Below are 288,358 nucleotides of genomic sequence, written 5' to 3'. Positions count from 1 at the left end.
GCTCTATTTCTTTTTAATGCAAGGTTCTCTGACCTGGGGAAAAATAAAGCATTCCTAGGTCTGCAGGGCCTCCCTCAAAACTTGTGTTGTTAAACGCAAGCACTGGGGCAAGCTCCAGTCAAACTGAGCTCATGCTAAAATCCTTATTGCGTTGAGGGGGGAGCTTGGAATATATTACCATATCGGGTTTTACCGGACCTGAAACCAAGTCACACAAGACATCGGTAATACCAATGACATGCTAGGTTGTTAGCAAAACTGTAGCCAGCAGGCCAAGGGAAATGATGCTTCCCCTCTGCTAGGCGCTCAGGAGAGTAAGTCTGGAGGCTGTGTGCCATTTAGGGTACAAGACAGGCATGGAGAAACTGGAGTGAGTCCAGCTAAGGGCTAGCAAGGTAGTCACCAGGCTGCAGCACATGACATATGAAGAGACGCTGAAAGTTTCCTCTTCTGCAGAACACCTTGAACTAGTGCAGTGGCTCAATATGCCCAGATATTGTGCAGCTTTCTTCCCTAGAGGTGCTGTTCTATGTTGCTTGGGCGTTCAACCAATGTGATAAGAAAAAGGAAAAATAGTGTTCCCACTGTGTTTGGTAAAAGTAGTGGATCTTATACTGTGGAGATTTGCTGGCCAAATAGGAAATAGAAAACTGCAGATATACGCAAGTCTCATGAAATTCTCTGAAGCTTGGCATTTGGAGAAAGATAATTTAGTTTATTGGAGGTAATGAATGATATTGCTTGGCAATCACTGTTTAGCGGTGTTTTGTGTTCAGAGAAGGAACAAAACTGGTGCCAGAGCTATTCATGGTAGATTTATGTAGTCATTAAATTTGAAAGAAGTGGGGTACTCTGTACTTAACGTATTTCCTAATGTGGGGATGCAAACAACTTCTTTGACTCCTGGTGAGCATTTTCCACTTGAAAGGTCTATCAGGTTGAACTGTACTGTATATATGCTACTACATGACTATTCAAAGACTGCAGCAGGCTCTGAATTTTTCTCAGCTCCTTCTGTGTAGCATGCTACGGTAGCCATGACATTTGTAAGAAGAGCAGGCAGGGTCATCTAAGTCATAGTAGCAACCTGATTTGGTCGTTTTAATCACACAAATGTTTTTAGCTCAGTAATGAGTTGGGGGTTGGTTGTCTGTAAATCTTCCAAAGGTCAGTTTTAGGAGAATATTGTGTCAGTTATTGTAACAAAGAGGAATAACATGTTGTAGAAAAAACAGATTTCTTTTCAGGAGGAAACAGTGTTAATGCTAACAGTAGGAGCTTTTGCTGGTCCTCAGGAAAAAAAGGAGAGCCTACTACTTTTGGAGGAAGGAGCAGGCAACTCAAGAAGAGTACAGAGACCTTGTAAGGTCTTGCAGAGACAAAATTAGGCAAGCAAAAGCCCAGCTAGAACTCAACCTGGCTGCTGTTGTAAAGGATAACAAAAAATGTTTTTACAACTACATTAACAGCAAAAAGAGAACCAAAGAGAATCTCCGTCCTTTATTAGACATGGAGGGGAACATTACCACCAAGAATGAAGAAGAGGTTGAGGTATACCAAATGCCTTCTTTGCCTTAGTCCTCAACCATCATACCAGTGATCCCCAGGGTATTCAGACCCCTGAGCTGGAAGGCAGGGACAGGGAGTGGGATAAATCCCCCATAATCCAGGAGGAAGCAGTTTAAGACCTGCTGAACCACCTGGACACTAACAAGTCTACGGGGCTGGATGGGATCCACCCGAGAGTACTGAGGGAGCTTGACAAGCCACTCTCCATCAGTTACCAGCAGTCCTGCTTAACAGGGGAGATCCCAGATGGCTGGAGGCTTGCCGATGTGACACCCATCTACAAGAAGGGCTGGAAGGAGGATACAGGGAACTACAGGCCTGTCAGCCTGACCTTGGTACCAGGGAAGATTATGGAGCAATACATCTTGAGCGAGCTCACCAGGCAGGTGCAGGACAACCAGGGGATCAGGCCCAGCCAGCATGGCTTCTACGAAAGGCAGGTTCTGCCTGACCAACCTGATCTCCTCCTATGACAGGGTGACCCTCCTAGTGGATGAGGGAAAGGCTGTGGATCTTGTCTACCTGGACTTTAGCAAAGCCTTTGACACTGTCTCCCACAGCATCCTCCTAGAGAAGCTGGAGGCTCGTGGCTTGGACAGGTGCACTCTTTGCTGGGTAAAAAACTGGCTGGATGGCCGAGCCCAGAGAGTTGTGGTGAACAGAGCCAAATCCAGTTGGCGGCCAGTCACGAGTGGGGTTCCCCAGGGCTCAGTGTTGGGGCCAGTCTTGTTGAATATCTTTATCAATTACCTGGATGAGGGGATTGAGTGTACCCTCAGTAAGTTTGCAGATGACACTGACACCATGTTGGGTGGGAGCATTGATATGTTTGAGGATATGAAGGCTCTGCAGAGGGATCTGGACAGGCTGGATCGATGGGCCGAGGTCAATTGTATGAGGTTCTACAAGGCCAAGTGCCAGGTTCTGCACTTGGTGAGGCCGCACCTTGAATATTGTGCTCAGTTTTGGGCGCCTCACTACAAGGAGGACATTGAGATGCTGGAGTGTGTCCAGAGAAGGGCAACGGAGCTGGTGAACCGTATGGAAAACAAGTCATGATGAGTGGCTGAGGGAGCTGGGGTTGTTTAGCCTGGAGAAGAGGAGGCCGAGGGGAGACCTTGTCACTCTCTACAACTACCTGAAAGGAGGTTGTGGCAAGGTGGGTGTTGGTCTCTTCTCCCAAGTTACTAGTGATAGGATGAGAGGAAACGGCCTCAAGCTGCATCAGGGGAGGTTTAGATTGGATATTTGGAAAAATGTCTTTATTGAAAGAGTGGTCAGTCATTGGAACAGGCTGCCCAGGGAGGTGGTGGAGTCACCGTCCGTGGAGGTATTCAAAAGACGTGTAGATGTGGCACTTGAGGGCATGGTTTAGGAGGCATGGTAGCGTTGGGTTGATGGTTGGACTGGATAATCTTAGAGGTCTTTTCCAACCTTAATGATTCTATAATCTCATAGGTCATTCAGGCTTTTTTTCCCCCCAATTACAGACAGTGTTACTATCTTTGATGTATTCATATAGTAAAACCAGAATTTGCTCATTCAAAATAGAAATTGCCTTCAAATATGAAATATCTGATTGCTTTTTATACAAATGGAAATAGGAAAATGTATTCTTAATGGTCACTTTCCCATTTTTTTTTGTACAAAAGGTGGATTAAGAGAAATCTGAAATTCCCTTCATGTTTAAAAAATTCCATTTATTGGTCATCAGCTTCTTTAGGTTGTATTCTTCCCATTGTAGTCAAAGACAAACAGATAACTAAATGATAAAAATGAGCTTCAAGGAGTCAATGAGTATAGGAGCATAAAATAGTGTTAGTGACTACAGTCTAGGCAGGCTTACCCTGAGTTCAGGTGTGTTTTATGCACAAAGGTGAAAACGTATCTAAAGAAACCATGAAACGTAATAGCTTCTACCAACACCCTCCCCTTTGGTGAAACTGGGAGGGGTCACAGTGTTGGGCTACTTGAAAGTCATAGATTGCTCTGAAGACAATATTTTAAAATAATATAAGGATTTCTGCTAAGTGAAAGGAGATCGTGTTCTCTGGTAGACAGAAATAGACTAGATCATGTAGATAAAAGGAAGGAGGCCATGAGATGCAAACATTTCCCCTTTTTTGGCACTTTTTAGCTCAGATTTGTGATACTGAGTCCAGTTTTGGCCCCCTAGTACAAGCTGTTGATAAACCCTACCATGACTCTAAACATCTCAGATTTCTATTCTGAATACTTAAAAGGAAAATATCTTTTAAACCTTTTCACATATGACCTCAGACATTCATTTTGGAGATAATTCCCTATTGCCCACATGCCGAAAGATTTTGGCCTTTCCCATTTAAACATCACTGTTTCAAAAACGAAGGCTTCACTTTTCAAGCGAATAGAAGACATTAGGTCATATCAATCAATGTAACATTTGGAAATAACACACTCTAAAGTGGGTTATGACTGGTTTATCCAACAAGAAAACTCCAGAGAAAAGCTACAGCTACAAATTTAAAGCCACCTTTAACTTCTGTCTGTGAAGCCTCTTTCCCTTGGCTTCCTTCCCTTCTATCCCCCTGACTACCTTAGGGCTCATCTCTGGGCTTGATCAAGTTTATCAGCTGCAAGAGGCAAGTATAGTTATGAGTAAAATTAAATAATTTGTTATTCTCAACTTCTCATTTGTTTTTATCCAACATAAGATGATTACACAAGTTTTCAGAAATTATTTTCTATATTGATTTAGGTTAAGGAAATAAACCTCTTGCCTTCTGCTTTAAAAGTAAAATGAAAGTGTTGGAGGCCTTTATATTTTTTCAGGTACAAAAGAACATTTATATCAATATAAGAATAAAGGAATAGATGTGAAATGTTGGTCAGCCAACTGCGTGTGTCAAAATTATTAGTGAATATGGAAATCATGCAGTTTGTTGCTGCAAATGGGACAGACAAAGGGAAATCATCTTTCTGTCAGAAATGTGAAATGAGATTGATACTGGGTAGTATTCCATTATTTCAAGATGCCAACAGTTTTGATAGTCCAATTGCAATTACCGGAGATGGTGGCTCAGCAAATTGAGAAGGAGATTAGGTTTGATCGTATGAGAGAGAGAAAGCCATAAAGAGCCCTCCCTCCCCCTTTTTAAAGGTATGCAGATTTGCCACTAAGCTTCTTCCTCAGGAGGGGACATAAAAATCATAAATCCAAGAAATCTCAGACACTATGGAAACAGAGGCAAGTTCATCACCTACCTGCAAATAATGATGATAAACACTTTTGTTAATGTTGCTTGCTGTTCCATGTCATGTCTAATTTTCATCTAGGGCCAGGCTCAGGCTAGCTCCTCATCCTGCCAACATCCTTGGCCAATTGAAACAGCAATACAGAATTTTTTCTTCTACTTTAGAAACCATCGTCTTGATTAATTTCTTTCCCTTATTGACATATGGAGGTTTTATATAGTTCCCATAGAGATCTTTACAGTTATCTGGAAAATTTGGTTTCAGAAATTTCTTTGGGGGGAGTTGAGAGGTTTATTCCATGGTAGAATCAAGAACAAATAAAGTTGACGTATATGGCAAGATATGTTAGGCAATTTCAAGTATTTAGGAATCTTAGTAAGACTAGTACTTTGCGCAGTACTAGTCTGCAGAAGAGATGTGAAGAAAAAAAGAGGTAAACTTGACATCTGCCCCGGTAATATCTTTTAAGATATTTTAATTGTTTTGATACTGGCATTGGTAAAAATGAAACATAATGATAGAATGCAATGTTTGACATGGAGAGTGGGAGAAACCCTGCAAGCGAAAAATCAAAGCTGAAGCAGATGCCATCCTTTCCAGGTCAGCTGAATTTAACACTCCTTGCGATGTATTTAGGGAGGTTATCTTGTTAGACTTGCAAAAGTCTACCATACTTCCAAACAAAATAATAATCACTCAGTTGTCCAAAAAGATAAGCATACAATAAAAGCTAATTGTTGCATAGTCGCATTTGAGCTGCTGCTGTTGTAGTTCTGTAACTCATAACATTTGCTAGTCAGTTGCTATATAAACACATTTTTGCATGGTGTTTTACAGTCTGAATTTAATGTTGCCTTTTGAACCTAAGTGTTGATGATCAACATCTACTGTGTCTAACTATGTGCTTAGATGTATATGGTTAGGAAACAATTTTATGACTGTTTATTGCAAGCCAGGATTTATACATGGGGATTGGTTTCTTTTCATAAGTGAGCAGATGATATATCTCACATATATATATCACGTAGAACTTTGCAAATTCCCCTGCCTCACATCACTGGTACTCTGTGCAGCCCCCAAAATGTCTCTTGGGAATGTGGTGAGCTTCCCCTGGGAATCAGGCTTGTAATGGCCAAATTGCATCTCATTTTACTTAGTCTGTCATGCACTAATACTTATAGCTTTACAAGCACAGCCTTTCCTTAATGTAATACAGGATTTTAAAAGCTTGTGCAATTAAATGGGCATACAATGATCAGCAGATACTACAGTCCAGAGGAGTAATATTTATTAACTTGTAAAAATTACAGTGATTACAGTCCAAGTAAATGTTACAGAAAACATGGAAAGCTCTGTCTCTGCCTCAGCCTCAGTGGTGAGGAGATCTTATGTCCCTGCCCTCAAAGAACTGGACCTTGCTAACATAAAGCAAATTTTTTTCCCCAAGTAATCTCCCTGAGAAGTTTAAAAAAAAAAAGCTATTACTGTGGGCCTCCTCTTCTCCAGGTGGAACTAACAGAAACAGCAGATGGACTTTACATTACTAGGAGAAATGGAGCAGACATCTCTATCTAAGTTGTTAGGTGAATGAAGCACATGCTAGTGCTGAACCCAGGACAGTTTATCTAGTCTCTAATAGCCTGCACATTCTTGGAAATGTGAGCCTCTGCTCACCTTCCAGTTCTGCAAAAATAACTGTCCAGTGCAAGAAGTAGGCTTTAAATGTCATTGGGCGTAATAGAAAGGTCATAGTTACAACAGAATGCTGTGTAGTCATGCAAGGTGTCAAAGTCTGAGGTAGTTTTGCTGTAGTATTTACATAGCCTCCAGGGAACACAATTCTTTAGGAATATTCTAATTCATTGCACTGTTAGCATCAACTAAGCTGCTCCACCACCCTGGTGGTGGGGGTACCTTGCAGGTAGTTGTCTTCAAGATTGAGAAGTGTGTGCAATTTTTCTATGAGAGTTTGGGAGGTGAATCTGCAGTCAGTGCCGTTCTTTGTTCTTCTGACCACATATTTTTCATCGTGAGGAGCTAAACTTTGATTTCTGAGGCAGCAGGCTACTGTGGTGTGGGGTGGAAACAGAAATTTCATCTTCATCAGCAGTGAAAACAGACAGTGCAACTCACTGAATAAAAGCAGCAATAGCAGGCTTTTGTCATACCAAGGCCGTGAGAGGGCTTCGTTTGTGTTGGGAAGGAATTACTTTCAGAAGAGTGGTTGTACAGCATACCCTGCCACTTTTGGAGCCCACATCACTATAGAAGGGGGAAACTGCTGGTAATATTGACAAGAATATGTGTGGGTTTGGTCATTGGAATTAAGTTAATGCCTTATAGATGCCAAAAAGTATGCTAATTGGACATCACAATAACAACATGAAGAATTAGTTCTGAAACACAAGGTACTATTAAAGTTATAATCAAATAAGTACACAGTAAGAACATTTATTCCAATGTTCCAATTCTGTTTACTTACCAGGTGATTTAACCTGCCTTCCCAGGATACAATTTTTGTCCAAATGATTGTGTAGTAGTTAAAGTATCAGTCAAAAATTGCTGTAATCTGTGGTTCCAGCACAAGCTAAAAGTTACAGGGGTTGATCTGTTACATGTGTGTACACAGACAAGGCTTTTGCAACTGTGTCAGGCTAACTCCTGCTTGTTGACCTTTATTGACCTTTCCGTGCCAGGGAGTTCCCTTTATAACCTTTTTCCATTTATCTGCCTGCCTGCTGCCATCCTTTTCTGAAGGACTCAGGGAGGTAGTATTAAATGCTTCTCAAAAGCTGTGGAAAAACAGAATAGAAGTGATAAAATAGAGGTGGATTTTCACCATATTTAGATAAAGGCGTAGAGGCATGCAAGTGTGTATTTTGGGTTTTTTATTTTATTAATATAGGGTCTACTCTGTTTAAAAAATTATTAGAACCTTACTAGATAAGATTTATACACCATGTCAGTGGGACATTTAGTGTAATGACCTCAAAAGGTCCTTTTTGGAGATGTTTCAGTGTTATCTGACGATCTGATCTAAAAATGACAAGATGAGTGCCTTTACTGTCAACATAGTACACCTGTAGGTTTCTAAGATTTGCAGAAGGAATGTGTCTATTCTAGACTAGGAGGATTTTATCAATAACTCTTGAGAAAAATATTATTGACAGATAGCACTAGGCATTTTTAGGTAACAGTCCTAGCAAATGTTGGGTTCACTGGAGAAGTTTAAATATGCAGTGTCCTTTCCCACAAAGTAATAGTTTTAAATCACAGAATGGTGGGTGTTGGAAGGGACCTCTGGAGGTCATCTCGTCCATCCCCCCTGCTTGAGCAGGCACACCCAGAGCAGGGGGCACAGGACTGCATCCAGGTGGGTTTTGAACGTCTCCAGGGAAGGAGACTCCACAACCCCCCTGGGCAGCCTGTGCCCCTGCTCTGGCACCCCCACAGGAAAGACTATTTTCCTCATATTCAGGAGGAACTTTCCGTGTTCCAATCTGTGCCCACTGCGGGGTCTGTATGGAAAACCCATCCTGTTTAACATCTTTGTTAGCAACCTACAACAGGTGTTGGATGGTACATATGTCAATTTTGGAGAAGACAGGAAACTGGAAGGTACTAGTTTATAGTGCAAAGGCAGGACTGCCAGCCAGAGGGACCTGGATAAGGCTGGAGGAATGGGTTGACTGGAACCTTACAAAATTCAGCAACAAAAAATGTGAAGTCTTGCACCTGGAAAGGAAGAAGCCCTTGCAAAAATACAGCCTGAAGAGCAGCAGCTCTGCTGAAAAGGATCTGGATGCCTTAGTGGACAGTAAACTAAACACAAGCTACCAGTGTGCCTTGACAGCAGAGAGGGCTGATGTTATAAGGAGTATAGCCAGTAAATTAAGAGAAGTGATTATCCCCTGCTACTCAGCAGTCATTAGGCTGTGTCTACAGTACTGCATCCGATTTTCTACAATACAGGAAAGGCAGTGATAAACTGGAGGAGTTCAGGGAACATTCCCTGCAAGGTCAGGACTGGAGCACATATTCTGTGAGGAGAGACTGGAGGAATTGGGCTTGTTCAACCTGGACAGGACAAAGCTTAGCAGGACCTAACAGCAGCCCGCCAGTACCTAGAAAGAAATCACCAAGGACACAGAGGCAGGCAGGACACAGATGTCTATGGCAGGAGGAAATCATCAAGGACACAGAGGTCTACGGCAGGAGGAAGAAACACATACGCAAATTGAAACAAGAGATGTTCAGACCAGAGATAGGGAAAATATCTCCACCCCAAGTGGTGGAGCATGTTGCAGAGGTTGTTCAGCCTCTGTCCTTGGAGGTTCTCAAACCCTGATGGGATCAAGACCTGAGCTACCTGGTCTGATCTTACAGCAGACCCTGCTTTGAGTATGAGTTTGGGCTAGATACCTCCCAAAGTCTCTTCCAACCTGAGTTTTCCTGATGTATTGTTGTGCTGGTTTTGGCTGGGCTAGAGTTAGTTCTCTTCACTGTAGCTGATAAAGCGCCGACGGCACATGGAGGCTTCGGTTGCTGTTAAGCAGCGGCTCAGTGTCACCAAGCAGCGCCTGCGTCAGCCAGGGACGTTCCAGCTTCCCGCGCTCTGCACGTGGGCAGGAGGCCGGGAGGGGCAGGGCCACGGCCGGGGCAGCTGACCCCGGCTGGCCAATGGGGTGTTCCGCACCATGTGACGCCACGGCCAGCACAGTAACCAGGGCCGCTGGTGCGCGGGGGGCGGTTGCGGCTCGGGGCCTGGCCGGGTTGGGTCAGTGGGCGGTGAGCAGCTGCGTCATGTGCAGTTTGCTTTGGTTGTTCCTTCTCCCTTCCACCCTGCCTTGGGTTTCGCCTCTCTTGTTACTCTCCTTTTGATTGCGTTGTTGTTGTTGTTGTAATTATTTTTTTTATTTTAATTATTAAACTGTTTTTATCCCAACCCACGAGCGTTACCCTCCTGATTCTCTCCCCCATCCCGCCAGTGGGGGAGCGAGTGAGTGGCTGTGTGGGGCTGAGTTGCCGGCTAAACCACGACAATTGTGAAGATCTTGGAGTATCTCATCCCACAGGTTGGCTGAATTAAGACAGAGTTCCTTAATTTACTGTTGCATGTCTATAAGATTTAGCAATTTAATTTTAATCGTAACCAAAATTCCTGGCCCTGTAAAAGTTCTTGGCTTTTCTGCACCTATGTATATCTTACATATAAGGTACCAAAATTGGCTCCTTATATTAATTCAGAGCATGTTTCTATCTAAAAATTAGAATACCAATTGTAATAGATATTGTATGCTAAATTCCCCAACACAAACTTCATTTTAAATCTGTTTCTTTTCATTTATTTCCAAGTTATTAAAATCTAGAACTACCTGGTTTTCTCAGGTGGTCTTTTGTTTGTCTAGGGAGAAATTACATGAGCTCTTCCAAAACACCCAGGCCGTAGAAAGAAATATGTATTGATTTATTCTGAAATTGAATGAACTATAATATACAGGCACAAGAAAATTATGATTCCTCAGCATTCTGACTGGCTACTGATGATGTAATGGTGCATTATTAAGTGATAATTGTTTTATTACGGTGTTTACAAGGAGACAAATGGTTCATGAATCAATGCACATGGAAACTGCAAAACAAGTTGCTTATTGATCCACAAGCTGTTTGTGTCAAAGTTTGCTTCTCAGAAGAGAAAACAAAACCAACATACTCCAGGGTGTATTTATAATAATAATAATTTTAAAACATGGAGTCTGAATTTACATTCTAATTCGGCTCAACTTTGAAATACGGTTTGCTCTTTAAAATTTTGAATTTAAACACTCATACTGAGCCATGGAAAGCAATTCATAGCATACCTTTCTCTGCTGTTGACTTTCATCAGCCATCAGGTTGTGGGGGTTCAGTAAACTCTCATTTCTGTTTCCTCATTAAGTTTGTCAGATGTATGTTTTGTCATTATTTTTATATGTTAACGTTAAAAATGTTTTGCTAAAAAGATATGCCTTTTTGGAGATTGCAGCTTTTAAAATTAAAATTTTAAAAAATTAAAATAAAAATTTAAAATTTCCACTCTTTCAAATGGTGGAATATTAAAGAGCATTAAATTGTTGGCCTGCATAAACACAGAGTGCTGGGTGACCCCTTCAGTCTCACGCACACAGCTTCCAATAGTTTCAAGAGTACTGCACTGGAAATATTCTACCAATATAATCTATCAGGGGTTTCTGATTTTACAGATCACTGTCTTTAAGAATACATATCCACAGACAAGTCACTGAAGCTTAATCAATTGCTATCCTTCTGCTGAACAGACAAAACCCCATTTACAAGGTACTGCAATTTAGCTTATATGCTGGAAATGCTTAGAAAAAAACTTCAGCAATGTCAGTTTAACTTGCAACTAAGATTAAAATAGGCAACACAGAAATAGATATTGAGCTTAAGCGGGGTAATGTAGTGAATCACCTTAACTCAGCAAAATGCTAGAGTCTTCATGGCTTAATAACACTAAAAAAAATCCCAAATCCTTCTTCTTTCCAAAGTCATATTACTATCTACACTGAAGAGAAAGTTTGTGTAAAACTAAGCACCTGAAAGAGGAAAAGAGTGGAATGACATTTTGTACCTGAGCACTTCTGGTGGATTAGAAATATTTTTGTTCAAGGCTCGGGAGTAGTTGTGTTCCTTTATCTATTTTTTCTTTCATAAGAACCACTCACACATTTGAGGGCCTTTACAAACTGATGCTTGCTTGTGTTCGATAGCTTCGTCTTTTGCATGCATTGTGTAGGGAGTATGACGAAAAAATATGGATGTATTGAAATATTTTATTCTACTTCCTTTAGAGACGGTTTTTAATCTAAGCACAATTTCAAAGTATGTATTAGCAGATGAAATAATTCTAAAGTAACAATCTTTTAACCACTAAATGATAAATATCTTTGTTTTGATTGTATATAAATACAAGGAGGGCTTTATAAGGTGCAGATAATCTCACAAATGTGCATTATGTACCCAAAATAGGCAGGACCTGAATGGCACGATCATGTACTGATCACCATCCCCTGCAAACTCCTCATTGCAATCAGCAGGCCTTTTATGAAGCTTAAATCGACAATATAAAGCTGTAAATTTCAATACGAGATGATAACGTGGGTTTTTTGCATCTTGACACTTGTGGATGAAGTCCGAAGCATGAATAATTTTACTCTAGAGCCTTTTATTCCCATGCATAAGCATTTTTAGGATCAAACCTTTGTTTTCATTTTTGTAGTTCTGGTTTTTAACGTATCAGTCAAACCTGGAAGAATAATTCCAACTTTTTGCTTCCTAGTGAAAAATCAGATGTTAAGTATTACTTTATTTCAGCTTATTTTACTTCAGCATTTTATTTTTGTTTTATTTAAAGCTGTATGAGCAATGCTACAAGAATGCTAAAGACTTCTTATATGTTTAGACCAATTTGCAGAAAAATTAACCCAATTAGGGAAACTTTTCTACCAGTCTAACAATTCTAAGTTTTAGCTCATAAATACAGTCTACCACTCTCGGTCTTAAGAAAATTACTCTTCTCGTAGAGCAGAGGGAGTAATAGTGAATTGTATTGCGCTAAGACCTATGGGATTAAAAATATTTTAAGAAACAGGAAAGAAAAAAAGAATCTCCACTGCTACATCCTTTGCTAGAGTACTCACTGTTGGATTGTCTCTGGTTTGTTGTGCAATTAATTCAAATTTAATACTTTCTCTATAACATAACACGTAGTCAGCCTGCCTCTTCCTCTTCCCCCTTAAATTTCAGAAGTGTTGGAAATCTTGGCTGTCTCTGCTAGTAGAACTTCTTTTCTCTACCTGCAATGCTGATTTGGAGCCTCTTTCTGAGAAGACAATTAGCAATATCTTAAACAAGGCCTAAGCATTTACCTAAACACCTTGTTGTATGTTTTAAGAGAGAGGACTGACCTTGGCATATTTTCAGTTCTTTTCCTAAGTCAAAACTTATGTTATTCCAGCCTTAAGTCAGGTCTAGCAGATACTCACACTGTATCTTTACATGAGCTTAATTTTCTTAACATCACTGTTTCTGGAAGTCTGTAATTTATCCATTCTGTGACCAAGGGAGACTGAACTTTTTCTCAACAGCAATCACAGTGATCTTCCATAAATCTCTTCCTGATTGAAATTCTGATTAACCGCTTAACAAACAGGTCATTACTGTGTCCTGGCTCAGACTGCCCTCTTGCCCACTATCCTACATGTACAGTTACTGTGGAGAAGAGCTATCATACCTTTCACTGGATACCACCGAGCTCCATCTGGCTTAGTCTTCACTGCCTGTGAGTTAAGGAATTGATAGCAAGAATAGAAAAGGTCTATCGATTATTTACTATTTAAGTCAGCAAAGGGACAGTTTTGCAGGCTGATGAATGGGCAGAGGTCAGCTACAGTAGTGAGAAATAGACAGGCATTGAAATGAATGATATAAGACTTTCTAGCACCCAAGTTACCTGTATCCTGCATGGTAAGGACCAACTCAAGAGTGGAAAATAGATTCTGCTATGTTGTTATTTGGCAAGATGTAAAGATCTGGTTTACAAACCTCTGTGACCCCAGGTGCATGGTTAGAAAGTAAATTCTTTTTGTTAAATAAAAGCCTTTCCTACCAGACTAAGCTATGAACTTGTAAAAACTGTTTGTTATGCTGCTTTCTTCATCCACATGTGGACTGTGTTTTCTGAAGCATATAATCCTGCAGAAACACTTTTATCAGATTGTCTCCTCCCTTCCTTGAGACATGACTATCATGTTCCATCAGTAGTACATGAATTGTACCCAGCTTTTAGAGCATTCTCTCATTGATCTTTCTCCTTCAGGATTATGTGGAGAAGCTGCTAATAGCATCATATGTCTAAAGACTTCAGTTGACACCAGCTCTGATGTCTGTAAAGCAAATGACAGGCATTCATAGGTATAATATTTTAAAATCCCAGTAATTGTATGACTTGCAGTATTTTCCATTCTTTTGTAATATTTATAGGGATCACAGGGTCCCAGGATATACTTGGTAGAGATATTTTGCTGAAACTTGATGTATAATACTATGTTTTTTAATTCTTTTATCAAAAATAAAGATCCAGCCAGGAAGGACTAAATTTTTGTGGAAAGTGTATTATTGTCAGAGTTAATCAGGAAAAATAATTCAACAGAATTATTCCGTTCATTTTTAGGTTGGGGGGTGGGATCCGTTGCTAAAATGCTCACACCAGCACGTCCCATGGGGGAGTAAGTCAGGCCAAGCCGTGTGGTGATACAAATGCATGCAGTCTAAGTAACAAACAGGAGGAACTGGAGCTCCGTGCCCACTCAGAAGGGTATGACATCATAGGAGTAACTGAAACATGGTGGGACAACTGAAACGACTGGGGGATTGCAAGGGATGGTTACAGGCTCTTTTGTAAAGACAGGCAGGGTAGAAGAGGTGGAGGGGTTGCACTCTACATTAAAGGAAACCTTGAATGTATCAAAGTCAACTATGGTGACTGCGACTGCTCTATTGCATGCCTCTGGGTTAAAGTCAAAGGGGTCATCTCCAAGCAGGACCTCAGAGTGGGCATCTGCTATTGGCCTCCTAACCACGATGATGATGCCGACGAAGCGATATTTGGGGCACTAAAGCAAACTTCTGGCCAACAGAACGTGGTCCTGATGGGTAACTTCAACTCCCCAGACATCTGCTGGAAGAACAATACAGCAGCTCGCATGTCATCCACCAAGTTTCTGGAATGTATAGAGGACTGTTCCCTGATACAAATGTTAGATGTGCCAACCAGGGAGGAGGCGCTGCTGGACTTGCTCTTCACAAACCACGAAAGCCTGCTTTGTAATATCTGGGTTAGTGACAGCCTTGGCTGCAGTGACCACAATATTGTGGAGTTCGGGATCCTGCTGAGCGTGCTGAAGGTCAGTTCTAAGACAAGGGTTCTGGATTTTAGAAGAGCAAACTTCAGTGCACTCAGGGCTCAGTTGGGAGGAATTTGATGGGAAGCTTCCATGGAAGACAAAGAAGCTAGTGAGTGCTGGGAGTTCTTCAAGAACTCTCTCTTGGAAGCACAAAGCCAATTTATCCCCTACAAAGGAAAGGGAAGTAAGTGTAGCAAGAGGCCCCCATGGCTCAACCATGACCTCCTGGATCTACTCAAATCCAAAAGGGAAGCATGCCAGAGATGGAGAAGTGGGGGTTTATCTGCAGAGAACTACAATGGCATTGCCAGAGTGTGCAGAGATGCAGTTAGAAAAGCAAAAGCCCGGCTCGAATTAGTGAAGCCATGTTGGCTTTTCCCAATCACGTGCTTCAGTTGACTTCTGATGGCCCCAGGAGGATTCATTCCATAACTTTCCCAGGGACTGAAGTAAGGCTGATGGGCCTATGGTTACCTGGATCCTCCCTCAAGCCTTTCTTGTAGATAGGGGTAACATTTGCCTTCCTCCAGTCCTCTGGGACATCCCCCGTTCTCCATGACTTCTCAAAGATTATGGAGAGTGGCCTTGCGATGATGTCAGCCATCTCTCTCAACACCCTTGGGTGGATGGCGTCAGGGCCCATTGATTTGTAGGGGTCAAGCTCCTGTAGTAAATCATGTACTAACTCTTCCTTCACCGATGGTGGGTCGGTGTTTGGATCAGTCAGCAATTTCGTCACCATGTACCAGTACTTAAGGGGTAGCTACAAAGAAGGTGGAGGTTCCCTTTTTACACGGAGTCACGTGGAGAGGACAAGGGGGAATGGACACAAGTTGCTCTTGGGGAGATCCCAATTGGCCATGAGAGAAAAATCTTTCACAGTGAGGACAGTCACCATTGGAATAATCTCCCCAGGGAAGTGGTTGACTCTGCCACGTTGGACACCTTCAAGAGTCGTCTGGACAGGGTGCTGGGCCATCTTGTCTAGACTGTGCGCTTCCTAGAAAGGTTGGACTAGATGATCCCTGAGGTCCCTTCTAAGCTGTGATTCTGTGATAATGTGATTTTTATATAGGTTTACAGATACATCAGTAAGTAGTAATGATTTTTATTTCATTTGAGTGTGTGCTTGTAAAGTTTCTGGAGTGTATCAAACTTTTATAACCATTTTGAACTATATATTTTTAGCTAGTGCAAAAATCAGAGGAAAAATTTTTGGGACCTGTCAATCCAAAATAATTGTTTTATGAAAACTCTTACAAAAACAGTTGAATGTTTACAGTTTATAACTAGGCTTAATGACTAGTCTCACTTGACAAAGTTTTGTGGTCATGTTTGGTATCCATTCCTTTCTGTCTCTTAGAGGTTTTGGTGGTGTGTTTCAGCTTCCAAAGATTAATTTGCAGTCTCCATGATTTTGAACATTTTGTATACTCTAAATGGTAAATTAGATCTACAGTGACAGAGATTTCTCCATAGAGCCCATGTAGTATTTGTGATGAAATCAGCCCAACTATGACTCAGTTATAGCTTCTTCACGCACTTTTCTCAAAGATGCGGTGTTATATATCATACTGATTCAGCTCAGTGCGTTGTCTGAAATTGCTGTTGACTAAGGCATCATATACAGGTGTGGTAAGGTATTGCCTATATAAACTGAATACTTTTAACACATCAGTTTTACGTTCCCCAATTCCCTATATTCTCTTCCTCTTCAAAGCCATACTTGAAATTCTTTCTCTGCTCACCTCATACAAATTACTGTGAATTCAAGCATCCCCTTTATAGCAACCTCAAAAAAAAAAAGCAGCTTGATATATCAAAATTCTTAAGAACACTGAAGAGCAGCACAATATACTGTGTCTCAGTCTCTTAGATCAGATTCTACTTCCTTTACTTCCTTTCAAATTACTGTAGGACTGCAAATAATTTTCCAGATTGATTTTTTTTTTTTTAATAAACATTATACTACTACTAATACTAATTTAGAAGTTACATATGATCTGTAGGTGAAAATAGGAATCGCTGGGGTAAGTCTGCATATGGACTGGAAAGTGGATTAATATTTGATATTGAATTGAATGAGACAAAGCTCTTTATATATAACTGTACCTACATACATATATACATATATGTATATGTATGTATGCATGCATATTTTTTTGTCCCAGCAGGTACATTTAAGTTAGGTTCCCATGAAGGTTTCTGTAACATATTCCTGTTTCATTTCCTGACCTGCCTGTGTCTCTTGTATGTTTAGCAAGTTGTAACATCAATTGCAGCAAGCTCTCTCCTGGAGAATCGCACTGAGTTTCAGCAGCAACAAAATACTCAGTATTTTAGTACCATACCCTGTGACTGGGAAGGGGGAAGCCATGGCTGAAATGCATTTGCAGGGGCTCTTTTATCACCTCTATGGCACAAATGTCAATTCAAGTCATTTTTTACCAGCTGGAAATCTAGCCTCTGATTATACTGCTTGCCCAAATGCTTCTGCAAAATGGGTAATGTTTCTGATTTTCTGATATAAATTAAAATTTCTTTCCCCTGCAGTTTTTATTGTAAGCAGAATGCAGAATATAGTGTACTTGGAAGAGTGCTATACAGGTGAGCACTACCAACCCCCCACCCCATGTCCTGCCCTACTCCACCCCCCAACCCCGGAATATTTTATGCATGCTGATACCATCCACAAGGCAGAAACAAGTAACTTAAACAATACAATAAATTTTACTGAGACATAGATACAGGTCTTTTCTGGCTTGTCTATAAAGTGAAAAATATGAAATGATTTGCTTCCCCTTTAAGAAGGTTATTAGCTTGCTTGTATCTACCAGAGGAATAGAGGTGCACACAGTCTCCCATTATTCACCGGGTTTTTAATCTTGATCCCTGGCTTCTGCGATAAGTTATTGCTGGGGACTCGAATTGCTTGGGGAGTGATGCAGGTGCCTGAGGGCCAGCAAGTGGCTCTGTTATGAGAACTGGCTCTAATGATTAATGGTAGGATGCGGTGCACTACTGCTGACTTCATTGGGAAATACAACATTGTTAATTTTATCATTATAAACTCCCAGCACTGCAAGAGAATGTGTCTGCCTCCAGGATGGTGAATTTGATAAGAAGGCTTTTCTGATAAGATATCTCGTACTCCCAGGGAAAAGCATTCATGTTTAATCAGGGAGTATTTAACTTGCAATCCAAATGTTACCAAGTAATATGTACAGGTCATTTTAAATTTGTGCTCTACAATTCAGGTCATAACATTATAAATGAGTTTGTATACACACTGAAGAAAGAATCAATATAGCACTGCTCTTTACAAAGACTGTCATAAGCCAGAGAAACTAAGTATTTTTTCACTTGAAAGGGGGACAGACTTCTTAATGATTAGTAATACTACAGGCAGATAAACACACACACACACAGGGGGAACCAACCCTGTAAAGTACTTGGCAACTTCTCCTCTTGCTGATGTCAGCGCCTATGATTTCAAAGCAAACCACTGAGGACAAAAGGGATTGCATACTCTCTCTATTGAATACATAAAACAGGTCATAGGACTAATATGCAGTATTAGAGTAAGAAAAAACTATAGTCCTTAGCATGCCAATTACTTTTTTAGGTGTTCAGTGGGATCAACATGTATACTGCCATCTTGCAGAGATGTTTTTACTGGTTTTGGTTGGGCTATAGTTAATTTTCTTCATAGTAGCTTGTATGCTGCTGTATTTTGGATTTGTGGTGAAAACAGTATTGATAACACACCCATGTTTTTGTTATTGCTGAGCAGTGCTTATACAGCATCAAGACCTTTGCTGTTTCTCGTGCTGTCCTTGCCAGCAAGTGGGCTGGGGCTGCACAGGAAGTTGCGAGGGAGAAGGCACAGCCAGGACAGCTGACCCCAATTGACAAAAGGGTTATTCCATAATATATGACATCATGTTCAGCAATAAAAGCTGCAGGGAAGGAAGAGGAAGGCGTATGTTCCCCCAAAATGAAATTCCTCCTCTCTCTTGGTAAATACCTAGTTTATATAAAGGATTTTGTATAGTCTTGGCTCAGCCTCACCATTAGTGTTCCTACGTCTTCACTACTCTTTACAGTATTTTCATCCTAGTTTAGGTCTGTACCTTTCCTTCCATGCCTTCATCTCCCAGCCTACCCCAGGAACTCGTACCCTCCTAGCTACCTTTTTGTTTCCAGAAGCTGTTGAATGATCAGTATTTTGTTCATTCTTCTTGCATTACATGTCTTTCTCCTATGTGTGGGGTTTTTTTTTTTCCTCTTTAAATTAAAATTCTTCAGGTTATAGTCTTTCTGCCTTTTTAAACAGTGCATGGAACAGTTTGGCTGTTATTTAGTAGCTTGTTAGGCCATGCTAATACATATGATGAAGGCATTATCAAATTTGTTGAATTTTCCATGAAGGTAATGTTAACAGATATAAAGAAAATTTTGAAATAGTCAATAACTTTGTCTTTTCATTAAATGTATCTGGTCCAGTAGTTATGACATAAATGGGAGAACAGCATTTGAAGGTAATAAGGTGATTTTTATTGAAAACCTAATGGGATAGTGTCACTTAGTAGGTCATTTTAAAGCTAGGCTTATTTGTCTTGAAACTGAAATAACTTTATAGAACTGAATGCAGAATGTCTTACACTGTGACTCACGTTCTTTAACTCTGTGTACCATGTTAATCATTTAATCTGACTTGCTCTGACAAAATAGATCTTGTTAATAATGTAGATATGGCACCTGCTGTTCGTTTGAATGAAAACTCTTGTTGTGACTCATTTTGTAACCTTCTGACACCTTTTAAGTGATGTATTTGGTTCATGGATGGGGAAAGCTGTGGAAACTTAAGACTTCTGTCATTCAGTGGGCCAGCTGAACAAAATACTGGGGTGAGAAGAACATGTTTGGTTCTCCCATTCTGGTTTAGATCTACAGCAAGTGTTTCTTTTGTGAGGGAAAATTTTGATATATCAGTACTGAAACAAGTAATGGTGACCTACTGATAACCAAGAAATCAAAATTACGGCTAACAAATTCCAAAGCTTAGGTTTTGCCATTTGAGGTTTATAATCTCTAAACTAAATGCTCCAATGCTCCTGACTTTACATCCTCTGGAAGAGGGAGGAATGGCAGGTTGATGTCTAACAACTCTAGTATTCATAACACAGAAGTAATGGCAGCTAGTAGTATCAGCTTAAGTTAAGTAGATGATATAGTAAAAGCATGTAGCTAAGTGGATAATGGGAATGCCATCCTGAATCTCAAGAGAGATGGTAATCCATAGCAATCGAGATGACTCAGAGGCACAAAAGAAGTGCTTAGATGACTTGGATGTTAATATGCGCAGACAGAAACTGCTGTGCACTTTTCCTGATAGCCCTGAAACTGTTGTATTATCTGTGTTGTATACACATCTGTTTGTCAGCCTTGGAGTATTTTTTGGCACATTGTTGGAAATGTAATTTGTGCATTCACACAGAAGAGCTTTATGGTTTAGTAAATGAGTAGCAGAGAGAGACAGCTGACTGCTTCAGAGGTGAATCTTAAAAAGCTGAAGCGTTAGAAGTTATCACAGGAAGAATGAGTTGATCCAGGTTTGAAAAGGGAACATGTGCTGAACTAGGCCAGATTTCAAATTGCCTATCATCTTGTGCAAAAATAAATGCTAGTGCCTTTTGACTGTAAACAATTGTATCTGATCAAAATAGTGGTAATGTTTTAAACTCATTTTTCACTGGTATATTATGCAACATACAAAGCCATTGAAACTCAGGCTGAGATTCTGTGCTCATTTACTTGTACTTTAGTCTCCTACAGGCATTAGAAGGACTTTTTCCTCCAGTGTGTACTTGGTTCTTTGTGTTCTGTTTGGTTTTCTCCATTCCTCTGAAGCAATAAAAATCAGCCATGGTTGGAAACTGAACACCAGGTAAGATAGGAAACTGCTTTGAAGGAATACAAAGTAATCCTGTATCCTCAGTGTCTGAGGTCAGGAATGAAGGCTTGTTTGGTTTTGGGGGTGATTTTGTTTTGTTCTCCCCTTCTTACCCTCCCTTCCTGCCCCCATCCCGAATGCTAGTCATATTGTCAGAGACATTTGTGGGAGATTTATTCTTGCGGAAGATGGAGAGTAGTTTAAGACCTGACTTCATTTAGATCTATATCTCTCCCTTAGAGTATGTCTAGTGTCCTTAAGGAGAAAGTAGTAAAGCAATGTTTACCTCTGACAGCTTTATTAAGAAATTAAACATTAACTTTTATGTGATTCTTAAGAAACTGATGAGCTAGGGAGCTACTAGTCCCTCAAAAACGTTGTTCCCTGACTTGGTTAGAACTGCACTGTTTGTACAGTGCAGGCTAGTGCAGTACTTAAGGCAGAGCTGTGCTGGCTAGAAGGCCTTCTAAAAGCCTTGACACAAGGAATATAATCAAAAATAAGTGTGCTGGTATAAAAACAGGCCTAGATGTAGTAAAGAGTGGGGTAAATCTGAACCATGTTGAGGTACTACTTTACTAAAAAGCTTGTCTTATGTTTAACTTGAAGCTTAACAAATGAGAAAATGAGCAGAATACATTGACTAGTATTAAAGTTCTAACTTGACTGAACTACGAACCTGTTTGTGGAACTAAGGCAGGCTGCAACCACCACATCACCTCAGGCAGTAAGGAGTATCTGTCCTTATCACCTACCTACTCACTATATGCTCAGATACCCAAATCCTTGTTGGTTATTTCCCAGCAGCTGAGCTGTGGTACTTTTCCAGTTTCACAAATACATGGAACACCACCTTAGGTTCAACCCATTCATTTAGGCTACTGCATTGAGAGGTGTGTTCTGCTGTAGTCTGGGAGAATGAAAACAGCACGGTTCGTGCAGCAAATTGTAACTAAATAATGGATCCTGATCCTTTAGTCTTTCTGCCTGTGCTATGCTACTTAGTCTTCTGAGGACTAAAGTTTTTAGGAATAAGAGGATATTTGGATGAAACATGACAGATGATTGGCGTGGATGGTCAGTTTCCCCTCTCTAAAATGAAGCTTTATAAAAATCTACATATCACTACATGGCAGGTAACCCCATGCAAGTACTGCTATCCTTGTCGTGTGACATGTGTATGTACATTATACTTCTGATACATGGTTGACAGGCCTGAGAGAGAGCGGTCTAATATTGGCACCACAGGCTCCTTGGGTCCCAAGGTGTCATGGCAACTTTTCATCTTGAAGGTGCCCAGAATGCAGTGTTCCTTGTTTAAACAAAAGCAACAATTCTCTTGTAGCCTGCTTTTCCTGTATCTACTTGCAAAATGCATATCTGACAAAATAGTATTATATGTAACCCTTTCCAAAAGACAGAAAATTCCACCAAAATAGTATTAATCCTTCCCCACAACCACAAAACCATGCACTCTGATCTCTGATTTCTGAGAGAGGGAAGAGCGTTTTGTTGAAAGGAGGTCTGCTGAGAAGTGCCTGGCAGTGGTGGTGGACAGCAGGTTGACCCTGAGCCAGCAATGTGCCCTTGTGGCCAAGAAGGCTAATGGTATCCTGGGCTGCATTAAAAGGAGTGTGGCCAGCAGGTCAAGGGAGGTTATCCTCCCCCTCTACTCTCCTGTAGTAAGGCCACATCTGGAGTACTGCTTCCAGTTTTGGGGCCGCCAGTTCAAGAAAGACAGGGAACTGCTGGAGAGAGTCCAGCTGAGAGCTACCAAGATGATCAGGGGACTGGAACATCTCCCTTATGAGGAAAGGCTGAGAGACTGGGGTTTGTTCAGCCTGGAGGAGAGAAGACTGAGGAGGGACTTCATCAATACCTATAAATATCTGAGGGGTGGGTGTCAAGAGGATGGGGCTGGACTTTTTTCAATGGTGCTCAATGACAGACAAGGGGCAATGGGCACAAACTGGAACACAGGAAGTTCCAGCTAAACATGAGGAAAAACTTCTTTCCTGTGCGGGTGCCAGAGCAGTGGCACAGGCTGCCCAGAGAGGTTGTGGAGTCTTCTTCCCTGGAGATATCCAAAGCCCGCCTGGAAGCGTTCCTGTGCCCCCTGCTCTGGGTGTGCCTGCTCAAGCAGGGGGGTTGGACAAGATGATCTGCAGAGGTCCCTTCCAACCCCCACCATTCTGTGATTCTGTGAGCAGAACGTTTTGAGGATTTCATAGGCAGCATCTGAATTAATCCTGCATATAGTATTCCACCATGGTTCCGGGACCTGCTGTACTTTTAGAAATACCCTTCTTCCCCTTATTTTCCTATTTAACTGATCAAGATCAAGGAACAACACATCATCTACCTACTCAGGAATGCTCTTGATGGTATAAAAGATAGATTAGAATTTTTACCTTAGCAGACTTTATTGAACAGTTTGTACAGGTGTCAGAATAGTTAGAAAGTGATGCACTTTTCAGTAGAAACAAATTTGATCCAATTTAGAAGAAACAATATATACTGAGATACAGTTTCAAAACCCCCTTGCATCCTGAAGGCCACCTTCTTTGCCAGCTCAGGTATTCATATACAGCTATACAGCTGATAAGCTGGCTTTGTGATTAGCACAGGTAGGAACAACTGCACAAAAGATGCAGCAGTGGAGGTTCAACCATGAATTTCTGCTAAAAGAGAGAATCTATATTTTTGTGAAACACTTAGATTTTATATGAATGCTGAGAAATAGAAGCATGCATCCACCTCAACGTAGTCACAGACTTACACTATTGCAGTCAGGCTTTGTGATCTATAAGAGCAGTTTCCTCGTACTCTTTTACACATGGGTAGCTACTGTAGCTATGCATGAACAAGAGTACGAAAAAGGAGCAAGACATGGAATGGAGGTTTTTTGTTTTCCTCTCAGAGATAGCAGTGTGAAGCCATGAGGCTGTTCTCTGCTCCATGATGTGTGTTCTGGGCTAGTGTGTTTGTATGTCACACAGAAGATGCAGAACGGCAAACTGAGGTAACATTAGGATTTTGCTGTTCCGTAGCCTGTGGTACATGGAAAATAGTCTAGTTTAGTTATTGACAAAGATAGGTTTGACACCTTGACTTTCCATTTTCTACTTCATTGTTCGAAAAGGCCTTATATGGAGAAAAATCATTGCTTCTGAGCTGTGATTCCCCTGACCTATTTTAGATGTCCTCCTTTGGAAAAGATGATCCATGCTCTAGTAGAGGTGTCAGTTGCTTTCCACTGGTTATACAAGGCTAACTAACTGAGATGTCAACATCTACTTTGTGAGCACATAAGATGAGGCGAGATGAATCCCCTTTTGACTGAGTAACATGCTATAAGTCAACATAGTGCTGCTTCTAGGAGTGGGAGGAACACAGGTGTTGGGATTTTTAAGTGCTAGTTAACCACATATATCAGTGTGTCCCTAGAGGCATTTGTTGTCTCTTCTTACGTACTTCAGATCATTGCCAAGAGTGGCACTTCTTTGTTTTTCTACTCCCACAGTGACAGTAGCTATATAATGTGGCATCTAGCCTAGAGTCTTATTTGTAGAGGCTTGTGGAAGAACTTAGGACAAAACTTACTTGCCCTGTCAGCATTCTCTGCACTGCTGAATGTTTAGAAGCAAATGTGATAACGAAAGTAGAAATGCAATTAACAAAGACCAATAGATACAAAAGCCCAGAGCCAGTTTTAGCTACTGTTCGTCGATCCAGGCTGCCATGGTACCAATGCTGAGACATGGAGTTATTGCAAAGTCAATAGCAGTGGCAAGGCTTTCAGTAATGATTTCAAGTCAGTCGTGATATGCTGCGGAAGGCACTGCAGTCAGCTTGTAGTATTCGTTCTTGCCATAAGACATTTTGAAGTAGAGTGGTTTCTCCTTGTTCCAGTGACATACGTTCCCTGAAAGCTTTATGGCCTGCCAGTGTATGCCACTCATCTTTTCATCTGCTTTATCCACAGAGAAGAGGTTTTTTTAAAAAAAAACAAACCAATAACAAAACAAAACAAAAAAAAGGCTTGACCACAATGCATTCACCTCTTTGGAAAGAACTTATCAATTTACTATTCACCGGTAACCATAAAGATTTGTCAACCCCTAGCCTAAGGGCAATTACTGCCCTTTAAGGAGACCCCATTGTATTTTCCTACAATATTTTGAAGCCTTTCAGAAAAGAGTGAGTTTACACTTCTGATTTCAAGTGCTGAAACGTTAGGGTAATCTTTGTCACACGGTTGTAGCTACACTACGAAGATCAGTCTTTAAACAAAGATCAGAGGATATCTGGGTACATGTTAATGCCCTACAGTTGAGCTAAACCTCTCTAAGCAGTAACAAAGTTGGAAAGCATCTGTAAGGAGCACCAGGGACCTCATGGCCTGAGGGCTTAAAGTTTATGCTTTGTGTGTCCCAAACACCATTTAGTCTTTTATAATATTTACAGTGCTTCTGGTGTGCAGGAGCTATTCGGTCTCCTAAGATGCTGTTCAGTATGTTTTAAAAATGTCCTGAGAACTGTTATCATCTACTTATCAGGGTTTTGCAAGCAATATCCCTGTTGTTAAGGTTGCCAAAATGCTTTTTGAAAAATCCAGCACTGTGACAGAAGAGAACTGTGTGCAGGTCTTCAGTAACAATTAAGCAGAAGTAAGAATCTTGTAGGTGTATGTGATTCTTTTTTCAATGTTTTTTTTTTCTCCATAAAAATATTAAGGGCTGAGGTAATCCTTGATATGAAAAGTATAAAGGCTAAGAAAAGAAGACCTGCATAAAGGAAAAGAAGGCATTTTTTGATACAGGAAATTCAGGGTAGTATTAGTGCTAGTGGTGTGATTTATACTTTACCACAGAGTCGCCACAAATAAGAAGGATCTTTTAATACTGTAATATGCTTTCCACAATGGCAGAAGGAGTTCTCATGACAGAGGTTGGGTCAAGGTAATATATTTAAGGGTGGAAAAGCAAATTGCTTAGTTGCACTGAAGATGGAGGCCAAGTTGGACATCAAGGCTTTCTTTTAAGCTAAGATTTTTGTATGTGCCAGGATTTTTCATTATTTCACTCATTACAGTTTATGAAGGTAATGTTTTACCACATTCACAGTCACAACAGAGGGCAGCGTAAACCAGGATCTGCTTCTTCGGTAGAGATCTTTGGGGTTGTCACTGGAAAATATTGAACAAAAATTGTGGGGAATCTCCTTTCTTCAGTTCAGCTGTTTTGGACACCAGTGTGCTTGCCAGCTAGCCTCTGAATTCACACCTGAATGCCCTGTAGCAGTCAAAGAAATGCCATTCTTAGTTACCTTACTAATTTCACTGAAGCCATGTCAAAGAAGGGTACCGGTAAGTCCAGTCCTGTTCACAGAGTTCTTATTTCCAATCCTCTGAAATTAGGTAGAACTAAATTTAGAAGAAAAGGGAAACTCTGTGTTAGAAATTTTTGCTGTTAAAACAACAACAACGACAAAAAACACCCTTTAGACTCAGCCATACTAAGCATAAGGTAAATAGGTTATTCTGGTAGTGCAAACTACAAAAAAAAAGAATAAGTGATAGTTATTACTTGCCCTTTCCTGATCCACCATGAAAACCACATATTGCAGGTAGTTTATAATTTGAAAATAATGGTCTAGACAATGCAATTACTTAGATTAAACACAAGGTGATCTACAAGTCTGATCTACATAAGATGATAAATTCCAGTTTAAAATCAGTTGAGTGTTGGGGGTAATTGGGTACATCAGGAGAAAATGCCAAAAGCCCTGCTTCCAGACTACAGCTTTTGGATTTTCAACCATAGGCTTTAAAATTAGCTTTGGATAGGATATCCTCAGCTGAGAAGAGTGAATCTGGTCAGCATGGAAAAAAAACATCAAGCTTTTTTGAGAGGGTGGGTTGACTCATGACCAAAAGAGTAGCTTTGATTTCATAGTGTTTTGTGGCATTGCTGCTTAATTCTTTTCATTTCAGAGTCTTGTTTCTTAAGGAAGTCTCTTATCTAATAATGACTTTTATCTATTATGATGAATAATAAATCCATTCTGAGTATATCAGCCTATTTTGGCCAAGTCTGATGGAGAATTAACAGTTTAAACATACTCAGTTCTTGAAAATAGCTGCTAGAATTGAGAATTAGTTCCCCTTCTCCTTCCCTTCCCCCATAGCAAAATTTCCATCAAAGCTTCAGAGTTTAAACTGTATTAAATTTCAATAAAATCACATCACAAAATAGAAATCTATAGGAAACCAGCTTTATTGACTTTCCTGTGCACTCAACTACTTCCTTTAAAGAGAAAGACAGACAACCTCTAAAAAGACCTTGAGACGGTAGAGGTTAGTCACCCACGATTCCCTGGAACTGTACCTGGACTCCCAATAAAATTACTTTCTTGCCTTGATCACTTTTCTATCTGCTGAGAAAGACACAGGTGTGCAAGAGAAGTTGCCACAGCAAAATTCCCAAGCTGACCTTTTTTATTTTTCTTTCTTCTTTTTTTTTCTCCCCCCCCACTTCTAGCATATATAATAATTCTGCTTCTGGGTTACAAAAGCCAAATGCTCTCCCTGTCATTGGCCCAGAATTTAACATTTATTTTTTCTCTGGAAACCTTTTTCCCCTTTGCTGAATTTGGAGTCAGCATAGCTTAATCTCTTTTAAACGCAAATCTATATGAAGTGCAAGTGAGAGCACAGGTGTGACTGGAGCTCTGGCTTAAAATAGCAAACAGTAGTAAAAGTAGCTGCTGTTCATTTGGGAGAAGATAACAAATGAGACCTCCCAGGAGTCAGCAGTGCGACTTCACACTGTTTCTCATCTATATAAATGATCTAAATAGAGATAGCAATGGTAAACAATCAAATTCTACTGATAGCAAAAGTATTGGGGAGTAATAAGCCCATAGCAAACACGAGACTGTTCAGGGGATTTTGGTCTACTACATCTGCAAATGCATAGTTGTCAGTCTTTTCTGCAAAAATAATAGCGTAAGATAATAAGCACAAATAAATGTGACTAAGCACAAGTATGTTGTACAGACATTTTAGCAAAGACCTTGAAATAAAAAAAACAGGACCTTGATCTGAACTTTAAAATGCAACTGATGTGCTAATGGTGAGCCAGGATACCACAGCAGATTGCTATAAAATACCTTGGTTTGAAGGGCTATTGTTTGTAAAGTTATACCATTATAAATATGGCCTTTCTGAATGTGGGTACCATTGTGACTGAACCGCCTGCAGATGTTTTCCTGAGACTCTGATCATTTTCCTTTTACTCTGCTGATCTTCCTCTGTTCCTGTTGTATGTTTGTGAAGGGTGGGCGAACTAAAACTCAGTGGCTAAAGTGTCCAAGAATACTAGCATCTAGAAGACTCTAGTTAGAATTATTGCATGGCACTAAGTCATATGATGATGATATCTTGCATGATCTTAAGAAATTCTGTCTATCTCATGGAGCATGTGAATGAATGGGTAAAACACATACATACATATACTTTTTTGTGAAGGACAGATGCAAGGTGTTTATTTGAGAAGCAGAAGGGATACCAAGCTCCTGCTGCGTTACTTAACTACATGTTCCTTATCCTCACTCTCCCTTGATTTGAGTGCTAGTTGGTTGAGTTTGTATGGTTAGCATTTGGTGGGCCCTTAAAAAGGGAGAAAGAGTTGTTTTCTTTGATGGAAAAGGTGCTCCCTCATGAATGAGCAGATGACAAGTAGACTGATGACTTGTTCATTAAGACTGGAGTGAACCAGGCTGAGAAGGAGCAAGAGGAGTGAGCATGCCTGGAAGGATAAGAACAAAATAACTGGCACAGTAATTCAATGACTCCGTGCTCAAAGAGAGCAAAATAAAGATAATCTTATACTCTGCATTTGTAATCTGAAGGTGGGTGTGTCTCGAGTATCTGAACAAAAATCAGACTTCAGAGTAGGAGAATTCTGTGGATTTCTGGGCAAGGAGAAGCCTGAGTGTGTTGGCCAACAGAGCTGGAAGAGAAAGGGGAGATATATAGTTTTGCTGAATATGAAAGTATTGATCTGCTGATATTGCAAGATATTTTTTTTTAAACTATCTCAGATGCTTCCCCTCTAGGATGAAGGCTGTCCCTGTTTGATACAGTGAGGAAAATTCTAAGTAGCTGTGGAAGTCCTTTGCCAGGGAATAGCCCTGGTGCAGATACCCACAGTGCCAGGGAACAAAACATGAGGCAAAGGAGGGTTTGGGATTTTGTTTGCTTGGTTTGGGTCTTTTTTTGGGGGTGGGTGGTGTTGGTGGGTTTTGTGGGTTTTTCCATAGATACCTTATTCTTGACAACCCTCTCTATCTTTTGGCTTTATAACAAAACTTATTTTAAGCATTACTATTTCTGAAGAAACTTCTCTATTTCAGTTGACAGCATGTCTTTTCTCTTGCGTGCTTGCAATACTTTAAGTGGTGTTCGGTACTTTGCGTGTAGTATATCATACTGTAGATCACTTTTGTATTATTCTGCATTCCCTCTTATGCTCTCAGCTCTGATCAGCTCTCGAGAGCTCTGCTTAGTTTGATGTGCTCAGAAAGCCCATCTAGCACCCTCGCTTTGAGTGTTGCTGTGAAAATCTATAGTATAATATAAATAACTAATAATGCCATGGTACTGGGGAGGTAAATTTAACACAAACTTAATGAAAACAGTACTTCTAGATGACTTCTAGAGAAGTATCAGGAAGCAAGCTTACAGACTACAGGAGAAAGGTGTTATGAGCTTAGGAAGTGAGATGACTTGTAGCTAGGCAGACAAGATTTAAAGGTCTTCAATGCTTTTAAAATTTAGAAAGAAAGTAGAAAGGACATTTATTAACTAAAGAGCAAGTAGCTCTTTAGTTATGGTAATGATCATTACCCAACAATGACTTTATCAAAACCAATTAGGTGTTACAGCGTATGTTAGAAGCAGGTTCTTGAGTTTGCCTGCATGTGATCAAGTATTAAGGGTTTATTCTCATTGGTGTCATTAGTGTTTTTGGCTAGCCTTGACACCTCCCTTTGTACAGAAACTTTGAAGAACAGCTAGAAGCTCTCTTGGCAGTAAATTACTGGTAGCCCAGACAGACCTGAGGTCTGAGAAAAAAAACACTTGTCAGGGGACAAGAAAAAAAAAAAAGATAATATATATGTTTAAACCTTTTTAAATACTGTTATTTTGGGACCTTTCAGGCTATTCAGATTTTCTTGAATAGAAGGCATACTTACCCATTTTTTATTTATTTGTATTACAGTTGTGTCTCAGAATTGTCAAGCCCTGTTGTGCTAGCACATCCAGAAACATCAAACAGAAATATAAATTCAAACAGATAAGAAGCAGGAAGAAGCCACAAGGCAATCTTGGTTAGTCTCATCTTGCCATTGTTGAGATTCTGTAGGCAGTGTAAAACAGGAGCTGAAAAGTGAGGAGATGATTTTGCTGTGGTTAACGGGGGGTAAGAGTGGGGAGTCCTTTTATTTTTAGAAGGAAAACTATGAAAAAAAAACAGTTTGAAAACTAAAGGTTTAGAGGCTTTCACCCTTTTCAATGATATATCACCTCATTAGAGCATAAGGGAAGAGATAGGTAGGATGTATACTTGTGCAAATTTATATAGCGGTACTGACCTGAAATATTGAATGAGCATGGTCCATCCTTCAGTTTCCTTTAATTAAAACAAATGTATTGAGGACAGCATAGTATAATCCATCACTGGATTAATGGGAAGGAGAAAAGCTTCAGTCCTAAATTCTATCTAAGTACACTAATTTTCCATTTTATCACCTTCTGATTTTTACCTAATTGTTTTGTGAAGCTGTGTTTTCTCTTCTGCTGATATGCTGCTATGTTGTAGAAGCCACCCAGTTGAGCTTGTTGGCCTGATTCCAGCATGTGCTCTGCTCTGTTGTTATGGTAATTCACCTAGCACAGGAACAAAATCCGTCAACTGGGCAAGTGCAATTTTTCTTTTATAAAACTTACTGAGAAACAGAAGCGGTGAAAGACACCTGAAGTCTGATGCAACAGAGTCTGGAGCAGAGGGAGGAACCAACACCCTTCTCTTGACTCCTTGTTGTGCATGTAACTCACATAACTCGGTGAAGTGCGTTTTGCTCCTATTCATATCTACAGCTAATCCATCTGTGTGTGTTTATATGTAAATTATAGAGGAAGTAGGTTCAGGTTCTGCTCTGTTTACCTCTGATGTGGATTACCAGAAGAATCAAGTGAGGCATTGCTTCACTGTTCTCATCTCCAAAATCTCTTTTCCTTAACTCTTTAGAAATGGTGACAAGTGTTCTCTGAAATGTAAAATGCCACTGATACTGTGTAGTCTGAATGACTCCTATAACTGACATGATGTAATACAGAGCCATTTTCTGACAGCGGCTGGTATCTCCTTGAAGTCTTAAGAAAAGAAACAAAAGCCTTTTAAGTAAATTGTGGCATTTCTGGAAAGGTTTAACTTCTAATTTTTAATTACTTTTTTGAGGAGAAAGTGCTATACCAAATTGTAAAATTATATTAAATAATTTTCACAATTTTTCTCAATGTTTCTAACCTTACGGTATTTTATAAAAATGATCCTTAGAGGCTGTTTGCTGCCAATTTCTATGTGTCCCATTGCTTAACTAGAACAAAAATAGTTTGATATATAGCATAACTAATTAGTGGCTGTGAGATAAAAAGGTACATTTGTGCTCTACATTTGCACCATACAAGGTTAGGCCTTGTAAATTAGATGAAACACCATTAATAATCAAACAAATGAGGTCAGATCCATTGTTCTTTTCATTCTCTCCCCTTCTGTTATGATAATTGTACACTTTTTGTGCTCCACAATTGAACAATGATTAGTTTCCTAAATACTACATGAGTTTTGACAAAACAAACCCCTGCGGAATCAAAATAAGTAATTTCTATTCAGCAGAAATGATTTTCACATTAGCCTGCATGAGATATTATACAACCCAATTATCACAATATGTGGATATGTATAATAAATAAGATACAGGATATCTAATAGACTATGACACTGTATCAACAGTATTTTGCAACAGAAATGTGTAATGGCTCTATCTGTATCCAGTGAAATGTGGGGTGTGAAGTAACAAATTGCTTCCCGAGTTGAGTTTTTGATACCCAGAAAGCGCAGCACTAATGGTGGGGATGTATGATACCAATTCTGCCTAAAGCTTCTGGTGCTCTCTGTCTGGCAACAATCTTGGCCACAAGGGATATGCTGATGTTTCCTCTAATAGAATGTTTCAATCTAGCCTAGGTTTCAGTGGGGTTTGGGGGGGATTTGTGGGACGGGATGACTTTTTATTAAGGGAGCAAGAAAGGCATGGTTTATTATTGTCAATAATATGTAGTTGTTTCTGTTCGTGAATGTGACTGTGGAACTGGGAGGATATATTGATTGAACAACCCAAGCGTAGATCAGGGCCGGGGAAAGGCTGAGGCTCTTGGAAGTGACACAGTTAGTTAAGGAAAGTGCTGTCTCTCTCCTTGACCAGTTTTGTCATGTGTGTGGAGGTGCAAGTTACTTGGCAAAGAGAAAAGAGCACAGCTGATAAAACTGCTTGGAGTTTAAGTAAAAAGAATAGACAAAGTGCTAAGTATTAATTGGGAAGGAGAGTGCAAGGATTGAGGGGTCCTCAAATCTTACAGTTCTTAAAAAGATTTAGAACTAATAAGATGTATGGGTGTCTGTGCCTAGGCAGTGGCAGCAGGAGCTGCAGGAGCCCTGTGTGAGGCGAGGCCGGGGCTGCCCCATCCGGACACAGCCGGTTCCAGCCGGTTCCAGCCGCCCCAGCGCAGGGCAGGGCTCAGCCCCTCGGCCAGGCTGGCGGCGCCTCGGGGAAGGCACGTTTATGGAAGGGCAAAGCCCTGCCCGGCTGTGAGGAAGAAGTGTGCGAGCCAGCCCTGGGAGCGCCCGGGGGAGGGCGGGAGGAGGGCGGGAGGGGCTGCAGGCGCCAGAGCGGAGGCTCCCCTGCAGCCCCTGGGGAGGCCATGGCGGAGCGGGGGAGCGGTGTGAGGAGGAGGGAGGGGGGGGCAGGGAGGAGCTGTTGTGGGCTGACCACAGCCACCATTCGCCATACCCCTGTGCTGCTTGGGGTGCAGGAGGTAGAGGAGATGAGAGTACAGAAGTGAGGCTGAGACTGGGAAGAAAGAAGTGGTGGAGGAAAGGTGTGTTAATTTTTGTCATTGTTTCTCACTATCTAATGCCATTTGAATTAGAAGCAAACCAAATTAATTTTCCCCAAGCTGAGTCTGTTTTACCCATAACTGTAGTTTGTAAGCAATCTCCCTGCCATTATCTTGACCCATGAGCTTTTCCACCCCATTTTCTCCCCCACCCTGTTGAATGGAGGATTGAGAGTGAGCGGCTGGGTGGGTGCCTGGCACCCAGCCGAGGTCAGACCACCACATAAGACAATGTGAAAAATTTCATCACCAAAAGTCCTAGGAAACTAGTTCATTGCATCACACACTGCAATGTAAAGAACAGTTATAACTCATTCCAAGCCTGTTTATATAAGCAGGATTTCTGTAGTTGTCTTGAAGTTACATCAGTTTACACTTTTGGAAAACTGAAGTTAGAACTACTTCATAAAATTAATGTGTTAGATTTTATTACTTGTGATGACTGATTTGGTTTATATAATGGTTTGGGTCTCCAAATGGGACACTCCTTGCAACGTCTTTTCCAAATGTGATGATGTAACATTCTGCTTTTTCTAAAGCATAAGACAAAAGGCATCTCCCCTTCACCAGCTGAATATTTTTGAAATTTTGGAGGAAATATTGCTTTTTCTTTTCCCTTATATTAAGTTTCCATGGGTAGATTTATTTCCATCTGATAGCAAATCAGTTATGAACCTTCAGCTTAGGAAGGTATGGAATAAACAGGTGTTTTGGTTTTTTTTATGAAGGAATTCCCCTCAAATTATCAGATGGTGGACGAATGTAGTACTGCTTTATCCAGAACATCCAGTTACCTAGATTCTTAACCTCATGAGAAACCTGTGAATGAGCTGTGCAGAACTCTGCAGAGCTACATACCCCGCCCTTATTACTGTGGAGACCCAGTTCTGAAGGATGTGACACCTTGTTCACAATCAGTGGCAGAAGAAAGGTGTTATTTCCTTTTATGCATAGGTATATAATTTTATCTTCATAAATTAAACATGTATTAGGAAGCTGTAGATTTGTTATCCCTGTCATTCCTTTGCCTTTCTAATTAAGCCTAGCTCATGCTTACCTTCATCTTCCAGTCCTATTCATTACTATTTTATTTTCTGGCTCTAAAATGCTCTAGTAGTCCCTCTGCTCTCTCTGGCTAATTATATTTCCTCCACATGTTTCCACTTTTGCCAGTTCAGCACCTCTGGGAGCAAAACCAGCTGTTGAACACTTTAGACTCTCTCTTTTTTTTTTTTTTTTGCAGTATTTTATTTAACATAGGTGGACAGGCAGAAGACAATAGGAGAGTCAGGATGAAACAAGAAAGAATTTAATGGTGTAACATTTTTAGGCTAACTGTTCAAGGGTGATGCTTCAGTTTTATTGCATGTGATGTAAAACAGTACTAAAGTTAATCTGCTTTCCTTCCTCTTTTGCCCAAACTCATGTTGTTGTTCTCCAATTATCTTTTTTTATCTTAAAAATACTTTTAGTGAAAGTTTTACACCAAGCCTGTTTTAATACTTGTCCTCAAATCACACGTCTTAGCAGTACTTATCAATATTTCTTAAAATTTTCACTGCATGTTGAAAACAAGACAAGAAAAGCAAATTACCCAAGAAAATGAATTATTAAAAAGCTGTGACACAGCACAGTATTATTTAAAGATGTACATTAAAAGAAAAGGGACTTTTAGAGCTCTAGAGCTACGTGGAAAAACAAAAAGGAGCTCGATCTTAATGTGCTGTTTTCTCTGCTGATAAAGCTGTTCTTTGTTTATAGTACTTTGAAAGTCCTAGGAAAGTGTATTTGTAGTTAGTCCTAAAGGGAAATAGATTTAGGAAGGAATTAATTTCAGTGAGTTTCAGCAGAAGATTTTTGGGACATTGCAATTAAGCTGAGATGAAAAGCACTGCCAGGAAGTAATTTACCTTTGTTATGGATGTGTTGTGTCTATTATTGAGTGGTTTCACACTTTAGTCTACATAACGTTAGCATTCCAAAGAGAAGGGATCTCATTTTCACACACATGCGCTATGTTTCAGAGCTCCCAGATACCTTGAACAAAAGTGTGACCCTTACAACTAAGCAAAGTGTTAGTCTTTATGCATTTAGTTTTAATTTTGGTTTCTTTCATATGTCAATAGCAACAACCGACTTGAAAAAAATAAAAAGGTCAAAATTCTCTATTGAAAAATGACCTTTGTTTTCTAGGACAATAAACTTTGCCAAAATCTTAATTCATCAGGAAAAAAGCAGCACATAAATGTCAAAAAAAGAATTTAGAATTGAGTGGGGGGGAGAGAGGAATATATTTCAGTCCTGTGCTATCTGTATCTACCTGGCAGAGCAAGTTTAAGTAGATATCACCAGACACTCAAAACACTATTATAGTCTAATAATTTTGTGGGGATATTTATATATAGGCAAGTTTACCTAAAACAAGTAAGTGATTCTGTGAGTAGAACTTTTCTGAATCTGTGCATTTTGTGATTGATAATACTGTCAATAGGCTGTGAGGTTCAGTGGATCAGTGGATATTCTTTGATCTACTAATGAGTGACTTTTGTCCTGCAGCTTCTCTCTGTGCTATGTTGTGTACTTTCTTTACCTAATGACCTATATCCATAGAACACAGAGGAAAATAATTCTCTTTGCACTTTTTGTCTAACTTAGTTGAGGTTAGCCTGTAGGTTCCAAAGTTTCTAGGTTAGGCATACTCTCATGCAAATGCAGTATGAATATGTATCCATTGCTTTAACAAGACTTATTTCTACTGGCTAAGAATGGGTCTTACAATGTGCTAGAGACCTTGCTATCCAAGTTCAGTCCATAGAAACTGTTTCGTGTCCAAGTTATAAGCCCTTGAAGACTGATTTTTATATTGAAAATGTTGAGACAACCTTAACATAAAAGCTTGGACAACGTCGTTCTAATCAGGGTTTACCTTTTCATTTTATCAGAATTCAACTCCTGAGTACTTTGTGTAAAGATTCCAAAAGAAACAAAAGATTAAATACTCATATCACAGCTTAAGGTCCCTTCAGAGGTTTATTGACTTGTGTAAGTTCACATACTATGGACTTGTAGAAGATTCAGTATCCTTAATGACAGCTATGGTAATGAATAATTCCCTTACAGGCTAGCTGCCCCAGCTAAGAGGCAGTCCAAGAGATAGAAGGTTGGTTTCGTCAAACACTATTCTACAGGACAATTTTATCCATGCTGAATATGGTGATAAAATGACACAAGAGACAGGATGAGGAGAGGAGCAATAAGGGGAGACCACTCCAAAATTACATTAATTAATATAGATAGAGATTACATTATGTGTGACACTAACAGTAGAACTCCCATGAATGATAATAAGATTCAATGATCAGTAGAAGCTTAAGACTGATTTTAATATATCTCCCTGAGAAATAGTCTTCTCAATTAGAGACGCAAACATTTAAGACAAGTTAAGTGGCATCATGTAGCTCATTCAGTAGATGGCAAAAATTAAATGTATCGGGGTTGATTGTCCTCTTTCATATAACCACAGAACACTCCTATCTTAATTAAGTATTTTTGCCTGATTGTAAAGAATTAGTCTTTTTATATAACAGCCTAATTTCCAGAAGTCATGGTCCTGGTTTTGTTATGTTAGTGCCCAGGATTTACTTGGATTAAAGCATAAATGGTTTCAAGTAAATTTTAACTTACTATCAAGTATTCTCTTCTTGTTGAAAACTCTTACAAACAAATATAAAATGAAACATGTTTAAGAACTGACTGTGCTTATGTACAATAAATAGAAGTACTTTTTATTTCCCTTACAGTAGCTGTGGTTTCCATAAGCAGGTGAGAAGGCATCCTTAGAGACTGCATCATAGATTTTCCAAAGGGGTAGCATTCAGCTAAACTGTGATTTACACTGCAGATTTTATGTTCTAATGCTCTTAACACATCTATCTTTCCCTCTAGTTTCATTTTATCCTCATAATCTGACTGATTCTTGGATAATTTACTCAGCGAAACTAAAATCAGCTTTGAAAAGTGATCGAGGTTGGGAAAACTTGCATAGGGAGTTTTGTGTCCTAAATCGCATTAGAATTTGGGATTTTTATCCTTAAACTCGGTATAATACTACTTTACAAAGAACTCCAGTGGCTTACTTTTTAGCAATAAGCCAAGGTCTGTATTTCCTTTTCTTCCAAGACATACCATACAATAATTCCCTAATAAAAAGAGATGCCTAAGCATGTTTGACAAATTGAACTATTTTCTTACATTTTTAGTAGCCCATTGTGTGCATACAAGGCTTCCAAGTACCTTCATAATCATATCTTTTGAGGCATACCTGAAGGTGCTTTACGACTGACTTCCTCAATCTATATGCAGATTTATACTAAGCCAGTAAATAACTTGGAACAATTCTTATGGTTTGTACACTTTGCAGTCCAATTCTGTTCATTTGTAAACTGCTTCTATTCTTGTGCACATCAACAGTAATAAGATTGCTAATAAAAAGCAGTTAATATAAAATATAATGGGAATACCAAGTGTAACTTAGAGGGACAATTTTTGACACAAAAGCTTTTTCAAGCTTTGGGCAAAAATAGATTAATACAATGTTATTTGTTCTTTTGTTTTGCTTTGGCGGTCTAAATACAGCCTTGTGGCAATACTTCTGTTTCTAATCCCATTTCTCTTTCTCTTATGTATGTTATAACCCTCTTGTTCATTTCAGTATTTCTGTGCTTTGACAGTGTCTTGAGGTCAGGTGCCAAAATGAGTCAATTGTACACTTCTGAAAATGTTCACACAATGTTTTAGGTCAACTTTTTTGTTCCAGAACAGAAGCTATTGAAAATGGACCTCCTCTTTACTGTCGACTCTGAGTGTAAACAAAGCTCGGGGTTACAAAGTATACGTAACACAGACTTATTTGGCAACAGCACCATGAATGGTGCCCATGCAGTCTCTTCGGGTGACTCTCAAAATTATTTTGCCATCTGTATTACTCCAGTTTACAAGAACATCAGCATATGTTGATGGGAAGGGAATAATCTCACCTACTGTAAAAAAAACACCTCTAATCTTTGGCCTCTGAGGCAGTCCAAAACCTAGTTTACTTTCAGCCTTCTGTTAGTCTAGTTTGTAATGTGTAAGAACTAAATTGGCTCGCTGTAGTGATAAGAGTGCAGCACTAAAACTTGAAAACCTATTTTTTTCTAGCTAGCACAATGCAGCCAATGTGTGCAGATTGTCTTATGTCATACTGATTGTGCTTCTCTTTGCACCACCACCACTGCAAATATAATCCTGGCATTTTGGTTGCTATTGCTGTGATCTGAGTGGCTGGAACGCTGCAACCTGATTTCTCAGAGTCCTCTTCAGATCTCTGCATATAGTGAAGTCACTGAAATTTCCATCTAATCCTTGGAAGAATATGAGAGAACTCATCAGGAACTGCTGTTGTATGGGTCTGAGATAAGGTTTTGTCAAGGGGCAAACTGGAAGACCACATAATTTTTTCAGTTCTCCTTGCATAAGCCCCTTTGAAGTACAGCCTAATGATTTTGGCTGTTGGTTTCCATCAAATTTAATGCAAAACCTTTCACAACTGTTAACATTTACTTAGAAAAGACCATATAGCCCTGATCTTCTGATGACATCTATATGCTTATATTTTAAGATCTCTACAGGAACTTGGGGACTTTAAATGGAACCCACTTTCCCAAACATAATTATAGGTGTGGGCTTCAGAACATATTTTTGTTCAGTAGCAAGATATCAAGAGACGCCTACACTCACTTTTTCTGCAGTTGAATCTGTGGTTTAATATTTTCATAGAATAGGGAATGATTGAGAGTGGGAATTGCAGATCAGAGGAGAGGTAGTGAAATGTCATTTGTGTTGCATAATTTGTACTATCACTTGTCAACAGTGATCCCCTTAATGCCATCCCTTTGACAGATGAGCAAAGCAAACTTTTAGAATTCTAAAGAGTAAAAGCTGGGATAAAAAGACAACCATGTTTGATTCCCGTCTGCAGTTCAAAAGATTTGAAAGTTATCACACTGGTTATTACTGTGGTCTTTGGAGAGATGCACAGAAACTTAATCTATCTGATCAAACTGTCTCAAAAGAGAAACCTAAGCAAAACTTTTACCCACACAACTTCTCCTATGCTTTTTTTTTTCCTCCCATATTTTTTTATTAGCCAAGAGGATAGCACATTCAGTATATTAGCAATGTTAATTAACTGCCTTGCTGCTACTAAATGCATTAGGTACATTCACCTGATATAATCAGCCTATGCTTCTGAGGACCTCAGTGGCGTAATGGGCAGTTTTTAACTGCAGTGAAAGACATCACCCTGAAGGTCCCACAGGAAAGGTGGAAAGTTTGGATACATTGTCAGAGAAAAGGTCCTGTTTCATAATGAGATTTATTCCAGTAATCATACTTGTCCAAACCAAATAAGAGTCTAGCCAAGAGAAACTATAGGATGAAATCTTTATTCAGGATTAGGGCTGTATTGCATGTATAAATGGGCACAAAAATAGAGACTTCCAGTACCATCAGTGGGCCTTGGACTGAGCTGAAAGAAGTTAGGTAAGCTAATGCAAAGTCATAGGCCACTTTCTCCTCTTCAAAATTCACAGAGGGTATGGACAGTCAGCAAAACCTCCCTGACAACACAGCTTTATCAAATATGTGGATAAGGCTGGGCTATTCTCTCTAAAGCACATGATAGAGTGATGGGCAATGGTTAAAGCTGTCTAAAATGGAAGCTAATGTACAAACTGAAATTGTAAGCAGTAAGTCTTGCCCTTGCTGCAAAGAAGGTGAATGGTGTCCTGGGATGTATTAGACAAAGTATTGCCAGCAGGTCAAGGGGTGGTGACCCTTTCCATCTACTTAGCACCAGTGAGGCCACACCTGGAGCGCTGGGTCCAGTTCTGGGTTCCCCCAGTGCAAGAGAAACATAAAGCTACTGCAGAGACTCCAGAAAAGAGCCCTTAAGATGATTAGAGTGGTCTGGAACTTCTCTCCTGTGATGAAAGGCTTATCAAGCTGGGACTGTTGACCTAGAGAAGAGAAGGGTCAGAGGGGGATCTTACCAACATGTATAAATATCTGAAGGAAAGGTGCAAAGAAGGTGGTGCCAGACTGTTTTTAGTGGTGTCCAGTGACAGAACAAGAGGCAATGGACACAAACTGACATACAAGAGGTTCTATCTGAACATCAGGAAACACTTTTTTACTCAATGCTGAGCATGACTGAGCAATGGAACAGGTTACCCACAGAGGCTGTGGAGTCTCCATCCTTGGAGATATTTTTGGAAGCTGTCTGGACGTGGTCCTTGGCAGCCACCTCCTAGGTGACACTGCTTGAGCCGGGGGAGTGGAACAGATGACCTCCAGAGGTCCCTTCCAAACTCAAATTTCTGTGATTCTGTGAGTTTTGGAAGCGTTGTTTAATATTCTAATGTCTAATCATCAAGTAAGAACTAGGCAGATGTATACTTAGGAAATTCAGGGGTGACATAGTCAGCAGATATTGATGTTACTCAGGATGCCACAGTTTCTCTGAGGAAGACTTAGAGCAGGATGAAACTTAAGACTACAAAGTGCTACGTTGTGTGCTCATGAATAACAGTGCTGACTAGAAGACTAAGATATTGAAAGCAGATGCGGAAAGAAAGGTCAGGATGTGTCATTCAGCTCCAGGATGATGGTGAGCCATTAGCACAATGCAAGTGCAAAAATAAGTTAATGCAGTTTTAGAATTTTTTGGGTCAGCTAAAGAAGGACTAAGATCATTAGAAAGATGTTTTACATATGAATTACCACATTCAGTAGAAGAAAGGATTTTAACTGCAGTCTGCTTTGCTGGGACCATTGGTGGTGTTTTGCCACTGTGTGGTCAATCACAGAATGGTAGGTGTTGGAAGGGACCTCTGGAGATCATTGATTACATCCTTAGGCTTCTTTACATACACGGAACTTCTTAGGCAAAATATGCCCAAAGTTGTGCTTGTGTCTTTTGCTTGTGGCATGTTGTAGTTCTCAAACTCTTGACTGCTTGCAATATAGGCCTTACACTTATTGCAAGGTGTTGGAAGATATTTTATGCCTACTGTCGCATGAAAGAGTTGGAATAGAAGTCTTGTGTACCCTGGAATTGATGTCTATGACTTAGTCACTTGTCCATTACATGAGTCTGCCCTTTCAAACCTGGGGCTGTAGAGACTAACCACCATTTCTAACACATGCACAGAGTACTGGTTGCTGACATTCACTTTGATCTATCTCCTTTAACCTCAGAGAAGTACAAAAGTGTTAGTCTGTTATGACTGCCAGAACACGTGCACTTGTTCACGGGGTATCTATGTGTTGTACCACATCCTGGCCACAGCTTAAAAGAGATGGATTTCACTCCCTCAAGCCACTTACGTTTATATCTCTGAGCAAAGTCAGAATTCTTAGGCTTCAGGAAGTGAATTTCATGGCAAGAACACAGAAAGTAGTTAGCAAAATATTTGGTCTTTTCTACCTGCTGAAAAACATTTTAAATTACTATTTTGTGAGTTGGTTCTAAATCTGAACTCTCATGTACTGTGTAATAAATTAAAAGTCAGAAGTTCCTTTGCAGCTTGAATGGCAGCTTAGTTGTTTACATATCTTGTAAGAGAGGGCCTGTACCTGGCTAGAATTTTGCCCACTTTATTTGTTCTTTGTGTCTTTTTTAGTTTTCTTTCACCAAATAATAAATGTTTCTAGTAAGTTATAATATAATACAGGAAAGCATGACTATAATTTCTTCTAAGAACAAACTTATTTGACACTAGATAGAATGGTATGCCCAAAATGTTCCTCATTTTTAGCCATTACATGAAAACTCTGGACTGTTTCATGTATTCAGATATTTTATCTTTGCTAAATGGATAGTAATGATTAGTTGAATTTTGGGGGAACTTGAAGGGCTTAGGAGTTTTGAGTTCTAGTATTAGGGAGGCAGGTTTTGAGAATGAACTTAAAGTGCTGAATAATTTGGGGAATGGAATGATAAATACTGCAAAAATATTCAAAAGAATTTCTAAATTATATCATTTTTGATTGGTAGTCATGAGGAATATTTTCAAAGGTCAATAGAGAGGTGGAATACATAATTAAATACAGATTTTTCAGGGGTAGATTGGAGCTTGAAATATGAGCAGGTTAAATTTGTATCAATAAATACTAAACATAGGATGACATTATTTAATTTCAGTCCAGATTATATATCACTCCTCAACAAATGAAAATGATGTATAACTGCAGTTTCAGAGCTGCATATTAAATGTGAGAGGAGTGAAGATTTGATGCATGTGATTTAGAATACAGAAAGACAACAAAGTTGAGTATGAAGAGGACCTGCACAGTGCGTGTATGATTTAATCCGAATATTTATACCTGTGTGCTAAGTAATGTGTTAATTAGTTGAAATCTATGGAAGATGCAGGAGCAGGGGCAAGACATTTTAGATCCCATATTGGATACCTCCAATGTATGTTGACTATTGAACAACAACAAAAAAAATGGTCTAATTCTGTCCTTCATAAACCAGAAATATCTGTTTAGTTTGAAGATGTTTCACTGTTATACAAAAATGATGTGAAAACAGAATCATACCTCGTGTGCCACAAATTAGGGGGTTGACGGATATTTCCAATCAGAATTCATTACATGGTCATACAGTAGTGAGGCCTTAAAGAATATATAAGACTAGAATCCAATTTTAAATGTGTTATGTTGTTTAAGGATTAAGTCATTTTGTTATAAGGTTCTCATCTGATTCATCCATGCAACAGTGCTGTTTTATGTGTAACAGAGTGATTTAAGAATACAGGTGAAATGGTGTTTGCAGGGAGAGGCAGTATCCCTTATTGGACTGACTGATGCGACTTGCCTGTACACCTGACAGCTTGTCTGTTCTTCCCTTGCTATTTCATTTGATCCAGTAAGTAATATTGCTTACCCTGCCTCATTCTTATCCATACCCAAAGGTGGGGAGGCTTTTGTGTGTGTGTATGTGCACACGTGTGTGTGTGTGAGATGTAGTAGCAAAATGAAAAAATGTTAACATAAATGAAGGAAATTCATTTTTGCTACTATCATGGGAATGACAGAAGCAGAAATTCTTACTGATTCTTCATGGAATCTTCAGAAATGTTCCTGCTTCACAGTTCACCTGATTAAAACCTCTAGAAAATGGCTGAAATGCATGTTCAGGAGCACGTGTGCGGAACTCCTCTTTTAATTGCTATAGCTTAGCTGGTACAACCATATTACTCTGGACTGTCCAGCTGCTTTGCTGCCTAACTGACTTTTCCTTCCTGGAGTGGAGCTGGTTATCTCACAAAGTCCAATATATCCTCTTACTGAGTGCTTAAATTGAAATAATTTATTAGTCTTCTGCTTGTGAAACCTTGGAGGACTCTGTAGTACTGGCCTACCTGTGACCTTAATGTGGGGGAATGTGTGACTTAGTGTATTATGTCTGTGTAAAACTAATACATTCAGCTCCAAGAGGTTCATCTTGAGTTCTGGAGAGCTGATAAATCTCTGTCCTATGATACATTGATGGAGGATGGCCTGGTACTCTTAGGACCACACTGATGAGTTGCCGTCACCAGAGGCTGTTTGTAACCAGTGGAACCTGGCGTGCAGGGCTGAGGGGTGTTGCTCCCAAATCTACTTCAGTCCTACGGCAAAGCCTCATCATATCTTGTCTTCTTGTTTCACTTAATACAGACTGCTTCAGCTCTAGCTATGACTATGGTCCAAGTCTTTACTTTCTTTAAAAAAAAAAAAAAAAAAAAGTAGCTTAATAAAAGAATACTAATAACGTTTTGTAGATTTTTCTAAATTACATTTTTTATGGCTCTTGGCCTCAGTACTACCTCATCATCTTTCATAGTAGAAATACTTTTACCTTGCCTAGACTTGCTTAGGAGACAACATTTCTTTGTATTCTTTTAATAAGAATGTCATCTTAGTTTTTCTTACCCCCAAAAAATTAAAAAAAAAAAATTCATGTGAGTTATCCAGTATAGTTAATTTTATTCTAACATACATCTACTTTCTGAAATGAATGTAGGTCTTTCGTATCCTTTTGTTCATTCCACTCAGACTATCAAGCTGTTTGTCTGAGGTTTATTCCTGTGTTCTTCTTCATGAAAGTAACATAGCTGAAGGTAGTACGTGATTTGTAGAAATTATTAATGTAATTTACAGGATTTTAATAAAAGCTTGGATGTGACTAAGATTGTCTTAATGTAATAATATACCACCTCATTCCGTGTTTCCTTCTTAGTGATTTTTTAATTAAAAATAGTTTTAGAACAATTCTGGAAATACAAAATAAAAGAAGGTTAAATAGTACAAGATGTGAAAATATTTTTTAAAACAATAATGTTAAAAATAAAAAGACCAACAAAAAAGAGAAGAAAAAAAAGTAAAACAAAGAGTCAATGCAAAAGCTGTTTGTTCCCTGAGGTAAGGTACCGAGGCACTGGGTGTCTGTGCCAGGCGCTGGCGGTGGCTGCGGAGCCCTGTGTGAGGCGAGGCCGGGGCCGCCCCATCCGGACACAGCCGGTTCCAGCCGCCCCAGCGCAGGGCAGGGCTCAGCCCCTCGGCCAGGCTGGCGGCGCCTCGGGGAAGGCACGTTTATGGAAGGGCAAAGCCCTGCCCGGCTGTGAGGAAGAAGTGTGCGAGCCAGCCCTGGGAGCGCCCGGGGGAGGGCGGGAGGAGGGCGGGAGGGGCTGCAGGCGCCAGAGCGGAGGCTCCCCTGCAGCCCCTGGGGAGGCCATGGCGGAGCGGGGGAGCGGTGTGAGGAGGAGGGAGGGGGGGGCAGGGAGGAGCTGTTGTGGGCTGACCACAGCCACCATTCGCCATACCCCTGTGCTGCTTGGGGCAGCAGGATGGGAGGTGAAGGATTCGGGAATGAAAATGTGAAGCTGAGCCTCAGAAAAAGGCCTGGATGGGGAGTGGGAGAAGGATTTTCTCATTTTTTTGGTCATTGTTTCTCACTATCCAATGCCTTTTTAATTGGCAATAAATTAACTTCCTGTGCCACCTGAGTGTTTTGCTCATGATGGTAGCTGGTAACTAATCTCCCTGACTATCTTGACCCATGAGATTTTACATCGCATTTCTTACCCTGGTTCTGCTGAGGGGGAGCGAGAGGGAGGCTGGGTGGGCGTCTGGCAGCCAAGGTCAACCCACCACCTCCAAACATGTCAGTCTATTGTTGCCACAGAGATTCTTCAAGGAAACTGAATTTTGAGACTGTTGTCTTTTTGCATACTAATCTAGTAGCCCAATCCAAAAGCCATCCTGCTTTCTTTAAATATGTATGTCTATTATTAGCTGTTATAATAATATAAAAGACATGCCATTACCTTTTCCTTTAGGTCATCTCTCTGTTAAGGATGAGGTCCAAAAGAAGTCACAAATTGATGGATTGTACTAAACAAATTTTTTTTTGGCCTACTCTTTTCTCTTGCTCCTGTATTAGAAATGCATGCCTTTAAATTGGCTGTGAGTGAGCTTTTTAACGTCTGTTACACGCAGTGTCATTACTTACAATGGCTCTTACCATTGACTTGTAACACGGGTTTACATTTTGGAAAGGAAGGGACCAGGAGTTGGGCTGATGGTTCCTACTAAATACAGGATCAAGCATGAGGAAATAAACCATTAATTCTGTATTCCATGAATTACCTAACTGTACATTACATTTTTTTGTCAATTACCCAGGCAGTTAAACATGGCTAGGAGGTATGTGTGTCCAGGAGGCAAAATTGATTCGTATTTCCCCCTAGTTAATAAATGTTAATGAATTTATTAGGTGGAATAAAATAATTTAATGCCATACCTCACTGATCATAGAATAAGTTATGACATTAGAAATACTCCCAGTTGTCTGTTTGTATGTATGTTTTCTCTGTATACTCTTTCTGTATTTGTATTTTAATATTTAAATATAAATTGCATGAGACATGCAAGAACCCAAAAATGTTTTACCAGATTCATCCTTCGTGTGGATGAAATTCATCCCTGCTGGACTATCAGTGCCATTCAAGTTAGTAGAGGGAATAATGATATTGACTTACTTAACCAATCACAGTGGAGTAAAATTGCTTACAGCTGAACAGTGTGAGTCAACTTGTATGATAAAGTATTTAAGACTAGTTTGGAAATGAGCTCTCTGCAAGGCTGGAGGCATCTTTTTGTTATAGACTTTCAGGGATTTATAAAATCAGTACTGTTTTAAATTAGTAGTTACAACAGGAGGAAATTTTTCCCTGTAAGGAGTGTTGTAAATAGGAAAATGTGTATGTGAGTTAATTATGAATAATTCATTCAGTCTGTATTCTGCTGGAATGCTTGATTTTTTTTTTTTAATTGACACCATTTCAGCTGTTTCATCATCTTAGCCTGAATTTACCCCAAATCTATCTTTGATCTGTAAAAGTGCACTTCTTTCCTTTTGTTCTTGAATATCTGATTACATTTTGGCTTTTAATTGCATTACCTTATATTCCCATACACTACATAATTCAGTTATCAGACCATAAGCCTAATTCGTCCAAATAATTTCAAATTAATTTGCGTTACTCCTCTTTATTTTCTGCATGTCTGACTGTATTTGTGCTGTTCAAAGTAAAAGCACAAAAACTGGGCATCTTTTATTGTCCTTCTTTTATGCCTTATAATCCCTTTCTTAAAAGTTATTCTGCATTCGAACCCTGACACTCAAATGTAAGCATACACAGGAACCAAATATAACTCCTTGGTTAAGGTGCTATAATGGCTGACAAAATCAGCTGCCTTTATTATGTTTGAATTGAAAATAAAGAAATTGCTTGAGGTATTATTTTCCTTTTACACCATCTAAGGTGTTAACATATGCTCCTTAAAATATAATTTAAAAGGGCTATAGAATAGTAACAGTTTACCTCTAACTGAATGTTTTTAAACATTTGGTATTCGTTATTATTTTGCACAATTCATATAGTTTTGTGAGCAAACGTGGGGGAAAAAACACAAATGAAGAAGCAAATCAAATAAGTAGGAAAAAAGGGAAAGGGCATAAAGCATGTCATTAAACCCCTGTTATTACCATAAAATGCAAAAAAAAAAATCCCCTAAACTGTTCTTTGCTCTATACTAATTCTGTGTGCTCTCATGCTCCTTTCTGTCAATTTCTCGTGAACTCACTGACTACTGAGTGGCTGAAATGAGTGCAGATTTTGTAAGCTTCTGCCATAAAATGTTAAATATCATAATTCTTAAGAAAATCATGCACCAACAGGCTATTCAAAGAGCTTGCAAATCATGGAGCATGTAAGAGATGACCAGCAAAAAGAATTTCTACAACATTGGTTCTTTCACCAGTTGTACCAAAACCCTGAAAAATGAGGCCATGTGAGAGGTGCAATCATTTCCTCTTAAAGCTGTTCTGGTGTGTTGACTCCCATGCAGTCTTGGGTAGCCAGTGTGGCAAAGTGCGGCTTGCTTGTGTGACTTGATCCAGTGGCTGGTGGGACAGGTGCTCTTTAGAAAGGATAATGTTCCCACAATGCACAGATCAAAATGGTGTGTGCTCCCTGTTACACCTGGGTACGACTTGCTTGATGGCATCTGATAGGTGCTACACAACACCAGATTCAGTGTGCTGAAAAAAGATAAAAGAGCTTTTAACATTACAGTACCTCAATAGCTGTAAGATGTTGGGACCGCATGTTTTGCCCCAAAGAAGCTGAACCAGTGAGCACCTGTTCTCTCAGCTGCCAGAAAAGATCTTGGAAAGTTTGGTTGGGTGCAGCAGTGCTTTGTGTTCTACTCTAAGGCTTAGTCATGGCAGGTACAAACTGCTGATACCACAATGGAGTCAGTCCTTCAGAAGCGTGCTCTTTAGACCAGCAGAAAAGCTGGCCACAGACTTGCTTTTTAGTGGTGTTACTGTAGCTTGTTTAAACGCATGTTTAAGCTCTGTTGTGAAAAAAGATGCTTTCTAGAAACTTCTGAAGACATAGGTCTTCAGAGATGTTTATAATTCTGACTCCTCTGAAAGTCAATGGGATTTGACATCTAAATGATACTGAACCCTCTAACTACTTTTGGTGATCTGGTTTTAACATACTATTCGTGCTGAAGTTTCCAAAAACCCTCTACTTTTTACTGCTCCTGAACTAGTGTTACAGAATATTTTATCATATTTCTGTCAAAAGATTAAGAAAGTCTGCTTGCAAGTTCAGGGTGGGTTGGCTGGTTTTTCTCTGTGGTCACCGTTGAATTATATTCATTCTGACTTTATGAAGAGAGAAATGTTTTTAATGGGTAATCAGTTTTGGGGAAGAGAGGCAATTTTGAGAAGCATGTTCCTGGAACTTTAAATATTATGTGGAGGAGGAGAGTAGAGTTCAGGAATTCCGTCAAGCAACTTGGTATCTGTAAGCCAGTAGGTGCTTTCACTAGCTGGGGGAGGAGCGGGGCCGGGTCAGAGAGAAAAAGCAAGAGGAAGTAATTCTCTTACTTCTTATTTCTACCTTGGTTTTCTATTGGAAAATAATGATGATGTTTCTTGGTAAAGAGTTACAGTTCTTAACAAATGAACACGCTTACAACTACCACTCTTCTCTGCCTCTCCCTCAACTTTACCTATGGATAAAAGATCCCTCATATACGTACAGGGACGAGGCCAATGTGATCCTGCCCAAAAGGCGGCGCAAGGCTGGACCAAGCTCTGGCTGTCTCTGCCTCACCTTGCCATCAGATTATTCTTATAACAAAATTATCTTATTCTGCTAAGAGTACAACGGTGCATCTCCCCATTAGCTCTTGGAGGAAAACCAATCCAAACTGCACAATGTGTCACATGTAGTTTGCCATTCCTATGATACATTAGAAGCTTTTTAAAGCAATTCACATCAGAGAGTTTAGCTGTGGAGGTCTTCCTGCAGCCTGTATTTCACTAGGGAAGAGGAGCTTTCATAGTGCTGTAATGGTGATGGCTGTTTGTTAAAGGAAGTATATGTAGAAAGTGGTGCCAAAGATCTACCTTGTAGTTAGGGTGGGAAATATAAACCAATGGAAGAGAAATCTGTTTGGATGTTACTGTTATTAGACAGGCGGACAAATGAGTGGATAGTTCCTACTTGTTTTCTTACGAAAAAAAAAACCAAACCAAACACAAAACAGTTCTCATCAGTGTTATCAGCTTAGCCTCAAAATGACTTTCCTCCCCATTATTGCTTATAAACAAACCTTTATCACAGATAGCTAGCCTACTGAATTAAGACGCTGTATTAAACAGTATATTGCTTCTGTCAGGGCCGATCGGCTGTTTGTGCAGATAATAATGCCAACTGCAACAACAACAATCAGCTAGTGTAAATTAACTTAACTGTGTGAAATAATGCCTCCTATATCAGATTAGCTTGCTGAATGACTTTATCCTTAAATTAAAGCTTGCTGGGGCGTAATAGTAAATCATTTAAATGGTGCTGGGCTTTTCAGGTAATGTCTTCATATATTACTGTAATTTCAATTCGCCAAGGCATGCAGATGGCTGTAGTCTCTTGTTCCTTGTCTCCAAAGCCTCTCCCGTGCTGCCATTTTGTAATTACAGCGCAGGCATGCTGCCTGCTGCTGTTAGATTTCCCATGGTGCACCAGCAGCCAAGGCAATGTATTTAAAAATTATTATTCTTGTGTGGCCCTCATAACATAAATGTAAATCTTTTATGCTAACGCTGTCAGGGGTTTAGCACTAGGGCTCCAAGGTGCTCTGATGTAGAAATCACCAGCAATCCATCAACCAAATATCATTTGGGATCGGCAAATGACTTGCATTTTGGGAGAACTGTAAGCAGAGCATTATTGTAAGGTTAGAGAGTGATTTTGTTACTAGGTGCTTGGAAGCCTTGAAGGTGTTCTTTATTTATTTATTCCGCCATTGTACATGGGTGTTTAAGTAAGAAATCCTGCCCCAGCTCAAATGCCTAGCGTATGACTTGATGAAAGCTTACTGTACTTAATATGCTGAAGATCTGAGCAAATAACAGCCTCCAAATTAAAAGCCTTAAAATATATCAACAAGACCAGACTAAGACAGATAGCTGTTATAAAAGCAATATAGAGAAAGAAATTCTCCTGGGTCTGTGCTGTGAGAAAGAATGGGATTATTTAGTCCATACTCACGTGCAAAAGTTTAGAGATTGCTTGGTATTAAAAATTCAGGTTTTATTGCCTACTGTTTCATAATTTTTTTAATTTGCATTTTATAAAAGGGCAAACAAATCAAATGGTTTGAGAAAGCCTTGTGATCGCTGTTAACTCTGTGTACAAGATATCCTTGCCCCTAAATGCCGTGTGTGTTATTGCTCTTCCTCAGCCAAAGGCAGCATCACCAAGTGCTGCTTCCTGACTGAGTAGTACCAGAGCACAGTAACTGGACATAATGGCAATGAAGGTGCACCCATATACTTATGCAACTGAGGGTAGAATAAAATAATGTCAGAGCTTGAAAGTAAATATCTGGGGAGCAGCATTGTATCTGTGCAGCTGCAGGATGCTTATGCTGGGTCAGTGTTAACTCAGGTGACTGCTGCACTGCTCTGCACTTTTTATTTTTACTGACAGCTTGAGTTGCCCATATGTCCACTGCTGGGTGTTTTATCCCACCCAAATTCCTCTTTTCAAAGCAGGGAGTTTGGGCACTCCTGGTTTCCATGTCAATTTGTGGCAGAGCTCAAGAAAAGAACCTGCTCACAGAAAACCTGCAGGCCTTCAGGTGTCACACAAACATAGTCACTTTTGGAAGCAGAGGCCAGGCTGCCTAGCTCAAAGGTTTTTGTACAGCATTGTGCATAAATCTGTCCAAGATTTTTCTGATACTGTTAGCCTTGGTTGGGTCTGTATATAAGTAAAGATTTAAGACCATCGCTTTTCTTGCAGGGAGCAATAAAATTTGGCTGTTTCCATTTCTTCCACCTGAGCACTTCTGAACCTATGCACTAAGCTATGCTTCTCCCGTGGTAGTTGTAACCCCCTTGCAAATTGCAGGTCAAAGCACATTAGTCTCTTTACACAATGCACAGGTAGAGAAAACAATCCTAACATTTGTAAGCAATTGTGGCATGTTGTAGGTCTGCAATTCCCAGGAAAGAACAGAGAAGTGCCAGGTCAATTGCCTCTTGTCTTTTGGCTTCTCTCCAAAATTTGCCTCTCTCGTCTTTTGGCAACCATCCAAATCTGCTTGGACAACACAGAACAGAATATTTGAGGACTGGGCACACACACTGCCACAAAGTGGCATTCCGCCAGTTTTATATGATGCTGTATGCACAGTCTGATCCTCATGACCAGATCGTTCCTCTCCCAGATGAACAGTCAAGGCAGCAGACTCTTCAGAAGGTCCTGCTGAGACCAATCTATCTCTCTTCCTGTGCCAGAACATATTAGACTTGCAGCTGGATAAAACAGTGGACTGTGCTAACTAGCTGATGTATTTAAAAACAGAGACGAACAATCAAATTTTCTCAGCATGTAGATCTGTCACAAAAATAATGGATGGGGATAGCACATTTTTCTTGCAGGCTGCAAGGAGTAGCAGAAGTGTCTGTTACAGATGAGAACTCTCAAGTCTGGTGTTTTGACGATGCAAAAAGTTAACTGTTAACTATAACAATGCAATTCCACTAAAAACTTCCAAAACTGAAGAGCAGAGAGATATGACACAAAAGAAAAACATCAGAAGTTTCACCACTGTTGCTATGGTCCTCTTTGATATCCTGGTAGCCACTACTGGTTTTCATTCTGCTTCCTCCCTGTCCACTAGTGGCATCATGCCAAATCTGGTTTAATGTGAATGTTGGTTTTTGGCCTCTGCATATCTCAGCAACTCTGCTTTTTCTCTTCTGGAGATGGGCAACGTAACAATACTGTTATTCTTTTTCTACTTCTTGGGATTTTTACTAGAAGCATGCATATTGAAAGTGTTAAATACCAGCATTATCAAAGTATTTATGATATTGATAGGTGGTCTCACTCCATCCCTGTGCCCCAGGGGTGACACCCTTGTCTGATACTTTTCACACAGCATCAGGAAGTAATAGGAAGAGTGACGTCTGAAGTGAGCTGAGCTGTTCCCTTCAACCTGGCCTGATGCCACTTCTTTCATCTGGCAAAAGGATAAAGCAGAAGAGAGCTGCTCTGCACTTAGGGTCTCTGGGTCGTGAAGGATGGGGGCAACACAAGGTTCTGCAGTGGAAGGCTTTTTCATAGAGAGAGGAGAACAACAAAACATCAACGCTGCTGACACCAGTATCACTTGAGTCCTGTAGTGGAGCCTGCTGGAAGCAGCTGTGTCCAGCAAGGGGAAGCCCCAGCCATTTCCTTACAGAGACCCCTGCAGCTCCCACTGCCAACTCCTGGACAGGCACACCCCGTACACTAGACTTTTGTAGCAGAACTACACTGTTCCTGCTGTAGATAGGCACCACTTCTCCAGATGAAAGAGTCAAGAATTTGTTTTTAGAAAACAATATCCTGCACAGAATTAATATGACAATATTGAATGGACCCCATACCAATCACTCTGCCATGAGCAATCCAGAGGCATAAACCCTGTGATGTGCTGCCTGATTGTATAACTGTTTTTTTTCTCATTACCATGATTCTGTCATTTTTAACTGGGGATTGAAAACAGTGGTCTTCCTGGAGAAGGCAATGGAAGACTGAGAACTGCTGCCTCAAAATAGTATTCTGAACTACTTACTTCAGAGTCACTACTCAGGAGAGATCGTTGAGTATTAAAGATGTGCTTTTCTTCTTTCATCAGCTCTAGCTGAGTACAGTATATGTTCACTGTAATTTAACCATAGCTAATTAGAACTGGGAAAATGGGAGTTTTGACATTGTTTTCAGTGGAGCCAGGATTTCTCTCAGCCTGTTTTTCCGCAGAGATCTAGTACTCCCTCAGTGGGCTTAAGATTTTGATAATGATAATGACATAGCTGTATTATATCTCGGGAGGGGGAAGACTGCTAATTGTCAGCCACGACAAAAGTGTGATTACTCTTTAATTGTGTTCTTATAAAAAGGCATGATATGTATTTCCTGTTAATTGCCTAAGCACAAGAACTTTGCTCTGAAATATGAAGTTTCTTGTGTTGGAAGGCCATAATAAAGCAATTAATTTGGGATAATTTTTTTTGTCATAGCACAAAGAACCACCTAAGGCTCAAGCTTCACAGGGGTTGTACCCATAATTTTGGTAAAACTGGTGCTAGTAGATATTGACCATAATCAGGTGGGACTACAGATGCTTTTCAGACCTTGATATTTTCATAGTTCTGATGTTAGAATACTTTCTGCCCTATAGTGTAAATTTATTAACTGCCTGACAGGGATCTGAGTTGGCTATAGGATTTCACCTTGATAGGACTTTTTAATATTATCAAAAGTCACTTCAACTTTTCCGTCAGGCATGGGAGATAGAAGTGGAATCAGCTTTAGATCTTTACCACATAACTTTTCAGAAAGTTTCCATGTTATGAAAATGTTACGTTTGTAGGCCTATTTCACACAGCTAGGTTTTTTGATACAATGGTGCATTTACACCTTTTTCCCATGCAAAGTGCAAACATCTGGTGCTACAGTCCTTCCTCTTGTGTTATGTTTTACCATCCCAGTGTTGCCACCATCTGACATTGGGTAGTTAATTCTTCAGCAGTCATTATTCTCTCTAGAAAGCCAAAAGTCACACTAAAACACCCATTCAAAATTTTCTAGTGCTCCCATTTCAAATTTAGATTGTGGCAAACTGCATGAAAATTAGAGGACTGAAGTTGTAATCATCTTTTGGTGCAATTAAGAAGGATTCTGTATATCTTTCCTTTTCAAATCTGAATGTAGGAACTTTTTAACATCTTTGTAATCTTTATCTGCTGTACAGGTAACAGAAAACTGGTCTCCATTCTGTGTCTGTGAATTTTTAAAAACTTTATTAAATATAAAAATATCAGTATGTCAGAAAAATCTCCTTACTTTCAGGTACTTAAGCTGGAAGGACGTGATATACCTGTGATAATATTTGATAACATAATATGTAAGAAAAGTTAGAGTCCTTGAAGAATAACAGAAGGCTAAAAAATTTCTTGAAAAGTTGTGTTAAATGGGAATTATGATAAAAGGAAAGTTGTAGTGCAGAAAATTAGCCTTCTCTTCTTGAATTTGCAGGGATATGGATAAAGGAAATTATAATACTAATCTGTAATTGAACAGTTTGTTTCATACCCAAAAGGTTATTTGTTCTGAATCTAAGCAGGGTGCATTGAAGAACATTCCCTGCTGACTTTTCAATGTGGGTTGACTGATCTTGTCTCCTTTCCTGTTAATCAATATTGCACTGTCCTGATGCAAATGAAGGTAATCCACTATTTCAATGGCGTAAAGGCAAGAAGAATCTGATCCTACATACTCCTGTGTAGTTTACTTAATATTGTGCTCATGATTTTCAAAAACACTTTTTTTTTCCTGTAAAAAATAGGTTTGTTTTTTGTGCATGTATCTTCACCTTTTTCTGATCATTATTTACCATCTTCCCCACTGCTCTAACCTGAACAGAACTGGAAAAGAAGCAGGGGAGGGGAAAATCCTGTTAAAGTGTGAGTGTGTGATTTATTTACATCACTGATTGCTAGGGAAATAGATGGAGCAGTTAATGGAAGAACACCTGCTATTGGGTATTCATATGTCCTTAGTAAGCCTTCAGAATCCTAAAAAGACTTTATTATCATTAGCTAATTGAAACTGAGTTCAAAATAAGAAATAATGGCTATCATTTTTCCTAGCACTAAAGCTTGGATTCCCTCCCCAGTCATTGTTTCTAATTGTAGGCTTATCTGCTGATTACATTTACCTTCTTTTTCATAAGATCTGCTGGAAACACTTTTGTATATAGTGTTAACGGAGGGTAGATAAATTGCAAGTTACTGGAAGCTGATTTTTCATAATAACAGAGAACATATCAGTTTATTTATTAAAAATTACACTAATTCTAGGCTTTTAACACACACACACACCCCTTCTCCTTCCCCCTCATAAACAGCATTTTGTACAGTTATGGGTCTGCAGAAGTCGATAGAATTTCTCCATTTACTCCAGTGAGCCCAGAATGTCACCTTTACATTTTATGCAGATTTACTAAGTATACTAAAGGAGAAATGCTTTCCTGTCTTTTTTGTTTGAAACTGGGATGGGGACATATGCCTGTAAATGCTTCCACTGCATACATGGGTTCCTACTAAACTAGGTAGAGATTTTCGTGGATGGCAGGAGTCACGACTGTTAATGACCAGTTTTGAACATCAATCAAAACTCTGGCACTTCGTAAGGTTGATGTGCAGCCCTTTCTCTTTGCCTCCAACACCATCTTTCTTCCTGAGACTTGGTGATATTTTATGAAATCTATCATATAACCTCAGTTGCTCTGGACATTTTCGTCTAGGTCTGGAATGCAAGAGTCAGCAGCACACTACTATCAATTGTGCTAAAAGATACTGACAAGTCATGTATTACGAGGTTTGACCTCTAGCCATGATATAAGAAGCCTGTGCAATGTGCCTTGAATTTCTGACCCTGAAAAACAAATAAAGAACAGAGAAAGTGTTTCTTCAGCTTCACTTCTTATAGGAATGAGCAGGGAATAAGTGCTGTCTGGTTTATTGTGGGCACTGGTGGAACTTTTTTTTTCTCTGTACTCTAAAAAAGTATGTGCCCAGACTACGAAAAAGTAGAGAAGACTGAATAGTAGAACATGAAAAACATGAGGAATCTCTATATTTATCACTAAATCTAGGTGAATATTTGAAGAATTTCAAGAGTCTGATGAAAAAGAAATAGTCCTCGCTTCAATGTAAGGTTAATTTTTTGACAATGACATTGGGGTATAGAAATGGCATGGTGACTAACATTAAGATGAAAAAAATATCTGATATATGAGGTAATCTCTCTCACAGACAGTATGTGCTGAGAAAACCTGTTGCTGCGGTCTATTTAGAATATTGAATTTGAAACCGTCCCAAGCTAGCACATACCACAATTGGAGAAAATAAAAGGTGTAACTCTTGCTGTGTAGAATGGATTATCTCACGTGAGAGATGGTTCCAATAATAATTTTGTGAGCGATGAGTCTTTGATGTTAAGGACATGCTTATCTGGCCACGCAATTTCCTTTAGTAAGAGAATAAGAATACACTTGGTACAGACACTGACTTGTAATTGATGGATAGAAATTTAGGCTCAAGAGTCCTGGTGACTTTGCAGACTGCTTTTTTTAATTCTGCTGCAAAGAAGGATTGCAGAGACTTTTTCTCTGTGCTTTACCTTTCTTGGCAGGAAGGTAACCTGGATAAATAGCAAACTTATGTAAATGAGGTCTTGGAGCCAGTTTTGGGTGTAGTCCCGTAGGTTATGTAAAATGAAGTGGAAAGGATTCTGGCCCTCATCTAACATTATTGTATGATGAAAATGGGAAACCTTTATTAAGCAATTATTACAAGCACATATTAATTTTGTACATCTCAGGTTGCAAACAGTTACAGTGGACTAAAGCCTTTAATAGGTCTTCAGTAAAGACTATGCTAGAGTATGTAGAAAATAGAAGGCCCTGAGGATTCTTCAAAACATTGTGGTGGAGAAGAGCTGGACTTGGTTGCAATTCATCTGTGTGAGATGTAGGAAAATGTCAGATACTTATTGGTGCAGCTCATAAAATCTGTATTCAATAACTTAGCATATAATTGTGCAAAAGAGTTACTGATCTCCCTCTCAATCACTTACAGAGTGCATCCTCTGCTAAGCTAGAGGGAGGACACCCTGCTTTACCAGTGTGCTTCCGACACGAGTTCAGATTGTTGCTCGAGTGTGGCCTTTATGTTCTCAGAGATGATCAGAAAGTGCCAACATGGGAGATAGTCAAGGTTTTACATTTCTTGTGTATTCCATGGGAACATGGTTTCAAATTGACCCTTGTGGGGAAGTGTAGTGCTTCCTTAGCAAACACTTCTTTTGAAACAATTTAAATGACCGTGATATACTAAACTGAAGTGACAGAACAGACTTAATGGGAGAAAGTACTGCACTCCCTTACCTTTACTGCTTCAGAAAAAGTGTTTTTATAATATCTTTGTATAAAACCTCACTATAAGATATGGCTTCTTAGTGTAGTTGGTAAACAGCCTGCCTTTTAGGCAAGCACATCTTTAAAAATATGATGCATCACCCTACAAAAAAGGTTGAAGATTTTTCCACAAAAATCCATATCTTGTCCCATAAATAAGAATGTTAAATGATGAGCACTTCCTATATTATACACATCCCTGGATGTGATGTCCTTCTTGGTGAATTTTTGCTAAGAAACAAAATACAATTTTTATTGAGATCAATAAAAGATTAAGGTGACAAAGTGATTTATTGGCTGTACTGAATGCTCATTTTTTTCCCCCCCAACAACAACACAACTAACCAAGAAAAAAAAAAAGAGGATGCCGTGAAGTGTTTTGTATTTAGCTTTGTTTTTACCTTGGGTCCTTGGAAAACTGGGAAAACAGAGCGAAGTCATCCATCAAATCTTAAAATAGTGCTTAAAATGAGTAACCGCTGCTCTGGTCTTCAGACTACAACATAAGGAGGGACTTTTATATGACCCACTACACACCAAAGTCCATGGAAATACTCCCATTGACTTCAATGAACATAACCCTAGCACTGCATAATGAAAGGAGAGAAACCAATTTATCAGTGCATGAGAGATGGTGCTCACCATCAAGTCTTTCTTTGGATTACTGCAAGGCTGCAAAGCCAGTTTGCCTCCTTGATGTATGATTTGATGTGCCTCTGAAGAAAATTTTATTTAAAATCTCTCAAAGAGGGGTGGAAAAAAATGTCCCTGGAAAAAATCCCTTGAATGCACTTTCCTCCTTAGGATTGACATTTCATATTGGTTTCCCCTTGTGCGAATTTAAGTAGGGCCTGTAATGAAGCAGTATTAAAGTCGTCATTTCTGACTCTTGCAGCTCCTCCCCAGTGCTGGCAGAATTGCTTTCAGCAACAGATCCCACGTGAATCAGGGTATAGGAAATGAAAAAGGGTTTTGCTATGTTGTTGCTGAGTATTCCAGATGAGCTATCACCACTGGTGCTCTGAGATGCTCAGGGCACTGCAGGGAAAGCATCAGAGGCACTTGAAATTGGTGTAACCTGAGTCTCACTGCAGAAAATTTTTGCACCATCTCTTGATTAAGTGGCAAATATCTAAACCTGCTTCTGTCTTAGAGGAATTGGTTGGCACCCTCAGCAAAGTTGTTCATGCTTCGCTTCTGTCTGGCCATTGCTTGACCAGCCTGACCCAAACACCTAACTTAGAAAGAACGCCAGGGGGAATAGAAGCTGTCTTGTATTTCTGCAAATTGCTGTTGACTTGAAAATATGTTTTGCATATATGCCAACTTTAGCGTGCTTGTTTAAGTGCATGAAGTGAAGGCATTGGAACAGGCTGCCCAGATCAGTGGTGGAGTCACCATCCCTGGAGGCGTTAAATAAAAACGTGTAGACATGGCACTTCAGGGCATGGTTTAGGAGACATTGTGGTGTTGGGTTGATGGTTAGACTTGATGATCCTAGAGGTCTTTTCCAACCTTAATGATTCTATGATTCTATGAAATAAAATGCAATTTTGAATTATATGCACTGGATACGTTTGCTTGAAAAGTTTTGTGTAACATTTTTGTGACATTGTACCAGATATAGCTGAATAGGGGACTCATCCTATACCTATTGTGTAAACTGTAACATATAAAGTTTAGTGCAGTTTTTCATAACATGAAAAACAGTAGTAAAATACATCCAAAGTCCTAAAAATGGGATACAAACTCCAAATATAAGTAAAATTTACCACTTACATAAAAGCAATGATCCACACCTCACTAAACACGGGCTCAATCAAATGTATAGCATAAAACCTAACCATTTATAACCATTTATGAATGTAGTCATTACTGCACTCTGCTTTGAAATAACATTTTAAATTTATATGTTTTACTGTGATATATTCTTTATCAATTTCTTAGAGCACTATTGCAATGTTTCATATTAAATTTAATGTTAACTGTAATTTCATCTTAATTTTTAATATCAGATCCTTTCCATTACTTGATGTTTTGTGCATAATTTACACTGTTGTTGCAGTGTCCTTGAAATTGTTAACAACATTGATTGGAAAGGAAAACACAGCATTTAATGGAAAGTTTTGGGGAAAGCATGGTGTAAAGGAGAAAGCTCAGGCCTATTTTCGTTGTTGTAATCTTCTCTGTAAGGGTTACAGAACAGTAGTGTTTTTGCTTAAATTCTTGTGTCTTTTAGCAGTGGGATTCCCAGCTTTGTGAACCTGCACCAGTTGGCTGTACCATTCATCAGCTATTCTTGTCTTTTCATGAGCTTGGTTTGTATTCTTTTCTTTTCCTGCTGATTATGTAGGTTATGACCAGCTGTAGAATATATGGCAGGAGGGGAGGACTGTGTCATGTAAGCGTGGCAGCATGAGGTGCTGGGTTCTGCCTAAGCTGTTTCTAACTTTCTGAGGGCTGCTTGTACCTCTGCAACCCAACTCAACACACAGCAGAACTCAATGAACTTTAAAAGCATTAGTGCACCAGATTTTGCCTGATGGTTATTTGGGGCACCTAAACAAAAGGGAACTTCTGTTCACTGCACATACTGAGCATCAAAATTGGGGATTTGGAGTTTAAGGACTGATTAGGTTCAATCCCTAAAGAAGGTATAGATTTGGAGAGCGTCCCTTACATGTGGAAAGTGTGGCCAGCTAAGTACCAGCGAGAAGTGCCTGGAGAAAGGACATCACTGCAACACACATAGCCCCCTGCTAAAAGCAAAATAGTGTGGTGGCATCAGGTTTTTTTAATATGTAGTAAAAAATTATTGTGCATAGAAAATACTTGTTATATGCTTCGTGTTCTCATGTGGAGTATAAAAAGACTGGGTTTTTATCGAGTTTGGTAATTCCTGAGACTTCAGAGTTAAAGCAGCCATCTGTGCGTTGCGTTAAACCAAGAACTGACATTTTAGCATGTATGTTTATCCAGCTCTATCAGAGAGGAAGAATATGTTAATTGTGTAGTATATCTTTGAACAAGACAAAATTTCAGGTTATAAAATAACCTGTTGGGATGGTTTTGCTTTTGAACATTCTGCATATTTAGAATGAACTAGTTTATTTGTGCTTATACAGTAGAAATACTTGCATCAACCTTCATGCTTTTGGAGTGTTCCTGCTATTTGACAGTCCCCAGGTCCAGTTACAATAGGTAACATGGTGTGCAACTTCAGTGGAAAACTCACTGGAGCTTTCTTGCATGGAGAACAAAAGGAAGTAGGGTAGAACAGGACAGTCAAGTCCAGTTATTAGTTTGATGTTCTGGAGACCAGTTTCTTCACTTAATCTTCTCACAAGACTGTTGGTCAAGTCATTTACATCTCTGTGCCTGTTTCTCCCACATTAAAGGAGCTTGTAGCATTGCTTTACTTCACAGATATGAGGTTTGAAGGTAAATAAAGACCAAAATTCCATTTTTAAAATTCTATTTCAAACTTTATGGCTGGTACAATGACAAAATAGAACCAAGGTTACCATAATTACTGAACAATTGACATCCTTCCCCTGAGATAACTGTATTAATTTTGCTAAGCTGTGCATGCGAAATTGTGGGAATGCAAGCCCATGCCAATAAATATCGCTGCTTTGGCATAATAGCCTGACCAAGAAACCCTGTAAAGCATGTTTGTAAAATACATTTTCATGTCTTAAGGCCATCTTGGAGCACAAGCAGGTGAGATTCTATCTTCTTCCAAAGCAGTATGTAAGTCCTTAGCACAGATTTATGATAGGGGCTGTGTTTCCCCTGCATCATCCTTCAAGGGGTCTTCACCTTTCAATTTGGTAGAGGTAGTGGCTGCCAGTCTAAATGTGCCTTTTTTTTTTTTAATCCATCTTCCTGCTAAGATACACACTTTTTCTACTCCATTTTCTCTTTCTTACTGCAAGGAGAAAGGCATATTAACATCGTTTTCTCTTTATGCATCCTGTGCATGTTAATGAACATGTATTCCATGTTTTGTTTGTTCATTTTGTGATGCTTTCCAATGGGATAGTAATCAAAAGTATGTGTAGCGAAATGTTAGTGACAGCATGTGAATTGAAAAGTCTTTGCCTATAGATGGTCAGATGATTTTGTGCATCATTTTGGAAAGAGCAAGAATAACTCCAGTGTTTCAAGGAGCTACTCTGATTTGCACAGAATTATTCATAGCAAAATATGCGCAGATGTGGAGCTCTTGTCTACAGATACCTTAAAATTCATTGATTTTTAATTATATGAAACTACATCCTTCTTAAAACAAGATTTAAGGAAAGTCACACACTTCTTATTAGTGTATACATAGTTTATTGGAGAAGATTAATAAATAATTTCTGTTTAAGGCAGATAAGATATTCAACATAGTACTACTGTTAATAATTGAAAGTTAAAGCAAATGTATGATTGTGTTGCCAGGATTGCAGAAAACAATGAATCATGCATTTATTATTTTAACTGATATGATACAATCAGCAGGGAACTCTTATTTAGAGATCTGGTTAGTGCCTGCTGTGCTGGTTAAAACCAAATGCAGGGTGCTTGTATTAATGCAGCTCATGGAATGAGTCTAATGCATAGAAGTTAGAGGGCAGAGACAGAGAACACAATGTGAGAGGGGTTTTATGTTGTTTGTGTATGTAATTCATTATTGTTAGAATTTATTTAAGAAACAGGGTACTCCTGCTTCATGTATATTTTTTGGTGTGCTTAAAGAGCACTTATGGAGGACAGGGGACAAATAGAAGTCATTTTCCTAACAGAGCTGGTTTTGCATTAAAGTTGGGCAAGACTCGTGCTGTATGGGGAGGTATTTTGAAACAGGACAATACCTAAATGTCCTTCACACAGGTGTCATTGCAGGAAGGTCTATCTCTCATATGCACTTCATATAGCTGCCTGAGAGGGAGAGTAGCAACAGTACCAGATAACTGTTTAAAATGGGAAGTGAAATTGCAGGTGTTCATGGTCTCAGTATTTACGTATTAATTACTCAGAATTGCATAAAAGTAAAAAAAAATTAACTCATGTAAAAAACCTCTGTAAGCCAAAATGGCAGTTAATATCAAAGTTCTATCCACTTATGGTGTCTCTCTCTGCTCCTCTCTTCCCATATAAAATTCTACCAACTCCTCCTTGGGGAAGGAAGCTGCCATTGTAAAAAGATCAGATAAAGAGAGGAGAATAATAATGGCAGCATTAGCAAGGAGCTCTGCGTAATACCACTGCTTCTGCCACGGTACCTCTGCCCTCCCTAGCAGGTTCCCTGAAGCAAGACGCAATATATCTCTTAGTTTGAATATTTCATTTTCAGCGGTACGCCTGCTTTTCTTTCATGTTATATTCAGCGTTACCTATTTATAACACTTTTTAAAACCGATTTTCCAGCTTCTTGATATGGTACAAGAGAAACAGAAGCTATGTATCAGTGTAACAATAAAAGGCATGAGGAAAGGGGGAAAGTAATAATTGGTTGCAAATCAAGTTATGAACCTCGAGCAAAAATAAAAGTGGAAGAAAGAGGGAAGAGAGTTTTATAACCTCAGTAAACAGCAGAAATTACAATGTGCTGTGTACATTTGGTTTGTACTTTTGTACCGAGTTAGTAGATCAGGATGTTTACCTGATGTTGTTTGCTCTGCACATAAACTCTTCTGATTTAGATGATAGATAGAAACTATTTATACAGATAAACACAGTAGGGGTCTAAACACGCATCCCTGTGGAACACCAGATGTGAGTAAATGAACATTTGATTTTCCTCTTGTCTGCTTCTGACAACCTGATGGATAAGAAACCATCTCCTGAATTCCCTTAAAACCTGATAGCACTAATGCAGATAATAACATAGAGTGAGATATGGTATTTATTAAATCTGCTCTCTAAATATTAATACGACAGCAGCTGTGTTTCTACACTTTAACTGTACTTTTTAAACACTGTGTCACTTGCTAACAAAGATGAATGCATAGGATTAATGTAGAGGGTTTAGGACCACAGAGGTATTCAAATGCTTCAGATTCATGCAATTTAGAAATTAATATTCTACATCACAATTGATTAAATAAAAGCAGTGTGAGAAATTTACAGAATTGCTTTTAAAATGGAAACAGATTGTGTGAATGGAATAAAAAGCAGCTATGTTAATTCTTTTTTGTCCTTTATCCCAGGTGGATCTAATGCTAACCACTGAAGAGTGTATTACCAGAAAGGAGCTTTAGTATTTCATAAGTTAGAAATATCATCTCTGAAGTGTCAGCAGTTTTATATCCATTTTTCTCTCCCTCTCCATTTCCTCCATATCTCTGAGACGAAAGTCTTACAGAGGAAGAGGCTGCCAGGGGCCATGTCTTGGGCAGATGCTTTTATTCACTATGTCATGTCTTTTCCATAGTTAACTGCCAAATGCACTTGTAGTTCAAGCATTCTCAGACGGTGGGGGGTGACTTTGAGTGCAGTAACTTCTTACCTAAAGCTAAACTCACCAACTCCCTTTTGCCAGAAAAGCCATACACCCAGCACCCCTCTCAGGTCACGTGTGCTTCTTATTTATTAGCCCAGTTTGATTGACTTTGGCTGAACTGGGCTTCACGTTTATCAGTGAAAGTGTAGCAAGGATTAGTACCAACTTTTGCACAGACAATAATTCTACTTTCTTTCATGTAGTGTAAATCCCAGTCTAAGGGAAGGAAACCCAAAACCGATATCAACCAGATGTTGGGAGAGCCTGCATTCTGTTGCCTTAGGCAGTTGGTTTCTTTATATCTCTGGGAGAGAGTTACAGTATCCAAGCACACACCGTGGAGCTGTGTCCACATTTGTGCAGAGTTTGAAGAACTGATCATATGCAGCTTGCTTTGACTACAGGCAGAGCTTGAGGTGGTATGTAACATCAATATTCAGGCAGTTTTTGGGGTCCCACATGAGGTGCTTGCATTTAGCATGTTCTTTGTGTTCAGTTGCATACATGTGTAGAAGAGGAATCATAGAATGTCCTGCATTGGAAGGGACCCATAATGATTATCAAGTCCGACTCCTGTCCCTGCACAGGACAACCCCACAATTCACACCATGTCTCTGAGGGCCTTGTCCAAGTGCTTCTTGAATATCAGCAGGCTTGGTGCTGTGACTGCCTCCCTGGGGAGCCTCTTCCAGTGCTCCACCACCCTCTGGGTGAAGAACCTTTCCCTAATACCCAACCTAAACCTCCCCTGGCACATCTTCCTGCCCTTCCCTCGGGTCCTGTCATTGGTCACCAGAGAGAGGAGATCAGTGCCTGCCCCTCCTCCTCCCTTTGTGAGGAAGCTGTAGACCATGATGAGGCCCCATTTGTTTCATATTAACTTCTCTGGAAAGAAACTCAACCCACAGAAAAAAAGCCCTGCTTGTTTACACCAAGACTAAGTTACTGAGATGACAGCTTAAAGAGGAAGAGACTTCTTTGAGCCTTACTTGCTAGGTTCATTAAGGATCTTTTCAGCGTAACTTTGTCCTAACTATCCTGATTTGAGCTGTTACACTTCTGGGTACCTGTTAAACTTTTTAGTCTGATGTTTCTGATACTCCAGTGTTTGTGGGTATTGCAAATGAGCTTTAGCTACCTTCTCTCCATGACAGCATAGCCTCATTCTGGTAGGATAACGCAGCTTTATAGGCTCTTCTCCATCAAGTCTACCAGTCCCAACTTGAGTATGTTGATTAGTGATTTCATACTGGATTCAATAAACAAAGTAGCGGGTACTTAGAATAATTCTACTGTTAGGAATGAAAAGCTAATTGGCTTTGAAGAAAATAACCCACACACAATTTGTACCACTCCACTGATCAGAAACTGGACCATGGATAATTGAGATGGTATGAAACACCTACTGCCTCATGCTCACAATTTTTTGATCCATTAATTCCTGCAGTGTTTTGTGCCTACCTACAGGAGGATGTTACAACAGCTTAGTTCATTACAAACAATTCTGCCCCATTTACTTTAGAATTTTGTGGTTGCTAATCCATAAATGTGTAGAAAGCCAATTTGCAAACAAAGGAGCTTGGAGATAGTGACTCTTCTGCAATCCACCGTTTCAGTGTGATGTTAAAGATTAAGATCTTATAAAAAAGAGAACCACATTTTCTCATAGATGCCTGTATGGTTATACTTGAGCCTAAATTTGAAGAAGGTTTTGGATGGTGGATGGTTTGGGAGGCTGTTTAGAGTTTTTTTATTTTGTGTTGCTTTGGGGTTTTTTTGAGGACATGAATCACAAAAACGTAATCCAGGTTTGTGTGTTCAATTCCAAAATTAAATAGAAGTTTGATGTGGATTGTAGGAACACAGAGTTTGTGGCAGGTATAATTACATTTGATTCTATGCACATAAAAAATTGAGTGAATTCTGTTTCACTCAATAAAAATGTTATTTGACATTGTTATTGCTGCTCCTGTTCTGCTTTGTAGAAAGAGGAAGGAAGGAGTATCCTGGTGCTTGTGACAGAGAAATTCAAACTGTCATTAAGCATTGTTATTTTCAATATGATTCTAATGTCAAGGGGCAAATTTTCACAGATTTAGAATTTTTTCTTGATTCAAATTATTGACCTTGAAAATGGTTTTCTTCTCATGGCTTTTGTTAAATGATATATTTTCAAGTCTTTCCGTAGCATTTCAGGATGCTAATTAGTAGCTTAGATGCCTTTTTCCCAGAAGGCAAGAAACTCTCTATCACACTGTGAAGTAACTGTCAGATTTAACCGCATATTTTGTACATGGTATTTTTCCTAGATCAATGTGGTTTTTTTTCAAACACTTTTGAGATATGGTTTATAAAAACTGTGTAGTCTGGAGTTCCAAACTCCTGTAAGGAAATTTAAACCTACTGATAGTAGGCTTGAGTTTCTTGGTTTCCTTTTATGGATCCCTTACAAATAATCCTCAGATGCCTAAGAATAAACCACTTGAAAACTACTGTTATGGGTTAAAATAGTCTTTAGAGATAAAAATATCTTGATTAAAAGGGAAACCTATTTCATCAAATCTGGTAAATTTATGCTCACCTCAATTTTTCAGCCAATCTAGCAACAGAGTAATTGCTAGGAAGGGCAATAATAGGGGTGTGATGTTAATATTAAAAGAGGAAACCTTCCTGGAATATTGAAGTCTTATTTTCACCTGGCATTTGATTGGATTTCACTTTTTTTCACTAGCACAAGTCTAGATAAGAAATTGCTCATTGGAAATTATATCCTGAGTTAATAACAATTTCTGTGAATGAAGTGGAGTCACCATATTTTTTTTTGTCTGGGTCTGCAAGGAGCTGATCCAGTCTAATGGGTAGAGAGCAGCAGCATTATTCATAGTAATATGTAAAGTACCCTCTTGGGCTCACTGTACGTTTTATCTTTCATTATCAAATTGACACTCCTGCAAGGGTAGATTCATTCTCTGGCAGGGAATACTAGAGGCTATATTTCTGAACTTTCTCCCTCCATCCAGGCATTCTCTCAGTGCCTTGGTAAATCATCATGTTAAATCATTAATAGTGAAGAAAGGCATGCTACGTAAGCAATTATATACTGATTAATGTCTAAGTTAAATCCCTCTCTTCAAAGATATTGCTGACCTGCTGAGTATCTCCATCATATTCATTTTCTTTGTGCTTTGGTAGAAGCTGATGGCTTAGCAGTCCAAGCACAAAGGCAGGAGTGTTCTTAGGTTCAAATCCTCATGCGCAGCACTGAACATGAAGTTGACGTTCTCTCTCAAAATCAACATAGAGGGGACACAGGGGCTGGTAAAATTCTGTGTATGCCCTCAAAATTCTCATTCTTGTTATCATGGCAGTTCCAGTGGTACTAGCAGTGATAAGAGCTCTCACAGAGATGGGGCTGTTAGTGCTGGCAGTACTGCATCAGTTCAGCCTGCTGTGAGTAAGGGTAGATGACACGGTGCTTCAAATGTGGGCAGCCATAAGTGCTTTTCTCCCATGGAGCTCCCAGTGTTACTACTAACATGAGAACCAAACACACACTGGCTCATGTAAGAATGGTTTGAATCATTTCATTACCCAGGTGTTAAATTCTGTGCAATGTAGGCAGGGAAACAATACAATAAAATCCTGACTGGTGAAGCAGAGTAGGATTTGGGGGAAAGAGATAAAATTTTGGTGTTTTCCTAGTGATAAAAAAATAAAGTATAAAATACAGAACCTGTTGGAATTCCGCAAGGTGTCTATGATGCTCAGTCTGTATAAATACAATGGTAGCATCTGTAAAGTTATTTTACAGGTGAAATTCATTCTGAAACAGTGCCATGTTAATCCTTATGTAATTTATTGTAGGGTGGCCTTCCTGAGCAGGGGAGGACGCCCTTGATAGTCACCCACTGAAATCATGAGCCTCTCCTGCTTCATTGTTCCAACAGTTTAAATTCACTGATTTCTCCTTGCTGTATGTGTAAATGTTTAACCACCTGAACCCAAAAGTGTGCTCACAACAGTGACCTTATGCCACAGAAATGTAAGTCTGTGCTATTAGCTCTTTGGGATGTAGGTGGTGCTTTCTTTTTGTGCTCTGGGACAAATTGCTGACAGATAGCATTCATGTACTTGGTAGCTAAAAAGAAAAAGGAAATACCTGCTGATAGAAAGAAATATTTATAGGACATTTGCATTGATAGTATTTTTAGATGTTTTCTGTCTTAAAATCAGAAATATGTATTGAAATATGACTTACAAGTTCCATCTCCTCCAGAAAATAAGAATCTAAGACCAATCTCTTCTTTTTCTCTCTGTTAGCTGTGTTACCTACTCCTTTGCATTGGGATTATGTGATGTCTACTAGATCAAAGCCTGGATGAGAGCGCGTGGTTCAGTACAGTTGTGCTGCAGTCAGGACTGAAAAGGCAGTAGCGTGCTAAAGGGTATTTTCTGTAACATCAGACCCTGCTTTGCCACTCTGCATGAAAAAATGGTAACACAAGAAGGATGGCTTTGCAAACTCTCCTTATTTAAAGCTTAATCCCTTCCCACCAAGGTTCAGATCTCTCACTTTGGTATGCAGGTATCAACCTTTGATTGCTGGGAAGTGTGTCTGACTTTCAGATGGGGACAGGTGCCTCCCCAGTTACGTAGCAGAAGTGAAAATATAACTTTTAGCATGACCAGGATTGTGCGTTTTGTCAGACCCACTGAGGTGAGAAGCTATCACTTCAGAATTGTTACTCAAGCTGTCTTCTGTGCTTAGTGCTAAAATATTCATTGTATATTAATTTCTGATTATACCAACATCCTGTACCAGGTTCTGCTATAGCCCAAGGACCACATTGGATTGTAATGTTGAAGTGGAGTTGAATGTAACTTCAAAGGTATTCAGATACTGTGCTGAATGCAAGCCCAGCAGAAAAGGGCCTGTTCCTTTTGCTTTGTACAATGAAATGTGCAATGTACAAGTGCACATACAGCTCTGCACATATTTAACAATATTCTCTCTGTTTCTTTAGAGGTACCAGTGGTAATGTTATTTGTGAAGCAAACATTTCACTGGAATTTGAACTTTGTGCTACAGTATTTCAGCTCTTGTAGTCCGTGTTTTTTTGGCAATGCTGATTGCCTGTAAATCCTCTTACCTGTTTTTTCCAGCTGAAGTTATTCAGCACTTGACAAAGTCTGGCACAGGGATTCCATAAATTAGAAGGGGTGGGGTTTTGGTTTTTTTTTCCATTTTATTATATCTGAGTAAGAATTTTCAGTCGTTTCTCATGAAGCACCATAGTAAATTCTGCTAAGTTTGTGCTTCTGGAAAGTGCTGCTACACTAACGCTTGCTCATCTCCTTCCCCCAGCACCTAGTACCACTCCATGTCTGTTATCAGGTTAAGAAAGTCTATACTCTGTGTAAGCTTGACTGTACTAGTAATAGGCAATGCAGTCCCACAGGCAAAATTCACTCATGGTAGGGCTCCCAGCCATACTCCTTATGCTCCTTCAGAAAAGAATTGTAATTTGCCCTGTAGCCTCCTTATAGACACTGGCCAGCCAGCCTGATGAGAAGTGTCCTGGCCATGCACCCTGGGGCAAAAGCTGCAGTCCCTGCCGAGGCCCACCTGATTGTTCCAGGAGGTGGAGGGAGGAGGTTTTCTGTTAGCTCTTACCAGTTTGCAGACACACGTGCAAGATAAAAGAGAGCACTTTCTTCTGGATGAGCTCAATTAAAGTCAACAAAGAGTAGATAAACAAGCACCAAAAGTGCTACAGTAGTTTGGGGCTCATGGGTCTGGAATAAATGAAAGAATTAAATATTCAGTTCCTGCAGTAAGGCATTCTGCAAAGGACGCTTTATTGCACACAGTGTTTCTCCCTTTCACGTTCATTTTCTCCATTGTCATAGTTTATTTTCATCTGATGCTTTAGGGTGAAAAGGTCCATTTAAATAATGGAGTTTAATATTTGAATAATTTTTTTCAACGCTTCTTTCTTTTTTGCTCCTCTCACACACATACAAAAGCATGGACCAAAAGCACAAAACAAGATAACAGATTAGGGCTCCTGAGCATGCCAGAGTTTGAATTACTGAGTAGATGACACCGCTCTTGGTGTTTTCCAGAGAAGGCTGGCTGACTTGTAGGAAAACTAATGTTCTTTCACAGTTGCAATGAAAGGTGAAACTACAGGGAAGTAGCAATAAACAAATAAGATTTTAGGGGCTCCCAGTATTCTTGAGGAGAAAATGTGGCAAGGGAATATAGAGAGGGCAAGAAGAGGTAACTCTGCTTCAAAGGAAAAGCGAACAGGCTATAATCATTCCAGAAGAGACATAAAATAGCAATTTGAGGCAAAATATTTTCTCCTAAGTGATGTTTGGAGAATATTATACCAATGAATTCAGTGCCTTTTAAAAAGTCTATTAATTTCATCACCTTCCCCAATCATTTGTGAAACAGGATGACTCGTAGATAGTGGTGGAGCTCAGGACACCTGTGGTCTCTTGGTTTTATTGTCCTTGCCTTTCACTAGTTATTTCAGCCCTTCGCACCTCAGTTTTCCTTCTCCCCACGCCCATTTTACCCTCTGTCTTTTCTACCGTAACTTGTGCACCATTTGAGAGATAGGTTCTTCCTGCAGTATACCTACCATATAGGGCTAGATTTCAGCCGGTGTTCAAAAGGTATTGTAATTCAAAAAATCAGATTTGTATATATTTGTATTAGGACAAGAAATAGACCTTCTAAACTTTGATTTTTACTAAAGTTCCCTCTTTGTGGTCAAACTTACAAATCAGACAGTCCATCCCCTAAGTTGACCTCCTCCTTCATAAATTGTTAATATTAAAAGGGAAGTGATGACTTGTATTACATTGAATCTATTCCTGAGGCAGAAGTTGTGTTAGTAAATTCTGAGGAAGAGAATTGTGGCTTAGAGGAACCAAAGCTTGTTTGGTTTGTCAGAAAGCAGAAAAGCATGGATGTAGGTTGTTTCACGAAACACTGTAGAGAAGTGTGTTTTAATCTGCCCATAAGCATGCATTAGCCTTTCTGATCATGCTGGAAATACTATAGACTCTCTCTCACAAGCTACCTTCCCTTCATGGATGGATAGCATTTACAAGCATCTCTGTATTTCCCTGCTAAATCAAAATCCAAAATGTCTTCTGGGCTGAGATGTAATTTATATTATCAAAACTGCAGGACCCACTAAATCTAGAGCAAATGGAAAGCAACTCAGTTTTTATTTAGAGATGCAGTGCAGAGCAAAAATAAAACTTAGATTACCAATTGATGATAAGCATTGAAGTTAATCCTGTGCAGCCAGAACCAGAATGGCACGTCACAAGAATAGAAGGAAAAAGCAAAGACATGTTATTCAATAAGAAAGTAAACAATTATAAATCTTAAAAATCAAGGTATTAAACAATGAAAATGTTTATGTGAGTGATGCAGCAGCAGAACATGGCAACGGTTTGTGGAATGCTGTTAGTTTATCTCAGGGTCCTGAAAATGTAATTTTGTTATTGCCACTTGTGCCCAATAATGTTTTCGGTAGGCAGAATGTTTCCCAGATCTCCAAGGAGTGGTCCAGACTTCACAGTTTAAAATAGATGGGGAAAATATTCAGGGAACATTAACTTCAAGTGGGACTTTCTGCTCTGATTGACAGAATTCATTACAGAAGGGGTGTTAGAATTTTCGTGCTCTTGCAACTGCTCAGTTGGACTTCAAGCCTCACTTCTCAAAGCGTGGTTCAGCTCAGATCCCCCTCCACTCTGTACTGATAATCTTTTCCTGGTCTTTATGTGGCAAAACAGAAAACTAATTTTGGTTAGTTTCTTAAACCAAATCTTGCTAGTTCCAAATTCTCTCTCAAATCCCATTCAAAATATAACCTGATCTGAGAAACTCTATTTCTTCTGCTCTTGCTCTGCCTTTGCCTGTTGAGGTTGGAGGCTCCCCAGAGTCCAGTGGGGTCCCTTATTGCTCACTGTCCCATCTTACAGAGTAAGACCCACAGGAAATTTAGTCATATCTACTTAGGAATAACCAGGATTTTTCACATCCCATGAGGGCTGTCCCAAGATGACACTTGAAAGCGTGATGAAATCAATCACTGTAGGAGGCAGCTCTCTTAGCAATAGCAAAGTGTGTACTGGAAGATGTGGTGTTTGGGGATGCCTCCCAAGAAAGAAATTTGCCTACTTACCTAATAAGGTACATCATGCAGCTTTCCTGGAGGGCTGACTAGGAATCTGAAGTTGTCCTTTATTTATTTAAAGGCTTTATTAAAAAGGAAAGCAACAAGAAACCTCCCCAGGTATTTCCAGATACAAAGATTCTTGAAGTATGAGAGTATTTCAAAGATGTTTGAAGCTGATAAATCTTCTCAAATGCTTGTGACCCACTTGCAAGTCAATCCTTTCTAAATGGGATGTATACTGTTAGGTATTTATCCATCAGCTGCTTATACCGGACTACTCTAAGGCAATGCTCAGAAGACAAAGCTCACACAAGGTAATGTTAATTTGGAGGTCAGCCTAGAAAACTGTGAAGGTCCTTACTGGCCTTGAAAATCTATGAATCGATAGCAAGTGCTGGCAAAAGGTCACTGGTCACAAATAAAAGGCTAACTATCAGACCATTTAGCAGAGCTGCTAACACGTTTTTATTATAAGGAGGTTAAAATAAGTCCTAGATTTGTTTGTCAGATATTGTTCAGTCACTTTTCTTCCTCTTGAACAGTTTCATGCAGAGGTTTTCTACCTGTAGGCTGCTCCTGAAAAATTGCCAGTTACTCTAGAACACCATAAAGAACTTCCTGTGAGTCCATCCGAAACATTTCCCAAAGTATTGTGCAACAAGCAGTAGAGCAGCTCTCCAGTCTGAGTGCCTTATGATTTATGAATAACTATGGTTTCCATTAAGCTGCAGAAAGGGGATAGTGTGTTTCACCCTGTGCTGAGAACCCCATTTGTTTCCGTTCCTGTCAGCAGTTTGCATAAGTGAATGATTTTATTTCATGTGAGAGAGAAGGCAAACACACAACTTATCCCAGCAGTGGAAGATTTGTCAAATAAAGCTTTTAATAATGGTGTTATTTGACAGTTTTATAGTGCTTCAACTTTCAAGCAGTTTGAAGGTGGTAGGTTTTCAATAAAAATTAAATCCTTATCTAGAAGAAACTGGGTCCCTGTTGTTTTAAAAGAACTAGTCCTGGCTGCATTGGAGCACCTTAATCTACTATTGAAAGTAAATCTCAATCCTTTTCTGTATTAATATATCTTGCAATCCATCATCAGTATGTGTTCTGTGTATTTTTTTGCCCTAGTATATCAAGGTGTTCTGATAAACCACCTTCCTAACCAAACTTGTTGGGTGATCATTATGTTTCTCACAAGAATAAATTATCCAGTGTAGTTCTCTGCAGCTTGTTTAAATAGTCCAGCAGTGTTTCCAGTCACTCTTACTTATTTCTTTAATTTGTTTAAGGGGTCCAGTAAGTTATTCAGGTGAGGAGAAAAGGAACAGAGAACATGTTGGTTTTCACAAGGTCAGAGTTAATCCTATCTGTGTTCATAAATCATTGTACATCATAGGATAACCACGTAGCAATGGAGAACATGTTAATAGAAAACCAGTTCTGCACTGAAAGTTCCCTTGCTTAAAGGAGGGATTTTCAAAATAATCTAAAGCTTCCTGAAACTCCGTCCCAGTTAAATAAATGTAGGTTTAAAGGGTTATATTATTTATAGATCTGCTACGTTTGTTACAAAAGTTGGTTGATCTTCACCATCTCGCAGAGAATATAGGTTTTAGTACAAGCCTTTTACTGAAACAACTTCTGAGGAAGAGAGTGCTCTATTACCTTGATGAGTGTTTGATCTGGACAATCTGAATAATAAGCAATGCTATGAGTAAAAACGGCATATCTTAGATTTAAATTACCTGCCCAAGTTCACATATAGATATGTGAGAGCTAAGATCTGATGCAAAGAGATCCTGCTTCCAAATTGTCTTACAAGCTAGCCCCACACTAGTTGTATAGAGACAAACTAACTCCGTTAAACACAGAGCCCTTTCTCATGCTTAAGAACTCTATTTATATATTGCTATACCAACTGATATTTACAGGAATAGTGTTCAGCTGATATATACCTGGCAAAACTCATTCCCATACTTTATCTGCATATCAGACAGAACATTCTGCATCCCAGCAATTTCACCTGAGTTTCAGGAATCATTAGGGTAAAGCCTTTCTGCTAAATAATCTCATTAGCTCTGTTGTTAAAACCAAACAGGCATATGGCGTATTTTCAAATGCAGTGCTACAGTATTTTTTTCCAGAGATTTTTTTCCATAGAATGGGTTGGGTTGGAAGGGATCTTAAAGATCATCCAGTTCCAACCCCCCTGCCATGGGCAGGGACACCTTCCACTCAACCAGGTTGCTCAAAGCCCCATCTAACCTGGCCTTGAACACCTCCAGGGATGGGGCATCCACAGCTTCTCTGGGCAGCCTGTTCCAGTGCCTCACCACCCTCACAGTGAAGAATTTCTTCCTTATAGCTAATCTAAATCTATCCTCTCTCGTTTGAAGCCATTACCCCTTGTCCTATCGTTACATGCCCTTGTAAAAAGTCCTTGCAGATCTCACAATCTGGTCCAGTAAAAAAAAAAGAGAAGACAGGAGTTGGAGGGAGGAAGGACAAAAACCCAGCAACAAGGCCTAAGAGGGCTTAAGGGATTTTTAATTTTCTTCTTTTCACTAAAACTTGCTGAAAAATATCTGTTAAAGCTCTTGAAAGAGATTGTTCTGTTTGAAGGCTTTGAAATCTTACAGTCTGCTCTAGAAAGAGTTATGGGTTAGGTATGCTTAGCCCTATCCTGCTACCTCCCATTCCACTACTCAACTGGGTTGTGCCAGCATGGCATGGGCAGCACCTATGTGGTTAAAAGCAACCTCAGTTTAATTCCAAGGGAACTCCACTCACTGTTATCTGATGACTTTGATTAGCAAGGATCAGACTCAGTCATTCTGTGTTCAACATCCCCTTCCTATTGTCAAGTCTGGGAGAAGAGAGGGACAGAGCCTGGTTTTTATTTACTGACAGCTTGAGGCAATGTCACCAGAGAAATTAGAGGAGTCTTTCCACTGACTTTATGAAAGTTGGATGGCGTCTTGGACTTGTGCTGGTTTTTGGTGTTGTTTTTTTTAAATTATTATTTTATACACAGTCAGCTCAGAGTCTCCCTCATATCTCTTTCTCCCACAGTGCTCAACTCCTCTCTCTAACCACAGAAAAGTCTGACAGGAACTTTCCTCTCTCATCTGTCTCTTTCTCGGTGCTCTCCTGCTCCTTCTCATTCCTTACTTCCCTCTGTCTCTCATTTGCTCCCCTGCTGCTCTCAGATAGTTGGCTTTGCTCAAGGTCTGTAGGCTGGCATAGAGCATGCCTGGAACAACATGTTCCTATTAAATTTACCCTCTCTCATTGCTTCCTGAAATAAAATTGAATTTTATTCTCAAATTTGTTTGTTGAAATCACATAATGAAGACATCCCTGAATGTAATCACTTTTAATCAGAAAGCTTTCTAGAATTTATAATGATAAAACACTATTTTAGAAAGGCTTGTTCTAGTGTTTTACAGAAAAGTATAAACAAGTTTCTTATTTACAACTGAAATTAATCTCTGAAAGTCCCTCCAAAGTCTGAGTTCCCTCCCTGGGTTTACTTCTACAGCTTTCACTCCACTTTGGCCTCTCCAAGGTCACCAAGACAGACAGAAACAAAACTGAGGTATTCTGAGTCTTAGTCCTGAGTTTTATTTTGTAGGTCATAAAAATTCACACTGATATTAATTCCTTGTGTATATTTGACCAATATAAGTATGTTCTGCATTTATGCTAATGACTGCATTATACTTGTGAGACTGTTAGGTTTGAAACTAGTCAAAGGCCTCAGAGAAAACAGTGATGCTGTTCAGGGTTGGACCTTTAAATGGGATAAATACAGGTCACAGATTTTGGGGTGTTGAGCCACTGTAGGGGTGTCAGCGGAAGTAAGGAGTTTTCAACACTCTGGAAATGCTAATAGTTTGCACATTTCAGGATCAAATTTGTGACAGCTGGACAAGAAGTTGTTCATGGTTTTGGGAGATAAGTATATAGAATGGTATGCATTGCACATCTTAAAACTGCTGTGGTGTTAAAAAGCCACAGGAATATTGTATTGTTCCAGAAACATTCTTCTTTGATTTGACTACAATTTGAAACAAAACCACAGCAGTATCACCATGGTAATATATAAAAGGATATATTTCAGAGAGAAAATAAGACGTGAAAATTGCAGATTGATCACCCTGGAAGGTCCTGCAGGTTTGGGGCACTCATTGTCAATTCCAGCACCTCAAAAAGTAGAACACTGCCACAAAAATATGCAAACCTCCAGAGCCATGCTGTTCCTCTGTCTTACATACCCTGCACTTGTTTTATATGCTGAAGACATCTTGACATCAATGGGGTGTTTTCAGAGTAGAATACGTTTGAAGTCTGTAATAGAAATCCATTGTAAAGAGAAGAGGGAGATGTGAATGTTGGCAACAGTTTGACTGTTTCTGGTAGTGCTTCAGAAGATCCAGTGCTCATCTTTTTTATTACAAATGGTGGTGTTGATCAAAGCAGACTGATGAGTCTCTGGCCAATTATGATTTTTCAGTAGTTTGCTTGGAATTTGTATTCGTTCCTTTATTGGACAGAGTGAGCACAACAATACAAAAGTATCTTGCACCAGGCATGCAGGGTACTGTACAGACACACACACAAAAAAGACAGATCTGTTCTGGCAAGCTTACGCTGTAAAGACCATAGCAGACAAATGATTAAGGATGAGAATGTACCAGAGGATCCTGAACTTACTGGTAAAGCTTTGTTAGTTACATACAGGCTATTTTACTTGCAAGTAGTCAAGAAGAAGGAAAAATGAGACTGGCTACTCTTTGCAGACTACCTTATTAAGGGGACAAAGCAACTCTGGTGTGTTACCCTGACAAAGGTGAGTGTTGAGGGAATGATCTGAAGAAGCATGAAGTTATAGTAGCTGTTGGCATATTGTCCAAGAAGAAAAGTGGGAGATCATGGTGGAGCAGAGAGATGAAACTTAAAGCAGAGAAAGCAGGAAGTGGCAATAGAGGGAAGGCAAGCATTGACATCTGGAAACATTCAGCAAGTACCTACTGTCCAATTCTAGTGCTGACTTTCCCTCATTAAAATGGAAAGGGTTGGCAGCAACTGATTACTGCTCCAGAAATATCTGGATAGCTTCATTTCTCAGCTACTGGAACAAATCTTCTTAATAAAAGTCCCAAACAAAGTAACTCACAGTGGCTAGGCAGCTGGTTTCCACTTGAGAGTTTTTATAGTTTGTCCCTATTTTAAGGGGAGACAGTACCTAACCTAGGATTATCTATGTGCACAAAGCTCAGCTGTAAGTGGGAATGAAGACAGTGTAGTGTAGGCCCAATCACTGCTACATAGTTTGAGACTAAGCTGAACAAACCTTTGCTTGGAGAAATCAAAGGATATAAACATAACCTGCTGTTGCAGGGGACAGGCTAATGATGTGCCAGCGATTTTTATTGCCTTGGGTTATAAGACCTTGAGGGACCTTATGGTCTTCTCTTGGACCTGAAATATTTCCACAGTTGAGGGCTACCCAGTAGATATAGAATGGCAAAAGATTACTTCTCCATCACCTTAAAAATAAATCTTGAGACCGTGGCAACCTTTGGGAGAAAATATAATTGTCTTCCTAATTAAAATTGATTTTTTTTTTCAGTGAATGTGCCCTTCTATTGCTATCCTAGCTGTATAACTGACTGTATCTCCCTTATTATAACAGATATTTATGGTCACCAATTGACAGCATACTCAGCACAGTATGTAGTGTGTATGATACCAGCTTTGGCAACAGACCACAGACCAGTTAATCCCTTTGGAATATACATATCTCCCTAACTAGTGCTAGGAATGGCCATGCAATGTGGTTTTCCTTGTTTATTGGACTGTACTTGTGGGTGTTTCAGGTGACATGTTAAGTAAAACTATCGACCAAGAGTCTAGGTTCCTGAATCCTATTGTCAAAAGGAATTAGGTACCTCCCTCCTTCCAATGTCTTTGAAGATCCTGGAATTAGTAGTTTGGGTATGAATAGCGGTCTTGAATATAAATATTTGCAGAACTGTCATGTTAGTATTCTTCATGGTTTTCATTGTTTATTAGCTCTCTCACGGTATAACTTTATCTTCACAATGGTCTGCTTTATGCTAATGCTTCTGGAGAGGGTTGTAGAGGTGCAAGTGATGATGTGGTTTGTCCTTCAGCGTCTTCTGTGCTGTGGCAGAGGTAATTGTATCTATATTGTAAATCTTACTGTATTTTAAAGGATAATAAGAGAAGCTCTTGTGTATGTTTTTGGGGCTGGCACTTGTTTAGGGGGAAACTGGGGAAAGAAATAATGAAATGTTTCCACTTGTGAACTAAAGAGAAATTATTTGGATACACTGAAGTATAGTATTCTTTGGATACCATAAACATGATAGTTCAAAAAGGCATTTCAGAGTGGTACCTCAAAACACACTACAAGTTTAAAAGTAAAGGAAAATGCAGTGTGAGAGGAAAAAAGCCAGAAGGCAATGCTTGCAAAAGTTTCATTGAGTAGAACTAAAAAATTCGAGCGACCTAAAGAGGAGGTTTGCTGTCACTGGACTTTTTCCCGTACTCTTCATGTGTAGTACATCCTCTGACAGCTTGCAAATGTAACAGCCTCCAGTCGTGAGTCATCAGCAAGGACAGAGCTTCTTGTCCTCAACACTAAACATAAAGATCTCACTCACTGAGCCTAAGGAGCAATTCTCTATCTGGTAACTTAGTATCAGCTGGCAGAGCAATACAGAGGGAACACTCTGAACCACTGCACTGATTTATTCAACCTGGAGGCCTTGACCTTGACATGGCTAACCTGAGTGCAGTAAATGGGTTCAAATAAATGCTGGCATTACAGAAGGCACCATGTTTTATGACATATGGGATACAGGTCCAGGGGCTCTGGGAGCTGGTACCTTGGGCTACTAGTACTGAAAATTAAGAGCTCCGTCACCAGCATTCACATTGTTGAAAACTGAGCACAAGAGAGGATGCTGTGGATTGCATGCTAGTAGAAAGAGACACCTTTTCCTTACCCTTTCTTGTCTGAATGTTCCTTTTTTTAGCATGCCAGTAATTATTTAACCACTCTTCCAGGAAGTAGATTTGAAATCTTCTATGCAACTTGTGGTGAAAGCTATATCAATACTCTCAGATGTAGGGCAGTGGAGGTGAGGGAGAAATAACTCAGTAGCTTGGCTTAAACCTAACAGAACATATTAGTCATAAAATATTTAAACCATCAATATCACACATTGATGTGCAAAATGTTTAATTATGTATCATTTCAGTTATTATTCATGTTAGATCTTAGACCTTAAGATGTACATACATTTAAAAAATAGCTCAGGAGATGTATCAGGAGTGTAGAGCAGCATGAAGAATCTGAAGGCTGGCTGTACGCTTTCGTCTTGAAAGTATATGTCAGAGCTCCTTTTTTTTTTTTTCCCCCTAAATTACTGAATCCTTTTCTAGGGCTCAGTGCAAACAATGTTTTTGCCTTTAGTAAATGTCTCGGGTAAAACAAGACCATTTCAAAGGAAAAGCTTCAAAGTTTTAAGCTTAATGCCTCTTCTGTTCTATTTAGGTCCATATGCTGTTTCCGTCACTGTATCTTAAGTGTGTGTAACTAAGTGTCTTCCAGTATTGCATTAAGCAGCACAACTACCATCTGTCACAAATGGTTTGTTCTCTCTTCCCAACAGCAAAATTGTATGTACAATGTCATGCTTCGCATGTGCGTATCTGCTAAGTATTTGCTAGAGAAGGCAGAAGTGGATTGTTTAGCACTTGTACTAGAAAATGGTGAGGGCTGTGTTTGGTGGCCCTTTGCTCAATGCCCAATAACTCCACGTAGGGCAGTGGGATCTCTGCCTTCCAAGGGCACCTGATCACACCCACAGTGCTGACTACTGGGGAAGTTTCCTTGTTGTCTGTAGGACTGCTTATATGAATAGTTATTATAATGAAGGAACAGGCTGTTTGGGTTCTGGGCCTGAATTCTTATGTTGCTATATTTTTATCACAATAATTTCAGAAATGCTGCTGTGAAAAGCACTCTACCTGTTTGTTGCTGTAGCTACCTGTGATGCAGCTGCATGCCACTAAAATTTTGCATTGCCAAACCTTATGCTAGCAGTTTATTGTCCTGGTTTCAGCTGGGATAGAGTTAAATTTCTTCATAGTAGCTAGTATGGGGCTATGTTCTGGATTTGTGCTGGAAACAGCGGTGATAATGTGGAGATGTTTTAGTTGTGGCTAAGTAGCGCTTACACTGGTCAAGGACTTTTTCAGCTCCCCGTGCTCTGCCGGGTGCACAAGAATCTGGGAGGGGGCACAGCCAGGACAGCTGACCCAAACTGACCAAGGGGATATTCCATACCATATGGCGTCATGCTCAGTATATAAAGCTGGGGGAAGAAGAAGGAGGGGGGGGACATTTGGAGTGATGGCGTTTGTCTTTCCAAGTAACCGCTACGCGTGATGGAGCCCTGCTTCCCTGGAGATGGCTGAACACCTGCCTGCCCATGGGAAGTGGTGAATGAATTCCTTGTTTTGCTTTGCTTCCGTGCGCAGTTTCTGCTTTACCTGTTAAACTGTCTTTATCTCAAACCATGATTTGCCTCGCTTTTACTCTTCTGATTCTCTCCCCCATCCCACCAGGGGGGAGTGAGCGAGTGTCTGCGTGGTGCTTGGTTGCTGAATGGGGCTAAACCATGACATTTGCAAGCCAAATAAAGGGGACAGATGAGCAGCAATGGTGAAGAGAGTTTTGAAATTTTTCTTCAGTAGTTTTTAAAGTATTGGAATAAAAAATGTCAGACATGTTTACTCTTTATCACCTGTACAGTAATAAATACTGAAAGGTGTAAAATAGCCAACTTCCAGAACATTGGGTTTGAGATCAGAATTTGTTTACAGGGGCAGAATCTGGTCCTGCTGTATTAGCAGCTTTGTTCAGTCATCTATGTGCAACAGTAGTGGCACACAGTGATTATTGAAATGAACACTAATGAAGCTATCTTTTGTTTTCATAGAGATTAACATATTACTTTCTTCTCACCTTTAGAAGACATTCAGAAAGACTAGATTGCTGATGCTTACATCCAGTTTCATCTTTCAATTAGCAATTTGCTTTTTCGTACAATCCAAGTGCTAGTGGAATTAAGCTAACCTAATTATATTGTTGGTGGACTGATCTTTCTGTGAAGCCTAGAAAGCAAGGCTGCTGTATTTTGTCTGGAATTTGCATACACATTTGCTTTGTGATTGGATTGCTCAGTTTTGGAAGTCTATTTTAAGCCTTAAACAGGCTCAACTTCTAAGAAGTTTCACACATTTCAGCTACAGCAACAGCATCTGGGTAAAATTAGCTTTAGGTTTATTTAGTTGGAGACCTAAACTGTGAGTTACAGATGCTTGTTGGGCATGGTTTGAAACTTTGAGTCTGGGTTGATGATTATCAGTCTGGTATTGCTATTTTTTCTTTTGAGATGGCTCTCGGCTGTCCAATGCAACCGCTGCTAGCACAGGTTGTATACCTTGAGCAGTGTAACAAAGTGCAGTGCCTGCATGTCTTACTGCCCCCTGCATAGGTGCAGTATCTACCATAGGAATAAAACTGCGTTACCATGGACTGTTCCTGTCGCAACACAGCCCCAACTCCTCCTTCCTCTGTGCTGTCTCTCAAGCTGTCTCCAAAATCCCTTCAGCTTCTACAGAGACTTCAGGTGAAAATACAGACTATTAGTGGGACAAATTAGCCTAACTTCAGCTCTTGATTTTCTTCTCTGGGTGGGTAGTGAGATCTTGTTTGTTTGTTATGTATCTCACTGGGGCAAAACAAATCCTTCCTTCTTGGTGATTGAGTGTTCAGGTAACAACAGTAGTGAAACAGTCCATGTAAATGAAATGCCCACAGGCTGCCTGCAATGCAGTTCTGCAAAATGTTATTTGTATATTGTGTTTGTAAATACAATCTCTGTTCGCTTCAACAGAAGGCCTTATTTGCACATCCCACCGCTTTGAAGCATTTGATAGGTTTAACCACATTAAAACATAGCATTTTAGGGAAATTTACATCTTACCTCTATAATTTACACTGTTTCCCAGTAAAATAACACTTTCTTATCTGCCCAGGCAAGATCCACAGCTTCTAAAATCTATTCAGAATAGCTGCACTGCATACCAGTTGCCAACTTGTAAAGCTTTTCTGAACACTGTTGTGGCTCCAAAGGATTATTTATTGAACAGTCGAGCTTGTGAAACCTTCCCAAAAGCTGCAATGCAAAGCTGTCACAAGCATGACTCTACTGAAAATTCTTTACTCAAATGCGATCCTCCAGGAACAAACAGGGCATTCAGGTCCCACCAGCCTTGTAAGAGCACTCTCCTTCCCCGTAAGTGAGATGACTACTAGAAACACACTACAGAGAAACAATGTGATTTTCCATTGCCCTACAGAAAGCTTTATCCACTGCAGTGAAATGTAAATATAAAATGTTTCTGTGATGGGGTGAGTTACATCTGTTTGTGCCCTGTCTACTTGAAGGTATATAGTGCACCAAGGAGAAGGCTCTGGACAAAATGGCCTAAAAGCTTGACTCGTGAATTCATGTGTGTATGGTACATGATGGGCATGCTCAACAAGCAGTGAAAGCAGCACATGCTGGTAATAGCTATACAGGTGTTTTAACACTTTTCTGTTTGATTTTAGATGCTGTAGTGACAGCTGGAGATTCCCTATTCTCAAGTATTAAATGGTTAGGTCTGTTGCTTCTTTTAAGTACATACTGTTGTCTGTAGCAGATAACACAGGTCATTTTAAACTGAAGCCAATTTTGTCCTTTCTTTGTCTTGGCAGTCATATTTTAAGAACAAGTAGTACTCCACCCCAAAGGGAGATGAAATAACGCAATGCAAGGCATGGGGTCCACAAATATTTTTTAATACTTCTAATTGAAACTGTTCTGTTTTACTTCACTTGGACCAAGATTTCACCTAATAAAAGAGCTGTGAGATAATCTGGGCAGTTGTAGACTTTGACTAATCCTGAGATCAGATTGGTTTATACACACAGCTCTAGTTGGAATGCGGGGGACAGAAAGTATTATAAACTGTGCCAGCCCAGGGCATTTGGTGTATCTTGTTTGCTTTTGTGTGCCAACAAATTATGTTTTAAGAGATCTAAAAATATGAGATGTTGATGTACAAAACAAGAACACGAAGATGGAGCATAGCAGGTGACTGCCTCTTGCAAATTTTACACAGGAAGGGTGGAAGGACCACTATAGACACAACTGTGGGTTTATCAGACATATGCCACCCTAAAATCCCAACAGTACACAGACCTGTAAAGCTCTATATTGCAAGTTGTTCTTTTGGCTACACCTCAGCTGCATGCCTCACTTGGAGCTAATTGTAACACATATGGCAGTAAGTCTATGGAGCAGCACTCTGCAGTCAGTCAAATTGGAGCATGAGATGTCCCAATATGTGTCAGTTTGGCCATAGGTACAGGGAGGAGGACTTTTTCACCTTTCACCTTTTTCACAAAGCCTCAGTTGTACTCAGTGAGATTCCACCCATGGGGATGGTGGGGGAAAAAGAAGCCTGCCAGTATTTTTAAGCTTGCTAGGCTAAGAAAAAAGAATGCATTCTTAAGCATAACCTTCCTTTTGCAGTTGTAAAACAGGTTCCTGTAGCAGGAAAAGTCTAGAACTTAATATGCAAATGGGGGGGGGATGGGATTAAAAAATATTTATTCCCAGCACCCCACAAGAGTTGAACTGACTTTTGTACCTATGCATGCATTTTGAGTGGGTAGTTTCAGTGCTAGTATGGTGTAGTCAGGGCACAAAATTCAGCTGAGATGCAGCAGACCATCTGCCAGAAGGAGAACTAGGGGGGTGAGTGGCAAAAATCCTCTAAGCTCATGGGAGAGGTGGGAGCGTTGCTGGTTTGCTGGAGCTCAGAGCTCTGGCAAACAACATACGCTGCGGTAGCTCTTGCCAAAAGGAAGAAAGGAGGCAGCAGAAGGGCAGCGAGTTGGATGGCTTGGGGAGTGACATTCTTTTGTGTCAGAAGTGGTCAGTATTTTACCAGCTGAGTTCCATAAATTGGCCCTGGGCTGTCAATGCTAGTGCCAGCTGTTAACTTTGTAGCAGCCATAATCTCAGCAGGGACAAATAGGGAAAGATGTATTGACAAATGGCACTGAGCATAATAAACTGCTCATCTTTATGAATGCTGGGATCCAAATGATCAAAACAGATGTACAGTTTCCAGATCTTAGCTGCACTGTCAGAATATTCCTGGTTTCCTCTTGCATAGTCATCCATAATGAAAAGAAAACAAGCAGATTTGCCTTTCTCTTGGGTCTTTCTTTATTGCTCACTCAACATTAATTACAGAATATTGTTGGAATAGCAGACTGACAGGCACCAGCACCCTGAACTGCCTATGTCGCTTACTCCTGTCACTTATTCATGCAGAATATAGCTAAAATTATCCTCAGTACAAGCATAGCATTGATATGGTCATATGGGAAAGCATCATTTTTTGTCTACCCCTTTTTAAATTTAAGTTATCCCACAAAAATGTGTCATGCTGTAAGGCATGGGAAAGGAAAATGAGTGAAGGCTGCCATTTTCCTATTGAAGCCATAGAAAGGGATGTAGGGAGCCAAAGTGGAAAAAAAAATGGTTAATTCAGATCAGTTAACACAATGATTTCTTATATTTTCATGTCAGGGGAATTGTAGAGGGCGAAAAAGAAGACACAATGGAAATATATGCCTTTAAAAATATTTGGACACAAAAATTCTCTCCTGATTTATATGTGATTTGCAGGTTCATCAAAATGACTTTTATACTTAGTGTTGCCTGAAGTGTTTGGGGTCATTAGGGACTTTCCAGCTTATCAGATAAATCCTGTGTATCCTGCCTTGCTGTTTGACTATAGCATTTTTTAAAAGACTTGTCAAGTCAATGGGTTACCACATCCCTAAGGCAGTGCATTTAATAGTTATAAAGTGCTGTCCTTTGCTAAGTGAAATACCGAGTGCTGAGAAGAGTATACAATTCTTAAGCCATAAGTGAAAAGATGAGTTCTAATATATTTCCCATGTACATTTACAATAGGCATAAGAAATTCAGAATACTGCCCATTTTCACTCTGCCCAGAATGATAAGCATATTGCTTATTAAATATTAATATTATCAACCTGATGATTGTTACAAGCTGAAGTGACTGAAAACTCAGAACATCTTGAATCTTAGACTTCCCAATTAATTGAAACCTGCCCTCATAAAAATGGTATGACTAGCACAATTTCCTGGTGGACTTCAAGTCATGTTCCATGGGAATTCAGCCTCTCTGTTTGGCTCTAGGCTCCCAGAAACGACTCAGGTTATTGACAAGGACTTAGTGCATCCTGTGCTGCCTAGGGCCATCTTCAGCAAGCCAGAAAGCTGGCTGCCGTGGAACTAGGCATGTTTAAAGCCTTAATACCTGTGGACAGAAACTTGTACTATTCTTACCAACTTCCCTTCTGCCAACCGTTAGATAGCAGTGATGAATCTGAAAATCTCCAGATTCTTGTCTTTAGGTGACTAACATTTAGTAACTGGCCTCAGTGAAGCAGACAAGAACTGAGATCTGTAACAACAGCATCCTGTGGCCTGCCAGGTGAATGGCAAGCTGTTGGCAGGCACCTTACAAGTCAGAAGCTCCATAGTCTCTGAGATGAAGTACTTGTGTGGAATTGAAATCCTCTGATTTTCAAGGGGTTTCTGTTATTTTTTTCCCATAAATCAATAAGAGAAAATACTCCGAGCTGCACAAATATTTCTTTTTCTCTACTTGGTTTTGCTTTCCATATAGAAGCCTAACACACTGGGAAAATTATTTTAAAGCACTTTTCTCCCCCTCTGGTATCCCAGAACCGGGGGCAAAGTAGCAGAGAATCAGGACTCGTTCACAAACGGGATCTTGTTTTTTAGCTTCCCTCTGCCTTGCATCCTCTGGTTGGCAATGTGAAAGACATTTTAATACTCTAAATAATTTAAAATCCGTTAAATTAGAAATAGCAATTATACTGATCTTTTCTGGGTATCTGCTGGCTCAGTCTAAGAAGTAAAATCATTAAAACTCTCTCCTGCAGCCTGTCGAGAGAAATAATATTTAGTGGGTGTTGAATTTCATATGATTCAGCTCAGTCTTGAAAATTGGCAAACCTTTTATGCTCAATTAGATTTAAAATCTGCTTTCAATACCTCATTCTTCATAGACCTGACTCTTAATGGAACTCGGAAACAAAGCAAACACCTCCTCAAGTAAGGTTAGCTGCTGTCCTTCTTAATGTAGCAAAAGTCTCAGACAGAACCACTGTCTTTGTGGGTTCAGGTGAGCAGTTCAGAAGAATGATCTTTTGGCCCAAAATACCGCAAATAACATTACAGAAGAGTAACTTAAGTACCATATTGTTCAGTCAAGCATGCATGAAGTTACATGGAAATGCCATCAGACTTGAATGCTTCTTCTTAGTAGCTAAGTAAGATAAAGTTAACTATAGCACAGATTATGTTAAGGCAGTACACAGAATGAATATTACTTGTACTTTTGATATCCTGCCAAGTCAGGATATCCTGCTGTGAGGTACAGTGAGATTTTGGCTGTACGTGGCTTATTTTTCTCTGCTTTCCTTTACATTTATACTAAAGGTAAATTTCAGATCTGTGACTTCCTCTGCTGCATTATACTCATTCTTAACATTTCACTTTTTGTCCATTTGGCATTGCTGGCTGGCACCAACTCAACCGGAGCACCCGTTTTACTTTCTAAGTCTGCATGATTAAAACTTCAGTTAGTGTCTTTTTTTTTTTTTTTGGCTTTGGGACATGATACTCCCTTTTAACCCCCTACTGCCTTTATTAAAGTTTGCTCAAATTCAAGTCATTGTACTGTCAATAAATTTTAGCTCCTCTAACAAGAAAAATGTAGACAGAAAGGATTTGAAGAGGGTTTGGGTAGGTTATGAGATTTGATAGTGTGGAAGTTGAGTTTGTGAAAATTGTTCTAACTTTTTAACACTACTTGATCTTCTCTAGAGGTTATAAATAACACATGGGATCCTGTAGAGATTATAAACCTGGCACGTCCAGATCTTGCTCAAGACCAAAAGTAGAAATGACTTATCTCATAGATAAAGCTGTTCTCACAAGGTGTCCAGCACAATTTTAGAAGCCTAAGAAATTTGATTTAGTACAGCTACACTTTTAAAATGCATTTTTAACTTAAAGCTTTTAAAGGATATTTATTCTAACAGAATAATCTTTACTTGGTTCATTCTACCATCAAAAAGAAACAAGTCTTACCTTAGAAGTTCACCATATAAATAGACAAGAGAGATAGAAAACGGGAGAATAAGAGCATTATCATCCCTGTGTTGCAGGTAGGGATATAACAGACTGCTTTGCCCCTTCACATGAACTGAAGGACTGAACCCTTATTTTTCACAACTAAATCAACTGTCTTGACAACAAACCTCTTTTGTTTTGTTTATAGTGCCACCAAAACTCTTAGTATTTTTATAGAATGAATGATGATACAGTAGCATTTTTATTTTTAATCAGCCAAGTCATAAGCTGCGTACAAAGACACACAGAAATATTCAGGATTAATCCCAGTCTGTTTTCATTGACTGTAATGAGTGTCCACTATTGACTAGAGAGGCAGAGTTTGGTCAATAAGTGATCTCTCGCAAATTACTACTCCTAAAACCCAGCAAAATGTAATTCATGGACAAATTTACTCTCAAGTTTTTCCTGATATTCAGATCTCTTCTAGAGCATCTGGCTTTCTCCTTATATTTCATTGTTGTGTAATGAAACCTGTTCACAAGCATTTGCTTGAGTATTTCAGAATTCTGCTTCCCTGAATTTAATATCTGAAACTACACAGGAGTGTGAATCATTATATAGTTATTGCAGTGCCTTTCTGCATGTACAGAATAGCCTTCATCTGTTTAGTTATTTTGTTTAGCCTTATTGAGAAGTCTGCATTTCCTCAGTGTGCATTCTATATAATTATAAGGTTTCTGCTGAAGTCAAGTTATTATAAGGCATTTAGTTATTACAGTAATATTGTTGCTGCTGGAAAAGTGAGAAAATATAAGGGAAGAATATGATGGAATTTGAACTTCTATCCTTTTGGATCCTATGGATCTACCCTTTTCCCTAAATCAGGTACCCTGGGAAATCCAGAGGCCAGACCTGAGTTTTAGGGCAACTTCCTTCCCAGTGGTCCACAACCTTTAGCTGCACTGTGCGCTGAAACCTGTTTTCTATGGAATTCTGCTTCAGGGGTGAATTGTAGTTTGGGGCGAGCTCTGCCTGAACCTGCATAGGCAGATTTTTCTGGAATCTAATGAAGTGTGGACATACTCTGCAGCTGTTCTCCCTGCTGGGCCACCATTCTCAACTTAGATTTCTGCATCCATGAAACATTAAGCTCCCTATCACATGTGGTTGAAAGCAGGCAATGTGTCCAAAGTTCTTAAAGACAGAGGCATAAAGCTATACGGATGTATGTGTTTCTCCTTTTGAGAAACAAAGCTATAATGAACTTCCTGGCATGTCAGGTAGTGAGAAGTTAAGCCCATGTTGCTGGGGTGATAAAAACTCCGTAGCCAACACTCCCAGTACCTTATGGTACAGACTGTGTAAAGCAGATTAAATCCTTACCTCTTCAGCTCCTTTAATTCAAGAGCTGGTCGTATCCTGGGAGTCGTCTCCCCTCATCTATGGCACTGGGAATTGAGCATGCAAAATTGCAAGGGTGTACTCTGTACGTCACAGCGTTATCACTGACTTTTTTTAATCTTCATGGTGATCAGCTCTATTATTACTGCTCATCAATTTCAGCTGTTTCATTTTTTGTAGGTTGTTGGTTTTTTTTTAAGTGACAGTTTAATATACTGCAACTTAAAACAGTAATCCTAAAATAGAGAAGCTAGGAGTGGGGATTTGCCTGAAGAAATGCATTCATTACAGAAATCATATTTTGGGTACAGGGAAGACATACCTTTATCCTGTCCTTGTGTGCTGCCACAGTAAGAAGAAGCTACCCTGGGAGGAGGGCCAGGAAATATAGGCTTTGGGGTACAATCTAAACATGTGAAAGAGGAGGAGGAAAAACTGCACACCAAGCAAGCACAGATGGTATAGCACTGTGGGACAGCAGGGCTTGTTGGAGGCAGTGTTAAGTAGACAGTTTGGGAACTGGCTGTGAGTTTTAGCAGCTGATTCAATCAAACCACCTGCGCATAGCCTGGTGCCACCTTATTTTGCCTACTGCAAATTAACAAGTAGAGTGGTTACTTTGGAAGATTGTATCTAAAGTATCTGTGCATTGCTACTAATACCATATAAGTGCATGTACAAGCATGTATATGAGCATACATGGATGTAAAATATATGATTGAGGGTATGTTATATCAACATAAATAAGGAACTTCATTTGTCTCCTTTCTCACTCCACCTTCTGATCTGATCCCAAGATTCTGTTTTTAATATAGCAACCCTAAAAACGTTGAAGACAGAGATTAGAAAACTTTTAGGTCATTAGTATATTGATTTTGATTTTAGAATATTAATTAGAGACCAGTAAGCTAGATTTGTGAGTGGCATGATCATAAAACTGTAAAATGTCTTAGAAAAGATCAGTGCATTTTGTTACCTTTGAATAAATTGCTGAGTTTCACAAGCAAGGAGAAAATAATGGTCTGTATAAACTGGGGTGTTCCCTAGTAATTTGGATGAAAATTTGGATTCTTCCGTCTTTGTAAGATCCCAGGTGGATTTTCTTATAGAGGGGTGCAGAGGATTAAAGATTTATTTCTAAGAAGCTACAACTGGCTTTTTGGGCACTTAGTATGCTCAAGAGACATTAATATCTAAATCATTCAGGGGTAATTGCATTAGTTGTCTTTTCTCCCAACTAAATCATGTGAGTACATTAACAGTCAATTTTGTGTTGACAGGGCATGAATTTCTACCGATGGCAAAAGAAAGCTTTGTATTATCTCAAGCAAAACATCAGTCTAAACTTTCAATTCTAAGAGTATATCACTGGATCAGGGACTTTGTAGATGATATATTGCGGATGGGAGTGAGAGATCTCATTTTAGCAGTAATGGGAAGCAGTGGGTTTAGCAACAGATAAACCGTGTTTCTAGCTGGAAGCGCTGCTTTTAACCCAATAAAGCTTCAGACCACAAGCCACTCCTTCAAATTAGATTGTTAATTTTTAATGCATGTAGCAATTACTGATGTGACAGATAGCAGATCTGATGTTGCTCCCATCAACCTCTGTGGGAGTTCAGGCATTGATTTCACGTAGGTACAAATGCAGTTAAGTTAACAAGGCATATGATGTATGTCATCTACATATATTTTCGTATATATATGTGAATACTAGTAATATGTACCACATGGCTTTTGATATTAGAAGGTCATTTTGAACCAGTATAAAAAGCAGTTTAAGAATGGGTGAATATGTCTGACATAGTAATTCCTTGTTTCTAATCAAACTGCGTGTGAAAATTTCAGCAAATTTACCTTTTTTTGCGTACAAGAAGCAGGCAGAATACAGCCCAAATTAGAAGTGGATCCCATCTTCATGCTGCCTACATTCTTGTTCAGACCCATGTTTTTCAATCATCCATCTCTTTGAACAAGATTATTTCTCCTTCCTAGAATAATACTTTAAGTCATTCTTTCACCATTGCCCCTTCTTGATGTCTTCCTTTTGCTGCATCTTCAGATGCCAGTAGCAGCTCTCTACCCTGTAATCTGCTTCCACTTTTTTGGAATACAGACAGTGCCTCCTTTCTTTTCTACTACAAACAGTTACTCATAATGGTCACCACTTTCTCTCTCTGATGTCCAGAAGACCAGCCCTTTCCTGACCTTGAAGGTTCATCACCTGAGGATGTTGTTCAAATAATGCAATTTACCTGCCAACAAAGTGAACTATTTTGGGAGCTGTTATTTACCATGCAGGGCAGCTTCTTCTTAAATATGAAAACAATGAAAGTGCATGAGTAGCCTGTAAGTTTTTTTCCTCCCTCTCTGCACACATCTGAAGTAGAAATAGAGAAAATTATGTAGTATTAACTTTGTTTCTGTTTTGTCAAAGCAAAGGGAAAGAGGGAAAGACCACAAGGCAGAAACCACACCTGACCCTTAGAGTAGAATTCAATATAGAAAGGTATACACTCAGTGTTGACATAACTCTGAGGAGAGATTGGCTGCTATGAACCTGTTGAGACTGTTTAAATGCATCTGGCACTAATCTTGTTATTTAAATAGTGCTGCATGTAAAATAAAAGTCAAAACAATCACTTTCCCTTTTGTTAAGGGGTCTTTGCTAATATGAGATAATAGGCAAAAACTAGGGAATATCACAATAGTAGTTGACATTCTTTGTCTGAAGCAACAATTTTGTGCAATAAGAATGAAAAATAATTGTGTAATTGAAACTGTATCTTCTTGCACTAGGAAACAGAATCAATGTTGTATGTAATTTGGCAAATTCCTGTTTGGAAGCATTAAGGATGATTCATCCCCAGCTGAGCTAATTGTTTGTACTCCCTCTGCAGTCAACGAAGAAAAGACACTGCCACCTCCATCCCATGCTAAAAGACTTTTCTAAAGTACAGTGTTTGCAAATATGGACGGTTCCCAACTCCTGAATTTTTATTGCATTGCAGAACTCTGCTGCAGATCTTGGTGGATGTGATTAACAGATTGTGAAAATGTTTGTTCTCTTAATAGCTTTAATATTTTTATAAACTGGGATCACATTGTTTGCAATGTCTTATATTGGATGGGTGGTGTCAATGGAGTTTAATTATGATTGCTCAGTTTTTAGCTGAATGTAGATATAACTAGCAGCTAACGGATGAGCAACAGATTGTCAGCTTCTGCTTGTACATAGGGGAGTAATATAACTTTTCACACTAAAGTAAAATTTGTCATCCAGGATACTAGAGAGTCTGACATTGTTTCATATAGTGAACTTTAGTAAGTGAGCTTTTGAAGACTGCTAGGCAAACTGTTGCTCCACCATATGTACAAATTCTGCACGTGTGTATATATGACTGAATGCAGCATATTGGTTCCGACCAGTTTAAAAGCAAGAAGCTGTTCTAAATCCTAGACCTAAATTCAGATCTGGATGTGAATGTCTGATGCGTACTGGGAACCAAGATTTTGTTGTGGACCCCGTCCCACGCTTGTAAATGAATGACAGAAATTAGAGAAGTGTTCCTCTTTAAGGACCAGATCTAAAACCCTGGTGTATGCTTCTGCAATAAAAGGTAGGGCCATGTTGTGGCAGCTCTTTTTAGGCATTAGTCACCATTGAATTCACCGTGAAATCCTGCATAAAACATGATAGCATGCTGTGGCATACAGCAATTGCTGTGATGGGATAGAAGGGTACGGAGAAAACATATTAGAAATGCAGTGGGTAAATGAAGTTGACATGCCACATGGGATATTTTGAACTACATTTCACATTTCATAGTAGAAAAATCAATGTAAAGGGAAAAGAACTTTTACAAAATGAGTATCAGGGCTGATCACTCTTGGAACTTCTTTTTGGTCTCTGTTATCTAACTCCAGCATATAATGAGGGATGCCTTCTCTGTCTGTAATGTATTCTGCTCCTTTCTTTATAGTGAAAGAACAGCTGTTAAGAAAAAATTCTGCCTTTGGCAATATCTGTTAATTGATATGTTTCCTCAAAAAAATCCCAACCCACAACAAAACTGAAAAAATAAAGGGAAGGAAAGTACTGCAAGGTGTTTGATTTCTAAATATATTCGGTGACACGAACCTGTTAAAAGTATTTAAGAAAATTATTTTATTGCCATTGTTTGTCAGAGGCATGACCCAGTTTGTGCGGACTTCACAAGCGGGACTAAATAGGTCATAGCAGCCACTTGGGTTCTGCCGACAGGGATGTCAGTGGCAGGAGCCTGCTCCTTGCGATGGAGCTGCAGTCTTTCAGCCCCTTCCTCTCTCAGAGAAACCTGTGCCACCTGGTAGCACCTGCGAGTGGATGGAGATGGTTTTGGTGGGCAGAGCCACAGGAAAGAAAACCAGTGTTAACTGGACATCTAATTTTTCAGTTGTCCACATCGTGCTAGTAAAAGCTGTTTACTGTGCAGGGGAGTCGAACATGCTGGACATGGATGCTTGCATTAGGTCGTCTTATTTTCCCTCCTGCCAGTTCAAATATTCTGTTTTCCACTGATTTTCTTTGTCCAATTTTAACTGACTCAAATAACCATGCTTTCATTTTTCTCTTATTTTTCAATCCAGGTGTGCTAAGTCTTAGCACCTCTTTCCTGTACCTGATCTGAATTTGCCATTTCTTAATTTTGTGGTATAAATGGGGAGGGAGGGGGAGATAGAAACAGTTGAATATAGTTTGTGGGCTTTTCTGTATTTCTGATTTTTGCCTAGAGATTAAGAATAGCTCTATTTATTGTCATCTTGTCACAGTGCTAATGTTGTATCCACTGAGACACTTGGGAAACCAGATTAAATAATATGATGTGGTTCACATTCTGTCTGGAGCAAGACAGCAGGGTAGGTCTTGAATGCAGCAGCAGACAAGCTTTTGCAGTACCTAATCAGGAAAAGGAAGAACCAGAAAAACTGTTCTTGTGAAATTCCCATTGCAATTTTGCTGGTAAAAGTTGTTCAGATAAGCTCCAGATAAGCATCCAAGCTTATAAGTGCTCATCTGCACCATCTCCAGGTGGTTTTGAGGTCATCATCACTAATGAAAAGACATAATTGAAAGCAAAAGAAGATATGAAATGCCCTCTCCTCTAAACCAATAGCTATCACTCGCTGTAACAAAACATTGCAGGTAACACCGCTGGCCACTTTCTTTCATCCTTTGCTCAGAACCAAGAATATAGTGTTAGCTATCTTCTGATTCTAGTGTTAAAAATGAAACTAATTCATTTTTATCATTATTTACCAATAATTATTCATTTAAGTCTTGGCAAAGGAGAGTCACAGAATTCCAAGCTCATGGAAGAAGTTCAAAGCTTTACAATGTGCCATGAAATCTCATGCAGAAATTACACCCTGTGAAATGTTTGGCCATGGAAAGTTCAAGTGTCACCCAGCTGTAATTATAGCCTTCGTTTCTGAAAGGTTTATAATTCAGCATCAGAGATGATGCCAGCATGAAGTGAGCACGCTGTACTGGGCATGACTCTAAATAAAACCTCAATATTTTTCTTTCAGATTTATTCCTAAGCATGTTTGGGAGCTTTTTTATTTGCTTGGCTTTTTAATGACAGCTACTTTCTTTTATTATTTGGTGTCTTACCACTAGAAAATCCTCTAAAGGAAATGTAGGCATTTAAATATTGTCTGTATTGTGCCTGCAAGAGATAAATCAAAAATTATGAACTGTCTTGAAGTCACCTTTGTACTTTCTGGTATCAAAGATTTGGATCCATAGTATAAAAGCAGACTTCTTGCTCTTTCCTTTAAAATATATATATATATGTATAATAAAAATTCTTGCCCTGTATGGGTTTTGCTGCAGACAGAGCTTACTATAGCACCCTGCCTTCCAGACTACTGTCTGTCTTTCCCTGAATTACTGGGATGCTGAAATTTGCTGTAAAAATGAGATCTCCCAACTCACTGCTGTTCCATGCCCTTTCAGCAGGGAAGGATTACATCCTGTAACACCTGGCTGGAGTCTTTAGCCATGAAGTGACTGCACAGAGCAACTCTTGGGCATTTGCAAGTACTGTTGCTGGGGAAGGATGTTATAACCTCTAGAACTGCTTTACTGAAGGCAAAGCTATAACCTATCTCCTTTTTCTGCAATGCATGTGGTAGAATCTGTACTCCTTGCTTGTCCTGTTCTCAGCCCTGCAGAGCAGAGGTTAGTAATGTGTTAAACTTTGTTAATGGTGGACTTCTTCAGCTATGGCTAGTTTTATGAATACATTAAATAACAAATAACTCCTGATTAATTTTTAATTGAATTTTCTTTGTCTTCTTGCTATGGTTTTGTGCCAACATATTTATTAGATGGAGCTATTTTTGTGACCTGGGAATAAGGAGTTCTCACATTCCTCTGTGGGTTTCTTTTAACATCAATGACATAAAACAAAGTTGGGTTCCAGTTTTCTAAGCAACTATAGTTAAAGAAAAACATTTCCTTACATTGGCCCATCCATCCTACCCATGTCACTTTTCTTCTAATGATGAGGGATTGATTGTTACTCCTGGTGAGATTCTTTTAGCACAGTGGCACTTCCCAGCCTCTTCCCAGAGCATGATCATATTTTCGAAGTGTGTCTATTACCTACTTTCCATCTAAAATATTTCAACAGGTATACACACTTGGGGATTTAGAAAAAGTCTCTAAATGAGTCTGCAAGGTTGGGTGAGAGGATAATGATTGTCAACTTCATACTCCCATGGCATTTACATACTATGGTAACATCTACTGGAAGAGTCGCGCTCCATACTAGCATGTCTGGGAAGCTGGAGAAGGACAGCCCTTCTGTAGTGCCTGTGCACGAAAGCACTGGGCACTGTGAAACCGTGGTGGAAAGCATCTGTCTTGGAAGGTTTTCTTTCTGAGTAAACACTATGGAAAGGTGTGGATGAATTCTCTAAAGGCTCTTGATTAATATTCATCTTATTAATTATCTATGTAGATGATAACTGTGAGTAAAAACATGTGCTTGTTTTGTTTTGTTTTGGTCTAGGGATTTTGATTTTGGTCCAGATTCCTGATTCTTTACATTCTGACAGAGATGCTATATGGGGGTATAAAGGTTTTATGCAGCTTGTGTCTTACCCTGTTTACCTGCTCCTCCTTGGAACAGTTCTGACTTCAATATGAGATTTGAGGCTGTTCTCAGTAGTGTTTGGATTTATTGGATCCTTAAAAATTGCTTTGAGAGAAGAGAAAAAGCAAACTGCAAGACATCTGTAAGGGGACCAGTTATGCAGGCAGCAGATTTGTGGGCTACTGGATTTCTGAGCTCCTCCAAGCTCAGAAATTTCCCTATCTATGCTTTTTCTTAAGTTTTGGCCACTACTACCAGCATTCAGCAACTGCAGTCTGTACTGTTGTTTGTTGGGATTTCTGTTAATGTATGACTATAGACTTTGTTGAGTATCATAATTCCAGAACAAATCTAGGCTGCAAAACTTAGGAACGATTGCAAGTACAATACCACTTATGTAGCAAATAGTGTAAATATTTAGACTTCTACCCACCCAAGCATAAGAGCAGAAACAAATTATAAGCAGGCATTTTAGGTACATTCTAACCACCAGTACTCAGATTTGGGAAAGCAATGTTTCAAGAAGAATTTGCTGATCGGTTAATGCAGAGAGACATACATTAGATTAATGTCACAGCTTGTGCTCAGAAATACACATCACAAAAAAATAACAGTATGAGTGTTTCTTCAGACTCCTGTATTCTTGTGCCAGAAAGAGAATATGTAAGTGGATCTGGATGTGGGCAAGAAAAGTATCTTATCCCATGAAAATTGTCGTGATTTACAAATGTTCGCACTCTGTTTTAGTAGAAAACCTTGAACTTCAGTTTTTTATGTCTTAAGAAAAGAACCCGAATCACCAGATATCACCTTTCTGATGTACTGGATATTTAAGAGACAAGCTTATCTTCACAGAAAACTCTTACTTGTGTTATGTTATAACCTGGTGATTTCCAAAGTAACACAAAATTAAAATCTATGTTAATGCACACGTATGCTGGTTTCTTTACAGAAAAGCAGGAATAATAATGCTTCTCAGACTTTGTTATATTGTATAATTATGTTTTTTAACTTTATGAGAAAATTCTTTCATTTCTGTAAAATTTATTTACATAAAAACCTAGCCCAATGGTATACAACTGAAACAGCTAAAAGCTCCTATTTTTCAACTGAAAAGTAGCAGTAGTATCAGCAACACTATACAGCAGGCCTATGCAGACAATTCCAATGATGCGTTTTGTTAGGAGGGAAATAGGGTCGATGGCAAGTTTATATTTGGACCTGAGATACCCCTGAGTGTGATCAGTGACACAGGGACAAAAATTAACCTGTACTTTTTGAAGCCTGGTGGTAAAAACTGATGACAAGGAGGAGAAGCTAGAATGGAGCTGCTAGTACAAGACAGCTGTGAGACAGCAGTGAGACCCCTGGATACATCAGGCTTTCTATTTCTGTTACGTCTAGGGAATAGGTTTAACACTTGTGCCCAAGGTACAGTTGCCATCTCAGCAGGAATAGTCCCTGGGACTCTGGTCATCCATGCCTCAAAGAAAAGACAGAAACTAGAGCAGATGCCCAAGGTGTTGCTGCAAAAAAGAGAGGATGGATAGCTCCTTTTTCTAAGGGAGACTAGAAAAGCTTATGTGGTATGGGGTAATGAAATGAAGAAATCAGGGAAATAACAACAATACAAAACACAGTTCAGAGTCTATTCCAGGAAAGAAGGATTTGCACCAAATACTGGTGTCATGAGAACAAAAAAAACCTGAACTGGCTATCAGTAAATTTAGACTGGAGATTAATAGAGGGTTCCTAATCACAAGAATTATTTTGGAAGAGCTTTCAGTCAGGGACCGTGGCAGTGGGGCAAACCCCCAACTTTTGGCAATAGAGCCACCTTATGTATCGGCTTGGCAATTTTAAGGAGTAAGATTTGCTTCAGCTGCGTACATTGGGACTTATTATTAAGCTGCAGTTCAGATTTGATTATTTTTCTTGTTGCTGAGAGGGATCAATATAAGTGTCAAAGTTTAGTGAATAGCTTTACATAGAATCAAGTAGTTTTAAAATGAGATTTACTTCAGTATCTGATTTACAGCTATTAGAACTTAGGTCAGGTGTTAGCAATATTGCAGGTAATACCCCTTCTAAAAGAGATTAATGTAGCTTTAATTACAAGTAAAGAATGCATACCTAAAAATACTTGATGGATTTTATTTAACTTCTATTGTTATGTCTTCATTATTGCTGACCAAGAGGTACCTATCGAATACAAAATGCCATAATCAACATAAAGATGAACTGAAGACTTTCTTGCACTATATTATTAATGTAAATTAAAGGTAAGATTGCAGCTAAAATAGACCCTTCTGAAAACTTCATTAGTACTTTAATTTATCTGGGAAATAAGTTATCTGATTTAACATGTACAGTAAAAATAGATCTGGAAACACCTCAAATAATTTGCAAGAATATTTGACAAAACAATGTAGTGCATTGTACCTAAGATTTTCGGTGGTGGAGCAGAACTGGGAATGGTTCTACAACGTGTGGTTTACTTAAAATCTTGCACTTTCAAACGTGAAGACAGCAGTTTACGTTTATAGAGGGACCTGTGTAGGAGGATATGCACAGATTTTTATGGCACTTTGCCTGGTCTAGGGCACTGGTCCAGTTCCCAATATACATTAGATCTATCCTAATATAAATCGCCTCTTCATATCTTCAGAGCTTTCTGGCAACTGAAGGTCTGTTGGGCACCAGAACACATTTTTCCCCTCACCCACATCTCTGCAGTAGGTCCTTTCCGGGCTGGAGCAAGGAACTTTTACCCACCAGAAGATTCAAAAAACAGGAATTGCTTATGAGAAGGTTTAGTTGCACTGACAGCTCTTTTCAACTAAAAAACTACACATGTTTTATGAGGAAACTTGTTTTGCCCCTCAATTAAGTTCCTTTACAGGAATGTGCAACGCCTGGAGGGGCTAAGGTACCCTCAGTGATAAAGCAGCCAGCCTGAATGATTAAAAGAAATGTAATGACCATCTTCCTAGGTTTTATTCTGGTCTGTGGTTGTATCTGTAGGAAACTCCCAAGCATGCACTGGCGATTATAATTCATGATAGCCAGAATCAGTTTTTGAAAGCTACATGATCAACCAGAAGTTAACACAAGTACCAGGAAAGCAACATCCTATTCCAGGCATTGGTGTCTTCTGGGAAGAGTGTCACAAGAAGAGTCAGTTAAAAATAGACAAGTTCTACTTCAAGTTTTTAGTTGTAGGTGATCATCCACAAGGACGAGTTTGAGGTTATCCTGTAAAAAACAGCCTGACTCTTCCCTAATACACAAATCTAGATGATTATTTCATCCAGAGTCCTTCTAGATAAAGGTCAATGGCACATTTTGCACATCCTTTAGTTTGTCAGAATTCATTGCCTTTTTTTCTTTCCTTCCCCTCAATTTTGCCAACTATTCAAGCTCAGTCTTTTTTCACATTAAGAGAAGAAAGAGGTGAGTGACTGAAGCTATTCAACAATATTAATGTTTGTCCTATGGGATAGCTTTTATATTATAAAGTGGATATTGACTCTCATGGAGGTGAATATTAAGGTTTATCAACCCTAGAGGTACGTATTGACCAAAACAGACTAGAGGTCACTGCACCATCAAGAGTAAATAAATCTTAATGCTGCCAAAACAGGAAATCAATATGCATATTTTTCCACTTATTTTGAATGTCATTGAAATATCTGGAAATAATCTCAATTGTGTACCTGAATTCCAAGACAGTTAATTTTTTTATTACTGTGGATTTTATTTACCCTCTAAAGACAAGTCAGAGGTTCAGCAAGGGTTCAAGAAAAACACTGACTACTGTTGTCCCTTTCTGAATATGACAGGGAACAGGCTCTACTTCTTTCAAAATATGTAATTTTTTATTTAACCTATGCTGAAGTAAAGTACTCATCTGTACTGATTTTTCAAGCCAAAAAGAAAATATTTTCCGGGGTAAATTCACTGGTAGTCAAATTATCAGAAATCCGGTTCACACCACAACCTGTAGTAACAAAAAGCTACCTTGTACCATTGCACTTGCAATTCGTTTTATTCTTCAAGTGAAGAAAATCTGAAGTATGCTGCTGAGATGTAGCTATGATTTTGGAGTACTGAAGAGCATTACATTGTCGTAGCCTCTGACTTTCCTAGAAATAACTTTTATATCCATGCCCTCTGAGGAACCAGAAGGTCCTCTGTAATTTTGTGTATGTATGTGGCTAGACACTGTTCAAAAGCCATTGGCAACACTCCTTCAGAATCCTGAGCGAGCAGCAAGAAAGATGGATTCAGTTCTTGCTAAGCAACCAGGTACCAAGATATGAATTAGAAACTAAAATGAAAACAAAATGCTGTTCACTAAGTTGACAGATAGATAGAGAAGTGAAATGGTTTCTTTCAAATAACAAAATATTTACTGATTCTTTAAAGACAGGTGAGTCCAAGAGGGTAAGCCAAATAAATATATTCAACATGCTTTTAAGCTTACATGTGAGTAATTAGGTGAGGAAGAAAAAGGAATAAGGGAAGGGGAAGTGGAGGAAAGATGACCCTGACTGAAAAAATGAGCTTTGATAGTTTAAAAGGTCAACTAGAAAAAAAGCAGCTGCTTCAGGTAATGGTGTGTAAGTTCATGATTGAGAATTTCAGACTGATGGTAAACCATACTGACAGAAATTGAAGGTTAGCAGCACAAGGCTCACAGGAGATTTTGGCTTGGCCCAGGATTAAAAGAAAATGGGAGGTGGGGAAGAGACTTGAGAAAGATTGTTTGTTCAGTTATTTTGAATGAAAACATAGGGCCAAGCTCATGAAACCAGACGGTATTATCCCATAGCACAACTCCTAATAATAAGTTTTTGTTTTCATCTGGTTTTGCTTTCAAGTGTTTACAATTATTAAGAGGCAAATCTCAACAAAATAGCCTAAGGTCAGGAGACTTGAAGACTTTTTCTGTAAACACCTATGTACATGCTTCACTTTCAGGCTGCAGATTGTGCCAAGCAGGATTCTTCATCCTCTATTTGAATCTCACTGACCTTGTTGTGACAGAGGCTGGTGCTTAAAAGAAGGAGCTGCTGAAGTTTCGTCTATATGCTTGAAATCTGGTTTGTTTGTTGTTTGGTACCTAAGGCAAAAAGTTCATTGAAAGTAAAAAATGAGCAAGTCTGACCTTAATTTAGAGCTCAATGAATCAAAAAGCAGTCTTCAATTAGGCGCTTGGCACTGAAGGGTTATTTACACCTCTGCAGCTGGAGCTATGGGACCGCTCCTACAAACAAGGCATAGCTGATATTACAGCCCATGCAGTTGCTTCTCTGCTCCTGCTGCTTCCTGGGTGACAGCACTGTTGCTTGTCTGACCTTGCAATAAACTGGCTCAGAAAGCTAAATAGGCAGCAGAATAAATGTACTAGAGGTAGGGAATAGTTTTCTGCCGGCGGGGTCCAATCCTCACCCAAAGACGGAAAAGCGTGACCAGGAGAGGCCTTGAGGTTGCACTTATGCCCCTTTCAGTGGCAGCTAGCTGCAAGATCATCTTGTTATAGTGTGAAGTGCCCCCAGAGGCACAGTTAAAGAGTCACATTAATCTGTCATGAACCTGTGCTGCTGCTCTCAAGGGCCGGTCCCATCATGTCGTCATGCTTAGCCCTTCCTGCCATCACTATTGTTCACTCAACATCAGCCTGAATGGGACAAGGGAGCTCATCCAGCTCCCCATCTGCTGGTAGTAAAGAAGGGGCTGGGATCAAGGAGAGGACTGGGAGGGAAGAGTGAGATCATTGCTTTTGTTAACAGTTTGGATTCATGGTGGGTTTAAATAGATGCGTAATCATGTCCCCGCCATTGGGTGTAAGGCTTATTAAGGCACGTGGGGTTATGGGCCCCAGGGGATTGCCTGGATGACACGTAAGGGAAACACCATGGTGCTATTATACATATTTGACTTCACAATAACAGCAGCTCAGAAGAGAGTGCCATGGGGTGACCCCACTTTCTCAAACTTGCCAGTCTGGTGGTGAAATAAGGACCTAGCTCATACTGCCCTCTCTAAGCCATGCTAGCTACTTTTAAGTAAGAGCCATGTATCTAGTGATTTACACGGTTTAAATACAAACTAAGCTTATTTTTCCCTCTGTGTATATTTTTTTCCAATTACAATCTTCTGCTACAAAGAACAAGCCACGTCTCCCTGGACTTGAGAAGAATCTTTTGAATTGGGAGAACTTATTTTTAAAGTCAAGTAATAAGTTTGTCAATCACTTCTTTATTATCAGTCACTCTCTGATGAACAACATTCAGACTTTAATATCAGCAAAGAGACAATCTGAGGAATGAATGCTCAAGTAATAACATGTAGGAGTTTTTATGGCCTGACTGTTTCTGAAGTGTATACACAATGGCCTAATTTAACATCAGTGAATGTAACAAATTCCCTGTGGCAAATGCAGCATATGGGAATTACTTTTTATGTTTTTCTTGAAGTGCACAAAACTCCCATTAGCATCACACGTTACATATCGGGGGAAAGGGTAGGCAGAGGGAGAAGCCCCTCAATTTGTGTTAGATTTAGGGTGGGCGTTTTTTTAGAGCAGTCCTACGTGCCTCTAGATTAATTCATGTGCATGACTATATTGAAAGAAACCTCATGACTACATTATTGCAATGTAACTGTTCTTAGAGGAAAATATTCCTTCTAAAATTTGTACTTAGTTATTTTAACAGTTCAGGGTCTCAACCGCTTTTTTTCAGCAGCTGATTATTAAAATATTTTTCTGTGTTAACATCTCCTCTCTGGGTTTAAAATACACATCTGTCCACTGCAGCCATGCTGTGCAGTGCAAGTACAGAGCTAGTCATAGAGCCTGAAACATCTGCATAATTAAACAGGACTTCCAGACAGCCTCGGAGGTGTCCTGGCTTTTGTTGAACTAGATACAAAGCAGAATTCTTTCTGCTGAGTTCAATGGTTGGCCTAATAAACTATAGGAAAGTAATTTGCCTGTGTTGCTTCTGACCGGAATTTTCCAGAAATCAGACTTTTATTAGTTGGGTTTTTTGTTGTGGTTGGTGTTTTGTGGGTTGGTTTTTTTTGTTTGTTTTGGGTTGTTTTTGTTGTTGTTGTTGTTTGTTTTTTTATCTGAAGATCTAACAAGTGAATGAGGGGTTACTTCATGGTTCAGTACTCTCTGTACTTTTGGGTGTTTTTAAGTGTTATCTAATCTACAGTTCTGTGAGACAACATGAGGGTATTTATGAGGAACTGCGGTACCTGAAGAAGAAGCAGGGTTTTTTCTTGTGAGTAGGATGAAATATGGTTTAAAGTATATTTTGCTGGATTTTCATGAGCTGCATCATTCAGAGGCAGGAAAGCACCTCCAGTGCCTCAGCCTTTTCTCTAAGTTCTGAACTGAAATGAGCTTGACCCAGGTAGATGCAACTGCTCTCTGATATAAATACATGCCTAGCATATGTTATGTTTAAATTTGGTCTACTCAAGCTCAAATTTGGTCTACTTAAAAGAGTACCGGAAATTATTTAATAACTTACCTGTGACTGTCTGGAAATGGGCAAAATAATTGCATAAAAAGGGTGACATGTAGGTCATAGGCTGATGACACTGAGTTCTTATGCAGTACCTATTACATCTGGGGTTTTAGTACTTTTTAAAACTGGTTTTAAAGCTCTAATGAAAACATGTACAGAGAGTATCCTCATATTTTTTTTCTTAGAAATGAGGACTCTGGCATAGAAATTGCAACTCCAGGGAAGGTTTAGTGAAAGAAACGTCAGAGATTTGAAGACCGAGTCCAGGAGCATCACAAATTTGAATTGTGAAAAGCCTCTATCTTCACTGTCATGGGTCTTTCACAGGAATCATTAAAAAAATGAGATTCTGTTCATGGGAATTAAATACCCATAGAATTTTTCATAGGACTGGGAGCTTCGCATCACTTTCTCTGGCCAGGATTTTCTCTTCATTAACTAGTTGGCAGTGTGCTAAACATCCAGAGGTTGTATTCAGCCTTTCAGAATCTGTGCATTTGGTATCGCCTATTTAACTGTAACATGATTTGAAGCTCACAGAAGTCTTGTGGGGGTTTTTTGTCCTTATTTTCTTTCATGATGTATTCAAATTAGAGAGCAATTGTTTTCTTTTAAACTGTATACAATTTAATGTTGGGGGTGTGGATTGACCTCTTGTCCAAAGAGAGCAATTTTCTTCATATGCAGTCAGATTCTGAATACTCAGAGTAAGGGCTGTTGCAGCAGTTAACATAATTCTGGCTTTATAGACAATTTTGTAAGGCTTTTCCAGACTTTCTCTGTATTTTTAATGTGCCTTTAGCAATGCAAGTCTGATCAAAGGGAATAATTTGTGCCTGTTTCTAAATGGCTGGCAAGAATTTTAACAGATATTTTGAGTAATAATTAATTAGGGATATGGTATGATAATTACTACAGAAACACAGGTCTTTTATTTAAATAGGATAATAATCATTGCTACAGTGAAAGAGTTGTTTGGATTATTCAGAGAATCTCATTTCTCAAATAGAATTTTGTTTTATGGAATTAAAAAAGTAACAAAGGATTTTGAAACCTTCCATTGTCAGAGCAACATTTCATTTTAGTGCCTATTTTTTATAATCATATCTTTTTATTTCTGAGTTTCTCACATTTGTTTCCCATTTCCCTATGGGGAATAAGTACCCAGTTTTCTACTTATTGCCATCATAGTAACTCCAGTACAGATTTGGTGGTGTTTCAATGACTCTGTTTAGATTCTGAGCTAAAATCAAGCTCATATGGAAGGCTCTTGTCTTTTTCCAAGATCAATAGATGTAATACAAATTTCAACTCATTTTTCTTTCCTGAATTCTCAGTCTCAAATCTAAATCTGGTTATTATTCTACATGAGTTGAAAGATATTTAGTGAGTTCTGTTTGTACATTATATGCATTTTCCTACCTACTGCTGTGTATAAGGCAAGAGATTTTGGCCTCATGATTTATTTATTGTAAGGCTCTTAAACTGCCAGCTAGGACCAAGCTGGAAAAACTGTGGTAGGGCCATTTTCTGCTGGAGTCTGCCTTTCCATCAGAAGTAAAATGGTTGTTATGAATTGTGCTGAAATTCTGCATCGGCAAAAAACTAGGACAAGGGAAATGCTGACAGTGTTAAACCATCCTGTTTGATAGTATATAATACTTGGACCTGAATTTTGAGGTTGTAATCTCTTTAGAGCTGTGGTCTGCTTTGGAAGAAGCAAAAAAAGGAAAAGAGGAAACTGTTAAATGTTCCTCTAAGTGCAGTTCTCCATTCTTGCTCTAACGCTTATTCTTCTTCTGCAACTGAAATTTTAAATAGCAGGTTTCTTCATTGTACTGCCAAACCTAAATTCCTGAACTGACTGGGTGTCCAGCTGCAAAGCACTATGTTATTGCCCATAGTCAATACAGCATAATGACAATTAGCTACATTGTTACTTGCACTGTAATTAAACAGTGTGGAACATCTTCAATGGAGCTTTTCTTTTGACAGTTTTGGAAAAATTTAAAAAACCCAAATTATCGAAGCCAAAGGTTTTTATAAGCCTATAGTTCTGAAGATTAAACGGGGGTGGGGGCTTCAGGGGGAGCAGGTTGTATTTGGTGGTTTTTGGGTTTGAGGTGGTTTTTTGGTTTGGGGGGCGGGGGTTGTTTTTTGGGTTGGTTGGTTGCTTCATTCGTTTATTTGTTTGTTTTTAAAAAACCCCAAACAGGATACAGGCAAATGCTGTAATCTCAGAATCATTGGCAAAATTACTGCCACACCTTTTGGGTATGCCCACTGACAGTGCCATGTTCCTCATATTCAGAAGGAAACTACTTGCACAGAGATCAGGTGCACATACAGGATGAAAAATCTTTTTTACACCACTCAGGAACAATGACTACATTGTCTTCTCCCCAGAATTAGCTTGCTGCCTATTTTGTAACCATTAAACTGGCATCTTGCAGCCTTTATATACTGTATTATGAGCCCTCATTTCCATATCTCTTCCAAAAATTTGTCTGTGACTTGGTGTTCTGCCATTTTCTTTCCCTTTTTTGAGCAATACAAAAAAAAAACAAACAAACAAACAAAAAAAAACAACCCATGGCTTGCAATTTTGGTGGGAAATGAAAGGAAATTAAGTAACATTGTGTTTTGGGGGCTACCTTTAGCCAAAGGCCAGAAGGAAAAAATCATTATGGTCAGAAGACCAGAATTTCTTCTAAGAGCCACCTTATATATATAATTTCTATCTAAACTTAGACCTCTTGACATGTCACTTAGTGTACTTAGAGTTAAGCTCTCTTCAAGCTCTCTTCTCAACTATTTTAAGAGCTCTTCCCCCAAAATCTAGCAGTGACTTGCTATGAGTGATGAAGGAACTGAAAATCTGCATTTTCTTGCTGGCTCACTCATGTAGAGGAGAACATAGTGCTTCCCTTTTGACTGCTGGGTAGCAGCAAGTGTAAGCTCTCACGAGTGAGCAGATGAGAATAAGGTTTCTGTGTTCAAACATAAGCTGCTTTATTTTTCTCCAGTCTGAAGAGACTTTTCACCTTTTTGCATGAGCCTGTAGACTGAGCAAAGATGAGTTTTCTTTTAGCATCTCAGCAAATTTAAACACTACACAGGAGCTGAAAGGCAACACTTGAGCAGAGAATAGTTTGGTAATACTAGTTTGCGGTGGCTGTTTGTGGGAATGCCCTATTCATTCAGAGCTGAATTCCTAAATCGTACAGTTTTTTTACAATATGAGAGACAGCAGCTTGTGCATATGTGTGTAGAGGAGATTCCCAGCTCTCAAAGCCTGTTATTATGAGGCCAGACTTTCTTTGAATGCTGCCTGATGCCAGTGCAGATGAAATCAGCAGATTGTAGTGTAATATGGTAACTGCTTACAGAAACTGGTGCGAACAGGGAGGCGGCAGCTAATCGGATTAAGGAAAAGTCTATCACAGCCACAGCTGTCAGTGGATTTTAGCAGATTTTTTTTATCACTGTTTGTGTGGGAAAACATACGATAGAGGGAATCTAATGAAGGAGATTGAACTAATAAACAGAAGTACTTTTTGATCTGATAGTTGCTTTTCTGAGTAAAGTACTCTGGAGAGGTTCAGGGAAAGTTTTGATGTAACTCTTATGTAGAAGAAATAACCAGGAGACATTTTAGGAAGAGGAAGGTGAAGTGATTTAAATGTTCCCCCTTCACATCTCAAAAAAGTTAACAAAAAGCTTATTTTAAAATCCAAAAGCCCTGCTTTAGAATCTTAAAAGAAAAAAAGTCCTTGGGAACCAGGCACACATGTTATAACTGCCCTCTCCCACCCCACAAACACACACATGAACTTGTGTTTTTCTAGAAGAAAGAAAATATGTCTATAGCAAAGGCTGTGGCTGGGAAAGAAAGCATATGAAAATAACTATTCTAAGATACATGGTTAGGATCAAGCACACTGCAAATGGAGCAGAGATGGGCACTGCATCTAAAGTGTTAAAAATTTTCATATTCTGACATGATTGCCCCCAGTGCTTGCTGAGTCCGCAGCTCAGATGGGGCTTGGATAGAAGATGAGGTAAGTTATCAACCATTAGTTTTAGCATCATGTTTGAAAGAGGCTGACTAGAGTAGGTCGCATAGGCATCATGCACAGGGAACAAAGGTGGTTTGAACTCGGACCAAAACTGAATTAACAACCAATTTTATGTTCCCAGTTGGAGATCTTTGCAGCCTGATTTTTCAGGGAATATGTTGCATTGTGCTTATTATGTTCAGAGCACACTGACTTCAGTTCCTCCAAAAAAGGAAATCTCCCTCTCATCTTGCAGGAGCTCTATGGCAGGGAGGAAAAAATTACCAAATTACAAGTGTGTTTTCATGGACACATTTGTTCTGCTTCCTTGCAGGACTGCTTAGCTCAGGCATAGCTCCATGCAGTGATGCATATACGTTTTCCACTTTTAGGAGTGTTGTTTTGAGGGGCTTAGTATCTCTTTTAAAGCTACAGTATAATAAAAATTGGTGCTGTGCTCCAATTTTATGTCGTAGGAAAATAACCAGCACATCTTACAAACAAGACATGCCATGATTCAGAAAAGAACTATGGGATGTACTTCAGGTCTTCATTTAAAACACATGGTGCTGTTGCTATGAATCAATATAACTAAGACATGAATCAGAGCCTGTGTTTTAATAATTAGACCGTGACAGAAAAAGATCGAAGTAACGTTCGCAGGTTTGTTGGTTTAAGTTGTAACTTCCATACTGAAGTAGGTTTTTACTTTGTTCGGATTCATGGCTGTATGCAGGTTGGCATGAATGTACTTCAACTTCCAGTTCCTCTCTTCATCATATACTTATATCAAAATTGAGCAGTAACTATCTGAGGTCAGTTGAGGCAGAAAAGCACTCTGGATTTGCTGGGTACTTGCTGTGAATGAGACTTCTAAAAGTCATGGCAGAATCCTTTCATCCAACTTTTTTTTTAACTTTTTTTACTTTTTTTTTTTTTTTTTAAATGCATGCAAAACACTGCTATATCAGTATGTTCAGTCCTGGAACTAATTGAAGGGATTTATTCTGAGCTACTAGTGAATTAGAGGAAACAGGACCTTGTAGAGCACGTGTGTTGTTTTTTAAAAAGAATATGCAAGACCAATTCTGAGGAAATGCCGTTTTCTAAAGGTTGTTAAATACCTCAGTTCTTTTCCTGGATATTTAAAGAAAATAGTGCTAAAAATATCCTACTAAATATTAATCATTTTACTTGTATTGCAAGTTCTGCTTTCGTCTCTCTCATGCTCTTTGTCCACAGTTTCGCAGAGCCCATACAGAGAAGACAGTCTCTTAGGAGATAATGAGGTTACTTTGTGTTACAGTGTCCTGGTTTTGGCTGGGATAGAGTTAATTTTCTTCACTGTAGCTGGTATAGTGTGTTTTGGATTTGGTATGACAATAGTGTTGATGGCACACTGATGTTTTAGTTGTTGTTAAGTAGGTGCGAAGTGTCGCTAAGTAGCGCTTACCCTCGTCAAGGACTTTTCCAGCTTCCCTTGCTCTGCCGGGTGCACAAGGAGTCGGGGGAGGAGGGGGCGCAGCCAAGGCAGCCGATCCCAACTGGCCAAAGGGATATTGCATGTCATATGGCGTCATGCTCAGTATATAAAGCTGGGGGAAGAAGAAGGAAGGGGGGGGGACATTTGGAGTGATGGCGTTTGTCTTCCCAAGTAACCGCTACGCGTGATGGAGCCCTGCTTCCCTGGAGATGGCTGAGCACCTGCCTGCCCATGGGAAGGGGTGAATGAATTCCTTGTTTTGTTTTGCTTGTGCACATGGCTTTTGCTTTACCTGTTAAACTGTCTTTATCTCAACCCACGAGTTTTCTCAGTTTTACTCCTCAGATTCTGTCCCCCATCCCTCGGGGGCGGGGGGGGGGGCAGGAGGAGTGAGTGAGCAGCTGAGTGGGGCTTGTTTGCTAACCGGGGCTAAGATACTACACCTCGGTAGACAGGGCTTTGCAGGCTTTTAGTTCTTTGGAAAGGGGAAGGCTAGGGCTGCAGCTGGAGTGGGGCTGGGATGGGGATGGCCCTTCTCTACACAATAGGTATCACATGAAGTTCCTGAGCAATACTGCAGTGCTAGTGCCAAAGAGCAATAAATGTCAAATCAAAATGTTGTGTGGTGATTTAAACTTAGACATGCAAAAACACACAGGATTTTTTGGGCTTGGTTGATTTTATTTTTTTTTTAACCTTGATATCTCAGTGCTTGTCACATGTGTTTGCCCCTTTGCTGTAATGTCACTACCAGGGTAAGAAGAAAAGCCATAGCTCAGTACATTCAGATCTCATTTTAATCCAGCTCCTGTACTGGCTGCAAAGCTGGAGGAGATTTTCAGACAGTTACGTCAGTTACCAGCACCCTTTTTGTAGGATTTATTCTCAGGAGTATAATTCTTTGTGTTGAGAACCCTTTATGCTGCCAAAGTGACATAAAAATATCTTGGTGTAAGACCTGCTTTTCAAAGATAATATCTCTTTGCTCAGTGGAAGAGTCTTTTGGCCTTGAGGATCTTTCTGTCTGTCTGCTCTCTTTTTCCCTTGCGTGCACGCTCATCCTTTCAGATCTTTTCTTCTGTTCCACTGTTCAAAACAAGAAAATTGCATATATGTCATGTAAAAAATGTATGAGAGTAAACAAAAATTCACAGCATTCAGTGCCTTTTTGACAGTAAAATAACTAGAAATGCATATCTGAAATAACTTTCCATGTCTTTGGTTGGAGAGGAAGAGTGGAGAAGAGGGTAAAAACAGAAAAGCAGCCAAAGTAGGGAACACCATCTTTTCATTTCAAATGCTTTAGTGCTCAGCTCCATTGCACTTTCATCTGAGCCCCAACTTCACAGTGTTCAAGTTTTGGCAGGTACTTCACAAGACTTCGGTTTTCATGAGCAAGGTAGAAACGGTGTACAAAGATGCTTCTGCATGTTGTCCTTTCAAAACATAGGCTTTCGCTTTCCAAATTTTCATTTCATCACAGTAGCCATATTTGTGGTGGAGATTAGATTCACTGAGATAAGTGCAGAAAATGAAGCTCTGGGTTGATTGCAGAAATGTTGCTATTATGCCCAGTAATTGGCTTGTGTTGAGTAAATTGATCCTGCTAATGCTGAATGATCCAAGACAATATTTTTTTTTAACCTAGGAGAAGAATTTGTACAGCCAAATAGGTCTTTGTGAGATGCTGATGGTAAAGTATCATCATGCGTCCTGTTCATGCAGCTACTCAAATAGGCAGTAGTAGCAGATCTGTGGTTGGTGGCTTCAGCTGGAACTCAATACACAAGAAAAAATTGATGTTGATAAGCAGAGACTAACAAGAATACTGTAACTAGAGAATGTTTGCAAAGTGTAATATGACTGTTAGATATTGTTGTTTATTTAATTCATCTCCAAGTAAAAGCATCATGAATTTGGCATTAATGTGTCATACAAATAACATTTTGATAAGTCTCGGAACTTCTTAGAGAACCAGGTCCCAGGTTCCTGTGCTTCTCTGTTCTACAGCATTACCCATGAAGCCCAAGAAACTCCTTTCTCTGGTAAATGGTCTGGGAGACTAGAAGTCCTGAGGAGAACCAGCTTCAGATCTTTAAGCCATTGCTTTGTTTGGGTTTGAGGGCTCTGAGACGACTTTATATTGTTTGGCTCACTGATTGACTAATGGATTACCTGTATTTCCAAGATAGCTAACTTCAAAAGCACCTGGCTCTCCAGAAATTAGGAAATTCAACTCCTGGGATCCCAAAGGGTAGCCCATTCCAATTCATTCTCCTGAGTAGACATGCCTAGGAGAGAGTAGACATGCAGTGAGAGAATAAGCTGATAGGAAAAATCTTTAGTGAACTTCAGCAGACCAGTGAAAATTCAGCTGCCTCCATAGATTGTCTCACTTCGGGAGAATCAATAAATCTCATTTAATATTGCTAATCTTTCAGAGGTATTTTCCCAGCCAGTTTCACTCCCTATTAAATATGTGCATGTTATTACACAGCAGTTGGAATGCCTGGCCAAATTATATTATTTTTGCTTTACTAAAATCAACATCCTTTTCTCGGTTAACTCAATGGCAAAATTTCTGTTACCTGTAATGAAAACAAGCATGAGCTTTTGGTGCTTTCAGAGGTATTTTCCTTTAGGAATATTTTAAACAATGCTAATTTGCCATGTTCCACTTAATGCTCCAAATTGCTCTGGACAACCCCCTTATCTTTTTCTTTTTCCATCATGCTGAACATTGCATCCTGCTCTCACATATGAGAAGGTGCTTGGTGCTGTACCTGCTCTGTGCAGCTGAACAGTGGAACACAAGTTGCCAGCAGTCAGGTGCTGTTCCTGCACCAGCACTGTGCAGTGGGATGCCCCGGTGTGCGCTGGGTGGAGGGAAGGGAGTCGGCCCTTCTGGTGTCAATGTGCATTGCCTGCAGAGGCTGGATGGGAACCACTGCAACAGGGCAGTGTGTGTGGCTCTCTCCCATGCCAGGCCAGGGGCCAGTCATGCTCACCTTGAGCAGACTGAGCCTTTGGTGTTTCCTGAGACCAGAAAAAACCTCTTCTACTCTACCTGGAGAGAAGTTGTTCAAGTATCTTTCTGTCTCAGCTGTATTCTGAGCTGGTAGTGTGTATATTTTACCCTGCTGTGAAAACGTGTGTAGATCATGTATATGATCCAGTGGACATAGGTAGTCTTACACAAGATTTCAGAGAACGTGGTAACTTCCTTAAACTTGTGAAAAGAACATGTCATGGATTCTTCTTACATATTTTTGTGGAAGAAGAAGAATCTAAGTAGACCAGCATCACTCAAACAGGCTGCACAAAGCACAAAATATCAACCCCAAAATTTGTAGTCCACACAAAGAATTTAGGATCAATTTTTCAGCCTAATAGTATCACATGCAAATGCTCCCCCTCAGTTTGGGAACAGATGCGTTTGCTTAAGATGTTATGACCCCCTGCTGTTCATTACAATCCCTATTAGCTATGCCACCATAACAGATTGTCAGACTGGATTAGGTTGAGCCACTTAAGAAAAAAGTTTAAAATAAGATGCCTGACTTTGCCATGAAAGACACTGGAAGTGTTCATGCAGGCAGTTGGCAACAGCTTTAGAAATGCCAGGGCTGCACAAGTATGTCTGTCTTTGTCTTATGTGACATAGATACTTAAGCCTTATTTTCGAAAGCGATTCAAGGGTTTTCAAGCCTAAGTCTCATTTTCTCCTACAGATCCAAATTGCTTTTCCCACTCCTCTCTCTAAATAAATAAATTATCAGCTCTGACTACCCACGCCAGAACAGATATCTGCGCTCTACATGCATTCCCCACTAAATATTTCAGGAGATATCCTAGAAGCTCTTTGTTATTAAGCAGTTTTGTCATTCTGTGAACCATCAGTTACCAAGCAGTAGCTTAAAATAAATAATACCTCTTCTACAGTAAAAAATGTAGCTGTTGTTTTAACTCACAGCTGCATTGCCACATCGTCTTTCTAGAGACTTCACTGTTTAGACAGCTCTGCTTAACTCTGCCAGTGAAAGGAAATTGTCCTCCTTTCCTGCTTTATGCCTTTCCATAGCACATTTGCATCCTTAAGTGTTTAAAAAACTCAATTTGAAGTGTGTCAAATTGAATAATATACTAGCCTGTCCAATTACTTGATTCTCTCCTCAGCTACTCTGGTCCAGACTCAAGAGTTTTCATCTCCTTTCTCCACTGGACCCTTACAAGGGCTCACCTCTACCCTCTTTCTATAACTCTGCCCTCACCCTCACACTGCCTCGGCTGGTTGACAAGGAAAAGCTATTCAGCACTCCGCAGTCCTTCAGGGCACAACTCATTCAATCAGGATGGGACAGATTTATTGCTCCTACACTTGGGTCCCAATTTCCTGCACTGACATCCTGATTTGTTTCTGTGACATTAGGGGGTTGCCAGGAACTGTGTTTTTTCACTCTCAAGGTACGTGAAGGAGGCTGTTATGCTAACAGCCCAGGACTGTCCTGCAAAGGGGTGGGAAAAGGCCCTGGCAAAAAGGGACCAGTTTGAGTTTGGGACTTCTCCAGGTTTTAAATGCAATTTGTTAATCTGGTTTTCCGGTTTTTAACAGACCACCAATAATACAATGCCAGTAAGACTGTATTGTAAGGGGGCAGCATGAAAATAATAGTAATAAAAAAAAAAAATCTTACTTTTCTAGTATCCATCATACTTGTCAGATGTGTGTATAGTATATGCCATCTTGTGTTGACAAGCCCAAAAAGCAGCTGTGATTTTGAAAACTGAAATTACATCTACTGTTTGCTGTTTGAAAGGCAGGCAATACAAGAGACCATAGAAAGGTTTGATGCTGCCCAAGTTTCATCTGCTAGGTTTCCCTCAGATTTCCTGAGAGAAATGTGGATATGAATACATAAAACAGCTGAATAACATTTCTGCTCTCTAGGGCCATATGGATAGGAAGAGAAGAGAAGCACAGTTTACCAAGAACTTGTAAGTTAAACAGTAACAATTGTGAGAAATCTTTTCAAAAGTACAACTAGGAGGAGCTTAAAATAACCTGAGTATGACATGACCTTACTTGCCTCCATAGAAGTGCTCATTTGAGAGATTTGCTCCCTGGAACTATTTCAGACCTGGAAAAGCAGGAACAAATTTGGTGCAGGTATTATCATCTACACAAAAAATGTTGAGTACTGAAATATAGTGTCAAAGTCAGTCAAAGTTACCATGTGTGCTATAGGTCTGAAATATAGATCCTGCTGTTATCTTGATACACAAAAGTTGTGCATGGCCTAACTTTGTTGATCATGATAGAGCATTTACGTAGGTAGCTGGTTACAAACTAAGTGCTTACAAACCCTGTCTTGGGTTGATAAAAAGTTCTAACCTTAGAAAAGGCTGTCATAGGGATCCTGATCTGACCTACATAGCCTGGATATAGAACTCGGTTGAATTAATTTCTGCCTCCAGTGGAGTAGTTCTGGTTGGACCAAGTCAACAAGACTAAACCAGGATTCACTCAAGACTCAAGGCAGTTCTCCATTTCCCAAAACTGCAGTGGTCCTTGAAACCTTTTTTTTTTTTTTCCCCTTTTCTCCTCTGCAACTCACTATCCAATGTATTTTTGTCCACCATCCCCTATTTTTATCAGGTTCAAAAGGCAAGTGCTGTGAAGGAGTTAAGAAAAGAGGATACTGTTAGATCCTGTTACTGTGAATTAGGCTGCACTTTTATGGTATTTTTGTTTGTTTGTTCAATGGTTTCGCTTTGTTTTAAATATGTAGCTCACATATTGTCACTTACTTCTGAAAATAGGGAGGGCAGGTAATAACTGCAGCTGCAGTCCTGTTTCTTTGTTAGCAAAAAAGGCGTGAAAGGAAGCATCAATGCTGTTCCCAGAGCAAACAACTGCTGGCTTTGTATCGCAAGACTGGGTTTTCCTTTTGTGTGATACACTGTCGTTCCAGAACTGCTGCAGTCAGAACTGGTCCTGTGGGTGATAGCCCACACCCTAGTAAATCTTCACAGCAGGCAGCATTTCTGTGAGTGTTAATTTGGGGTAGGAGAACAGAAAAGACCTCTCTCAGCTAGATCAGTTAAGGGATCCTGATTTTTGGAGGGGGTTCCTTCGTCTGGATAATTTCCTGTGGCATACAGGACAATATAGGTACAACTAAAAGGGAGGGTAGCTTTGATGAGAGGCCACAGTGCAGCCTGCCCTTGCCACTGGGCAGCAGCACGGATTTATGCTGGTTTACAATAACCACGAGCTGAGGTTTTGTTCCCTGCTGTTGGCAGACTTCCTGCTGCTCTCCCAGTCTTTACTACTGTGCTAGCGATGCTGTTTTCTGGGTCTTTTATTACCTGCTTTCCACTTTCCCTTTTTAAGCATGATGGGGTGTGTGCAAGGAGAGCAGTCTCACCCGTCCTTCCAGGACAGGTACCAAGAAAGCACCAGTCAGCATACACATATTTCACAGTCCCTAGCTGTGTCTTTTTCACCCTGTTTATAGTTTAACACACTACACGCACACTGGGAAATGTCTTCTGCAGTATGCTTGATTCTGGTGAGGAAGATCAAGGCAGGGAAAAGGATTAGAGGCAATGGGATTTGGAGGAAAACAGCCAGAGAAATAGGGTTCAATAGGGTCTCAAAGTGTTCCTGCAATAAAGATAGAGGCAGAAGTTTGTGGGCGGCTGAGGCCAGGATGTAAGGACCTGCTGGGGAGGGAGGTATGAAAGAGCCACTCTTTCAGAAGCAGGAGTCTTTACATTCTACCCTAAAAATTTTCTGCAGATCGTGGAGAGGAAGCTTTCCACTCCTCTGCCTGTGCCTGCCTCTGCTATTGGGTATGCCACCCAACCTCACCTGGGAGCAGTTAGGATTTGGCTTCTGTTTCACTCAAGACAAACAGGTTGGTCATGAGGGCTGAGAATGTGTTCCCTTGCGAGCGAGATGAAAGGCTAAGGTCTTCTCTTAGCAAATAGGGTTATTCACACTCAAATTTATCAGCTGATAATCCTCCCACGTGTAGCCAAGGTGCATAGTTAATTCTGCATGGGAAAATTGGCCTGGAAAACCAAACACTTACTGTAGCCGTAGTTGCTTCCTTAAAGTGAACACTGCACAGCTTTAATTATAATTTAAAACCAAAGTCTGATATCTGTTACAACAGAAGTTTCTTTTTGAGTTAAACAATGATGAAGAGATTAATGGAGCTCTGTAGAAGATGATTTTTGATGGAGATGAAATACTGTCTGCGCAATTTCAGATGATTGATTTTCGTTGATTAGGTACCCATCAAAGTGCAGTCAGCAATGCTCAGGATATGATCATAATACACTAAAGAAAGGGGCAGCTCATTAAATGAAGAGAATCATCCTGCCATCCCATCACACCTCCTCCCCCCTTTCTCTATTACTGCTTAAGGAATTCAGGCCTCACAAGACTTCTGTGCTATTTGGAAAAGGGTGCACAGTATATACCAGACTGCAATAAGAGAGAGTCCTTGATATGCAAAATGAGGCATGCAAAGATTTATCTTCATTTATTTTATTTATTTTTAAAAGTTTTGAACAAGCATAAATTATCCTGTGAATATTCCCTACTTTTGAGTAGAAGCAGTTCAGTATAATCAGAAGAGCAGCCTTCAATTTGGCTATTCCCAGAGTAGGAGTATGCTGCTAAATCATCTCTGTTATCAGTGGAGCTCTAAAAACAAGGCTATTGACCATGAGATGAATTTTGTCACAAGCCTGATGTAGGAGTCAGTTTTGACATTGCTCAAAATGTTCTCTTCTCAAAGAAAAGCTCTGTTGAGAAGAGATGTATAAAAGTTAAGCAGGAGGTTTTAGATTGCATAAATGAGACATCTGATTTACCCAGGCTTCCACTGAGAGTTGAGCATCTCACTGCCCTTTATGCCTTTGAAAAATCTTCCCTTTAACTGCCATCTTACAAAATGCAGTAAGAATTTAGTAGTAGGATAAGTCAGATTATATCTGTACAGGTTTCTCGATTTTGATATCATAATGCATGTTCATAACTCTTCAAAAGGACTGAAATGTTTTCATGTCACTTATCCTATGCTGTGTGAACCCTTGCTTTCTCCTGTCCCATAAGATGAATGCATCTTATTTCATTTGAGGATGTTTTGGTGGCCTCAGAGAAATTTGTTGGAAGAAATCTTAGCACGACCCTTCATGCTGGTGGAAAATTTTGTTATTCAAAGCAGTGAGGCCATTATGCTCCAATGTTACTTCAAACCACGGGGATCTACCTTTGTGTGAGCTTTGAATTTGGTTTTGCCAACTTCATTTTGGATTCCTATTTTAGAAGTGTAAGTCATAACAAAAGTGAAAGCTTATGTCGACTCAGCACTACTGCTCTGTATCAGGGGATTTGAGAATTTATTACAGAAATGAATTTGTGTGAATATTTATGCTTCATTAGTCACTCATTGGTGTGGAACATAGTATGGGAACTTTGTACTTACTGATTTTCTCAAGTTAAACTGCCAAACTGTTCGTGACTGATATTCCCATATTAATTGTGTGCAGCTTTTAACACTTGACTTAACAAGTGCCTTTAATTTCACTGAACATAAGTTATTGATCATGGTGCTTGTTGCCTGGAAGCTCCATTCCTGATTGTTAATTGAGCCATTGATTTTTTTAACATTATCATTAACAAAAGGGTGAATGCTGTATTGTAAAGCGGTCTGCTTAGAGTGGGGAGGGGAGAGTGAAACAGACCAAAGAAAATATATTTTTTTTTTAAACCTAGCACAGCTGAAATCAATTCAAAAACACCCATTGACTTGAATGAAGGGAGGGTTTGACTTAATATGGATTTGATTTGGCAAAAGTAAAGTTAACAGGAAAGTTCTGTAGATTTCAGGGATGCCAGGTCAGACCAGATGCTTGGTACAAGTTCTGCATGTTAGCATGCTTAGCATGACACTAAATCCAACCCAATAGGCCTTGCTGAGAAAAAGCTCATCTGTATAAGCTCAGGCTTGGCACCACAGTCGTACAGCCAAATAGCTCCCTGTTTAGAGCTGGCTTACAGCCAGACGACTTGCAGCTCAGGCACAAGGAGCTTGCCTCTGTCTGCAAAAGACCGTTTAGACTGTGCCAAGGTTAGTGGAGCCACACTGATTCGCAACAGCTGGACCAGCCCATTGCTTTGTTTTATATTCACTTTTACCTCATTAACCGTAAGGTGTACACATAACAAATCAACACACCCAACAGCAATACCACGTCTAACTGCGAAATGGAAAGTAATATCCTCATGTTAGAAATATAACCCATGGACATGAAGACTTAGTGAGGATAAGCTTAGGATTTAAGGTGAATAATCATGCCGCTGGCAGGATGGGGACAAGTGCATTATCTACACACATCATGTGTATATATATGTATCTGATGTTACGGATATGAATCATAACTAAATTTTGTATAGTTTCTGGTGTACAGTGGTATGCAAGTATCCGTTTAATTACAACTACCTCATTGTCTGGAACTGGTATTACTGTCCATGAGGTCATCCCAAGTACCTACAGTCTTTGAAGAAAGTACCTCAGTTCACTAGAAGCCTTTTGCTTGTATTTTGTCATGAGCGGCTTTTATGATTTTTAAAACAGAACAGAAACAATGTTTCTGTCTCAGAGGCATATGATGGAATTCGTTTTCCTCTTATCTGATGGACATTGTTTTTAAGAGCACATACCACAGTATTCAGAGAGCAAACTCTTTCTTCCGAGCTGTCTTGCAGACTTACCTGGTGATTTTTAATTGGCATGACTAGTAGATGGAGTCTAGATAATTTGAAAGGATTCATTATTGCTATCCTTGTAGAATCATATCTAAAAAATAAAAATTCCTATTAAAGGGTTCTGCAGAGGTGTTCGTATTCATGAGCCCCCTGCAAAACACTCTTGCGGTTTGACAAATATGGTAAAAATGTATTCATGAGTGTACGATTTTGAAGGGTTTGAGTTCTTTGTAGTTCTCCAAACAGTTTCCAGGAACTATTTTATGACAGTTTTAAAAGACTTCAAAGACTTTTACTCTTGGGTATACCAGCTTTCTCTGGAAGACAGGTGTGTGGCGGGAGGTCTAAGCAGAGGTAGTAATGATTCAGGTGACATCAGCTCTCCTCATTTCCTGACCTTGTGTGGCTGACAGTTTTAGTGAGGATGGAAACAATGCTGATTTCTGAAGACTGTCAAATGCGAGCTGTTTTCTGCTGAGTTGTAGGAGGCTGGAGATCTATAAAACTTTTTAAGTGCTAGGAGGATGGAGAGGGCATTGTTTTCGTTGCAGCTGGTCTTTGAGTCAGAAAGTCTGGAAAAAGGCTAAGCTGTATTTATTAACTAGTAAGATTTCTTAAAAGGAGAATGAGCAAGTAAAAACTTCTTAGCTCTGCTGCTGTGGACAAAGAAATAGGAATGCAGAAATTGTTATAATAGCACACCATGGAATTGTATTGCTAAAGCAACACAAGTTCTTCCATTTTGCAGAATTAAGATAAACGTGAATAGCATTTCAAGACTATCCAAAACTAAAATACATGCTACTGGAAAGCAACACGCCAAAAATTTTGAGGGAAGCAAAACACCAAAGACTATTGGTTATAATTTTTCAGAGGATTTGTCTGACTTTGGCTAAGATGTTTCTGTACTAAATCCATGCTTCTGTTCTCAGACCAACCAGGCAGAGTTCTGAAAGAGTTCAGGGTGTATCTATTGAAATAAAAAGTCAGAGATTAAATTGGTGGCATACTCAATAGGTCCTGGATGGACTGAAATGTCACCCTGGGAATTTAATGTTGTTTAGCTTATATTTGTTGCCAGTGTTTCAGTACGACCTGTCAAACTAAACATACTGAGCTCACTGAAGTTCTGGTTACTTTCTTTGTACCTGAAAGGAAGATTAGGATGTAAAATTACTCATGGTCATTTTGTGCTCTTTCTCTATGCAGGACTCAGACGCTGACTTTTAGCGTGATTGGTAGCTGCCTTTAGAAACACAAACTGGGAGCAAAGTGTAGAGTACACTTCTATGGTACTTTGTCCGTAATATAAATACATTCTGAGATATCATTTGGCTACTCATTTCCATGAAAAAACATATGTGTGTCTGTCTGGGCTACTTTTTGCAGTTGAACAGGTGCACAAAGGAGAATTTTTATTGTAGCACACTACAAAACAACACATTTTGTTTCCGAAATACTCTTTGCTTCTGGGGGGTCCGTATGGAGATCCCCCATTTTCTGAATGCTTCAGATCTATGATCAGACCTGACAATGGGAATAGTCATAATGAATCATTGTCTTCTACATGAAGAGAACATAAAAATGTGAAGAACCAGGTGGATGTCCCATTTTTTTCTCAAGGGAAGGTTTTGGTACCAGCTGTGTGACAATAATACAGCCAAATCCCTGTTTCTCTGAAACAAAGGGAAAGAAAGCCACTGGCTTTGGGCTGGTTCTCTTCCCATCTCTTCCTGTTCCTTGTATAGACAACATTAGGACTGTACCTCCCAGGCTTAAAGAGCAGGAGGGGAAGTCTTATATGGGTGTCATTTGCAGCTTGATGACAATGTTATAAGTTGTCATCTCCCAGCTAAGAGTAATGCCACACTGTGCACACACTGCATAAGGTACATCAGCTCTTTCAGGGAACAAGTCCTCCATTAAGTTATGATGTAAGCTTAACTTACAGTAATCCCATGGGACACCTTGATTTTATCTCATACAGTAAATTCCCAGAAATCCAGATCCCAGGACCCCTCTGCATAGGTAGTCTCCCCAAAGACTTGACAGGATTAGGTAGCAAGGGCTCTCTTAATAATGTGTTGGTTTTTTCCCTGCATTTTCCTGTACTGAACATGTGTATGCTTTCAGACCCTGGCTGGATAGATCACCCAGTCTACAGCATTCACAGGTACTTTGTCCCCTCCATCGTGTTGTGTTAAGAGTGACAAAATATTTTAAAAAACAGCTAGTCTCTCAATCAGTTTGATTTTGTCCATTTGACATCATTAATTGAACCCGAGGTCCAATTTTGAACAATCCAGTGAAAAACACCATCACTTTGATTCTCGCATTTTACCTGTCCAGTTAGAAAAATAAGTTCCAAATACCATCAGTGAAGTTAATATGAACAACATACGGAATTTCAGCCCACCAAAGGGATTTGTTTTTAAGCTTCTCTGAACTCCAGTCTCTGGACGAAAGCTCTGGTGTTTAGAATTAATGATGTCTTGGGTTAGCTCACACAGCTTGCAGCGCTCTGTGTACTGCAGTTTGATGACTGTCACTGTTGGTTGGGTCAAGAATAGCTGCCACAGCCATAATCAGTGCATTTCTTCATTTTATCAGACTGGTGCAAGAGGTAGTCATTTTTTCCGGGGGATGGAATTAATGGGTGAATGTGCTGTGGGGCTGGCACATGCTGCCTCCAGTTTAATAGCTGAATTAGAATCTTTTTAAACCCTTGGCACCAAGAAATGTGATTTCCCGATGCTTAGGGCTAATGCTGTGGTAAGTGCTGGGAAATCTTGATGATAATACTAAGAGTTAACAGAGACAAAAAATAAAGCACAATAAATCTACCTGAAGTGTTCGGCTATGTATGAATTACAGACATGCATATATGTATTGGTCTGAAACATATGAGCACACGCAGAGAGGTTAATTATAGTTTAACCTGCACTTAAAAGGATCATCAAATCTAATATTTTTTCACTCAATATTTCAGTGTTCCTCCTGGTGGTCAAGCTTGGGGGGAAAAAGATTCATAGCCACTATGTGAGAAACTGTATCAAATAAATAATGGGGCCAAATTAAACACATTGATTAACTATCATTCACGATCCTGTAATCTCTTAATGGCTAAGGTCTAATTTAAGACAGACTAGAATCAGGATTAAATTCTGAATTGCTATTATTATTATTACATGTATTCATTAGGTTCTAGAGGAATTCAGGAGAGATTAAAAAGGCACCTGTGAATTAAGACCAGCTATTAATGGGGAAAGTTGAAGGACTTATCCATATTACTGGCATTTTTCTTATTCAGATAGCCTAACAAATGGAAGCATTAAACTTTACAGATTGTTTGTGTATTCATGGTTTTCATCAGTCTAGTTGATTGTCAGAAAATCTGTAGAGCACCTGGAAATATAATAATGGCTACTGTGTTGCATTTACTAACCGCAGTAGCAGAAAGCTAATTAGAAAGATTTTCAGGGCAGTAGAAAGGGATAAATTTCAGTCAGTTCTGCAGCCAGTCCGAACAAATAAAATGGAGGGAGAATGGGAGAGGAGGGGAGAAAAGCACTGTTTGCTTTTATTGACCTGTGCATGAAGCTATTTATATTTAACACTGCAAGTTTCAGACTGGCCAAAATGTGCCAGTCTGTTACCCGTTACCCATTACGAGAAAGTTACTAACCCGTTTGAACTTGAAGGGCCTCATCAAAGAGGTGAACCTTTCTGTTAAGTTACTTGTGCATTTGAGTCAGAACAGAGGTGGACACCACCACAGTCTTAATATTTTTTGCAACTTCTTGTGTTCTTCTGTCAGTGATATATATATGTAGCCCTGTGAGTCAGGTGCATTAGAAGTCCACATTTTCCAGCTCCTGCCACATGTTTGGCTCCAAGACACCACGGCCCAACCATCTGGAAGCTTGGTCAGTTAGAATTTTAAAATAGCAGTGGTATCTTCTGGGAAAAGCCGGTGTACCACTAAAGCACTTCAGTCTGTGTGATGGTGTCATTGATAGGGCTTCTCACAGCCAGTTGCTGTGAGTTTAGTGGGCATTACCCCTCTGGTTGGAAGAACTTGTTTCCATTGACAGCTTCAGTTCCTCAGTTCTACAGAGTAGAGACACAAGCGATTCCTCAAGAAATCACTTCAGTACCTGTACCACTTCCTCTGGCCTCCAAAATGCCTGGAATTAAGTTAATAACCCTATGTGTTTGTGTTTTGGAGTTGCAATGAAACAAGAATACCACATATTTTTCTGGTGTGAGGAAAAACTCACACTGACTTGATTTTTAAGATCATATATGTCCATCTCTTGCTTGATAATCTTCTCTTATGCTTTACTTTCCTAGATATCTGATGTTTTATGCCTACGAGCATCATCTATCTTTAATACACAGGTAGCCTTGCAAAAGTGAATACAAAATGATGCCGCCCTCTTGAACAGTTGATTCCATACTTGCTAATAAAGCACTTGCTATCTTCAGTCCCTCCTCTTCTGCCATTTTTAAGCCAGTTTTCTGATGTTTTGCTTTCAGCAAAGAGGCCATTATTCCTGCCATCTATCATTATAAGAAGTGCTGCCTACTTCAGAGAACCTCTTGCAGCCTAACTGGAATCGCTCGATGATTTGGATCATTAATATATTGCAAAATGACAATAAGAACTGAAGTGAGGGGGCAGGCAGACACAAAGTGCTGATGAAGATATATCTGCTCTGCTGTCAAAATTCCACTTACAAATATAGAGGCCACCATTGGATTTCTTTTAGCTAGAAGGTGAAGCTTTAACACGCCTAAAGAGTATTGATTGTTAACCCTTTTGGTCTTGGTTTGAGAGTAGTTCAGAACCCTTAAGTCTTCTGCTTTTCCTCTAGATTTTTGTTTCTGGATTTTAGTGTGAGATCCTTTAAAACATGCTGCTACTGATATGTTTTCCTCTCTTGAAGCTTTGTTTATTGTTTTGGTGACACCAAAAAAGACTTCTTTTTCTAGGTGTTTTCTCCTTTGGCAGATGATTTTCTGAGTTCTGCTTTTTCTCCTTTTCCCACAAAAAAAAATTATTGCTCTTAATTAGATTTCATAATATCAATTTTTTTTTAAAAAAAGGATGCAAACCTAGGAGCAGCAGTAGTTCGTCTCATCTGCAGCAGGAGCACTAATCTTGTACACATTGGCATGCACACAGGGCAATAAAAAGTGACATGATGTAACATTTCAGTGAAGAATTGTAGGCACTGGAGCCAAATCCTGTCATTTAAGACTTTCTGTGAGGAGTGATTTATTCTCAATTTGCCAGTGTGGGCTTTTTTGAGAGAGAGAGAGAGAGAGAGAGAGAGGGAGGGAGGGAGGGAGGTTGTGTGAGTGTCGGGAATTCTGCCTACACTTTTCAAGCATTACTAGTGACTTTAGGTGTCTCTGCCTTCAGTTACCTAACCTGACTTTCCAGAGAGGCTTGATTCTTGGCACATGTCTATTCAGCTTGTTTAGAAAAACTCTGCCTTAAGCAGAACCCCAAATCTTTGGTTTTGACTATCTGTTACTTTCTGTTCTGAAGATGATGGCTGTAAGGGACAGTGTTTCAGATATTATGCTCTGATCTAGCAAAAGAACTTCCCAAAGTTAACATTTTCTCTATCTGTACAAATACTTAATAGACAGAAATCTTCTTTTGCTACTAGGACACAGGCTGGTGGGACAAATCACTTCACTTTTCACATTATTAGTCTTCTGAAGGCATAGATCAATTGCCCAGAGCTGTTTCTTCCTTTTTAGAGGCAAATATATAATCTTATTAATGATAATGTGTTTTTTGCCAACAGCATGATATTGTGTATTGTTCAGTTTAATAATCAGCATGAAACCTATTAACTGCATGAGATGTGTTGTTGGAAATCTGGGGTAAAATCTTTGGCACTTGGAAATATTAACTAACTTGTTTGCAGTACTGCAATCTCCTGCAGTAAACATTCTGGCAATTACAAAGATACGAGCTCTTACAGATAAGCTTTCTGTTCTATGCTATGCCTGAGCTTTACTCTGTAGTCAAAAAGTAAGCCTTTTTGGAAGCTGTGAAATCTTGGAAGAGTTTAATCTAATTTAATTTCTAGTGATTGTGAACACTTGGGTACCTCCTGGTTCTGACTGAGTCTGGCAATGACTAAACCAACCGACCATCTCTTCTCAAGCAGTGTTGATTTTGGGGGTAGTAAATCAATTACCCAGTCAAAGATTTCACCTCAACTGTGTTTTGATGCTTATATGTTATATTTTGTGTTCCTTCATTGCTGTTTCACTTTTGGCTAGCAAGAACATGGAATGAAGCTGCTTTTATCTGTGATTGTGAATGTTTTTGCTTAGAGTCAGTTTTTCTTTCCTTGCATGTGCCTGTCTCAGTTGCTCAATTTTGCTGATGAAAGTTTGAAACTTCCCCTTCACGAGAGGTCAGCGAAGCTTGCAATTTGTCACTTCAAGACATCGGTTCCTATAGCAAATCTCTCATTAAATTTTCCTTGTGCATATCAGAGGTTGAGGTCATATGGCCCCAGGTTGTCTTGTCTCTGAGGGAAAAGCTGGTGTTGGAGTGTTTGATTGCTCCACCACAGCTGTGAATTTCAAGAAGTCAATCTTTTCTGGTTTGCACTTCCTCTAGGGCACATTTCCTCTTCCACACAATTTAACAGTGATTGGCTGTTTTAATATCTTTTGAATAAGTTTGTTCTTAAATGTGTTTCCCCCATTTCTCCTCCATGCACAGTATGGAGTTTGTGCTCTGAATAACTTACTGGTTTGCCTTGATGCTTTCCATGCCCTCTGCTCCCTCTAATCTTCTTTTTAAGTATAGCAATAAGTAATTAGGGAATGTCATTTACACTTTCCACTTCTGGTGCCATGAAAAGAATTGATGCTTATCCTGGTGCCTAGAAGTCCCCTCATGACTTTCCTGTTAAAACTGTTCTGCTATCTGCCAAGACCTGAATCTCTCTGTAATTACTTTCCCAACATTGTTCTGGTAGGAAGACTATCTGCAATCAGTCTATGATAAGTTTCCTTCTCATCTGTCCTGTAGAATTCCACTTGCTGGAGCCTGTTGCTTTAGATTTCTTTACTTTTCAGAAACTAGGCAGTGAAGAAGACGACTTTCTACATCTGTTGAGTAATTTCCCCATTTACTGGTTTTCTATGCAAACTTCAGAACAGCATCTTTCAATGAAAGGCTGTGGCTAGCATGATTTTTCATGTACTTTTACTGTCTTTGGCTGAAGTACATGAGACTTTAGCAAGTTAAATCACCCCACTCTTTTCTGTCTATTGCATGGCATTTGGATTCACTTTTTCTCAAGGAAACCGGACCTTAGTGTTTAATGGAAAGCACATCTATGAATTAGATTTGCTAAATATCATTCACACAAATGGCAGTATATTCTCAAAATATTAACTCGTAGTATTTTATATCTGTTTTAAGAGAAAATAAGAAATACAGTTCTGACTTGTATGACATTTATGTGCTTGTCTTCTTTTTTAGGCTGGCATTGCTCAGAGCCTCCATGCCCACTCTGACAGGGGCTGGGTACAGCACTGAGACTTGTGCGCTCACAGTGAAGTGGACTTTGCAGTCAGACACACTTCCATCACCTGGGGAAAAACAGGTTGTAGTGAAGGAGAATAGGATAATGGCTCAGCTACAAGTCACTCATGCAAATCCACAAAGAAGTTGAGGCTTCTAACTCTCATTGCTTAACAAGGGATTTGGGCACTTAAACCCTTCTAAGAGGGCAAGTGGGAGGGGAGTTGTTACAAAATGATTAGCAAATACTTTGGTCTGGAGAAAAACAGGACCTTGTCCCATTTTTCCTGTGCCTTCCAGTGTACCCTGACTTGCAGCAATTTCCTTCCCTTTAAAGAACAAAGCCAATGTTACAAGTTAATGGTTCTTACTAAGCAACACAGTGTCATTTGCTGTCTTTGCAAAATAAGTCCTGCAGCATCTTGTATGGGGTCTCTATGTGCTTCTCTGCACATGCTTTTAATGTAAGCAGTGCCTTAGAAAGGTAGCTAACAATGCAAGTCAGCTGAAGAGAAGAAAATTTGGAGAGAGGGGGAGGCAGCCCTTAAGGGAGGGCAGCATAACCTGTTGTTTTGCTTGGGGTGTTGAGTTCTAAGGACACAACAAGTGAGTGCAAATACCCCTGTGGCCAGAGAAGCAGACGAGGGGTCCAGGGGCTGTTAGGAGACAGAGGCACTACACCACCGGTGTTGGAGAAAGAAAATTCAGATTGATAATCAGAATCACATATTGGTGAGAGTGCAGTGATTGGTAAGTGCAGGCATCAGACCAAAGGAGCAGACACTTCAGTCAGAGGCATGATCCTCCCCATCATCACCCCTGCAGCTTGAAACAGGGAGAGGGTGTATCAAATCCAACAGCTGGAGCTGTTCTTGCCTTGCTCTGTTGTTATGAACAACCGCTGTGTCATTCTCACAACAAATGTCTGGGTAATTAAAGTCACCCTTGAGGACCTCGGTCTGTTGGCCTGAGGCTTCCTTAAGCAGCCAAGGTAAGGTTTCATCAGCCTCATCATCCTGATTACAAAGTTGGTAACAGATACCAAACCTAAGATCCCCCTTGGTGACAACCCCTCTAATCTTGATTCAAAGGCATTCAGTAGACCTTTTGTGATCTCAGCTTGCCGCCATACATTCAAATTTCTCTTTTACATAAAATGCAACTCCACCTCCTCCCCTTCCCTTCCTATCTTTCCAAAAGACTTTGTAGTCATCTGTTGTAGTCTTCCAGTCATGCAAGGTTTCCCACCAAGTTTCTGTGATTCCTATGATGCCGTAACTCTCGGAGTGGGTATGGAGCTCCAGTTCCTCCTATTTGTGCATTGGTATACATGCATTCAAGGTGGCTGGACTTAGGGTTCTTGCCTTTGGAGAGGGTACAAAAAATCACGAACAATGAAAGACTCAATGGCCTGCTGCAGCACTGGATGCTGATTTTCCTTAACTTTTGTGATTGCAATGTAAAGAATCACTTTCTATCCATAAATTTTTCATGATCTGATCACAGTAGAGTATCGAAGAAACTGTAAGGGTCCTCTGTGCTAATCCATAGCCGTTCTAAATGCATATACAAAGATTCCTAGTGTTGTTGGCAGGCCTTATAACTATGTAGGCAGGGTGTCAAAGAAAGAGCAACTCTCTTTGGCCTAATAGACAGGAGTTGAACTACTAATACCTTCAGTTTCCTTTGAAAATGCATGCAGTGCAGGTGCTCCTGTGAAGTGTATTTGACTGAACAAGTTGCACAGTCTTTCTATCTTTGTATTTAAAAAATAATAATTTAATAGTATTTAAAAAGAAAAAAGCAAGTAACATGATATTTGTTACTAAGCAGAGAGGCAAACTATTTATCTTTCTAATAGGAGCCACTGGGAAAAGAGAAATTTGGGGGAAAAAATCAGCCAGAGGGAATAGGTTGATGAAAGCTATAAGTTCTAAGAGGGTTTTATTTCTTTGCTGCTTTGTAGTTCCTGTGGGTAAGCGAGTAAACCTGACAGTTCAAACTACATTTTCCTCAATATCTCAAAATTCATTCGACCTCCTATGTTACTAATTATTTTTCCACCTGAGAATCAGCTATTTTGTTGCAGGCTACAGCAAGAAAAAAAGATGCAGCTTTATTACCATTACCAGGGTCAAAAAAAAAAAAAAAAAAAAAGGAACTCTGCATCCTTGATAGCATGCAGCCTTTTGTAAATACGAATATCAATTCCTCTGTTTTTTGGTGGTTACAGTAAGATCTTAGCACCTACAAGGTGGAGAGAGGAGGTAAATCCTTTTCTTTCCACTCTTGAAAGAATAAGCTCTGTTATTTAAAAATTTATTGATTTCTGTAATGCTAAATGTATAATATATGCAGGAGATTTTGATCAGCATAGAATCAGTAGGCCTGTGTTAAGAATTGTGGAAACCATGAACATTAATTTAGCTTCTCCTTTAGAAAACATCATACAGGCATTAATTAAGTCTCTAATTAGGCATCCTATTACACTTTGCTTTAGAGAGGTTAAGGGCCTGGCACATATGCTCTGTCAAATCAATGGGAGTCTTTACATTGATTTCCGTGAGATTTGAACAAGTCACAAAGGAGTCGATTAAATTTTTTATGGGGTGACAAAGAATTGAATTCCAGATATCTGCCCTACCCCTATCCTTTCTTTTCCTTTGAGTTTTTGATGGTCTCTGTGAAAAGAAAGGTTGGAGTAAAAATATGATGTCCAGGACAATAGCTTAACAGTTCAGTTGATCTGTATAAGTTCTCTTGTCATTAAGTGAATAAGAAATTTAAATAGATAATTCATAAAATAGTTACAAACTCAAGTAGCCATTAGTAAATGTTTTGGATTTGTGGTTTAATAGCAAAGGTGAGCGATCAGAATTGAGGTGGTCTAAGGACAGGCCTTCCTGAAGATAAAAGTAACAAGCAACTTGCAAACAGTAACTTGAGAAATTATTTATAGATACAATTTATAACCAACCTTCAGAAATGCAACCTTGCAATAATGAAATGGGATTATTCATAGAGCAAAAGCTATACAGTAAGGTCAAAGCTGAAATATGGAAATAATATATTCTGTGGTTTTACAAGGTCCTATAACACTGTAAAATATAAATTCACAATTCCTCTAACTGGCCTTCTGTGGAGCTGCCACTTTCGCTGCCTTCTTCCTGGAAGACTATTCTAGTCCTGTGAGAAATGGATGCTGTAAGAGCTAGGCATGGTGTTGCTTGGTATCACTTGTGGGGGTTATGCCTCAGGATTTTCACAGACCCCTAGAAGACATCCATGCTCTGCAGATGTTAGTGAAGACTTGTGATTATTGTCTCATAAAACTTGAGGTGTGGGCTAGTGAAGTTTTTAATGAGAATTTTCAAAGATCTGTGAAATTGGGCCAATGTTCTGAGGAGTCCTTTTTGTATCTCGCATCCCTGTTATCAATGAGAAGATTTGATGGTTAATATGAGAGAAATGCAATTTTAAATAATGACAGAAATTGTTTTGTCCTATATATCAAGCATATTATTTTTCACTGCTATTTTCAAAAGTATTTGTATAATCTCAAAAAAGTAAAACAATCTTTCACCGTATAATGTAGGTTTGATGTCCTTCTCTGCTTCATTACATCCATTAAGCAGTTTTGGAAAATAGTTAACTACATTAGGAAATGTTAACATTTTTTTCCTTTGTGCTTTCAGAGAGCAGAATGCCATTTTAAAGTCAATTGTGCTGAAGGTCTAAAAACTTAGTCCACAATATGAAGCTTCTGAGATGTGGAGTGTGGATGTGACAGCAGAAGATCATCGCTGATTCACCATTGAATTGTTTGATACACCAAATATCCAACTTCAATCGAAAGAAGCAAGTGAGCCTCATAAAATGGTCCTTTATAGGTAAGATAATTAATTTATCTAGTTCTTTTTATCATCTGAGAGAAAGAGAAACTGAAAAAATCAGTCATGAAAGAGTTGAACAGAGATTGGGTTCTGTCATTTCATTTGTACATAAAGGTAGATGGGGTTTTTGCTAGTTTGAATATCAGTGATTGAGCTACTATTTTTTAAAATAAATTATTGTAATCTGATCAAGAGTATCAAACAGTTGACAACTTTGTTCTGTCCCATGTCCACTTCTGTGTCCAGAATTTCACTGTATTATAGAGGCAGAGGGCTTGCCATTGAATGTGCTCCTGAATATGTGGTGTAATATCAAGTCAAAATAAGCCTCACCTTCAGCTGGTATAGAAAAGCCGTCCGTCCATTAAAGGAGGCCAGTTAATATCAGGGGATGATCTGGTCACAGATGTTTCTGTGATCAGGCCATGTTAAAATGAAATTAGTGGTCCGGATCCTAAACTGTCTCCTTACCTTCTGTCCACATTAGCTGGATTTGAAAAATGATTCTTTATGATTCTGTGTAGTGAGCAAAAAGAATAATTTTATGAGTATTCTTCAGCCTTCTTTCAGCAGAGAAAGGCCAAGCAAGAGTAACTTTGACAAAGGAGATGTTGCTTCTTATTACTTTCTTCTTACTTTTTCCTGAGCCTTGCCTGGCTTGAGGTATAGGCCAAGCTACTTGGCATATCCTCAATAACTTCCTTCACTCAGATATTTAGCAACTTACTGTAATTAAACAATGTTCTTGCCTTTTCAAGCAGCTTAAACTGCATAGATAGAGTAGCCACTGGGAATTTAAATGGCAAAGTACATTAAAGGGAATGTTGTCTGCAGTTCACTGGACGCGTCTGCATGGTCAGTGTGCTTAGGCTGTGTGTGGGGGAAATGTTCAAGTGAAAATAGATCGTTATTCAACTGAAAATAAGGCTTTCTGACAAGATTATGTTGTAATATATTATTAAGGGAATATCTGCAGAAATAAGACTGTCTCTCCATTTTCTGTTTCCTGGAGGAAGGTGAAAAGAGGGGATAACAAATCTAAAGCCAAATACTGTAACTTTATTGACTTAATTGAAATTGCTGCCAATATCAGCTGATGGAAGAAAGACTTGAGTCTGTTTCACAGTAACTTCTTAAAAATATAATATAAAGTCATTACTCTCTTTTTTCCTTCTAGAATTTAAAAAGGAAATAGCTTACATGGTGATTTAGATAAAAGAATCATTGATTTGTTTAGGTTGGAAGGGACCTTTAAGATCATCGAGTCCAACTGTAGCCCTAGCATTGCAAATCAACCACTAAGCCATGTCCCTAAATGCCACATCTACATATCTTTTAAATACCTCCAGGGATGGTGACTCAAACCACTTCCCTGGGCAGCCTGTTCCAATGCTGGACAACCCTTTCAGTGAAGAAATTTTTCCCAATATCCAATCAAAACCTCCTCTGGTGCAACTTGAGGCCTTTTCCTCCTGTCTTATTGCTTGTTACTTGGGAGAAGAGGCCAACCCCCACTTCGCTACTACCTCCCTTCAGGCAGCTGTAGAGAGCAATAAGGTCTCCCCTCAGCCTCCTCCTCTCCAGGCTAAACAATCCCAGCTGCTCCTCATAAGACTTGTTTTCCATACCCTTCCCCAACTTCGTTGACCTTCTCTGGACATGCTCCAGCAGCTCAATCACAGAACCACAGAATGGTAGGTGTTGGAAGGGACCTCTGCAGATCATCTTGTCCAACCCCCCTGCTTGAGCAGGCACACCCAGAGCAGGGGGCACAGGAACGCGTCCAGGTGGGGTTTGAATGTCTCCAGGGAAGGAGACTCCACAACCTCCCTGGGCAGCCTATTCCACTACTCTGCCTCCCTCACAGTAAGGAAGTTTTTTCTCATGTTCAGGCAGAACTTCATGTGTTCCAACTTGTGCCCGTTGCCCCTTGTTTTGTTGTTGGGCACCACTGAAAAGAGTCCAGCCCCACCCTCTTGACACCCACCCTTTAAATGTTTGTAAGTATTGATGAGATCCCCCCTCAGTCTTCTCTTCTCCAGGCTGAACAAACCCAGGTCTCTCAGCCTTTCCTCATATGGGAGATGCTCCTGTGCCCTGATCATCTTTGAAGCTCTCTTCAGGACTTGCTCAAGCAGTTCCCTGTCCTTCTTGAACTGGGGGCCCAGAACTGAACACAGTACACTAGATGTGGCCTCATTAGGGCAGAGTAGAGGGGGAGGATAACCTCTCTCAACCTGCTGGCCACATTCCTTTTTATGCACACCAGGATACCATTGGCCTTCTTGGCCACAAGGGCACATTGCTCATTCAGGGTCATCTTGCTGTCCACCAGCACTCCCAGGTCTGTGTCCTTGTACTGAGCCCCAAAAATGCACACAGTATTCAAGGTGTGGCCTCACCAGTGCCGAGCACAGGGGCACGATCACCTCCCTGCTCCTGCTGGCCACACTATTCCTGATACGAGCCAGGATGCTGTTGGCCTCCTTGGCCTCCTGAGCACACTGCTGGCTCATGTTCTGCCAGCTGTCAGCCAGCATCCCCAGGTCCTTCTCCACCAGGCAGCTCTCCAGGCAGTCTTCCCCAAGCCTGTAGTGTTGCATGGGGTTGTTGTGACCCAAGTGCAGGACCCGGCACTTGGCCTTGTTGAACCTCACACAGTTGGCCTCGGCCCATCAATGCAGCCTGTCCAGATCCCTCTGCAGAGCCTTCCTACCCTCCAGCAGATCAGCACTCCCACCCAATTTGGTGCCATTTTCAAACTTACTGAGGGCGCGCTCAGTCCCGTCATCCAGATCATTGATAAAGATATTAAACAGAACCAGCCCCGACACTGAGCCCTGGGGAACACCACTTGTGACTGGCTGCCAACTAGTTTTAACTCCATCACAACTCTTTGGGCCCAGCCATCCAGCTAGTTTAAGTGCAACATAACCATTGTACTGGGTTATTTGTCATGTTTAATGAATTTATCAGAGATTTCATTTTTTTCTAAGTGCCAGTTATCAGTCTAAGGTAATGGAAGATGGTTTAACATGAACTGTCAAGGAAGTTTATAAAATTATCATGTCAACACTGTACTCTTCCAGCAGAGTTAGAGAAAGATTACAAGAAAATGATGTTGTCATTTAATTAAACAGTGTGCATTAATATTTTGCTATTACTTGTTACTTATTCTTCATACTGGCAAGTAATAGCTGTCATTTTATGGTGCCATCAGTTTGTTGTGCTTGGTGATGGACAGTTCCTCAGATGGCCTGAAAACTTCAGGTATTAACTTGGAGGAGGGCCTGTGCGTAGTAGTAGTAGTGATTTTTCTCACTACCCTAATGTGATGCCAAACAAGATTTCAGTCACAGTTGACTTGCACATATTTCAGATGCGATTTCCTGTTCTCACTTTTTCAGCCATCAGTGGGAGTACCAATACCTCAAACTAACATCTTTTTGAGGTATAGCCTCAAGTTGTCTGTATATTCAGGGTTCCCACATTCTCTCCAAATCATCATGTTGGGTTTTTTATTTAAATTTAGACCTGAAAGCACAAACTCCTGCCACTCAAAACTCTGATAGTTCAATAAGCAGAGCTAGCTAAGATATCCATGCTCATTTGGATCACATTGGCACAAGCACTGCTTGTGGAAACCATGTGAACTCTCCTGGAGTAACAACAAGAGTAGATATAAAAGACCTTGCTGTAGACTAAGGCTGCCATTAATACCTAAAAAACATCCAGATGCACAGAGAGACTGGGCTCAGATTGAGTCACTGATGCTAATCCCAATTTCCACCACTATAGAAAAACTCCTTTGAACCTAGCTTTATATTTTAGGTTAGAAAAATAATATTTCTTTCCAGTAGTGTTGACAGGTCTTTGGCAATGATAATTAATGAGCATTCAGTTTTCCCTGTGGTAACAATAGATTTGCTCTATACTTCTTAGGAACATTTTTGGCCTGTCTTGTGGCTACCCTCAATTATTCTTTTTTATTCTGAGATTTGTGTCAAAATAAATCCTGTCCCCACAAGGATACTTAAGGACTGGTGGAAGCGCTGTCTATGATGGTTCTACTCCCTGTCAGAGTCTAACTAAATAAATAAGCATTGTCCATTCTTTTGCTTTTCTAAGTAATCTTACTCCTGCAAGTGACTTACTTAAGTTTGCAACTTGGCAGTTTTCATGTCTGTCAAATTCTGGTCGTTGTGAAAATATTTTGTTTAAATGTATGTCTCTTTTTCATTGAGGAGGTAGGTATCTTCCTAACTCTCTCACAAGGAATTGTAATTTCTCTTGTGGTAAAAACAAGCAGTCTGAAACGGCCACAGTGCTGGAAACTAGAAAGCTGTACAAAGATAGTAAATGACAGACTTGCAAACTAAAGAACAATACAGAAGTGTACACAACTCAGCGAGGATTTGATGTGATTCAGAATAACCCAGCATGACTAAAGACTGGAAGTTGCTCTTGTTAAGCATTTCTTTACTGGAGTCTTGAAGGACTGAACACTGAGCAAGGCTTTGGATCTGGGTGAGATACGTAAGCACACAGAGCTGAAAGTACTCATAAAAAAGTTTTCCTGAATCATGCCCTTATCCTTGGGAGATGCAGATTGCTTGATTGAAGAATTTCCCTCCTTTCTTGAAATAAAAGAAATTTCATTGGGAAATGCAAATGCTTAATGGCTCTATAGATCACATGCATCTCCGCAAACCTAGAGAGGGGTGCACACGTCAATTCCCACTCCTAGAAGGCCATTTACATCTGGCAGAATTTGGCCTTCATTTTTTAATTAATTTTGCACTGGAGATTTTGTAATGTTATGCAAGCAAAAAGAAAGTGATCTGTTCTTGCCACATACCTAATGTATCTATCATTACAGCTACCTAGCAAAAATTAGTAGAAGTGATTAGAATCATAGGATAATTTGGGTTGGAAAGAACCTCAGGAGGTCATCTAGTCTAACCTCCTGCTTAAAGCAGGGTCACTTATGAGATTAATATGCTTCCAAGTTTCGGGGTTTTTTTATGCTTCCCAGCAGATCACAGGTTAATTCCAGCAAAGTGATAATTTCACCAAGTGTCAATCATTTCTTTAGAAATCCAGCTATTATCACTCTTATGCTTTTAATTCATGGGTTAACTAGAGGAGCTCAGTAATGTATAGTGACAATTCTGTAGTCCTTTAAAATGTTACACTCATTATTATACCACCTTTTAACTTTCCTCATAGATTCAACAAGTGCTAGAAATACTATTGTTATGGTAATTATGGATCCCCAATGGAGGTATTTAATTTTATGGCATGTTAAAGGCTATAACAGTTTATTTAAAGGGGGGGGGGGGAGGGTGCAGGGGGGGAAGAATCTTGCTTAAAAAAAAAAAAGGAAAAAGAAAAGCAGCTGAATGAAATGCTTAGTGTCATTTCTCCAGAAGTGCCATTTATCAAAACCCAAATCTTAGAAGTAAGATTTTTATTTTTTTTAGTAATGCATTCTTCAGGGGCTAACAATGAGAATGGTGTGGCCATCGTTTTTAGCAAATATTGACTACCATTTCTAATTCAGAAGAGATATCAGTGGCAGCTGAAGAGAGATTAAGCTAATAACAAAGTATGTATATTATTTTCCTTTCATTATTCTTGTTAAAAGAACCAAGGAAGTGGGACAATTAATGATTCTGCTCGTGTGTGCGATTATAATATTGGTGCACAGAGCTGCAAAGGCTTGCTCAGTGCTTAACTTCGCTCACATGAGTAGTCCCTTTGGCCTGAAAAAATGGATAAGGCCCTAGTGTTTGTGCTGTCCTTTTGGAAGCTTTCAAAATGCAGTTATCCCTGTGTGAACCTTGAACAGCACTCATAGGTTTGACTAAGAATCTGAAAATACCTCCCCATGCCAACAGAAGTGGCAGAGCACAGCTGCTTGCTTTTCAGCTCCAAAACCTTTGGGTTTTGTTTGCAGCTGCCTGTCATAAGTGCTTGCTTTGGAGAATGTAAATAACTAAAGATGAAAGATGATTTTTGTACAAGGGAAAATAAGTAAATAGATGGATGAAACCTTTGCTGAACTCACTACTCTATTTAGTTGTCTGAGTACCTGTTTCATTGCCCATTGTAACCAATGGGAACGGTTCCATTGGCTTTAGCAGACACTGTGCTGGTCCCTGGAACTGTAGCTGTAAGTGCAAATGAAGAATCCTGCAGAACTACTAGAGCTGAAGGATTTGGAAAGCTGAAGTAGGATTAAATATTAATTTCTGCCTGATTGGTATCATCTGGGACTTAGTCACAGAGGGCAGTAAAGAATAGGTTAAAATAAAAAAATTCACAGCCTGAAAATCACTAACATCCTTCCCTACCCCTTCCCCAGGAGTGCAATTCTATTGCCCTTTATAATTAATATATCATGATAACACCAAGTATGGGCTGAGTGTTTTAGAGTCTGGAGCAACATAGAGTCAATGATTAAAAAATGTCAGATAAGATTATAAACTGATGAAGTGGGAAGCTGGAGAAAGCAAAGAGGTGAAATTCACAGGTGGCAATCAGATAATGTTATCACCTCAAGAATTTTTTTAACAACTCCATGATGTCTTGGAGGCACTACAATGGGAAACAACAGTTAATAATGGTTTGGTGAGTCGAGAGTGTTATAGGGAAGAATCTTTCTGAGTTAGTTCCTCGGGAGAAGGAAGATGGGATGTGGCAGATGGCAGAAAACGTTGAGCTAATGTGAAAAGAAAGACTTTGTTCACCATCGTTCTGTGGTAATAGTAAGAGCCGTGAATATGAGGGCAAGGAGCCTCAATTCAGAACAACTCGGGGAGCAAATCTAAGTTTCAGTTAATTAAGGTGGGAAATAATTTGTGGCTTGATCAGTGAAGGAACTGTATGTATAGAGGGAATGTGGGCCTATGAATTGGAGGCAGAATGATTTAGTGCAGCAGGATTCTTTTGAGAACATAATGAGCTTCTGCCCCTAAATTAAAACTTTTCTTTAAAGATTTTGAATCCAAAAATAACTATCAGGGGAGTTTCACAGAAGCATTAATTACTTTCATTCCTAAATCTGACGGTGATCCAAATTCATGTTCCAACTACCATTCTTTTTCCCTTATAAATTAAGGCTATAGAGCTAAATTATTGGCTTCAAGGACTGCAAAGGCAATTTTCTACATCATATCTCATTCCCAAGTTAACTCTTATACATAGATTATGCACAAACAATGCTGAAAACCTTTATAGCAGTATCCTTTGAGCTAGTAAACTCTTCATCTACTAAACAGAATTTCCTAATGACCGTGTGAAAGTATGTGACTGTCTAGAGCGGGATTACCTCTTCTCTAACCCTCCAGTGCTCTGTCTTTGGCCCATATTTGATACAACTGGCTATCTCCTTTTTTGTAAGCCTACAAGTACTATGATTTTATGAGTGTATTTCCTCATGGTCCTTAATTATCCTTTTTCTTCTGGCTTTCCAAAGTGTTTTTGCTTAATAACATGGAAAGATTCTTATGAGGCATAGATGTGTCTTTCAGATGTATCTTCTGTTTCAGTTATCGCTAACTTGGATTGTTTTTTTGTTGAGTTGGGAAAAAATGTTGGTTGCCTGTGGGGATTTTGTTTAAATAAAACAAGGAATTGGTATTGCCATAATTCAAGACAGACTCTGCATCTGTGCCATACCCACATGCTATTTAACTTGTCCACTGGTTGAAATAGAGGGGTTTCTTTCAGACCAAGATTAGCGCTTACACCTGGGGACAGCCAAAGTTGTTCCTTCCTCATGTAAGGTCAAAAATATCCCATGCTTATCTCTGTCGTAAGATTTCAATACAGAGGTCCATCTAGCTTCCACTTGTTTCTTCTACGTGCTAAATGCTACCCTCAGTTCAACTGTTGGGACAAGGAAGCCCCAAAGAATAACAACTGGATTCTAAGGATGGGATCTAGGAATACATCTTAATTTGCTTCTGTGGTTCAGTAGTGAAGGAGCATCTCCCTGCTTCTGCTGGGACTTCTGGACTGGTGCAATGGTTGCAGGTCACCTGAGCCTGGACCTAGGCTGGGCACGTGTGTCCTCTGGCAATGAGTCCATTTAAACCAGTATCTGAATGAAATATCCTATATGGGCAAAACCTTTTTTCTTTTCCCTTTAATTGCATCTACTCCTTTTCTTTTGTTATATTTTCCCAGTCTGCAAATGTAATTAAAATATCACAGACCTAAAAGGCCTGTGAACAAAGAGCAGCAGCTTCTTGGGACTGCTTAGCTTGTCGCAGCCCCAGCTTTTCTGTTTTTGCAGGCCTAGGTCTGAGAAATAAATTCTCCTTCTAGAAACTAAAGTTTGGATTTAACTGAGCTTCAAGTGAGCATAGACATCAAAGCAGTCATTGTTTTTTGTTGCTGTTTATGATACGGGGGATTTTTTAAGTCCTCAGTTGGCGCCTTGGCCTACTGCTTGCATGTGCGTGTTTATAGCCTTGCAGTCACCATCCTCCTTGTTCTAACACAGAGTGATAGAGAGAGGCTCTTTGTTTTTCTGCTTTGGTTTTCTCACCAGTTGGGAATGGATTCTGGCTTTTTTCATTTTTCTGGTTGATGCTGGAGCAAAAGTCAAACTTAACAGATTTCTCCCCCAGACTGCTGGTGCTCTCTGAGAGCTGTATCCCTGTTCTCCTGCAAATGTAATAGTAAAAAAGTTAATGTTACTGGTGGCCTCCTGGCATAACATCATTCTCCCAGAAACGTAAGCTTAAAAACAAGGCTCTGAAAAAAAATATCCTCTCATTCTACAGCTGACATTTTTTGAAACTTCTGAAGATATTTTGCAATTCAGGGGTATTTAAATCCTACCTCAGTCATTAACTTCCACTGAAATAACTGGATCCTGGAATAACTTGAAAATGTGGGCTGCATTTTTAAGTAGATATTTTGTAGGTAATAGAATGAAGTTAAGGGTTTAACAGGAAACATAACTTGTATCTTTCATCTTTTTCTAACTCTTTGGTCTTGTATCCACTTCTTAAAACATTCAATATTTCAGGTTTAAGAAAAATGCACATTTTCTCTGTAATGTGGGCCAACGCTGGAAGGCCCCCAGTAACTGGGACACCTGAATGGTACAACAGTTTAGCACAATAAAGCCAAGACATGTACATCAGAGGCATTTGACTTGAGGCTGTCAAAATACATGGAACTAGTAAGGTGAACTGTTTCCTGTTTTTTTTTCCAGTCCAGTATTCTTAGCAAGGGAAGTCGGTAGCAGCCTGTTTCCCAAAGTGTGTGTGAGCCCCCAAGTTCTTCTGGCCACTGAATTCTGATTTTCCTTGTTTTTTAACCAACTCAACACTCTTTCTGGCATTTGTTATTCTTTGAAATGTGTAGATGGGATGGCAGAGCAGTGTACTGCACTATCCATACTTATTATTTGGGAACCAAAAAGAAGAAGAAATAACCTGGGCTCTTTTGCAAGAGAATAGGGAAAGGCTTGTTTACCAGATCTCACATTTCTGGCAAACAGCTGGCTGCAGTTTTAATAATGAGCTGCCCATAATTGGAATGTATTTAATCCAAGTTAACACACATGCACTAAACTTGCTAATTGGGAATTTCTCTTTATAATAAGCACATTACTCTTGCTTTTTCAAGTAATGTTAACATGCTGATACGGCAGAGAGAGTGCACCTCGCTACATGAATGCAGCTAGCAGGCCCCAGTGCATGGTAATTTCTGAAGAAAACATATGGTAAGAGTAATGGCTGAAGTCTGTAGACAGCTTGCCTAAATTACAGTGCATCCATTGAAACCAGGACACATGCTAAGCTGCTGAAAGCAAAGAGATGTCATTAAAAAATGATTCATATACCTTTGCCTTAATGAGTGCTCACACTTGAGGATTGCCAATTGCCTGATCAATAGCTTCACGAACGCACAAGGCAAAATTCTTTGTAGAAGTGTAATATTTCCATTACAGAAGTGTGTAACTTCTGCATATACACTTTTGACTTAAAGACATTTGAAAATAGTATATTTTTATATATATATGTTTCTGAAACTGGCCTATATTTGAATCTCTTAAATAAACAATCATGCACTGCCATATGGAGCAATTTCATAACGGCACATGGTGAGGTTCTAATGAGTTTTACCATACTGTGCCTGACAGGTGAATTTTCAGCTTTGATTACAGGAGGCCAAAAATAATTCATCCAGGCCAATAAAGTTTGATTTAGATAAGACTCGATTATTTTTGCTATCAGCCATTAAGAACTGTTCTATCCTCATTTTCATTTTCTAGGCACATAGCCTGGCAACAAGCAATAATGGATATTTATTGGGCTATCAAATCCACAGAGACTTGTTTACTTCTCCAAGTACTGCGATTGTCAATGTTCTGTAGTCCACTGACTGCTATCTTTAAAAGGTGTCACGTTAAGAGTTGTTTCCAAGCTTAACTCTTAAACTTTAAAAAAGTACTTTGAAGTTATTATTAGTAATGCAGTGCCTAGAGACCCCATTATGCCAGCCAGGGTATAAACAGATTAAAAGACCTGACACAGAAATGTGCAGACAGTCTTTTCTACTTATTGACAAGCCCAAACATCTCCAAAGCAGACAGCGCCAGTCTCAGTCCTGCTGCAAGTGGGTGCCTCTCCATTGAATTAATGGCAGCGTGAACTCTGTGAACGAGACATATTGTGCTATTGAAGGATTACAATATGAAGCAACATAGGTGCTGCCATGCTCAAACAGAGCTGAGTTCTGTCTACTGCAACACTGCATATCTTGGAACAGACAAAAGCAGGTCTGATAGGGGAATGCTTAGCAATCTTGTGTTAAGCCTGTGTCATAAGCTGCTACTACCTTAAATCTCACCCTCATGTCTTGTAATTGAATATCAGCCTTAAGCCTAGGAGACCAAGTTATAAGACCAAGGCAAAGCCACAGAGTTAATTTTAATGAAACAACCAAATAAATATTGTTTTGCTCCATTTCTTACCACATGAAGGCATACATGTTAGTATACATGTATATTTCAGATAGTCCAGTTTCTCTGGTTTTCCAGCAAACTATGGGATTGAACAAAACTGGGAGGAGCTGTTGCCACTCTCAAGGGCAGAGAGGGACCTGCAGAGGGATCTGGACAGACTAGAGAGCTGGGCAATCACCAACCATATGAAGTTTAACAAGGGCAGGTGCCGGATTTTACACGGCAGCCCTGGATGCACGTACAGACTGGGGAATGAGAGGCTGGAGAGCAGCTCTGCAGAGAGAGACCTGGGGGTTCTGGTCAACGGCAAGCTGAACATGGGCCAGCAGCGTGCCCTGGCAGCCAAGAGGGCCAGCCGTGTCCTGGGGCGCACCAAGCACTGCATTGCAGCCGGTCAAGGGAGGTGATTGTCCCGCTCTGCTCTGGTGCAGCCTCACCTCGAGTGCTGTGTGCAGTTTTGGGCACCACGGTACATTAAGGATATAAAGCTACTAGAGGGGGTCCAGAGGAGGGCCATGAAGTTGGTGAAGGGTTTAGAGGAGAAGCTGTATGAGGAGTGGCCAAAGTCACTTGGTTTGTTCAGCCTGGAGAAGCAGAGACTGAGGGCAGACCTCATTGTGTTCTACAGCTTCCTCACAAGGGGCAGGTGCTGATCTCTTCTCTCTGGTTGACCAATGACAAGACCCAAGGGAATGGTAGGAAGAAGTGTCGGGGAGGTTTAGGTTGGATATTAGGAAAAGGTTCTTCACCCAGAAGGTGGTGGAGCACTGGAAGAGGCTCCCCAGGGAGGCAGTCACGGCACCAAGCCTGATGCTGTTCAAGAAGCACTTGGACAAGGCCCTCAGAGACATGGTGTGGATTGTGGGGTTGTCCTGTGCAGGGACAGTAGTTGGACTTGATGACTCTTGCAGGTCCCTTCCAGCTCAGGATATTCTGTGATTCTATGAATTATTCACAGAAGGCAAGTGCAAAGGGAGGTTTGTGCCACCTAGACCTCCTGCAGCTGCAAGAATAAGGAACTATGCTGTAGCTCTTGCCTTAGAGTTTGTAAGAGTTTCTTCCTTGGCGTTTACCAAAATAGATTAGTGCTCCTGGAAGGCTGGTAGGTCTCAGACTTCTAAAACTTCACCTTAGTACTAACCTACTGGCTTTGAGATATCTTGGGTGAAAAGGCATATTGGATGTCATCTTGATCTCTCAGAGGCCCTTTATACCCTTTGTTTTATTCTTCACTCTTCTTTTCCTCCTTCCTCTTATGTTCAACAGGTGGAAAATGAGCATTTATGCCTTTTGACAAACCTGCCAAATAGGTAGGCATGCCATTCCTGCATAACGTGTGACATTTTATGCAAAGCTTTATCTCTGACCTTTCTTTTCTTACCCTTGGTTCAATTTCTTTCTGCCCTGGGGTTTGAGACAATGAAAGTTAATTATGATTCCTGTTAGGCCCTTTGGGGGTTTTGGCTCTTCATATACATCCACACAAAAAAAAGTGACCTTGAAGGTTCTTTTTTAACAGATGTCCCCTATCAAACTTCATCTCCTTTTTCTTCTTTTTCTTTCCGCAGAAATTTTAATTTTCTGTTAAGTGAGGGTCATGTAAGAATTTAGTATGAATAAAAATTGTAGCAAATAAAAATCTATTTATTGATTAGTTTTAGAGAATAATAATCTTGGGGTTCCTGTTCAAGGAATTCAGAAATCTTTGTCTAAAATTGGGATTACCTCTGAATCCCAAAGTGGAAGTCTAATTTGCAAATGCATTCCCAAAGATACTGAGGTTCAGGCAGATCTTTTAGGTCCCCTATTTAAAAATTAAATAAAAGGTGCTTCCAATGGTTTCCAGAATTAATATGAGAATGACTTGAGTACTTATTTGAAAATATCACTAGTGGCTTGGAAATACTTTTTCTTTTCATTCATGGGCTGTGTTGCAGTCTGGTGTCCTACTTAAGGATTAAAAACTTAGGATAAGCAAGGAGCTATGAAATTAAACCAGCATATAACTGAGCCAATCTTAGGTAGTATCTCTGAGGTAATTAAGAATGGAGCAACACAGTGATCAAATCAAGGTTGCAATTAAAACTGAATCAACAGATCAATGGGTTCAAATGAGCAAATCATCATATTAATATAGCAGGTAATCAAGTAGAATTAAGAGGTTGGCACTGGAGGGAATTTCTGTTAGTTGGAGTCTTAAATTGTAGGGAGAGACAGGGAAGAACCCATTTTCTTCTGGCCTGAGATTTGATAGCAACAATCACTGACCTAAGAAAGAAGCACAAGAATGATCTTTGTGATTCTAAGTTTACACCTAGTGTTTTCATCCAGTATTTGTGGCAGTTTGATTTTTCGTTCATTTTTAGAAGGTGCAGTTTATCATAACTGTTTTCTTCTAGCTCATGGTTTTACAGATTCGCTTTTTCTTACAGGTTATTTATCTCTAGAACACTGCAGAATCTACCCATGGTTTTAATCATAATATCTGTGTTTAAACTAGGTACAATGGCAGCATATGGACTGTCTGCTGTTAATTGCTATTGCTAATGTACCTTGAAGTCCAATTCTGAACCAGAGCTCGATGGACGAGAAAAGAAGAGGGATTTTTCTTTCCAGATTCTTACAACTAAAATGTAATGTAATAAAAAGCAATCAGGAGATCTCAGGGAGCAAGATAACAGGTTTAGGTGTGTGAATAGACAGAAGATGCTCAAAATCATAGCCTGATTTGGGTTGTTTAGATCAGACAACATCCAGTTTTGTTTTCAAAGAGAATCTGTAGCAATCAAGCATAGCCTATATGTGAAAATACAGCAAGTCTAAATCAAGAACATACACAGGCTTCGGGCACTAATAAAAGACATGTGGATTCTGTGGTGTGAAGACTGAACTTGGTCATTCAGTTAAGAAAACAGGATTAATTCATTAATGTGGATGTGCTCAAAAACGTATTTTCATGAAGAGCTTAGCTTATGAAATGTACAGTTTCTGTAGTGCTCTTCTAGATGGTTCCTTCAGCATCTCTTACTGTGCTGGAGCTCAAAGTCAACCTTCCCCTGCAAAGAGAGCTTTTCTGGGGGTCAGTTTAGTCCCTTCTTTTCCAAAAATTTTGGGAGTGCCTGTCTCAGAGATCTCCAGTATCCTATAAATTTAGTTAAAAAATGTTGTTAGTCAGAAAAGTTATTAGAGGTATACAGACAGTGTAATAACACAAGGCTTGTCTCCTTAGGAAAGAATAACAAGGTCTTTTTACAGTTTGTTGTAATAAATTCTGTTCCTGATTGAAGTATGACTCTTCCCAGACTCAACTAGAAAGTGGGCATTCTCTACAATTCTTTAAAACTATTTTGCCTAATAGGTTAATTTCAAGATCAAGCCATGTTTTTTTCACGGATATAAAATAACTATAAACACAGGTTATAAACACAGAGATAACTCATATGTGCTCATATGTATGATAAACTTGTTTTGCCTTTCCTGTGTTAATGGGGATGGCCTTTTGGAAGGACTGTAAAATTATTATGTGAAGGAGAGATTGTTTAAAATTCAGCATTACTGGGGGAGTTGGGCTATGCTTCTCTAGTCAAAATGGATACCTACAAATCTTGCCATCTTAATTCAGAGACCAGATGCAGCACAGGTCAATTTAATTTCATTACTGTCAGAAGGTCTTCTGAAAAGATTATAATGTTTGCAAACCGCTGCCCACCACAAGGTGATTCCACATGAGGAGAGTTCACTGGGGACCACATGCTGGTGTGAAATTAATTAACCCATGTCAGCAATAGAGAGTTAAAAGCAGGCCCATAACTTCTTCAGTTGCTCACCAAGGTAATAATCAGTTTAAATTTCTTACGCTGTTAAGAATCAAGATGTAAAAAGTTAAATGAGTAGGCTGTTGGGTTTTTTTAAGTTGCTGGACATTTTAACAAAGAGGAAAGACTGAAAAAGTAAGAGCAGGCATAATTTTATTTTCTCTTTTTATGGTAAGTGCTTGGTAAGCTTAAGCTAACAGAAATGCAACTGCAGCACTGGATTGCCATGATATCTAATTTTCAAACAGACATAAATACTACAGAACAACTTGCCATTTTAAAAGGGTAAATAGAAAAATCATATAAATTAAATGACATTTAAGAAGTTTAGGGTGTATATCACAGCCACCAGGGAAATCAGAGACCTAAGGAAGAAATGTTTCTTTAGAGAATTGATGTAATTGGGCTTGGGAGAGAGATGATTTTTTTTCTTTTTTTTTCCCTAAATGGTTGTCCGAATACTTTAGAAGCATAATTTTGGACTCAGGTTGTCACAAAGGATTAACTCCGTTTCTTTTTAATTATAGACCCTGCATTTGGAATTTGTTTTTAAGTTGATTGAAAATTAGTTCACTAAAGCAGTATAAGGCTAAATGCAATCAGATGAGTGTAAGAAATAAAAAACCCCACTGAAGCTCTGTTTTTTTGAAAACAGAAGAAATAATGGCACGGCAGAAAGGTTTATTTTGTTTGGGTCCTTATCTAACTGTTTATAAGGCCAGGAGAGCCTGCACTGGGACAGAGGAACACTTTGATCACTTCCTGAGGTCTGGGACATTTGCTATAAGACTAAGTCTGTCAAATGTTAATGAGTATCTTTGCAAAAAACCTGCCTCACTCTGGAAAATGACCTTGAGGTGATGAGTTAAGTGCCATGGTGTTGCCTGTGACTAACTGGAAAATACATTGACAGTAGAGTCATATTTGAACTGTTCAAGGATGCTCCAGGCCAAGCTCTCCTTAGTCTGGTTGGGTTGGGACTGGAAGGGAGAAAAGGGAGTCTCCCACTAAAACCTTGAAAGGATGAGTATAGCATGACAGAGGTTCCCCTGAAGTCATTTGGGTGTTAATTGCACTCTTGGTGAAATGCAGCCTGAGAGGGGCATGCCCCACCCCTGCTGCCACAGCTGGGGATGCACCCTGATGTGCAGCCAGCCTTTTGCTCTTACTGAGACTAGGTCAGGCCTGAAGACCCCTATTAAAGACATGCACCTGTTCTGGAGCATGACAACAAAAATGAACTCTTGCTGTAGCTGCTCAAAGGCATCCCTCTGGGTATGTTAGTGACTGAGCAGCAAGGCATCCGGAGCGGGTACTTCCTGCATGGCTTGCTCTGAGTGCAGGCTGTAGCAGCTGCTGTTACATGCTATAAATGCTGTTGCCTTTTCAGTCTGCAGTCGGATGCTGCTCTATCAACGAGCAGATGATGAGAAGAGCAAGCAAGGGGAAAGGTCACCTCCCATACTGTCACAGCACATCAAACAGCTAGCTGATATTTCTAGCCCACAAGTGCAGGAATTCATCGTGCTTATCTCAGAACAGTGTTCAGCGCACCAGACAGCAGTTAGGGCCTGTCCTCGCTACTGGCATTTATCATGTTAGAAGATGACCTTTGAAGGATCAACTTACCAAACACCATGCTGGCCACAACTTTTAAACATGTATAGCCAAGAGCTAGCTGTAATGCAGTGTTATGCCAACTTGCTTAGCCCAAACAGGACCAGAGCTTGACCTCAATACAGAACATGACCCATTCTTTGCTGTATTATCCAATTAGTCAGTCATTAATTCATCTCTTTAAGGTCTTGTTCTAACAGGAGACAGTCTTATTGCCAAGATAATCCCTAACATTTTACAAACACAGCATTATAGACAGTTCTGATGAAAGGCAACCTCATGGGGGCTGACTAATCCTCCCCCTATCCTAAGGCAGGATCAGCCACATGTTTAAGCTTTTTATGAAAGATATTTATCTAACCCATCTTTAAAGAGAACCTATAATTCTGGGGACAGGGCTGATTTATAAACCTTGTCCCGTATTCTGTCTTTCTCTACAGCTGCTTTTTTGCTGCTTTTTTTTATTATTCTTATTATTCATTTCATCCACCAATTGTTTGGTTACAGATAGTAGAAAGAACACATTTGTACATTGCCTATAAATAAGTTATTCCTGTATGTCTTAATAAAAGATTAGTCAGGGGTTTAGAGTCCATTAATTAATAAGATGAGGTAATCTATAATAACTTCCACTGATGTATTAAGAGCTATCTGTATATGTAACATTCTGATCCATGGTTATTCACTTAGAAATCGAGTCACATCCACATTTAATAGAATAAGTGCTCAAATAAAAAATCTTTAACTTAGTCTTTCCATTCAAACTTGTTTTTCATGAAGTTTTTTTTTTAAAGCAAAAAAATGAGCCTCTCCATTTTGCAGACTGCTGTCTGAAAAACAGGCTACACTTCCATTGTCTCAGAGGCTTTTTACAGCCAGATTTTTGTGTAGCAGCTATATTATGATGTTTGGGAAGCAGGGCTATGATCTGTTCTGGTCCTTGTTTGCTTTTTATCAGTGACGTCTCTGACTTAGAAGATTTGTAGCGCTCTCATATATAAAATTATTAGTATGTCAGCAGAGAAAGTGCAAGCTTTTTCTGTCCTAAAGGGTTTCATAAAACATTATGCAAGTGTCTGTTAGAGATGGAGTTGGTAACGCTGCTTAGTCTTAAGGTAGTCCAGCATCTGGCATTTTCACTTGCCAGGTTTTAATTATTCAAACTAAAACTTTTTATGAAAATATTTGCTTCAGGCTAAATGTTTTAGAGAACTTTCAGGGAAAACAGTTTAGCTCCATCCAAGAGTACAGAAGTCTGAGGAAAAGAGAAGATTAGCTTTTCCTCATGATAAAATACTATCCTCATGATAAACAAAATATTCAAATTATTTAATTAGAAAGGTTTGTTTGCTCTTTGTTTAAAAATTGGCAGAGATATTTGCTCTAACATCAGAAATCTGCTATCTCCAGCTCCTTGAAAATCCAAGATGAGTTTCTGAAAAGCCTTGACCCCATCATGGTCAGTGACTGTACATTGGAATATTCACTGAGTTCTCCAGGTAGCTTCTGCTATTGGCCTTTGAGGTACTGTGCAGCATCATGGCCATCTAACAAACCTGTCTAATTTGGAATAACAGCCAAAGGAAATCATAGTAATCCATATATGCTTTCTGTCTGTCTAGTAGATATCCATAGGGCCAGAATTATTCTTCCTTTATTCCAGCCTACAGATAATCTGGTGGGAGTGGGCATTGTTATTTATTCAGCATTTCCCAGAGGGGTGAGATCTCCTATTACCAGGCATCCAGGTGGCCCCTAGCTGCATTTGTTCTGTGTCTTAAACTGAGGAGCGTGAGTCATACCTTATAGATCAACAGCTGGTATTTAAATATATATATATAAAAAGTTAAAGTTGCTTCAGAGATGTCCAACCTGTTTATATTTGGCTGTAACACCTTTGATGCACCTGACCAACATTCTGCATTCAATTGGCAGTGGCAGCTTTAGCTAGGATGAAGTCTTTGGCAATAATTTGCTGAGAGGTCTGGTGAGGACAGAGCAGGGATATGGGCAAATACTTGCAATGGTGTTAAGCCTAACCATGCTCATCTGGTTATTCTAATGCTCACCTGAAAACAAAATAAAAGTTCTCTGGATTCAGTCCAGAAATTGTCTGTGTTGAGCGTGCTGCATCACCAGACTGCAGGGACTGCGTAGGACTTACCCTGGCAGCTGGAAGAAGCAAATGCAGAGACAGTTATGGTGTTAAGCATTGAACCAGAGAACAGGGAGACAGTGAAACCCTCCCTGCTTTAAGCACTTGATCCCTTGTGGTGATAACAGTCTGCTTATTGTTGCCAGACGTGTCATCACAGCCAGTAATAGAAACCAGTTCTATATACCCAGGTTTCTGAGACACCAGCTTGAGGAGTCTTTTTGGATTGATAGAATTGCGTGATAAGTTCTTTCATGAAATTTGAGACTATTTTCCCATTGTGGACATACACACAAATAGCCTCACTCAGGTTTGAAAAGGAACCAGCTACCTAGTGTCTCAAAACTTTTGTGTGATGGACTGTAAGCCTTAATAACCTTCTGAATTATTTATTTTTTAGAATCTTATGTAGCTCTCAACCTTTCTATCAAATTAGAACCATAGGGGAAACTTGGGCAGTAGGACATAGTAACAATTATCCCCAGTGCTGCTCAATTATATGATAGCTTAGCTAACCAGTTTTTGCTCTAATGGAGATTGTACTGACTAGTGGTGCTTCAGAAGCTTGTTTTTTCAACCTTTGGTTGCGTTGTTACACAAAAAAGCCACCTCCAAATCAAACTGCTTGTTGCTGCCACATAGCAAACTCCTGACTCATTTGTAGTTCTGTAGCATGGAATTGCATGGCCTTAGGCATCTGGGTCCAGTTGAGACATTCATTACTTGGGTCCAAATATATTGTCATTAGGTGAAGAGCTATTAATTAGCTGTAATTCTGACAGAATAGTAATGTAACAGTTTTCCTACTTAAAGTATTATATCAATGTATTTGAAGTGGAACACACACTACCCATTTTCTTCTTAAACTTGAAAACCAAAGGCAATTACTTTGTAAATCACTGTACATCACTGTAAAAATACTTCTTTTTAAAAAGGAAATCATCACAAGAATGCTGTTTAAAAGGTGAGCTGACTGGTGCTGATTTTACACGCAGAAATTTGAGACACTGGGAGTCTGCTAGCTGGTGCTAGAGCATATGTCTGTATAGCTGCTGATGGTCATTAGAAATTCCTGAAATTAGCAATTTTTTTGCTATTCTTCTATTGCACCCAAAGTGGCTGTGTTTAAAGTTAAGATGGTAGGTGTTTTCAGAATCAGGAGCTTATGCAGAGAGGTTTTCTGGAACTGAATTCTGAATCAAAGCGAGTATGTCTGGTTCTCACAATGCAAAATTAAATGGATTAGTTTAAGTAAACAGGCTTTCAATTTAACTTGGAAAGACTGTGGGATTTGAGTGAACAATTACAGGCTTTGGTTTTTATTTTCAAAGAAGTGCTGTCTTGTACTATTAAAAACTAGAAAGTACTTTTCTTACTGAAGAAGTATCTCCCAGAATGTGGGACAGGCTTTGTAATGCACCAGATGATAAAAGAAGTTTTATTTCAATATATCTGTCTCCACAGTGTAATGTACGTTAGTATGTGTAATGACTGCAGGGACTGGTTAGAAGTGTGATAGAACATACAGTACTGTGCTGTTATCTTGTTTTAATTACATGCAACATTTTTCTTCAAAATGAAGAAAACAATAGAGACAATAATCCGTGAGCAAGCAGATATGTGGATGCAAAAGAGATGCCTACGGTATTCCTCTGTTGGTAGTACCAAGAAGAAAGGTCATGAAAAGCCCCATAAATAGCCTCTATTACCCAGAAAGAATGCCTCAGTAAGTGTCTGACAGAGATCCCTAGCTCCCAGCAGCCATTAAAGCAGACTTTCACTTTCAGACATTAGAACATAAAGCTCCTTAATGAAGGGAAGATGTTTTTAGTCAAATTGTTTTCCTTTAATATTTGTTTTCTCCACTTGAACAAAATGTATATGACAAATGACTGACTAAGCTTACATGAAAGATCATTGTTAAAACAGACAGTTTGAATCAAAATTTTTTAAAAATTCCCATCATACTATTTAAATGGAAACAATCGAGACATCATTAAAATAAACCAGGATTCCTTCGGGGAGAAATTATTTCTGGTTTGATTTCTGTCAAAATGACTTTGACTTTCAGAATACTTTTACAAAATGTTTTCCTGAGGCTTTGTCTTTGTGAAGGATTTTTAAACAAAGGAACTATTTGCCACTAAACAGAAGTAATCTGATAAAAGATTGAATTCAAATTAAGTATGCTGCTTTTTTAATGGAAGAGGTTCTTTATTATTTTATTTTGTTTTAAGACATGTCACCTAATCAGCACATAAATCTTCATAGAATTCATCTGACAACCTCATTAATTTCCTGTTAATACTGCGGTGCAAAGAAAAGACCATAATTTCATTAGGGTAATTTATTCTAAAATCAGGTGTCTCATATTTTTATTTCCGTGAGTTTGTGTTTTAATGAAGCCAGTCTCAGTCATAAATACATCCTTGTGGACACAACATGGTTATATACCGATTCTGGAGAAGGCCTGATCTTGCTCTCACTCATGTGACTGTAAATCAGGAATAGCTCCAGTGAGGACACATGAGGGTATGAACAGATGTAACCTGGATGAAACAAACCTCAAGGGGCTATAAGAACTTCATTAATGTCACATTGTGACAAAAGTGTGGTGTAAAAGACCCTAATTATGAACATGAAACAACTTGTCTGGCAATGTTATGGTGTTAGAGCAGCAAAAACCTGAACTGATGCAACCCTGGGTCGGGTCTTGCTTTTCCCCAGCTTCTCCCTCTTAATTTCAAGTTCATTCTTTAAAAGTATCTGGAAAAGGTTAATTTTCTGCTGAAAAACACATTGTCTAGGGCCTGATTTTCAGTTTCTTTATGACTCAGTCACACGTGTGCAACTGGATCTGAATTTTTCTAGTCGTATGAATAGAAGATGATTTTTGTGTTTACTTTCTATTTGTTGTGCTTTTGTGTTTTGGTTGGTTGTGTCTAGCATAAACATAACAACAAAAAGCAGATATTACTGTTGTCCTCCCAGCTTCTGTGGGACTGAAGTTGACAGAGGAGGCTGTTAAAGGGGGTGATCAGGTTCTCCTGTTGCCATCCTGAGACCAGGGTTGTACCAGAGCTGCATCAAGTGTGGAGATACTATAGCCTCTCTTTGTCTATTCTTTTCTGCCCTACAGTAGAAATAAACATGTTCTAAACTGTAACTCCCCAGAATATGGGCAAATCGTCTATTTAATATCAGTGTTCTGTAATGGGCTTGATGATGAAGGTGCTTATGTAATATTGTTGTCATAAGTAGAAGCTAGGCTATTCATAAAGCATTGGAGCTTTGATATAAATTGACATACATTGCTGAGCACTGGCTGTGGAGAAATCCGACTGCTGCTGGTAGTGAGCTAAGATTTCGATGAAGCAGAGTTCATCCCATATTTCTATAGCTCATGTGTCTTCTTCAAAATTTTGCCCACCTTTCAATGTTGTAATTCTCTTAATGATGTTTAAAAGCTTGGTGGTCACAAACCCTACGCAACCATTAAAAATAATTAGATACAATTTCAGAAGAAAAGGAGCAATTTCTGTGAAGGTGGCTTGGTCTCTAAGCAAATGCAAAGAGAGCCAGTTTTATTGTTAGAAAACTTTCAGAAACTTCACATGCAGAGTGTACAGAAAGCATCTTTCAGACATGATTTTAAAAATTGCTAATATTTGAAACCAGCTGGTGTAACAGGGTTACTGAGGTGAGGAGAGAACTGCTGCCTGGAGGACATGTATTAGAGAGATCAGAAGATGTTGCAGGCAAGTTTCAATATCAGTAGCTATTTTTTACAGTAATTTCATTGCAACGTTGACCACTGAGAACAACCACCTGTCATTTAACCAGTTCTGCAACTTCTTTTTCCCCCATTTTTAATCTTCTAGTGGAGGCAGCTGAATAATACCTTTTTCAAGGTAAGTGTCTGATGTGTTACATCAATCACTGGAATTTCTTCTAAGATCCACATTATACTTTAAACCTTGACCTTAACAGCCATATCAGCATAATAATTTTTAGGTATCTGAAGGATTTAATGCTTGATCAAGAGAGAAGATGTTGGGGGCTCCTTTTATGACCCATGGCAGGTAGGAATATTATTCTGTTGCTCCCCCTTGCATTATTCTCCATCATCAAGCTTTTAAAGGCAAATAGCTGTGTGGCATGGGTGCAATCTTATCTGTATGGTAATGCCTTATTAAGAAATAATAACTAGTTTAGATGAACAGAAGGAAAGCTATTTTGGAGAAAGGTGTTTGGCTTCCAGGCCAAGTACAGCATGGAGAGCAGCAATAAAAATTTCATCTCCTTGCCCCATGGTGTGAGAGAGCTCTCTCTAACATGTTATAGTATTCCAGGCTTCAAAGCTGTTGGATGTTTTTTGAGACTGAGAGAGAAAAGTGGAACAGTGGTTTTTTTAAATGGTGGTTCCTGAGAAGTGAACGCATTAAGTAAATGGTGATCAGCCTATTGTATGGAGGCTGCACTACATCTTTCAGATCTTAACAAGTTTTGGCCCTAGAGGTTTCTTGTACCAGATCCACTGACCAGTCGCTCTTGTGAAGATGTCTGACTTCGCAGCCATTTTTGAATGTGCAGGGTCAATCAATTCACTTGCTAACCTGTTTGGTAATGATAGGTTACTCCTGTTTCTATTAGGGATCATCAAAATTTTTTTCAATGTTTGTCAGGTTTTTATGATTTTATTCTGGGGGTTGGGGGGTGTCTCCAAAAGTTAATATATTTAACCAAGACACTTTGCAAAGAAAAGAAAAATTTTGAAAAACTAGTCATTTTTACTCTCCCCACCACAGAGGAATGAGATATTAAGTGTTCTCTTATTTAGTGCATCAGACCTGCACGCTGTAGCTATAGTAAACATGGTTCAGTAACAGATTGTCAGTTTGGCCTCTCTCATTCCAAGCTAAGACTCCCTAGCTTCAAGCTGGCTCTACCTAAATGAAGCAGCCTCTGTTTGAGCAAATTGCAAAACGTGGGTCAAGGCTTGCTCATGAATTTAGTGGATATCTTTCCAGAAATATCTGTGAGATGTTGGCCAGGCTTTGGTGTCATAATCATATTCTAGCTATTGTGATAATGAATTTGTTTGCAATATTTGTACTGCTCTGTGAGGGACAGCAAGTTCTCAATGAAAATAGTCTGGTTTGGCTGCAGGTTAAAATGAATATGTAATAGGTTGTTAATTCCTTCTAGAATTTGCAGGTTACTAGTTCAGAAGTTAATTCTAAGTACCACTCAGCTTGACACAGAGCCAGGCTACTTTTTTTTTCTCTGAGATAAGCTTTGGAGTTAGCCCACAATATTACTGTAGTGTTAAAAATGGATGTTTGAGTAGGGATTTCCATAGCAGAAAATGATTCTTTCAAAGCATGTATAGATGTGGACTGCATGCACTTTATAAAAGGAAATGCTTTTCTGTTGTTATAATCCCCTCTGATATTTCTAGAAAATATTCGTTCAACTTGTAGGCTGATCCATTTCCATAAAGCTTCTCTGTCCTTAACAATCACATCACGCGACTGTCAGAATCCCGTCTGTGATGAGGCATGGTTTTCCTGGGCTTTATCTTGTCACAACCATAGTAAAGCATCAGACATGCAAAAGTGCATGAGTTGTGAAAAGAAGAAAACCTTTGCTGCAGCTTTCCATTTTTAGATTTTAGTGATTAGGAAAATTATGAAGTGTATTCATAAAGGCATATTTCTGCACTACTTAAATGCTTTTTTTTGTTCTTCAAGACCTGTGGGTGTTTTTTCAGCAACATAAAATATTTCAGCAAAGGTGAATTTGAGGGAGGGATTGATTTGTGTTTACATATATTTTATAATTAGGCTGAATCCTAATTATTCTTTCTGTTGATTGCTACATGGATGGCTTGAATTGTATGTAGTACAACATATTTTGCTCATGCAACTTCTTTATGATCATTTGTACAAAGTAATTTTCTTTGTGGCCAAGCTGAGAGCAGTAAGACATGTGGTATGAGCTTTATCTCAGCACGCTTACAGACTATGTTGGAAACCACAGGATTCCTCAATGCATTTAATAAATAACACATGTCATCCATCTATCAGCTGAATTATAGTGCACTGCATAAGCTAAAGCAGTCAGCTGACCTGTTTATCTTCACCCCACCAGCTCTATTCAGTGCGAGCAGAGTTATAGAAGTCTAAAAAAAAAAGCCATTAATAGAAGAGAGGCAGAAGATGATGAATTAAGGGAGCCTCCATTAATTTTTCATTTTGACAGATTATCGTCTGTCAAAAGGCAGAGGAGATGTTTCTCGTACACAGAGCCAGGGAGCTCGCTCTTTGTAACACAGACTTATGTTTTTCGCATGAATTAGGTAGTGGGCACCAAAAGGATGAAAAATTCATGACAATCTATAATTTACATGCTAGAAGATAAATAATGAACTAAATCTGTCATTAAATTGGTCTTTCATTTTTTTCTTAATCCCTAGGGTGATGAATCTGATTCTGCAACAACATTTAGTATAAATTGATTTTTTTTTTTGGTGGGGGCAAAGCTGTTTAAAATACTTTTTGTTATAAATAGCTTGAGCAGCACAGTACATTGCCTTAGGCTGAATGATGTGCCAGCCTATTAATGTAATAGTACATGAAGATTGACGTTAATTAATGTCAATATTAACATCACCTTTTCTAAACCACATTGAGCTACAAAAAAAAAGAGTAATAAATATTGTAGGGTTTGGTTTAATTAACTTGGAGTTTTGTTCAAAAAAATAAAGAAAAGTCTGACAAATTGTGAAACCTCCTTTATTCAAATGATATTAACATGGATAAATGGCCGTTAGAATAAATGGGGGCTTTTCACATCACTTAATGTATGTCAAAGGACATGACCTCACTTCAAACAAGAGTGTTTTTTTCAGATAAGACATTAGGGTAAGTGAAGTTTCACTGGGTATGATAAATAATAAAAATACAAGCCTTAAAAGAAAAAAAGAAAACCAATTTTGGCTGTTTTGTAGCCTGCTTACTAAGGGCTGGTGGAACTGTTTAACTTCCTTTGTGTGCTTCTTATAGAAGGCAGAGGCAAAAAACATAACTCTTACTATGTAGATGTTAAAAATTAGTTTCCTCTTAATTTTTTTAACTCCTTCATCTTTCTTCTAGATTGTTGTGCAAATACATGTGTGGAAAAAAGAATGTATATGTACACACACACACATATATGTATAGGGCATAATTGATCAAGTTCAATTGCTTCCTATATTATTGTCTGATCTGATGTTCGCAAAACACTGCAGAGCTTTCACAGGAACTGGACTCTTTCTCTAGGCCAGTTTTCCTTACAAATAATAAGGGCCCTGATATTTAGTACCCAAATGCTCAGGGTGGCTTAACTATCATTGCAGGTGAGATCTCTGTTGAAGTCAATGGGAATTCCAGAAGATGCAGGAGTTTACTCAGGTGTATGTCCTGCTCTCTACAGTACTGAGAAATATTTGGACTCATATCCCACTGACCTGCATTTTGAGGGAGGAGATCTTTACTGGATAACTCCTGTTTCAGATGGTTTACTTCTCCCTGTGATAACTGAGGCATGGATCAGTAAGAGGATCAAACACAAGGTCACATTATCCTATTCAAAAGTACCAAGTGAATTGATTGAAATGGAGCAAATCCTGGTTATGGCTGGGTCCATAGCCATGGCGGTTTCCATTCTGTCATCCTGTGTTTGCATCCTGCGACTGTCACGTGCTGTGAGATACAAGGCAAGCTCTGCAGGGGAGCTAGTGTACCATAATGCATTTTAACTTGTGTCTATAGATGTTCTTTTGGCTTCTAGCTTGCAGGGAATACCTCCTAATGAGTTGCCATAAAGCAAGCCAAGCTAATGACAGACTGATTTAATGCAAGTTTATACCATTAATTTCTAGGGATTGGTAGATTGAATGAAGTTCCTGAAGAGTATTACAAAAATGTTGCAGTTAATTCTAGCCATTATCTGGAATAATGAGCAGTAGCTGCTGTGCATGGCCTCCTTCCCATCATGCAGGTTTTGGGATGCTGTACCTTAGGATGGGAGGCTTTCTACATTCATCCCAGCACCACATTGCCTTCTAAGACCTGCCTAGTGTCATGGGGATGAATATGTCAGGTAAATTGCCACACCAGCCATTTTTCCCCTGCGTAGAGGTGGCAGCAGTGACAGATGTCCCACGTGTTGAGTGGAGGCTCTGCAGGGAGCGTCTGACTGCCAGAGAGCTGCAAGGTGCCAAGACACTTGTTCCCTTTTTCTCCTGAGGACACTGGGACAAACTGGTCCAAACTGGTCCAAACCATCCTACGGACCAGATTTCACTTCTGGGTGTGTTTCATGTAGTCCCAGAACTTAAAATTTCTGATATTTTTTTTTTCCCTACTTAGCCTTACAGACAACTGGAACAAGAAATAAAATTATTAAAAGCACTTAATTTTCAAAAAGGTCTAAATGTGGCTTCTAAATCTTAGGCTTCTAAATCATTCTTGTGGCACTGTCTTTAACTGTTTAGAAAGTCACTCAGAACACTAGATTTTGGTTTTGTTCATAACATTATTTCCTTTTAATGATCCATCAAGAAACTTTGTCCCTCAGCCCGATGCTTACCAATCAGATGTCTGCCCATCTTTTCTGGATTTATTGAGGGAAGTGTGTTTCCTTTTTATGTTCCTGAAGTTACTGGACAGACTTGTGATTAAACAGTACATTTCCCCTCCTTCCAGCTCCAAGCCTTTTTCCAAGCACCACAATCCTCCCCAAACATTTGGGGTTTTGTGACATCATGCTGCTGGGGCTTCCTCTGTTGTCTGCTGCGGGCAGCTGGTCTCATTGCCAGAAGCCCACAGGGCTGTCAGACAGCACTCAGCCTTGCTCTCCAGAAAGTGCCCCCTCCAGCCCGCCTTAGCTGCCCACAGGCATTTCTTGGTTTTTTGGCATAAATCACATCGTTTGAGTTATCTTACTGCAAAACAGAGCTTGACTGAATCCCTCATCTAGAATGGAGGACAGTTATAAGCCCACTGGCTTCAGGAAGTTTTCACTTGGCCTATGTCAGAGCAGTATCTTTTGGATGGAAACCAACCACATTTTTGCTGTGTTAAGCCCATCTCAACACCATGGCTTATCATGTTTCAAAATCCCACGGGAAGTTGAGCCAGAGGGAATATGATGCTAGTTTACACCAGCTAAGGATCTAACCTAATTCTATATGTACAGCAGTACATTTATTTCTCTGATTAGCAATGCTAGTCATGGCATCACAATAAAACAAGACAGGTAGAATCTCTCCTTGCTGAACAAGATGTTCTTTAGCTTGTGCCGTCTTATACCATTGGGACGAATGGGGTCTGAATTTTATCCTGAGTAAATCAGTAGGATTTTTTTTCTGCCATTGACACCCTCCTGGCCAGCATTTCACTCTCAGAATGTGTAGAATATTTTTAACACATCTGGGCTTTATAGCTTATTTCCTGTAACAAATGTGTGGGAAATATTGGTGGGCTTTCAGTGCAGATTATGCTTTTGTAGCTGTCCAAATTATCTTGGCCTATTTAAACACGTTTAATGCTATTTTAGGCTTGTTGGTATTCACATTGCTCACTGCTTTAAATGTAGCCTCGGGGGCCCTGCAGGCTGGAGCTAGAAATGAGGTTCTCCCTATGGAAGCCCTGTGGAGTCATATGGTAGATAATGGGATTGATCCAATTTCCACTGAAGTCTGCAGTGGTGCGACTGAGTCCAGTATGTTGATTAGAATTTTGTGCTTGCTCATGAGACTAGGTATGCGATCAATAAGTAGAATGACATGAAATATCAGAGGAAAATTTATGCAACACGTTTTCTGCAAAAAATGTATACATTGTTTCAGGACTGCCTTGCTGTCCTGCATACGTTCATTGCTTTTGAACCTGTATAAGCACCACATTTAAAACTTCACAGAATCACAGAATCCCAGGTTGGAAGGGACCTCAGGGATGACCTAGTCCAACCTTTCTAGGAAGCGCACAGTCTAAACAAGATGGCCCAGCACCCTGTCCAGCCGACTCTTGAAGGTGTCCAACGTGGCCAAGTCAACCACTTCCCTGGGGAGATTATTCCAATGGTGACTGTCCTCACTGTGAAAAATTTTCTTCTCATGTCCAGTCGGAATCTCCCCAAGAGCAACTTGTGTCCCTTCCCCCTTGTCCTCTCCATGTGGCTTGGTGTAAAAAGGGAACCTCCATCTTCTTTGTAGCTACCCCTTAAGTACTGGTACATGGGGATGAGATCCCCTCTGAGCCTCCTTTTCTTAATGATTAATACATATTTTCTCCTGACTCTCTTTAGAGTCAAATTTATTTGTCACATGGGATCTGTATTTAGACTTTACAGGGCAAGGGGTGGTTGAAATGGGAGACAAAGTCTAGATACTTTGCCTTGAATCCCAAAGCAGTGTTACAGTTCAGACCTTTTAAGGTTTTAAGAGGTGTCAAACTGTAAGATTTGTTTTCTTCGGGCCCCTCTTGTTGCCTATTCATCTCCCTGTGTTGAACACAGCTAGTCTAAGATATGATCCTACTATAAATGTACTTTTGGGTTTGTTTATCTTCTTTTCTATAAATACACACAGAATATTAAAGTCTGTGGAAAGTAATAGTTTTTCCATTTGATCTTCCTAATACTGCATTGACTTTTCTTTAATAATTTTATTAAAGTCCTTGAAAAATCAAGTACTTTAGATAGTGGCTTCTTTAATATTTTTTATAATCCTGAGTAGGAAATCCTTATGATTGTTGCAAAAGAATTCATCTTAAATTCCTCAGGGTTTTGGTAGTCTTCATTACTTTTCAAGATTAGAGAAAATCAAAGTAAGGTTGTGTAAGACAACACTAGTTCTAAACATTTCTTGGCTAACTATAAGGAAAAAAAGAACTTGTTACAGTGCTCACTGAACTTAATTTCTTGTAGTTTCAGCTTTTGGCAGTTCACTCAAATGGACCAGGATCCATTCACAGAGAGCACTGCAGCAGGAAAGGGCACTCAGGAAGTTTTCATTTCAGTTTTCCTAATGGCAAATTTCCATGTGTACATGAGGAAATCAGAAATTTGCAGTTAAAGGGTTCACTGTCTTTCTGAACACTGTTCACTGTGCTATTGAAAACTGACTAGCATAGGGAAGCAGCTAGAGATAGTCAGTGGATAAAGTCTTTGCAAGGCTAAATTTAATGATGAAACACCCACTAAGTTCCACAAATCTGCATTTGGCCTGATAAACCTCTTTAGCCTACACTTAACTTTGCAGCAATAAATAGTCTAATTTAAATAAATCATCCATAAATCAGGCAATCATAAATCAGTCAAGTCTTCAACTTGTGATGAAGGGCTCTACTTTTTTTGGTGCCTAATATTATAAGTATATAGGTAAAGGAATAAGAATGCTTAATATGTATAAATACATTTTCTATATGTTTCTGACTGAAATCAAACATACAGAATTGGATTATAAGGGTGTTTTTTGACAACGCACTGTTTAGCATCCCAGAATTTAAAAAATGAACTGCCAAAGCATTCAATATCTTTCCTAAATGATAGTATATGACCAAATACAGTGTAGTGTTTTGAAACACATTTTAGCATAGTTCTGTATGACATACAATTTCCCCTTTATTGTTGCTTAAATTAAGCCATGTAATGTGTATTATATGCATTCCTAGAAAGAAAAAAAAATTGCAAGATTTAAGAACAATGAAAAAGTAGGGCATCTGTTTCCACAGTGTTGTTACTCAATGAATTCAGAGACCTGGCTATAAGAAACAGGATTAAGATATATGGTGGTAACGCTGGGAGGATTTTTCTATACAACATGGGTAGATCATCATATTCTCATCTTGAGAAGAATGAAATTGTGATCATTTGGAGTACTGGGGAAATTCACTCCTCTATAACTTCAGTGAACAGTGTTTTCAGCTGTTCATTCTGGTTTTACATCCGATATAACCACTGTTGAATTTGATGGGGATTTTTGATGGGAATGCAGTTAAGCCAAACTGATTGCTCTGAAAATTCCAACCTTATACAGTCTTTAAAAATATTTAAATAAATCAGACCAAAGTAATACACTGTGCCTTTCAAAAATGAAACCACTAGGAGCAGATAGGGAGCAGATTTCAGCTGTCCACACAGTTATTGTCATCGTCTGTAATATGATAGCATCTTGGAACCAAGCCATAGATTAGTTTTCCACTGTGCTACTGCAGTGCAAACACAGAAAAAAAAGAAATAAAGAAAGAAAACTCTGTTTGCAGAAAGCGGCTGCTATTTGTAACAAGACTTGATATAAAGGAAAATAATGCATAGAGAAAAATTCAAGATGAAAACAAGACCTGATGTTAATTAAATGAGTGACAATGTACATAACTTATTGTTACCTCACTGACAAGACAGAGATTGTGTACTGTAGAAGCAGTAAGAACAGATAATATCGAGTACAGTGGAGAGATGCACGTCCAAGCTGACTCTTACAAAGAAAAGAACAATGTTGGCAAAGATCAAACCAACCGTGTTTTCAGTTTAATGTTCAAATAACTGTCACTGTCAGTTGGAAAGGACTGTGTCTTCAAAGATATCAAGCCTTTCTGTGAGTAGCAAGATGAATATTCATCTTGCTTAGCACAGAAGGAAAAAATAATGACTGAAGAACTTTGGAAAGACAAAGTGAAGCTGATGAAAAATGCACCGGCAATCAGCACAAGTTTTAGAACTGTGAAGCAGAATGGTGTGAGGCAAGGGAGTTGTTTATCATGTTCAAAGTAACATGAACAAAACCTTTGGGGTTTGCTTGATGGATACTATACGGGATACTTGGAGGCTTTTGGGACACTCCATTAACTTTGCATCCTAAAATTTCCTTGGGAGCACATTTTCTCCTGATCACAGACTAATTTTAATCTGGTGAAGGACAACAAAGCCATTTAGAAAAAACTCATGGAAAAACCCATAAAAAATGAAATGCGATCATAACAGATGACTAAGCATTTCACTTGCTGAAAACCAGGAAAATTTAAGCTCCTGCAAAACAGAACACTGAAATCTCAGTCTCACAGCAAATGAGAACTTTGCAAAGCTTAATGGGAATGAGATCTTCTTCTCTGATTTCATTGGAATGTAGTGAAGATAGCCTGAGATTTTTTAAGGCCTGCGTACTGTGCATCTGGTAGAAACTGAACCCCATTAAAAAGACCATGTCCATGTAATAACAAGCTTGGTACCACTGTCAATAAAGGGCATCTGGCTAGAACCAGGAGTCAGAAATATTTTTTTTCTTATATTCTTTTATAAATTATAATTCCTCATGACCCCAAATGTTGTTGTGTTCAGAGTACTTATTATAGTGATTTGGGGGAACAAAGTATTTCTTAGTTGAGCCGCTTACATGACCCTTTTTCCTTCCCTGATCTAAATACATAAACAAAGGGTCTAGTCCTGCTCCCATGCCATAAACCCCTGCATTCTGCAAGCTCTGACTATGGCAAAAATGTAGCAACAAGGCCTGCCTTCTGTTGCTTATAAAGTCTCTTAATCTTGGGGCTTTTCTTTGCTTGACAGATCCTCCTCTGCATGTTAGACCATCTACAGAGTTCTCCACCAAATGCTTGTGACTTCCATGGGATTATTTATAGTATAGGAACTGGAAAGTGCAAAGAAATATCTTAGAAGAGAATCCACTGTTGTTGACCTGATTTGTTCTTTGAGGATTCCTTTTAACTGGAGAAATCTGAGTGTAAGGTGGTTTATGATGCTTGGCATGACATTTTCACCTTCTTGATTTTAAAGAACTATTTGATTTATAGAAAGACCAGGAAGAACCAAATGCTGCCCCACAGAAGTTTACTAGATCTAGAATTGCATTTATTTGGGATGGAATGTGTTAAATTATATTTATCTTGTGCTAAAACCCCCACATCCTTATCCATGCAAGAGCTGTCAAAATATGCTCTTCCAAAAGAAAATTTTGAGGGTGGCTAGGAATTCTACATGAAATTCTGTTTGAAAATATTTTTATACACAGTGAAATAATTATCTTGCAGAAGAGAGGGAGTCTCAAAATTCTTTTACAATTAGCATATTCAGCCTTGCATATAAATGATTTACTTAAGTGTCAACCTGCAGACTAATATAGATATATTTCAGTCAAGAAGAAGGGCAAGGAGTCTTTATCACAGTGCTATGAATCTGGAACCTAAAAGAGTTTGGAAAAACAGACAGCAATTAATTTTGGCCTTCAAGGATTATCAGAAGGGCTTCACATAAATTAAGAAGAATGCTGTGGAAGTTAAGAAGGTAGGCAACTGTGCAGTGCTGGAATACCAATGACTGTCCTTGTTTATTATGAAATAAAAGGCTTGCTTTTAAGAGGAGAACAATGAATTTCTATAAGCATATGAAGCTGAGTATTTGCCATTACTCTTAATTTGCTCATAACAGAAGCAGACAAGATCTTCCTTTGTCTTTTGAAAAGAAATACTTTAATATGGAGAATAAATTGTTTGTTGGTCAATAGCAAAAATGCAGTGCTCTGGTATAAAAAGCACTAGCACAGCACTGCATTTTCAGGCTTCTGATAATTCAAGAGGGGAAAAAGGAAGCAATATACAGCTTTAAGTAACACCAACTCCATTTTTTCACAAATATTCCAGGAAAATACCACTGAAATATTTTTCATTACAATTGAACACAGAGATCCAGACCTGACCATACTGATGTCAAACTCTGATTTTGAGTATATGCATAATTTGTATTGATTCTGTTAGTGTCCATGTCTTCATACAAGAGACTTGACTCTAAGATGAACCTTATGATAATGCTGATACTATTCCTTGCCCAATTAATGAGTTGGGGAATCTATGACAAGAAATCACATCTGGGACAAGTATGAATTTGATCTTCTAGACTCTGTATTTCTGTTTTGTCTTGATCAGACGTACTCTAAATAGTGAAAACAGGCATTACTGCACAGAAAGAAAAATGAAAGAACTGGGTAAAGACCAATAAGAGACCCTCTGGATGTCAATCTGTTTTTATGCGATCTCTTAAGAGCCACTAAATTATCATCCAGATTTTGTCTTAAAATTAGTATTAACAATAACATCTTTCCATTGTGGAGTTGAACTATCAGTCTAAAGAACTATTTTTGGTTTTGATTATTTATTTAAGTCTGAAGCTTATATTCTCACAATACTACATTCCCCTTGGGGTATTGTTATTTTTGCTAAATGAAGAAGAAACAACATTTCCAATAAGAACATTTCATGACAATAAAGTTCTTTCTTTATGGTGAATTAAACTGCTAAGTGTTCATTTTATGTTCTGATCTCAACATTACAGAGCAGCACAATTCCAAAAGTTAAGGAGCTGAGGTGTGTAGTTTTCGTATGTCACACTGCTACTAAAACGAATAAATTGTCTAAATCATTTTCAGTGGAGCAATGACCACCCAATTCAGTCTCCTATTACAAACACAGAACCCCATTGATATCAGTGGTATAAGTGAGGAAAGAACTCAGTGCTCCATTCCAGTCCTGACTGCTATAACCAGCACATTGAACAGACGCACAGGCAGAAGGGTAAGGGTGAAGGAGTCAGATCTTGCTGTCGTCACACTTGGGGTCAGATTCATTCCTTCTACAATTGAAAATGCTGCCAGAAAACATTATATTTTTCTCTAGTGTATAAGTTCTCAGTAACACATACACCACTGAATCCCTAGAATTGGCAGTGGGAGGACGCTGGAAGTCAAGCAGCTTGTAGCAACCAAAGCTCAATCCCCAGAGGAAGAATCAGAAATAAGGCAAACACTTCCTGGAATGTTCTCCCAGTTACTTCTGGCTCATTGTTTTCCTTTGTGTTTATAATTTGTTGTGGCTTTTTCTTCCGTTAATTTCTCTAGCTGAATTTTGAACCCATATAGAGTCACCATCCCAGAATATTTACATATTCTGTGGGGAAGTACCTCCTTTTGCTTCTTTTAAACTCACCTCATCTTTTTGTTATTGTTGCCCCTCCCTCTTGCAGTGGAAGAGAGATGGAACAGCTGTTAGTTTCCTTTGTTAACACTTTCTCTGTGCTAGCTATGATTTTATAGACTTCTGACATATCCCTTCACTGTCTTCTTGTCATGGTTTAGCCCCAGTCAGCAGCCAACACCACGCAGCCACTCGCTCACTTCCCCCTGGTGGGACGGGGGAGAGAATCGGAGGAGTAAAAGTGAGGAAACTCATGGGTTGAGATAAAGACAGTTTAATAGATAAAGCAAAAGCCACACGTGGAAGCAAAGCAAAACAAGGAGTTGACTCACTCCTTCCCATGGGCTGGCAGGTGCTCAGCCATCTCCAGGGAAGCAGGGCTCCATCACACGTAGTGGTTACTTGGGAAGACAAACACTTTAACTCTGAATGTCCCCCGCTTCCTTCTTCCCCCAGCTTTATATACTGAGCATGACGCCATACGGTATGGAATATGCCTGTGGTCAGTTTGGGTCAGCTGTCCTGGCTGTGCCCCCTCCCAGCTTCTTGTGCACCCGGCAGAGCACGGGGAGCTGAAAAAGTCCTTGACCAGTGTAAGCGCTACTTAGCCACAACTAAAACAGCTCCACATTATCACTGCTGTTTCCAGCACAAATCCAAAACATGGCCCCATACTAGTTACTACGAATAAAATTAACTCTATCTCAGCTGAAACCAGGACAGCTCTTTTGCAGGCTCATCTGAGTCTTCACCTGTGTAACAGTTCTTTGTGTGGAAACTTTTGAGGACATTTGGCATGTTCTCTATTAATTTTCTATTTTTACTGTATTCTTTTTGGGATGCAACTGAGAACTGGGCTGCCACTTTCATAAAACCAGATTCTTATAACTTAAAGATCTCTTTCTCAGTGATAAGCAGTTCAAAATCTATTTCTGTGTATGTAAAACTTAGCAGCTTTTCCTGTATGCATTACTTTATCAGTATTGAAATTCATTTGCCTTTCAGTATCACGAGACCCTCCTGCATCTCTTCACATCTGGCTTTCAACTTTACTGGAAAAAAAGTTTTACCTTAAAATACTTGGTATCCTGAGAAAACTTTGTCAGCTCACTGTTCGTGCCCTTCTCTAGATCAGTTTTGGACATGCTTAGTTTGGCTACCTGGGGGAATCATCTCGTGACACACTGCTGCTGTGAAAACTGCCCTGCTTTTGTCCCCCATCTTTCAACCACCTCTTTATCCATGAGAGAACATTCATTTGCATCCCATGACAGCACAGTTTCTTCAAACGTCTTTGATAAGGGACCTTGTCAGATATCTTTTGGAAATACAAATAGACTATATCAGCTCAAACTGCTTTACCCCCATGCTCGTTGTTTTCTTCAGAGTACTCTTAGCAAGGAGTGTTGAGTAGCAGTAGCTGTGAGTGTCATGGCAAAAGCTGTGTTGACTTTTTCACAAAAAATCATATTCATTCAAGTATCCAGTAATTCTGTTCTTTATTATAATTTATGCCCATTTTTCCAAGAAGAAGGCTATTTTTGCCTTTTTCCTTTTTTTAAAAAAAATTTTACTTTTTACTTTAATTTTATGTACTCAATTTGGCATCTGTCTTAGATTACCATGGGTAACTTTCAGATTAAATAGTGCAGGCAGTGCAAATAAATCCTCGGTAATCGTCACTGAATTAGAGAGACAAAAAGGAGTCATACCTGGAGAGGCATAGTGGTGTATGTGTAACCAGAGGGCACTCAAAGTTAGGAGCAGACTTTTAAAATTTGACTAAAAGCAGGACAAGGCTTTGGCATAAACTATTTGTGTTGCCTTCACATATGCATAAGTCACATGTATAAGCCGTCCTCCTCACTCTGCACATCTCCTCTCTGTGGTGGGAAAGAAGTGACATAAGTGATAACCTGCAAGATGTAAGTAGGATAAACTCTAATCCTTTCAAATAATGGCAAAATAGAATAATTGGAGACCTGGGAGTTGACATTCACACCCACACAAATATAACTATGCTGGCTATGCAGTAGTGCCACACAGGTTACCTTTCTGCTGCGTCTACCACAGGGATCTGTAGTGGTGTAACTGCACATGTGGGTCAACAACATTTTTTAAAGAGCTTGATCTTTTCCTGTTTTATACTAAGTGCATCAATATAAAACCATGTGGGTCTAAATTGTGTTCATGCTTACCAGATATTGAGAATGCATAGGAGCAGGCAATATTGTAAGGTAAAGTGAGTACAGATTCGATCCCAGCCACTGCACCGTGGACAGTAGGACTGTGGAAATCAGAGTTGTTCTGTCTTTGGAAGGTGTATCTCAGATGCAGAAATTCTGCAGCTACAGAGTTGGGAAATAAAGATATTCAGGTTTTCTAAGAATAATTTTATCTTTGTAGAAAATATAACATATTTTTGTCTTCATAGAAGACAGTTTTTAAAGTAGTTTAATATGTCCACTTAAAATTTAGATGTGGAAATTAGCTTATCAGCACTTAAAAAGTAGAGAGAACTACAGAAGATGTGAGTTGATACAGAGTCTGTCCCGGAGGCTGTCTTACCTGCCTCTTAAACCATTGAAGTGCTGAAATTACACCTGAAACTTCTGAAAGAGTATTTGAAAATTATTATGATGATGATCAATAAGTATCACCTGAATGCACCATTTCCAGTGGCAGCTCTGTACTCCCCACTGAAATCCCCACTCGTCTTTCATCGGCCTTCAGGGAGGTTTGGTCTTTCAAATCAGCTTCAGCTGATTTAGCTCCTCCAAATGCAAAGTTGTTTCCCTAAATTCAGTTCCTTCTTCCCAAGCTTCCTGACATGCATTTCTGCAGGTGGTTCTCTAGGTCCAAGCCACTGCAGTCCTTGAGCAGCCATTTGGAAGTGAGCAGATTTAGCTCCCCTTTTGTGTTTTCCAGCTAAAAATTACCTATTCCTGTTTCATTTTTTTGAGCTGGCAAATCCTTTTGTGCTGCACAAACATTACAGGAGACAACCTACCTTTTTTTTTGCTTCTAGAAGTACAAATTACAATGATGCTTTCCATGTTTAAAATGAAATCCAACTGTTTGCATCACAGTTCCAACTCTGTGTGTGTGTGTTAGCAAGCATGTTGCTCTTTTTTTCTATGGTCTTTTATAAGACTGCGAGGGTTTGTTGTCTTTTAAGCCTTAAAAACTATTTCCTAGCAAGAGACGTAACTTGAATTGGTACTTTGTCCTTCTCCCGTGCCTTTTGTGAGTGTGTGTGTGTTTTGGATCAATATGTTTGTAAGTTCACACTTACACTCTTGGTCCAACTCAGAAAGAAACAGAACTCCCCCACTCTCATCAAAGCCGAGTGACTGTGAATCAGTACAGAGGTGCCTGGCAGCTACAATAAGTGCTATGTACTGGAATGAAAAGGTTGCTCATCTTGACTACTAATGCATCGTTATATCTGCCACAGCTATTTTCTGTATGATACATGCATCAGTTAAATGAATTCAAACCTGCCATTTGCATCCTGATAACAAGGCAGAGCGGTTCCCAAAGTCCATTCGCAGCATTCAGATCCTCCCAGAGCAGAAGGGGAACACAGGCAGATGCTAAAGCAGGTATTTACAATACAGGGAAACTAAAATTTGTGGGAAATCTTGCATCCACAGATGCAAGGGTTGCCATTAGGACATTGAAAACAGGAAACACATGACGATTGCTAGATAATACCTCTGCTATTTCTTTGACCTTAGGAGAATTTTAAAGCAGATACACTTGTAATATATAACTTTGAGGGTTACCTGGCTGTTTATTGGTTACAGTAAGCTGTTTTTATTTCTTGAATATTGTGAAGTGACACAGTGTAACAGCAATGTATAACATCTATTAGATCTGATACAGCGGGGGAATTTACCAAGAACCTTATCTAGGTCTTTAAAGAAAGGAAATACTGTTTTAGAAACCATAGTGTATATAAAAAAGTTCTGTGGTTGAAATCAGCTTTGAGTGAATCAGTTAATCATAATAGTCTGTGCACCTCTGAGGTTTACTATAACTTCCACCAATAGTACAAGATGTATAATCACTTCTAGCTATTCGGTTGCAAGATTTAAGCTTACTATGTGAATGAGTCTTGTTCTCTGCTCATTGGGCCAGTCCTCCCTTGTGCCATGGTCTCCAAGGGATGCATTGGTACATGCTTCTGCTTAAACGTTTGAGCAGATCTACTGAGCCCTCCAGATTTATGCATTACCTTTGTCTGCAGGCAGCATGGCTCAATGTCTGGGGATCCCAGCAAGGATGAGTTCACTGGGATTAGTTATGTGTATAAACAGTTTGCCGAAGTGGCAAAAAAGAACCAGTGAGTCCCTTGAAGACCATGGAATTGCCCTGGTATTGAGATGGGGCAGGTAAGACAATACTGTCTTTGGACACATCTAGGAGAAAAGTTTGATACGTACGGTGTAGTTTTCACATCCCTAGTCCAGCGATCGTGTTGTCTTGGTGTTGTTTTTTTCCACAAAGGGTGGAGTAGGGTGATCATTTATAGTCAGAACAAATGATCTCAGCACATCTAGAAATTCAGAAGCTGCTTTCAGTCTTCTGCTCTCTCTTCCTTTCATCATACTCCCATGGGTACTCTATAAGGCCTAGTAGTTATTTTTACACAACATTTGTTCCTAATTTTGAAGTCCTTCATGAGCTTTAATGAACTTAGCTGTGTGATCCCTCCAAGAGACAAGTAAATATATGCAATTTCTCCTTTGCACATGGAGTAGAAGTTAGATATTGAAAGGTGTAAGAAGAGCTGATATCAGTGGCTCTCAGGCTGTATTATTGTGAGCCTAAGCTCTGGTATCGTTCCTCAACCCACTTCAGGAGTGGATCTGCAGCAAACCTCTAGTGAAAGCCTTATACCATGGGTTATCATATTAATGCTGGTCACCATTGCATGTTTACTCCTCTGGTTTCATTTAACATCACCCAGATCATTAGTCTGACCAGTCTGGTTTAGGTTTGGTTTGTTTTCGTTTTCCTTTCCATTAATTTTTATGACAGTAGCATTCATGCATTCTCCCCCTAGAGGAAAAAGGAAAATAAAAATTTGATGGAACTAAGGAGAGCTCATGTATGCTTTAAACAAGAAAATACTATATTTATATCTCAGAATGAAAATGTCTTCAGTTAAAGGAATATCATTGCCCAAGATACATTACATTACATTGGTGTTCTAAGAGCTCTGTGTGTGTAACAGGCCTATGTGTGTACATTTATATGCATATGCAGATTTTCTCTGTATAAAAAATAGGAAGCCAATCTCTTTATGTGTGCATCTATTGCATGTATTTTATACATAGCATAGATAATGTAAAGCATTTATTTACACATGCAGAGAGAGATTGGGGCTGTAATCCTTCTTTATCTATAGGATCGTGTAATACAAAGGAAAATTAGCAGATTTAGGAAAGAAAATATAACGAGATTGATATTGCAGGAAATTCTTCCAGGAAACTCCCACTGGCATGAATGAGAAGCCTAACCTAGAGGACTTATCCAGCTTTTGGGCAGGAACTGCAGCTCACGTTGACCTTGTTGTGGCACAACTGCAAAACTAGCTAACTAATTTAAACACAGTCACAGGTGGGCAGTTCAGATTTAGCATCAACAAACATGGATCAGAGAACTTACAAATGTGAGCTCTTCCAGAAGAATTTATACTTTCCAGGAGCTGAAGCTTGTGCAGGGAGTGCTATCACCTGTTGCATTTACTTTTTGCACTGGTTACACATCCTCAAAGCACAAGTTCTGTTCTACGACAGAGGTACATTTGTGTTGTGCTGAAGAGTCTGAAGCTGAAGTGATCCTCTACACAAGCAGGGGAAATTGAGGGAGCTTCTCATAGTTTTCTGAGTTATATCTGGTTCTTTCTAATGAAAATTGAAGTTAAATGCTTGCTTCTAAAGTTAACATTTCTGTCTCCACTTAATCTGCTCTCTTGTCTTCCCTTCCTTAACATGATTGATTGCGGTCTTCTGAAAGCAGCAACAGAGCTCTTTGGCAGCTTGAGATTTTGAATTGTGCTGTAGAGACAGGAACAGTTGGCAAGGGTTTCTGAAAGGTTAATCCACTAAGGATTTATGGTTTTGTGTTAGAGAGAGAGCAAACATTATTTGTGTTGTCATGCTATAAAACTATAATCTGACATTGATGGTTATTTTGATATTGCTTATATTCCAATGAATGGGAATTGTGTAATAGCAACTTTCCTATGCAGATCTTAAAGTAGCTTAGAAAATACAGTGGAACCCTTTCTGCCCAGGATAAGGAGGCAGAGAGCCTCTCATGGTCAAACAGCAATCAGAGGGTGGAAACTGCCAAGTTTCAGCTTCTATTGCGCTGCTCACTGATGCACACTCCAGCTTTCTCTGCCCCCTCTCCCAAGCCATTAAACATTATTTCACATGGCCAGAATCAGGGAAACACATTTCAAATACGTTTTCTTCCTTTGGTCTCTATATGTTTATTAACACGGCTTCTTTAGCCATCCCATTCTTAAAAGGCCTGGCATGTTTTGCAGGGTATGTTTTAGTTCCTTTATTTAAATCCCACACCTTTTGTTGCAGACCTCAAGCTTCAGGGAAATGAGGGTCAAAGTCAGGAGGTTTTTCAGCAGGTGATGTGATATTAAAAAACAAACAAACAAGCACCTTAGTACAAGGGAATTTTTTTCCACATTCTTATCACTCAAAATAATCCTTTGCAGTAGGGTATCACCAGTGCCAGAAGCATGAGCCAGTACAGAACTGGACATTTGGATAAATACTAAGAATGTAAGGAGTAAACCTAAAGTCAAAGAAATTTAAATGTCCAAGGTGTTATAGACAATGACTGCTAACCAGTGAACCAGGAAGCCTAACCATATATCACAATTATTATATTTTTAACACATTAATAGACAAAGAAGATGGGTGTTCTGTCCACAGAGTATCAGACAAAAAAAGATTCAAAGAAACAATTGAGAGGTCAGAGATGTCAAAGTGAGGGGTTGGGCAGAATTTAATTTTCTTTGATAATAAAGTTCACTTCAAACTTTGGTCAGAAATCTGGGCTAGTTTTTATTTAGTTTGAGCCAGTTTGCTTACCTTTCATTAAGAACACTACTTAGCTGTAAGGCCAGTGGGGATGTTTTTGCAATCTATGCTTGAAATTTAAGTTGAATAGCTTACCTCTGTGAAGGAGGGCAAATACAAAACTCAACAAACTTAATATGACAAATAATAAAGACAACATGCAAGATAAGAGTATTAAAATTTGATAGCTTAATATCATTAAGAAGGTTCTGGTCATTTTGTAGGAAAGCAAAAGTTAAAAGTTCAGCTTCTGATCATAGCTTCCCATGTTCTGCCTGTAAGCAACTAATTCACATCTGTGCAGCATAACAGTGGGGAACTTATCAGAGGACTCAGACTCATTCAGGTTTTAGTGCCGTTCCCACATCTTCAAAAGCAAATATCTGTGAACATAAACACACCTTTGAGAAACTGGTTTCCTTCGGTCTTCACTGCAAGGCCACAAGCCAATATGACATTCAGCTACATATTTTTGTTGTTGGTCACATTTCTTTCTAACTCAAAATCTCAGAGATCTTTAAATTAGCTGTAATGCTAGAATACTAATACTGGTATGTTAAAGCTTTAATATATGTGATCTGGAGCTATGAATTGGATATGTATTCTGATGTTTCATCTCTACAAGGCTAAACATTATAATCGTCTACATTCAGCTGGGAAATATTGGATACTTCCTTTACTTTTGAAATAATGTGGTGCCTTTCATAGCAAAGCGAGTTTTCTAGGTCTCATCTGTTCATCATGTACTATCACTTGAATATCAGGCAGAGTGCATGTTGATTTCTACCCCAATACTTCAGAAGCAAAGTGTTTACTGTCTTGTTAAAAGTGGACATGAAAAGGAACTGCTACAACAGTGAAAGATGATAAGAATTGTTGTGTCATTGACCCTGTAAAAAAAAAAAAAGATAATTCTGCTGAAAACCAGTAGGGGGCTGAGGAGTTTCTGAGTGAGGAGTCTGTTTACTTCTTGGCTCTGAGAAAGGAATTAAAATAACAATATTTGCAGTACAGTCACTATTAGCATTTGGATATTTGACGGTTACCACAGAAATGCCATATTCTAAGCATATGGAACAATTGGAGCCTACTGGGTTGAAATGTTGGCAAACATTGACTTCTTAATGGCAACTGCTGTGCAAGTGACAAAAATGCTTCTGTGCCTTCTGGTGTGAGGAAACTGTTTAAGCAACAGACTCTTGGCATGGCTCATTTTGTCTATAGGAGTCACTCCTGCACTCAGCAGCAATGAAGGTGGCTGGGGAGCAAAAAACATCTGCTACCTGGGGTGAAACTCACGGTTTCCTCGGCAGGAAACAATATGACCTCAGCCTATTGCAGAGGTAGGGACTTCAGGTCCATAGCTCTGACTGTAATCCATATAAAGCAAACACGGTAAGTGTAACCCCACACCTACCTGTTTCACTGTGCTGAGTGTGGCACCTAGTGTGCCATTGATTTGCAAGTGCCAAAGTGGTGTCAATTAGCATTCCAGTGTTGAAACCATCAACTGCTACTTTATTTCTGAGATATGTCTGTTCCTCAAGCTCTTTTGAGCTTTGTCTTATCTTTCTTTCCAACCTGTTTGTCTCAGGAACTTCAGATTTCATAGGACCTTCTACTAACATAGTGTTTGCCATGATTTCTGTAGGTTTATCTTCACCCTGTCCTCTAATGGAGAGAAACAAGAAGTGGTATTCTCATTTTTCAGATGGAGACCAGTCACATAGAAAAAACTAATAGTGTTGTCAAAACCCAGGGAGGAAAACCATGGCAAAGTATGTCCAAGTTTCACAAGGCTTTAGCTATTCCAGGATTCTAGTTTGCCTTCAGTGTGTGTTTGTCAGAAGTGCTTCCTTTTACCTTCATCCCCTTCTCACACTCTTTACACTCAGCTGATGCTCCAGATGATATTTGCTCTGGTCCATCCAGCTAGATCAAACCAAAGGATATTGTTGTTTGCAAAACGTTACTTTCCTTTTTCCAGCTAACCTCAGAAAATTGTCCTAAAACCTAGATATGGCTTTAAGTTTTTCATACCTGAAAATCACATGACTTACATAACTGTCAAATAAGAAAGCTGCTTGTAGCCTTAATTCTTAATTTATTAATATAAAAAAAGAAGGGATATAAATGCATAAATGGAAAAGCTGGGTGTCTTTTGAAAGTGATGGTACTCTCAAGTTGAGATAATTAGCCCCGAAGGAGTCATTTCATAGCTGTAAACAAGAGGACCATGCTAGTTGTCTTAAAATAGGTTTGAATGTTCATGAAGAGTAGCTTGAACTTTCTAGTTTGTTTATAAGATACACAATGCCCTCTAGTTCTTGTTCATGGTCGTATCATCACTTTAAAAGTGAAATTCTAACGAGTACAGCTACGGTAAAGTCTGTAAAGTCCAATAATATTATTGGATAGCAGTTATTTAGAGGTCATTTAGTTTGATTTAGTTGAAATTATTTTGAGAGGCTGGATGCATCAGTTAATAATTGGAAGCTACAATAATCCTGCTCTAGATTTAAAACTCAGGTAGACTGAACTCTTGACCTCATTGTTTTTGCCTCTGTACAGCTCAGAGATACTTGCAACTTGAATTGAAATTGCCCTTCTACATAATTAACTTCTGCCTGCAAAAATTTTGCACCTTTGTAGGGAAGTTCAGTAGCATTGCTTTAATGTCATGTTGTGGTTTAATCTCAGAGAAGCAATTACTGTTGCTTGGTTACTAGTGCCATTGCTAGCTCATTTTTAAACCAAAAACCAAGCTAATAGAACACAGTTTTAGGTTTAAGCCTTAATAGATGGTGCAGGTGAAGGTTAAATCTGATTTATGTCTTCAAACTTTTTCATCTCAGTCTTGGTGTTTTTCTATTTCTCTGAAATATTTTTCAGGGGGCAGCAGTTTGGCATTTTTTTCTCATATGTTATTGTAACTTCCAGGGGATTTTTGTCAGTAGGATGAAGTGTTGATTACTATGAGGGTTCCAGAGCTGACCAGAAGCCTGATAGCTCTGAGTTCAAACAAAAATGAAACTTAAAGGTTATGAAAACGTAAGAAACAAAGTTCATGGAAAAGACAGCTGATAACCTTGTCAGCAGAAACTGGTGATTTCAACGTCCTGTCCTGCCAGTGGTAACTGACTCCTTTTTGGCAGACAAATGTAACAGATTTCAAAATCTTTGTAATATGGATTTCAGCAACAGGGACAGAGGATCAGCTGGTCTTGGATGGGAACAAAGGAAGCACCCCATTGATTTAATTGGAAATGTTAGCTAAGGATTATATGCCAAATGCTGTAACACTTAGTCTTCATGAAGGTAATGGTAATATCTTAGCTTAAAGGGTCACCTTAAAGGTTTCAGATTTGTTATTGCATTAATTAGAAAGACATTGGGATAGCCAGTGTATATTTGACTCAAATATTATTTTGTGTAGACACCTTTCCTTTCAAATAGAAATATTCAGTAGTTCAAACCTTGAACTGAAACTTGATCAGCAAATAGACATACTGGGAAACTTATATTGTGGGTTTTGAGTGGAGCATGAAATTGAGGTAGACAACCACAGTCATTCTAAGCCATTCGTATTAATTCATCTTCAACACACATTTCATGTGCAGTAGTGCTCTCCCTGTTGTACACTTGTCAGTCTTCCCTTATGTAAGTGAATATGTTAACTGGGCCTTTGCTATTTCACTGCTTTTCCTGGTTGTAAGTCTCCCTGTCTTTAGGTAGGAAACTCATGAATGCTGCAGATTTATAACCGAAGTTATTCCAGTATTCTGAAACTGTAAATTATGCTTCACTTCACAACCTATTCCCTTTCACAGAAGACAATTTTAATACTAGGGGTATAAAGTGTTTCTCTCACGAATAAGGATATAATAAGACCATCAGTAAGCTAAGGGAAAACACAAGCTCTGAGCATGGTGCCTATGATGAACAAAGCCTGAAAAGGGAGCAAATTCAGGCTTATTGCTGAAACTGAAGATGAATGGCATCCTTACCTGTGTCATTGTAGAAAGAACTTTAAACTTCTCTTAAAGCTGAAATGTTAACCATGATATTTTTCCTCTGCTATACTTTCTTTTTTTTTTTTCCCCAGCTGCAGTTATCGAGTTATTTAAACTCTTGCATGGTTTTGCAGATCCTTGTAAACACAAAGTACCTGTGCACTTTCTTTTTGCTTAATGTTTTAAGGTTATACTTTTTATTTGTTTTCTTATTTCTTCAAGGGCTGTATTTGAGAGTGTAAAGCTGAGACCCCAGTATTGTACCACAGATATACACATATTGCTGATATGCATTCGATGATCAGAAGTTCCTTGCATACATGTATTACATGTATCCAAGTGCTGAAAATTTATATCGTAGATTAAAAACATTGGCTTATAAGACAATTTCATTGCGGGCTTCTCTGAAGAAGGTTTGTACATACAGTTGACTATCTTAATTGTTCAGAAGTATCCTGTCCTTGAAAAGCACTGCATTGAAAATACACCAAAACCCAGAATAGTTTGGAAAATGGGAGGAAAAAGGGTTGAGTAACTGGCCTGGAGCTCTTCTTTAGGAGGCATGCCTATCTCAGGATATGGTTCATATTTGTCCAGAGCAATGATTGTTTTCATTAGTCTTTTCCTGTTATCCATACAAATGAGCTTTAGCTCAGGTCTGTGGAATAAAAAAAAAAAAAAAAGAAGAGAGAGAGATCTGCTCTCATAATGGCTAAACACTCATGAGTTATAGCTTTAAAATGAAACTTAGATCTGCAAAAAGCAGCTGGAAAGTCTTTTAGAGCAAGTTAACTGCAAGGGTGTTGCTCTGGCCCATCCCCTCACCATTGTACACACATTTATAGAGGGAGCAGCGTGCAGTTGCAGCACAGTTGACGCTGCAGATGCCCACCAATCCCAATGCTGGCAATGTAAAATTTACTCCTGTTTTGCTCCCCCCCACACACCCCCAAGCTGACTGATGATTTAAAGTTGGCATGTGAAGCACCCAGATGTCCAGCTCCAGGAGGAGTCTCTTCAGTAGAGTCATCTCCTTGACAACTCATTTTTCTTTGTCTGTTTCTTGGCTATGTAGCAGGGACCTGCCTGTCGGGGTTTGACTGCTGCAACTCTGCTTGATCCTCCTTGATGTATTTTATTTTCCCTTAAGCTTATTAGAGGTGCTATTGCCTACAGTACAGGTCTTGAGGAAGAAGGAGCTAGTTATGAATCATGTACCCAAAGTGAGGAGGAAAATTTTCTCCTTTCCGAAATGAATTCTGGGGGTTTTTAATGTGAATATGTATAGAAACACCTATACTGCCACACATGGAGTAGATGAAATACAGCAAAGTAACCTTGTTATCCCTCTGTATATAAAATACAGGAGTTTTATGACACTGCAACACCAGGTACCTTGCAGCAACAGATTCATCCAGGTGGGCAAAGAGTCCAGTTATACTGTCCTGCACAGGAGGACCCAGGGGCAGTGATGTGGAGTCAGGCAAGTCAAAGTGCCTCTAGACGCCTTTACTCTCAAAGATGGGTGCTTGGTACTTTCCAAAGCAATATAGTGGTCGCGTTTTTTCTCAAACTGTTCACCTGAAGCTACTAATTGCATTTAGAAATTTTGTCAATCCATGTGCCATTTTGTACTGACTGTTGACATATTATCTATCTCCCTAAAACTATAGCAATCATTGTACTTTCCTCAGTCAGTGGCTGTGCTTTTAATCTTCATTCTTTATTATGGATGGCCAGAATGTGATCTGCACAGTTATCTCTCCCATGTACTCAACTTTGTGTGACAGTCCTACCTTACTCTAGCTACCTCTGGGTGAAAGCACTTTGGGTTCAATGGCGTTGATGGGATATTGCACTCACTTATGTGTTGCAGTGATGATTTGTATTTTGATGCTAATATGAATTTATCTAGATGTGCTTAAAATCATAGATTCCAATGACAGTGGAAAACTTTTTAATGATGGAAAATGTATTCCTTCAAAGGTACCCCATATTCAGGAAAATAGGACAGTGCACTGAAAGCCTAGTTATATACTTCATATCCTAAGCTTAACCCTTTTATCTGTACCCAGGAAAGGCAGTTCTTTTCAGTGGGAAGGTCAGACTGCCCTTGAGGTCATAGCATGCCTCTGCCTTCTTTGATCTCTCATCATTCTCTGATGCTCCTTAGATATGTCCTAAAGATGCACTTGGTACACTTAAGTGTCAGGATGGGCTGTGTAGACAGAAGGTAACCTAACAAGGGATCTCTCATATATTGTCAACACAACGCTAAGAAAGAGATTATTTAGAAATTTGTGGTGTACAGTTATGATGCATCCAACCTGTGATGGATTGTGCCAGTCAGACTAGCATGCTGTGTCTTTGAGACTGAACCATCTCCTTCCCTGGATAATCATTTTGATTCCTTTCTCTAAGCTGAACTGATTTGGATTCAGGTATTTTTTGAATTGGACAGCTAAATCCCCAGAAATACTGGAGAGCATAAAAGTCTTTCTAATAGTCCTGTAATATCAACATGATCTAGTTTCCACACTTCTAAATTTCGTTGGAAATATATGTCCCACTGGTAAAACTGCACACTAGCTCTGCTCTCCAGGCAGTCTTTCAAGCCTTCACCTTCTCTCCTTACACAGTCTCATGCTTTCATCAGGACTTCAGGAGTGTAGGGTTCCTACTTAATACTTAGACTACTTATAATGCTTTTTCATTGCCTGCAACAGACTTACCCCTTTTCATTACTATGCCACGATGTGTAATTGTGTAAGGAAGGTGGTAAACCATTATACACTCCCAAAGCCTCACCTGTGCCTCCTCAGGGAGGTACCCATGCAGAAGCACAGCGCACATGGGCATGTTGCATGTTTCCTGCTGTGCCTTGTGCAGCTATGGGGGGCACAAGGCAACCCTCTTTTGGGAAGTACAATTCTGTGGAGGCCTGACGAATTACACAGTCCTGTGGAAACAAACGTGTTTGTCCTGAAACCAGCAGAAAACAGATGTTAACCAGATCAATTATCGATGAGGCAGAAGGACAATATGCAAATTGTAATAGGCTACAAGCAGCATCTTGTATGTGGTGAAAAAATAAAACAAAACAAAAAACCAAAAAAGGAGAGGGAGCTGTGGTATATGAAAAAGAAATAAAAAGTGTACAGGCATATGAAGCTCTCTGTATTTCAGGATATATTTCTGCAAAACAGCAAATGAGCCACAATTCACTACTAAGACTGAGATGCATTTTGCTGGCTTTACTCAGCCCACTAATTGCCCATGAAAATTCAGGTCTGGTATCTGACACATTAATTACTCAAAAAACATTTACACTAAGGTTTGCAGAAAGGAACAAAGGGAAAAAGTAACCGAGAGAATAAAAAGCTGGAAAACGAGGGGAGGAGGATTTTAAGAGAAGTCTTTTGATGTATTAGTCACATGATATTCTCTGGGGACAAATGCTGACTGCTGTAACACATTGTGGAAATGAGCAAATGCCGTTATCTAAATGAAAATGGAGCAAGGAATGGCAGCTACCCAGCAGGCATGGTCACTGGTACACACACCCACACCACACGTGCTCAAGTTTGTGTTAGATATAGAGGTGAAAGCATCTTGGGGTGGGGGGAGACCTTCAAGAAGTTTTCATTCAGCCACTGCATTTATCTAGGCATCCAAGGAATAATCAATGTCACAGCATGTTCCCACCTCTCCATGGTCAGTTGGTGTCCCTGACTGTCCTCTGCAGAGTTGTGTCTTGGTAATATTGACATTTTTTATGTGATCACTGGTATCAATGCATTACCTACAACAGACTTATCATCACATCCTAACTCTTCTGAGATGTGGAGAAACTGTGTGGTAAATCTAGAAGAGAGGAAGAGAACATGAACAATGTGTTGGTGATTACACCTCATTACAGAACCAATGCCATTTACATAGGAGTAAATAACAGCTTTGGGGAAATCTGGTCTTTATGAAGCCTCTGAGGGATAATTTTTTTTCCTCCCAGATTCTATTGATTGTGGTATAAAGAGTATTTATATTGTGTGCCAGAAAGGAGGGAGAGAGGTTGTTTGCTGTGAGGAGAATTAAGGCATGAATTACTATTGAAATTAGTACTTTTTATCAACTCAATCCAGTCATCTCCAATCATTACAGTTTTACAGAAATGCTAAACTACTTTAAAACTTTCATTTCCCCTTTAAAGCTAAATTACTTTTGTGTTTTCTCTAGCAGTAGTGCCACCCTAAGGCAAGCAAGTTATAGTAGAGCAAACATGTAAACAACAATCAAGGCATAATTACTAAATGGGAAAAACACTTTCCAATGCTGCTTCTCCCAACCCAGCTCTGTCTGTACTGTAATGGAAACTCTCTCCTGCTATTTGCAATTGAGCTCTTCAAGCAGATGTCGGATATGCTTGAGCAGTTTGGGATTGTCTGGTTCACTGATTATGCAGTTCAATCCAAAGCTCTTTTATTCTTTCTCTTAAATTAAGAGAAATCCTTTATAGGGATAGATAGGAAACTCTGAATAAAATAATAAAGCACATGAATATTCCTTCTCTTATCTGTAGCTTTTACTGAAAATTGAAATCTTATTTTGGACTCCAAAATTCACTTCCCTCATTTTCTTAGTATTACCTAATGTTTCTGTCTCAGTCATGAGCATTAATCTAAATTATGATATGCTTTCTATGGAATGACACAATGAAATTCATCTTGGGCAAGAGAGACTATGGTCCCCTAAACTCTGCTTTATAAAATATGAATTTTGCTTCAGTTTCAGATAGCTTTTCAAAAGCAGTGGCGCATATCCCATTAGAGCATAGGTTCTGAACTTTTTGAGATTTATTCATCACAAATCACCCTGTTCCTCTTCATCTTTTGATATTTGTCCTTAGAAAGAATTCACACTGTGCAAGTTCAAAAAACCTCAGAAAGCTATAGTAAAGGATCGTAACTCATGTGAGCTTTCAGGTACTTCTAGGTACCATAGGCTTACACAGGTTCTCTCTAGACATATATTGGGTTAAACTTTTATTGCAGAGTTCAGAGACTATCATTGCTATAAAATAGTGAACTGCATACTTTTAGTCCCATTTACGTCTATTGTTATAGTAGCTTAAAGCCCTAATCAAACACCAGCATAACATTTGCAAGACATTGGACAATAGCAGGGGAAAAAATGTTCCTATTCTCAAAGAACTTCAAATTTGCATCTTAAGGGAGAAATAGAGAGCAAGAGATAAATCTAAGCAGTAAGAGACATGCAGTGGTATCAGGACACCATCAGGCCACGGAGGGATTTGTTTTCTTTGTGTGTTTGTTTTTAGTTCTAAAGGATATTTGGAAATACTTTCAAGAGGTGACCTCGTGAATGTTTGGAAGGCAACAGAACTGGTGAAAAATTTTCTTGGTTAGGAGCTGAAATGTTAAGAAATAACAGATTAGATACTGGCGACAGCTACTAGCATCACCAATGACACTATCCAGACTTTGTTAGATGTAGTAGTGTTAATCCAGAAGTGACCTAGTTTGGTTGAATTTCCAATACCTCTACTCATTTGTAGAGCATTACATGGTTTAATAAGAGGTTAGTTTTCAGAGACTGAGTTTCCTAAGCCCTGCCTAAGTACTATGCAGGACTGGTTCTTTGTTTGTGTCTTACACCAGGAACTGACTAAGGATGGAGCTGGGATGGAGAGTGGGGTTTGCTCCTCCTGCTGCCACTGCAGGATGAGAAAGACAGGGTCAGTGACTGCCCTGTTGCAAGCCAGTGGTCCTAATCCCTGCCACAACATGTACCATATACTGGACTTCTCTACTGAGGGCTCAGACTCTCCAGGGCTCTTACCTAGGCAAACTAAGCAAATTAACGATGGCTATTTTGCCATCTCATTGTTCTGCTGCCCTCTGCAATAGCCTGCTCTGCCTACAACAAGCACTGTCCTGCCAGCTGGAAGCTGCCATGGTCAGGAGTCGTAGTGCAGGTCTGGCATCTTCAGTGCCTGTGTGGTGTGAGCTCAGTGGGTGGAGAAAGGTGTTCAAAACACTGGAAAAAACAGTATTTTGGTGACTGCCTTTCCAGATGGGTCACAAACTTTGCTGTTATTAGCTGCCATTGCCTGTTTTTCTGTACTTGGTATGCAGGTATGAGACTGGGCAAGGGGGCCATTTCTTTCCTGATCAATATTTTTCAGCAGATGAAAAAAATAACTTCATTCTTCTAGGATCACAATCACAGACTAACAATTCACTTTAAAAAAATCAGCTAAACATTGTGAACAGTTGAGCCCAGAGTTTTCAAATGCTGGGCTTCACCTCGTAAAGACAGATGAAAGGAGATGAATATCTTGGTTCTTCAGTCTGTTCTTAAATTTCCATCCCAAGTGCGGTCAGATATAATCACGATGCCAATACTGGTAATTTATCATTAAAGTCACAAATAACCGTTTGACATTGATAGAGAAAAAGAGTGTCAGACCACATCAGTGTTCTGTGCAAAAGCCCTTATGCAAAGACTTGGCACGGAGGCATTCCTCGATTAGGCATTGCGGTGGAGTAACTCTGACTTGACTTTCTTGCACTTCTAGTCAGAAGCACTTTCTGTGAGTGAGAGTGGAAATGTACACCTGCTGCATGCTGTATCTGTGACAGGAATGCTTCAAGCAGTAACACAGAGTTTCAAAATAAATTAACACTCTCAGAAATTGAGAACTGCAGAAAGGCAACAAATTTGCCCAGAAATGGGAAGATATGCTCTGCTCAGAGACAACCCCCAAGCCTCTGTTTGTCCTCTGCAGAAAGTTACTTAAAAGCCCTAACAAGAACTTTGGAAATACTTGGGCATAACCCTTGACAAAATAAGTTTGTCTTTTTTTGCTTTTTCAACTTCCAGAAAACATTCTTGTTAAAAGTGAGCTTTATTTCACTGCTGGGAGTGAAGTGGTTGCTTCATCAGCCCTCATCTTAACAGTATTTTATCCAACAAATGAAACTGAGGCATGTTCAAGGGCAGTGGAGGAACCCAAGCAAATGTGCAGCTGGACGTGGTGAGATGTAGAGAGAGACTGCCTGTAATTTATTTTGCAGTGTAATTGCTCTCTGATAGTCTCTAAGGATCTGTGTGTACTTTGATCTCTACAGAGTTATTTGAGAGCCAAACCTAATGTTGCACATATATATGCAAATAGATAAAAACTTTAATGTTCAGGGGCATTGTGTCATTCACAAAATATAATGAACAAAATTATCCTTTTGTTATAGCATGAGGCCAAAATTCAGCAAAGCATAGCAGCATACACTTAACTTTCATTCTGAAGGCAATGACACTTAGATACATGCTTAGAAGTTTTGCTGACTCAGACTGGACTTAAGCATTTGCTTACACTGAGATATGAAGAGAGTTGCTTATTTGGAACTTAAAAAAATGGTCTGTTCAGACTAATGGAAACTACCGTATTTCTTTCCTTTCTGTCTGAAAAAGAAGTATTGGGGAGGAGAAGAAATCTAGTTTGTTCCTCAGTCAAGCCCATTTTACAAACCATCAAAATGGACCTTGCAGCCCTATAAAGCGCCACTCTTGAGAGGTCTCAGGTGCAGGGAAAGGCGTGCCAATCTTGGATGCAGAGAGAGGTGAGCCAGTCATTTTTGCCGGAATGATCATGAACTTGCTTTCCTTTTTGAAAACAGCAGTTCTTTTTCATTAAGCTACAATATTGTCAAAGGACCTAAGGGACAAGCAGGACACATGGTAGCGGTGTGCTCTTGCGGTAGAGAAGGCCAAGAGCATCCTGGGCTGTGTTAGCAGGACTGTAGCCAGCAGGTCGAGGGAAGTGATCCCTCCTCTCTGTCTGGCACTAGTGAGAGTACATCTGGAGCATGAGTGCTGTTGTGGGTACAAAAAACCCACTGTCAAAATGGAACAAGCCCAGTGGTGGATTACTGAAGTGACCAGGGGCTGCAGCACACGAGGTACAAGCAGAGGCTGAGAGAGACGTCTGTTCAGCCCAGAGAAGAGGAGGATCAGGGAGGGTTTTACTGTGATCTACAGCTGCCTATCAGGAGGATATGGAGAAGGTGGCACCAGGCTACTCTCAGCGGTGCACAGTGGAAGGTCAAGAGGCAACAAGCATCTGTGTAGGTGATCAATGAGGGATCTAGGGAAGTCATGGCCTCTCTGTCCTTGGAGATATCCCAAACTGGACTGAACACATCCCTGAACAACCTGCTCTACCTGTACCTGCTTGGAGTAGGGGGTTGGACTGGAGACCACCAGTAGTCCCTTTTAACCAAAATTATTCTGTGGAGAAACATTTTTTTCCTAAAAAGCACCCCTACAGTCTCACATTTCTTTTATCTTCTTTAGCAGTGTTAAATCTGCTTGAGTTGCACACATTTACTACAAGTCAGCATTTTCATCGCTGTCTTTCTGTTTAAATGAAGTCTTCCGACCTGGAGCCATTTGGTGAGAGAAGAAAAGTAATTATGCACCAAGCTCTTGTCGACTGCAGATTTCCCACTCATTTTTATGTACCTAGTCATAATCTAACTCTCATAAAATTTAAGCACTGCTGCATTGCTAGCATTTCCATTTTGCTTGGTGAATTTTTTGTTGTTGTTGTTAATACTGTGCTACCAATTTACCTGAAAGAGAAGCCAGAGCCTCTTTTTATGGATAACATGTCTAATTTTTTTTTATTATAACATGTCTAAATTTTGGTTTGATACTCCCAGAAACAGTAAACTGGGTAAAAAAGTCACTGGATTTTCCTTTATTATTTTCCTCCCAAAGCACTCAGTTGGATTATTATTCAACTGCTGACTTAAAAGTAATGTCACCCCCTGAAACTCCTTGTTCAGGCAAACTGAATTATTTCTGACAAGGATTCATCTGTGCTAGTACTGTGCATTGAGCAGTCATTGAAAGAATATGTAGATTTAGCTAGTTCCTTTAACATAGGCGGGGTAATGAGAGCCCATCTCACCTGTGCACCTCAGAAATCCATGAGTAATTAAGGTAACCAGCCTTGATTTGTATTTGGAAAAACTGAGTGCTTCTGTGTGGTACTCAGAGAAATGATCTGTAAATGAATGAGTACAACTACATCAGTATTCAGCATTATTTACTGCCATGGAGTGAAGCAAAGGAGAAAACAAAAATATGGAAATGAGGAGGTAATGTGAGAGGCGTGAGAAGGACAAAATCCTTCTGAGCAGCGTAAAAGCAAGGACATTTTCTTTCTCTTATTTTCTTCCTTCTGCAATAGAACAGTCTCTATTATTCGTTGGGCTATGCTCATTAAAGTAACCTCGGTGAAGACCAGTTCACTTTTTAATTAAATCACAGAATCACACAGAATCACAGAATCACAAGATCACAGGTTGGAAGGGACCTCAGGGATCATCTAGTCCAACCTTTCTAGGAAGAGCACAGTCTAGACAAGATGGCCCAGCACCCTGTCCAGCCGACTCTTGAAGGTGTCCAACGTGGCCAAGTCAACCACTTCCCTGGGGAGATTATTCCAATGGTGACTGTCCTCAATGAGAAAGATTTCCCTCTGGTGTCCGATCGGAATCTCCCCAAGAGCAACTTGTGTCCATTCCCCCTTGTCCTCTCCATGTGACTTGGTGTAAAAAAGGAGTCTCCATCTTCTTTGTAGCTACCCCTTAAGTACTGGTACACAGTGATGAGATCCCCTCTGAGCCTCCTTTTCTCAAGGCTGAACAAACCCAGCTCTCCCAGCCTACCCTCATATGGCAGCTTCCCAGTCCTCTGATCACCTTGTGGCCCTTCCCTGGGCCCCTTCCAGCCTGTCCACATCCTTTTTGTATAGCGGGGACCAGAACTGTACCCAGTACTCCAGGTGTGGCCTGACAAGCGCTGAGTAGAGAGGGATAATGACTTCTTTATCTCTGCTGGTGATGCCCTTTTCAATGCAACCCAGCATCCAGTTGGCCTTCTTGGCCGCAGCAGCACACTGTTCACTCATGTTGAGCTTTCTGTCCACCAGGACCCCCAGGTCCCTTTCCAGAGAGCTGCTCTCCAGCCAGGTGGATCCCGGTCTGTGCTGCACTCCCGGATTATGTTTTCGCAGGTGCATGACCTTGCACTTCTCCTTGTTGAACTTCATAAGGTTCTTGCTGGCCCACTCTTCCAGCCTATCCAGATCTCCCTGCAGAGCAGCTCTCCCTTCTGGAGTGTCTACTTCCCCACTCAACTTGGTGTCATCAGCAAACTTCATCAGGCTACACTTGATGCCATTATCCAGATCACTTATAAAGATGTTGAATAACATTGGGCCCAATATTGATCCCAGGGGGACTCCACTAGTGATGGGTTGCCAGTTTGAGAAAGAGCTATTTACCACCGCCCTTTGGGTGCGGCCTGTCAGCCAGTTCCCTGCCCTCTGCACAGACCACTTGTCTAGGCTATAATGCATTAATTTCTCCAGGAGGAGACTGTGGGGGACCGTATCAAAGGCCTTGGAGAAGTCCAGGTAGACAATGTCCGCCACCTGCCCCATGTCAACCAGGCAAGTCACTTTGTCATAGAAGGCCACCAGGTTTGTCAAGCACAATCTGCCTTTAGTGAAGCCATGTTGGCTTTTCCCAATCACATGCTTCAATTGGCTTGTGATGGCCCCCAGGAGGATTCGTTCCATAACTTTCCCAGGCATTGAAGTAAGGCTGATGGGCCTATGGTTACCTGGATCCTCCCTCGAGCCCTTCTTGTAGATAGGGGTAACATTTGCCTTGCTCCAGTCCTCTGGGACATCCCCCGTTCTCCATGACTTCTCAAAGATTATGGAGAGTGGCCTTGCAATGGCGTCAGCCATCTCTCTCAACACCCTCGGGTGGATGGCATCAGGGCCCATTGATTTGTAGGGGTCAAGCTCCTGTAGTAAGTCATATACTAACTCTTCCTTCACCGATGGTGGGTCGGTGTTTGGATCAATTGGCAATTTCGTTCCCAAAGCCTGGGACCCTACAGTGTTGGTAAAGACAGAGGTGAAGAAGGTGTTGAGGACCTCTGCCTTTTCAGCATCATTGATGATTGATTCTCCTTTTCCGTTTAACAGTGGGCCTATGTTTTCCTTCTTTTTCTGCTTGTGGTTGACATGTCTGAAGAACCCTTTCTTGTTATTTTTGACATCTACAGCCAGTTTCAATTCGAGTTGGGCTTTTGCTTTTCTAACTGCATCTCTGAACACTCTGGCAATGCTGTTGTAGCTCTTGATGGATAATCCCCCACCTCTCCATCTCTGGTATGCTTCCCTTTTGGATTTGAGTAGACCCAGGAGGTCATGGTTGAGCCATGGGGGCCTCTTGCTACACTTACTTCCCTTTCCTTTGTAGGGGATAAATTGGCTTTGTGCTTCCAAGAGAGAGTTCTTGAAGAACTCCCAGCACTCACTAGCTTCTTTGTCTTCCATGGAAGCATCCCATCTAAGTCCTCCCAACTGAGCCCTGAGTGCACTGAAGTTTGCTCTTCTAAAATCCAGAACCCTTGTCTTAGAACTGACCTTCAGCACGCTCAGCAAGATCCCAAACTCCACAATATTGTGGTCGCTGCAGCCAAGGCTGTCACTAACCCAGATATTACAAAGCAGGCTTTCGTGGTTTGTGAATAGCAAGTCCAGCAGCGCCTCCTCCCTGGTTGGCACATCTAACATTTGTGTTAGGAAGCTGTCCTCTACGCTTTCCAGGAACTTGGTGAATGACATGTGAGCTGCCATATTGTTCTTCCAGCAGATGTCTGGGGAGTTGAAGTCACCCATCAGGACCATGTTCTGTTGGCCAGAAGTTTGCTTTAGTGCCCCAAATATTGCTTCATCGGCATTGTCGTCGTGGTTAGGAGGCCAATAGCAGATGCCCACTCTGAGCTCCTGCTTTGAGACAACCCCTTTGACTTTAACCCAGAGGCATTTGATAGAGCAGTCGCAATCACCATAGTTGACTTTGATACATTCAAGGTGTTCCTTGATGTAGAGTGCAACCCCTCCACCTCTTCTACCCTGCCTGTCTTAACAAAAGAGCCTGTAACTGTCCATCGCGGTCCCCCAGTCATTTCAGTTGTCCCACCGTGTTTCAGTTACTCCTATGATGTCATACCCTTCTGAGTGGGCACGGAGCTCCAGTTCCTCCTGTTTGTTACCTAGACTGTGTGCATTCATATACATACACTTGAGGTGATTACTCTTCTGTTTCACCTCTTGGGAGACAGCTAAGGAACCTTCATGACCACACTGCTTGGCCTGACTTACTCCCCCATTGGACGTGCTGGTGTGAGCGTTTTCGCAATGGATCCCACCCCCCAAGTCCTTCAGTTTCAAGCCCGCCTCACCCAAGTTAGCCAGCCTACTGCTGAAGATTCCCTTATCCCTTTTGGACAGGTGGATTCCATCCCTCCCTAGCATGTTGTCATCTTTGAAGAACACCCTATTGTCATAAAAGCCAAACCCCTCATGGTGTCACCAGCCACGTAACCAGTAGTCGATATACATTATGCGCCTGTTTCTGGCTGCTCCCTTCCCTCAAACTGGCAAAATGGAAGAGAAGATCACTTGGGCACCAGTGTTTTCCACTTGCTGCCCCAGGGCTCAAAAGTATTCCTTGATTTTACCCAGGTTACAGCTCTCAGTGTCGTTCATGCCTACGTGAAATAGTAATAGTGGATAGTAGTCTGTTTTCCTGATGAGTTGTGGCACCCTCTCGGCCACATCTCAAACCTTGGCTCCTGGGAGGCAGCATACCTCTTGTGACTCCCTGTCAGGTCAGCAGATGGGTGCCTCAGTACCTTTCAACTGAGAGTCACCCACCACAAGCACTCATCGTTTCTTTTCATGATGTCCACTGTGTGTTGCTGGTACAGTTTCCCCTTGTGGGGCACTTTGCAGACTTTGCTCATGGGTATCCTCAGTCATTAAGGCTTCATATCTGTTTCTGATTGTGATGGTGGAGGGTGCAGGCTGATGTGGAATCCTGCTCCTGTGAGTCACCAGGGTCCACAGTGCTTCATCCTCGGCAGTGTCTGCCACAGGAATATGATTCTGGAGCCACCTGTCTATCTCTGCCTCAGCTCCTCTAATACTGCGCAGCCTCTTCACCGTTTCCTGCAGTTCAGCCCCCTGATGTAGCAGGTCATCAGCCTGTGCACACCTCGTGCAGGTACTTACCTTTTTGTCAGGAGAGAGATTTAGGCAATTGCCGCAACCCACTGCCTGTACTGATGCGTCCTTCCTTACCAGGCCTGTCTGGGTGGATGCGTCTGACATCTCAGGGGCTTTCGCTGAACGAACAGTGGTTTTAGCTCTGAGGCGAGTGCCCACCATTTTGCCCAAGGCCAAAGCACTTGCCTGAGCTGTAGACCTACAAGCGGGCTGCAGTGTCCCTCCGGCTCGCCCTGCCTGTGCGAACTGCCATGCCACACCCTCCTGCTGCGCCACACCCTCCTGCTGCGCCACACCCTCCTGCTGCGCCACGCCCTCCTGCCGCGCCACGCCCTCCTGCCGCGCCATGCCCTGTTTGCCCGCCCTGGTCGCCACGCTCCCGGTAGCTCACACTCCCTAGGGGTTGTTTAAATCTCCTGCCGTTGCTTCTGGCAGCGCCCCACACTGCATCAGCTGAACCTCAGCCTCACTTGCGAGAGCTGCCAGCTCCTGATGGGTCCCTCAGCTCACCCCTGGGCTTCTCGGGTGCGAGGAACCGCCTTGCCTGGCCTGATCTAGCGCTGAGCCACGAGACTCGCCCTTGCCGCCACTGAGCTCCTCGCCGACTTTAAAACTCATGTATACCCAAAAATTCGAAAATGTTATCAAACACTGTCTAGAAGGCTTTCTTTCAGGAGTTTTCCAGGTCAAATCTGTAAGCTAAGAAACGGGTGATTATACAAAGTTGTCTACCCACTTTGAACCCAGACTTGTCCTTCTTCTCCTCTACTATGAGGCTGAGGCATGCTTAAGAATAAACTTCCCCTCTATATCAGATTGCCACTTTATTAATTCAGGTTTAGGACTGTATCTTTTTATGTGTTTGTATAATACTTAGCACCGTTAAATACCATTAAAAATAAATCTGTAATTGTGATATAAACAATTTCTGTAGAACTACAATGAAAATAGCCAGTACTCGTAATGCCTGGCAGAAGAGGTCAACGTTGTTACTGCTGTTTTACAGAGCAAAGGAGGAAACTAAGTCAGACAGAGAAATTACTTGGCTGCCCACCAGACAAGTCAAGAACAAAACTTAAGGCTGCACCTATGCAGGCACATCCAAGACTTTTCAAGTTCACTTCTGATTTTAGCCACATTTGTACCTAGACAGTTTTTGAGCTGTATGTCTCTCTTGTGACTTACAGCTTCTTACTGCTAACGTCAACTTTGTTAATATACCCACTGCTAAACTCAGTCCAACTGATGACTAATGGGGTAATAAAGAAGCCTCGATCAGTTTTAAACTCTGCATTCCTAGACAGTTAAAGCAAGTAGCCATAACTAAGATCATATAAGACACCTAACTTCCTTCTATTTCTATATTGTTATATACATTGCATTATTTTTTATATTGCTGGCTCAGAAACTGCTGGTACTCACCAGTACTCCTGTGCATCTGAGAGACCATCAAGGCTGAGGAATCTGCAGTCCCCCAGAAACTGTAGCTGTGCCAGGGTTGTGGTTAATAAGCTGCATTTGTCCACCCCAACACTGAGGGCAGCCACAGAGGGAGGTTCTGAAAACCCGATAGCTTTTATATTTTGTTTAGATGGATGAGAAAAATGGGGTGCTTGTAAAGATAAAGAAAGGAACGGCAGAAAGAATCTGCAGGGTTTGGGAAAATCTCTAGAAGTTAAGCTGGGGCATCAAATTAATTTGTAAGGTTGGACGCAGTGTAAGAGAGGATTACTTGACAGCATTTTTGACACCATGAGTTAGTGTCATGGGAAGAGGAGAGGGTGTCTGCATGAGTGAGCTTCTTAGGCTGTGTTCTATAAATGAAAAGCACCAGGCATACTATTTTGAAGTTTTTAGACCAGTTATGTTAACATGTGGGTGATGAGTATGACGGGTCAGTCTGGGGAACCTGTGAGGACACAAAGCTCTGCAGGTGCTTATAGCCTCAGGTTTGGTCCCAAGATCTGTCCGTGACTAACCTCTGACCTTGCATATGCATTCAGAAACTTTCTTTCAAAGCTATTAGCTCCAAAAACAGTCAGGGGATAGGAAACTTACATGCCATTTTTTTGGAAGTAAGAAAATTTCTCATTAAGGGCATATACAGTCTATGTATTTGCCATCCTTTTAGTCCTCCTGGGGCAGTTGCAAACTGTCCCCTCGGGACACAATTTAATAACCTAAAAATCTGGGTAAAACATTCACGTGTTGCTCCAGGACAGCCTGTAACTTTTGGTGTCCTTTTCATTGGGTTATTTAAGGTGTCTGATGTATGATTATTTTACACATGACAAATATTTACGATGGATCAAATATTATTTGGGCATTTTAAACTCCCTCTCCCTTCCTTTCACACAGAGGTAGCTATGGCTTCCTCTGCAGAAGTAAGCTACTGTGGTAGGAAAGAGGGCTGCTTGGACATAAAGGTCTGCTGGGTAGCCAAATTGTGCCAAAGCATATCTAAACTAATCACCACCATGGCATACAGTGATAAACTCTTTCCTTCATGCAAAAGGAACTGACTGCCGTTTGGCAATTTCAAGCAATGTGACCCCCCACTATAGCTATCTTAGCTTGTTCCTTTCAGTTTTTAGTTATTAATACAGACACGTTAGTTATCAAACATTTGACAGGAATGAAGGATTGACCTCCTGTGATTGAAGATGCAGACAATCTCAGCTTGTTAAAATAATAAATGGGTACCTGTCAAAGAGACACTCAGAGCAAATGTGGCCCCTGTAGATATCTCTATTGTAGATTTTTTAAAACGCCTTCTGCTGCCTTGTATGGATATTAATTAATAACAATATTTTCTTTCATTGAGATAGATGGAACTGCTAATTACTCTTTCCCCATGAATCCCTCACTAGTACCATTTATCCTGCAATAATTAAACATCTCAAGGCAAAAAATGGTTGGTTAGAAGTAGTAGTTAGTAGTGATCTAAGTGATGGTAAAGAATTGGCAATAAATTACTACAAAGAAGGATGTGGTTGTTTGTAGGATCTATCTCTAAAGCAATTAGAAGTAACAATGCAGGACCAGGAATTTTGTTGGGTACTGCTCTTCAATTTCTTTACCCTGAACAGAGCAAAAGAACTGCCTGATGCTGGAAGCACAGCACGCCATAAAAACCCCAAAGCTGTATAAACCCTTCCGAAGCCAGTGCACAGCTTTAGGAGGCATGAGCAGGTCTCATGTGTGCAGCAGGGCTCCCTGATGCAACCGTCTCAACTGGCTCTGTACCAGCTCCCAGGCGGACCTGAGCTCAGCAACCACGGTGCAGGGGCTAAGAAAGTGCAAAAGACCCCAGTCGGTCTTCAGTGACATGTGATGCCTTATCCACAGAGAGACACGTGAAACAGCAGTGCCAGCTTTTGGCGTGCTTTGCTTTTCTAGACCAGTTCTCATTAAACAACAAGGAGCAGCTTTTGGTACAAACATCTGATAACTTCAGTTGTGAACTTAACATGCACAAGCAATGTCTTACCCCACCAGTCTTTGTTGCTGCCAGTGTAATAGTGCCCAGGATACCCGTACTTTAGCCAGATTGTTCTAGTTTTACTGTGGTGCAAGTAAGATCAGTAACAAGCCCTTAATACCTTTGAACTGAGGCAAATCTTCCCCCCTCAAGTGTTCAGAAACATTGGTGTTACTGGAATATAAGGCTGCTTAAAAAGAGAAAATAAATCTGTGTTTCCTTAGTCTGTTGGTGATACTTTTATTGAAAAACATTTCTGGTGATTACCTTGCTGTATTGTAAAGATCCTAGTACTGTATGAAAGAGGGGCAGTACATTGTTTTGCAAGGAAATAAACAAGTCCCCAAAGTAAGGAAACATGTACTTCTCTACAGAGAGTAATTTAATATATGCATAAGTTCTCCCATAATAAATTGTTAAAGAACATTAGTTTTGGGCATTCAAAGCATGCTGAGTTGGTATGGAGAGAGGTAATGAAATGAGCAGGTATTAAGAAATGGCCATCAGAATCTCCACTGGAAGCAAATCTAACACTTCCAGGTATTTTTAGAGTAATTATTTTAAGCTATGGGTAAAAATGGTATTTGTTACACTGGGTCTGTGTGGCAGGAAGAATATTTTCCTTCATTTATATTTTTTTAAATTAACAAAAAGAACAACAGACAGTCTGGATGGTGTTTTGAATTTTCCTCATGCTTCACTTTCTCAGTGCAAGAAACTGAGCACTAAATGTCATCTTCCAAAAACGGGGAAAAAAGGAGGAAAGGCTAGTTTCTTAGGTTGATTTTCTTTCTTACTTCATATTTAGGCTTGTGTTTTTAATATAAACCTCTTGTGTTTGAATGGCATCACACAAGCATTATTAATCACTCTTATCCTTGTGTGTGGACAGCATCCTACAGGCATTGCTTGTAATCACTTCTCTATACAAGCTTCTAAAAGTTGTATCCAACAGTCAAAACAGAGTGCGTGAGCTTTCTAAAACTTTACAGCTTGGATTTAAATATCCAAAACTGATGCTTGCACATCAGTTACAATCCCGCATCATAATGGTTTTGAAAAATTATTCCCCAAATAATAAAAAATACAGAAACTAGTTTGGGAAAGTTGTCGTCTGCTGGCAAACTAATTGTCATGTAATATTTGTGACTAGAGGAAGTGGTGAGTATAATTATTTGTATTTTTTTTACTCTGCATTACATTCTTCAGCTACTACATTCATTATTTCAAGTATTCTGTGAAGCAGTATCTTTGGTGGGAAGCCCACAGGGAAAATTAACAAATCATCATTTATGCTCCTGTTCTGAAATAGCCTGCAAAGGAGAGGGTGTCCATCCAGTCTGAGCTACGTGACCATGAACAGAGCCTTTGCGGAAAACGCTTCATTTTGTAAATAACAAATGACCTTCAAGTAAAGGGCTTGAGTCACAGCAACTAAGAAGTTACCATTTTCTTCGCTTTAAGCTACTGCTCTTCCAATGAATTTCAGTGACTAATGAGGTACCAGCACCTGCTCCTTTAATATAAAGTAAAAGTAGATTCGTGTAGATCACCTTCAGTGGCTTATGTTGTGTTTGAGGAGGCTGAGGGTAGCAGTTTTCCTCTCTTCAGTGTTACCATTTCTTCAAAGTCCCAGCCCCTGTCTGAGTTCCAGAAGATAGAATCACAAAACAGGAAAATTATGCATATTCAGTCTTAGCAAAAACAGGCTGAATGATGCTATGATAGTGAAACTTTAGCAATTTAGTCATTTGTGTTCTATGTAAAAGAATACCTGTTAAGAAAGAATAAGAAAGAAAACATTAATGGAGTTCTCTCAGGAATCAATGTGGTGGCAGAAATCAGACCATTAGCTTTGAAATACTGAGAGTAGGTCATGAATTTTTTTAAACAATTGAGGACAAAGCAACTGATTCCAGTGTTCATTACTCTAGCCAATAAAATGGTATCACTGTATCAGAGCCTTACTAACATTGACAGAGATTGAGGCACTAATTCGATTTTTGTCTATGGCTAGTAAAAAAACATTTACCCCTTTCCAGCCACTGCAATATCTTTGGAACTAAAACTAGACTTGAACTCAGTAAGTATATCATGATCTTCAAGAAATATCTGAAGTTCTTCATTTTTCAAAGCATTTCTAAAGGTTCCCAAGATAGAAAGGTTTCCAACAGCCTTGTGAGCATCATGTGTGTCTTGGGGAAAGAAGGAAAAAAAGTTCCAATATTTTCAGTATGTATTTTTAGACTTGGGATTCTGTACTGAGACCCATATAGGCAGATTTTGCACTAATGTACTTGGTTATAGGAGTTTTTGAAAAAAAGAGTGATTTACCCTGGTTTTAAAGTAAGCTTGTAGAAGCCGTGACAGTTTTGATGAGGAATGTGGTCCTGCATGTTGTGCTGGGAAAAGCACTAGACTTTTCTGGAGGGTGTCCTTCACAACATGTTATTCACTAGGCTGGCATTGGTAATGCTCAGTTAATCTATTTTATGTATCTAATCATAGCCTGTAATTATTTTAATACTCAACCTAGCCATACATGAAAGCAAAAATAATATTTTTGCAACTGTATCGTAAATTCAATTTGCAGTCAACTGCCTTAGATTGTTTGGAGTCTACATGTCAAGCATAGGGGCCAATGTTTTGAATGTAACTTCATTTCTTGGAGTCCAGTTGCATCTATATTAAAGTGCCTAACATGGATGGGTGCTCAAGCCACACCCTCAAAAAGGAAGTATTATCGTTTCTCCAACAGGAAAAAGTTAGGCTTCTAAATTCATTTCTTGGCTTTTGTTAGATTTACTATGATGCTTTATTCTCTCTTTCGCCAGAGACTCTAGGCAGATGATTTTGCTTTTTCAGCACCTCTTCTTAGCAAATTGTATAAGGTATAAAATGTAAAGATGCATGTCATACCAATAAGGTTAAAGGGCAAATAATAAATGAATGGCACATTGTATTCCGAAAGTGTAACAAAGAGCCTGCACTTGCACCGGAGATGCACAGTTGGTTGGTAGCAATGAGGCACTCACTGCTCAACAAAAGGATTTGGTTTGCTTTCTGACAGGGCTGCAAGCAGAACACCTTGCAGGTTGAACGCAGCTGCATCTTTTTCTTCTTGCTGCCTTTGGTTATTATTTTCATGGACCTTGGCACTGTTCTGAAAGCTAGAACACAATGAAAATAAATATCTATGCAGCAGCTGTATGTTTCCTGTTTCATCTTCAGAGAATGGATATTGTCACAGATAAGGAGGAGAATATAAATCATAAAGTCATTCAAGTGTGTTGCCTTACCAGTACCTTCTCTTTGCTTCTACAGTGTCTTCCATGACACTGATTCCCTTGGTCTGGAGGAAAGCAGCAATTTCTGCTTCTCGCTTCATCAGCTGTCTAACCAGGCGAGATTTTAAACCCCAAAACACTGTACTTGAAATTCTGGATCTGCTGAACACAATGCAGAACTGCCATAGCCTTCCCTGGACCCAAAATTTCATATTTTGAACGATAAATCTGGAGCTTCTGAATTGTTTGGGTTTTTTTTTTTCTTGTAGCTTTCTTGTAGCATTCATTTTTAATATAATAGCTCTAAAAAGCCTCCAATGAGACGCCATTCCATACTGGCATAAGCTGCACCATCTCTCAGTTTCAAAATAGGACCTACCCAGAACACCTTTCAGACAGGCACCAGAGACTGACAAGGAGTATTAGAAAAGTAACGCTATTACTATTTTCAGGTTCCTGCTACTGAGTATCTTAGTGGCACACAATTCTCCAATGTCTTAACCTTTAAGCCAAAACTGCCTAAGTTTCATTTGAAATTATGAGTCAACTACTCTGCATACAGGGCATAGTCCCTTTGATATCAGTGGACTAACAATTAATTACTTTAGCTGAACATATAGGACCTATTTTTCTTCTAATTTTATGGTGAAACTGCTTGGGTACTGTCATTTATCCTGTCATTAGCAGGTGAGTGGAATAGTGGAGAAGAATGCTCTCCCTCATTGCCTTGGAGCAGAGAGCACACATCAAAAGGAAGGCTGCCTGCAAAGCAGAACTTGGCTCAAATGTACATCCAGTGTTCTCATATCAAGCACTGGAAATAAAAGTAAGCACCTGGGTCCCCAAAGGAAAGCTTATGACATCCCTTAAACTGCCACAGGAGGATGAGTGCACAAAACCAAATTCTGTTGGATGGCAAGAGGTTCTGTGAAGGCTTCTGCTGTTTGAAGCATCAGGTGTGAAAGTAGTACATGTTTGCAGTGACCTACTAATCTTTCTCTGTGATGCAGAGAAGAAACACTCAAAGATGGTTCCTAAAGTAGGACTAAGTACCCAGGAGATTCCCCCATATGTTAAAAGCACTATTTAAAGTCTCACATTGCAGCATTATGATGTCTGACCATCTTTTCTTTCTTCTCTCACAAGTACTGATGCTCCCAGTCCTTTCTTTGTCACTAAGACCAGATGGAGTTTGTCTGCTCTTGCCTTGTCTACGTAGCCGGGATCTGGCAAGGCTAATTTAAACTGCTGAGAAAAAAAATCAAAACCCCCAAGGTCTATTTAGCTCTTGGTTCCTTTTGCGTACTGGAGCTGCTGATGTCTTTTTGCTCTGAGGCCATAACCCTTCAGAAGCTATAACTTTGGTTGCTAAACCTTTCCAAAAAGTGCCACAAAAAAAAAAAAAACCAAAAAAACAAAACACCACAAAACACCACAAAACCAACCCCCCACCCAACTCACTTATCTGATGAACTTGTATATTGAACTATTTCATATTGTTCTGAGGGCAGAAATAGCAGGGCTGCTGTTTCATTACTAGTTACACTTGGCTAGTGTGCAGTTAGTGAAAGGCAGGCTATGTAGCCATTCTCCTTGTTTTATGGGTGGACATCTTGCATTTTGCTATGGAAGGTTCTGAATGCTTTCATCTTTATGTGGGTTGTTAATCTAAGGGCAGAGCTTGCATATCCTTATGTTTAGCATTAATGAAAAGAATTTACTAAAACCAGTTGTCCTGAAGTGTTTTTAAGTGTCACCCATTTTTCATCCTACCTCTTTTTGCTGTAGAATTTCTGAAATTCAGGTTGCTTAAAGTACAAACAAAAAGAAGCCAAGTGTTTTAGTGCAGGGACCAGCATGCCTTGCAGATGGATTATAATAAGATGAGAGCTGTCTTTGTCAGAACTGAATCCATACTTTTCATGTACAACCTTTACAAATTGTGCCCATGTGGCAGAGTTTGAATTACTTTTTTTACAGCTTTAGAAAACAAATGCAAAAATCTTTCAAGTGCATTCAAAGTCATTACGGTACTTTGCTGAACTGAATCAATTGTCGTAACCTCTGTGGGTGTGTAAAATATGAAATTACTATCACTCTCGTGGTCTTTCCGAGTTTGTAAATTAGAAGGAATTGATTATAGGTGCTTTTGGAAAGGACTCTGGTGTATTAAAAGTGTCTTGATGACAAACAACAATATATTATTTGTAAGATCTTGCTTGATGAAACTGTCTTGTCCACTAATGGCTGTTTGTCTTTGTTATTGTTCTGACTTGCCTTCTAACAAATTGATGTGTGGGCTGAGATTTATCATGTGATGACTTGAGGAAACAAGAGACTTTGCCTATTAAAATGGTTGTAATACTTGTTTTATTTGATAATTTAAGCTATTTTAAAGTTAGTTAATGTCAATATTTTCCAGTTTAGTCATTCTTTCCCCAAGAGCCAATTTTTATAAATAGTTGCTGTAAATTTATTTTAAAATGAAGAAAAGTGTCTGGTTTTCTGACTACCTGTTTCACTGTTCACATATTTTATTCACTTCAGAGGTTCTATAAATTATATTGTGGCATTTTTCCTTATGTATTAGAACTATTTCATGGCCTGCTGTTTTCTTTCCTCTTTTTTTGTTCTTGTTCTCTGAACTTCGGTTAATAGTAATGTGTGAACCTCAGAACACTTAGAGCTTCATCTTTGCTCAAATTAGTAACCAACTTCAGTTAAAAGCCTGGGACAGTGTAATCATTAGTATCAAAATAGCCTCTTCCAAAGTATTTGTCTCTGGTTTCAGAAAACAACAGATCAAAGGGGCATAAAAATATGTCATATTTTGAAAAATCTTGATGAACATACATATAGTTGAAAACCGTTCTTTTATTTCTACTTCGTAATGTTTTAATTTTTAATATTAAACTCCTTAGTACGCAGAACTTGTTCTGCTCAATTTTATTGGAACTGAATTGCTGTTTGTTCATTTTCCAATGCAGAAATGGCATCTCATGTTTTCATTTAGGCATGGTGTACATGAAAAAGAGGAAGATGACACATGAGAGAGTTGAAATAATGCATGTTGACATAATCAATCATTACAATTTGATTTAAAGGTTGTGGTTTGATTTTGAATGGTTGGATGCTGATAATACTTAACTATGATGAGAGAGGGAATACACATGGGGAAGATCTATGTCTTTCTCTGAACACCCAGTACACGCCACCAATAAAGACATGTCAGCTTTGACAGACTGACCCGTTATGGCAATTCTTTATGGGCTGCAGGTACACTGATTTAACAGAAACATATTTTAGAAATAATTAGACAGTTAAATACATATTTTCCATGTTCTTCATTGTGATGCAGTAGGGCCTTATATGTAGCTGTGGGATTGTGATTTACATCATGTAAAAGAAAATCTCAGAAACCCTGGAGCTACACATTATATTGTTGTTGTTTAATACATCCTGCAAATCACCACAGCAGAAGATACAACACTGTCAACAGGGAAGTGTTAAGTTGGACATAACGGGATTTTTCAGGGTTAGAATCAAGTTTTGTTGCTGGGAATCGGCCCTGTTGAAAATTCCCAGTGGTAACACCGATGGGTTATGATGTGAAAGGTTGAACAGCAATACTTGGAAGGGACAAAGAGAAAACTGCTCCGTGGTATATGGGAAGTTTAAGACATGTCAGGCTGTTAAAGATGACATTCTCATGTTTTTCATTGAAGTTTTTAGAGGTACGTGTAATGGAAATAGATGAACAGAGGAGCATGTTGTTCATCAGGTAGATTTTCTCTGTGTTGCATCAATTATGTGCGTGTATCAAATGACTGCATATGTGTGGTATGAAAAAAGTCCCATTATGCTGCTATTCAGTACCCATCACATTTATTTTTTCACAGACTGAAAACTAGCCATTACAAACTGAAATGAGGGTTAAATAAGACAGGAATATCTCAGTCTTTAGAGAGTGCAGTGTATGTTTGACAGGGAAGGGCCTAAAGACTGCTACAACAGCAACAAAGGCAGGAGTTCTTCAGAGACCTTTAATGCTTCCTTAACATTGTAAGCTGACTAGGCAGTGAAAATGGTGACAGGTGGAGCTTTTACAGCTCTACTAGTATTTTTGCCAAAATTTGGACAAGTTCCATTTCAAATGGCAGCTTGCATCCTTAGATGACAAATTATACCTGGTCAGTGCAAGAAAACAAGCAAGACAACTTTTTTTTTTTACCTCTGGGTTCTTTATGAAACTGAAATACTGCTTTCCTAGAGCTTGCTTAAAAAAAAAAAAAAAAAACCACACAAAAAAAACCTGCAGCAGTGATAAATGTTCAGGCCAGTAAGTCCAACTGACCAGTTCTGAGAGGTCATCCAGGTGTTCTTGTCAAGGAACAAATAGATGATGCTTCCCTGCATGATCCTTAGTTACTCCATGCAGAGCCTGACTGTAACATTTCAGCATGTAATAGCTGTCACTCCTTTCAAAACTGTAAGCCTGTGATGTCTTTATGTAGCTTCAGAAACAGTACAGCAGTTCACTGTGGCAAGCTTTATGGGTTTGACAATATATGCCTTTGCTCTCCTTTAAAACAAAAAGGGTATTGTTGAAGTCCCTGTGGCTTTATTACATACAAGTGGCAAGCTCTTTACTTTTTCAGTAATCCACATCTGTCAGCCACTGCTTACGAGATAGCCCAGGGGTTATCTGCCCTCTGTTATTGCTTTGATTCCTTTCATTTGTTTGCCCGCCCAATTTAATAACAAGCAGAGATCCAGTTTCTTGATGATTTTGTTGGCATAACACCAAGCTCATCGGCACTTAACTCCAAGGCAGTGCTGTGGTTGCAGCTCTACGTGTTGAAAGCTGCTATATTGGGTCAGCATCTTTGCCTAAGCATCTTGCTGTTTGGTTTATTCTTTTGTTCTTCCTCTGTTGCTCAATAGTTGTTGTGTAGCAGCCATGGGGGCTTACTTTATCATCTCGGAGAAGTGTTTCGTAAAGCAACAAAATTTCCTTTGAGTGTAATGAACCATTCTGTTATGTGAATTTTGGGGTTTTGTCTGTCTAAATGTTTTAAATATGAGGGGATACCACTGCTGTAGTTCCTTGTTGTCTACCAGCATGCAGGAAAGCTGTGATGCATAAATAACAGATGCAGAAGAGAACAGAGCAGAAAATTGCCAATTAAAGAACATTGTATAACAACTTCTCCATTTGGGTCACCAGCAGGGTTTGAACCCAGAACGTGCAGTGCTGCAAGCACCAGGAGGCTGTTAGCCCTTTCTGCAGCAGCCCTGGGAGAGAGATGCACTATAAAATCCATTCTCACTTGTACTGCTTTCCTACTGGAGATGAGGAAGGAGGAGCTTCTCACTTCAAGTAATGCCATGCAATAAAAGTCTGTCCAGTTTGTTTTCTAGTGCAGTCAAGGCAAAAGATCTCTCCAGAAAACCACCTCCTGCAATTTAGCAGGGATCTTTTTTTCCTTCCACAGGTGCAACCATAGTAACTAATTTTTTGAAAGTGTTGTTGTATATTGTGTTGATGATGTGTAAATGTTTCCCACCTTCCTCCAGGTGCCGTTGCTCACCTTCATGAATGTTTTCAGCTTGGCTGATATGTACCTCCTCCTTTCTTGCTGCACTGAGAACAAACATCACCAGGCTGCCTAATAATGAGCAGCTGCTTCCCTGAGACTACAGATGAAGAAGTCAGTGTGAAAAGTATTGCCCTTCCTCCCACATGGTACAGTCAAGTCTCTAATGCTTTACAGAGATTGTTGTCTTACAGAGGGAGATTTGCTCTGGTCATTGGAGCTGGGGATTTCTCTGATTCCAGGAAAGATTATCTGAACACTGGCACTGCTATAACTTCTGGTAATATTTATAGACAAAAACTAAGTCACCCAACAGTTTTTTTCCAAGAAGAGAAGCAGTCATGCGTATTGCAAAACAAATACACTTCAAACTGCCTGTTTCTTGTTTGGGCAGTCTGCCAGGAAGTAGCTTGTGAGCTTTGCTACCCATGCTTCCCGCAGCCATGTTTCATAGGCAGGCGCATCCTATCAGATAATCCTCAAATCATCTCATCTCCTCATGACAGAATTGCCCCTGAGTGCCTGAGCAGCTCTCAGTGTGTGGCATAGCTTGCTATGCTAAGTGTGGGGGTGATGCTTTCATCAGGTAAAGAGGAGGTTTTCTGACACATCAGTGGGGGCGGGTTCCCACAAATCCCAGTGTCAGGTTGAATACGAGGATAACTTGGCACTTGTACGCCAGCAGAGGTGTTAGCCTTCATTGTCAGCTTTCAGAGTGATTTACAAAATAATTTTAAAAATTCATGAACCTTCTTTATAAAGCATTGTTGTGAAGTTGAATATTTTATTACATAAGGCAACCATCATTCATTTCTAGGAAAGAGTATGTGACTGCAGTTTTGAAAGGCCAGGATCCTGGAATGGTTGGTATTGGATGAAAAGAGTTCTTGCACTGTATTTGGTGACTAATCACTTTCATATGTGGGCCTTCCCACGTACAAAAGGACTACTGCCGTTTGGTCTGGTTTTTCAGATTTCATTCCTATGTGCATACCCTGGCTGTGACATTTTTCTTTTTTTCTTTTTTTTTTTTTTTTAAATTGCATATCCATTCACATAAATAAAAAGCTGGTCCAGTTGGAAAAGTAAGTTTTCTAGGTAACCTGATTGAAAATCAGGTACAAATTTTCCACATGGTTCATTGTGACTACAGCTGCCCACCCAGAGCAGAGCAGGACAATGTGGCCCCCACCAAGCTCTGCAGGTGAGTTCTTCCCAGTCAAGAATAAGTAAACAGAGCGTAACAAAAAAGCAATTAGTTCTTTATTTGAGGCAGTGAAGCCCTGTAAAATGATATTGCCCTTGCAGGTAATAGGCCATAAGCTTTGTCCTGAGGTTGCAAGGCCTCAGAACAGAGGCATGTCAGGTCTGCCTTGTCTGAACTCTTCTTGATCTGCCTTTGTTTTACTTGGTTTAGCTGTGATGGCAATTCCTCTAATTAATCAGGCGTCTATCTCAGTTTTACTTTTGTTTACCTGTGATGGAGAGCTGCACTTTTATATAGATAGCAGTAACAAGCAGATGTTCTAGGTAGAACAGGATATTTATGACTGCAGCACAATCATGCAGTGTAGAGGAATACAGGTTCGGTATGACAGCAGGGACACTGAGAAGGAGGTGCAGGATGCAGCAGGGAGGATCACAGACAGGGGAGGATAAGAGACGGGCACAGGTTTGGGGTTGGAGATATAACAACTGTAAACAATTCACTAGTGGTCAGTTAAAAAAAATGCAAAAAGGCGTGCTTCCTCTTTACCCATAAACAAGAATTTGGCTGTAACATACTCTCTGTTGCTGTGTAGTATTACAATAAGAAATAAAATACTTCTATGCCGTGGTAAGAAGGGATCGGTATACTATGCAACCATGGTCATGCAACTAAAATCCAAAGCACCAAGGATAATTGAAAAATGACTGCCACATCTCTATGAGTCACATAAATCCACACAGCTGCACTGAATCAAACGTTCTGGTCAACTAGAGCATGAGCACGACCCACTAACCATGCTTAATCATGATAAGGGCCATAGGCTGGGTTTTATTACTTTGTCTTTTACTAAAAAAGTAACCTTTCTCTCACAATTTATTAGTTTAAAAACTGGTATTGACCTAAATTTGAGATAATATTGGTAGAATATAACTCTCTGTCTCTGTGATTAGTTACAGTGTAAACATCTCCAAGTTCTCGTTTTTCAGCATGTGAGAGTCCTATGCTTCAGGCTCTGTCTCAGCCACCCTCACCCCTCTGCAGCCCATCTGCTGGGAGCCCCCACCCTGGAGCAGCCCCCCAGGCTCTGCCACCCCACACTGATACAGGCCAGTAAAGCATTCATTGGACAGGATTCCCTGTCCCTCCCAGCTCAGGGGACGGGGCGTTCTCTTGTCTTAGTGCTCTGAACACATTAAGCGTGTTAAGCATTGGAGAATGGGATCTTGGTCAGGATTCAGGGAGTGGCACTGGATGCACCCTCTGAGTTTTACCATTCTTGCAGGCAAGGTGCTATTTTCAAGAGGGTCTGTACCTATGTGTCTTTGTATGCAGGGGAAGGGTTTGTTTTATGAGCTTTTGTTAACTATTTCAAGAGAGGTTCAGGTGGTGGCACAGTAATATTTGACAACAATTAGAGTCTTCACTTAGGTCTTTCAGTAATTCAGAACTACTAAATGTCCCTTCTAGGGGTTTTCTGTGATTTCTGACCTTAGCAGTACTTGAGCTTGAACAACTGACCAGAAGAGGAGAGGTGCTTCTTCCCATGGCATAAGCAGTCTGACAGCGCTTTGAGGTACTAAGTATTAATGTTTCATGCTTGAGAGACCCTGGTCTACTTGGTCCCTGCTTCCTGCCGTGAGGGAGGGATATGGTCTGATATTGTGGTGAGCAGCAGAAGCATGTCCTTGAAGTGCTCTGATACTAACATTGGTCATAGGAGTTGACAGGTGCTGGCAGGTACACTGCCTTTTGTAATACTGAACTAGATCGTGTGGTTATGGTTAGGTAACAGAAAGCATTCCTGTTTTTTAACATGTTTTATATCCCACTGACTTCAGCTGCTAGCCATTGGCCCAGGCTCTCTCAATCTGATGATAACAGCAAGACCATTGAAACATGGGGAGTGAAGGATACCCGTTTAAATTTTGCTTTAAAAGGGACAAGGACCACTGACAGACAGTTATCACATCATAACTGTGAAGGGCAGGAGGTTAGCCATAAGCTGTGACTACTCTACAAGCAGCAAATGTCCTATCAGGTGGGTAAAACAAGCAGAGAGAAAAGGATCACCCTTAGTTACAGTTTCAGCAGTAATGACACTTTCATTAGAAAAGACCACAAAATAGTTCCACTGAATGTGAAGGAGTATAGCCAAAGCAGGAGCCTGTAGCACCTATAAAGTATAAGCATATAAACCAATATATTATTAACCTGGACATAAGCATGCTAAAATAGTGTATCTGATGACAGTGTGTATGTATGCCCTGATGTTATAATGCCACTAATAGGATAAGAAGCAAACGTACAAATCTAAGGCAGAAATATCGAAATAATGTGTAACAGCAAAGCGGTCAATGGGGAATTGTGTACTTGCACAAATGGGGATACAGGAAAATGTGTGCCTAGTAAATTCTGCAAGAAAAAAGGGTATAGGGCAAGTAGGAAAGACGTATGGTAAAACAAAAAGAAACATATATGTTTCTTTACATATTTGCACGTGAGTTTGTGTATATGCACCACACTGAACAAGCAAGAAAGATGTCTGGCGAAACCAGAACAAGTCCTGGTCCCCCCCCAAAAAACAGATTCAGAAGCAGATGGGAGCTCCTTTTAGAGAGGTGGGTTATGAGCAGAACAGGAATGGTAAGCAAAAGAAAGATAGGAAAGAGCTCATAAGCTGGGCTACCCTGAATCAGTGCCAGCTACCTGCCCCAACCTCATGATTGCTGTACACTCACAGCTGATTTAGAATAAGATTCTTAAGGGCTAAGTGATTTGTATATGTAAAGCTAATTATTCATGAAGACTAATAATTAACCACTGGGAATCTGTATTGTTAGTGAATATTAATCTAATGTTGTTCTAAAATTTGAAACTGGCATGATCTATCAGTCTTTCAAACACACCCATCACATTGATCTCTTAATTGCCTGATAAGTACATGCAAACATATAATATATGTGTGTGTGTTCAGTTGCAAGAAGGGACAGAGAGAAAAATCCAGGACATGAGTTGCTCTAGCCTTGAAAGCCAGGTCAGAGACTCTGGGATATGGCCCATGGCAAGTTCTGTTACACAGCTAAGATAGGCAGACAGAAAAGATGCACTGCCTTAAGTTCTAACCATAGCCAGCAGCAGGGGCAGCCAAAAATCCTTGTAGTTTCTGATTCTGAATCAAAGATTTCTTTCCATTCCTCTATTTTGCCACCAGCTGATCAGCCCCTATCCATTTTTGCTACTAGTGCTGTGATGAATGCCGCTCTATTGTAAGAAGTGCACATCCCCTACCGAGGTCCATGGAATTGATAGCTTCTGCCTCATTAGAGACCATATCAAAGGTCAACTTCTGTAATGGAATAAGCTTCAGCCTTCATGCCACTGATTTGTAAGTGGAGAAAGAGAGGATCGTTGGTGCCACAGGCACAAATTATGCAGAACTGCATTTTCAAATAGCAGTGCCCTTCCCTTCATGGGGTTTCATACACCACAGTATAACATATAATACATATATACTTTTTTGAGAGTGTACATTATATTTCAAAAGCATTTAACATACCTCTTCAATCCATTACTCTTCCTCCACTTGTTTCTGATTAATTTTTCTATCCCAGCACAGATTCTGAAATACTGAGCAGCTGCAGAGATCTTTCAGATAACAGCAATATTCAACATGCCTTAGAAATGTTCTCATATTTAGCATTTTCTCTCCAAAATTGCTCTCATCCTAGGCACGTATGAATTTTTATATCCATAAGAATTGTGTATTTTTGTTACCTTTGGAAGTACCAGCCAGGGAACAGAAGTGTACTGCTGTTTGAATTGGGAATTACCCACCTCAACAACACTTCTCTCCCAGCAGATTCAGCACACATTTATTTTTGGGACACCTTTAGATTACCTTGTGCTGCCTAATCCCATGCAGGATAACCTCAGTCTCAGATACGCTTGCTCAGCACAAACTTTGTTTTCAATCAAGATGTATGTGTTTATTCAAAAAGGTACAATGTTCATCCCAGCATGGGTGGATTTTTTTTTAAAGTCTCAAGAGATAAGTTAAGCTTGTTTGTATTTCTAGCAAAAGGCATAGCTATTGCTGACGGACCAAGGTAGTAACACCTGTGCACGTGCACCTATACCCGTGAGCTGGTAGATGACTGGAGAGCAGTGGGCCTCTTTAGTATGTACAGATGCCCTGCCTATTGCCCCATTGCCATGATCGCATGGGCCACAAAAATACAGCATTTCTAGGCACTGCATTTAGTAATATACACAGGACTCTTCCGCTCTGTAACCATGCATCTCCAGCAGGAGTGAATGGGTCCCTCATGTGACATCTCCCTGCATTTGCCTTCAGAAATTGCTGGTGAACTATTTTGCAACTATAGAGAGGATTGCTGCTCTTTACTCAGTCACTTATTACATGAGGCTGTGGTACTGTTTGAATCACAAATTGCATGCTAATGGCCTAATTCATAAACCATTGACATTTTTTATGAGTCCTTAACATTCAAAAATGAAGAATTTGTGCTCAAAAAATAATTTGCATTGCAAAATTCAATAATTTAGTTTCTCATATTCATTAATGCCTAAGCTCATACCACATAACTTATCCCACTCTAACTACACTTCCCAGCAAACTGATAAAAACAGGATACACAGTAGTTCACATAAAGTGCTTCTATTTGCAACTAACTCTTTACTTGCACTGATTGATTATATTTGTAGAGAGGAAAAATTCAGCTATGCGGCAAGTGTGATGAATGCACTAAGCAATGGCTGCTTTGAAGCTGCTTTCTGCTCTAATCATGTTTTCCTCCAATGCCATTAACTACCATAAAATATGAGATCATAAAGGGTAACGATATCAGACAACAAAATCATCCTGCAGACTGCTCAGTCCCACTGTATTCATGTTTCATTAATGAAAACTTGCTTTGCTTTTGACCTAATATCACTGGTTGTCAAAATCAGACAGGAAGACTAACAATAATATATAGCTCCTAAATCATCCACAGATTCCAAGTGCTGTATATCACTCCCTGTATATGCCTCAGGGAAACTGAGGCATATACAAAGCAAACAGACCAATAACTGCTGTAGGGTCAGCTAGAGGTCCCTGACTGTGTGCAGTGCTCAACACAGATCCTGTTGGATGTGTACATGCAGGATGCTGTAAGTAATTAGTGCTATCTAAACAAGTTTTGTAAGTGGTATTTTGAGTACGAAAAGCAGGATAACTATGGCACCCTAGGCCTCTGTCCTTTCAGGAGAGTGCACAAGGACATCTGGAGGGGCTGCCGTTTGCAGTTGGATAGTATTGCACCAGCACTCCCAGACAGTGTTTGTAAAAGGGAAATAATCTGAGGTGTCTCTGTATAAGGTGATGCTTGCATGGGGAATCCAATCTCCCATAAAGGATGGTTGGTTGCTGTGAAGGTGGAGATGGGAGCCGTTGTTGTGTCCTTGCAGAAGTGTCTTCTGCTGGTTTAGGCAAGACTCTCCAAACTACTCTCCCGTTAAATTATTATAACTCTCAACTGGCCTGTGATCCTAGGGAACCATTCCAGCACGTTTATTTCATTACTATTGGTACATCTTAACTAAAGATAAAACATCTCTTAAATAGCTTAACTACATACAAATGACTTCCCACTTACCAATTCTGCTGCAACAGTTTCTATTAACTATTTACAAATGTCTTAGCGATGCACAGTTTGATCCCTTCTGTAGCAGAAAACACCAAGGGGAGTCTCTGGAGGGCAGGGCCAGATTCTCCACCCAGGACGTTAACTAACACATTTAGGCATTCAGACTGGGCTAAACACAGCAGGAGCTGCCTGGGGCAACTTCTGCAACTGTCCAAAATTCCCTCCCAGAAAGCTCCTATAGCAATCATTCAGAAATTTAATTGTGGTGTTTCAGTCAATTCCCTCCTTTCCAGCTGGCCTGTCGTCTGAAGCCAGCCCCTTATCCCATCTGTGCAGAGACTGGCTGAGCTTTCCTGGGTCACCCAGAGAATCAGTGGTACTGGTACCCTGGGTGTGCACACCAGCACAGCCCTGGAACTCAGCTACACCACAACTAGAACAAAAGTTATTTCTACTTGTATACTTATAACTGACTTATAAGTTACGTCCCCTAGCTCTTGCTCTAATTGTTTCCTGTAATGTATTCAAAACTGGCTTCAGATATCCTTACACTGCACCATAGCACAAATTGTGTGCACACAGCTGCAAACTCAATTTTACTCGATTAAGGATTGTTTTCCCTTTGCAATGACATTTCAAATAATAAACTTTACACATATCTTGAGGGTTTTTCTGTTGCATTTTTGTTCAGTTCAAGTGAAGGGAAAATGATCATTGACAGGATAATTCACCAGCATCCATTCTATCCCAGTATGGGGACTGATCATACTTGCATTTAAAGCCTTCTCCATAACACAGTAGTGAAAGGGATGCTTATTCTAGACCAGTGAGTGCTTTCCAGTGTCATTAACTTGTAGTGAAATTTATGCAGGCCCTTTGTTGGGTTGGCCCTGAAATTTTAGCCACAACATGGGAAGTGTAACATCAGGAATCACATCGGCATGCCTTTGCTGTACGGTCTGCAGGATCCTGGTCTTCTCCTATACTGTTTCTTTCTTATTTTCAGTCAGCTCTTAATGATTCTTTGGAGTATTGGTGGCTTTCAAACTCCAGTAGCTGAAGTTGCTGACAGTTAATAAAGAAGCAGCTGCAGTATATTTGCAGAACTTCCTGTCTGGAGTTGGTTGCTAAACAGACCTGAAGTGCAGTTCATAATTACATGATGTCAAAGGCTTTGGGAACTGCTGAACCATGGATACTTCAATTTTAAAGGTCAGATGAAATGCTGATTTACTATAAAACAAATCAATACAAAAAAAAAAAAGTAGAAGAAGAAAGGTTGAAAAAATTGAGCTTCCACATTGCCAGTAGAAAACGCATGGACACATGGATTTAAGACTGGCAGATAATGTATGTGTGCAATAAATGGCCATCACTTCTTCCCTTCTCTGCCAGAGCTGGAGCAGCATGAAACCTACAGGACGCCCATTCCCACACGGCACTCAATGTTTGCAGGAGGCCTGAGTTGGTACCTAACGGTCAAAGGGACCAAGGGAAAAGCTGCCTTTGCAATTCTCTGTGTGAGGCATATCACAATGTAGCAGGTTTGGGCTTTCTCAAATCTCCAGGGAAGCTCTTTTGTTTGTTGCTTTTCCACCATGTGAGAAAAATGCTAATGACACATGTACAGATTTTTCAGTGATGCCTAGACAAGTTTCCAAATCCTTAATCTGTTCCAGACATATCTTTTTCAAAATATCCTGGAAAACTAGAGAAAGCAGCCTGGAGGGTTGGCAGTTCAGGCCTTGGTGGGCTTTGGTCATCTTGGGGCGTTGCTCCCGTTAGCTGTTACACACCAGAAGCAGTAGGCTGGTTTACTCCTGCAGTGGAAAAGATGGGCAGACACAGGAATGGCCAGCAATCTCGCACTGTCGTACCCTCTGGGCTTCCAGCTCCTGCTCAATGCTGCCATTTTCCCCATCCCTGAAAAGTGCTGTCTTACTGGGACTCTCTTCAGGTTTGGGGAGAATTTAGAGTCTGTATTGAATTTTGATTACATTTAAGATTCTGTAGTGTTGCTTATGGAGAAAAAGATAACTTTTAGACCCCTGTTGTGCACCCTTAATATTTAATGCACAGGCTTTTGTAATTTCCTCATCTTGCAATAGGACCTGTCCATGTACAGAAAGAAGCTGAAATCTCCATAACAACATGATGTGCTCAGGTCTATCTGGGATGCTATGAACTTTAGCACCTAAATAGAGTGTAGTTGCAAAACTGTGCCTCTAGGTCCAAACCCAGCTAGCCTAGTGTGTTGTGGCTGCCTGCAATAGTCAGAGACTAGACGAAAACCGCCTCCTGTCCAACCTCTCGTATTGCTATTTTTGATGCTGTAATACGCAGCTATGCCCGTCTCACATTTCAGAATTGACATTAAAGGAAACATGCAAGCCTGGCTCCAGTGAAGCCCAAAAGATTGTAATTATTTTAATTATGTAATTTTGGCAGCAATAAGGAGGGGGAGGGGGCTGCTTGCTGGATTTTCAGCCATTTGAGTGGGCTTGGGTGAGTCACATTTTCCTGCTTTTCTCTCTAGCTATAAGCTCTTGAAAAAATTCACTGAGAAATGACAACTGATTTCTAAGTGTTCATTCAACGTGCTATTTAAAATAGTTTGTTTTGTTGAAATTGTAGTTTTTTTAAGGTAAGCAAATCAATAAGACTGTTTCAGTTCCAAAAATAACATCTTCCTAAGTAGAATTGGCCAGATCTCAAATGTCACCAGTTTAACAATACAGTCCTAAAAGGTAATCATTCTGATTTTGAGCAATACTTTGCAAGTCATCTCTGAGGGCCCAATAATTGGGTGACATAAATGAACATACCTCAGTGGTGTTTTTCTGACAAATATATGAACTTTAATTTTTCATAGGCACATTTCAACATGCCCTCATCCATGTTAGAAGCTGTAATTATAAGTCTGCCCTTAAAAATGAATAAGTCTTCCTATCATGTCTACACAGCAGATGGAGTGGCAGAACAGAGCTGCCTTGTGGATTGTTAAACCAAACTGTTGCTAAAAAAAAACAACACTGAAGACCAAGATCAGTAATCATTTCAGAAAAACAGGTTCCTGTGCCCCTTCAACATATTTATATGTTACCTCCAAAGCAAAGACTGGCAAACATATGTATTTGTATGAAATGCCAAAGCAGCATGAGCTTAATGTTGCAACTGCTTCTAAGTGAAGACTGCATTTGTAATTTAAAGTTGTTTCAAACTAGTGAAGGGAACTAGGGAGTTGTTTGGGGCGATAGAATACAGAATATCATTACAAGCACATGAAGATCATATTTTGCTTGAACTAATTCCTCCTGCTATTTTAATATCAAACATAACCCGTGCCAGCTTTACATCTCAAATATATTTGGTATTTCAAAAAATAATTAATAGTGTCAGTTTTATTAATGTGTTAAAATATGAATTAAAAACATGACAAATCAACGGGAAACAGCAGTCTGTTTTAATGAATATTTCATACTGTACATCAATAAATCATAGATCAAAGGGAATGAAGCACATTCTGCAATATTTCTTTTCTGTCAATGTGGAGTTAGTAAAAGTTTTACAAGTTGTTTTGGCACTTAGTTGCACATTTGAATTAACATTTGAGGAAGGAAATAAAAAAAGTTATGCCTTTGAATCCCAGAAGACTCTGGTGTTCAACATTAATTGTTCTGTTTTCTCTCTTTATTATTTCATTGCTTTAAAAATCTTTGGCTGACCATATAATTGCAGGTCTGTGTTGTGCGTGCAGGTAGCTTGCTGTTCTGCCTTCCCAAGCCAGGCTATTCCCAAGCTTCTCAAGTGGGCACTGGGAGAAGGTGAAAATGTTCCTTAACAAAGCATCTTGACCTTGTGTCCAGCTATATGACTGATTTGCTGCATATGACTTTGAATGACTTGTGCATATCTGCTTCTGATGTCTCTGTTTTCCCAGAGTACAGCTGGATTTGAATTTAAGGGCTCAAACATCAACCTCTGTCTTTGTGGATTGTGTGTGTGTGTGTGTATGTTTAGCCGTTACAGATCCTTTAATGATGTACATTGTATAAACAGAAAACTTCATCTTCTTTTTTACAGCTGAAGCAGGAATCAGAACTGCATAGGAAGTAAAAGATTCAGCTACTCAGTACCTCTCCTAAGCTTTCAATTCAGTGGTTGATTAGAACCAGGGACAGTTGACTGGAGATGGGGATATGGCCAAGACAGTTTCTCTGGAGGAAGCTTCTCATCCAGAATCTCAGGTTTTCTCTAAGCATATAGTTAACTCTTTCTGGCTACGGAAATGACCTTCCAAACAGGAACCAAACTGACATCTGCAGCAATGTATGCCTGAGTTTGTATAAATAATGACTGCAGTGGACAAACTTGCCTTGTTTATCCTTCAAGACCTTAGGCTTGATCCAGTCCTGGTAATATCAGTGCAGACTCAGTTGCCTACATTTTAAGCAAGAAATTCCTACTTGCCAAAGATGTAATCAGTGTATTAGAAGCAGCATCTAAATTTGCCTGAGCGGACAGATTCAATTCATGCATCATACTTGAAGTTTATGCTTCTATCCGTTTTAACCAATTAACCAATTACCTTCAACAAACATTGGATTGACTCCACCTGAGGTATTTGGTCAGTCTCTGATCCTCTGAATCAGTTCTTGGGCCCAAGGACAACTTATTGTCAGAAACACATCATGGATGACAGTTCATAAGCAAGACATATTAAGTGCTGTAACAGACCTGGCATATAAGGGAACGCAGTAGGCTAGGGATCAGGTTTTTTACAATTTTTACAAATGTGTTCATGCCTTCCTATCTAGGAAGCTTTGGATCAATTAGCCATCAGCAGCACAGGAAATTTTCACGACTGAAGATTACTGTGTCTACTTCTGCAGTGACATCTTCTTCCAGAGTAGTCAACAAGCTTGTCTGCATGATACTTTCTAGCCAGGAGGATGGATATACAGCCATCCTCGGATATGAAACCTAGGAAGTGGCAATAAATTGCAAACAATTTGCTATTTAAACTAAAAAAAAAAAAAGGAAGAAAAAGACTGTTAAAAAACAGAGCTCTGGCCAAGTGTTCCTTGCAGCACCAAAGGGCACAGATCCTGATATCCCCCATTCTGCAGGCACCCACCTGCAGAGTCTTGTGTTGGTACCCATCATCCAGCACAGTTGGAAGTAGCAGTTTGCCTGGAATAAGCTCTTTTTTATTCCAGAAATACTATACCTGCAATTAGCCCTGCTAAGCATGCTTCCAAGATGACTGTCAGAAAAGGTGCTGTTAAGAGTATCCTGTTTTCTCAGGAAGTTTTGTTTAATTCTTCTTTCTAGGAAGTTGAGATACTTGTGCTTTTGTGGACCACGGTGTTTTGTTGTCAGTTTGGCTGACAAAGTGCCTTCATTTTCAGGGGTGTATTTCCTTGTAAACCTCATGTTTCTAAGTAGGCACCGGGTAATCCAGCAGATACACTACATAACATGTTTAAAAATTTGACCAAACCCCATTCCTAAAAAAAAAAAAAATTTCCCTGGTGTCTGTGGGATTTGGTTCAGGTTCAGACCAGGTGAGAATTGGCTCATAGTCAGAGCTGAGAGAAATATTTGCAGCAAACAACTCTTTTCCAGTTTAACAAACTTTTGTTTTCATAAGCTGCCTGTGAGCAGGCCGTGAGTTTCACATATTGAATGTAGCTTTTAGACACAGAGAAAATATGATTTAGTTGTAGCCGATGTAAATCTTTCCAGGAAAGAGGCAGAGGTACAGACAAACAAGCCTGTGGCAGTGTTCCTGTTTATCTTCTTCACAAAGGTGTTGGTTGCTTATGCACAGGTTTATGACATTTCTTGCCTTGAAATTTTGTCTAGAACTCGATATACTGTTCATTCATACTGCTTTGCTTAGCCTAAAGCAATCAATAAACAGGATTAAGGCCTCCAAATTTATGAGATCATTAAAATTTTGTTTTTCTCACTGTAGTTGAGTATTCAGGGTTCAGTTTTGTCTTTTTTTCAGCAATGCCGAGAACTAGAAATCTGGGGGGGTCTTTCTCCTTTTTTAAATGTAAACTGGCTTCTCACACAACTAAATGAATCCAGTACTGAGACTTAACAATGACACATAAGAATAGAAATAATTGATCAGGCTGGTAAGCTCATAGTTTTCTCATATGGAGTCAAATATTAGAACTGAGCCTCATTCTTGTTCATAGATTCGGTGGTAAAATCATATATAAACATGATTCAGTCTGAAAGACCCAAGGGTAAAGTTTGTCTCTTTGATCTACTATACCTCTCAATTAAAAGAAATGACTGGCCTTTCCAAAGAAGCCAGCTAGCTGCCTTCTGTGAAGTTCTCCATTTTTCATTTTCTTCTTTCTAGAAGAGGCAAGTATGATGTTTGCATAGTGCCATAGGATAAAAGGAGTACAGGCTAAAATTGCCCACTCCACTGCAGTTGATATGATCTTGCTTCATATCACTGACTCAAATAACAAAAAACCTGGTTTAACTCAAAGTGGCTCAGAGGCTTGGTGCTATACACACACAAAACCCCAAACTGAGAATCACATGTGTAATTCTAGTCAGACTCCTTTATCAAGATCATATTTCTGGAGCAAGAACAAATGCATTTTTCTACACTGAATTATTTTAATCCATCACAAAAATAGAGTTTCCTAGAGAATCTGACAGAGGAAAATACTGCGCTTTTTTTGTTTTTGTTTTTATAGCAACACTGATGAAAATCCCCAAATATATTGGAAATCATCTTTGTAGTAGGGTAAAATTTGTAGTAAAGTAAGCCTGACAAATGACAATTAGACCTATGAACAGAGGAGTTTTGTAAGGAGAAGAGTAGCAGAGGCTGACACCTTCAGTATTGCACCTGGGGACCTCTGATGCCAACTTCGACCATGTAGTGATGCCCCCCCGAACACCCTCATTAGCGAGGGAGCCAGGGGATGAGCTGCAGAGTGGACAGAAATAAGGTGTAAGCAAGCTTTAAACAAAGACAAAGTTAGATTATCAGTGTAGATCATGCAAAATTTAGTATGGTTTAGTGAATGTAAGCTGATTAGAGTGAATGACACTAACACCTCCTCACATAATGACAATCTCCTTGTTAGTGGCTTATCAGGTATGGAAACGCAGAATTATTCTCCTGTGGCCTCCTGTGGTCTTGGAGGGAGAGGCTTTGCCCAGCAGGTTCAGACCACTCCTGTTTGAGTATCCTAATGCTCTGCATTACAGGTGGAGGTGAACAAACTCTGCTTCTCCCCAGTGTCACCCAGCAGCCACTGGCCCAGCTGCCTTGTGGTACTTCCTCAAGCTCAGCTCAGCACTGCAGTGATCTCAAAGCTTCTGACTTTCATCCCCAGAAACTGGGACCACAGCAAAGGTGGGAACAAATTTCCTACAGTTCGTCAGGTAGATGATCCTATGCAGCATATTTATCTGTGTGATACCATCAACTCTTTTTTTTTAATAGAAAGATAGAGGGGATTACATGCATTCATCTAGTTAAAGATGCAAGGTTATTTACAGTAATTAGTTACCACTAATTTAGTAGCGAGACCAGGGACAGAGATGGAGACAGAAGTCATTAAGTGTATAACTGCTGAGTGATGTGATTTTGCTGTACTCCACTGGTGTTCCACAAGGATGATAAATCCCCAGATCTCTGCAGTGCACAAAGAGCAGCTTAAGTCTAAAAATAATTATACTAATGCCAGAAAAATCTACAGGACACCTCTGAGGATGTAGGTAATGGGGGCCTGTCCTTTTTTCCTCCTCTCGGAGACCAGGTTACAGTACTGTGTTCTGCCCCATTGATTCCTCTGGGAGAGCCCCAGCTGTGTTGTAACACTGAGTCCCTACGTAATCCCAGCTAGCAGGACAAAAAAAAAAAAAACCAACCAGAAAGGGAAAAACCTATTGACCATCAACACAGAAAAAGCAACCTCTGCCTCTGAAGGCAGAACTAGAACGCCAGAATGTGCAGAGATTAATCTGAAACTAATACCAATTGCTTCCCATCATGTTCAGTATATTTGACATAATTACCTTAATAACAGTCTAAAAGTGTTATATTGTTAAAGCTGCCAGATGGAAGATATGCTCTGCTGATAGCAAGCACATCAGACAATGATATTGAAGAGATTTCTGGAAAGTTTTAATTAATCTTTCTCTCTTTTTTCATATAATTGACATTACTTTGGGCTCATTTGTTCCATAGAACCCGAGCATTTGGCTCCTGGTTACAGGACTTTAATGGATAAAGGTTTCCCTGAAGAGAGATAATAAAAGAGGAGACTCTCAGCTCATATGAAAGCTACTGCAGGGTTACCTTAAAGAAAAGATGGTTTCCTCCACTATGTGAAGCAAAACTTCATATATCAACGTTGACATAAGATGGTGCTAAATGGGAGATTTCTTTCAAGCGTTTATATTCTCTGGCTGAGACCCATTATTTTATTGCACCAGTTGGAAACCACCACACTGCATGACACAACCATGTTTTTAATTAGTCTGAAAAGTTTTAATTGGGAAACAAAGGGAGATATCTTATAGATTATTATTGCAACCTTTAATTGCCTGACTCAAGAGACCATTAATTATCTTGATGGGGAGATGACACACCTTTTTGAACTAAGACACTCATATTTACAGCACCTTTTGCAGAATACAGTACCTGTTGACTTTCTTCCAGCCTTTCATTAAGGAACTGCTGTGATAGGAATTAACTACAGTAATTCCATTACAAAACCTGCTGTCCAGTGGAATTTTTCTGGAAGATTAGATTTCTGAAAGGGAAAAAGGCCATTTAAGCTAAGCATTTCCTCAAGGCCCAAAGTAAATAACCGATGAAGAAGGTCAGAATGAATTTAGAACTCTTAAAGGTCTGCTGTACACTTGCATGCAGTGTACGAAAAATAAACAGTGCAGCTTTCCAGTACAGTGATTTTTATTGTTTTAAATGTTTCACACTTCAGTTTAGAGAGAGGTGAGAAACACAGAGGACAGAATCTGATCAAAATTATTTTACTTAGAGGAAGAGCAGCATTTTAAGCAGACATTTCAAGGTTGAAGTGATACTGGTAGCAGTTGCTGGGGATTAACACAAGAAGAAAACACTTGTTAAACCCATTGGGGCAGAAAGGCAGAGAGAAATCCAATGGCCCAGGGTTCAGTTCATGCCACAGCACATTTGCCATGCATAGGGAAGGTACAGAGCGCAGGGTCTGGGTATATATTCTATTATTTATTTAGCAGTGTACTGGTACCCAGTGTCTGTCTGCCGTGGGTAGCATTCATTGCCTGCTTTCATCTGCTCTTTTACAACCGAGATGTTTTCAGGACTTGGTCATTTTTAGTAGGTCTAAAATTGAGTCTATATTGAGTAAACTTGTTGGGATACTTTTAACCTTACTTTGTATTGTCTTGCTGGAAATTTGGAAGATTACTTTAAACAGTGTTAATATAGTTGCTATTGGGCTTTTTCCTGCAGGTCAGCAGTGTCTACTCTATTCCTGTGAAAGGAACTTAAAATATTCCCTGGACTACCACATGCTAGCTAGATACTGAGTTTATTTCAAAAATATAGGCAGGCGACCTCTGTTTTTTTGGCCAGGAGCAGGTGGACAAATGGTGGTTAGAGCTTTGATCCCATACAAACCTTCTTACCTACCAAGCTTCAGCTAATACAGCTCAGTGGGAGACAGTATTGTACTCCTGCTACTGGGGCTGGAGCAATGAGGAAGGAAAGGGTTATGTCTGAGTCATGGCAGCTCACAGGTGGTTCACAGGGAGTTGCTCAGAGATGGAGCTAACAACACAGTTTAAGTTATTGCATCGTTCCTGTACACAACAAGAGGTAAAGCTAATTCAAGCAAGCTGAACATACGCTGTATCTCAACCAAAAATGTACATACACATGTCCACACAAAAAAACCGTAGAAACGGATTCCCCTTTGTGTATGCTCTGTCGTACCAAACAATGAGTGGGGAAACAAAGTTTTAACATGTGCTTTCATTTGGGGAGATCTTTACATAACTACAGAAGCCATTGCTCTGCATCTGCAGTAGCTACAGTCATTGGAAGCAAAGAAGCTATCAGTGATGCTGGAATGTCATCCTCAGCAGAGCTTTTGCAAATTAAGGGTCTGATGCTGCATACTGATTGAACGCTGCAAACTACTACTCCCTTCACTGTCCTTTATTTCTTCTTCTCTCAAGTTGCTGTCAGTAGTAATCCCTCTTCTAATGGACTGAGATGGGGAAAATCTCTCTTCAGGGTTTTTCTGGTTGTTTGTTTGCTTCTCAATTAATCTCAGTGTCATGGTTTAATCCCAGAGAGCAACTAAGCACCACACAGCCGCTCGCTCGCTTGCTCCTCCCTGGCGGGACGGGGGAAAGACTGTGAAGAGTAAAAGTGAGAAAATTCGTGGGTGGAGATAAAGACAGGTAATAGGTAAAGCAAAAGCCACGTGCACAAGCAAAGCAAAACAAGGAATTCATTCACCACTTCCCATGGGCAGGCAGGTGTTCAGCCATCTCCAGGGAAGCAGGGCTCCATCACCTGTAATAGTTACTTGGGAAGAAAAATGCCATCACTCCAAACATCCCCCCCTTCCTTCTTCTTCCCCCAGTGTTATGTGCTGAGCATGGCATCATATGATATGGAATATCCCTTGGGTCAGTTGGGGTCAGCTGTCCCAGCTGTGTCCCCTCCCAGATGCTTGTCCCTCCGCAGCCTTCTCAGTCAGTGGGGCAAAAGAAGCTGAAATGTCCCTGACTTAGTGTAAGCACTGCTCAGCAACAACTAAAACATCAGTGTGTTATCAACATTATTCTCATCCTAATAAAACACAGCACTATACCGTCCAAAACCAGGTCAGTCAGCTGTGGCTGTGTTCAGCTGATGATGTTGGTTTATTATTCACATGTGCAAAATTACAGACTTGACACGTGCTATGTGCAAAATGTGCTGAAGGTAAGACGCAGACAAAATGAAAAATTTTTCTCTAGTAGTGGCATTTAGGCTTGACATTAGCTCCAAAAAGCTACTTGTAGCTCTGCTACTGAATGCTAATTTTAAAAGGCTGTTCACCTGATGGTGAAAAAATACTGTTCTGTGGACAACTTTAGCAGTTTAAAAAAGTAATTACTAGCCGATTCCCTCTAACAGTGATGGCACAACTCAGGGACCTGTGGCATCAACTGAACAGAATGCTTCTTAGTGCACTGCATTGTACCGGGCTATGTATATATTATTTGAGAGGAAGAATTAGTGTATGAATTTAACTTAAGGTGGATATACAGCATAAATATTTTGGGGGGTTTTTATTTTGAACTGTTCAGATGTGGTCTGGTTTCCCACCTGGGAGATGAGATGAGTGAGCAAAGCCAGTCTGAATGCCTTAAACGTCTCAGAAATTTTCTCTCTTTGAAAAAAGTGGCAGCTTCATATCTTCCTGTCATTGAAAATGTGACCAGGAATATGCCAGTTTAATTTGTTGTACTAGAAATGCAGCTATTGTTTTAGGCTTTAGTTAAATACTAGAGTCCTATAAAAATTCTTTGGAACCAAAATAAATAGAAGAAAATATAACTTGGTTTATAATAATCCTAATACTAAATTTTAATACATTCTTCAGAAATTCTATTTAATTTTTCTCATCTAACTGTTAGTTTTATTAACTGCCTCTTAAATGTTTAGTTTGGGGGGGTGCAAGTAAGAACAGAGCATACAATGAAGACATCAGCCTGAATGGATTCACTGATTTTGTATGCATGTCAGTGCTGTAGGAAGAAAACTACAGCATGCTGGACAGCAATAACACTGTGTAATTACTTATTAAACTACAAACTTTAATCACATGCTGAACCACTTTTAATGTTAACAAACATTAAACATATGAATTGATCCAAACCCAATTCCAACGCTTGATGTCTCCAAGATGACAGAAAAAATGCATGCAGAGATGTAGGTATCAGTCACTGAGTTTCAGCTCTGTGTGACCGACAGAGCAGATTGTCTTCTGCTTCCCCCAGCCACTGTTACCGATGCTGGAGAACTGAATCTAGATCTAGGCTGTTCTGGCCGAAGAGGAAGATATAATCATGTAGGGGCTTCTTAGGCCTGGTGGTCACTGTGACAAAAATTCAGAAACTTTGAACATTCTACCTTTTGGCCCTCTCTTTCTTTTCTGGGTTTTGTTTTAGTTGTTTTGTGTTGTCTGGAGTTTTTTTGATATAGTAAGATATTCTGCATGAATGGAGATTTTGCCCGTACTTTAGTATATCAGGAATTGAAAATATCACCTAAAGCTCTTCCCAATACGTGGGTTTTTTTTCCCTTTATGGAAGAAAATGTAACTTGCTTTATAATATCCATTATAAATACCAACCAATATCAGTTGTTGCTACAGATACATTACAGAAATAGAAAATACCCTTTATAATCATTGGTGAGAGAGAGTAAAAATTATGAAGCAGACTTTTGCTTAGTTGTATTAAGATGTAGTTTAGACTTAGAACCACAGTGCTTAAAAATATCCTCACCTCTCATTCCTACTTGCACTTGCCAATGGTTAGCTGGTTCTTACTGAAAGATCAATGAAGCCGTTGGAAACATACTCCCAGTGGTATGTGGCCACAAATAAGTTTGTCCACCTGGACTTTCAGGGTACCAAAACTAGATGAGGAAAAATTATCTGGTTTTCATTTTCTTCATGTTTCAGTATTTAGATACCTTTTCTGAAGTGTTCACAGGTAAGAAGGCACATGAGCAATTATATTCTAAGCACAGGAGGATCCTGCTGGTTTTGATAGGGTTCCTTGTTTACCTGAAACTAAGAGCTTTACTAGGTCCAGGGAAAATGGGAATGCCACATGAAAAACTGCTCTGAGAAGGCGATAGGCTCATGGCTGTACAAAGCTTCAAAGCAAAATCATTATTTTCTTTAGGAAGATGGTGCCTACAGTCATGGCATGAGCACTTGCAACTGAAAGGCAAACCAGTCCATTTGGCTTTCTGTACCTTTCCCCCCTTCCTTTCCCCACCCCTTCTTCATTTTTTCACATTCATAATGGTTACCGATTATTTGATTATCCTCGCTGTGTTTTTTAGGAAAGACAAAGTTCACCAATAGGAATTGAAAGCCCCCTGAGACTAAAATCCTAAAGAAAAAATTGGCTATAGTAGAATTGAGTTATATGTAGGATGATCTTAGGCACTGAATCTTACAAAGTTTATTAAATTATTGTGCAGAGCTTCATGAAGAATCATGAAAGGTGAAAAAGACCTGTAAGTAACACCAAAAACTAGTTCAATATGAAATGAAGCCTTCACCATTTTGAACCATTTAATTCCTGGCTATGATACACCAGCACTGCTTTCTTCTAATGGATGAATGTGGACTCTATGTTCCAAACACTTTTACCACCAGGAGGGACTCATGGTCCTAAGCCAGACAGAATGGTGGGGTTTATTATGGTTGTACCTAAACTATATTTTAAACTGGGTTTTAAGTGAGCATTCTCAAAGGAAAGACTCTAACCACAGACAGATTGAAGGGAAACACAGTCTAAGTTTTATCTCTGTTTTTAATTAATTAAAAAAAAAAAAGCCCAAAGGCAAGGTGAAATGATTTGGGACACTCAGCTTAGTGCATTCTGTTGGATGTCTATGCACATATTCATAGAATGAAATAATTTGGCTGAGATTATTGATTACTTTGTGCTCTGAATGGTGGTGAAACTCACTTATTTCCCGACTTAGCAATGGAATATTCCTCCATTGGGTTTGTCACTAGCTTTTTTCCTCATTCCAAAAAGATGGGTAATGCAGTTATCCTGACACATTGGGATACTGACAAGCAATGTCAAATCTCATGATAGCATATAATGATTCTCGTTTTCAAACAAGAAAGAGAAATGGGTGTAATTGCAAAATGTTGTTAGATTTTGTATTAAATCTTGCATAGTAACAGTATAATTATAATGTGTCATCTCTGGCTCAGTAATTTGACAATTCCGTTCTTGGAGGGGGGGCAGATGGCCTATAACATACCATATTTTTATAATTAGTTTATTCTCTGCAAACTCAGTATGTAATTACTCCCTCATTCATTACTAGTTTCTTTGAAATCTTCCTTTTCAAGAACTAATAAGTCTTCCAACACAAGTGAAGCTTAAATCTCTCTTTGTACTGTTCTCTGTCCTCTCTAAGGAACTTATATTTTTCATACTAAACACTATGGTTATTTCACACTCCATATTACTTTTAAATACATCCTCAACATCACTTTGGCCACCTTTCTTTTATTTTCCCTCTTCCAAACAAAGAATAGTGAAATTATTCCTACCTGAGAAACATACAATATTAAGATAAGGTTTTGTTACCAGGATGGTTAGGCACATAAATAAGCCAGAGTCTAAAATGCAAAGAGCAGTAGATAGATAGATGTATATGCTATGTTCCAGTATATGATGTGTGAGTGCTGTAGCTCACAGTGCCAGTACAGCAGGCATCTGTGTAAGTAAAAATTCGCAAGTGATTTTTTTTTGTTAGCATTTGAATCCCTGCTGCAGTACTTTGTTTGTTTTAGATTGTCTTAGGTAATGACATAATCTTTCTGATGATAAAGATTCTTTCCCAACCCAGAACCTCCTATGTAGTTGCAGGTGCTTTGAACTATGTCAACCACACATGTAAGCCCAGCTTAAAACTCTGCTATGAGCTTTACTCCCCAAGAACAGTTCTGTTGTGGTGGTTGTCTGGGTATTGCCTGTGGCCTGATGCTGCTACTCCAAAGTGGTTCCCATACTGAAAGCACAGGCTCAGATTTCCAGTTTGCCCTCTTAAAAAAAGACACAAACAAATGAACAACAGGGGGATTCTGGCTTTTTCTACCTCTCTTTCTTTTTGGTAAGGCTGTGTTCTGTCTATTTTCAGAATAACACTTATCTTAGATGTAAACCATATCATGGAGGCTGAGATTTTGAAAGCAGCTTAAAGGATTTAGAGATATTTTCCATTCAAATTAAGAATCTTTCTTTAAATTCCTTTTGAGTGATATGTCTCGGTGTTTTTTGTAGTTGTTCTTTAACCAGTGCTTCACTTCAGCTGCTTAGAAATTCTTTGTGTTGCTGCTTAATGTCTTCAAAAAGGGGGAAGAGGAAAAGGAGTAGGAAAAAGGGAATGCTGCACATTGCATTTGCTGTTTGTAGCATCCCACTGGCTGAGCAGTGTTGCTCAGAAGTGCTTTAAAATCTTCCCTGCCCCATGCAAAGCTGACTTCAGGTGTTCTCCTGCATCAACGCACGTGGGAGAGTGGAGAAAGTTCCCAAGATTTAGGGTGGCAGCTTCATCTCCTGCTGACTAATTTAGTTATTGTCATTATCAGCTGGTTTTCTGCGTCTTTCTTTTTCCCTTTCCTGCCTGAAATAGGATACTAATTCATGCCACACTGTGCTACACGGGACTCCTTGCTGCATCGCACCTGTTGATGTTTACGTGCCAAAGCACATTATGCCAACTGCAATGGCAAGACAGGTACAGCTGCAACTGAGCCTGCAAACAGGGCAGGTTCATCTCAGATCCCCCAAGAAGCTGCAGTCAGGGCTCACTGCCTTGCTTGGTACCAAAGGCCAGTGCTCACAGACACTGGGACAGGAACCCCCTTAAACATACCGAAGCCAAGGTGGGGTTGCATACAAGTTTTTTTGCATGCCTTAGGAGCCAAAGGCATATCACTCCTTTTGGCCCTTTTAAAGCAATGTGTTTTCTACCCTGTCACATAGTCCAAGGCAAGAAACATGTCATTACTTTCCCTTGCTTTCTACTCTGCTTGTACAATACAAGCTCTAGAAAACAGATATGTAATGGGGAACTGTCCTCTACACCATAACTGATGGCTGTGTGGGGAATTTGTTGCACATGGTTGATTTGTAAGAGCCGTGGTGAGCTGTATGCCATTAGAAATTCAGATTTTCTTTTTAGGTCAGAGTAGGCTTACTATATCATAACAGTGGGCTGTTTGGTTCAGAAATTATGTCTGTGACACCAGCCCATGCTAACAGTTGAAAGAGACTCTATAGAAATCATTTTGGAAAAACCTGCACACAAAAGAAAACATTTTACATTTGCTAGAAATTGTTTGTGCTAGAGAGCTTGAGCTTTGAAACACCCTAAAATGAGATTATTATTTTTTTTTTCTGATTTTGGCTGTTAGTGTAAGCATTAGCATGTCAATTCGATACATCTTTTAATGTTAATTATGTACGTGTATGACCTTTTTAAGGTGTGTTATATGTAATAAAAACTATGGTTTTTAATATTAATGAGTGCTGCTGCAGTGAGTACCTGAGACTAGGTGAAAATAGTCTGAATGATTTTATCTTCCTTTAGGTTCAAGGGGTGTCTTTATTTCTACAGGGCACATACCAGAAGTGACACACCTACTGATGTTATTGTGCTGGCACAGCCCACCCTTGGCAAATGGACAGGAAAACACCACAACAAAAATAAGAATGTGAGTATAATTGTTGTCTGTGTGGATCCAGTACACAAATACACAAATCAGCTGGAAGAAGTCTGTCCAAACCTATTCATTCTAAATGGAAAGATGGCATCAACCAGATTAAACAGGTACCAGGGAACTATAAAATTAAGGAAGAGAGAGAGAGAGAAAGAGAGAGAGAAAGAAATAAAGACAAGACAAGAGGAAAGAAAAAGGAAAAAAAAAGAAAAAGAAAAAGAAAAAGAAAAAGAAAAAGAAAAAGAAAAAGAAAAAGAAAAAGAAAAAGTAGTGGTGGTCCAGGTAGCACAAAGCCAGCAGGATTGAGTGCCTCTTCCAGGGCATCACCACCACCCAAAAACCTCTACCAGTGTGTTTCACTTTTTGACATACAAAGAGTCCCTGCTGTAGTCTGTAGACTGGTGGTTTGTCTGGGCAAGTGGTGTTCTGCAGAAGTGGTGGTATAAGCTTCTTACAGAGACAATGTTTTAGATCCTGTTGAGTCACAAATAACTCTTCAGGAACTACTTTCTTACTGCTTCTTGTAAAGCAGATAGTAAAGGCACCCGATGAAATGATCAGGCAGCATATCTGAGGCAGACAAAACTGTTTTAAATTTGCCTAAATGAGATAATAGCCTTGGTAATGAAGTTACTCCCACTTGCCTTTTGCTGGCCTCAAAGTCCCCTGCCTCAACGTGAGCTCAGCACTGCCTGTGACATCCCAGACACTTGTCTGAGCTTTCCTGGAGCATGTGTGTTGAATCTTCACTGCCAGCCCAGGCAGTCCTCTCCAGACAGGAATTTTTCCCCATAGGTAAGCCTGACCATCTCTGCTGCAATTTAAAATGAGGTACCCTTTTTTTGGTTGCTTTGTGTATTCTCATTAGTGAATACCTACTGCACTAAACACATGGTGGCTGTAATTGTATCCAGGAGCTTGAAGAAGAAGCTGTATTTTTATTATGAACCCATTATAAAACCTGCATTAAACCATCATTTTTTTTGCTTTGACATTTCAGTCTCAGACCATTTCCTCCCAAATTGTAAACATGCAGCTCCATGAGCAGTGCAACTAATGAAGCCAGCTCTTCAATAGATTTATATCTTGTTGGTCAGATTCCCTGGTGTCCAGGATGATGCAAGCTCCTTCTCAGGTTTTTACTGCACTTCGGATTGGCCTCTCCCCTTTCTGCCCACTCTCTATGCCCTCCCCTTGTGTATGAACTCTGTGCAAATGGTGTCTCATGCTGTAGTTTTCCCCTTAGCAAGATCTCTTTCTTCAGTGAAGTTTCCTGTACTTGCAGATTGAGTAGACTTGATCTGGTAGCCATGTGCCTTTCAAATATGGATCAGATCAGTCAATAGGTTCAGAAGGTATTAGGAACAGATGAAAAAGCACAGTGTAACTATAAGAAGGCATAATAAAAATACAGCTTCTTTCCTTTCTCTTCTTTTTTTTTCCTTAGTTCCAAATTTGTTCCATACCCTAAATCTTTGCCTCCCTGATCAAGTTTTGGTGATGTCTCACACACAGTAGCAGTTAAAGTGCACCGGACAAGACACCATTGCAATTGTAGGGGCAAGTGTCCCAACCTTGGCCCTTCTTGAAAACCAAATTCAATTATTTGTTGATAAAATCCTGTTTACAGTTAATTTGTTTCAGTATTTGGCTTCTTCAGTGCAGTGTAATGTAGTGTCGGATATTGGAAGGAGAAAGAGATATAATGGAATACATTTTCTTACTAAACTGCACATAGGAAGAGGGTTCTTCTAATTTATTTTTTTCTTTCACTATGATGAAGCTTTCTGGAAAAGCTGCCAAGTTCATTGTCAGTATCTGTTTTAAAAGCCTTATGAAACACAGACAGCTCCTGAAGTTCGTTTCAAATTAATTGTATTATTAGAAAGTTAGCTTTTTGAGTCTTTTCTAGTATCTTCAGGAAGGAAAAGCTGAAAAACAAACAGAAATTTGTGTGCTCACTTGTTCTCTGTGCTTTTAACGGTTACTGCCAACTGTGATCAAGGGTGAGACAGTGGATTCAGTGAAATTTATTTCAGCAAATATCTTACAAAATGCCATTTATTATTAAATGGTATTTGTTTATTTCTGTTCAAAGTTCAGCAGATCAAGATTTTTCTCTCATCAGGTCCTTTGCTAAAAAGGACAAAGTGATTTGAGGTGTAGCAACCTCTACTAGCAGGAAATTATGGATAACCTATCTATAAAGAAAGCTTCATCTTAATTGATATCCATTAGCACCCAATCCAAAGCTTACAGAATTCAATAGAAAGTCTTGCATTAATTCATGTGGGCTTTGTGCCCACAGTCTACTCATATGCTTTTTCTAAGTGGACTTATTTATTATTGTAGATGTTCTAGTCCACAGAAATGATAAATCCTTTCCTGAAACCTGCTAAACTAAACTATATCTACCTGTTCCTTACACATTGCTTAAAAAACAGAGTTACAGAATGTTTCTATATCATCTTTGATCTCTAAAATCAAACTGACAGAGTCTTGGCAATAATCACACTCATGAGGCTTCTGGTACTTCTAGTCTTTTACCTGGATGGGAGAAACTGCAGTTTGCTTTCTTGTCCATCTCTGTAAGGATTTAGCTGTGTAAATTTTAGACCAAATCTTGGAGAAAATTCTGTTGGAATTTAGCCTAGATGTGTGAAAGGGGTTTTAACTTGTCTGTGTCAGTTTGTTCAACTCATCCAGACATCCCTAACTGTTATAAAGTAAGTATTGTTTTATGATCTTCTCAATAAACTTTGACATCATATTTAGCTTTTGTAGATGATGAGACCAGCCAAAATATGAGGGATTTGGTGTATGTGAAAATGCTACACAATTTGCAGTCTTTGCTTAGCAAAGTATCCATATCCATATAATCTTTACTGAGGTGCTATGTTATCATTGGTGTGACCAGTCCAAAGGGAAGATCTGCTGTCATCTCTGATTCCTGTAAAAATGAAATGTATGAGCTTTATAACATTATTTACTCCATCCATATTGATTAACAAATTCTCTAAGAAAAATAATAATATCCTTACAATAACAGTGCATTGGCAATGAATTGGGGTTTTGGGATTCCTTGCAGCACGTAACCCGAAATCCATGACTAGACATGGTCTTTACAGCATTTTCTGGAGTAAGGAATAGCACAATACCAAATATTGTAACCCGGAGAAGTTTTACTTTGTCAACAAACAATTGCACTGGCTTACAGGGCCTGAAAGTTTGTTTAATGCCTTGTGCTGACAAGGTAGCAAGGAAAATACACAGGAAAGTGTGGCTAATTCATTTCTAAAGAAATATGAATGAAAGGGTAATATGCTGCAAGAAACCCTGGTCTGAGTAAACCAAAAAGCATTCCAAAATCACCTTCCCTAAAACACATTTTGGAAGAGGAATTTGAAGAGCAGTGTAGTCTAAAAAAGGAGTAAAGCCAAGACAGATTGTCAGTTGGGGTAAACTGGGTGAGGGAAAGAAAGGTAATGACCCTAATGAGCCATGGATTTTAGCCCATTGTTTTTATTGGCCACCTTCTGAGACTGGTTTTTAAAAAATGGGAAAAATCTTCTGTAGCACCTGCATGCCTCTCTGCATTACTCACCATATGCCTAGGCAAGAAGTCACGTCACCTCCATTCCTAACTTTTTTGAGATGGGTTTTTCTTTCTTTCTTCAAGTTTAGACTGCTGTTTGTTCCCCTGGCCTCACAGCAGCATTGGCTTCCTCACCGCCAGAGCCAGACAAAAGCTGCCATGGAGCAGAGCAGACAGCATATTGAGTAATGGAGCTGCTTGCTTCTGAAGAGCCGGACCTCATCCATAATTCAGAGTTGCCTTTTCCTCCATGCCTTTGTCTGCCACTCCAAACAAGAAGGTGCATCTACCCTGCATTTCCAGTAGCGAACAGTGTTTGGTGATGTTGACCAATTATTTGCACTGCCCCAAAGGAAACTGGGAAAATCATCTTTGGAAGCACACAGATTCTGCTTCCTGTCACCAGAAAGGTTACTTTCTTTAGTCTCTGAAGGCTTTGGTGGATCAATTATTTTGCATGGGAAAATAGATTAGAAACATGCCATCAGGTACACTGTGCACAAGACAGACAGATGGAGACAGTAGTATCTATCTGCTATAGGGAATTGTCAGAGGGGCACAACTCATTGCACTGGTTCTTAGAGGGCTTAATTTGCTGCTGGTAAATAATCTATTTTTTATTACCTCACATCCCCAGATTGTCAACATGCTCAGCTTTTTGCCACAGCTAATTAGACAGGCAAAAGCCTCATAGCCTAAAGAACAAGCCTGAGCTAAGCACCTGCCAAAATATCTGACTTTTTTTAAGAACTGGAATGTCAAAGAGTGAAGGGGCTGCAGATCACATTTAAACGCTTTGAGCATCAATAAGATGATTAGACCCATGAGGCAAACGTTCAGAATTTCTCTTAGGCTCACCACTGAGAGAAGGCAAGATAAAACACTGATAGATAAAAACTACTGTGCAACGGTACCAAAGCTAATTATTCTGCTGAACTCTTGGAGAAATCTTGCAGGGATGTGTTGACATCATGCTCTGTGTGGCCACTTCTGTTCAGGAAAGCAATATTTAATTCCATATTTGAATGAAGTCTCTTTGTGTAAAGAAGAGCTTTCAGAAAGGAATTTGTCTGAACCAAAACAAAGAATGACCTTGCAATTAGCCAGGCATGGCAGATTTGGCAGAGAGCAGGGGCCTTTTATTCCTTTTTATGGTGTTTTTTGTTTGTTTTTCCCATCCATCATTTAAAAATCCTGTTTTTGAACAATGAACATAGGAGTTTTTCCAAAGAGCTCTGCACCAAGGACAAAACGCACCGAATGATGCCACTGTATCAAGCATGGCATGATTAAGGTATGCATGCAAATAGCAGCAAAGGTATCCTTGCAGTCTCTGTATATTCTCAAGGGACAGACTAGCAGTGTTAACATTGCTGTGTCTCCGTGCCCCACTGTCTCGGTGTGCTGCCCAAGGCTGGCTTTCACACAGTGTAGTGACTGTAGCCCATGCTGCCTGAAGCACCGTGTGGTTTTCCCCACTAAAGAAACAACTTGTTCTTCAAGATCAGGAGAATCTATAGTCTATCTATGTATCTATAAAATGAATAAGTTATACAGTATTCATATGTTTGGAGGAAGAGTTTGGGTAGAGACAATGGAGAGTAAAAATGGCTGCCAGGTTCTCAAGACCCGAATGGTAATTGAGCTTAGTAGGACTGTCACTACTTAAATCGAGTGGTGCAGTCAGGCTATAGACTACTTTTGACTTTCCATGGTTATGAGCCCTAACACATATTTGTGCCTTGGGAAGTCGTCCCAGAATTTGCTGACTTGTGATTTTTCATCAGGGACCCTGCTCCCTCAGTTAAAGTGAATAACCTGCTTTCTCCTTATATTAAGTTTTAATGCGATAACTTTTTGGACTTTCATGTTTCTGATATTGCAGAGGTGGAGACAGAATGGAGTTCAAGCAAGGAAAGTCAATATATATCATCTGCCCACAGTGAAGTATAAGCATTCACCAGCTAATGTCATATATTATTCGATGATATTGGTGTTGCTGGAAGAAAACTCTAGGACTGAAAATAGTAAGGATAAAAAACTGGCAGACTGTGTGATTTCTTCTGATTGAATGCAAGGTGATAAATTTCTTTTGGCTCCATTTATAGTCATAGTCTTGTTTTATATGGATTTACTGTTCTTAAAAAAAAAAAAAATCAACTCCAAATAATTTAGGGATACAAGAGAACCCACTCTACTCTGTCAATGGCTTTCCAAGTAGCAAAATTTAAGGTAGCTCTTTCTTATTGTCCTCAACACTGAAAATGTTCTCTCCACTATGTAACTTCAGTAATTTCTAACTACAGAGATTTCATATATTCTGAAACCAGCAACACCTTGAGAAATGGATTAAACCTTCTCTCTTGTATGAAATAACTCTGCTTCAAGCTCCATCTCCAACACAAGACCACCGTATTGTTCACAGAGGGATCACTTAAGCAGAGTTTAGGGTTATATCACCCAGACTATGCATAGGGAATCATTTTTTACCATATATGTACAGCTGATGTTTTATGGTAACCCTATTCTGCCACTGCATAAGAGTCTTTCACACAGTATATAATTTGGGTACTGCTAGACATTGCAGGGTATCTACACAGTTTGTTCTATAGGTGGACTACAAAATCTCCTATTGAGGAGGGGGGCAGTAGGAGAGCAGCTGGGTGGGTGCCTGGCAACTGTCCGGGGTCAACCTAGCACACATGGGTCCCTCTATCTGCATGGTCATGATTGAGAAGAAAAGCCAAAATGCTGAAATTTTTCTTTCATTTTCCTACGTTTAGGGTGAAATCATATTTAACACTTCTGGTTGTTGTTGTTTACCTGAATTTTCAAAATTCAAGTTGTCTGTTTCCCTGTTTTCTATTGCAAGGAAATGAGTGAATTCTTGTAATTATTCCTTTCTCTGTTAGTTATTTTGTAGTATTTTCTCTCCTAGGCAGAAATGTCAGTTACAAAGTGGCAGAGCTCTGCAGCCGTGGTCTGGTTTTACCATTTGAAGTTTTTACTTCCGCTGAGAAAGCATGAAGATTCCCAAAGCAATGATGTAAAAATGAAGGTGAGCGGTGAACAGGCTAAACTAAAATTGGACATTGCATTGTATGCCCATAGCAGAAAAAGGAAGTTAAAATTACTAAAACAAAAGACATTGTGGCCAGTCTCAGCTTGCATTGTTTCCAGCTCTGGTTCTAAAAGTCTGGCTAATGCCTTTCTTCATTCAAGACAAGGTCTGTTTGAGATTAGGACAATAGTGAGTTGGGCATAGTATGTCACGCACAGGTGTCAGAGTTTCCTTTGAGAAGTACCTCACCCACATGGGAAGTTACAGCAAAGGGTGGGAAAGGAATTAGTAGAAACTGAGGCAAGGAGCTGAAGTGGTCCTGCTCTCTCTCTCTTTCACTCGTGCATGATTATATATGCACACAAACACCCCCATATACATAGATGGTCTTTCATCCTTCCTGGTCTGTTTTCCACAGACTGCTCTGTCAACCTTTTTCCTTCTTTTAATTAATTAAACATTTCACATATCCAGTGAGATTTCTAAGGCTGACCATGGCTTGTTGTGTGATCAACGTTGAGCTGCATGGTTTCCCCGCAGGTGCTGATGTTCCCGCAGAGGTGTTGCAGTGCTGCCGGTGTGCTTGCATAAAGAGCTCAGCTGTGGGCCTGTGTTCAGATTACACACAGGGAGCCAAAGCAACAATTTATACAGTAGTCTCTGATGCACTTCCACCTTTCCTGGCAGTCAGGTTAAGCCATTTCAGGAATCGCAGCCTTGGCAGGGCAATCACTCAGTTTTCTGGTTCCCCTAGCCCGAAATGCATTCCCTGTCTGCCAAGACTTGAGAGAAATGCATCCATAATCCACTGCTCCTGTTTATAGGAACAAAGCTTGCTTTACTTTACTTGAATTTGAATAAAGGTATTTGCACATCCCCGTTGAATTTTTTCCACCTGTATTTTTATCCATAACAGACTGTCTCTATACTAGCAGTGACTGATCAATTGTTTGGGGGTTGTTTGTTTTCAAGGCAACGCGTGGGTGATTCTCGATTCTCTCCTGTAGCAGAGCATGCTGTTATCAATATGTTACTTTCTTTTCACTGGGAACATAGCTTTCAGAAGGCATGTAAAATAAATGGGTTCTGTTTTAATTCAACTGATGGTTTGGAAACGTGTCTGGTAAACCAACTTCCAAAGCCTCTTCCCCCTTTGAACCAGTCAGTGCAAGACCTGCACTTGCAAGGTCTGAGTTTGTTTATCTTTTTCTAATTAACAGGAGTTAGTCTTTCAAAGTATCTGCAGCAAGTGAAATCCAAGAGGCTGGAATGAGTGCTCTCTGTGGTCTCAAAATAAATGCATTTGCTTTTCAAGGGGAATAGAAAGATTAGAAAAAGGCCTGACTTGGGCTGTCAGGTCTCTCAAGCAAAATCCACACTGCGGTGCCTGCACACTGATGGGGCCAAGAAAGCAATGATCACAGAAATGTGTGAGAACAATGTGTTTCCTCTCCTTCGAGTTTAGCAGCTGCAATGCTGATGAGAGGTACCTGAACGACAGAGCAGATAGAGGCAAGAGCTCAGCCCAAAAGAGATGTTACCATCGGGGTGCTGGTACCACCCTAGAACAGCAGTGAGGACACAGATGCACACTGGAAAAGCAGAGCATCCCTTCAGTCCTGGGCAGAGTGTGTCAAAAAGTTGTGACCTCTGGCCACACTCTCCATATCTCTTTTTCCTCTTCAACATTTAGTTTATTTGCTTTATCTAGAGATACAGACAAAGACTAGCCCTCACTCAGTTCCTTCTGCAGAAGGGGTTGTGTCTCATTTAGGGACTTTAGGCAGTGCTGAAGTTCAATGAGCAGGAGCAGGGACTCGGCTGGAAGTGCCAGCGTGCCTGCCAAACTGTCACACGAGGTGTTTTCAGATGAGAATGTCTGCACTGAGGCTTGGCATCACCAGGCAAAGCTACTCTCTTACATCTATTGCTGACTAATACAGACAGCATAGTCTGTCACCCAATTAAGAAGCAGAAGCTGTACTGAAAAAAAGAGTGGAATTCTTTAGGAGCAACTTTTATTACCAGAAAACAAACATATCTCACATAAAGAGTTGGTCCATTGCTGCAAACTTAAATAATTTTCCTCATATTTCACCATTCATTTCACTCTGAAGTGGTCCTTCTCCTGCCAGCAAGTGCTGATGGCAGGGACTGATGCCATTGCCATGGAGCTACCTGCCCCATGCCTTAGGTAAGCGTCACAGCGCAGCCTCTCCTGTGGGTCTGTCTGCATCACTGGTGCCCACAGGGTTGCCCTACACATGGGATAGCTGGCACGCAGGCACATGATCCTGCCTACCGCTGCTCCTCAGCATATGGAAGGACCCCTCCACACACCAAGCAGCAGTAGCAGGCAGACCTGGGTGCACTCCAAGTCCATCAGGCCAAGTCTCAAGGCCAGTCACTCCAGCTGTGCAAGTAGCTGAAGTTATTCATGAGCATTGCTGAGCTCATGCTGTTGTTGGACTGTTGAAACTCAGTTCACCTTGGAAAGGGGATTTTGAATGCATGCCGTCGTTCATCTCTGTGTTTAATGCCTTGCAGAAATTTTTAGTGGGGAGTTTGTTGTTGGTTTATGTGTGGGGAGGGGGGGTTCCCTCCCGCCCATCCACAAGCTCAGCTTGGGATCTTAATGTCAAGCTATGCTCTTCATTACTGATAATAATAAGTTTTCTTAGCAAGAGAAATCTTGAACCTTTAGCATTTTTGCCGTGCAAATGTGAGGATCATCATCTCGGTTGTTCTCGCAGACCTAAATCGTCCTTGCCTGTGTGGCAACCTACCTCAGTGGCACTAACACAGCTCTAAAAACCAAGCATGAGACTTTCCTACAGTTACAATTTCAAGGGCATTGTCTCATCCAGTTCCAGCTTTATGTGTCTCTAACAGTGAGATTTTTCACACCAAAAATCATGTCTTCACAGATCATCCTACAGACTTCTAGCTTCTTCCTATGCAAGTTTTTCCTGATAGTCTATCTGGATTTTACTGGGGGGTTTGTGGAGTTTATTTTTTTTTCTATTTTATGCTTTTGTTCTTAGTTTCTAGATTCCCAGATTTCCTCTGAGGAACCATCTCGGGCAAAAATACATCTGTCATCCCTCTTAGCTCTTACAGCTGAGAAACCTTCTAATAACCGAATTGCTGTTCTTCTGCTCCAGAGATTTTTGGAGGATCGCTGCAGGGCTGGCTGCTCCCATTTGCTGAGGCTATCGTAGGAAATGCCTGGTCCTCCACCTACTCTCTCTCTCTCTATGCATTGCAGTTGAAGCTGGTTTTATTGTCAGATTTTAAAAAAGCAGAGAAAGGTTGCTGGTTGGGGAGGGGGGATTGTTTGTTTGGGGGATGTCTGAAGTTTGTTTGAACACAGTGATTGGTAAGAACAGGATTATTGTAGATCAAATAAAACCTTGAGGGGATTGGAGATTTTCTTCTTTATTCACAAGAATATATTAGCCTTCAGTTCACAAATAAATCAAAAATTCCAGAAAATCTGAAACCCCTGCTTGAGCCTCTAACAGGGTATAAATAAACATATACTGTGTTGCAGCATGTTTGGGGAGTTAGAGAGATGTTTTCGTTTTGCTAACCCTGATGTCTGTGTTTGATTCTCTATTTAGTTTAGCATATCCTGAAGTGTGTTTCATTATTTTGGGGAATGTCAGTGCTTTTGAAAAATTAAATATCACAGTCATATCACCTATTTTAATTTCAGTAATATTCCACCCCAGGGATGTTAGCCTATGTCACAGCTTTGTGCCCAGCAACAATATTTCAGGTATTTGCTTGCTGCAAGGCAGTACAGGAAATTTCCTGCAATATCTGGCTGGCTTGTAGAGTACGGTATTGCTGATTTTCTGTGTAGGCAGAGTAGAATAAAGGTATCCCTCTCTATAACTGCAGATATTTATATTTCAACCTGAGTTTGCTAGCCTTGCTTTGCTTCTGCATTGCCATCATCACTCCTGGCAGTAGTGGTATGAATGTATTAACTAAAGGGAATACTGAGCTCTCCAGATATCATTCGTATTCTCAGTGACTAGTGATTTTGGTGACAGGACTAAAGAAGCCTAACTATTACAAAGTACTGGGAACTGAGCCTTTGGAAATCTTTTAAGTACCTTTTAGCTGGACTTTAAAAAATGTCTTACCACTTCTGACAAATGCTGGAAATTTTACAGTCTGGTTTTCTGTAGAAGTGAAGAGTACGTAATTTCTACAGATGAGTCTGTGTGTGTATTTTTCTTCCACCAGAAATTTCTGGGCCCATTGACAGACTTCAAATCAAGCTATCGCAGGTTAGAAGTCTTAAAATAAAAAACTAGTTACATTCCTGCATGTTTTCATGAAAGTAGTCATCAGATACAAGAGACCAGTGTTTGAGCATTCCCAGTAATAGTCCTAATAACTTCTGAACTCAGCTTCAGCGTGGACTTAATGATCCCCTTATATCCTCCCCAGCCTAAAAACTTTTATGGCAGCTAAAAACCTTAGTATAATTTAGTTGTGGTTGGTTTTTAAAAAAAAAAAAAAATCATCCAAGAAACACCAACAAATAACAAGCAGGCCTTCTCCATTTCTTTTGCTGATCGAACAGATCATCTTTCTTCTGGAGTGCCCGGGGAATTTGAATCCTCACTGAGCTGATGAAAAGCGGTCTTTGGCACAGCTCTCAGACATTCATCATACATTCAAACAGGCCTCTGATTCCACCTCTTAAGTCATTTTGGCTAAATTTATCTTTCAGAATTAATTTTAAACCCAGATAGTAATTTTTATAGTTGCTGAAATAGCCTTTTTTTTTTTTTTTTTTTTTTCAAAAAACATACATCCCCAAAGCTTAGATGTAAAGAGAGAAATGCTTAAATAAGTCAAAGATGCCATTTTGGGACTTAACTATTCTCAACATGTAAGAGGAAAAAATAACTTCTTTAATAGATCTATCATCTGTGTTAGTAAAAGAAATTCACACTAAGACATTTACAGGATTGTGGCTTTAAACTACATTCCTTGTGGCTTTTTGTTTTTATTTTAAAATCTTCAGCAATGGTGCTTGTGGCACTTGAAATGGCCCTGGGAAAACAACAGTTAGGAGAGCCCACGTGGTAATTCCAGGTGCTCAGTTTGTAGGTGGTAAGCTAGCAAATGTGAACCCCATCCAAAATGACTGACACTCATAGTCCGCACTGCACATACACTGACTTTTCTGCAAGGCAGATGAAAGTATATGTATGATATTTGTTGCTTAGGATGAAAATATGTTAATCTTTAAGCACAGCATTTCTTTAACCAAAGTTGTCTGTAATACTTAATCAAATGTCACAGAAGTTAGCTGGAAATACTCCTTTTGTGTCATTTCTAATGAATCTTTCTGCACTGTCTCTCTTGTTTATGACTGCTTAAATCCAACTGTTGTCTTCATATATTGAGACTCTTGAGACTTTAAAGCATATGAAGAAAATTCTCCAAATCTTGAAACTGAAATTGTATTTAGCACAAATTCTATTAGCAATTCAGCCAGCAAAGCTGGGAAATACTTCCTCTGCTGCCCAACCTGAGTGAAGCTCTAACAGCCACCAGATACCAGCTGTGCTGAGAAAAAATGAGATTCTTCAGAATTCAGACTAGAAATCATGTGAGGGCAAGAATGTGTGAATTTTCTTCACTTTATGCATGTTGCCTGCAGTCAGCCGGTCTCTGAGGAGCTATAACTCATAGCTAAGTGTTTGCAATATTGTAATACAAATACCAGACACAGCTGTACCAATGCAAAGGCCTTTCCTGCACAGCATGGCCTGTTGCAGCAGGGCAGATGTGGACGCTGTGCTGTCGTGCGCGGAGCTAGGAGGCCTTGGGCTGATGCAGCAGTAATCATGCTTAGCTGGAGCTGCCCAGCAAAGTCCCACACCATGGTCCCAAAGAAAGACAAGGAGTGTCCTCCCAAGTGAGACAGCCCAGCAGTCTGAACATCCCGTGGAGAGCAGGCTGTGAGAAGGTGCAGAGGAGGAGTGACATGGGTAGCACCAGCATGCCTTACTTTCCTGGCCATGAGCAGCTGTGAAAGGAGTTTTCAGGTTCAGCTATTACCAAGAGTTTTACTTAAGGGATATTTACTCGTTACTTTTTGCCAAGTTTCTAGTTAAAGGCTTGGGATATTTGAGCTTCAGGTGATTTAGTGATTTTTCAAGCCTGCCAAGTTCTTTTCCCTATGAACAAGACCTAGAAGAAGTGATACTTCTGTGGGCCAGCAAATGGCAAACGTGAAACCTGCTATGAAAAAAACTTCCTGCCAAAAAAAAGGTCATGAAGTTTGGTTTAGGGTTCTTTTATTATTTTTCTGTTGTTTGGCTTTGGGGTTCTTTTTTCCCTCTGCAAGAAACAATTTAGACAATATGGGATTGCTCCCAAATCTGAAATTAATTTTGCATATCTCTGCTCCTCATCTTCATTCCCCCCCCCCCCCCCCCCCCTTCTGGGCATCTTTAGAAGGACAATGAACATAGAGAATTGGAAGGAATGGGTAATTTGTTATAGGTGACTGAAATATGTGAGGAACATTAGATGTACTTAGTAGACAAAGGTCAGAATTAACATTTAGGTATCTGAACACGTACATTTAGAGGAAATGGCGTGTTAAAACCAAACCTCTATTAACAATGATCACAAAATTCAAATAAAACATTTTCATACTAGGAAACAGTATTTTCTCACCAATTTGTTGCATGCTGGCAGTTCTGGCATCCCCATCTATTTGAGATAATCTTCAGAGAGAACCCTATTTCTGAAAACGCCAGTCCCAGATAAGCATCCAAACTCAAGTGCTTTACTGAGCTGATTTTCAGACACTAGGTCTGAAGGTTTTTATTTTTACTCTATGTGCAGACCCTGAATCCCTGAAACATTTGTGATTCACTTAGAATTAATTAATCTTGTCTCCCTCCACACTGTTATTTTCTCAGTAGCTTTATTTCTTCCCCACCCTGCCGCAAGACAGAACATAAACTATAGCATATAAAAGGTAATAATTCTGGCTGGCACAAAACACTTGGACCTTCATTTTGGTGTGAGGCTATCGCTGACCAGGGCAGCCTTTCAGTGTGCTGACCCTAATCCTACAATCCCTTCAAAAATACATCTAAACCTGCCTGTCTGATTTCCATCAAAGATTGTGATTCTTAGGTCTGGTTTCTTGGGTTTATTTATTTTGTTCCAGTTCAGCTTTTGAGCACATCACAAACACATTTACAAATACCTTGAATTATGCATTTCCCATGGGATGAAGAATCTTTAGTCTAAACCCTTTGTATTTCCTCTTGTTATATCTTATTCTGGTACTATTTCTCCCCAAATGGAAGGTAGCTGTAAAAGCTAATTTAGCACAGCACCATGATGCAGTCAATGGGTTTCTGGGGAAAGGAAGGTAGGGGTTGCAATGCTGGGGGGTTTGGTGGTTGAGGGGTTACAATACAATGAGACTTCTATTTTCCTCTGCAATAAACCATAAAGCCCACAATGTATAACCTGCCAGGAATGAATTACCTGACAATTATGTAGAAGCGATCTGTGATTTGTAGGCGCCACCATCTGGGCATAAAGTCTGTTTGCAACTGGAATAAATGCAATCACATAAGATTATAAACTTTTTCAAGCTTAGACAAATCTGAGAATTGTTCCTACTAATAAAATAGCATTTTTCTCTAAATAGATACATACACGTGCATACCCCCCCAACACACACACTCAGTCTATGAGTGTTTAGAAATTATAAATGCTAGGTAGTAAAGATGGATTAATCTTTTTTTAAAGATTTAATTACATCCTAGACTGTTGGGACTAAATCTGCTAAATCAAGATGGAATTTCTAATCTATCAGCATGCATTCCAAGCATTCTGGTCTGCACCACAGACAGCTAATCAGTGAGGTATGACCCCCAGGCTCCAGGCAGTATGGAAGCAAATGCCTATTCATCTTCTAGCCTTTTGGATATTGTGCTCACTGTTTTTTTCACCAGTATCTTTTGGAGAATGAAATAGGGTTAAGTGGAAACCCTGACCATCATTATATGCTCAGAAGTTTCAATCATTTATCTGATGGTGAGGAAGGGAAGACAATCCTTTTGTGGTCAAAAAATGACCCTTTGTGCACCCAGTGCAAAAAAAGTCTTTGCCCCCAGTCCCACTGCTCCTCCCTGGGACAGGAGCAGAGGTTGAACTTGTGTGACTTGAGGCATAGCAGCCAGGCCAGGTTTCAGCAATTTCCTTTTGAGATAAAAATCCTACTGAGATAAAAGTCTCTTCCACAATGAACTGAAAAGGCTGGGTTTGGTTTGCCTTTCTTTTTCTAAACTTTTCAATGCTTTTGTGGGGATTCCCTCTGGCAGAAGAGCTCCGGGGCACTGGTGTTTCACAGTGGTTTCCATAGTTGTGACAAGAACAAGGCAATGGACAGTTTGACCCTGAAGGTAAAATCCTGGCAGTTTTGAAGTCAATAGGACCTCCTAATACCTCTGCTTTAGATATATTGCCCCTGCAGAATAATCCAAATGAATAAAATATCTAACAAAATATAAGAAAAACATTGGATTTTAAATGAGAATCACACTGAAAACAGCAGAATCAGTATGCTGGGACAAAGCAGATCATATGCACATGTTGTTGCTGCTCCTTCCCTCCTGCTTTCTTTTCCAAAATTCCTATCGGTCCCACGAGGAGAAGGAGAATAAACCTGTTGTCAGTTTTATTGCAGAGCTGGCTGCCTAAACTGATGTCTCACTGCAACGTGGTTATAAAAAGGAAAAAAAGAAAAACTGCTAAAAGGCCTTGCTGATGTAAATGATATTCCTGGAAGACTCTCCAGGAAAGGGCCTCTAAAACAGGAGAAGCCTAATACATACAGCAGTATTTTCAAAACACCAACTTAAAAATTTAAAGCCCTATGGCTTTTTTTTCACTGCTGTAAGCTGTAAGGAGAGTTGCCAGGGCTCTACTCTGAAAAGGATGGAGACAACAGACCAATATACAGCAAAACAGAGGGGTCTGGTGGTGATATTAATTTAAAATCAACCTGCAAGACAAATAATTTTCCATATTTTGGAATGCAGCCTGACCTAAAGTTATTACTCACATGTCCACTATAGCTTCAGAAATTTACCATCACCGATGCCCCCAATTTTTAGGATCTGACGCATGACACTCCTTTTTCTTTCACTAAGGGAGCCGTTTTGATTATACGATTCCTTGTGTCATTCTGACGAGGCAGGTTGTTGTTACAAGTTGTGCCAGGGTCTGGCATGATTGCTCAGTTGTAGGCTGTGCGTGCCCTTTTCCCAGTAAGCACTGCATTCCGTCCCAGAGTTGGGTTTGTCAGGTTTTATTTGAAAATGTCAATACACTTGGAAATTCCATTAAAACCTTAACATCTTGGGTTTGCATAATTAGGATGGAAATCTCATAAGAATATTTTTCCCTGTGATGATGCTGCTTATATTTCTTACTTATAACTAGGCAGAGTAATACCAATACAAAGCTTGCTGAAGTCATATACGTTAAAATGAAAAATAACCAGAGAAAGGTACTGATTTCTGAATTTCCAGAGTTCAGTTTGGTTTATTTGGGGACCAACATACCAAATCTTTCACTGATGAGAAACTAGGCTTCCCAGAAGACATTTCAAGGGGTAAGTCATCCTCTTTCATAGCCCTTAATGCCACCTGTGAACCAGAGCTACTGCTTCTGTGCAGTACCAGCTCTTGCCTATTCTTCATTGCCAGTGCTTCCTTCAAAGGGGATTTAATTACTGACTTTCACTGGTCTCTGCCTGAAAATTTAGAAAAAAAAAAAGTGTATGGAATCATTTGACCTCTCTTCTGAAAAGTAGTGATGTGAAATGAATATTTGTTGGACTATTGATCTGTGCTTGTTCTTAAATACACTGCAGCCTTAATAAATGCCTTTGGTCCATCCCTCAGCTGGTGTAAATTACCACAGCTCAATGAAGCTAAGCAGATTTACATCACCTGAAGGCACAGTCCTTGGCATGTTGTAGCAGCCTGCTTTTTAAGAACGTGGCAGTTAGCGTGCCATTTATAGTATTTACAGCACATCTTATTCTGCACATGCAAATCTTCAGCTGGACTGTTCTGATCACCAGGTAACTCTTGGTGAAGAAGGGCAATCACCCTTGCTTTTTGTGAGGGCTTGTGTCCTGTTTTGTGTGTTGCTTTGCTCAGCTAATGTGAAATAGTAGAGCAAGGGTGAATTTTGGGGACCCTGCACACCCAACAGCCCTCATGTCACTGGTCAGGAGGACTGTCTATGCTGCCCCTGTGCCTGCTGCTTCTCACCCGTGAGCCAACCCCATTTCCAAAGTTATTCAGCGTGCAAGTGCTCTCACTTTTATAGGCATTTTATGACTCTCTGTTTGGAACATATAATTTTAATGGGTGGAAACCAAATTAACTCTAAACCCCACTTGACCAGTGTTTCTTGTGAAGACAGTGGAAATTCTGTTTGCTGCATTCCTGGCTCTTCAAACTACGCTAACCTCTTGGCCTCCAATACCTGCTATGTGCGATGGGAGTCCAGAAATTAGCACCGTTTTAATTCTGCTTTGCTGCAACATGCTGTTTCACAACAGTTTGGATTTTCATAAAGTGAGGAACTTAACTAAAAAGCTGTAACAGTCTCCCCACAACACCAGTACACCTGCACACTGATGGACAGGACTTATCTCCATTTGCAAGCTACTAATTGCAAAGTCTTGCAATATAACAGGGATTGTGCTGGGTTATAGAAATTCTAAATAAGACACAAGTGCAAACAGACTTTGAATTTTAAAACATGTTTGTCTATTATTTTTATGTATTCCTCTGCCATTAGAGGTAGTCAAAGGGAGTTGGGAATAACTGGTCCAATATAAATCTCGTACTTCAGATACCTGCCCAATTCCTGCATGTCTGATCTCTTCTTCCAGTCCTGCTGAACACCTGTACTTGGTATGTATTTCTGGATATGCTTTTACCTTTTCCAAAAGTTTTCTGTTAACTAGTTGTACTACAAGCAGGAAAATTCATTTAAATGTTATATTGATTTGCTTATGAGGTACTGCAATTGTGAGATAACTGTATGTTGGTAAACATTATTTGGCATCTCTAAAGTGAAAAATAGATTTAGAAAAGACCATAAAAACATCCTGAGGACTATTCCTGTATCTGTTGGAAAGGCTTGCAATGCACAATTATTTCAACAAAAAGATGTGTGGGAGGGGATGGGGTCATGCTTCAGGTCTCCAAACATTTTAACACTTTAATTGCCAGCATATTATGCATCCCTTGGTAGATTTTCCTCTCTCAGATAGTTTTTCTTTCCTGCTTATGTTTGAATATTCCGTATTTCTTTTTAGGTGCATTTATTTTACCCATAATTCAGTTTGGTTAGAACCCAAAACAGCACATTTTGTAGGTGGTCAGGGCTTGTGGTTTCATAATGTGAACAATGGATCACTGCTAACTGGCTCTTTTTTTCAATGACTCTTGCTGTACAGGTATGAACACATGCACTAATGTGTGGACTTGCAACACCTGTGGCCTGATGGTTACTCCACACTTAATGCCAAGATGTAATATTACGTGCCTATGTCCCCATGGTATCAGCAACGTGCTCTTGCTGTCATTTGGGAGGGTACTGGGGTGATACAAGGCAGTTTGGGTTCTTTAGGTCCCATCACAGGACATCATTTTTTTAGCTCTGATGTAATATTCAGCTGTGAAGCAGCGGCTATGACATTGCCGTGGTTTAGCTGGCAGCTCAGCCCCACACAGTCGCTCACTCACTCCCCACCGGTAGATGGTGGAGAGAATCAGAAGGGTAACGCTCGTGGGTTGGGATAAGAACAGTTTAATAATTAAAATTAAAAGAAACAACAATAGAAATGCAATGTAAAGGAGAACAACGAGAGGCACAAAGCCCCAGGGGAGGGGAGAGGGGGAACGAACCGCCGAAACGAACCGCACGCACCACAGCCGCGCCACCCCCGAGCCGCAACTGCCCCCCTCCCCCCTTGCCCCCCCTCAATATACTGGTCATGGTGTCACGTGGTATGGAATGAACCTGCCATTGGCCAGTCGGGGTCAGCCGCCCCCGCCATGGCCCCGCCCCTCCCAGCCCCACCCCCCCGCCACGTGGCAGAGCGGGAAGCTGGAAAGGCAGCCGCCCCCCCACGGTGAGGAGAATTAACCCCTTCTCAGCCAAAACCAGCACAGACATACAAATATCACTTACAGGAAAGTGAGTGGAAATTGTACATGTAGCCAAGGACAGCATTAGGTGAGGTGAATGCATAGGAAAATCCCCAAAGGATTTGCAGCAGGAATGACAAGGTCCTGTTATATATGTTACTGGTGGCAATTTGCAGGTTTAGTGTCGTTTGTTTTTTAAACCAAGTTTAATTTTTCATGCAGACACTACCACCCTCCCCTAAGCAAGCAAGTAGCAAAATTTCTAGTACTGCTGTTCAGTTCAGTTTAAATGAGCTGAGCCAAGCACTCACACCTTGGTGCAAATGTCATATCCCATTGAGTCAGACAGCTGTAAGAGCAAGTCTGGGTTTTAAGGTCTTTCCAGAACTAAGGACACCTTGTGGCTAGTTCTTTGGTCCATGTCCCCTCTTCACCCTTCTTAGGAGTATTTCTCACTTGAAAGTTTCAGTCCCTTTCACATGAACCAAGATTTGAGTCTCCAGTGTTGCATATAAACAGCTCTCAGGAAACTGGGTAATCCCCATTGGCACCAGTAAGGGACACTTACAAGAGGAAGCTTTCGGCTGGGATTAAGTGCCTGATCTGGAAATTATATAGAGAGAATGAAAGTGGAATTTCATGGCATTGTTTTACAGAATTGCTTTTTTTGCTTTAGTTAGCACAGGTAGGAATATATGCTGACACTGCAGAGCTGAAGTTTGAATCTTTTCCAACCTTCTTTACTGACCAGGAGCCTTAAAGGTTTTTTAGAACTACAAAGGAACATATGGGAAGCAGAATTCATTGAACAGAAGTCTGCTAGGGCCTCTCCAAGGCTACCTGCACCCTGCTTGGTTTCCTGTTATAGATTATTTTAGAGGGGGGTTTGGCATCCATCCGATACTGTCAGATCTTCCAGCAAAGAGCATCTCCTCTGATCTCATTCGTTGTTTGTTATAGTTATTTTCCTGTACGCTTCCATCATTCACAGGATACAATTCAAACTGTATTGCAGTGCAGACTGTGGTGTCTTTTACCTGAAATACTCTCTTATATTACATGCCTTTGACTCTGGTGCTAGTCCCATAAAGAGTTACCCTTATCTTAATCTCCTCTCAAGTCAGCACGACTTGAACTTTCTTATGTGTCAACTTGCATCTAGAGTGTGCTTGTTATCCTCTCCAATTTTCAGTATTTACTCCACCAGCTGCTTTTTAGAAATGTCTTTCATCTTTTTAAAAGTTTCTTGCATTGGTATCTTGAAAGGTACTATATGATTAAATGTCTATGATGGTGCCTAAAGGAAAAGTCTACGGCTGATCTCTTGCCAGTTGTCTTCGTATTTTCAATATGTATCAATATTTTCAAATCATATTCAATATGTATCAATAGCATTTTCAAGCTATTGATCAACAAGGTTGGGACTGTCTCAGTTCAAGTTGGTATTATATTTTCTGGTGTCCTCTTTAATCTTTTGATTCAGATTTCCAAAATCTTGTCATATTAAATCATTCTCTCAAATTAGTGTCATTATTCATGACATGTGTCTAATGAAGAAATTTTAATATTTTACTCCAAAGAGCTTTTACTTCGAATGCCTCACTTTTGCACCTCCCGTTTTCTGTGACCTGTCCTAGAATGGACAAGTCTATTCTTCATCTTTTTGTTCTTAACAAACAGAATTCCTTGCAGCTGTAAGTCTTTCATGCCTGACTGAAAAACAAGGGCCTGTCTGTTCTGCGTATGGAATTAAAGTTCTTTTCCTGCATAAAAGCAGGCTTGTGTTAAACCTGCTACATTTGGTCAAAATGCCATGTTTCTCAGTTGTGCTGGACGCTACACAACCCCTTTTATTAGTGTGCTGTCTTCCAGGCAGCCTTTGGAGTTGGCTTCTGCATATGTTATACTGCGGCGACAATGGTAATATCATTCATATAGGAAATCCAGAGTATTTTCCTTGGGAAATATCTAGAGCCTATGATGCCTAAACCCACACTTGCATAAGAGGAGAGTGGCAAGATCCTTCAGATTTATACTCAGCAGCGTGCTTGCACGTGATAGCTCTATTCTCAGAAGGCCACAGCTAACATTAAGCCACTTCACATGGGGTGCAGCTTTTTTGCTCACGAGGGACAATATTAAGAGCAGCCTCAAAACTAAACAAGTTCAAATATTCTCCTACATGTCGGCCATCACTGAGACATTCAGACCAGTAATCTGAAAAGAGCTAATTAGAGCTCTTCTGGTGTATTGTATTTTTAGTGATTACCCTGGTAGAAAATTTTCCTAATGCTATTTGTCTTTCCACAAATATAGACCATCATCACCCCCAGTTGCTTTGACCAACATAGCTTTGTAAGTTTTCAACTTAAGATGTCTTTAATGTCTTTATCTTTAAAAGGATAAACTATCAGTTTAAGGCTTGTTAGCCTCAGTTCCACCTCTGTTTGGTGCAATTATGCCAATGAACCTGGTATCTTCAGGTTCTAAGAGATGTATCATCATGAAGTTTGTTGCAAACTTCTGCTGCTTATTTTTGGGGGAAAAATAATTTAAAAATAAAAGGTCTATGCAAGATCTCTCTTCCTTGGTACACATTAGGCCTTCTCTGATTCCTCTTCTGCCAGCTTAAAAGAGAAGAGCGTTGCATTACTGCAGCTGAGCTTCCCCTAAAGAAGGTCTAGGAATATGGTAGTCCATGCAGATAAATAGAAAGAACCCAATCCTTGGAGTCTTGGCCCATTGCACTGTTGAGCCTGTAATGGAAACCTTTGCAAGGTTGTGAGGATAGAGTTTAATACCAGCATCGGCAAGTAGCATAATGCTGCTCCTGACAGCTTCAATGTAAGTTCATGTCCAATGACTGTGAACAAGGTCCAAGACTCTTTCCCAGGGGATCACCAGCTGTGGTGGGGGCCGCAGCTTCAGAGAGCAGCAGGATGGTTTCCCTGGGACCCAAGAGTACCCAGAAGTGATGAAGATCATGTTAGAGGGAAACTTCAATCCTTTGCTTGTGCACATAAACTGCTCTGTAGTATTTGGACTCTATGTGTCTTCAAGACACCACTCTACGTGTGTGTGTGCATGTGATAGTGTCCCGCTTGTGTGAAGCTGGTATCATACTAGGTGTATGGAGTAAAGAAAGCTTACTACCTCACCTCTTAATGGAAATTTAGTTACTGATTTATTTCACAGGGAAGGAGGAATGCAAGGCCACAATCCACCAAAAATAAAAGATATATGTAAGTGACTAGGTCAATATATGAAACCTGTAAAGATTTTTTTTTTATTTTTTCATAAAACTGAAATTAGCTGAAAGCATTTCAAGGTAATGCATAAAAGAAGATGGCCCAGCTGTCAAGATAAAATTCTCTGCTGATTTATAAGACTGTGTTTCATAGTTACAGGAATGATCTTTGGGAGGGATGTGGGAAGAATGAAGGGGGGAGACCCCACCATTTCTCTGAAAGAGAAAGTATGTTTTTCCCATGTGGTTTCTTGCTGAAAGCTTGTGCCATGATCTGTATTTATGTGAAAGACTGGTGAGTAGCTAGCTCCACGGGAGCATTTTAGAAATTAAACACTGGGGCTATGACAAATTCAAGCACAAACAGAAACGTAAAGCGGACAGCTTTGGCTGGTAATGTTGGTAATGCTGGCATCTGAATAATCTGAGGAATTGTATGTGAATTTGGATGTGAAAAACAGAATGCTGATAGATGCCTAAGCAGAAAAAAATGCTAATATACGTTTTGTATGGGTACAATGTGGGGGAAAGGCAAAGGTGGGTTATTTGTATCGGAGACCCTATGAATTGTTAGCAGATTTCCTGCACCTCATGTCTAACACTCTGGATTAGGTTAAGCTTTCATCTAGTAAACTAAAGAAGTAGGGCATGCTGCTTGATGCTCCTTGAGTAAGTATTTGCAAAGAACGGGGAGACAAACTCATCATGGGTCAATTCAAGCCAGGCTACATGTTTAGCTTCTAAAGTTTGGCAGCAGGGCTTGGGGGGTGAGCATTGTTAGGAGAAAGCTTTCCGCTGGAGGGAGGAATTCTGAACTTCATCATGAGAGACAAGAGGAGTTACTCAATGAGGTAGCTGCTGCTTAGGTATTCATAATCTGAACCTTTCCTCAGTGCACACGGTATAAGGCACCTCTTATGCATGAGTATGCTGACTCCTTGTTGACCCTGCTTTGAATGGAAGGTTGGATTAGATGACCTCTTGTGGTGCCTTCCAACCTGAATTATTCTATGACTCTATCTGCTTTATTTTCAAAGCTTGCAGCAGTTGTCAGCATTCCTTACAAGTCATGCTAATGTAATAAAAACTGGAATTTTTCAAGGATGGTTTATTGAATACCCAGGAAAGCACAATTATTCAAACATGAACAAAATTATGCTGGACATAAAAACATCCTAGTTAGAAGGAAATAGGAAAGCAGACAAACAAATTAAAAAAAAACAAAAGAAAAAAAAAAAAACCACAAACAAAACCCACATTCAATACAGAGAGAGAATGGGGAGAGAAAGTAAGTAACAATTTGGTGCCCCCAAAGATCAGACACAGAGACTGTGTCTGGGTATTCATGTTACAGTTGGTGAATAATGATAGATGGCACTTGAAAATGGAAGAGGTTTTGAATGGGTCCAAGGAGCTCCCAGAGCCTTCTGAAGCCAGAGGCAGAGATAATGAGTCTCGGCATGTGTCCACTGTTAAGCCGTTTTAGTTGCAAGATAGATCAAATTTAGAAAAATCCCTTTAAGCCCCTAGAGTTAATGTTGCAGATGAAGTAATTTCTCCTTTCATTCAGATATAGGGTGCCCACTGAATATTTGACATGGTGGAAGACAAGACTAAAATGGTAACAAAGGACTGCGGTCAGGATATTTGTATGGCTGTGTGGTAACTGGTAACTCCAATCTTACACGCTGGAAGTTTTTTGGGGTTTAGGGTTTTTTTAACTGCCTTGTAGGAATTAAGGGATTACGTGCAGGATCACTCTCATCCACTGAACCAGGCTGCTCTTTTCAGAAGGCCCTGGAGTATTTCTGATGGCTTTCCTCCGGACCCCGAAGCGGGGTTTATCAGAGGTTTCCATGTTTTCCATGGACTGCAAAAGGGGACAGGTCTCAGCCAATGGAGTTGGGGGGGTGAGGCAGTGACTGAGGAGCTCTTCCCTGATGCAGCTGATCCCTCACTTTGCCTGCTTAATAAATAAGACTTAGCCACACCACACTACTTGGTCGTTCTTTCCCCCATGGCAATGTAGGGTCCAGCTGCCTGCAGTATCACAGCATTGTGCAAGGAGCAAGGCACATCTGCTGTTGCTGCACAAGCTTCTGGTTTGTGCATGCAGTTCAGGGACTGCTTTTTGCAGGTCTTTGAACAGTCTGCATTCAGTTTGTCAGCTAGTTTAGCTTGTGAGTCCTTCCCCAGCAACCCCACAAGCCCATGTCATTAGCTACCCAGTCCTTAAAGCTGACGGGGATACATTTTCTGGAACCAATCAGCATTTTGCAAGACATGAATCTGTGAAGGTGCTTGAGGAGGGCCAGCTCCATGAGGGCAGGGAGCGACCCTTTGTCTTGTACTGGACATGGGTTTGGTCAGATAAGTCTGTGTTGTGGCTGGCTCAGTCTCTGTCCTGGGATGTGGAATTCTTTGCACGTGTACAAATGATGGAATGGGAATGTTTCTGTTCATCTACAAATCCAAATTTCTCATTAAAATTGGTCATTAGTGAAATTAGTGAAAGTATCTATTAATATATGCATTATCGTTTGCAAATCTGCTGCAGGCCTACCAGTTACAGAATCAATTTAGATGGCCATTTCTATGGCTTTGGCTATGTAATACACATGGCTGAATTAATTCACATTAAGCATTAAACCCCTTACAGTTTTTGCTCTTTTTAACAAGTGTTAGCAATGCATAGAAGGCTGGGTTGTTTTTTTTTTTTAATTTCAAGTTTATGGGCTAATTTTGGCTTATTCCAATTTTATATTTAAAACAATTTTCTTCTTTAACGTGATTTTGAGGATAATCTGTTATTGAGAACACTAACGACCTTGGATATTAAGTTCTAGCTTTTATTTCCCTGTGGCTGCTTGCTGTATCAAAATGGAGGAGGTACAGGGCAATGTTGGCAGCTCTTATGCCTTTTTCCTTCAAATGGACTGATACCTAATGCATTTTCCTTTAGATTGTTTTGTTTTCCATGGTGTTCTTCTGAAAATTGCATTCCTGTCTCATCCCATGAATCATAAATTACGTCTTCTGTGTGGGTTTTAGTATTTGTTTCCATTTCTTGCGACTCCCACATATAAGCGGATTTTGATTATTATTGTGCTAATATTATGATTGCTGCTGGCTGTGCTGTCTCTGTATTGGGTAACCTTATTGATCTTTATTTCACCTCAACTACTAGAGCAGTTTTGCTGTGCCTGACCTAATTTCAACCACTGAAGATGCTCTAAAATATTGATATCAGCAGAGAGGTTATTTTTCTTTAACCATGACAATAAAAATAAGTCTAGCATTATCCTAGGAAGATCCAGATTCTGATAGTTTCATGTAACCATCTGAGCAGTACAGAGGAACTGAGAAATTATATTCACTCCGGTGGAGATTCCAGGTCTTGAGGGACCCAATATTTTCAGAGGAGATAATAAGGACTTTATTAATACCTAAGCGCACGCATGCATGGCTGTCTTGAGGACAATCCCAGACAGAGGTATACAAATATAGATTCCTGGAGGCCAATAAATCATTTAATTTCAATAAGAAATTTCTTGGAAATATATATTTTTTAATGAAGGTGCAGAAGTTTGGTAACAAAGTAAAACTCTCTCATCAGCAGCACCTGTAACTACTTTTTTAAAAAGCTGGAAGCTTTGCAGGCCTTTTTTTTTTAAGACTTTTTTAAAACTGTGCCCCTTCCAATTTCCTGCTTTTTTTGGCTGTGAGCAGCTCCTGAACTATGAGGGCTGTATATTGATCACACCAGCCTCTGTTTGCATTATTTAGCTCTTGAAGAGCATCTGCTGAGCATCCATCAGTATGGGGTGTGTGCCACCACCATATGGACTGCCAACTGCTGGTGGAGCCAGGGAGGTGCCGTTATGCTCCCATATATTCCCATACAACAATGCCATTAACATCTGGCGTACCATGGCACACACTTACTTTTGTGGTACAATAACAGCAGATTATTCATTCCTAACTACGCTGAAGATCCTTAATGGGAGTGATTGTACTGACTCAGAATGAAGTTAGGAAAACTGTAACTGCAACTATCCAGCTGTGTGGCGCATAGCATGTGAAGGTCATGTACTGGAATTTTGTTCCTCCTATGAGCGCTAAAGCAGACCTTTGGATTATTTGAATGTTCCTTCTAATACTGCCTTCTGCCTCTGGCTGAGACACAGGAAGGCAGTGGCTACAGGAAAGGTTTTCTCACGGTTAGTTGGAAGGTAGGATTAGTATCACAATAGCTTGATACTTCGAGGCATGCTGGTCTGTAAGCCATTGTCCACAATATATTCATGGTCACAACTGTGAATAAGTTGTGCACAAAAAATAAAAAAGGCGATTTTTTTCAAAATTCAGTAATTTTTTCACTTGTATTATGTTTTACTGTTATAAGGCCCAAAGGTCTAATTAGGTATTGACTGACCACATGTTTTCTAATAGCTGTTAGAAATGTTTTGCTTTCTATTTGATGACTATAATTCCTGTTCTCCAACTATGGGTAGAACGGAGAAAGGATCATGTGGTTTCCTTTTTTAATGCTGTGTGCCAGTTTCCACAGCCCTGAAGTTGCTGTATGCTCTCAGTTCAGATTCACTCTTATATGTTTTGCTGGGTTTGGCCTTAAATCTGAATCCTTCACATTCTGGCAGGATAAGGTTACAGAAATGTTTCAGATTTCTTGGAATGTATTTCTGGCTTACAGAAATTTGCTGACAATTTTTTTCCTTATCCCCAAGTAGCTTCACAGTGATCAGAGGACCATTTGTCCCCCTGAAGTTCCTGAGGACCCTTGTCGTGAACTTATCTTTCATTCTTTATCACTAGGTAGCTGCCAAGGCACGTGAAGTAGCTCTCTCGTGTGTAGGTTTGTCAAGGAATCTCATGGTAACATACCAAACGTTCTTTTTTTTACCCTCTGTAGTATGTGATTTATGAAGGGACCCCTGCCAAGAGAATGCACCACTGCAGACTGTCAGAAAATGCTATTTAGATTTAATAAAGTACTTTCTCCTGGGATTCAGGTATGTAGTTCATGTAGGTAACTTCATTTGTTTCCCTAAAAGATTCCACTTTAACTAAAATTTGTTACATGAACTTGATTAGCAGAAAAAAATATCATTTATTTCATACAAGCTACCAAACAGATGTCAAAAGGGAAAAACCGGCTTTGAAGGTGTTTGTCATGCATGCAGCATTCATTCAGATGTTTAAAAAAACTGGGCAGATATTCAAACTAGCCTAGTTCCCAGAGAGAATGCCCCATTTTCTCAAGATCTTGCTGCTTTATGTAGGCATCTCCATAAGACTTCAGACCCCGCTTTTAAAATGTATCTGGAGCTGGACTCCTTTTAATGTCAGCTGGATCCAGACACTAAAATGCCTGCTGAGCAGCTGGGTGTCAGCTCTTCTGAAAGTCTGTTCTCAGCTGCATTTCTGATGCAGTGTTGCACAGGTCAGCCGGTAGCCGACTGTCACATAATCAGAGTTCAGTACAGGCCAATTTAGGATTGATTTTGCACTGAAGGGAAAAAAAAACTACGATGCAGGAAACTCTGCCTTCTTTATTTTAGGATAGGCAGACTAAGAGAAATGCAGTAGAAAAAAATTACTCATTCCTGCCTGGCTCCTTGTACACTGAACCATAAGTACAAACATCAGTAGTGGGATATTTAACTACCAACGCTTGGTTGCAGCCCAAAAGATTGTCTACAGTAAGCAGGGCAACCTACTTGTTTAGTAGGAGTGAAATGCAGGCAGAGGTATGATTTTTCATCTACAGCAGAGAAGACATTCAAACTTGCCAAATATTTATATTCTTCCAGTGCTCTGAGGGTTATTTTCTGCCAAAGACACATTTAAATGCCCCAAAGTGCACTAGCTGCCTCTCTTGACACAAGGGTTAATTCAAAGTAGGAGGGTCCTCTAAGTATAACTAAAGGACCTGTGAATCTGGACTTAATCTGGTTAATACCTGGCACAAATGGGCTTTTTTGTAGCTTGTTTCTTTATAGATACTTATAGTTTGTGCTTGCAGAAAGATACTTCCTACCAGCTGCTTTACTTGTGGAGGAACATGGATATACTCATCCATTGGCTTTGCCTCTTGGTGTGACTTTAAAATGAGTTGAGGAGAGGAGAGGCAGAGGAGGTGCAGAGCAGGCAGCCTGGTTTCTCTGTGTAGCCGTGAATTGGTGTTGCAATAAAAGGCCAGAGTGGGAATCCCATGCCCTGTATTTTTGTAACCCCGTAACTATACACTCCTTGATAAAGATTATTCGTATACCGACGATGACTCATATTTGTGATTAGATTAGTGGAGACAACATGCAGGTTTGAATTAGGTTATAATTAATTCCCGTAAAAGAAAAACGTAGACTACTAAGACTTCTCAAAGACGTAAGGCTGCTTATCCGGTCTGAATAATTAGAATAGAAAAAAACACCTCCAGTGAGGTTTTTCTCCAAACATAAGGACAACAACCATTGCCTGGTGCCTGGAGGGCAGCAGCCCCATCCGTAAAAATGGCAGCTACAAATGGGAGATACCAGAGGAAGCAAACATAGAAGTCTTTGGTATCTTCTAACATGCAAATAGATTAATTTTTGAGAAGTTGTTGGCTAACATGCATCAAAAACAGAATAAAATGATTTACTGGTATTTTGTCACAGGCAAGCTGTATTTCAGAAGAGGTCTTTCTGAAAGACCTCCTCTTCTCAGGCTGCCTCAAGTGTGGGACACCTTTCTGATGATACCATTAGTCTCATCTCATCTGAAGGTACTGCCAGCATCCACACCCTTCCAGCACAGCCCAGGGACTCCCACTGAATTACTTATCAACTGGCGTTTAGACCAGGAAGTTTGCATTTCCTCCCAGGCCTCTGATTCCTGCAGTCATTGCCAAAATCCTGTCAGAGAGTCTGGACAAGGTCATAATTGCAATTCCTCTGTGGCTGGTGAAACCACACTTCTCAGCTCATTGGTAGACTCCTTAGTTGTCTTTAGGAAGGTTATCATTTCAGGGAATCGCTGCTATCAAAAAGATTATTCTTAAAAGCTGCGGAGTTACTTATTCAGTCTGTCAAGCCTTGTTACATTAGAAGACTCCATGACAGAATATCTAAGAAATTTATCTTTTTGTTCATGGAAGGAAATTATGGTCCCACTAAGGAAACTGCAAATTTAATTATACAGTAGATTTCCTCACAGACAAAATTTCCAAGGACCTCAGTATGTCAGCACTTGCTTTCAAATCTTAATCCTCAGCACTGACTTTGTTTTTCACTTGCTAAAACACTTCAAGTGACACTGTTCATCCAAAGCACTTCTCTAGGTCCCAGGTCTGCACCCTTAATTCACTCTGAGCTGTATTTACTTCCCAAGGAGGCCAGGGGATTCCTCATTTAATGTAAAGTTGGTAGAAGTGTGCCCTTAATTACTGCTTTAAATTCTTTATTAAGAATTATCTGTTCCTGTTGAGCCGAGAGACCCATGTGCTATTCCTGGAGTTGCCGCTGACTTGCTGTGTGCCTGCAGATAAGTCGCTCGGCTGCTCAGTGCCTCACCTCCCTCATCTGAAATAGCGGCACTTTCCCTTTGCAAGCACTTTCCATCTGTGTTGTGTAGTCAAGGGAGAGACTTCACAAGGTCGCTGTCATTACTCCTGTTTTGCAAAGAAGAAACTGAGGCAGGCAAGGGCATAGGCTTGCCCCAGCACTAGCAGTTTAGCTCCGGTCTCATCATCCCACACCACTTCGCCGCTCGCTAGGTTAGCTGCCTCCAAAACTATTCCGTATATGCTAATCATTATACTAACATTAGGATTCATGGCTGAATTTCATGTCTTCTTCCCTGTGTCCTCTCTTTGTGTATGACTCTGATTTTTGCAATAGCCAAGCAGACACTTTTTGAATAGCTGAATTGTTAGAAAGAAATTCCTGACAGGTTTGAAAGAGAGCCCCTTTGGACAGCAATTGTAAAGCTTAAGCTAATGAACTCCTGGTTGTATTTGCCTGTTCCTTTGTCTCTAGAGAGGTCTGGATTTTTCTTTTGGCTCACAATAATTATTAACAGATCTTTTTCAATTTAGGAGAGAAGGATTTAGTCTCTGTATTTGTAATTCTGGCCTTTCAGAGAAAGCCAGTATAAACAGCACTGTGTCCTGGCCCAAATCCATTCTGCATTATTAGGGTGGCATTGATCTGAGATCTCACTCCATTAAAATTTGAAGTCTAAAGCAGTTCCTGCTACAAATGGGGTCTCTCAAGGTTTATACATTAGTTTAGCCTGCAACGTTGCCAGATGGCCAAAAACTAGAATGTGTCACAAATGTTACTAGTGCCCTTCACAAAATGACACTTTCAAATTAGTCTCCATTTCCATCCATTTACTGTAAGGTGCTACTTCCCGTATGTAAATAAGCGGTGATTCATTACTTCACCAAGAGAGGAAAACAGATTTTGTTGAAATGTATGAATCGGTTGCTCAGGTTTTCTTTTCTAGGTGAATGAATAAACAAACCCCGGTCTGCTAGTTGGGTTTTTTCCAAGTCACTTTTGTGCTTATTATCCTATCCCTTCCCTGTGTATCAGAAGAGAGGGGTAAGTAGGAAACTCCCAACTCCTTCCTCAGTGGGGTACAGAGAGGGGTGGCCTCCAGGCAGCAGAGCACCTGCCCGCACCCTCCTCCACCCCAGCTCCCTCAAGATCTGGGTCTCCACAAGGCTCACTGCTGTGAATAAGCATATGAGTAGAGCTCATTTACATTTTTCTCTACGAATTTCAGCTTTGGAATCAGCCTACAATTGTTTGGAGCTGAGTAGACTCAGCTCTACTCCACAGTTTATTGTAATACCTTTTTTTTTTTTTGCTTCCCTTCAGAGCGTGCTCCCACTGGCACCATTGCTACCATGATCCTCCCCAGGACTCTTCTCCAGGACAAGTGGGTTCTCCATGCTGACCAAAGCAACCTTAATGCTGGTATCACACTTACTCCTGCCAGATTCCCTCATTTCCACTCAATCCATATTGAGGAAAGCTATAGGATTAGGGTATGTTTGCTACCTCTTCCCCACATACAGCTCCAAACCGTTGATGAGATCTGGCCTTAATGCAGGCAGACATGTTGTCAAGGTCTGCAAAATTTCAGCTCTCCAAAACACAGAGAAGCTGTACTTCTGGGTAGGATTGTGTATACATGTGCTGTTTTGTTTCTTTTAAAACACCGTTATATGCTGTATGGTACGTGATGAAGCAAGAAATTCCTGAGCTTTCACTGTGTCTAGCTCATTGATTTTTAAGAGATTGGGAGTTTGGAGCCTCTGGAAGCAGCTTGACACGTAATGTGAAACCTGCAAATCCTGCCAGTTGCCACGGAAAGGTGAGAGAGGTGAAAAAAATCATTTTACACTGTAGACTTTGGTTCATTTTTTGACACTGAGAAAACAACTTTTGCCAGCAAAAGCAAAACCTGCAGAGCATGGGGTGGGGAACAGAAAGCCAAATAGCTAGAGTTGCACTAGCTCTAGTCCCAGGACCAGTCATGTGTGCCCTGTGTACCCTGACTACTGCAGGGAGAGCAGCCAGATTTTCTCATGCAGACCCCAACTGTTTCTCAAACCTCAGCAAGATTTTATTTGCAGGAGAAGTCTTTGGGGCAAGAAGGTGACAAGGGCTGTCAAAGCCTGACACACTGCAAGGACAAGTACACCACATTTCAGTGGCTGTAGCTCAGTGTGGTTTCATTCAATTCAGCATAAACCTAATATTTTCTTTTAACAGCTATGCAATGGGCTGCTTTCCTTTTTGAAATTTCTCAAGCAAGATGCAATTGTGATTCTGTAATCTTCGTGCTGACAACAACCATACTGTTCTTTAACCCCTACCTTCAGCATTATCCCAGTGTCAACCTTTGACTCCTACTGATAAACTGGTATCTTGCTGCAGCTTCAACGATCTTAAGGACAAAGGTAGGACAGGGATTGTAAGTAGTGATGATATCTTTCATTAGACCAACTGGTATTGCTGAAAAAACTTAGACAAGCTTTTCAGTGCACAGATAAACAAATGCATATGTTGCGCTAATAAACCAGTCTCCCTAAGGAACACAAAGCACTCTACAGAGACGAGTGAAGTGAGTCAGCCATTTGTGTGTGATTTGATCACCCCATCAAAACGCATGGAAAATTTTCTCTCTTACTTCACCAGGACCAAATTGCAGCTGCTGTTCAGTAAAGTATAGCCCCATTTCCTATCTCACTGCATTGCCAGGGACAGAGGAGCAAGATAGCATATCTTACTTTCAGGGTGACTCCTCTGACAGTACATAAGAGGGGAAAGGAACACCTGTTCCAGGGGAGTTTATCTTATTGCATCTAAGATGAAAAACAGAAGACAAGAAGGGGAGAGGGAAATAAAAATCAAGACCTAAGACAAAAAAAATCTGAGAGCAAGAGATGTTCCTTTCTCTGAAAAGCGAGGATGTTCTTAAGCCTATATATTGACATTCATTTTTGAAAAGGAGTTTGCCATTATTAAATGGTCCCTGTGTTTGTACAGGATATGGTGTCATTCAAGTGCCCCGCATTCTCTGTATCTGTCTCTGTTCGCTGTCTTATCTGCCATGTTCTTCTATGTATCTGCTTTTAACAGCTTAAGATCCTTGGGGCAGGGCATTCGATGGGTGACACTGATACTTTGAGTCAGTTTCAGTAGCACCTTGCTATGTCAGTGGTCCCCCTGAAGCCAGCTAGGCTATCACTGATGCTATTCAAGAAAAGATATCATTGCAACTCACAGCCAAATGACTATGGAGCATTTAAACAGTACTGAAGAATAAACAATTGTAAGCAATAATATTATTTCTAACAGCAAACTAATGCTGAGTATAATTTAATGCTGTCATCCTCAGTGAGGACTCCTGGATCTGTGCATGCCATGCAAGCTAAAATGTTCTTGTTCAAGAGCTTTGAGAAAACCCCACTAGAAAACACTGCTGTTGCACATATGGCAGACCTAGCCATTCATATCCTACCTCAGAATCCACTGAATGGGTCGTCTTGAGACATCTTTTGTTTTCCCATCCTAAAAAAGGGCAATAAATCAAGCTAAGTTAAAAATTTTATAGCTATAGCTGGTTTTCACTTATGCAAATGCAACATTTCAATCACAACATATGGGAAAAACATATTTTTTCCCTTTCCCTCACATAATTCAAAAAACGCTATCCTGATTTTTCTGAAGCTCTTCAGGAATTATTATCTTTGGGTGGAAGCTACAGACAGAAAATACAACCCAGTAGGAATTTGTTCAACTGAAAGACTGCTGAGCAAATGAAGAAGATGGAATTGGAGATTTTAACTACTATTTGTTTGCTAGCAAGAACAGTAACTGGTAAATATTTATAAGATACCTCAATTTCAGAATTATGATAATTTATTACCTGGGCTTCTCTCTAAAAGAGCATGCCTGAAAACGTTGCGGTAGATCACTTAGAGTTTCATTATTTTTCCAGCTCCTCTGTTGCTCATTGTGCTTAAAGCCGCTTTGTGATGTGATTTCTTTGTTGCAGACACAATTCAAAACCACACGATCTGAATTGCTTCCTGATGGAAGTGAGTTGTCATTATCTCATCTTTTGCTTTTGAAGTGTCAGCACATCAGAGCAGCTGGGAGCACCAGCCGCAAGTTAGGATTTAAAGTGTCCTCACCTGCCTGCTACTGCAGGCTGGGCACCTGCTGAACTGACTGATGAAGTACTGGGGCTGCAAAAAAGCGTAGGGACAGCACACATCCAAAGTTCACTTTACTCCACAGCTTTTTGTCTCCTCTCTCTTATTATTTAATTATTCCAGAGTTATTCTGGAGGCACGAACCCTGCAGCACTGAAACATATTCCATTACAGGCGGACTAATCCTGAATAAATATGTGCTAAAACCTTATTCCTGAGAACCTCCTCTACAAACGAAGCACCTCATTCAGCCCTGAATACCTCTTCCCCGCACACAGGGGAGGATGGGAGGATGACAACAGCTGATTGAGAGGAAGTGGGTGGCATGGGCGCCCGCTGGGCTGAGCATACCAAAAGCCAGAGCTTCGCCTTCCCATGGAGCAGCATGTCTGACGGTGGAGGACCCCCTGCTGCTGCAGTCCTTGCAAGAGCACCGCCCCCTCGGCAGCTTGCCTTATGAAGGGAAAATCTACAGGATAAGCCTGTTTCTGTAATTATAATGATACACTTTATCATTCCTTTGCAATGCGATGTAAATCCCTTCTGTGCTGTGCCAGAGAAAGTAGCCTTTTCTGTGAAGGCCTTCTGGCAACAATCGAAGGGCTGGTGTTTATGCTGGAAGTCAGTTTTGGGAGGGGGAGTGCAATGAGAGAAGGGTGGGAGGTTATTAAAACATCAGACATGTTAAAAGATTAAGCGGATTAAGCACGACACAGGAAAATGAATCCCCCACTCTGCTCCTTCCACTGTTTTTATCAGGATTTCAGCAAATAGCCCAGCATTCAGCAAGGCACACCTTCTAGGAAGTTATGGATCTCCAACCTCATCAAGAGGAAGCAAGGAAATGCCTTAGTGTCTGCTCCAAAGGGCCTTCATTTATGCATAAAAATTAAATACTTATGTGACACTGTACGCTAATGTACACACATGATTCAGACTTGGGAAACGACTGTGCCATTTGTCTGTCCCACACTGGCCAGGTGCTCGATGCACGAAGTCCCTGTGCAGGGTGTCCCTGCCCAGGTGTTGGCTGCGGAGCCCTGTGTGAGGCGAGGCCGGGGCTGCCCCATCCGGACACAGCCGGTTCCAGCCGGTTCCAGCCGCCCCAGCGCAGGGCAGGGCTCAGCCCCTCGGCCAGGCTGGCGGCGCCTCGGGGAAGGCACGTTTATGGAAGGGCAAAGCCCTGCCCGGCTGTGAGGAAGAAGTGTGCGAGCCAGCCCTGGGAGCGCCCGGAGGAGGGCGGGAGGAGGGCGGGAGGGGCTGCAGGCGCCAGAGCGGAGGCTCCCCTGCAGCCCCTGGGGAGGCCATGGCGGAGCGGGGGAGCGGTGTGAGGAGGAGGGAGGGGGGGGCAGGGAGGAGCTGTTGTGGGCTGACCACAGCCACCATTCGCCATACCCCTGTGCTGCTTGGGGTGCAGGAGGTAGAGATGAGAGTACAGGAGTGAGGCTGAGAGTGGGAAGAAGGGTTTATGTCTTTGTTTCTCGCTATCCAACTTTATTTTGAGTGGCAATAAATTATATTAATTTTCCCCAAGTCAAGTCTGTTTTGCCCATGACAGTAATTGGTACATGATCTCTCTTCTTTATCTTGACCCTTGAGTCAAGGAGGAGTGAGAGAGCGGCTGGGTAGGCACCTGGCAGCCAGCCAAGGTCAGCCCAGCATGCTCCCCTTTTCTCACACTGTCTCCAGGCAGAGTCCGGCTGGACTCCAGGCCCAGCTAAAGGACTAATGGCTTGTGTTGGATGATAAAGTGCTGCAGTTGTGAATGCAAAGTAAGTGCTTACAAGGTTATTGGTACAGGTTAGAGGACAAACTGTATCTCAGGTTTCTTCTACATGGCTCATTAAGTGTAATGCGCAACCAAACTGTAGGTCTCCTTTCCTGAGGCTGCCATTTGTAAATGGGTTCAAATTGAATTTAAACACATGCATAAAGGGTACAGATGTTACTGCATCTTAACTGTTGTGGTCTGAAGACAATTGCTGCCTCAGAAAATGCTGAAATACTGGGAGGTGGGAGTTAGGACCACTGTTTAGAAGGGGGACTGCATGCGAGGGAGACTTCAGCATCACTTGTTGGCTAGTGCCAGCGGCAGGCTGCTGAGCTAGGCAGACCTTTGATCCTGCAGGTTTATAGCTGATCTTGCAGTCTGGTATTGAACAGGAAGGTTTTCTACACCTTTTTGTGCAGCTCTCCACTTAAAGCAACAGGGTTCAGTCCCTCTGAGATGAGTTTTGGGACTCTTCTTTCTCACCCATAATAATGCAAGAGTCCATTTGGGACCTGGAATCCTAAAATAATGTCTTCAGAAAAGAACAGTATTTATTTCTTATTGTCCAAACCACAAAGCATATAAAATGAAGGCTATATGGATCTCTCTTTCCTTGCTGGCTTTGATAAGTCGAGGGCTCGTGCAGCCCTACCTATTTGTGTCTGCATTTATGACAGCAAGACCTATAGGCACGTGAGACTTTGCAGTGTTGTGCAGGTACACGCACACCAGCTTTCACTAGCTCCCTGTCAGCTACGATCCTGTGCCTGCCTGTGATGCACAAGCTCTATGTCTGTAGACAGCTGCATGCTTATGTCCGAAATGCTGCCACCATGGGAGTGCCTGCTCCTCCACCACGTACCTGCTCCATGTTAGGCTTCTGTGCTGCTGTCAGGGTGAACCCTGGCTGTCTGCTTATCCCCAGCTCCAGGACCCAAGTATTAGTCCCTTTCCTTTCTTTCCTTCTCAGCTTTGGAAAATATTATGGTTGGGACCAAGTAGTTGTAGACACATGTAGACACATGGCTACCATCTGACTATTGTTTAACTAAGTCAATGTTAAATTGCCTCTTTCTCCTCCCCCATTATTTCTGCCTATTACATGCCACATGAATGTGTTCATATGACTCTCATTTCACGCCCATGTTTCACTGTTTCCTACAGACCTGAGGAATTAGCAACTTGCAAACAAGCTGATCTGAAAGACCAGCTGATGCTCAGATGGAGCAAACAGACTGTGTTTCAGAGGGGTGGCAGCTTGCACATCCTCCTCCCCCACGACACACACCACTGGTGCTGAACGTAATCATGCCAGACCCCATCCCCAGTCAACGTATATCTGGTTGCAGCTCAGTGCTGCAGTGTGTAGAAAACCCACCACCACTTTGCCTTGCCGTTTTTCCCTTTTTCTTTGCTCCCTTTTAGGAGAGGGCAGAATTTTCCCCACAATAGTAATATCTAGCTCTTCATGTAAGAGAACAGCTGTATTTACTTGACTTACAAGTATCCTTACTGACAGATTTATCCTTTGCATCATAAAATGCCTATTTGGGCTTTAAAAAAGTGCACTGACTGCTTCTTTGAAGCTTGCAGCAATAGGCCATTATCATTTGAAAGACATATTATTACCCCAAAACTAAACATATTATTCTACACGTGCCAGCTACCCTGATTCTTTGTGCCTAAGGGCCTCTGAGCAAAAGGTGTCATTTGGAGCACAGAGCAGAGAAAACTCAGTTATGTAGATATTGCATTTCTCTGCTCCTTCTGTTCCAGAAGAGCTGTATTCACATGTCTCACCAGGAAGCTGCTGGGTTTTTCCTATCTGATGGCTAAGTTGTATCTGTGTATATGGTATTGTTATTTTTGGCAGGCACATACTTCACATTCTTAGCATGAAGAAGGAGAGCTGGCAGCCAATCGCATTAACTAGCCCCTCATGTTTTGTTTTTTGCCATAAGCCAAGTCCTCAGGGAAAGCATGTCAGGTTGATGCATCTCATGGCTGCAGGGGGAATCATCCAGGCGGTGCGCAGAGCCGGGCAGCCCTGAGCAGAGATGGCTGCGGGGCTGCAGGCCAAGGGGTGCAGGGAGAAAAGGAGAGGGTGGGACAAGGCTGGGCAGGTTTGGGCAAAGGCAAGGCTTGGCTGAAGCTTTATGCTGTTTGATGGCCAAATGCTTGGCCAGCGTGCTGGGGGGGTGTATGGTCAATATTGTACTTACCTGATTTCTGCACCCTGCTGCCACCAGAGTGACAGCAGTGCTGCAGCACGTAGGCAGCCCTGCCAGGAAAGCCTCCAGCCCCAGGCACAGGGGACACCATACAGACAACCCCAGAATCCAGCAGATTTCCAGCACAAATGATCCACAGACCATGGATCCCTACAGCCAAAGAGGGGAGGGAGTGAGGTCCAACACCCTCGGGCTCCAGGCCAGAGTGAGAGAGATGTTGCCAGTGAACTGCTTCTGCCTAATGAACTGCTCCTTTTCTCTGCAGCAGCAGATAAGAGCAATTAAACACTAGATAGCAGATTAATGATTACTGCAAAATCATGCTAGCTCATGGTGACAAATCTGTATAAATATTCACCGTGGTGGTAGGCGAGGTGTTCAGGCAGTGATGTACCCTCCGTGTGGCAAATCATTCAAAGACGATGCAAAGAGAGAGCGTCTGGTGCTTGTCAGATTCATTAATTATCACTGCAGATGAAATTGGAAGAAAGACCAGCTTACGCACATTACGTCGCATTTGCCAAAGGTTGTTTTGGGCCCAGCTGCCACACAGAAAACAAAGCAGACTCTGGGTATGGAATTTCCACCTTGGGAGGACGTTTATTTTGTGGTGTGATGGTTTGCAGCCATGGAACAGAAGCTTATCTTAGAGTTGGCTTTAGTCTTTGTCTTTTTATTAGAAATTATGATGAGAGTTATGTGATGACACATTATACCTATGACCTCCAGCTCTTACTTCCTTTTCGGTTCACCTCTTGCTTGCTATCCTTGGAGAAAGCAAGCTGGACTAAGTGGATTCGGGGTCTGATCCCATCTAAGAATGACCATTAATAAAGAATTGAATGAAAGAAATTAAATTTCTATCAGCTATAATGAAGTGCTGGCTAAATTATCTTTTGGGTTTTTTGAAGTGCTCTGATATACAGCCCTAGTAGTGTTTGAGATACCCACAGTGTAAGACATCACCTGTGCTGTAAATTGTATAAACAGGCTTGATCATGGCCTTTTTAGCCTTGCATGCAAAGTACCTACAGACTACTGGAAAGGCAGAGAAAGTAAGATGATGACTGGACTGGACTGAAAAAGGTCTGGATTTCTGCTCTGAAATCTCTGAGCAACAGATTTTACAGAGCAGATGTATTCTGAGGATTTGGGTGGGGTTTGCCTTAAAAAGTGTTTTGCTAGTGTCTACAAGAACCTCACGTAAAGCACGGGTAAGAAATTTAATAGATTGCACTAATATGGTTAAAATCTTCAAAAATAATTCAAGGATTTTGGCTGAGTTCATGCCTGAAAACTCAATATGAAGTATAACAATGTCCTAGTGTGCAAGAGAAAGATGTTCAGCATCCTCTGCCACACTGGCTGCTGGAACATCTCGCAGGATGTACAGGGTAGCCAAAATCATGAATTGCTATTTGGAAATCATACTTTATTTTAAGCGGAAACTTAACGAAAGACTCATCAACAATTACAGAAGACAGCTGGGTTTGAACTGATACCACGTCCACCTTCCAGAACATTTCATATACCTGTATTCGCATATACATAGCCATATAACAGGGAATTTAATTAGATTTATTTCTTAACATGTCAACTATGTCCCACATCAAAGGCTTTTAAGTCTTCACAATATCCTCAATAGTTTTTGGATCTGGCTTGTGATGAGCACAATCTGGAAAACAGACAGTCCTTGAATAGTAGCTGGAAATAAGTATTTGAAAAGATGCTATTGCCTCAGAATGAATCATTAAATCCTATAAAATGCATCTGTAACTACAGCCTTTAAACTCTGCTCTCCCCTCCTCCCCCCCCCCTCCCCCATTTGCACTAATTAGTATGGGATGGCTGCTGCCTAAAAATTAAGAATTCTATAATATTTAATTGATTTTAGTTCCTGTAGATACCACACTTGAGGAGTCAATAGTAAAGACCCATGCAAGCATGGATCATATAGAGATCGCATTTATGGTCTCCCCCAAGTTAGGGAGGCCAGAGGAGCGTGTGGCAGCCCTGCCAGGGCTTGGGTGCCGGTCGGCTGACACAATCCAAGCCAGCCCCATTTCGCCCTTCTCCCAGTCCCCAACCTCTCTGTGGCGAGGAGTTCTCACTGTCTTCACAGAGGATTTGGGCAACTATCTCACCCAGAGCCACCTGAGGAATGAGTAAGATGAGCAATAATGGTATATATATATATATATATACGATGTACTTCAATGCATGGTAACTCTTCAAAACCTGCTTTTTAGGATGCAGAAGTTGCCCAGGATTATGAAGTTTTAATCTTAAAAGTGACATAATGTGGAATTGTGCTTATTACACCCCAGTGACTCTCTCCTAAATGTGCTCAGCCGGTATATAAAGATGTGAGGTCTTTTTCACTCATCAGCTCCGAAAATTTACCTTGGATTCCTGCTTTGTCATCCATAATCTGTTTTAAAGGCTCCACTGGGCAAGTTGTTACCAGGAGCCTTATCCACGGGCACATTGCACATAAAGCACCGCAGACCCTCGAGGGCTGCTCCGAGCTCCCCTCCCAGCAGCTGTGGGGGGGGGCTGTTTGCACCTAGCTCTTTGATAGTAAAAGTCCCCAAATGCCTGATGCTTTCCTGCTGTGCATGCCGCAGTGCTACTGTGCCTGTCACACCCCAGCACTTATTTGGGATTTCAAATAATTATTTTTAATTAGGGGCCTAATTAGAGGCTCCGCGCTCTGTGAGCAGGGCAGCCCCCAGCTCGCGTAATGCGAACGGCCAGGAGGTACTGAGCACGTCCGTGGCTGTGTGTGGGAGAGGAGGATGCCTCGCACGCTGCATTAGCCCCATTCAGTCCTCATTTCTGGAGGGGTAAATGAACCCCAAAACCCCATTGTTGACAGAACCACAGGCAGAGGTAACAGCAGATACGTTTTGCAAGTCACGCCGCAGTGTAGAGAGCTGAGCACCTGCTTGCAGCTTCTCAGGGAGCTGAGAGCAGGAGCATTCAGAGAGACGGGCATAGTGGAAATGCCACACGAATCAGGCTTGCTCTTGTATTTGTATTTGTTATGGCATTTGGTTCAAGCTTTCTGCAGACCTAACCCCAACAAAGTCAATGGAGTGGAGAATTTAGCTATTTTATTTCATTCAAATTCTTGTCAGAGGTTTTTGCTTGCCTCCTTAACTTCCCCTCTCCCTTTGCTGGGACAGCTGCTTAGCTGGGCTGATAGGGCACGGGCCTAAGAGGGCAGACCCAATTAACCATGCTGTGATCAGTTCTTCTGTCTTAAAATCCCACACGCTTCCAGATTAATTTAGAATAGATTCAATCATAGTCATTTACAAGGTCTGCTGCTGGGCGCTGCAAGGAGTAATTTGCTGGTGGGGTTCTCATTCTTTGCAATGGCAAATTGCGTAAGTTTGCCGTACCATGTTCCACAGGAATAAAAAGCTGGAATTCGGACCTGATGTGGCTAAATGCTAAATATGTGTATCTATTTACATTGAAGCATACCTCATGATACGAAGGTGAGGTCAGGGGACTAATGCCAGACAAGGTCATGGAAGAACTGCTTCATTTATCTACAGTTAGGGAGGAGCAGGCATAAACACTCAGAGGAATGTCTTGTAGCACAGCAACCTTCCCAAAAGTCTTTACTCCTACCTCTATTTCCCTAAGCTGTGACTTCCCACAAAGTAAAGCCATCCACAGGTCTCTTCCTTCTCAGACACCGTCTTCAGTAACTCTAAAGATGAATGCCCACTTGTGTGCTGGTTGCAACTGCCTTGTGCTTTGCCTTGCAAAAGAGAAGTGCCCTCTTCAGACTACTCTTTAAGAAGCCATGCTTTCTTCTTTAAGTCCTGCTTTAAGTATCACTTCTGCTCTGCCATGTCCAGTCAAGCTGGCCAGCTTGGCCCTCTACTGTGATATGGAACAATTTCTAAATAGAAACAGCTACCTTGTGAAATTGAATAATCTCCTTGCCATAACCCTTACTGTTCAATTCCCCTGCTGCCTTTTGTTCCTTCAGGATCTTTCAGCATGTGATTTAAAAAGTAAACAATCTTATTTTTTGTTTCCTGTTTTGCTTTTAGACCTAATTGAAGGCAAAGCTCTAGTTCAGGATATGGAATTTCTCTGGACATCAACCAGCAAGAAACAGGTGCACTGGAATTGCCTTTTTTGTTTGATAATTACAATGTAAATTTATTTTTTTTTATCTGCCATGTAGCTACTGAAGTAAGGAAAAAATGTTCACCTTTTATTAAGCAGAAAGATTTTTAAGCAGTCTTAGGTAAGGCAGGCCATACCACTACCACAAGGAAATATTTCTTTACTCCTGGTCCTGACTCCTCACCTCACACTTGGAGTGTTCGATGGGCTGCAGTCAGTGACCTGAAGGCTGCTGTGGTGGTGCCTGCAATGCCGTAGCTCCTCTCTGGCAGTTGGTGTGGACATGCAGTCATCATCTCCTCAGGTGTAGGGACATGTACATATGGACAGTGAAACCAGGCTCAGGTTTAGGGCTTCTCTCTTATAAGCTTTAATGACTTCAAAGAATTTACATCCACTTGGCTAAAAAAATGGCTACGGGTGACTGAATGAATGTAAATGAGACAACTCTTCATCCTGTATTTCTTTATCTGAGGAGTGGTTTATAAATTCAAGGTAAGTATATCTTTCCACCAGCTTTGCACAGTTCTGCTCTCTCAGGGTGAATAAATTTTTTTGATAGGTGAGTTAAAACATCATTATTTTTTTCATTATCATTGTCATCATTATAAATGACAGAGGTGTAGGGTTTTTGCCCAAGCTTTTAAATTTTCATGACAATTTTACTAAGCTATTTTATACGTTATTAAGCACACTTGTGATTTGTTTCAACCTATACCTTAATGTGATGTTTTAAGTGAGTGTTCCCAGAAGAGGGCAAAGGGAGCCTGTACACAGGGGACCCAGTGGTGGCCTTGGGCTTCTCTACTGCTGGGTGCCAGCATTGGGGCCCACAGACAGGGATGGCTAAGGTGCCTGAGAGCACATTTTTCTTTCACTGAGGTTTTCTTTTGAAAATCCCAGCCTAAGGGATTAACAGTGTTGATCATTCTTGAGAATCGGGACACCTGTTTTGCTAAGACTCAAAAGCAATGGTTTTGTGAAAACACGATCTGTGCAGGTTTCTGCTGGAGAGAAAAAAGAAGCTACAGATTGAAGCCCTTGTTTACCCAAACACAGAAATAATTCCTTCTTGTGGCCATTTCTAGAAACTGAGGTCAATGCCTGTACTTACATTTTGAACACGATTTTTCAGTGTGGTATTACAAACAGCTACTTTTTGTAAACCACTGAAAGAGAGCAGGGAACCAGGATTTCAGCACAACTCACACAGTAACATTTGACTGTGGGAGGAGCTGAACGGGACTGAAAGTCTATTTTCATGGTATTACACTGTTCCAGTAGTGTATTGGCCATATTTCTTGGTAAAATACTCATTTCTGTAATATGTAATTAAATTTTCCTGACCAAATCCTGAACTGTACAGTTGTCTGTTGTAAGTTCATAACAGCTACAGGTCTGCCTCTCTAAACTGATACCACCACACTTTCCAAATGTTGGGTTAGAGCTAAGTCTGTAACTAACATACATGGCACTTTGCAGGTATCTAATTTTTTTCCTGTTTGCAGACGAAACTCTCCGCCAGTAAATTTAGATTTCTGCTTTCCCAAATTTGTCTCCCATAATTTTATTTTTTCTTTTAGTTTTTGTCATGTTAAAAAATGTCATCTTGTATATACAAGTTATTGCTCCCTTCCCTTCTCCCCAGCCCTCAGATTTCACGTAAAGGACTGAATCCTGAGCATTTTTCTCAGCTCAGGACTGAATCCTGAGCATTTTTCTCAGCTCTCATTAACTGCTGAAGTTAATGGAAGTTTTTCCTCCTTAAAAACTTCTGAAATGTTCAGGGACTTCTGGATTAGATTTGAGTAGCCTTCAGAGGGCAGGATAATGCTTCACACTAGAGGCAGATGCAGGTCTCCTAGTCTAACTGGATGTATTGCCAGTCTAAATATAGAAGCTTCCCCTTACACACCCCAAGGATTGTTCAATTTCCACAATGTTTCTCTTCCTTCCCCACGTATTTTTGTACTAGGCATTCAACATGTGTGTTACTGTTTCTTTACAAAAGTGCCAGTTATCTGTCAGGCTATTCCCCTCCCCTTCACCTCAATAATTCCTTGTTTTTCTCATAAGAGATTTCAGACAGAAGGGGTTTTTTCCCTCTTCTTTTATGCTGTACACTATGGTGTGTCCACCAGGCCCTTCAGATCTAAAGCACACCATTAGAAAAACCTAACACTCCATATCCCAAATGGGTCACTTCCCAAGTCTACTGCTGAAATCCTTTTAGCTAATACTGTTCAGGTGACTTAGTACTAAATTATATTTTAGAAAGATATGGTCTGCCCTTTACTTTTTCATGGGGCTCCCATTCAGTCAATTTTAAAGCTGTAATTCTTTTTCAGGGTTGCCATGGAAACAAGTTAGTGTTCCACTGCTGCCTTGTGAAAACGAGAAGAGTGCTCATACATCATTTTACTGCTCCTGGGTCGTTATGCAGTGTTGCTGTCTGGGCTTCTCCTCTCCTATGCACGCATTAGCAGGGGCAGAGCCTCATGCTGGTTTAGCTCTTCTAACACCATGAGTCAATTAGTTCAACTGGAGTCATACTTAAAGTGTGAAAGCTCCATTCACTGCTTGCTCCTGGTGCTGTTAGCACCGGTCTTAATACACGCTCCAGTTTGGGGATTCTTGGTCTTTGGAGAACAATGTTCCTGAAATCTGGGCTTTGTAGCCTGTAGTGAAAGGATCATACTTCATATGAAGGTTGCATCTGCATGTGTGATATCGAGGTTAATACGCAATTCCTAGACAGTATAATAATAAAATAAAATCTTAAAAAATATATAAAAACTGTATTTTATATTTAGCTATATAATATAAATATTTATATATTTATAATATATAAACATAAAAATATTTTTTAAAACTCAGCATAAATAATACACCTTACAGATAGTTACAAGCACAGTCGCAGAACATAGACTATGAGCCATGGTGGTAAATAACCTGTTGACTTAGTTGGTCATTGTAACATCAGCTTAGAGAGTCTTTCCTTAACCTGTCGAAATTGCTCTGGCTATGCTTTGAATAAGAATCTTTACCAAACCCAAAACATAACAAAGAAAACCCCTCAGGTATCTCTACTGACTGTCTTTGTGTGTACTAGACCTACTGGTAGTTTGTATATACATTTTAAAATTATATCTAAAAATAAATATGTATATGATGTTGAATATGTAATCCTCATATTCCATTTATGTTCTTATACCCTGCCTAACACCACAGCATTTAAATACTTTAAATGGTGTGTTTAACACCCATCACATCATATTTTTTTAACTTTTTCTCAGAAAAAAAAAGGTTGTGCAGGGGAATATTTTGGAATTTGGATTTTTTTTTTTAATATACTACTGTAAATTTTTGTTGGGGAAGGCAGGGTCAAAAAAAGATTGTTGTTGCTTTAGGATTTTGTTCCTCAGATCTGAGATTTCTTGAAGACTGGTCTTTTCTCAGAAAACACCCAAGAAAAGATTTGATTAAAAACTTTCTTACATATTGCTGAAACTCTGTGACCATTTAAGATCATATAAAATTACTTGGGGTGCAGTTGTGATGTTACTCTTTTACTAGTGTTGCTTAGGACTGTAATTAAGGTAAGCATAGGAGTTATTTATAGGGAAAGGTGCCACATTTAAAGACCAGGCTTCAAAGCACTGTTGAATCTAGACAACAAAGAGCAAAATAAGGCTTTCCTGTGCCTCTGAGGCAAAGCACCATCAATGAGATGCATTAAGATTTTATCTTATCATCTTATCATCTCACTGATTAATGTTGATCAGATGTGAGGCACCTCTGTTAAATACAGCTTTAGCAAAAGTGTTCTCTCTGCTTTTGCAAGAAAAATAAATAAACGGATGAAAGGCATGGTGCAGAGACATGACATATGTGTGCTACTGCACAACAGCAGAGCTCCTACCAAGTAAGCACGTGGCTCAAATGAGGACGGTGCTCCTTGATCCTTTCTATTTAATTTCCTATGTCCCTTGGATCTATATCTTGGTTGTTGTAACACACAGAGAATTGGGGTCAAGGAAAATTTTCTCCTGGAAAACATTTTTTCAATTTCAGCTGTTTCTTCCATGCCTAAAACCTATTAGGACTTTTTCAGCAGTAGATGAGCACTCAGATGTGCCCAAGCAGCCTACATAACTTCTTGCCACCAGGGGTGTATTCAAACAGCAATGCTTTGCCAAGGTGTGGGAACTTACACCCTTATACTGGCCGGATCAGGAGCAGTTTCACTCCCTCAGGTACAGTCTCCAGCACCTACACCACTGCTCTCCTACCAACAGTTAGATAAAATCCCAGAGGCACTGTGAATTGTGGCAGTATGTGCTGCCGCACCTGCAGTGCGCAGCTAGTGGTTACTCCACCCGCAATCTGGGTCATGAGCTCTAGGAGAAGGAACAACAGTCTTGGGTTAAGAAGTGGGCCTGGATGCCATGATTATTTCTCTTTCTTTTCGGAACATCTTCCTCCAGATTTGATGACCTCAGTCAGCATGTTTCCTCAGAGTACCAACACCTGTGTCACCAGCTCACAGACACTGGCACACAGGGGTGAAGCACCAGGCCAGGTGCTTCGCTGAAGTACATTGCCTCTGTTTCTTTATCTATCCAGTGATATCCAATGAGATACTGCAAAGGTTAAGACTACTTGGTAGGCACATTGACTTGCCTAAACACAAGATGCTACCCACTTGAAAACTGCTATTCTTTTGTATTATTAAGTGCTAAATGATCTTCAGTGTTATCAAGTGCTATATACCCAAATATAACCAAAACGCTTCTCCCTCATAGCAGCGTGCAATACCCATTACCCTGACCCGAACACTCAGATACCATGGACTGTATGTTTGGTAAATGAAGTAGGAGCTTGTGTAAGGTGAACTGGCTGATGGTTGCATCATAGAGATGCTGTAGTGTTAGATTTTGTTAAATGTTTACTGTTGTCCAAGTGAATCTTGGACCCAAGTAGGTAGAATAAGGCTGCACGTGAAAGAGCTGGGCAGCAGAAAAGCTTGGAATGGGGCACAGCCAGTCCATCCAAGCTGCAAAGTGAGGTTTGCCTACTTCTAGGAGTAAACTTGACACTTATAGAAAGTTACTACCTGCATTTTATGACTGTAATGTACTAATAGCAACTCTTGGTATAACATAAAGGCCTGGAAATAATGACGTGCTGGTTTTGTCTGGGACAGAGTTAATTTTCTTCACTGTAGCTGGTATGGGATCGCATTTTGGATTTGTGCTGAAAGCAGCATTGCTAACACAGGGATGTTTTTGTTCCTGCTAAGCGGTGCTTACAGAGTCAAGAACTTTTCTGCTCTTTACCCAGCAAAGGGGCTGGGGAGGGGACACAAGGGGTGGGGAGGGGACACAGCTGGGACAGTGACCCCAGCTGACCTCAGGGCTATCCCACGCCATATGACATCATGCTCAGCAATAAAAGCTGGGGGAAGAAGAAGGAAGGGGGGAACTTTTAGAGTTATGGTGCTTGTCTTCCTAGGTAACCATTACAGGCGATGGAGCCCTGCTTCCCTGGAGATGGCTGAACACCTGCCTGCCCATGGGAAGGAGCGAGTGAACTCCTTGTTTTCCTTTGCTTGTGCACGTGGCTTTTGCTTTACCTGTTAAACTGCCTTTATCTCAACCCACAAGTTTTCTCACTTCTACGCTTCTAATTCTCTCCCCCATCCCACTGGGGAGGAGTGAGTGAGTGGCTGTGTGGGGCTTGGTTGCCAGCTGGGGTTAAACCACAACATGAGGGAACTGAATACACCACTCCCAGGGCACGGGCTTAAAGTGATAACTATTCAAGCATAGCCTTTGACTAATGCAGTTGCTCTTGCACATCAAATAATGTCACAAATGCCACACTTCATAAGAAAGGGCTATAAAACTTCATTGTGATCCTTCAGCCCAGAAATCCATGCTCAAAGGACTAAAAAGTGTTTAAATCCGCTGTATTACATATAGGGAAATGGACACAGGAATGAAAGATATTCCAGTTCACCTGCATTACATTAAAAATGTGTTCTCCCTGGTCAGTCTTTTAACAATACCACATCCACACACATTGCTTTTTCTTATCTCTACAACTTTGTTTCTGCAATATTATATTAGCCAGATAAGGCTACTGGAGGGCAGCCAAAACAGTGACACTTAGAGAACAGCATGGATGCCTCTTAAAGCATTTTGACTCTTTCACTCCAAGCAAGCCATCTTGCTGCAGTGGGTCTGATCCATCATGAGTTCTGCCACATTGGCAACCAGGATAGCAACAGCTGAAGAAAATGCAAACACAAGGATTTTTTGCCCAGAAAAGGCATAGGACATGGTGGGGGGAATAATCTCAAGCATGGGCATAAGTGGTGTGTATGTGGTCGCCTGGTGTTTGAGCATCTAGCACAAAGTCCCAACTGTAATTTGCCATAGACTTGTAGAAAACAAAGCAATGATACCGGCTGATTGAGACAGGTACTTCTGAGGGCACGTTGGCCAGTCAGTGAGTTTAACAGGACATTACAGCCTCTATTCCAGCTAAATGGTATTGAATTCACTTAGACTGCAAGATGATGGTTTTTATCTTTTATAAAAAATTATTCTGGTCTCCCTTAATTTTTTTCTCATAGCTGCTAATTGGTGTTATAAAACCACTCATGACAGATAGTTCAGGTAAATGAATTTTCATGTCTACCAGAACTCAAAGGTGCCTACCAGCCTGAAATAGAGTCTTTTTATTTCATTAAGTTCAAGCAAGCTGTTGTTTGCAAGTTTGCTGCCACTGCGAAAACAACACTTTCCTAAATGATGGTAGAGCACATTTAGTGCTAATCTGGCAGGCAGGCACTTCACTTGCTTTAACCTGGCAGTCCTTGCTCTGTACAAAGCTCCTCTCCTGTGCCCATACAGAACCAGTCTAGTGGAACCTCAGCCCAGGTGAACTCTGCTGTAGCAAGTAAAGATCATTCCTTGAGACTACATATAGTTCCGTTTGTGGTTTCTCAGAACTACAACAGCATTTTGTAAAACACCACGGTTTGCCAGCAGTTACACTGCATCTTAAACATCCAGTTTCTCTACACATGAAATAGGCAAGTTCTTATTCTACCTTAATGCCTGACTTTTGTTGACTTGTTAGTGCCTTTTGACCTGTTCATACACTGCATCCAATTCAGCAACACCCCAAGTAGTTAGGTCCAAAATGTTATTTATTTGCAACAACCCTCCAAGGATGTTTTGCAGTAACTTAAAAACAAACAAACAAACAAACAAAGAAAAACCCTACACAACAAAAACCCAACAAACCTGTTTGCTCCTCTCTGTAGGTTGCTGTCTACTTAAACAATCCCCAACCTCTTCTTCCCTCCCCAAATAGGTAACCACCATTTGCTGCCGTTCTGGCTCCTGCTGTCATCAGTAAACACCATGACTTACTAAATCCCTGTTGCTGAAAGGCATTTCCCAGATCTGTTCATGCTCCATAGGGTGCAGGCAGAGGGTTCCCCTGCTTGTGTCTGAAGAGAGTCTTCTGCTGCCTCTTTAGTAGTCTGCTCGCTGCCACAAGAAGATGTTGAAGCCACAACAACTGTCTCTCACCTATCACTTAGCTGATCTGATGGAGATGGGGATTCTTGCTGTTGTTCACAGGAGCAGATGATGGGCAGGACCTCACCCACCACCCCCTCGGTGCCAGCTGCCATTGAATGCCCAGGGCAGAGCTGGTCCCTGGACCCTGCTGTCATGAGTCCCTTCCCTGTCCTTCCGTGGCTTTGGCCAGCCCCAGCGGTCCCAGGGAGTGTGCTGGTGCTGCAGGACTCATGGCACGCAGAGACACATACTGTGCCTGATGTGCTTTAATTCAGGGCATTTGTTCTAAGTACAAGCGAAACCTGAAAGAAAAATCCAGTGGTATATGTTTTTTTTCTTTTTTTTTTGACAAAATAACAGCATGTTTCAATGTTTGGGTTTTTTTTGTTTTATTTTTTTCTTTTTTTTCCCCCGAGTTTTACGAGCTATTTGTTGCAAAATAAGATTTCACAGGAGTGATTTCAAAAGGAAAAAAATCCATTTTAGCATTCCATTCCCAAACTGGATGTTCACCAGTGCAGTCAGACCTTCCACCCTCCTCTCTCCTCCACCCTGCTCCGGGTGTGAAATTTCAGGAAATATTACACAGCATTTTGCAAGATGTTTTCAATTTGGTTTTCCTCTGACAACATAACAGGTTCTTCAGCTTTCTCCATACATCTCCATCCAGCCCCAGGAGGTGGGCAAGGCTCTGCCTGGGAGGCTGGGCCTGCTGTGAGGAACTGCCATGCAGTACCTGTGGGGATCCAACGGATGTCACAGGTTTGTTGGAGTCTGAATCGTGTTTTCACCTTTCACTCCTCTACATTGTTTTTTTCTGGACAATATGCAATACTGAGGCAATCATTTGCTCTCATATTTATTAGTCTTGGCTCTTCTCTGTAACATAAACCATCTAATTTTCAAAGTCATCTTCTGACATATACGGACACACAAACTGGGCACAAAAACGGTCTGGGCAATCTTTCAAAGCAGTGGCAAGGCTTCTTGCCAGCAGCAACCTAAAGGCAGCCTCTCTCATTTTTCCACCTTGCAGTACCTATTGTTTTGTTTTGTTGTACAACACAAAAGAAAATTTATTTTACCACTAATGCTTCCTGTCAGTACTGAATGAAGTAAAAAATCAACAGTGGTATCTTTCAAAGGCTATTCTTCTCTGAAGCCTGAACATGGACAGTAGAGTGACTGACCTCCATGGTTGTCCAACACTTGCTGGAGTTTACTCTAGACCATTGCTATAGAAACAGGGCTCTGCTTACAGGATCAGAAGAAAGATATATATATACACACAAAAGGAACATACCTAAACTTTGTCAAGTCTTCTGAGTGAAACAGAACCAAACAATCCATAACAGCTGAAAACAAAAATCTCATTTCAAACTTCCTCTTTAGGGTAGTGGGTTAAAACCATCTAGACGGTCACATCCTGTGTGTTGATATACTTTTTCATCTGAAGAGCTGTTAAGCTGCAAATCAGGGTCTAAAGCTCTTGAAACATCTACCTTTCAAACACTTTTTTATTATTGCTGGTTTCTTTTATTATTGTTGTTGTCTCGGCATGTACGAGGTATCATCACAGAGCAGGGTCCCACTGGGGACAATTGCTTTGCAAGCACAGCTAGTGCTATAACCAGTGTGACTCAGGTGTTGCATTTCCAAGCTGACATAAAACTGCCACCAAGACTGTGGCGTCAGCATAGTAGAGAAAAGAGAATGAAAGAGAAAACTAAGCCTTTAATCTCAAAGGACCATGTTATGCAATATTAAATCTTAAAAACCCGGTAAGGGGAAAAACTATCAGGAACATGATTGACTAGAAGGCTGCAGCCGGAGAAGCTTTCAAAGCATCCAACCTCGGCCAGTGACTGGAAAAATAATATCTGTATGCCTTATGAAAACAGAAGCTATGCAGTAGAAAAATCTTTATTTGCCATGTGATTCTTTTTTTCCAGTGACTCTTCTTATATACCATCAAATACGTATGATTTTGTAAAAACTTGTGTCTATACAGACATTTACATAAAATTGTCTCATTTTAAGAGAAAAAAAAATCATTCCAGACTGTTACTGGACTGAGCGCAGTCATTAAGCATTATGCACAGAAGGCTTATTGTTCACTTTTGTGGGTGCTGGTTTTGTCTGGGACAGAGTTAATTTTCTTCACTGTAGCTGGTATAGGGCCATGTTTTGGATTTAGGATGAGAATAATGTTGATAACACAGGGGTGTTTGGTTATTGCCGAGCGGTGCTTACGCAGAGTCAAGGCCTTTTATGCTCCTCACCCCACCCCACCAGCAAAGGGGGCTGGGGGTGCAGAACGGGTTGGGAGGGGACATGGCCGGGACAGTGACCCCAGCTGACCTCAGGGCTATCCCACGCCATATGACATCATGCTCAGCAATAAAAGCTGGGGGAAGAAGAAGGAAGGGGGGAACTTTTAGAGTTATGGTGCTTGTCTTCCCAGGTAACCATTACAGGCGATGGAGCCCTGCTTCCCTGGAGATGGCTGAACACCTGCCTGCCCATGGGAAGGAGCGAGTGAACTCCTTGTTTTCCTTTGCTTGTGCACATGGCTTTTGCTTTTTACCTGTTAAACTGCCTTTATCTCAACCCACAAGTTTTCTCACTTCTACCCTTCTAATTCTCTCCCCCATCCCACTGGGGAGGAGTGAGTGAGTGGCTGTGTGGGGCTTAGCTGCTGGCTGGGGTTAAACTGCGACAATGTGATAATTTTACTTCCAATTATATCTGGGTAATGAATAAAGACAGTTAAGACTTTAACCTATTTTCAGAAACCAGAGCTCTATCAACATGCAGTTATTTATGCTAATGAAAATAATGATCTTTTTATAGTGCTTGTCACTGAAATGGAATGATGTCCTGCCAACTGTGCATGTTTGCCAGTGGCTACAAATTAATCAGCTAAACTGGAGTGGTAATTGGAGTAAAGACAAGTCAAGGGGCAGCAAGGCCAGCTCTGGCAGAAAAGCTTCTGAGGATGAATACCCTGTTCAGCGCACAAAACAAAAGAACTTGTTTATATAATGCTGTTGTTTAATTAAATCTAAGCAGCTGTTTCATCAAGAGGTCTCTGAAGATAAATGTGGAAGGTGATGGACAGGGGAATCGAAAGGTGATGACTGTGTTATACTGGATTACACTGTACATTTTCCTCACACCTGCCTAATGAAATGATTTCATAGAGCTCCTGATTATAAACTGCAGACAGACAGACTCAGGTGAGCGTAACCCCTGGCACTGAATGCACCAAAGACCACATTTGGAGATGTTGGCTTCAGAGTTCAGTGTTTAACTGGGCATGTACAAAGCTCTACCTTGGTGGTCCATGTGTGACTGCCCATGACAGATGTCCCTGTGTACAGACACTGAGCAGAGAGGTGACATCCTCAGTATCCTCCCTTGGGTTGTTTTGGCTCCCTGTTGTAAACTGTAGGGCTGAAACATAGGAAGTGCTTGTGTCTTGCTTTGCTCAAACAGCCTTTTTTTTTTTTTAACCTTCTTTTTTTCCACCTTCTTACCTTCTTGCCACTTTCTCTGCTGAGGTTTGTTATTTTACCTTGTAGGCACAAGTAGTAATTGGTTTGAGCAAGACATGTAACTAAGCAGTGGTCTGTGCCATCAAGGGTAGATTCTTCCTGACAGCTGCTGCACCATAGCTGGGGAGAAGCTTGCAGTGAATCATAATTGACCCATAACATGCTGCAGAAGAGGGATGGGTGAAACCTCCTGAAGTGCATGCTCCACGACTGAAAACCTTTCTGTCCTCCTTGATGCTGATCCATTCTGGGAAGTTCTTCCTGTTCCCTGCCCCTTATCCCACCCTGGTCTTGTGCCAAGAGCTAAAGCAATTATATGCAGGAGCCCTTAGATGAGGGCTCAGAAGCTGTGGCTGATTGGTTAGGAAAGAGCAGCCATGGATAGGAGCCTGGAAATGTCGTAGGAGTAGTAGGAAATTGATAATTATTCATGCATATGACATTTTAAAACACACTTTTAACCTCTACAGTTGCAAAGGAAAAATTGGAAAACATGACACTAGTCTACTGTAAAAACTCAGAAACCATAAGGCAGAGAAAAAATATGCCAGACTTTAACCTTCCCTAAGCACTCCATGATTTTCTGTGTTGACTTTGCATTAACACAAGATTCAGAATTTTGCCCACAGAGGAGTTTGGGATCAGGATGCTGAAAGCTTCCCTTGGTTTTTTTTTGTCCAATCTGCTGCAGCTCAAATCTCATCGGTAGCTGCAGTCTCTCTGCCTTGAGAGACATGGGTAGCAAGGAGCTTCACTGACACACACATTGGTCCTTGTGGGGTCTGATACACGTCTTGCACATGTTTTGCAAATATTATGAAAGGAGTTTTCATAGGCACATTAATAAAAAAGACACATTTTGTTGATGGGGCTGTTTTTGAAACTATGAGATCCTTAAGTATTTTTGCAATATAAATAATAATTAAAAACTGGCCCTGGTTGAAAAACTTTTCACAGAGTTTCATTTCATCCAGGATAGGATATTTCATAACAGTCAAAGTACGTACAGGATTTTAACATTTGGACTTCTTTCTTTTTGCTTAAAGATGAGAAATAAACTTCCAAGTTATAATTTTCCAACCAAATGTATTACAAGCAATTCACCTACTGCGAATCATGTAGCCATTTTCCTCTGACAAACACAAAATGCTTACACGATGAGAAACTTATCCTATCACAGACTCAATAGGATCTTTGTTTGTCATTCATTCCTATATAAGAACTTTCTATAGCCCTTACAAGAGCTGCCGCTGCTGTGTGTTGTTAAAGGCAGAGACTACATTGCATCCCAGAAGACACCGCAAGTCATTCCCTCATGAATAACTTTCTTTCTTTACTAGGTCAACAATTTTGACCTGTGCTGGATGGGAACAAGGCAGGAAAAAGCAGCTTACTAGTGCTATTTAAAGAATGTTTAACACGCTATTGACAAGCCACTTTTCATCAGAGATCATCGGGTGTCTTCGTGCTGTCAGAATCCAAATCCTATTTCTCTTGCCATACAACACCACTTCCAGTCTAAGAGGGTGTTTTGTGATCCTTAAATTCAATTGCCTTTCCTCAGCATCTCGGGACGGAGAACGACAGGTATCCTGCAGCCCTATGCTCAGCGGCTGCAGGTGTGATTCTGCTGTCCTTTGTGGCAACGAAGGTGAACTTCTGTAGGATCAGGCCTTATTTGAGTAAAGCAGTGTACCATATCATATTAAATTGGCACCCCTGACTGCTTCTGCGAGCTTGGGCCTGTGGAGTTTTCAATAAAACGTAATTATTTTATAAGGTGTATAAAGAGCTTATTCAAGGCACATGCTCATTAAGCTCTTTCAGTCGTCATTAACATCAACCCCTAAAGGACAGCAGTGGTAATAATGCGATATGGGGCTGAAAACTGTGGCATTTAATAAGAGAGCACAGTGGAGTGATTTAAAAGCACTAACCCTCTCTCGCAGCCTTCTGCTAGGGCCAGGAGAACACGAATGCTCGGAATTAGTTAATGATTCTTATATTACTCTTGGACTAATCTGGAAGCTTGGTATTTAATTGGAATGAATCTAGCATTCCAGATCGATTTTATGGTGATACACAAGAGTGAGTAGTCATTCCAGACCAAAATTAAGAGACAAGGTAAAAGATGCTCTCTGTTTCAAACAGCAAAACAGGCCGCCATCATCCAAGGGGCCTCCGGTGGCCCTTGCGCTGCAGAGGGGCTGGGGAGCAGCTCCGCGTGTGCAGGCATGTGGGAAGGCTTAGCCCAGTGGATCCGCCTGGGAGCTGGAGGGCTGACTGCCCATGGAGGACTGATGTGCTCCCCTTTGTTCTTCACCACAGCAGAACTGGTCAGATTTAACAGGCTGTTCTAGATTTGCACTGCAGTAACTGGGACCAGATTTGGCCCTTTATGCTCCTGCATCGAGGCAGTCACCAAATCATCATGGCTCAGTGTTGCCACGGCTTTCCCCTCAGACATGTCTCAGAGACTGGTCTCAGAGACCAGTACAGGGTCCTGGACCTTTCCCTTCTTCTACTTAGGAATTGCGGTCTCTCAGCTTGGTCTCCTTTGTCTTTCCAGCAAGGCATCAGGGCTGTATTATCCTCTACGCCAACTTGTTCTCACCCACGTGATCCACCGCATTCATTAAAAACCAGGGTAATTCTTCCCTGACCCAGAATTTGTGAGCAGTAAGACTCTCTGAAGGCTTACCAGTGAATTGTGTACTTCAGAGGAAAAGCAAAATACATGTACACTTCATCTGCTTGCAGTCCTGCAATGGGAGCAGCCCATCACAGTGTCTTTGCCCTAAGTCCCACCACCCTTCACCTCTGCTCTCTCCCTGCAGCTGGATCAGGCACGCCTGGCAGCCCCAAAGCCTGACTGCCTCCTCCTTCAGAGGGGACAGGAAAGGCATTTTGATTCCTGTAATCACAACCTGGGCCTCCTCACTTGCCAGGTACACCTTACAGACCCACCAGGCATCCAAGTCCCCACCTCACCTGGCTGCTTGAAGGTCCCTGTGCAAGCAAGTTCAGTTAGGTCAGTAAGACCTACAGAAAACTGTCCCCCTGCAAAGGAGAAATGCTGTGTCAGTATAAGAACTGATCTTCAAGCCCACTGGGATGCCTTGTGCAAAGAGAGCTCAGTGGCCATCATCCACGTCTGCACCACAGGTTTGACCATTACCTGAAAAGCAGAGGCCGAGGGGCAGAGCTCATTCTGCAGGGACAGCTCTCTGGGTATTGCAAGTTTAAGAAAAGCCTGGAAATATTTTATAGAAAGATAAGGAAGGAATAGGGGAGGCAGAGGAGGATCATCAGAAGTGGTTGACAGCTGACAGTTGAGCCAGAGGGAAATAAGCAAACCCCAGTATCAAGCCCCACTCGGGTGTTACTGCTGTGGTGCTCTCCTCCCTGCCCAGCACCTCCAGCACCACCCAAGGGACCTGCAGACACCGTCACCTGCAGTCGCTGGGGAGCAGCGGCTCAGCAGCTCAGCACTCCCGTGGCCTCCCACACTGCCCCTCGCCTGCTGCTGCCTTCTCTCCCATCAGGATCAGCAGCAAAGCTCCTCCTGGGCATTACAAAGAGGTGGCTGCTAATGAGCATGCAGCCCTGAAATCGCAGGGTGGACTAATAACAAAAGTGGGAAGAAACATATGTTTTCCTCAGCTCTAGCAGTGCTGAGAAACCTTTTTCACATGATTGATAGGTTTCATCCGCAAGGGCCTGCTGGAGCCCAGATGGAAAAGCAGCGCTATTTCCCCAACTGCCTCATCTCACTCCCCAACCTCAACTCCCCACCCAGTAAAGGCTGTGCACAAAAGCCACTAATCAAGTTACAAAGCCAGCTTGCAGTGCCAGAGGAGGGGCTGGCAAGAATCATGTAAAGAAGATTAAATTCAGCAATGGGAAGGGACAAGTAATGAGGGTTAGAGGTTGAACTGACGGGTCTCTGCCCATTTGGCTGCTCCAAGGTTAGCTTCTCTTTTTTTGTTTCCTCCGGTGTATCTTTAATATCCTCCTTCCTCTGTGATACAAATCATTGATTCCTGCTTGGGTACTCAGCTCCTGTAAGATTTTAGAGCAGAGCTGAAGGCTACAAGGTTACTGAACAACAAGCAGAACCTGCTTTATTGCCAAGCATTTAATATCCTGTTTCCAACAGTGGAGGCTTAGAGGAAAAGTATGGCATGATCCTTCTCCCAGCATACCCACTGTGCCTCTAGCATAAAGAAGGTGAGGAAAGGGGCTAGGTTCAGAGCCATCAAATAAGAAGACATCCTTCTCATATTAGTCCCTTTTTCAAATAAATCTGCACCTGAAAAGCCATTCACAGTCAAACAAGGCCAAAACTGTTTTCACAGTTATGTCCATCACTCCCAGTCTTACCACTTGTTCATTTCTTGCCTGTGCAAACACCTAGTCTCAGAGTTGTCCACAAAATGACTAAAAATTTGCACCACTGTATATATATAAAAAATATTTTTATATATACTGGGTGAAACAAGGGGGTTTCCCTTCCCCCCCCCCCAATGACTGATGCTGGTTTTCTACCTTTTGGGTTTGGTTTTTTTTAAGCTTTGTTCAAAGATAGAAATTTTTCTTAGAGGAATTACTCCTTGTCACTTGTAAAATGTTCTGTCTAGCTTTCAGGAAGGTTTTTTGCTTGTGACCTTCAAAAGAGAGGTCATGTTGTCCAAAAATTATTTTAATCCTTTTACTTCTAGGATACATGCAGGTTTGTAATGTAGAAAGCTGTGCATGCTGCATATTCATCACAGGTCGCCAGCAGCTTCACACGGCATACTATCGTTACTACAAAATGCACACAATCTATTGTGATCATAGTGTTTTAGGGCAAGGGTTTGTAAGGGTCTGAGTGAAAATCTGCCTTTGTAAGCATGTAGCTTGAGGAATAAACATTTAAAGATGACTGTGGAGTAGATGCTGTAACACCATGAATTTGCAGCAGCTCGTGGTCCCTACAGCTCGTTTCATGGTGTGGTGCCTCTAAGGATACTTGTGCTCTGCTGCTTGCTGGTGCCAAAGCAGCACAGATGGACCTTCCCCACTTTGCATGCCAAAGCCCCCTGCGGGGCCCAGCTCCCCATGCCCGGTGCCTCCCTGCAGCGCCTGGGGCAGCTGCATCCCCCAGCCCTGGCCGGGAGCTCCCCGGCCGCAGCAGCCATGTGTCCAGGCTGGCACTGTCCCCATCACCGCCGGCGCACGGCTCTGGGACACCTCACTTCTCAGAAGTCCACAGCCTTGTGCTTGTCATAATCATTCCCCAAGTTATTTCCCCATGTGTAGGGATCAGATATGGCTCTGGTTCAACAAGGTATTTAACCATCTGCTGAACTAATCAGTTCCTTCAGCTGGAATTTGCAGACTGTGATGCAGAGAAAACAGCCTGAGCATTCATCGCACCCCGCAACAGCTACCATCAAACCTTTCCCAAGCAGATAACTTGCCGACTTCAGAATGAATTTTGTGTTACCTCCAGGGCAACCACTTGGTCAGTGGAGAAGTCCCACGTAGTACAGCTTTCAGCAGCACTGCCACCTCTTTGGCTGAAGCTGCAGATTGTGCTTTCAGCTCTGGAAAGCTGCGGTGCATGGTTTCGGCCGACTGTCACTGCACCTGAATCACAACCCACCGGGTCACTGCTTCTCTGTAGAAGCCTCTACAACTCCCTTCTGCTCAGCTGGGATTTTTTTCTACAGCTGAAAAAAAAGGCTTATTTTGAATAGCATCTCAATTGATATTCAAAACAAAGATATGCATGTAGTTTGTTGTAGCTAAAGGCTAAAGATTTTTATTATTAAAAATACTTCCAGCTTACCATTTTCCATTCTTAAGGTGTTCATTTATGGATGGGCCATTATGTGCTGTATTTATCAGTAAAAGTGAATTTGAAAAAAATTACATTTTAAAGTAAAATGTGGTGAAATTTATTTACCTAGAGAAACATTTATGTAGCTATAGATCGACAGGCAAGGGAGATCATAACATCTCAGGGGGCACTTGTGTGTGTGAAAAGGTACGCATGAGTAAAAAAAAGACAGTGCTGAATAATATATATATATGTATACATAGAAATCCAAGGAACAAAGGTATTCAGGCTGAAACTAATGCATATATTTTTGCTTATATTTACATCGTATCAGAAAAGATCATTAAAAAAAGGAACTAGAGAGACACAGGTGCACGTGTATATGCACGCCTGCACGCAGGACTGATAGCAAAATGTCACAAACTGACTTTGCACTAAAGAAAAATCCTCACATATTTAATGCTGAGTGGTTTGCATTGCCCTTTGTTGAAGGCATCTTTTTTTCTGGTTATAAAACTATTTTAGCAATCTCAGTCACTAACAAATGTCTATAAAATGGGGACAGTGTTTCTCCTGTTAACGCTGTGAAACCTATACAGGCAGCTGCCACTGAGATGCTCTGTAAGAGCTGGGTTCAGACATTAGATATTTTCTCAGATCCTAAGCTCCTCTTAAATAAGACCACACCACGTGCCTTAACATTAGGACTCAGTTAGACCCTGAGGCTGAATGCACTAGAAACCCATGAAAGAATCGGAGAGAACTGTTACAGATGCTCTTTGGTGAGCAAGCAACCAAGCTGTGCCCTGGATGAGCAACCTTGACTGATCTCTGCATGCAGCAGGGGAGCAGTAGTTAAAACAGCAGCAGCATTTCATGGGTTAAACTGATGAGTCCTGAAGACTGCACCATGCAAAAAATGATGCACTGAATAGCTCCAGTGAACTGAGTTAAGCTATTGATACGTGCAGTTGCAAGAACAAGGTCTACAGCTAATGCCCAGGAAACAGCAAGAGAACTAGGTAGAAACACGCCTGCCCACAGCTCCCTCATAATAACTGCTCAGGGCTTATATTTCAGGTATGAGCAGAAGCCTTTAAAATCTTACATAATTCCGCAAACAGAATTAGCTGCTTTCCAGGTTTTCCACATACTCCAAGGAAATGCCGCTGGCTCGGGGTAGGACATTTGTGCTCACCTCAATACTCTGGGACTCGAGAGGGCAGCAGATCTGTCAACCTGAGCGCCTCAGCGATCCTCGCCGTGAGGCAGGCAACACTACAGGCTTGGCACCGCAAACTCAGAGTGTTGATCAGCTTGGCACTTTTTTAGTTTGGTCTATTTTTGGGTGCCTCCATTTTTCAGACCCACCCTTAAAGAAAGCAGATATTTCAGACAATGCGCAATTAGCTTCTGTTGTCAGTGAATAAAATAAATAATGCTTTTTAAATTGTTGCTGGTTTCCCATCAAAGTCCCCATTTATTTCTGAGGGAGTAAGTCCTTTGAGCTTGGTCTTCCATGCGGTTCTCCCAGCAAATGCACAACCAATACACCACGCTGCAGCTTGAGTTAACTGAGCTGAGCTCTGGGCACACTCATGAACTTCTGAGGGTGCCACAGATTAGGTGCTCGTACGTCTGGGTACGTATCTGTTTCCTCGCTTGTGAGGCCCCTAAATACAATAAGCACCAGCTGGAAATGGAATGCTTATCTCAGACCTTCACTTTCTTAGTTACATGGGAGAAAAAATTGCCATGTTTAGTCCATTTTTTCCAAGTAAATTAATATAACAACTCAAAAAAATCAGTTTCCTTTGGGTTATAAATATTCCTGGGCAAAGAGCACAAGGGACTCCAAGCCATGCATGAAGTCCCAATAAACTATTCAATTACAGTTAATAAATAATAAAATATAAAGATAATAATAATAAATAAAAACATATAAACCCACATTGACTGCAGAAATATTCATATTTTCCCACTCTTAAATTGAACGATCCTTAGGAAGCTTTAGGGACTGTTGTGTACTAAAAGGTCAGGTTTCTTTTAGATCTGGACGTCCTAATTTAATTCCAGCTAGTGCTTGATGCATGAAAAAATCATTAGTATTTCTCAGTTTGGAACTAAACTTGTCAGAAAATTTAGTAAGTGTGAATGTTGCTGCAGTAAACATATGCCGATTATTTTTCTAGAAGCTAGCAAATGAGGTTACTCCCAAAAAAGTGGGTAAAATAATTAAAATGTAAATTGAAATAAATTATTCACACTACTAAATTTAAATAAATTACTCAAACACCTAAACTCAATTAAGGCATGTTGTTAGTTAGAATACTCAGTATTGTACAGCAGATGTACAAAGCCAAGAACTGGCACCAAAAAATTGTTCAATGCGCATGAATGTTTTATAGGTAACGGAGAGTATACCCTAAGGGCCTTGAATATTACATTAAATTATACATTTCTAATAAAGAAAATATAAATGAATATGGAACAAATGTCGACTTTCAGCTTAAAACACCAAATACTTCTTTCAAGAGTGAGCTTTACCATTGCATAACAGTTGCAATATTATCTCGTTTAATGGCTTAAACAGTGTTGTCAGTTAAATAGCTGTGTGTGTATGTGCGAGAAGGCAAAAGCGCCATTGGCAACTGTTGTGTAGTGTTATGGAAACCATTCTAAAATAAGACCACATTTACTGTCACTTCAAACTCTTTTAAAATTTTAATAGAAATAACATATTCAGAGGAGACTTATTAATTTGCTGTAATGCTTTTCTTTTTTTTTTTTTTTATGGCTCACTTGCAATCACAAAAGCAAGCTACTGTCAAAACCTAGATATGGGGAGGGAATATTCCTAGCTCTACAATAGGTGTCTAGTGTCAGAAGCAGGACTGAGGGGGAGGAATCTGGCAAGTATTCAATATATTAACTTTGCCATGGTTTTATAAAATGCGATAGCGCATGCTGAAAGTTCGGGTATGTAAAGTATTTAAGCCTACAGCCTGAGCTCCAAAATAGAAAGAATTCTTTGTTTCTTTTTTTGGATGAAGAGGGGGAAGAGCAGCTATAAAGAAGCTTTGTTACTGTATTTGACATACCATGCCATCAGTCATGTTTGGATGCACAGCCTGACCTCAGACTTTATGTGGGATGGGAAGTTTCAGCTGTGCAGAGTGAGCAGGGAGAGACCCCCGGCTGTCGTAGGCAGCCCAGCTCCAGCAGCCGCCGCACCCTGCGCTCACAGCGGGGTTAGCACTGAGCTGGGCCACGCTGTGACTTGGGGCTAGTTTTAAAGAGCTGGAGCCACAACGCGCTGTCATGAAGCACCTGTTCCTTCAACCCAGCGTGGCTGGAAGGGGCTAGCGATGTGACCGCAGCAATGCCACTTCATGGCAGACTACACGACTTGGACAGCCTGCAGTGGCGTTCCCAAGCAGTCCCTTTGCAAGAGAACTTTGCCTTTGTTGGCTATTTTGCTTTTTACACTGCTGTTCAACTGCTGAAGATACACACGTAAATCCAGGTGCTTTCAGAGAAAGAGCAGATACACTGGGAAAGAACTTCCAAAAGATTTTTTTTCTCTAATCAGGTTTGGAGTCAAGATGTAAGCCAGTTTTGGTCCTCTGCAAAGCAACATAGCAGATATTGAACTCAGCCCTAACTGGATCTGTTACGTACCTAGCTAAGCCATTGCACATTAACCATTTTCAATTACAGCAGCTATGAGTAAAGATCCAAACACAAGTGCAAGTGAGGAAAATAGTGTGCAGAAATTTTAGCCCAGGGAACCAAACTAAATAGGGGTATTGTTTTCGAGAGCATAACATTGGGCTTTAAGGAGAGGGAGCAGGGGGGAACATCAGCGTGTTCTCTCCCTCGAACTGAACAGTGAGGAGCCTGAACCTGCTTCACGTAGACACAAATACTCAGCCAGCAGCAGAGTGAACAGCAGTGTTGCAAAGAAACTTGCAAAATGCAGCCTGTTAAGAAGCCAGGCTCTGAGCCTTTACCTCCAACATTAGCACAGGCTTGAAGCCAGCCCAGCACAGAACTCACTGGGGAGAGCTCCCCCTTGACACAAGGCAACTTTGGGGCAGATCCCATGGGGGTCTGAATGATCTCTTCATAAGTCCTACAGACCCCATCAGGTGGGTGACAAAAGGAGGGTTAATGCTTTTCACTTTGGCAGAGGACACCTCACAGCTGCCTGTCCTCATTTCAGGAACAGCCAGGGAACCCTGCCATGGGGGAAGGAGGAGGGAAGGGGAGTCTGTGCCTGGGCCCAGCTGGAGTGAGTTGCCATATCCCACAGGGAGCTATAATACTCTTCTGGTGAGGCTGGCATTTATCCTGGTTTAACTTAGCAGCCAGGTCTTTCCTGTAGGAAAGATGAGGACCCCTTACCAGAAAGGAAGACTTCAGTGTCAGGAGTGAATGAATTGGTTTTATGTGTGGTTTTTGCTTATATTTGATGTGCTCTTGAATAAAGGGAAAATATCAACACCAAGGACCAATCTTGGCTTCGTTACTGACCTATGAGTGGTAACAATT

The 288,358-nt window shown here is 40.3% G+C and overlaps 1 long non-coding RNA gene across 1 annotated transcript; it reads left to right on the top strand.

Annotated features, from left to right (window-relative positions):
• Window positions 1-67,669: 67,669 nt before the first annotated feature.
• LOC135315224 (uncharacterized) lies at window positions 67,670-232,545 on the top strand. Its single transcript, XR_010374675.1, has 5 exons — window positions 67,670-67,707; window positions 129,915-130,109; window positions 201,368-201,536; window positions 224,687-224,783; window positions 228,469-232,545. It is a non-coding gene; the product is annotated as an uncharacterized LOC135315224 (long non-coding RNA).
• The last annotated feature ends 55,813 nt before the right edge of the window (window positions 232,546-288,358 follow it).

The sequence above is a fragment of the Phalacrocorax carbo genome, chromosome 10 (assembly GCF_963921805.1).
Source record: "Phalacrocorax carbo chromosome 10, bPhaCar2.1, whole genome shotgun sequence".
NCBI lineage: Eukaryota > Metazoa > Chordata > Aves > Suliformes > Phalacrocoracidae > Phalacrocorax > Phalacrocorax carbo.
This window is presented reverse-complemented; position numbering and strand designations above follow the sequence as displayed.